General features: G+C 36.1%; 2 protein-coding genes, 1 non-coding gene and 1 pseudogene across 9 annotated transcripts; 2 read left to right on the plus strand and 2 right to left on the minus strand.

Moving 5' to 3' along the window:
- Positions 1 to 290: 290 nt before the first annotated feature.
- Eif1ax (eukaryotic translation initiation factor 1A X-linked) lies at positions 291 to 19578 on the minus strand. The gene is made up of 7 exons (XM_047536455.1): positions 19341 to 19578; positions 13368 to 13451; positions 9966 to 10069; positions 9058 to 9108; positions 7239 to 7320; positions 5749 to 5840; positions 291 to 3986 (listed from the first exon to the last, which is right to left on the minus strand). Exons 1-7 carry the CDS (start codon positions 19354 to 19356, stop codon positions 3981 to 3983), a joined length of 435 nt encoding a protein of 144 aa, XP_047392411.1. The 5' UTR covers positions 19357 to 19578; the 3' UTR covers positions 291 to 3980.
- Positions 19579 to 23995: 4417 nt separating this feature from the next.
- Rps6ka3 (ribosomal protein S6 kinase A3) lies at positions 23996 to 166208 on the minus strand. 7 transcript variants are annotated; one of them, XM_047537017.1, is made up of 24 exons: positions 125835 to 125897; positions 104263 to 104356; positions 103246 to 103282; positions 97233 to 97289; positions 73810 to 73926; positions 68455 to 68536; positions 60915 to 60995; positions 60107 to 60186; positions 59417 to 59523; positions 57300 to 57337; positions 56974 to 57116; positions 56228 to 56298; positions 46282 to 46370; positions 46036 to 46100; positions 45858 to 45960; positions 45104 to 45228; positions 40857 to 40982; positions 38535 to 38624; positions 36690 to 36848; positions 34845 to 35006; positions 33491 to 33567; positions 33026 to 33143; positions 29869 to 30009; positions 23996 to 29203 (listed from the first exon to the last, which is right to left on the minus strand). In XM_047537017.1, exons 4-24 carry the CDS (start codon positions 97272 to 97274, stop codon positions 29081 to 29083), a joined length of 2139 nt encoding a protein of 712 aa, XP_047392973.1. In that variant the 5' UTR covers positions 97275 to 97289; positions 103246 to 103282; positions 104263 to 104356; positions 125835 to 125897; the 3' UTR covers positions 23996 to 29080. The 7 variants fall into 7 exon arrangements, with proteins under 7 accessions (XP_047392973.1, XP_047392972.1, XP_047392975.1 ...); XM_047537016.1 differs by lacking the exons at positions 103246 to 103282; positions 104263 to 104356; positions 125835 to 125897 and adding an exon at positions 166001 to 166208; XM_047537019.1 differs by lacking the exons at positions 103246 to 103282; positions 104263 to 104356; positions 125835 to 125897 and adding an exon at positions 126277 to 126294.
- Trnav-cac (transfer RNA valine (anticodon CAC)) lies at positions 32126 to 32199 on the plus strand. Its single transcript has one exon. It is a non-coding gene; the product is annotated as a tRNA-Val (tRNA).
- On the plus strand, positions 49574 to 50132 carry LOC124972556 (60S ribosomal protein L9-like; annotated as a pseudogene).
- Positions 166209 to 211785: the final 45577 nt, after the last annotated feature.

The following is a 211785-nucleotide window of genomic DNA, read 5'->3' on the forward strand; positions in this document are numbered from 1 at the left end:
ATTTTGGCAATTTTCATTCTTGACAATTGATTTGCCATTAGAAAATGTCTTCTTCAGCACAGATTTGTGACAGGTTTTACTTCCTAAGCAATGCAACTTTATATGGAATGATTAAATGTTTTCATTCAGATCAATAAAAAAGCGACGAAAACAAAAAGTGAACAAGGTATATCTTTTCCTCATTTATCACAATTAAGTTTTTTTAAAAATTACTTTTAGAAAAGACTCACCATTAACAAAAATTTATAAAAGCATTATAAAGTTTGAAAAGAATCAATTGTATACTTTGGTGAAAGTTGATTCATATTTTATTTTCTAATTGCAATTTGCATCTCATTTCTTTACAGTATTCCACATGATGGGAAAGGAAACCTCCAAACCAGCCAGTACTAATTAGTTATCATGAATCTATAGTAAAAGGACATAAAAGGACTCATCAAAGACTTAAAAATGAAATATCACCATAGCCATGAATATTGGTAACTATAAATTTTCTCTAAAGAAATATAGAGCAGTTGTTATTCTATAAAATATCAAGCAACTTTGAGCCTTCCATCTGTTAGGTCTTATGCTGAATTAAAGAAGGTTGGTAGCAATTACTTTAAATATCATGTCCACATAAATATACAAATATATACTCTACATGTTCTTTCTATCATAGTAATCAAAGACTGCAAGCAAAAGATATGGTAGAGAACATAGAAGACATGCATCTTCTATCTTACACAGTCCTGGGTATCAAAGTGAAAAGAGGCAGCCACTGCTCTAAGTGCATTATACATATAAAGATCTACGTTATTAATCCTCTCAACAATTCTGTGAGACAGGTACTATTCTCATTATGCCCATCTTACAGGTAAGGAGCCTGAAGCTAAGAGAAGCTGGAAAAGGCAACCATGTTTACCTATGGTTCAGGGCAGTGGAGGTTTGGGTACAAGCCATCTGACCCCAGGGCTTCTGCACTTTCCTTCCTAGCATACAGCCTCACAAGGAACAGGCAGGCAGGTGGGCAAATTCCAATATACTCTCTGAACTGCTCAGTTCATTCTATACCTGAGAGTCTAGTATCTCTTCACACTTGTACTAAGAATTCAGATTTTGCTTGTTTTCCAAATAGGAGGGAAAAAAGCAAGGATAAAAAGGATGATGGTTTAAGGTAAACCCCAAACAAAGTGGTATGTAAAAGTTCATGGGCGTCTTAACAGTATAAATGAAACTTACCCTTACTAAGTAGGATAAACATCTCATACCAATACAAATCCTTTTTATCTTTATGACAGTTAAGTAACATAAAGAACCTCATTTTCATTCTGATACCTTCACTGTTAAGCCACAGTCAATACTGGATGTCGATATATCTGCACACAAAATGAATCGAGTAGAAATCTAGCTAGGTATTTTATTCAAAACATGCTTTTACCTATTTACTCAGAGTTACTCTGAAGTCAACAATGACAGCAGTTTATAGCTATTAAAGATGTTATTCAACATCATTAGTTAATGTTTATGTAAGACAGATGAAATTAAGTTTAATTACAAGCCAGTTTTTAGGCAATTATTTATAGCCATGATTCCATAGATGCAATGAGTAAGCCAATGGATGTATTTCAATAAAATATAAAAATTTCCATCATGCATAGTGTACAGGCTCCTAAAGAAGTGGTCTTTTTAAAAGCTGGATGTTCAAGAAAGCTTAGACAACTTGGGCACAACTTTTTTCACAAATTCTTGGTTTGGTTATTCAGCCACTTTAGTAACATGACATGTATATACTCTAACTGGAAGTAGAATAAACTGCATGAAAAATGGAATCTTCTCAAATTGATCAGTAATAACTATCACACCTCTTAGCAGTAAGAAGCATTATTCTTAGATTTTAAGCCTTTTATTTTTCTTTCTGGACACTGCTTATAGCATTATAATATGGGAACCAAAGAGCATAACCAAAAATAAACAAACAAAAAAACAAGAGTTTTCTTGAGGACCACTCACACCCATGCCTTATTTGAAGTAGAGTCAAATCAACAAAATTATAAAATTTTCACATCAAAGAATTCCTCCAAGTAGCACTGCATGAGGTACCACTTTACCTCAAATATTTAATCATTATTATTCCACATTTTTCAGGAGGCAACAGCAATAAATCAGGCTGTTACTACCTAAGCATGAAAAAATACACCATCAGCAGATACGTGAATCGGGGTCAGAGTTGTAATTTAAAAAAACTCTCTAACGAAATCATATTTGTTAGAGGAAGTAAGTACAAAAACTAATTTTTGAGTTGTACTATCCCTACCAGGAACTGTATCACATATGCAGAGTTCAAACAGTCTTGGTAAAATAATGTGGAAGATCTAAGATACAATATAAATTCAGCAAAACACCTTTAGGTACAGAAACCTAAATATCTTATATTTTGATTACTGATGATAACAATCATGAAGTAAACTCTCCAAGGCTGGTTTCTTATGATATTAAAAACCAGTCCTTGGTCTCAGATGCATTGAACCAAGATAAATGTTCAGAAACTTCATAGAATAAGAAACACGAACCACAATGAGGCACTCTATACTGTTCTAATAATGTTTTATAGTACCTCAGATTGTAAATTCAGTTTGTACCCTTAGAAAAGTAAATTATAATTGATTGGGATTAGAGAAGATCTGCTAGTTTTCTGAAGTCATGTGAAAGTTTATTCCCATGTGTATTACTTTTCATCACTGAAAAACTCTCTCAAGATCAATGGAATAAAAGTTCTACAAGCAACAAATAGATCTATTTTAAAATTGGATATGATTACAATGTGGCTAGTGAGGTTTGAAGAAATGACACCCAAAAACTAAAGGTACACCTGAACTCCTAATACAAGGAAATTTTCCACATAATAAAATACATCCTTAATACAAACCAAGACATAATATACTCTGTCTGCAGCATGATGTTTTCTTTATTACATTTTTCAGTTGTAGCTCTTTCATTCAGAAACTGGAGACCACGTTTTCATTAAGTTCGTGATTTTTCCTTCCTCTCTCCCCAGCTCAGGGATAGGTTGAAAAAGGCTTAATTTGTACAAGTTGTTATGAATTTAAATCTTCATTTATATATTTTAAGTGTTAATAAAGCATTCAAAATGTAGCTTGTATATGACTTCTAAAAATAAAATAACACTTTTAACATAATCTTTCTGTTCTACAAAAATATTCTACATACATATGATCAAAACAATCTTTTCCCATTTAGGAAATTTCCTATGCACAGTAATGGAAAAAAAATCTACCAATATTTCCAATGTTAAGATACCTGGGTGCCACCTAGTGCTCAATTTCTGTAACTACTACCTTTACAAATTCAAACTTGCTATTACAACCCAGGTTCTAAAAACTACATTTTAGAAATATTCCCCACCCCCCATGTTTATGATGGCAAAATAAGATTGTGAAAAGAATGCATATGATATCAAAATTAGTGTAAAAGTAACCACATGATACTTAAATATAAAAAAAGATATATCATTTTGACTTCAAATGCAGATTTCTGCCTCCTTCAAAATTTTTAGGGAACATCTAGGTAACTGGAATATACAGAAAGACTGTATAGTCAACAGGTTAGTCAAAAGTAGGGCTTAATCATAATTCATAACAAGTACAAGGCAAATGGTTTATTCAAAACATCCATTTACTTACTGCAAGTGTTCAAAGTAGGAAAGGCAGTAATGCATTTTTTTTCTTTTTTCTAAGTAGATGTGCTCTTCTATCCATAAGCTCCATTACATCAATAGCACAAAGTGAACTTAATGTTTCACTTAAGATAATTCAGCATTGTCGGTTTTTAAGGAAACAAATACCTTAGAAACAAATCAGTCTGCCTTAACAAATCACAATCATGCTAATGAAAATTTAATCTTCTTTGAGGGTTATGGCCAAAATCCAAACTGCAGGACGATCTTCAGAAAAATTGGAATGTAAAGTGTTGGGTTCAATTTAGATCTGAAAGGGAAAAGAATGTCAGGTCAAAGAAAAAAAGAATTACCCTCAATTCTGGTCTGCTGTCAGTGCCTCTTTATACTCTCCTTTGTAATGTTTATGTTATACAGAATATTCTTATTAGAGTGTCTCCTTCCTTCCTTTTGTGCTAGTGATTTGAGATTTTTATACTGTGGGAGCATGATCTCTTTAAGAAATGGACAAACATGTCCTAATTCTCCTCTTCTCAGTCTGAACATAGGAGTATAAGTAGAACACCTTTAGACCATCTAGAGAGATGTCTAGGGAAAAAGGTATTGTTCTCAGGTGATTCAGCAAACCCTTACAAAATGCTCAAGAGAACTCAATTACCTTTAATAACCATTATCTAAGTCTGCTGGGCCCAGTTTTGAGAAGGAACTGGCACAGATTCAGAAATTCTTTTCCGAGAAAATCTTGCCTTGTCAAGATCCTTAGCCTATCACTTCGTTGTGTGTGGCTTCATATTTATGCATTTTTCTCTGGCTGTTTCTTAAATTTTCTGAAGAGACTTTCTATTTCAGCAAAGTCATCAAAATATTTAGATTAGTTCTTAATCCTTAACACATTGGCTACGTTGGTTCTTGACAAAGAATATAATTGTTAATTCTACTGTCCTAACAGTTTAGTTAGAATCTTGGCTCAGGATCTCCAAAGTGAAGTACGTTAAAAAACAAACAAACAAACAATAAAATAATGTGTTTATTTCTCCCTTATCATTTTCTATTTGCTTTAAAATGTGTACAATGTTAGTAGAATAGTACCATGTTTTAAAACTTAATGCCCCCACTGAGTTTAATTCATGGTGTGAGTATTCTAAATGATTTGGAGATGCACTGAAATATAAAATGGACTACAGGATGAATTTGGAGATAATATGATTATTCAAATATCTTCAGGTTCTGGATCCACTGATTCAACCAACCATGCAGAGGAAACATTTTTAAAAATGTGTCAGTACTCAACATGTATACTTGTCATTAGTGCCTAACAATACAGTATTGCAAATATTTACTGAGCATTCACATTGTATTAGGTATAATAAGTAACCTAGAGATAATGTCAAGTATACAGGAGGACACACAGGTTATATAAGATACTATACCTTTTCATAAGGGACTTGAATATCTATAGGTTTTGATATCCTTGCACTGGGTGTATAGGTATGCATCTATTTGCCTATCCTGAACTATCAACTTAAATGACTATATAGAAGTGTTAACTGTAGAATCTTGGTGGTGGATATCACTTGTGGTGCCTAAATCAGATGTCCCCAAGACTGGCCTTGGTATCTCTCAAAAGTTCTGGTAATTCTATTGCATAAGCTTGGTCAGGAACAATTACTCTAGGTATTTTGAAATTATGAATTTGAATCAAATCAAACATTATTAGTTTTCATTTATGTACATAGATACTTTGGGAACCTTGTTTCATATGTGAAGGGTATTGGAAAGCAGGACTTACAAGTTATGATTATAGAGTGTCTGGCATTCATATTGCCAAAGCACACATTGATCTTTTTAGGAAGAAATACTGAAAAGGGCTGTTCAGAGTTCCCAAAGTAAAAATAACAGTTTGGTTATCTTGCAAATAATTCTGAGGATTTTAATTCATGGACAAGTCTCAAAATATACTCTTGTATAAGTGTTCCACATTCCTAGAATGAATGAAACTTAATGGAAAAGGTTGACTTTTCTGTGCATAACAAATCAACAGAAACTAGAAAATGCAGTATGCATATACTTACATCATCAATGTCCTCATCATCATCTCCAATGTCATCAAACTGAATTTCATCATCATCTCCAGGACCAAATGTATCAGTTTCATTGATTTTAGCTGAAGACACAATAATAAATAGTCTAATATAATCGAGATGTTACTAAAATGAGTAATTGCCAAGTTAAGTGTACCTGATATCAAATGTTGAAGTATAAAAGGAGATTCTCTCACAAGCCAACCATGTAATGTAATTTAATCAAAGTTTTCATCATAAGGAAAACCTTCCAAACTTCCACCTTCCAACACTACTATACAGAACAAATTTCCTGGCAAGGTTACAGCTTTGTCAAGATGGAGAGTATTTATGTTATAATTATCTTTTGTCCACAAGGGTATTTTTAGCAAGGCAGACTCTATACTAATTCCAAAGCTATTTACCACTTCCAGGTAGGCTTCAAAAAATGTTTGGGCACATACTAACAACTCTATTTCTTTAAGGACAGCTGGTTTGCATTGATGTTTGACTCATCAATCAGAAAGATTTGGTAAAATCATGCTTAGGTCTACAGCAGTGAAAATGGCATTTTCTATGTCACAAATGCTAAATAATTTCAGCAGAATTTTCATGATTACATAAGAATATGTTTTCATATATAGCTCAGTTAGTAGAGTGCTTGCCTTACATGCACAAGGTCCTGGGTTCAATCCCCAGCAACACAAAAAAACAGAACAATGGATCCAAAAATAAAAATAACTGCTAAGCAAAAAAATGTAGGCTTACAAATTAGTATGTAAAGTACATTTCCCCTTTGATGAGGTTATGAGAGACTTAATTTTTTAAGTTTGCTGCATTAAAAATGCATTACTTGCTGGGCATGGTGGCACACATCTGTAACCCCAGCAACTCAGAAGTCTAAGACAGAAGAATCACAAGTTCAAAGCTAGCCTCAGCAACTTAGCAAGACCCTGTCTCTAAATAAAAAATAAAAAGGGCTGGGAATATGGCTCAGTGTTTAAGCACCCCTGGGTTTAATCCCTGGTTTAAGAAAAGGGGGAAAAAGCATTACTTTTGTAATTGGAGGGGGTGGAATTAAGAACATGAGTTTTAGAAGTCTTACAGGATAATATGATACAGAGACAGAATGAATTGAAAACTGATTTTTGTTTCTCCTGGCACTGGGGATTCAGCCCCACAGCCTTGCATACCCTAGGCCAAGTGCTTTACTACTGAGCCCCACCCCAACTCTCCTCCAAAGAATTTTTTAAAAGTAGTATAACAAAATTATTCCTTTCACTGGCATTATGCAGAAGGTAAGGACTTATAATAAAATAAATTTACTAAAACTGTATTTTGCAGAAACAGAATTTCAGTAATTTCTCTTATAGTATCTAGCATTATAACATATAAGCAGACATTAAAAGTAACCAAATAAGCAGGCAAATTCTACGTAATTCTACAAAAATTCCTCTACCTAAACACTAATAACATAAACACCATATGACAAGTGTCATTACCATGCTCTGGAAGCTCGCCATAAGCCTTCAGACTTCTAGCTTCATCTGCATTGTATTTTAAAATTACATCAGCTTTGTTATCCTTAAATAGAAACAAGTAAATTTTAGAACTGATTATACCAAAATATTATCAGTTATTTCATAAATTACTTTTGAATTGAATAACATCAAATCTCACTGTTGTGTTACAAACCTTTCTCTTTCTTAAAAGTTTTCTCCTACCTTTGAAAAATATCCTTGCGTTTAGCCCAGAAGGAAACAGCTTATGTGCATGATTAAATAATGAGCTTAGGAAAGATATTTATTGATCTTACTTTAAGAACAGAACTGTGAAGACCCAATCTTTTATTTACTTTGATTAGATCTCAAGAAATACAAGTTCCCTTGGATCATAATTTCCAGGAGCATCAAATACTAAAATTAAAAAACCGAGAATGGTATCATGACCTAAGGAAATTAATATACCTTCCCATATATCTGTGATTCTTAGGGTATGTACCAATCAGACTCTCCTAGAATTTTTATATGTCCTGATGATAAATTAGTGAATGTGAAGCTTATCAATTTGTATTTTTAAAAGTTCTTTTGGTATTTCTGATGCAAAAGATCCACTGATATAACTCCTTGAAGCATTTACACTTCTCCATTTGAAATTAATTTGCCTCAATTAAGGAAGAAAACAGATCACTTCAGCCCACTGGGATCTTGTTAAGGTGCATGATCTGATGGAAGAGGCTTGGGGTGAGGGCCCAGGAATCTATTTCTAACAAGATCCCAGAAGACAGTGATGTTACAGATCTCTGGACCACCCTTTAAGCAGCAGGGGCACAGAAGGATCATGGGAGATTACCTAGTCAGAATGTTACTCCTTTAAGAACTTTGGTGTCCTTTCTAATAGGGAATTAATTTTTCTTCCTACTTCTGGGGTTATTGTTAAGATCAAAAGGAGAAGATGGATATTAAAATGGTTTATGAATTTAAAGCAGACTTTCTCAACCAAGGCACTAAAATTATTTTGAGTGGGATAATTCTTTGTTGTGTGTCCTGTCCTGTGCAATGCAGGATGTTTGGTATCACCTATGTCCTCTATTATACTGATAACACTGCCCACCTCTTACAGTTGTGACAATCAGAAAAGTCTCCAGGTATTGACAACTCCTGGGAAGGACAAAATCACTCAGGGTTGAGAACACAATGATATAAAGTGATAATTCCAATTCTTTATTGGGGCTTTAAAAATACAGATATTATTAAATGGAGGTGAGTTCTAAAAGGTAGAAGTCAAATGGTTCTCCTAGGTCCATAAAGAGCACAGAGTCAAAGTTGGGATCACGATGGGTAACTACCATTTTCTTTCCCAGGTACTCATCTAAATTTAAAGCACATACTTATATCAATAGTATGTACATATTATAATTACTTGTGTGCCTATCTTATTCTAATAACAGGCTATATGCCTTTTCTGGTATGGGCACCCGACTCATTCAGTGTATCCCCTACAATAATGATTCACAGATTTTTATTTAAGACTTATAAATTTTAAAAAGTTGGGGAAAGGAATCCAATGTAAGATTATATTTTTATTTTGCCATCTAAAAATGAATTAACCACCACTATGTATTATGGCTCATTCCAAAAAAGGGGGGGGGATCTTTTTAAATACTTAAAAAAAAAAAAAACCAGATCATTTAGCTTTTCAAAAACTTTATGTATGCATTAACTCCACAGACTGGCATTTGGAAAAACATAATCCCTGGGATACTGAGCATAATATCTAAAACACAACTGGCTCTTAAGAAATGGATCATCAAATTTTTACCTGGTAGTCTCGGAGACCAACCAATATGATGTCTGAGGTATTTATCCAAACCTACAAAAGAAAGTCATCATACAATGTATTTAAAATAAAAATGAAAATGAAGAATTAAGAAATTCCACAGTAATGATGATTAGCTTATAAAGTAAGAAACTTGAGACTGTGAACCACTTAAGTGGTTATCTCCTAGAGAACAGAAAATTATGCAGTTTTATCTTCTGTCTTCCACCTATCCACATATACACAGCTCCCAAAAGCCCTTTAGTTTGGGAACAGAGGATTAATATTACCAAATTTTTAAAAACTACAAAATCAGAGCTGGGACTTTTTTTTTGGGGGGGGGGGTGCAAGGGATTAAACATAGGGGCATGCTAAGCACAGCTCTAACAGTTAGCTACACCCCCAGCCCGAGAGTGATGCATATTCAAATTTTCTTAATACGCTTTATAGCCATCCCACTCAACCCAGATCCAAAAATGGCCCACCTATCAGGTCCCTTAAGACTTCTTAAAACGGAATAATTTCCCAGCCTTTTTCCCCTTTCATAACATTAGCATTTTAAGAGTCAGGTGATTTGCTTTGTAGAATGTCCCTCAATTTGCATTTGTTGGCTATTTTCCTCATGCTTCAGATTCAGGTTAAATATGCTGGCCAGGAATACAATATAGGCGATGCAAAATATTCTTTAAACAATGGAATCTGTAGAAAATTACAAGTCATCATTGTTTGAAAGGTAAATTGTCAGGCCCATAAAAACTGCAGAGGTGGCAGGGTGGGGGTGGGAGGGTGGGATGTAGCTCAGAGTTAGAGTGTGCCCTGGGGTTGAGCCTTAGTACTCATCCCAACACAAAACTGTACAGGCATGCATCCCACCGATTTTATATTAGATTAAAACAAATCTCCACACCTACCTTTTTTCTCAATTTCCCTCTGATGTGACATAACCTCTTTACACCATCGAAACACATTGCTTCTAATCGTCCATTTCCCAACATTTTGATTACCTGAGCATACTCTGGGAAGGGGAAAAGAAAAGGAGAATATGGAGGAATATTGCCCAATTTTGATAAAAGTAACTTAAAAATTCACAAACACAAAATTAACAAGTAAAATACATGGTTGTATTAGTTGGGAATAAATTCATGCAGTAAAAGTATAAATACCATGCTAGTTAATGGCAGAGCCAGAACCAAGACTCTGTAACGCCATTTTTTTTTTTGGGTGCTGGGGATCAAACCCAGGGCCCTGTGCTTGCAAGGCAAGCACTCTACCGACTGAGCTATTTCCCCAGCCCTGTAATGCCATTTTTATAACGTGTATCTGCTATTAGACATGTTTAATTATCTACTCATTTTAAATAAGTAGACTAACTCTGTCTTCATGACTATATGCTCTACTTCTGGAGATCAAAGGTGGCTTATCCCCAAATGAATATTATACTTCATCAATCTCTCACTTTTATTCTCTTCCTTTAGAGCCTTTAGAAGCAAATCTCAAGGAATTTTTAGTACAAGTAGTTGAAATATTAACGGTTTTATATTAGAATGTCTTGGCAATTAGAAGAGTTCATAAAGCCAGAAAGGGGTTCCCAAGTAAAACACCAATTTTCTTTTGGTGGTACTGAGGAATGAACCCAGGAGTGTTCTGCCTCTGATTTCCTTCCCCAGCTCTTTTTAAATATTTTGAGATCGGGTTTGCTAAGTTCACCAAGCTGCCCTCAAACTTGTGATCCTCCTGCTTTAGCCTCCTGAGTAGTTGGTATAATAGGCATTTGCCACCATGCCCGGATTAAAATGCCAAAATTTTATTTATTTTGAACCTAGGGGCACTTAACCACTGGGCCACAACCCCAGTACATTTTATTTTTTGAGACAGGGTTTCACTAAGTTGTCTAGGGACTTGCTAAATTGCTGAGGTGGCTCTGAACTTGCGATCCTTCTGCCTTGGCCTCCTAGACTGCTGGGATTACAGGTGTGCACTAACACACCCAAAACACCAAATTTTTAAACAGAATCTTTTCAAATGGGTACCCAGGAAGTTACCCAATTTCACTGTCCATGGAAAATACTCTGAGAAGATTATGTGACCCAAGGACAGTAGTAGTAGTGCTTGGGACACAGGACTTCAGACATTTTAGGTTACTCATAAGACTGATCCCCAAAGAGGATATATACTAACTTGTATACATACTGAGGATATATGAAAGGCTCAACCATGGGGCTGACATGTAGAAGTGAGTTATTCAGACTACAGTGAACCTAGTGTCTCAAGAAGATTGGTCCATTCAGAGGCAGCCTCTCTTTAGAGAAAAAATATGAAAAAAGTATTGTCTGCCTAAATAAACTCAACCGCTAATAGAGGCAAGAATGACTAAAGCTAAGAAATAAAAGGTCTTGCCAGGCAGGGTGGTGCATGCCTCTAATCCCAGCAATTTGGGAAGCTAAGAAAGGAGGACTACAAGTTCAAGGTCAGCTCCAGCAACTCAGTGAGGTCCTAAGCAACTCAGTGAGATCATGTCTTAAAAAATAAAAAGGGTTGGGGATGCTGCTCAGTGGTAAAGCCCCTGGGTTCAATCCCCAGGACCCTTGCCCCCAAATGATCTTTTAGCCAGAGGACATGTTTCATTTTTAGTCACTTGTGTGTACAGCATGAATATATCTACCAAAAATTCTATAAAAAGACAATCAAGAAATGTTATCTGCTGAAGTGCTGCAAATTGAGGCAACTGGTGATATTGGAATATAATCATATTACTGTTAAATTACCTGTGTGTGATATGTAGTTCTATAGGGAATATACTCAGTCTTAGGAAACATATGATGAAGTAAAGGAAAATAAGTTCTTCAACTAAATTTCAAATGGTCCAGGAAAAAAAAAAAAAAACATGCATCTCTTTTTTTCTTTTTCTTTTGTACCAGGGATTGAACCCAGGGGAGTTTAACCACTGTGCCATGTCTCCAGCCCCTTTTTATATTTTATTTAGAGACAAGGTCTCACTAAGTTGCTTAGGACCCCACTAAATTGCTGGGGCTGGCTTTGAACTTGTGATCCTCTTGCCTCAGCCTCCAGAGCTGCTGGGATTATAGGCGTGCACCATCACATCAACTCCACACATTTCTTAATACACACCCACATGTTGAAGGATTTAAGGGAGTTCATTATACTAATATGGCAACTTTTCTTTAGGTTTGAAATTACTCAAAATAAAAATGGGGGGAAAAAAACGCCAAGTGATCTAGTCAGAAATTTATGTTATATATCTTGGTATGGCATTGACAAAAATCTTAACCAGTCTAAAAAGGTCAGTTGATTGTTTAGTTTTATGTTACTGTATTTTATGAAATCATAAGCTAATGGCACTAGGGAATGGAGAGGTCTACAACAGCCTCAGATTCTTCCTTCAAATATCCATGGCCTTCTGAACTTAACATGTAGCATCATTTACTGTCAAAAAGGTCCACTAGGCTGGGTGTAGTGGTGCATCCCAGCTACTGAGGAAGCTGAGGTAGGAGGATTAGTTCAAGACCAGTCTCAGCAACATAGCAAGACCCTGTATCAAAATTTTTTTGGTACTGAGGATTGAACCCAGAGGTGCTTAAACCTCTGAGTCACATCCCCAGTCCTTTTTTAGATTTTATTTAGAAACAGGGTCTCACTGAGTTGCTAAGTGCCTTGTTAAGTTGCTGGGACTGGCTTTGAACTCATGATTCTCCTGCCTCAGCCTCCCAAGCCACTGGGATTACAGGCATGTGCCACCACGTCTGGCAACAATTTTTTTAGGAAGAGGGGGATGGGGATATAGCTCAGAGGTAGAATGCCTGAGTTCAATTCTCAGCACCGAAAAAAAAAAATCCACTAAATCAAGAAATTGTCAACTACAGCTATTCAAGAATGTGCAACTTGTTCTTCATCTTTTTTGTTAGTTTTCTCTTTATATAGACTCTGATTTTATAAACAGTCTACCTGTGGCTGGCTGGCCACAGCCAGCACATCAACAGGGCTGGGCAGGGATGGACTATTTAGAGGCCCGTCACAGGGTTGTACCATAGCTGTGCCCTGGTCATCCTTAAGTTATAACTCAAGTGCTCACATAAATTGAGGAAACTTGTGTGTAAATCCTCAATGCAGACTGAGACCAGTAAATGATTATGGAAAGAAAGGCTCTAGAAGTGTGAGAAATGAGAAATGGAAAACAAAAGGGACAAGAGATTTACTGCTCAGGATTATGAACAGAACCCCCTTTAGTGATTGCATTCCATATTTAAAGAGGAAAAGATGTTACAAAAACAAGTCTAACGTATGAAACCACTTACCTTGCCCATCCTCTTTGAACACCAGCTCTCTTTTTTCAGACTCATTCTCATTCTTACCTCTGCGTCTGTTTTTACCTCCTTTACCTATTAATTTTTAAAAACAAGAAAAAGAAAAATGATATGAATTATTTGCAAAACAGTAAGAATACATTTAAATAAGGCTTATAAATTATATTTTAAATCACTAAAGTGAAAAATTCACCTAATTTGAGTAACCTCAATCATATTAAATGTTAACGTTAACATACCACCCTCCCCACTCTTCATGGATTTTTCTGACCCAAAATACAAACAGCAAACATTATATATGAAGTCAGGCATTACGGTGCAGGCCTGTAATCCCAGTGAGGCAGGAGGATCACAAGTTCGAGGCCAGCCTGGGAAATTTAAGGAGACCCTGTAATAGGGATGTAGCTCATTGTAGAGCACTTGTCTAGTATGTGAGAGGCCCTAGGTTCCATCCCCAGTATCACCATCAAAAAAAAAAAAAAAAAGATACACAAACACATACACAGAGAAAAACATTCTAAATTAGCATACATCCTTTCCAAATAAAACCACAATTCCATACAAATTCCTTTTTTTTTCTCATTTCTTTTTAATACAAACTTATATCTTTGGGTGTGTTCTGCCAACAGAAACAAACCAAAAGAGTAAAAAATAGGAAAGATAAAAAGCTCATGCAAAAATATATAGAACACTTCATGAATTTGCCCCATACGCATTCTTCTGGTGAAATCTTGGGTGCCTTTGGAAGGAATTAGATGTTTCTAAAATTAAGTGAACAGAGTGTCTGGACAAAGAACTGTGTTTTTTTAAAAATATGTTTTAGTTGTAGGTGGACACAATAAGTTTATTTTATTTTTATGAGGATCGAATCCAGTGCCTTACCCGTGCTAGGTGAGTGCTCTACCACTGAGCCACAACCCCAGCCCCCCAAAACTGTGTTTTTTCACTTTTGGTGTAGCAGAGCACTTATCCACTGAAATCTCCATTCAAAATTCAATTTACTTTCTTTTACAAAGATGATCCTTGTTGTTTCTGTTATATGATCACAGTAACCATGCTCTCAACTACTAGGCAACAATGCTATCTATTTTGTCATGACCACCCTATGAGGTAATAAGTCATTTATTTCCAGATACCAATGAGTTCCCTGAAACTCAGAGATGTTAAGTAATTCACTTAAGATCACAGTGAGCAGGGTCACCCAAACCCTCCCCAATCTTTTTTTGCTCCTAGTTCTCAAATTAGGTACCTCTCCAAAGCATTTTGCTCCCTTTTCAGAAATTTAAATCACACACTGGGTCTTGATAAATTCTATAAAAGTGCCTGTCTCTCTCCTACCTGAAACCTCACAAAAGGTGTGTAGGAAATGATGAGGGGATGTGAAGCTACAGCTACTGGAATGGAACACACTAATTTTGTTGTGATACAGCAAGAACAAATCCAAGAACCACAAGTGTTGGACTTTTATCTTATAAGATGCAGTTTATACTGGATATTTAAAGTTAAAAAGTTGCTCACTGCCCCAACTTGGAAGCAACAAAGATGACCTTGAGTTGGTCAATGGATAAACAAACTGTGGTACATCTATACAGTGTGAAATATTAGTCAGTGATAAAAAGAATGAGCTATGAGGCCCTGAAGAGACATGGAGGAACCTTGAATGCACACTGGTAAGTGAAGGAAGCCAACTTGTAAAGGCTAGGTACTGCATGATTCTAATATGACATTCTGAAAAAAGCAAAACTATGGCAATAATAAAAATATCAGTGGTTGTCAGGAGTTTGGGAGAGAGAGATGAATATATGGAGCATAAGAGATACTTAGAACAGTGAAACTATTCTGTATAATACTATACTGGTGCATTCATGTACCAACCCTAATGTATACTATGGACTTTGGTTAATAATGTATTTCTACTGGCTCAGTATTTATAACAAAGGTACCATACAAATGCAAGATGTTAATATGAAGAAAACAGCAGGGGAGCAGCGGACACATGGGAACTTTGTATTTGCTTCTCATTATTTCTGTAAACCTGAACTGCTTTAAAAAATAGCCTGTTTTAAAAAAAAACAAAACAGCAAGGTACAAAGATGCAATCAACAAAATACATAGACTGATGGGCAAATATTCAAGATACATTATGAAAAAAATAAAAAAACAGATCTGCATATTAAAAGATATTTAAAAGACTTGTCAGCCAATCAACACACGGACCATATATGGATCATGATTCGGTATGGATGGTGCAAGATTAGCAATGAACTGGGGGTGTCTGGAGCGAGGAGGTTATACAAAGGTTCATTATACTATTTTACTTTTGTACATATTCGAGACTTCATTTAAAAATAAATGAAAAAGGAAGGTAGAGAAGGGTATAAAACTAACAGTGGTGTGAAAAAGGGAATACTTATTTATTTATATATACACATATACATAAACTATCTCTGAAGGACACACAGGAAAAGTTAACGGTGATGGCATCTGAGAAGGAGGAGGCAGCAATGGAAAAGAGCATGCTTCTTATACTATGGAACATTAATTATGTGAATATATTTACTATTCAAAAATTTTAAATAAAAAATCCTTCTACAAAATGCAGAGGTGTGACATCCTCTGGATGGAAAATCTGTTAAGAAGGTCACTGTCATTAAGTGAAGGAAGTGGACCTAGCTTAGAGCATATAAAGAGGAAAAACTAGTAAGAATAATATTTCTGGAATGGAAACAAGAGAACTGTGACCAGATGTGGAGGGGAAGACAAAGGGGAAAGTAAAGGATGTCCAGAGCTTTCACACAAACCCCTTAAGGTCATCAATTCTAGCCTTTGTAAAATGAGGGAGTTAAGAAGATCCAAATATGTCTATTGTAGAATTCTCATTGGTGTCGTTAAAAATCCCCAAACTTTCCTCTCCCCTATCATTTTCCTTCATACTTTAAATACAATTTTCCACCTTCTGAGGAAATTAAATTTTCTCTCACCTACCATCTTTATGCTAGTAATTTTACATCTCATCCCACTATTTCAACTTGGTATTAGTCTTAGATTTCCAATAGTTTGGTATATCTCCAATGAAAGAGTCTGTCATCAAACTCAATTTGATTCAAAGCTCAATTTACCTTCTTTCACAAAGCTGGCCCTTAATCAACATTATTGTTTCTGTTATATGACCCCAGAAACCATGCTCTTAACTACCATGTAATAATATGACAAATTTACTCATCACTTTCATACTTTACCAGTAAGTTCACTAAAGCTCAGAGAACTCAAGATTATCAATCAGTAAGCAGGGGTGACCAGATTCATACTGAATTCTTTTTTGCTCCTAGCCTCCATATTAGGGTACCTATCCACAGTATTTTGTTTTCATTCCACAACCTAAACCACATTGGCAGCCATTTCCAAAAGGTGGGAGAAAGGCTATAAGTGGTAAAGTGGTAGAGATATCAAGGGACTCATGGGAAGAGCTTAGAAGCAGCAAAAAAAAAAAAAAAAAAAAAAAAAAAAAAAAAAAAAAACTCACAACCCCAAAACAATCAAGACTGTGCACCTGGCCACAAAGACACACATCTGACTTTTTGAAGCAGGGCACTTACTCTCTCCTGGGTCAGTGTCACCTTGTTCTGTGCTATTGTTAGGTGGGACTTTACAATTTCCTGACCTACCCCAAATCCTTCAAGTTCAGTATTTGAGGCATTTTTAGGAAACAGGAAAACTATTTCTTGGAAAGAGAAAAGTACTTCAAATCATTATGCCTGCCAGATCTCCAAACTAGAGCACATTAGGGCCAGGATCATACCTGCTCTATTCACTGAGTTACATACTTGAGTTTGGCAATTTCTCAAATGAGCCAATCAAGAATAGTCCAATACATTCCTAAGGAGTGGTGATCTAAAAATCATAGGTAATATCCTCTTTAAAGAAAGAAAGGAAGAGAGTAAAAGGGGACTGGGGAGGGATGCACACAGGGCTTTGATGTGTGTTTTAATTCTTAAATTCATAAAATGAATTCCCAGGTGTCCATTACACTTTTGTATCTCTCAAATGTTATTTATAAAAAAAAAATGATTCATTATTTGTCAACTTATCAGAATTAACCATATTCTGATCATTTCCCCATTTTAATGCCATGTAATGGGATGCTCTTTGACTAGGTCTGAATGGCTGACAAATAGTATTAAGTAAAATAAACATTCCAATATTTTATCTTACTTTCTAAAAAAATAGACTCTAAACTGAATCTAAATTCTCAAATTCCTTCTTTAAAGCAAACAGAGGCATTTTGGAGAAATTCCCAGATGGGATATTTCTTAAGTAAAGCATGAGGCTAGTGGTTAGGGGTGATATTAGTGTAGAAGTCCTGTCCCATTGGAACCAAAGGGGAACCTATTATTCACCCAAAGGTGCAGTCAACAGAAGGGAAGTGACTTAGTCCAACAAATATTTATTGAGCATCTTCTACATGCCAAGTGCTGGCAATCTGATGTGATTAAGACAGACGCTATTCCTGTCCTTTAGAACTTACAGCCTGGTGAGGGAATTGGAAATCTCATCACTTGAAATAAAGATGTGAATAAGATACTTATAGAAGTGATCCAGCTAACATGTCAGAATGAAGAATTCTATAGATTAAAAAAATTATAGAACTAGATGTGGTGGAACATGCCTGTAATCCCTGCTACCTTGGGAGGCTGAGGCAGGGGGATCACCAGTTTGAGGCCTACCTGGGCAACATAGCAAGATCCTGTCTCAAAAAAAAAAAAAAAAAAAAAGAAAAAGAAAAATTGTAACACTTCTAAACATTATGCTTGTCACCCCATCTTTCTCAGATTACCAGCAAAAATCCTTGCCACAAAAAAGACCTGCAAGTTCGATTTTTGATACCAGTAAGGTGTGTAGCAACCTGAGAGGACTGCACCAAATAGTGAACAGAAGTGGGACCAAGTACCTTGAGAGATAATATAAGCAGCTACAAAACAGTTAAACAGAAAAGAGAACACAAGTAAGCCTGGGTCAGAAGAGAAGATCTTAAGGATGAATATCAAAGGAGACTTATGGGCTGTGTAATATGCTCCTCTCCTGTGAGAAATACAAAGCTTTACTTGTTTCTACTTGCACAATTTTCTTCAAGAAATTCTAAAGATATTAAAAGTAAAAGAAACACTGTAAGTCTATAAAAAGGAGAATTTCCTTGCTGAGTGTTCTGCTTTTACTTTAGATTAAGCCTTCCATTTTAGAAACCCCAAATAAACTCAACCTCGCCTGATAATTTGTCAATGTTTAGTCCCAGAATGGATAACTTAAAGGGATTAATTCTCATCTCAATATATACATGATGTGAAGCAAAGTCAGAAAACTTGGCTAAATGTGGATAGAGTCTTCTGGGGGAAAAAAAAGTTAAAACCCATAAAGAAACGGGGCAAAGTAAATCTGTAGATATGAACCCTAAAAACGCATCAAGGTATCACACACTGTTTATTAGGGACAGAGCGTAGCCTCAACAATACTGAACAACTGTCCATAAAGAAGCCCGTGCAGGAGTACCAGATGGGCACGAGAGCAGTCATCACTCTTTTAAAGTTCAGAACTGCTCCCAGGGCTTAACTCTCCATGCTGGGTAATTCCAAAGGGACCCATCTGCGAGGGCCAGGAGATCCCGAGGGAGGTCTTCCGACAAGTCCCTGTAGCGCCGTGGTCAGTCTGGCGCGAACCAGGGGCAAAAGCCCACATTCTCCCACAGGAGGCCCTACAAAAATGGCGTCGGCTCCACCCCAATGTGACCAAACTGGGAAACAGGAGTAACTTCCCCGGCCCTCTCCCGAGCTCTGAGTCGCATGTGGAGCGCCCAGCCACAGGCAGACAGGGCAGGAAGGTCACTGCGGCCTGGGTTTACCCGGAGGTTAAGGCAGGGCCGGGGAAATGGGGCCGAGTAAAGCCACAGTCCCGGGGTCCGGGTGGCATTACCTTTATTCTTGGGCATGGCGGTGAAGGTGGATTCGCTGAGTCTCCGACTTCTTTCCGATTAGGGGCAGCGGAGGAGGGGACTCCTCAAAAGGGCGCGATGGGCGACACGAAAGAGCGCGCGCGGGACCAGGCAGGCTCTTGGAGGCCGAGTAGCATGCGCCGGAGAGTCTGGAGACAGGGTTCTTCCGAGATCCGCCTGCGCCCACGCTCGACAGCAGCAAATGGCGTCGCGGCTGCTTGCGTCGCCTTTCCCCGCCTCCCGCCACCGGCAGGGCCCGCCCCCCCCTCCCGCTCTAGGGCGCAGGCGTGGCCGACTAACCCTTATTGTTAAAGCTGAGGGAGCTGAGCTCGGGGAGGGCTCTGAGGAGCCTGAGAGCACGCTGGGGGCGGGACCGTGAGCCAGGAGGCGGTGGAGTCCCGGAGTGGATGGATGGGGCCCTGCGTCATAGTAAGGGCAGGACTGAGGTAGCTGTGGCTGCTGTGTGTGCCAACCGTCTGCTGGTTTGTAACAAACCCGGCGTCTCCCGGTGTGACAAGTTGTGCTGACTCATTAACCTCATAGCTAGCTCACTTTTAAAGTGGCCCTTTCACCAACCCAGACAAGTTGGGAACCTGAGGGGAAGGGGAAGGCCTTTCTGGCATCCATTACTAAAGCATATTCACATGGCACTTGGTATTACTTTTTAAATATGTCTTCCCTGCCTTATTGTTGCTTATCACTACCAGCTCTTAACTAATTGGCACACAGTGGGTGCTCAATACACATTGGAAAAAAGAAAGGAAGGAAAGACAAGTTAGGTGTTAGGGGCTGAATTATGTCCCTCTAAAGTTCTTCTTCTTTGGTACCAGGAATTGAGCCCCGGGTTGCTTAACCACTGAGCTACATCCCTACCCCTTTTCAATTCTTTTTTTTTTTTCGAGACAGGGTCTGCCTAGGTTGATGAGGACCTTGCTAAGTTGCTGAGGCTGGCCTTAAACGTGCAATTCTTAGGCCTCAGCCTCCTGAGTTGTTGGGATTACAGGCCTGTGCCTCCTGGCTGGAAGTCCAAATGTTTAAAAATGGAAAGTCTCTGTCAAGGTGGGAATGTAGTTCAGTGGTAGAGTGCTTGCCTAGCATGTGTGAGGCCCTGGGTTTGATCCCCAGCAACACACACACAATCTCTGTCAACTGCCTAATATAAAAATCTCAAAGGAGAAAATAAACATCAGTGTTCATTTCTCTATGACAAATAGCATGGTTCCCACATATGACTTTCATAAGAATGGGAAAGAGGTAAATCATGTGGACATCTGGGGGAAATGTGTAGGCAGAGAAAACAGGAAGAACAATGTTTGGTATATTCAAAGAATAGTGAGAAGGAGCTGGGCATGGCTGTAAGTGCCTGTACTCCCAGCTACTGGGGAGGCTGAAGTGGGAGTATCTCTTGAGCCTATGGGTTTAAGACCAGCCTGGGTAAAATTGAGAGAACTGTCTTAAAAATTTTTTTAATTAAGAAATAGCAAGAAGTCCAGTGTGGGTAGAATACAACAAGCTAAGGGAAAAGTTTGGGGAGATAAGATCAAGATCAGAGAGGTAAGGAGACCAGATCCTTGTAATCCTTAGGAAGTTTTAAACATGTTATTTTGCCTTTGGTTAAGAACAGACTGTAGAGGGTAAGGGGGGTAACCGAGATTTATGCTAGATGCTATGCAATTATCCAAGGAAAAGAGAGTGGTAGCTTGGGAGAGGGTACAAGATTTCTTTTTGGTGATAATGAGAATAATGGCTACATGTCTTTATACTAAAAAACACTGAATTGTAACTGTAAATTGGTGAACTTTATGACTTGTGAATTGTATCTCAATAAAAGTGTTCAGAAAAAGAAATCGGAGAATGGATCTGATCATGGAAAAATAAAAGAATTGACAAATAGTACAGGGGACTTAGCTGAGTTTAGAAAACAATAGATTGCAGTGGTATCAGCTTGCATAACTGTATTTCTTCCAACATATAGTGTCCAGAAGTGTACACACAGCTTAAACCAAAATGATCCCAGATTGGAGTTTTGCTCAGTGGGTGTAGTATAAAGGCAAAGATGTAAGGAAGTTAAGGGTGCTTCTGAGAGAGAAGTTCAGATGATCAATTTTGAGGCCATGAGGTTCAGTCTGAGTAGTAAAGGAAATAAAGTGGATAAAATTCAAATTTTTAATATGATTAATTATGCATTTGAAGATCTGGCCCCTGCCTATCACTTGAGTCTCAAGTCTTCTTATATTTTAAGCTCCAGGTATACAAAACATTTTATTTTCACAAGAACCTCTTATTCTGTCTAAATCTCCATATATTCTGTTCTATTCTTCACCTTTCCTCTTTTAGGTCTCAGCTTACATTGTTTCCTTGGAATGTCTGCCCTAATCCCTAGGCAGCCTGGCTATATATTTTTAAAGCATCATCCTGCACTTCTTTTACCTATATTTTTTAGTGTCAATTCTATCAATCCAGGGTGCATTAACACAAAACTGCAGAACGCATTCCCATAACATATTTCTACTCTGGGTCAGCTTAAGGAGTCAGGAATTTCTCTAGATAAACATGGTGGTAGACTAGTAAACTCTTAAGATGTCCATGTATGAATACCAGGAAACTGTGAATGTTATCTCACATAGTAAAAGGGAATTTATGTTGCAGATGCAACAAAGATTGTTAATCAGTTGACCTTGAAATGCGGCAATTATTCTAGATCAACTGGGTAAATCAGATCTAATCACACAAATCTTCGTAAATGAAAAAGGCAGAAGAGGGATCAGAGAGGTAGATGCACATGAAAAGGACCAGACCACTGTTGCTATATTTTTGTTGTTGTTTACTTTTTTGCAGTACTGGGGATGGAACCCAGGGACTCCAGAGTGCTAGGCAAACACTCTAATACTGAGCTGCTCCCCACCCCTCCCCAAAGCATGCTGCTGCTTTTGAAGATGGAGGAAGGGTTCCATGAGTCAAGTGATACAGGTGGTCTTTAGAAACTGGAAAAAGCAAGGAACACTTCTACCCAAGAACCGCCCCAAAGTAGTACCACCCAGCTGAGACCCTTATTTTAACCCAGTGACACTCATATTAAACTTCCAAACTCCAGAACTGTTAAGATAAATTTTCATTGTTTTGAGTCACTAAATTTGTGGTTATTACAAAAGTGACAGAAAACAAATACAGTTAACATTCTTACAGTGTCAGTATAATTCCAACTAGACCTTAACACTGGCCATCATATCTGAATACCCAAATTTATCAAAGTGGATAATGCCTAAACCAGCTGTTATGGGCTGAATTATCTTCCCCAAATTCAAAAGTTGAACATCCAACCCCCAGTACCTCAGAATTAAATATCACAGTATTTGGAGAGGTGATCGAATTAAAATGAGACCATTAGGATAGGGTCTTAATGCAACATGATTGGTGTCCTTATAAAAAGGAACAGGCTGGACATGTTGCTCAGTGGTAGAGAACTTAACTAGCTTGGGCAAAGTTTTGTGTTCAATCCCTAGCACCACATACACACACGTACACAAAGAGGGACATCAGTGATGCTTATGCAGAGAGGATGAACCATGTGAAGAGGCAGAAAGAGGGCACCATCAAGTCAAAGGCAGAGGTCACAGTTTGCAGGCACCTGAATCTTGGACTTCCAGCTTTCAGAACTTTGAGAAAATAAATTTCTATTGTTTAAACTACCCAGTCTATGATATTTCCAAATATACAACTAAAAACATCAATAGGGAGAGAAAGGGGTAACTTCAGGCTTATATAACACGTACCCTCTCAGAAATCAATGATCTCAAATTTCCTTTCAAACATGCTAATGAGACTTGCTAGTAGAAAAATGAAAAAATTCTTCTAAAATGCTTTTAGCAAGATACACTTGGTCAGCTGGGTGCGGTGGCACATGCCTATAATCCCAGCGCTCGGGAGGCTGAGGCAGGACCCAGAGTTCAAAGCCAGCCTCAGCAACTTAGCGAGGCCCTAAGCAACTTACAAGACCCTGTCTCTAAATAAAATATAAAAAAGGTTGGGGATGTGGCTCAGTGGTTGAGTACCCCTGGGTTCAATCCCCAGTGTATACACACATATATACGTTTAGTCTTTATAGATGGCTTATTGTAAAACCTGCAATTCGTGATGTATGGCTGGCCAGAGAGAACAGGGGTAAGTTGTGTAAATGAGGTATGAAAAGGGGAAGCTGCAAAAGCAAATGACTCCCTTTGTTTGAACAAGGTCTTCACATATAACATTCATCTGGAAACTTATCCTTTAATTCTGAGTCCAAAATACACTGTAATGAGAAAGGAAAGGGACATTTTTGGAGTACTCTGGTAGTTTTGGACTTCTCCAAGAAAATAATGTTTCATTTGTGCCTAGTGACTAACTTGTATCTTTCAAATCATTAATCAGGTTTTATATCAGTAAGATATATAACTAATGTGAGTCATGTGTGTGTGATCTGACAAATCCTTTGGGTGAAACAAGATAATGAATAGCAAAATTATTTTGCACTTATTTCAGAAATATTCCTTTTTTAAGTTCTAGCAACACAATTTCAAAAATATGCTTTGGGTAGAATAACTTGATATTATAAGGTTTAATCATCACAATCAAAATAATCTGATAAAAGGGACATATGTGAATTTATTTGAATCTTTATTATATAAATTTTCATTTCTTTTAAAGATTACAAAACCTGTTCTACGACAGGAATACAAGCAATATTGTTCCAGGATTATTCATGGATACATCTTGAAAGAGCTTAGATTACACATTAATAGTATGATTTGCAAACTTCCCAGATTAGACTCTTAAGTAAAACAATTTAAAGTATTCAGTGATATTTGATTCTTTACAAGCAATTCATAATTATGGCAGCAGTGCCAAGCATCTGATGTGATTTAACCACCAATAAAGGGTACAATATGTAAGAACTTGTGATATGGTACCTTGGGCTTCTGGCATGCCTTTACTAGAGAGAAACTAGTATAAAGTAAGATCATATATAATAGTAGAAAATATTTGTGATTTTTTTCTTTTTTAAAAACTGCTTTAAGAGCTACCCATCCCATTCCCACCCATGGCCGAAAATGCAAAATAATTACAACCCATAGGTGTAGACCTTCCCTTTTGTTTAGGGCAAAAATTAAAATAAACTAAAACATGTATATGATTTTAGGAATTACAAACTCATCACCCATAATCACTAAGGATGCTAATGAATGGCAATACCTTGAAGCTTTTTTAAATTAAAAATCAAAGCTTTAGATGGTAAACTACATGTAGACACACAAACCAAAATCTTTATCCTTACGTCCTTGCTTTGTATTTAAAAGTTCTATTTTAAATACTTGTTTGAAAAACTCAGTATACAGTTCAATCAGTACTACAGTGATAATAGGAATAAAGATGCTCACTTCCATTAGATATTGAACTAATCTACTTAGAGAGGACTATTATAGCAACTCTCTTTTCATATACGTTTACATATACTGTACTCATATGGTATGTGCTCTAAAGACATTTTCTTAAGGTTTGCACCTCTGAACTTCTATCTCTAAATTTCCACTAATCTCTATTCAAAATGTCATATACTTTGCTAGTTACTCTGGGAGAAGTCATGGACATTTAAACAGCTTATCATGCAGTTCAAGGTTACATGGCAAAATAATGAGGAAAGTGCCTGAAGAGGTAGGAAGTAGGCTCTCATCCCAACCCTTGGTATGCCCTGTTATGAACAGTTAAAAGACTGGAATCAAAGTGGTAAATGTGAGATTGATAATACCAGACTTAAGAAAATTAAGTTGACTTAGTTACTATTTTTTGAGAACACTCAGTCACATTGGAACCAGTTACAAGTCACTTGATCACACAGAATGCAGCAGTGTCAAAAATACATAAAGCACATTGTAGATACAAATTCTTCTTGGTCATCCATATTTGGGTATCATCACTCTGTAGATTCTTCACTGCAAAAAGTGGTTAAGTGTGACTCTGCAGAATACCACAGTCTCAAGAAAGTGAATTCATCCCTTCATTAATTGGTCTCCACCAATGGTCACTTGGGGAGACCAGTAAAATGTAAGCAACCTGGGGCTGAAAAGAGGACTATTTTCATTAATTGGAATAAAAATACTGACTTAAGTCAACTTATCTGTGAATTAAATAAGGCTCAAAGTATACATCCAGTTTAAAGTTAGTCACAGGGAATTGAACCTTTCAGGACAGATCTCTAGGACTACACTGGAACCTTCTGGTTTAAGCACCAAGATCAGCCATGGAATCCAACGTATTTATGAATCACAGAAAATAGACCTTTTATATTCCTGAGCTATCTGTCCTAATACCTTCCTAAATCTCAAATGCTCAATATCACCATAAGATCTAGTTTACTCTATAAAATGTAGTAAAGCAAGCTGAAAAAATGGTAAGTCATTTATAAAGGTCAGGGAGTATGCATTGCTGGCCTCCATATGATTAAGCACATCTGTACCAAGGTCCCTAAATCTTGAATGCCAACTCTCATTCTAGACTGGGCCTACCCAGTTCTGTTCCTACCAAACACATTCTGCCTTCTCTTGAAGCCTTTGCACTCGCCCACCCTCTGTTCAAATCTTGCTTGGGGAGAGGGTATAGGGCACAGCTAAGTGCAAAGCCCCACCTCCTCAGATGTTCCCTGACCCCAACAGCAGCCACTTCTTAAAAACAGATAGGAAATTGTTGATTCAAAATCACTCACTGGAGTGTGATGCATGTGAAATGGGTGAATTCTACTGCATACACAACACACCCTTTCAGTGTCTTTTCCCACATGCCAGTCTCACAGCATCTTGATATTAGGCTTTGCCAAAATCACTGCATTTTTGGACTTCTGGGGTTGCTTGTGAATAAATGTACCCACATAAATAAAATCTGTTAAAATCAAGGGTCTAATGTATTTAGAAAGAAGATATCACTATAAACCAGGAAGACCTAAAATGATTCATAAAAGGCAAAAATAAAAATGGACAAAAAACTTACCTTAATTTAATATCATCACTCGAAAGGGAAGATACAAAACACATGGTAGTGTAATTCATACATTCCAGTATGTGCTTGGCAATGTTAAAAGCAATCTACCATTTTGAATAGTATTGTGTTTTATAAACTAAGAGGAAGTTTGTAAAAGGTACTGATAACTTTAAGACTGGACTAACAACTCCTGGGAGAAGCTCCAAAAATTGGAAGCAACTTGTAAAGGGCAGAAGACTTCAGGGTTCTCAATACCACAACCATAGAGGCCTGGAAGAACTGGACGTTGAGAAATTAATGGGAAGTTTAACTCAGCACAAGCACTACACTTGGAGCACATCGTTGGCCAAGTTTGCCCAAAGGCAATGAGAACATCAGAACCACAGACGGAAGAATTTAAGCCAGTAAACTGCATTTTTAGGTAGAAAGCTTTCACTTTTGCTTTTTGCCAATAAAACTGAGTTTGACTAGATAAAGAAGGGAATGATCCTTGAGAGAAAAATAAACTTGGTATCCTATAAAAGTAGATGACTGCCTTAAGAAATATATAGTTTTAATTCGGCTACTTGTCAGGGGATAATATGAAGGAAAGGCAGCATGGTGTTACGAAGAAAAAAAAAATGAAAAAAGTTAAGGATTCTAGCCTTTGACTTGGTTCTCAGGTTCTTCGTGTGCAATATGAGAAAATCTAACCAGGTAATTTATAAGGATTTATATGTTTACTTCTAGTTCCAAAAGACGATGATGGACAATACTCCTAAGCAATTAGGGAGTAACATCATTGTTAAAAATCTGAAAATATATCTTTTTCTGCTCAGAGTTACATTAAGAGTTAAAAGTGATAATAATTTGGGATGACCATGGCTTGAAACACTGAACAGAGAGGGGAAAAAAAGCTTTCTTTCCAAGCAACCGAAAGCAGCTTTTAATAGTTAGCATCCATATGCTCAAAAGCTTAAAAAAAACTTTCTATCTAGATCTTCTGATAACCTTCCTCTTATACATTTTATATTTAGCAGGTAAACTTACATTTGGATTTCTATGCAATAATCATTTTATGTTGTTTGGGCAAAAGGAATGTTATAAATTTCCTCTTTTTAAATTGCAAACAGGAGAAATTAAGGAATGACAAGTGGCTTTCAAGACATTTAGATAAAGCACACTCTATTGGCTTGATAGTCTTATAGGAAGATTTAAAGCTTCTGGCAGAAGATTTCTGATGTAACTGGCTTAGGACGTGACTTAGAAAGATCTGTTTGGGCACATTCCGATGAGGTAAGCTAAATCACTTCTTCCTTGCTGTTACTTTTTTTACATTACGTGTATTGATGTATGCTAGGTAGTTTGGCAAAGATACAAGTAATGATGGATACAGAAGTTTCTATCATCAAATAAAATAGTTGAAACTAGCAAATTAGATGTAGATAAGGAACACTGCAATGTAAGTGGACCTGGAGACCTTATGAAAACTGGTCACTTCTAAAATCAAAGGAAGAATTATATGGATATAAATCATCAGGAGGGATTCAGAAAATAAATATTCACTTGGCCTAACTTAGCCATGATTTCAGGTTAGAACAGATATTGTTTGATCAAGAATGTTTTATTCCCTAGAATAACAAAGTTTAAGTCCAATTTCATATAGAGGCCTGTGGCCTTCATTACATTCAAATTAGTGTTTAATATAGAGTATTTATTTAAACATGAAATATCCAATAGGACTTCAATTATGGTTTGCTAAATTTTCCTTCACCAAACTTTTTACCATGACTCTTAAAGGTCTTTGATGTACATTGGCAAAATCCCAAGTGATATGCCAAATACTAAGTATGGACACTATGTAAGAGTGAAAGTGCAAGGATTACTTCCTTAGTTCAAGAAAGAACCCTATGGAGTTGCAAAGTATATGGGCTAACTTCATAGGTGTACTCTTGATTTCATGCCCCCCACACATAACGTTCTGTACCATAACAGCTCTCTAGGTTAGTCTAACAGAGCACCTGACTTTAAGAAACAAACAAATGAACCAGTGAAACAGACAAGGGGAAAGATATGTACATTTTGAAAGTATTACATTCAACAGCTGTTCCACATGTGGCCATTTTTAGGGCTGTCCAACAATACTGTTAATCCAGGTGAGCTATTTAATCAGATTTAATAGTCAATTGATTAATAATAGATTCCAAGTTAAACAAGGCATGTATACATTAAAGAAAGCAGTACAGAAATGTACTGTATATGAACTGTTTACAAAAACATACAAAATGTTGGATGGCACAAGGGATACAGTGCTAATATAAACGGATTGTTTAAGCTAAGTGCTTAACATAAACTGTCCATCCCTATAACTAACAAAGAATATTTAAGGGACATGAAATATTTCCTATAAAAATAATGCTATATGGTGTAGAGTACTTTATTCAGTGTATTTTAGGTGGTATTCTTATGTTCATTATTTTTCTTGTTGATTCAGTGAATATATCTTCATCATGTTTTCATTTCATTTCATCCGAAGCTCCAGGAAAATCTAACTTGCTAACAATCATTTAAAGCGAGAAGAGACGAAAGCAGGAGCAGCAGCAGGAGCAGCAGCATTATGGGTACCAGCTGGGACAGTGTGTGCTTGCAGGTGTCTTTCAGATATGTGCTACCTGTCTCCAGAACTTGTGCTATCAGCTTACACCATGGTACCAAATATCTCACTGAGGTCACTTCACAGGGCTGTTGAGGTGATTTTTTTAATACCTCTCCGCTGAGCAAGAGTAGAGCGGCCTACTGGTTCCAAAACTGGTGACTGATTACGGTTTAAAGCAGAATATGTAGCTGCCATGGCACCCTGAAAAAAGAAAAGAAAATTAACAATAAAAGTGACATGTATGGGCTGGGGAGATAGCGCAGTTGGTAGAGTGCTTGCCTTGCAAGAAAAAGGCCCTGGGTTAGATCCCTGGTACTGCAAAAAAAAAAAAAAAAAAAAAAAAAAAAAAAAAGTGACATGTACCCAAACATGACATAGGTTTTTTCTTCTACATTTTTAGATGCAAATGTATATAGATTTTATTACTTTCACAATGAAAACAACCACACTGGTCAAATCCTCTAATTTAACTTCAACTCAGGTCAATGTGGGAGGCTGGAATTAGATCTGAAAGTATAGGGATGGGTTCAAAACAAGAGGTCCTTATTTTTCTAAGGACTATTCAGCTTTTGTCTTTGTTGAAGCCCTTAATATATTAAAAAAGGAATATCCATAAACTTATCTGTCCTTATTGGTAGTGAATACCTATTTCTGTAGACTGACAGAAATTCAAAAATCATTCTTAAACTAATTTCATTACTGATATTTTGGCATGCCTTGACTTTTCTAAGTCAGCCATGTAAGAGGACCTCACATTAGAAGGTAAAGGTAAGTTGCTAAGGCATGGAGAGGGCTTCTCAGTCTCTGCTGGCCCTGTCCCTCCTGGAAGACACAGAGAAAATACTGACTGAATGGGGACTGCTCACCTTTACTAGATGTGGTGCATCCTGCCTGTTTAGTTGGTATTGTGGCAGTTGATCCCAATGAACAATCCAAGGATGTCTGAGTACAAGAGCAGCAGTCAGTCTCTGATGAGGGTCTACATGAAGCATCTTTGAAACCAGGTCCTGTCATGTGAAGGATAAGAGTAAAATAAGCTTAATCCCCCCTCTTTTATTTTTTGCTTCTATTTCTGTGGCATGTAGTTCTAGTAAAGATTCTTCCTTAGCTTCTATGACACTGTTTTATCCTGGTAGCAGACCTTTGGACTCAAAGCAATTTGACCAACATGACAATTTGGAAAAAAAAATACTCCAAATCTCTCTTGTCTCCCATCTCTGAGTAACAATAATTTCGGTGCATTACAAAGGGTAAGTATATCACATTTTGCATATCTTTAAGGACTCTGGCTCTTTTCCCCCTCAGATTTTTTGAGCTTCTAACATTTTTGTAGGTTTATTTCTAAATAATTTTCAACTACCTAAGACTTTGGTGTTGCTATTGAAAAGCAGAACATAAACATCCAATAACAGGAATTCAATTGGAGGGTGCTCAATGTGGCCCCCCCTTGTTCCAAAGATTACAGGAGTCTTTAAATTTTTTTCTACATCAAAAGTAACTCATAGGGGCTGGGGAGATAGCTCAGCTGGTAGAGTGCTTGCCTTGCAAGCACAAGGCCCTGAGTTCAATCCCCAGTACCGCCAAAAAAAACCAAAAAACAAAAAACAAAAAACAAAAGTAACTCATAGGCATTACACATAAACCAGAAAATACAGAGAAATGAAAGAACATAAACAACACCCATAATTCCACTCTTCCAGAGGCAATCACTGTTAATACTAAGTATATATCCAAACACCCTCCTATACATGGAATATAGATTCATATCATCACTACATGGCTTTACACCTTTTCAAAATAACATAATTGTCATTTATAATCGCCAGAGAAGAATTCTGACCCTATGAAGCTTTCAGTTCAGTGAGGGACAGACAAAGCAAACAAGAAGTTCTTTGATGGGAAGGACAAGTAAGTACAAGGTGTATCTAGAGGAACATAAAGAGACACCTGACCTTAACTAGATGGATGTCTTAAAAGTGACCTCTTAAGATGAAGGTGAAACCTAAAGGATAAGAAGGAGCTGGATTACAGAAGGTAAGGGGGAAACAGAGCATTTCAGATAGACAGAAAGGAGTGCATTTTGAGAAACGACCTCAGGTACAAGAGAACATGTCACAGTTGAGGAACTGACTGGAGTGCAACATGGATGCAGTATAAATTGTCAAGGAGAATGTGGCAGCCAATGAAGTGGGAGATGTGAGAAGGGATTAGATCAGGAAAGTCTTTGTAAGTTGTGTTAGCAAGCCTGGACTTACTCTGGAGGAAAGAGGGTATTAAGTTTGTAGTTTAGAGAGATCACACTCACTAAGTGTAGAGGAAAATGGATTTGAGGGGTCAAGCCTGGAGACTCCAATTTAGAAAATTACATCTTCAGGTAGGGATATAAGAGATGGAGAAAAATGGATGGAAATGAAGTATTAAGAAGAAAGAACTAACAGACCCTAGTGGCTGACTAGATATGGGGCACTGGGAAGATGTTGCTCCAAGTACTCTCCTACTAGACAGTTATGGTTTCTTTCTTTTAGTTATTATTAACAGCTAAGAACAGAAATGAGCTACTGAACAGAATTAGAAATAAAACGTAAGCTGGGTGTGATGACCTGCACCTACAGTACTAGCGATTTGGAAGGCTGAAGCAGGTGAAAGATTACTTAAGCCCAGGAGTTCAGGGCCAGTGTGGGCAATAAAGACAGACCCCCCTCTCAATCAATCAATCAGTCAGTCAATAAGGAAGAGTCTAAAAAATAAAAAAGAAAAAGTGAACAAATTAGAGATCTCTCCTATCAAATTCTGAAAGTGGGCCAAAGTGCTTAAAATGAATAAAATATTGCAAAACTGTCCAGGGGAAAACAAAACTATCCCTAAGAAAATTAGCACTTTTACCAATGTTTCTTCATTTCCTTTATGTTTTTCAAATTTTGAAGTGGAAAACTTACTTTTTAAAAAAAAAACAACTTTTCTTTCAATAAACTGAAATTAGAGTCAGTGCTATTCTCAGGATGGCAGATCTAGAGAGATGGGCTTTTCAACTGGCTTCAAGCAGAGGCTATAAAACTATGCTATTGTTTACTGTGAAAAAGATGAGACCCCTTTCTTCATAACATGAATCAAAACTAGAGGGCTGGGGATATAGCTCAGTTGGTAGAGTGCTTGCCTCACAAGCACTAAGGCCCTGGGTTCAATCCCCAGTACCACCAAAAAAACCCCAAAAAACAAAAACAAAAACAAAAAACTAGAACATGGTGTAATATTCTAGGGAACAAGGGCTTTGGAATATGACATTTTATTTAAAGCATCTACATGTACCTGGTGTGTAACCACAGATGAGTTCACACTAAAGCTCTGATCCTTGGTTTCCTTTTTGTAAAGGGGATACTACCATCTATTTTACATGAGTTTTTATGAGTATTACATGAGATACTGAGGTGCAATGAAGTGTGATGCACATAATAGGCAAATAAAGAGTACCACCATTATTATCCATTATGCCTGTCAGTAAGAAGTAGCTTTAGCTGTGTAGATAACAAGGCCAAACCAATGTCTTCTGGGAAAGAAAATAAATGGTCCATTTTGGAGTTCAAGTTATTTGGTAACATCACCTTAATATACTACTTTAAACGTTTTTTTCCCCTCAGTACTGGGGAATTGAACCCAGGGCCTCATGTATACTAGGCAAGTACTCTATGACTGAGTTATACCCTCAGTCCCCTTTGAAAATCTGAGACAGTATTTTACAAAATTGCCCAGGCTGGCCTCGAAATTTCAATCATCTTGCCTCGGCCTGCAAATTACTGTGATTACAGGTGTGTGCCACTGTGCTTGGCTTAAGCAAAGTTTTTAACTGACAGTATTTCTTTTCACCAGGACAAATTATTTTCTCAAGAGCCAAAAGCTTGCATCAGCATTGGGGACATAGTTCGGTGGTACAGTACATATTTATTATGTGTGAGGTGTTGGATTTGATCCCCAGCACCAAAACCAAAACAGAATAAAAAAGAGCTTGTACTAGGAAGCCATACTTACCTTTGCTGTATCTGAAACAGAATTCCAGTAACCACCGCTCAGTGAGAATTTTCCACTACCTATTCGTGCCAATATTTCCTCTGGTGTATCATCAGGACCATTTGCAAACGGAGTGTAACTAATTTATAATAAAATTAAAACGTTAATGAATAAAATTTCTTTTTAGGTTGGTAATCTTTATACTCAGTTCAAGTTTCCGAAAATACTGATTCAGTTAATATAATACTTTATTAAAATGAAGCTTTATAGCTAGAAGTAGTCTAAATATATGGTACTATAAATATTTAAGTTAAAATCAATTTAAGACCTCAAGACATTAATGATACTGCTATAAATGTGGTATTTTATTTTATATGCATAAGAAAGCATGAGAAAACATGGAAAGAAAGATATTTACAACATAGGGCTTTTTAAAAACCTACATAATTTAAGCAAAATATTGATGAATAAATAGTACACACTCACCCAGTAAGCATTGTATAAAGAAGGACACCAAGACTCCATATATCACAAGCAGCATCATAGCCTTGTCGTTTTAAAACCTAGAAAAGGTAAAATATTAGCATTATCATGCTATTGTTTTTTATGTATTTGGATAGGCTATGAACTAAATTATATTTTTTTAAAATCAATGTATAAGAAAAACTTCAATGGCACATGAATAACAATTAAACCTATATTATATTATACAATTTGTATATATAAATTTAATTTGGTAGTTGAATAACATTTATTGAGAGTTGATGTAGTTACATAGAGAAATACAGAACAAATTGATCAATTTCTTATTAATTTATATTTTATACAGCACTAGAGAAATATTTACAAATACTTTTTTTTTTTTTTTGTGGTACTGGGGATCAAACTCAGGGCCTTGTGCTTGTGAGGCAAGCACGCTACCAGCTGAGCTATCTCCCCAGCCCTACAAATACTTTTAATAACACATATAACCTAGTACAAATGATATAATACAAAATACCACACATACATAAAAATATACATGAATAAACTGATTCACTCAAGCATTAAATAATCACTATTATTAGGCATAAGCTATGACAAATATGAAAAAAGACCAATTTCCTAAAAAAAAAAAAAAAATCAAGATATGGCAGGGGAAATATATAGTTAATAATTCAACATGATAAATATCATAACAAAATTATATCTGAAGTTATAGGTGTATAAAAATGATGAAGTGGGCTGGGGTTGTGGCTCAGTAGTAGAGTGCTTGCCTAGCACGTGTGAAGCACTGGGTTTGATCCTCAGCACCACATAAAAAATAAATAAATAAAAATGAGGAAGTAGTTTATTCATTTTTTGTGGAGCTAGGGAATCAAGTTTAAGACCTTTCACATACTAGGCAAGTGCTCTACACCACTGAGCATACCCCCAGCTTCAATTTATCCTTGACATGGGGGGAGAGGAAAGGTTAGCGAGTAGCCAGTTTGTGTGGGACCTTTAAGTAAGAATTCAGTAAGAAAAGGGAGGAGTTGGGGGAAGGGCAGAGGTCATTCAAAGGATAGAGGCAGGAGGGTAGAGGAGTCTAAGTGACAGGCAAGAAGTTCTGAGTGCCCGAAACTTCAGGTAAAGTATAGTAAAGAGATTGAAGACTTTTGTAATATTTAGAAATTTAGTTTTTCTCTTGTAGGCACTCAGATGTGATCGAAGCATTAAACAGGAAAATAAAGGGCTAGTATTTTAACATAATTATTTGTTCAATAAGTCTTCAATTAACAATGATTAACTATTCTATATTAAACACAGCAAGCAACTTTTTATATACCAAAATACTACAAGCAAACTCTCTCACAATTACCTCTGGTGCAACAAAGTTTGCAGTATAACAGGGAGTCATGAGAAGACCATTTTCTGCTCTCAGCTGTTTTGCAAAGCCAAAATCACAAATTCGAATAGATTCTGGATTACCAGACTCATCCACATAAAGAATGTTGCTAGGTTTCAAGTCCCTGTGAACCACCTAAGTTGAAATACAAATTAAAGAGTTAACATTAATGATACAGTTCTATTATGGAAAGTTCTTTATTCACAAACTGTGAAGCAATGTATCTAATGAGATGAGTCCTGACCTTTAACTTATCCCAACATTATAAAATACTGATAATGTAAGCATAATTCTCTTACATCAACCTGGAGCAAGGAGGAGGAGAAACAATAATAGTTACCTCTTCCCTCTTTATCCAATTGAGCAACTGGGTTAAGGATAAATGCAAATAGCAAAAATATCTAACTCCAAGTTATTTACTCATTTCACAAGATTTACTGAATGCCTATCATGTACCAATGTATTCTATAAGGAACAGTAGACACTGATGAACAAGAACCATAGATCCTGGCTGCTCTGTACTTGAAGCTTGCACAGTAACTGGGAAGGGCAGAGAATAGACAGGTTGAGGGATGGGAAGTAGGTGGAGAGGTCACTTTGAATAGCATTGTAAAGGAAGGTCTCTAAAGCAGAGAACATCTGACCCAAGACCAGAAGAACACAATAAATAAATCATAGTAACAATGGGATAAAGTCATTCTGAATAAAAGGAATAATGCATAGAAGGTAGGTACATGAAAAATATGTATTGACAGCAAGATGGAATAGGCAGGTGTTGAGGAATAAAAGGGAGGAAGGGGAAAAAAACCACCCTGGACTTTAAGTATTGCCTTTTGATATATACTATGTCACATAATAAAAAAATACATTTTCTTTAGAGTTTTGAATTATTTTCCTCCTTTAGTGACCTACTTGGATACTTCTTTTATCATATGCTTCTCTGATAACTCCCTTTTAGACCTGTGTTTCTCCATCAAATTCTAAGTTGATATTCTAATAAATCATCTTAGTTTTAGTTCCTAATATCCTGAATATTACTTCTTACTATTTTACTAACTGATTACTTACTGACTTCCTTTTTTTTTTTTTTTGCAGTGCTGGGGATCGAACTCAGGGCCTTATGCTTGCAAGGCAAGCACTCTACCAGCTGAGCTGTCTCCCCAGCCCTCTAACTGATTACTGATAAGGCGCTGGGAAAATAATATAAAAGACTTAGGTTATTGCAAAGTCATAAATTCTCCAATAAATATTGAATTCTACTAATTTCAAGGCACAATATTAGGCAAATCTTGATTAACTAGCAGTTAGGAAGCTCTAGGATTAACAATTTCCATTTGTTAGTTTCGAATTAAAATGTAAAAAAGAAGTAATCTTTGTTTCCCTTGCTTGTTTCTATGCCTCCTCACTCCTGATCTCCTTTCCTCCCTCTTTCCCTCATTTTCTCCTTTTCTTCTTTTCTTCCCAGAATTCCTTCTTTTAAAAGTATGATTTTTTTTTGTTGTTTTTTACTAAAATTTTGCCCTCTCAGATCTCCATTTTTTTTTCAAATGATGATCTCGCTCATGTTTTCTTGGAAAACATAAGGATTTAGTATAAACAAGCTAGGATTTCAAAGTAGTATTTCAAAGTTCAATGGAAAAAGTTTAATATAGAGATCAATCAGTAGGATAATGAATCTAATTGTAGTTATTTCCCATTAAGTGCAGAAATTAACTCCCACATTTGTAGTTTTAGTTAAAATATTTAAAAAGTGTGTGCATATGTGTGTGTGTGTGTGTGTGTGTGTGTGTGTGTATAAATAATGTTAAAAAGACTTACCCCTTGTGCATGAAGATATTCAACAGTTTTGGTTATAGTAAACAGGACTGCACTGGCTTCTCGTTCAGAGAAAAATTTCTGTCTAAGAATTTTATCCAGCAATTCACCTCCTTTCATAAGTTCTGTTACTACATACACGTATTTCCCATCATCATACACCTATAAAATTAAGCGTCAAAATATAAAACATTATTTGAAGATTTATGTGTGTCCCAAAGTTTAATACATTAAAGAGAGATTAAAACTCATTTTATATTCAAGAAAAATTTTATTTGCCACAAACAGTGAAAGATATAAAATCTGCAAACAGTTTTCTATAGGTGTAGAACATGAAAATAAAAATTGATGAGACTGAATGTCAGGAAATAAAAATTGATGAGATTGAATGTCAGAAAAATACTGTGAAAATTTCTTCTGTGTCACTTAAGTCATGGTAATCAAAACAACTATGGGTATGGTGTGCAAGAGGGTACTGAACTTATGTTCTCAGAGTCTGTTTCTCGATCTCTTTCTATCTACTGATGACAGTAGGGACTGATATCAAGGACACACTCCTGTGATTTTCCTGGAATTTCTGCAAAGGCTAAACTTCTATATTTACATACACAGAATGAATGAATTATTTCGTTTTAATTAAGCTGAGAAAACTAGTTATAGGTAAGAATTAGGTAGGAAGATTAATTATTAAAGAGAAATTCCATCCAACCACAAAGAGGTGAACTCTTAACACAGAAATAGAAAGCTCACTGGAATTTTGGATTTGTACCCCAGGCAATCCCTAACTGAAATAATCTCTTTATTAAACTTAAGTTCTTTTTATTTCCCTCTCACCATAGTGTTACTGGAAACCTTTAGGTAGCTTCATAAGCAGTACCAGATACTATATGGGTGCCAGGGCCTCAAACACAGAGAAAATGAAGTTAAGTTTCTATCCTCAAATTTTCTTACTGTAGTATGGGAGAAACACATAAGAGTAAAATAGTGTTGGAGATGTTGTAATAAAAGTCTGAGAAAAATTTTAGAGATTTAGCATTTGAAATGAAGAAGAAGCGAGGACATTAAAAAATAGTGACAGGGAGTTTCCAAGGCTAGACTGAGAGAAAGTATTTCTAGATATCCTTTTTTAATTTTCTTGATCAAATTCTTGGAGATTATGTTAAACAGTCACTTAAGCTGAACAGCTTCACATTTTAATGTGATTAAGTTAACATTCTTCTTCTAACAAGCAGTAATAAATTAATCTGAGAAAATTAGAGTTTTCATAACACCCACATATAGCCTTTGGACCTATTTCAGCACCAGCAATAAGAGTGAGCTGAACACTACCTGGGCAATGCACTTTGCCAATACTATGTTATAATAAAAGCCATAGGAAATAAAGGAAGCAGGGTAACATGACAGCTCAGGGAGTGTGACAACTGCTATAGAGGAAGGCAGGGGCTTGAGGGGCTGGGGAGTATGAATTATAGGAAGGGAAGTAATGTGGGTAGATAAGTGCATTTAGCTCTCTCTGGCAGTTGTGTTAAACAGTTTGGGGAGTCTGCAGAGACTCGTCAATCCTGAATGTTAATTAATAGCAATATTAATATTGGACATTTATGTATATGTTCAAGCAAATGCAGATACTAAAAGCAATGATGTTAAAATACTTTTCTTCTTAAAGCATAAATAGAAAATTATAGAAATTATTTTTCTTTAGAAATGGAATTATGCTACATGTTATACTCAAATCTACTTTTTAAACTTATTATATGGAGGCCTTTGTCTACCACATGACATTTTAAAATATCCCAAATGAGAGTTAGACAACTGAGTCAAATGATCCTCATTAAAGAATATACTTACATCCTTTAGAGTAATGATGTTTGGATGCTGTCCATAACGAAGTAGAATCTCAATTTCTTCTGTTGGGTCTCTCTTGCTTTTATCAATAATCTAAAAGGCAAATATTTATTACAAAACCTCATAAACATAAACTGTGAATGTTTATAGCCACAGACCTTAGGTATCATTCGTGTGTGTGTGTGTGTGTGTGTGTCTGTATGCATGACATTTATCATTTAGGTGTGTTCAACTACCTGGCTAGACTATTGAATTAGAAAGCTAGTCTTGATATAGACGGTAAGACTGTAAATGCTAACCTATGAGTCACATTCCCACCAATCTCTCCAGTGTAAATTTGTAGTAAGTTTAGGACTTACTAAAAACTGAAAAGCCTCAAGAAAAAGTACAAAAACACAGTTAAGATACCTTTTCCTCTACCCTTGAATGCCTTAAACTTTTGGGAATTCAGTTAACTTCTAACCATCTACCACTACAGATAATTAAGGGCTGGATGTATCTATAACACCATAAACTAGCATCTGTTTATTGAATCAACTTCATTTCTTTTAATAAAGTTCTTTAATGAAATATTCCGTTAGTTGTAAGCTACTTATAAAAATTAACAGTTAAGTAGAACAAACTTGTTTTTGAAGCTAAGTAGAAAGCTAGGCAGAAAACCACACCTACAATTTTACTTGTCTAGAATTAAGTTTAATTATAATAAAGCCCTTAAAATTCTAACATAGCTTTCTAATCCTTGTATGTCAGTTGCTTCTTAAAACATTCCTCATAATGTTTTAATCTGTTAAAGCAATATATTTTAAAAAGACAAGTTTGGTTTCAATTCACTCAAAAGGTAGTCTGAAACAAATTTTGTGGCTTTCATATATTCAATTTTAAAACAGGTCAGTAGTAAATGTATGCCAACCACTCCAGCAACTTAGGAAAGAACTTAACTCAATATTGAGTCCAATCTTTCTGAAATAGATTTAGTTGTAAAGCAAATTCCCAATTTGAAGAAAAGAGAAGATAAACATCTATGTATTCATTGTAACCAATTGCCAATGACAGTGTGGAATTAGCAAGTGGATAATTAAGAAGGTATATGGAACAGGCATGTTAAGTGATTAAGTGAAGAGGCTCTTGGAAAGCAGAACACATTGGGAAGTGTTATTTTTAACAACATTCTTTGATCTGCTAATCTGAGCCCAGTATACATTATACTTGTACTGTGCACCTCAGATTTGTTGTAATTTCAGTAGGATACAATCATGTTGGGATTGAATTTATGAATTTAACTTAAGTCACAGGAATACACAAATAGTTTGGAGATAACTTCAAGGATTTGGGTGTACTGCCCCTGGTTTATGCAATTCTAAGGGGCGCCTGAGGACATTTTTGTTTTTTTCTGGTAAGTTTATGGTGGCAAGACACATCCTTAAGGTGCACATCAAGTGTATTATTCCTCGTTCCTCCTTTTATGTAAACAACTTGAAAATTTCTATGTATTCTAGATTCCAATGAGATCAACTAGTAGGAGAATACTACGTTATTTGTTACTTCTATGGTTTATCTTTATATCTGATAGAAAGCCATATGGATCCAGATGACTTTTTAAATTAATTAGATCCAAGTTTGGAACAGTAATAACAATGTTACTCTCTCACTAACTAAACATGTTACTCGTATTTACAAACTAGTACTAAGGTTCAAGAAAAGTTGGAAGCTTTAGACATTAATTGAATTGCTTGAAGGGGGAGAGCAGAGATTACAATTTTAAGAGGTAAAAAGGCAGATACTTTGAATATAGTATTTGTTCATTCACAACTAAGATTTGAAATTCAAACTTCATCACAGAACTAGGTGCCTTAGAAAAATCTGTCTTACTACACCTGATGAAATTAACACTACTAATGATCATAAATTGTATGACCATGGCCCTTATTCTTTTATTGGTTCACAGATTCCTTTAGATGTAAAGAAATTTATGAAGGTTTTTACCAGAAAAATGTAAACATGCAAAATCTGGCATGAAATTTTGAGGAATTCTCTGACACCCTGACCATAAAATGGGGACTTCTGAGAGTGAAAGGAGCACTATTAAAAACGTGAGGTACAAACTTGTATTACCCTGGGCTAACTGGATATACGGACATCTTATTTTTAGTCTCAGGGGAATCCCTGATTCCAGATTAAAATCTTTGAAAATCACTAGTCCAGATATTTAATCTATCTTAACTTATAACAAAAGGCACTTTTACCAAAGAGTGTAATTTTTAACTGGTACTGATAAGCATAAGTAAGAAATGATACAGCTACATTTAAAAATCTAAATATACTTACCTTCACTGCAAACTCCATATTTGTGGCTTTATGTATACATCTCTTGCAAACAGAGTATGAACCAACTCCAATATCTTCTTTTACTTCATATCCATCAGTAAACTGAATACTGTTCCTATGCAACTGCTATGAACACAATTATAAATTGATGAAGAGTTCTATAATGCCTTTAATGCATTTCATAACAAGGGAATATGTTACTAGGTATGCATTGCTGATAACTACAAATATAAATGAATATTGTTGAAAATAAAAATGATTCTTTATGGCACTTATTCTTGTACAAGGCTGCTGTTTCAGCCTCCTGAGTAGCCCAGATTATAAGCATGTACCACTGTGACAGGCAAAGTACAACTTTTTAAAAAGCTCATGATCAGAGAAAAGAGAGCCTCTTCAACAAATGACGCTGGGAAAACTGGAAACCCATATGTAATAGAACGAAAGTTAACTCCTATCTCTCACCCTGCACAAAAATAAACTCTAAGTGGATCAAAGACCTAGTAATTAGTCCAGAAACCCTGTACATACTAGAAGAAAATATAGGCCAAACACTTCAACACATTGGCTCAGGAACTGACTTCCTTAGCAAGACTCCTAAAGTACAAGAAATAAAATAAAAAATCAATAAATGGGATGGCATTTATTGAATGAAGAAAAAGAAAAAGTTAAGAGCATGAAGAGAGAGCCTAGAGAATGGGAGAAAATTTTCGCCACCTGCACTTCAGATAGGGAATTAATTTTCAGGATATACAAAGAACTCAAGAAATTTAACACCAAGAAAAAAACTCCAAATAACCCAATCAATAAAATGGGCAAAGGAACAGAGCAGACCCTTCTCAAAAGAAATACAAAAGGTCAACAAATATATGAAAAAATGTTCAACATCTCTAGCAATTAGAGAAATGTAAATCAAAACTACACTGAGATTTCATGTCACTCTAGTAAGCAACTATCAAAAATACAATAACAATAAATGTTGGTGAGGATGTTTGAAAAGGGTATGTTCATACATTGTTGGTGGAACTGCAAATTGGTGCAACCACTCAGGAAAGCAGTATGGAGACTCCTCAAAAAACCAGGAATGGAACCACCATTTGATTCAGTGATCCCACTCCTTTGCATACGTTCAAAGAATTATAAAATCAGCATACTACAGTGATACATCCACATCAATGTTCATAGCAGCACAATTTACAATAGTTAAGCTATGGAGTCAACCTAGGGGCCCTTCAACAGATGAATGGATAAAGAAATTGTGGTATATATACACAATGGAATATTACTCAGCCATAAAGAATGACTTTATGACATTTGCCAGTAAATAGATGGATCTGGAGACTATTGTGCTAAATGAAATAAGCCAATACCAAAAAAACCAAAAGTTGAATGTTTTCACTAATACGTGGAAGCTAAACCACAATAAAGGTGGGGGGAGAAGAGAAGTTCAATAGATTAGGCAAAGGGGAATGAAGGAAATGGAGGGGGCATAGGACTAGGAAAGATAGAATGAACATAATTTTCCCATGTACATATATGAAAACACCTACGTGAATCCACAAGAATGTGGAATCCTAATTAGAATAATATATATTTCATGCTTGTATCATTTTATCAAAATGGATTCTACTGTCATCTCTAACTAAAGAGAAACAATTTAAAAAACTCATGTTCAAGAGGAAACACTGAATATGTACAACATAAAAAGCAGAGATACTTATTAAGGGGCCTATAGCTTTGTCTGTGATTTAGTGCCATTCCATTCCCCAAAGAGCTATAGGTTTTTTGAAGCACCTTTGCAAATAAGGAGAAGTTTGAAACTTCTGATATATAAGACTTATGAGAATTCAGAATTAGAACATGTGGATGGTTTAAGATGTACCACTTATTACGTAACCTTGAACTTGAACTTGTGTTTGGTCAAAGAGTAATGGTGAGGACTAAATAAAATGTATCTGCAAGTGATACCTATTGTCATTTTGGACTTTCAGTAGTCATGCTCTCCTTTCTTCACCCTTAAGTCATAGTTTCATACAAAATTTCAGGAAAAAAAACTGTTCATGAGTTAGGGACTAATAATGATAAATAGCAAATTACTGTTTCCATAAAGGGAACCGAGGGAAGCTGTGTTGCCCTTGGCTATACTGATTTGAGAGTCTCCATGCCTATGAGCTTTGCATAAAGTATAACTTGAATTCTGTAGACTATGTTTGTGATTTCTATGTTAAGTACATAAGTTATAATTTAAAAAACTTTTCCATATACTATGTGCTTGTATAGTTGTTATAGTTTGAATGTGAAGTGTCCCTGAAAAGCTCACATGTGAGACAATTCAAGAGGGTTCAGAGAGGAAATGACTGGGTTGCAAGAGTCTTAACCTAATCAGTGAATTAATGATTAACTGAGTGGTAATTGGAGGCAGGTGGGGTGTGACTATGGGGTATATATTTGTATCTGGCAAGTGGAGTCTCTCTACTTCCTGATCACACATGATGTGAGCTGCTTCCCTCCACCACCCTCTCCTGCCATGATGTGCAGCCTCACCTCAAGCCCTGAAGAATGGAACCAGTCTTCTATGAACTAAGACCTCAGAAACCATGAGCCCTCAAATAAACCTTTCCCCCCTACAGTTATTCTGGTCAGATCTTTTAGTCACAGCAGCAAAAGAGCTGACTAAAACAATAGTAAAAGGGACAGACTATTCCAATATAAGCCTTGTTTAAAAACGAGTGTTTAGGGCTGGGGGTGTAGTTCTGTATTAGAGTACCTGCCTGGTGTGCCCTACGTTTGATCCCCAGCACTATAAAAATAACTAAGTAAACAACAACAACAACGAAACAACCAGTGTCTAGGGCTCGGGTGTAGCAGAATAAGAGAGCACTTGCTTAGTGTGCATAAGGCCCTGGATTCAATCCCTAGGACTACAACAAACAAACAAACAAACAAAACATAAATAAACCTAGTGTTTAAACTGATTCTCTAGAAAGCAGAAAGCAAAGAAATGACTCATGAAAAAAACTTTAGAGCAATAGCAACTTGGGCTGGGGATGCAGCTTGGTAGTAGCATATGTAAGATCCTGTGTTGGGTCCCTAGTGTATGCATGCATATATACACAGAAGCAACATAGTCATCAAGCAAATAAAAAGATTAATTATATCCTAAATATGATTTGATGTCTCAAAATAGATTTAGTTCTGAGTAAAAAGGTGAATTATAGTTTTAGAAATTTAATTTTTTATTGATGCTTTGTATATATTTATGGCATACAGCATGACATTTCAATTAACACATAAGGGTGAATTAAATTTGTATCTCCATGTTAGGATGGGAGGAAAGAAATTGAATGGTTTGTTCTATTTGAGGTGTTCTAACAATATTTAATTTACTAGTCCAGCTGTTATAAACACACCCTAACCTGTCTCTATGGCCTTACTTTTTCTGTAACTCTGATAAATAGCTAGGATTAAGAGGTAGATGGCGCTCTAAGGCAATGCCCATAACCATGTCTTCCTAATGACAATGGGAACTCCAAAACAACCAGGGTATAATTCTTGGAAAACTTAAGATCTGAGTTCATTTTTAGTTCTTACACCTTTCTAAGGCAAAGATTGATGAACTATGGCCTGTGAGCCAAATCTGGTTCACTGCCTGTTTTTTTTTGCAAATGAAGTTATTCTGGTACTCAGTTATGCCCATTTGTTTATGTACTGTCTATGGCAGCTTTTGTGAGACAAGAGTAGAGTTGATTAGTCATGAGAGAGAAATATAGCCCATAAAACTTCAAATATCTATTTTCTGACCCTTTACAAAGTTTGCTGACCCCTATTCTAAGGCATCAAGGAACCAGGGGATCTCAGCCCACCATAGCAGGGAGTGAAACACATTAGGCCTGATAAACATTTTGAGGTACAGGACAGGAGACAGAAAAAATAATGATGCTTATGTTAATTCTCTTAGAATTCCACTTTCACATCACATAGGTGTCTAGGATTTTAGTTCATGCAACCTTTTCTTTTCTTCTTCTTTTTTTTTTTTTGGTGGTGAGGATTGAACCCAGGGCCTTGTGCATGCAAGGCAAGCACTCTACCAACTGAGCTATATCCCCAGCCCTCATGCAACCTTTTCAATGACATATGAAAGGAATTTCTAAGGGTAATTTCTTACTTAGCAGACAAAATCTAATCTTATTATTCATGTAATGAACTTTATCTTACATTTCAAATTAAAAATTATTTAGGAATCCACTCACCTGAACAATTGAATGTACACCAACTGTTTGCATAGCTTGGCTTTCATCATCTGAGGTAATAGCAACAAAACTAAAACCCCGAAAAAGCTGATGTGCGTTAGCACTAGGTGGAATGCCAGGTGAATCTGAAAATAAGAAATTACTAAGAATAGTCCTTTGAAATGTAATTTAGGAAAGAATTGTTGATTTGTGTTCTTTTTCACTTTGGAGTTCTTCTCAGGCACTGTGTGTATACCTTCTGCTATCTAGGATAATTCAGTGAGGTGCTGTGTCAGAACTGTCCTGGTTACTCTAACATCCTACTATCCCAGAGCCTAGAAAATAACTAATTCCTTTGAAGAACATAATAAATTGATTATTTTTGGGTTAATGGTATTTGAAATTAGTGTCATCCTATTGAATTCCCCGGAGCAATGGATAGTTTTTTTGTTATCTGAGTTCTTCAATATGGTAGCCAGTAGCCAAATGAGGCTACTGAGCATTTTCAATGTGCCCATTGGGACCGAGAAACTTTAATTTCAATTAATTTAAATTTAATTAGCCTCATATGGCTACTGGTTACCATACTGGACAGTACAGCCCCATATGATAACCTATCAATGCTATGGCTCCTAGTTAGTGGGGGGGTAGGTTGATATACAGCAAATTTAGGAGATTCATGAATACTATATTGTGTTATCTTGGAAAAGATTTTCTGATTGAACGAGAAAATAATCTACCATCTTATATCTGAGTGTTCATGTTTCCTCTTTACCTTTGGGAGTTTTTGCAGTAAACTCAGGATCAAAATAAAATGTATCTTCAGGCCTGCCAGTTGCAGGCTTAAAAGGTGGATGAATTTCTCTTCTATACAGTTTCTGGAGGAAAAAAGAGAAACTTAGACATGTGTCAATTATAAACACATTTCAAACAAGTTTTCATCCTATACTTACATTCCAGTCTATTGTTGAGAAAAACGAATGCCTTTTAATTTCTTCAACTCCATCTGGTCCTGCCCCTATAAAAAATTGACTGGTAGGTTCATTTCAAGGAGAAATAAATAAATACACATATTTACTTAGTTCTGATTTTGTTTTTAATATATGTCTGAATATTTAATAATCCCAGCAGAAAACAAATATCTACCCCCAAATAACTCCAAACACCAACAAACACACAAAAGAAACTAAAATTTTTACCTAATCTGTTTGCAGGATTTCTTTTGAAAAGCATTCGTAAAAGACTCTGAGCTTCAGGACTCAAAAACTGTGGCATCCCAAGTTTGGCTCTAAATAATAGATCCACATAATAACATTTCATTTTTTAGAGACATCTTTATTTTTATTAAAAAATTTTAAACTTTTTATATTGAAATACTCATATAGATTCACACTCAGTTATAAGAAACAAGAGATACTCTGTATGCTTTACCTAGTTCCCTCAACAGTAGCATCTTGAACTCTAGTGTAATATCACATCCAGAATAATGAAAATGCACTGATCTCATTAAGATGGCCCCAGTTGTATTTGCACTTATGTGTTTGTATGATTTTAGTTCTTTGCCATTTTTTAACTTTCTACATTTTTATTGGTGCATTATAGTATGGATATGCCATAGTTAGTTTATCTACTTGCTTTTTGAAGGATATCTGGATTGTGTTCAGTTTGGGGCTATTTATCAATAAAAATACTATGAATATTTATGTACACTTTTTAAAAATTTTAGCCCCAAATCTTCTAATGGACTTTTTCATTTTTCAGAAATTTGCGAAGAGTACTACTGTGAAAATAAGGTCATCTAAGCCCTAGTTCTGGCTCTGTTACTAAGAACTTTGTGATGCTGGGAAAAACAATCTCTTTCTGCCTATTACCACATCTTCATAAGCTGGGGGATGGGGGTATGGCTCAGTGGTAGTCACTTGCCTGGCATGCATGGGGCCCTGGTTTTTGATCCCCAACAAAATCAAAAACAAACAAAAAACAAACAACAAAAAAAACAACCAAGAAAGAAAGAAAAGCAAAGGGATTGGATGCTAGATCAATGACTCCCAAACTATAGACTTAGAATTCCTTCTAAAGGAAATTTTTAAAAATCCAGTATCAAGAATGTGTTCTTCATATGCTACTTTCCCCTTCTTAATCCCTTTAACAGTTCCTGCAGGGAAGGGGAACTGATAGAAAAGGGGTTTGTGGAACACTGAAGAATGTGGCATACAGTCTGAAAACCACTGGCCTGAATGAGCTTAAGATCTGGTTCAGCTACAGTATATCATTTTATTCTTTTTCCAAACCTACAAATTAAAGAAACCAATGATCCTGTAAGTATGACAATAATAATAGAGCTAGAAAAAATGGCTAGCAGAAAATTCCTATTTCAGAAATAGATCCATTTATTATTCATTGAGTTGTTACTGAGTTATTCTGTGCCAGACACTACTTAGAGCTGTGGATACAGAACTAAATATAGCCCCCCATGGTCAGTGGGGAAGATGGGTATAGATTACCCTAGTACATTATGAGGCAAATCTAGAAAAACATGCAAAGAATGCTAAGGGGACAATAATGGATATCTAATTTAACATCAGACATTCTGAAAGGTCTTCAAAGTAATCTAAAGATTGAAAATTTACTCATTTGGCCAGGACTCCCCCAAATTTTACTGAATAACATTAAGTTCCTCCAGACATGTTGCAACAATATTTCATGAATATTACAGAATATGAATTTGTAGAATGCTATCTATTATAGCCCTCTGTTGGAGACATAGAATAAAATACACTGCACATAAAAAACTGAGAAATCTAGAGTCGAGAAATCATTCTTTTTTCTCCTCTATTTTTCTGGCCCTGGGGATTGAACCTAGAGACATTTTACCACTGATCTACATTCCTAGCCCATTTAATTTTTTTGAGACAGGTTCTTGCCAAGTTGCCAGGTTGGTCTCCAATCCTTCAGCTTCGGCCTGGGATTACAGGCCTGTGCTATCCAAACTGGGCTAAGAAATCAGTATTTTCTGAACATTTGTCTCCAGCACCTCTTTTTCAGAGAATTCCTATTAAATCTGTAGAAATAGAGTTCTCACCAGCTCAGCACACACCTGCAACTCAGGAGGCTAGGGTAGGAGAATTAAAAGTCCAAGACCAGTCGGGACAACTCAACAATACCGTCTCAAATATAAAAAAGGGCTGAGGATATAGCTTCCATGGTAGATCAACCCTGGTTTCAATCCCCTGTACAGCACCCCAAAAAATTAGGGTTATATTGAACAAAACTGCAGAAGCAGTGCTATATTAGGTATATTTAGGCGCAGGTCTTGAAACAGTAATTTTTCCCCCAAGAAATAACTCCAAGGGTAATAGAGAATGATATGGATTGGGAAGAGGTGGTAGGTGGTAAATATTCTACATTGGAACGTGGGTCAACAAGTATCCGTGACCTACACATTGTGAGCAGTGCAATCCAGAGGAAGGGCAAAAACGAGTGAAATAATTCTGAAATAAAATTAGGAGAATACCTGGATGTGTAACAGGGAGGAAGACATCAAAAATGATTTCCACATTTTTGGCTTGGGAAAGAGGGTACACGGAAATGCCAATTGGGAGTACAAGAAGAGATGACCAGCCAAAAGACATCAATTTAAGATGGGAAGTCAAGCATACCATATGTTTTGGGAAAGCCATGAAGGTGAGTTAATGGAATGATAGGTCTGGTGCCTGGTAAATTGATGTAAGAAAGAATGATTTAGGAGTAATTAAAACAGGGAAGAAAGAACATCAGAGGTGGAATGCTAGAAGAGTCTTTAAAAGGCAATCAGAGAAGCTGGGGTTGTAGCTCAGTGGTAGAGCACTTGCCTAGCTCATGTGAGGCACTGGGTTTGATCCTCAGTACCACATAAAAATAAATAAGTAAAAACAAAGGTATTGTGTTCATCTACAACTAAAGAAAAAGCCAGTCAGAAAAAGAACAATTTGAACATTAAAAATAATGAGTATGGGGTTGGGGTAATAAACTGGTGATAGAGCATGAGCTTATTAGCATGCCCAGATCATGGGTTCAATCCTCAGCACCCATTACAACAAAACAAAAATAATTCAATTGACTGAATCACACTGATTATCAAATATCATGAATTCACCATAGTAAAAAAAAAGAAAAAGCGAAGTTAAAACAAACATAAAAACCTAATTCATTAGATATCACTCCCAATAAAAGTAACTAGGGCTCTGAACAATTGGAAATAATTAAGAAAAAAGTATTTATTCTGCCTTTCTTGGATGACCCTTATTTTAAGTTAAATAAATAACCCCAGTTGATGAGAGAAAGTTCATTGTTTTAGAAAACATCTAATAAGTGAGAAAGGAATAATAGTAATAGAAAAAAAATCACCATTTTTGAATCCCTTAAAAGAGAATTGGTTCAAGTACTGAATTTTCAATGGATCAAACTATTAGATAAAAGCCTAACAGGCTCTTTGCCACATCTACTGCAAGAATGAAGTCCATTCTTGGCAATCAGACTGTCGACATACCATAAAATGTCAACATTACTCTGAAAGGACACACAGTTATTGTGAAGGACCCAAGAGGAACCCTCCGGAGGGATTTCAATCTTATCAATGTAGAACTCAGCCTCCTTGGAAAGAAAAAGAGGCTACGGGTTGACAAATGGTGGGGAAATAGAAAGGAATTGGCCACTGTTCACACGATCTACAGTCATGTACAGAACATGATCAAGGGTGTTACACTGGGCTTTTGTTACAAAAGGTCTGTGTACGCTCACTTCCCCATCAACATTGTTATTCAGGAGAATGGGTCTCTTGTTGAAATTTAAAATTTCCTGGTTGAAAAATATATCCACAGGGTTAGGTGTTGCTTGTTCAGTGTCTCAAGCTCAGAAAGATGAATTAATCCTCGAAGGAAATGATATTGAACTTGTTTCAAACTCAGCTGCTTTACTTCAGCAAGCCACAACAGTGAAAAACAAAGATAGAAAATTTTTGGATGGTACTTATGTTTCTGAAAAAGGAACAGTTCAGCAGGCTGATGAATAAGATCTAAGAGTTATCCAGTCACAGAAAAACAGTCTTGGAGAGTCTATGATATTTCAGTGATGCAATGAAAGAGCTCTATTGGACTTAATCCTTCCAAACAGGTTGAATAAACTTTAGTGTCCTTTTGAAGGAATGGAACAGGAAAAAAAATTTATAGCGGTGGGATCACAACTGGAATCATAAGAACTCATCACTGGAGGGGCAACCAGGTATTTAAGCCTCCTAACTTAACACAATAGGGAACACAAGTTATAAGCTATGAAATAATCTTGCCAAAAGTTTAACAGGAAATAAGATAGAGGGCTGGGGATGTGGGTCCGTTGTAGAGTGTTATGCCTAGCATGCATGAGGCACTGGATCCCCAGCATTGAATCCCCAGCACCATAAAAAGAGAGGAAAGAGGAACAAGTTAATATCACAAGGACAATAAAAAGGTTGCACACTCCTAATAAAAGACTAATTGCTATGTAACCATGATAACAAGAGAACTACCAGAACTGGTTTTAAATCCTTAGTTGATTTTCAATTCATTCAATTATTAATGACAATTTGCCTGGTGGAAACTTCCAAGCCAATCAATCAGTAAGTAGTCTGTGTCCCTGAAAATTAGCAAAACAGGACTGGTCTTACTCAGATAAACACATGTGTAAGTCAACTGATCAACAACAATCCCTCCCAAGTAATTATACTCTTAGCAATGATGTCTACCCATGATTGGACCTGAAAATCTGCCAATTCTTAAACTCTATATTTCCCCCAAACCCTATGTAAGATCAATGGTCTACTGTACTGGGAGAGTCTACAAGAACAGCATTCTCCCTTACTATGAATAAGTAATAAAATCAGCTTTACATTCTTCGTTGCAGATAGTGTAAGACAGTCCTTTCCCTTGACAAAATAAATTCAGAAAGCAGAATTAACATCTGACTTGGTTTCTAACAAGAAACAAGCAGGGGCAAAATAGGGATATTTTCTTCTAGATTAACAAAAGTTTAATACAACCAAGTGGGAATGTGTAGACTTGATTTGGATCCAACTGTAAAGACACAGAAAAATCTCAAAAATTTGGTTAAGAACTTGCATTAGATAATACCTAAGCATTATTACTAGATTTGTTATATAAGAAAACAGGCATATTAAAAAAGAAAACATATATATTTTCTTTTTGAGTCTTTTACCAGAAGAAGAGTTTTACTCTGGCATAGTTTACTATGGCAGGAGTCTTCAGATTGCAATGCTCTATTCCCAAATAAATATCATTATTCTTGGGGAAAATAAAAAAATGCATATTTTGAGCAAGGCAAACTGAATTAAGGTGAGAAATGACATATCTGAGGTGTTTAAAATAGTTAAGAAGAAAAGAAGCAAATGTGAAAAAATTCTGATGATCGCTGAATCTGGGTAATGGGTATGTGTTCCCTGTATATTCTATTTTTCAGAATTTACATTTGAAAATTTTTATAATTAAAGGAAAACAGGAACAGAAGGAATGGGCATGCAAAGGACAGCAAAAAGAGGAATGTATAGAGAGGTAGGAGAAGCAGATGAGAATAGGAAAAAATGAGGATGAGGGAGGGGCCAACAGTGTCAAATACTCCTCGGAGTGACCTTCCTTAAGTATCTAATCTAAAATGGCTCCTGTCCCTGCACCTTCCCTCATACATTAAGGGGTTACTGTCAGAGTAGATTACCCTGGCTTATTATATCTACAGTTCCCATTACTATCTGGAAATATTTTATTTATTTACTTAAATTCCTCATCCCCTCCACTAGAATGTAAATTGTGAGACCACTGATGATTTTCTGTCTTGTTCACACTGCATCCCCAGTAGCCATATCAAGTACTCAATTATCTGTTGAATGCATTTTGTGAATTAATGGTAGACAGTCACCTTTGTGACAACCTTCTGCAAACCAGAAGAACATTAACAACCACAGTGACAGCAATTTCAGTAGAATGGTAGGGATGAATGACAAACAGGCTGTGGAATAAAAGAAGCCAAAAAATAGTAACAGAAAGCATGGACTACTCTTTTAGAGGCTTTGTACTGAAAGGATGCGGGAAGACAGTGCAATAACTTGAAAGGAAGGTCAGGTCAAAGAAAAGGCTTGATTTTCATCAACACACTAGAGAGTGTCTCTTAGCTGAAAGGAGAGGGACCAGAAGCAGTGATGAAAGTTGAGTGTTCATTCATTCATTTATGTAGTACATATTTTTACCTTTTTTATTATGAAGAATAACATAAAATACCAAAAATTTCAAACAATAAACAAACATAAAACCCCACCCAAATTACACAGCTTAATGATTCAGCAGAAAGTGAATAGTTATCTGGTCAAGAAAGATAATACTGTGCCAGAATCCTTCATCCAATGTAACCACTTTCCTCATTTTGCCTCTAGCATTTACCATGTAAATATGGGCCCTCAAAATATGCTTTAATTTTGCCTGCTTTATAAACTGTATAATAGAATCATATAGCATTTATTCTTTTGTGTCTGAAATTCCTTTGCTTAACATTCTTGTGAGATTTATCCAAGTTGTTGTACATAACTGTGGTTTGTTCATTTTCTTTGGTCTGTGGCACACCATGCCCATGGGTCAAAGGCATGGACCTGTTTTTGTATGGGTCTTAAGAATCGTTTTCTTCCTACAGAGTTGGACAAAAAAAATACAAATAAAGAACAATATGTGAAAGACACTGTGTGTGGCCTGAAAAACCTAAAATACTTACAGATAGTAAATACAATTCCTATTATATTCAACTTATAAATATACGTTTTATTAATCCATTCTACTGCTAATGATGCAGCTTCTACTACTACAAATAATGGTGCTATGAACAGCTTTGTACTATTTTTTTTTGATGTGAGCTCTTTGATGCATATAAATTGAGTGCATGGCTGGGAGTGGGATAAATGCTTGATGGTATACATACATTTGTCCTTAAAAGATAATGACAAAAACTGTTTTCCAAAATGGTTACATGAGTATTTGTTTGTATATATATATATTTAGTAGGCAATGGAACTTTATTTTTTTTATATGTGGTGCTGAGAATTGAACCCAATGCCTTGCATGTGATAGGCAAGAACTCTACCACTGAGCCACAACCTCAGCCCTAGTGTTTGTATTTATATTCCTTCCAGCTATGTATGAAAGTTGCCATTGCTGTACATCCCACCAACAATCTGTATTGTCTGTTTCCAGTCTCCCTGTTTTTTGAATGGAATTTAAATTATATTTAATGAAAACACTTTCTTGCCAATTTGAAATAAAAATGATTTTGTGTATTTTAATCTGAAGCTGCTGTGGCATCAAGACATACTGCTTCCTGCTCCACAGGTTTTAGATGCCACTGCACTGCTAATTCTCCAGTGCTCTTGAGGAATGTGTTAGACATGTTCTCCCTTGATGGAAGTCCTTCTGGGTGGGAATTTAAGGGTTTGATTCTTAACAAATATTTTAACACTTTCGGTTATGCATTCACTGAAGGGATATTCCTGTCAACTTTAGGGGTATGTACTTTTTCTAATCCAAGCATCTATATTATGTTTCTCCCAACATGAATTTTTGTATTTTTATTCTGGTAAAACTATGCAGTCTGAAGTTTCTGTGGATCAAAAATATGATGGGGATCATATTTTTCATGATCTGTAGGTAAAGACTGAAACACTTTATCTGGAATTCTGTGTGTGTGTGTGTGTGTGTGTGTTACTGGGGACTGGACCCAGGGGCACTCTACCACTGAGCTACATCTCAAGCTCTTTTTAATTTTTACTTTGAGACTGGGTCTCCCTAAGTTTCCCAGGGTGGCCTTGAACTTGCAATCCAACTGCCTCAGCCTCCTGAGTAGGTGGGATTACAGATGTGTACTACCATGCCTGACTGGAATTCTTGATTTGGTAAATTTGTGATGGATACAATCTGTACCAATCAGACTCCACACCTTTTGTCACAGTCTACATTGTGAATGGGAGCCTCTGACCTACTGAGCACAAAATCTTGTCATGAGTATAGTGATTATTCTCTTTAGAAGCACCACCCCCAAAAGTTTAGCCTGCTAATCTCTTTAATTTTAGCCATTCTGGTGAACATGCAGTGGTAGTTTATTGTTTTAATCTGCATTTTCTTTTGTTTTGTTTTTTAAGAGATAGGGTCTCCTTATGGTGCCCAGACTGGCCCAGGACTCCTGGGCTCAAGGAATCTTACCTTAGCCTTCCAATTAGTTGAGACTACAGATATGTACCACCCCACAGGAAATTTTGCATTTTCTGATTAATGTTTAAGCATCTTTTCATAATTTTATTCACCAATGAATATCCTCTTTTATGTGGTCCTTAAGTCTCCTGTCCATGTTCTTATTATTTCTTTTTCTTATCGATTGGAGTTTGATACATTCTGGGTACAAGTTTCTTTGTTGATTCTTGGTCAGAAACTTCTACTCTCTCTCAATGGAATCTTTTGGTAAGAAGCTATTTCCCCGTTTTTTTTCCCCCTACTGCTCTGCAATTCCCAATGGTTGTAAATTAAGGGTGTAAATATATGTAGGTCTGTTTCTGTGATCTCTAATCATTGCACAAGTCTACTAATTGTTTCAATGCTATATTGAATTACTTACAGTTCTAATAATACTTGCTACATGGCAAAGCAAGTCTTCCTATCAATCTCCTTGAAGAGCATTTTAGCTATTCTTGGTACATTATCCTATTAGAATCAGTATATCAAGTTCTCCATATAAAACTAGATTAAATTTTAATTTGATTTGCATTGAAACTATAATTTTATTATCCAGTATGGCAGCCACTAGCCACTTATGGCCATTGGGCATGTGAAATCTGGTCGTCCAAAATCTAGGTGAAAAATACACACTGAATTTCAAACAAATATGAAAAACAATTTACAATATCTCTTAATTTTTCTTTTTTTGTACTTGAGCTTGAACCCAGGGGCGTCTAAGCACTGAACCACATCCCCAGCCTTTTGTACTTATTTTGAGATGGGGGTCTCACTAAGTTGCTTAGGGCCTTGCTTAGTTGCTGCGGCTGCCTTGAACTTGCAATCCTCCTGCCTTAGCCTCCTGAGTCATCAGGATTACAGCAGGCCCCACATCTGCTCGCTGATCATTTTTAATGTTGGTTACATGTTGAAATGATAACATCTTGAATATTGGGTTATATAAAATATATTATAATTAATTGTTTCTTTTATTTTTTTTAATTTATTTTTTTATTATTGTACACAAATGGGATACATGTTGTTTAATTGTTTCTTTTTAAAGAAACAAAATTATATATATGGCTTGTATTATATTTGCATTGAATAACGTGACCTATAGAACCTATATCTTTGTAACACTGGGTCTCTTATAATGCAAACATGGTTTATCCTTCCAAGTTATTTTGGTTGTTTAAATATTCTTTCAAGAAAATTCTCTAGTTTTCTGCATAGAGTTCTTTATAACTTTTGCTAGATTTATCCCTAGGAACATTGTGAACAGTATTTACTTTAAAATTTTCATTTTGTTACTCATATACAGATATGAAATGCAGATTTTTGTTTATTGATCTTGTAAACAGCAATTGTGCTAAACTCTTACTAATTCCAAGAATTTCTATGATGACTATATTTCTGTGGATACATGTTATTTAAAAATGAACATTTTATTTCTTTTTAAACCTTAGAATTTAAATTTTTGCCTGCTTTAACATAAGGTCTAGGACCACTGTACAGCAAACAGAAGTAGAATAATGGACATATTTATCATATTCCCAATCTCAAAGGTAAAGCTTTCAATATTTCACTACTCATGTGAAGATAATGAGTACTCTATGTAGTTTGTTTATATTTAAACCAGGTAATACTGATGAATTTCCTAGCTATTTCTTTGTTTATTTATTTATTTACTTATGCGGTGCTGGGGACTGAACCCAGGGCCTTTTGCTTTCGAGGCAAGCGCTCCACCAACTAAGCTATCTTCCCAGCCCTTTCCTAGCTATTATATTACATGTCCAACAATCTAAAATCTCATTTTTTAAGTTTGAAGCCTTTATTTTAAAATCTCATCAAAATATTTCCAGTAGGGAGTACTTACTTAAGAATCATTGTCATTGTTTCTTTTCGATCTTTTCCTTGGAAAGGTAGTGTGCCAGTGAGCATTTCAAACTATGGAAAGGTAAAATAATCAGTGATATTAGACAAGATGTATAAAATCTCAAGGCCAAAAGTACAGAAAGCATCATCAAATTATAATCGAATCTTCTAAAATTGCTAACTATAAGGTGAATGGTTTACATTTACACTATATTCATCACAGAATTTCCTGATAATTCCTGAAAGATAATCAAGTTATGTAGTTCTGTTGCAGAAATTAACCACATTTTATTTATTTTTAATCACATTTTAAATGGCACCTTATAAAAGTATAGACATGTGAATAACCTGACAGATGTCAATTTCGTATAAACTTTTTTTTTCCAATACTGGGGATTGAACTCAGGGGCAATTTATCACTGAGCTTTTGCTACATCCTAAGCCCTTTTTATTTTAAGACAGTCTCTGTAAGCTCCTGAGGCTGGCCTCAAACTTGTGATTCTCTTGCCTCAACATTCCAAGTAGATGGGATTAAAGGTGTGCACCACTGGGCCTGGCTAACACTAATGAGTTCCATAGTCCTTCTACATTGCAGGCAATAATTTTTCTTGTTTACTTATTATATATATGATGAAATACAGAAAATAAAAATACCCATTTCTCGCTCATAGAATTCACTTCTGATTATCCTTTAATACACAAAACAATAAATCCCATCCTTCAAAAGGTCAAAAATCCAAACCTTACCATTAACACACCAAAAGACCACCAGTCGGCACTCTGAGTATGACCTCTACGATTAACTACTTCTGGAGCCATATATTCCACAGTTCCACAAAAAGAATATGCCTTCTTTTCATGGTCGATAGACTCTTTACTTAGGCCAAAATCTGCCAAAATAAATACCCCACAATAATTTTCAAACATAAATTTTAAACTCTGAATTCCAAAATTTACATTAAAAATTCTAACCCAGGTTTTAAACAAAATGTATTACTTAATATTTGAACCATAAATGATCTTAAAATAAATTCTATAGAAGAGAATATTTTAATAAAATGAAGTTTTTTTACCTGTTAACTTAATGTGGCCTTCTTCATCAAGAAGTATACTGAAAGAAAATAAAGTCAGAAAAATTTCTCAAATCACTGAATAGCAATTCATTGCAACTAAAATGAAATAACTTTCTTAATCATCAGATCATATTTATTTTAAAATATTGCTTTAGATTGAGAATTAGAAGGTAAAGGTAAAGGGGGAAATTATTTTTGGATATATACTTATAAAAAAGACCCCCGCAAACAATGCCACAATCTTGTATTAGTGAACCAGAGGCACTTGAAAATTATTAGAGGGAAAACAAAACAAAACGAAACAAAAGAAGCTATATCCTTCTAAGCTATTTCTTTTTTTCCTCCCCAGTTGGCCAGACTACACCTTCCAGTTTCATTTTCTCATTTTCATGGTCATTTTAAATTATCTAACTCAAGCATCCCCTCCAAGTTTTTTTTTTTTCTGACACACCTACACAATCCTGTTCTCAACATACCATGTTCCCCACATTCCTCATTTTCACTGGTCTATCCCTTCACTACACACATTCCCCAGTGTTTTCTGGAGAAATACTAAAATCTTATGCTTACAGTAACTTTTTCTTCTCATGACTATCTGTTTGAATATTTAGTTCATCAGGAATTATATTTCATGTCATGACAATTTGTGAAAATAGTAAGAAAAACTCAGTAATTATTTGGGAAATAAAAATAGAATCATATGGTCTGGAGATATACATTAGTGGTAGGGCATTTTGATTAGCATGTATGAGGCCCAGGGTTTTACTTCTAGTACCAATAAATAAAAAAATGAACAAACAAATAAATAAAAAACATATGAAATTTATCCAAAAACAAAATAAATGAAAAACAAACATAAAAGTATCACAATTTCTAAATGATCACTTAAAAGGGTTCCAAAGGAACATTTTCTCTATTGTCTGTTACAATATGTGATTTAATTTCTGCACATAACATTGTAAAGTAATATCAAACAGCTGATAAAGATTATGGTTACAGAACTCTATGAATATACCAAAACCAATAAATCATAATCTTTTTTTGAGATAGGGTCTTGCTATGTTGCTGATTTGCCTCAAACTTATGGGCTCAAGCAATCCTCCTGCCAAAGCCTCCAAAGTGCTAGATTTACAGGTGTACACCACCGGCTGAATTATATACTTTAAATGAGTCAATTATATGGTATATGAATTACAACTCAATGAAGTTATTCTTCAGCCTCCTGAGTTGCTGGGATTAAAGGCATGCACCACCAATATTAGCTTTTTAAAAAATTGGTGCATTATGATTACACATAACAGATTCATTGACATATTTGTACATGAACATAAATAATTTGATCAATTTCATTTGTCAGTACCTACCCTTTCCCTCCCTCTGACCCTTTTCTTTGCTGTACCAGTCTTCTATTTTCATGAGGTCCCTTTATTTCAATTTCTGCTTCTCTATTACTGCTACTATAAGAGTTGTAGAAATTTTGCTCAATTCAGACTTAAAATTTGAAATTGTAAGAAGAAATTTTCAATAAATGGTATTTAGGGGAATGTGTTAGCACCAGCCTGGGCAACATAGTGAGACCCCTGTCTCAAAAAAAAAAAAAAGTGTGGAAAAGGCAGTTGTAATGCGGGTCAAATGGTTAAAATTCTTTTTTTTTTTTTTTTTTTTTTTTTTGCTACAGGGCCTCACTATGTTGCCTAGACTGGCTTCAACAACCCTCTGGTCTCAATCTCCTGAGTAGTGGGGACTCTAAGTGTATAGGTGCATGCAACGGCACTTAGCTAAACAGTTAACATTCATCATTTGTGAAGTTCTTTTATAAAGTAATGGGAAAAAACAGCATTCTAAAAGAAAGACAAACAAAGGCTATAAACAGAAAACTCACAAAAATACAAAAAGTCAATAAAACATATTTAAACCTCATTAAAAATCAAATAATGCAAATGAGAACAATATTTTTGATTAACCAAGATTTAAAAAGTATAAGAATATACAGTGTAACAGAGATGTTACACACAGGTACACTAATGCAATGTTGTGGGAGTTTTATGGAGTCACTTTATTTTTTATGAGCTCCTAAACAATTATGTTATATTCAACTTAGTAGAATGATTCCTTACTTTTCTGGTTTTAGGTCTCTATAGATTATTCCCAGGCTATGTAGATGATCTAAAGCAAGTGCGAGTTCAGCCAAGTAGAATTTGACATCTTCTTCCGTGAACATCACCTAAAATAAAATAATTTTTCTATCTTTATTTTTTTTAGGATCTGTGAATTTTATTTAAAGTCCCATTTTAGAGTTTAAATATTCAAAGAGTTTATAAATATGCTAATTAGGCATAGCCTTATCCACAATTAACTCATGAAAGAAATTTGCAAAATAAACTAATTGGTCAATAGCAATCACTAAGTGCTAACTATGCACTGTGCGCTGGGGGATAATTTTACATTTTACATAAAAACTATATTTAGATTGTGCCACTGTTATCTCACCATAGTAAGAGTTTAGAAATGAAAAGTTAAAATGCATGATGAATTGCTACTACTCATTTTTCAGTTTACTTTGTGGATATATTATCACTTCTGAAAAACTAAGAAAGAAGCTGAGTTAATACAAGAATAGTTTGTCAATTTAAAGTCCTGCTTTCAGGATAAATTTGAAAGATAGAGAAAAAAACACTTGCAGTTCAGTTTCTTCAATGTAAGAATGTTGTGTCACTGGAGAAAATATGATGATATTAAAATATAACAAAGCTTTAGTTGAAACAAGATGAGCACAAATAGATTTAAAACAGACATTAATTATATACCTCTTTGGATAAGCGTGTAAACAAATCTCCTCCCCTGAGAAAATCCAAAATAAGATACAACTTCCCTTCAGTTTGAAAAGCTAAATGAAGAAAAGAAAATTTATTTAATCCACTGTAGTTCATTTTTTAGGTTTATAGCAGGCAAATTCATTCATAAATATTAATTTTATCAAATTAATTATTACATCATAGATCTAAACTTACTTTTCACTTAGACAAAAACCACTGATTTCACTTTGTTTCTGTGTGTAAATGTTAAATCAAGGTTTCTTATTATGGAACTATTATGTTTTCTATAGGCAAGAGTCTCTCAGGAACATGACAGGACTAAACATGTAATTAATAAGAATAATCCACGACAGAAAAAGACTTGCTTAACCATTAAATACAAAAACCATACAACTACATAAAAAAAAGTGGGTTGGTTTGGTTTGATTACACATAATTTATTTGTTCTTTTTAGTCAAACATGACAGTAGAGTACATTTTGACACACTTCTATAAAAAGCTGGTATATTATTATTATTATTATTATTATTATAATGAAAAAGCAGTAATTACTGTTACCTATTTCTCTGGTTACCACTCAGAAGCTAATTTTATATTGTTTAAAAGAAACAAAAATTTCTGAACTTGGTCTACGAACTAATAGTTTGGCACCACCAAAAAAGTTTAATTTCCACAACTTTACTATATGTATCTGCTAAACACATACAAATACATGCAAATATATATCCATATCTGAGTTCACCCAGGAAGTTGGGTGAATGAGGTAAAGGGATGAGATGACAGTTGGTTCATAACTTACCATAATGCAACTTGACAATAAAAGGATGATTAACTTCTACCAAGATATCACGTTCCATTTTTGTCCGAACACGGTCTCGAACTAAAAAAGATCACAAATATGCTGCTTTGACCTATGTTTCAAAGACAATGTTAAAGTCAAATTCTTTGTACTGCCTATTTTAATTAAAATTTTGCTTATGTGTATTGAAGTGTGTAGTAGTATTATTGCTCTCAAATTTATAATACAAATATCTTTTATTACATTATATATTCAAAAGATACTATATTTATTTATAGAATCTGTGCTTTACAAAATACACGTTGGGTTTAATGTCATATTTATATGTATTTTAATCAAAGTTGTGTACAATGAAAAAAAAGCATGCAACTTAAAAAAAACAAGGCATCTTAATATAAAATATTAAAACAACAAAGTGCAATAGGTTTCAATCCTTCCACCAAGCATTATCAACTCAATTCAACAAACATTAAGTATTTATAAGACGTGGCAGAGACAGTGAAGTACAGATATATCCAAAAAGGTCTATTTGGGGAGAGGGAAGAAGGGAAGTGGGGAGGGGATACTGTGGTACAAGTAAAAGAGCCAATGTTTCTTTCATGTTAGAAAGGTCTGGATTCATCTATGTAATCTTGATTAAGTTACTTATTTAAACTCACTGAACCTTAGTTGCCTCTCAGCTACAAAATAGGGTTATTACCACTGTACCATTTGAGATAAGGTTTATACTCACAGCTTGATATGTAAAAGATATTCAACTAAATAGCAGACATCATTATATCAAATTATGGCACTATGAATATGATTAAGGAATAAAACAATTTATTGACAGCAGTGAGTAGTGCAAGAATTCAGAGGCAGGTGAAATTGGTTGTACTTGCATAGGAAGGCTTGAAGAAAGAGACAGGGATAGGGCACAAGTTTAAGACATTTTCAGTAGAATTTAGGGTGGGAAAGACAGGGCTTAGACGAGACCAGGTATGGAGTACCAGCAGGAGTAAAAACATGCAAGTCTAAATGACTATCAGAGAGGAGCCAAATCAGTATGGAAACAGGTTTACTACTGGGAAGATGATGTATGGAAGATCCAGATTTGTGACAAGTTGGAACACCAGGATGAATTTATATTTGACCTTGTGGACAAAACTCTCTTCCAGCAACCAAACATTTCCTGAGCAAAGTTTGTATGCTAGCTGTTAGGAATATAATAAACAAACAAGATAGTCTTCAAGAGACTCATAAACTAGTGGGAATGGCAGAGAAGTAAATAAAATGAGAAAACATTCTGATAAAATATTATGAATGGTTATGGCAATGATTAGGATAGAAATAATGGGAAAGTCTTCTGGGGGAACTGGAAACATGGAGTAAGATGAGTTGGTTTTATTTTCAATTTAAGGTAACCACAAATATTAAAGCATAGAAATAAGACCTCAGGGAAAAATAAATAAGATTAAATACACACACACACACTCAATTTCCCCCATTCTACCAGTTTTCTACTACCAACTGTGAGATTTTGGTACCAATTGACTGAAAATGGACAAGTCAGGAATAGGTATGAAATTTTTTTTTCTTTTTTTTTTTTTTTTTGCGGTACTGGGGACTGAACCCAGGGCAATGTGCTTACAAGGCAAGCACTCTACCAACTGAGCTATATCCCCAGCCCATGAATTGTTCTTAATGTCTCCGTAGTTCGTGTGTGTGTGTGTGTGTGTGTGTGTGTGTTACTGGAGACTGAACCCAGAGGTACTCTACCACTGAGCTACATTCCCAGACCTTTTTATTTTTTATCTTCAGACAGGATCTCACAAAGTTACCCACACTGGCCACAATCTTGTGATCCTCCTGACTTAGCCTCTCCAAGTATCTGGGATTATAGGCATGTACCACCACGTCTGGTGCAGATCTATCTTCTGACTTGTCTAGCTAGTATATCAAATATAATATCAATCTGTTTCATTATCTTGTTCTATCACTACAACTCTGGTATCTTCCTTATTATATCCAATAGGCCCTTTCTATTTTTTGTGAATGAAGTCCATCACCAAGGCCTGCTGATAATTGTGTTCCAGTCTAGTCTAAATTTGTTCTTTTTTATTGTCACTCATATACTCTTAGATTAGTTCTCATTACTTAAAGCTGGAATCCACATTTCTACCTCTTGCAATAAGTATACAAAGTATATCATTTAAACATCACTATTCTGCTCATTAGGCAGTAAAAATATTCATCAATATATTCACCATATAGCCCTCTTTTATTATTCTTTTGCAATTAAAAGAACAATTACTTGAGAGTCAAGAACTATGGTTTAGTGGTTGTGCTACTAACTAGAAGAGTTACCTTGGTCAAATCATTCATTGCTCAGGGATTATTTCCTCTTCCATAAAATGAGGGACTAGAACAAGATGATTTTCTTCTGATTATGATCATCTTGTGAAATAGTTGTTTTTCTTACATTTCCTAATAATTAACATTGACAAGACACGGTTTAGTTGAAAATGAGCAATGAGATTCACTCATTAAAGAATTCATTTTTCTGAGGTATTATGCTGTAATAATTACAATCTCATTTCTTTTCATGATGTTAAGACCTAGTGACAAATATAAATCATCCTACAATCAGGAATTCTGACCAGTATATACTAGTTCAAAAGAAGGCACGTTTTATATCAGTCAACTTCTAAATACTAAAATAGAATTTGTTAATACTTGTTTAGGCTGCCAAAGCAACTAGATGCCTCTGACATAATTATTAGATTTAAAACCTCCTTGACTTGAACATGAGAGTGAATAAGAAGAAATGCTGTTTATATTTCTTGGACTATATATTAAGAAATAGTTTTAAGCAATGGCTTACAAAATCTTTTAGGCAGACGAACCACTTTAATAGGAAAAAAATTCTCTATTAACTTGACCTAATGTCATTGACTTCTATTTGACCCCACTTACTGTGTTAATAGGAAATTTTAAATGGAAAGAAACTTCTGGTTATACATCAATGTTTACTCTCTACTTTCTCCCCAACCCCCATTGAAATGATATTAATGGAAAAATTAAAGTTGTACCCTCTTTTTGTGTGAGGGATATGTTCTAAGACTCCCCAGAGCATATGTCTGAAACCATGAATAGTATCAAATCCTATAATTACTATGCTTTTTCTTATACATACATAGCTATACCTATGATAAAGATTTATTTATAAAATTAGGCACAGTAAGAGATTAATAACAAACTATAATAAAATATAACAATTATAACAACATACTGAAATAAAAATTTTGTGAATGTGGTCTCAGTCGCTCTCAAAATATCTTACTGAACTTTCAACTTTGCAATTAAAGGAAGCAATTTATGGCTTCTTTTTGGCATGTCTAAGTTGCCAGTGTCATTACTTTTGTGCTTTGGAGTCATTACTAAGTAAAATGAGGGTTACTTGAACTATCATAAGCGCTGTGATAACCAGCTAATGATCAAGATGGCTACTAAGTGACTAAGGGGCAGGGGATAGTATGTAAAGTATGGATATGCTGGACAAAGGGATGAGTCGTGTTCTGGATAAGGACAGAGCAAGATTTTATGCTATTCACATGGTGCACATTTTAAAACTTATAAATGTTTATTTCTGGAATTTTCCATTTAATATTTTCAGGCCACTGTTGACAGCCGGTAACTAGAACTGTGGAAAGCAAAATCACGGATAAGATGAGACTACTGGTCAGGGGAATCACAAGTTTGAAGCCTTGAAGCCAGTCCCAGCAACTTAGCAAGACCCTGTCTTAAAAAAAAAAAAAAAAAAAAAAAAAAAAAAAAAAAAAAAAAAAAAAGGACTAGAGATGCTGCCCAGCACATCTGGATTCAATCCTCAGTACCAAAAAAAGCAGCGGCGGTTGGGGGAGCCCCCTCTCCCCCCGACAGGGCATGGGGAACTACTATATGCATAAACTCACAATGACAAAGAACAGGAGAGGAAGGAACAGCAGAAGATTGGTAAGTGGTAATTATCACAGCAGATTAGAGAAAGCTAAACTTTAAGCCTAAACCCTTTTCAATCAGCTTTTTAGTACCTTATTCCTCCCTATGTCTCTCCCTCTTCTTCTTCTTTTTTTTTTTCCATTCTGCAGTACTAGGGAATGAACCTAGGGGTTCTCTACTACTGAACTACATCCCCAGTTTTTAAAATTTTTATTTTGAGACAGTGTCTCATTAAAATGCCCAGGCTGGTTTCAAACTTGAGATCCTTCTGCCTCAGTCTTCCCAGTAGCTGGGATTACTGGTGTGCTCCAGAACACCTGGAAGCACATCATTTTTAAAGGAAGAAAAGATAGTGAAGGATCCCCAGGCATTTGAGGGAAGGCCATAAATATGAAAAACATCAAAAAAGCAATAAAATAAGGGGAAGCAGACAATGTTAAGAACAGAATAAAACTAGCAAAATGATTCGGTACCCATGAAACGAGAACAGGAAACTTTAAAGGGGGTGGGATAGGGAAGTAACAAGTATATTCAACAAATAAATGACAAGGAAAAAACAGGAAATGGAGACAGCTCAAAGATGAAAAGTCATAGAGATATCAATCAAAATACAGACCTCATATGTATGGATCCTGACTCAAACAACTTACATAAGGGAAAATGAATTATGACAGTAGGGCATTTGAAATTTGAACATTGATTCGATATATGTATGTTAATTTTATTTAACACTTTCATAATAAAGAGATTGTTTTTAAAAAATAGAAAAATCAGCCAGGTATGGTGATGCACAGCTGTAATTCCAGTGGCTTAGGATGCTGAGACAGGAAGATAGCAAGTTCAAAGCCAGCCTCAACAACTCAGCAAGACCCTGTATCTAAATAAAATATAAAAAAAGTCTGGGGATGTGGCTCACTGGTTAAGTGCCCCTGGGTTCAATCCCCAGTAACCCCCCAATAGAATAATCAGAGAACATGGCATATCCAGGAAATTAAAAGTGATGGTAGAAATGAAAAGGTCAAGAGAACAGGTTGAAAGATAGTTGATAAATTTCCCAGAAAAGAGAAAAGAAGATACAAACAGAAAATAGAAAAGAAAAAATACAAAAAGTTAAGGAATGATCCAGGAGGTACAATATATTCAAAGAGTAGCAATTCCAAAATGGACAGAAAATTTCAACAAAAGTTTCTAGATTGAAAGAAGTTTCTAGATTAAAAAAACACCAAACTCACACTAAAGAGTACTATTATATAAATTTCAGGATAGCAGGGATAAAGAACAGATTCTAAATACTTTTGAAGAGAAAAAGCTGCTTACACACAAAGGGCTGGGAACTGGATTGGCAATAAACTTCATCAACACAATGCAGGGAACTAGAAGACAATGCAAGTGATGCCTTCAAATATCTGAGGGAAAACTCTTTCTGATCTAGAATTGTACACCTAATGAAATCATTAATTGAGGGGGTAAAATAAAGGCATCTTCAAACATGTAAGGTCTCAAAAATTTTATCATGCATTCACCTTTTTTAAAGTAGCTAACAGAAGATGAGTTTGACCAAAACAAGAAAGCAAACTGAGAAAAGGCAGATGCAGAATTCAGGAAGAGAATATAATACAGACATGAAGGAAATGTGACTCCAAAATACTATTTGGGTTAGCTAGGAACAATTTTTGTAAAGCTATTATAATAAAAACATTACTGGAAATATGTGAAAGGGCAATTGTGTGTAGGTGGCCGTATGAGAGACTAAATCCTAATCTTCCATGTTAGAAAGTCAATAGATGATGTTTCCAAGTGAAAACCATCAAAGAAATACAATATAGGAGTGTGGATTGTGAAGGTAAAGGCAGAAGCAGCAGTTAAAGAATGGAAGTCATTGTCTGTGGTGGGTTAAAAAGTGCAATAGGTAGGAGGGTGGGTGAAGCACTGTTATCTTAAATGCCAAGACTATACAAAAATTACTTTGATAAAAATGAAAATATATTTAAGAACATATTCAGAATTATTTAGCAGCCTACAATTATAGTAAGTCAAATATTTTAATTTTTTTATGATCCCTTCCATAGTTTAAATCTATATAATTATTTGTAGTAGCCTAATTTATTAAAATTTTTCAATTACACATTTTCATTTAGTTTTTGTAATTATATTTAAAGTATTTCATTTTAATACTATCCTATTAAGTGATACACTATAATTTTCTAAATATTTCTCTATTCCAATGTTTATGTGATTTTTAAATCCTTACTATTTTAAATAATTTTCCATGAGAATTTTCAAGCATATGAATTATTTTTTTGAGTTTATTTCCTCAGGTTAATTTAGCAACATTAATGGCTCTTTGTACTTGTTACAAAACTGCTTTCCAATTTATGCTGCGATTATATGAAATGATAACTCATTATTTTTAACATTCATTTCTTTGATTTTTTTGGCAAAATGAGACATTTCCAAAGATTATTTATCTCCTTATGTAATAGTATTTAGTAATAACTCCTAACTCCATTATTTTTACATTTATTAATTGGAATTCTACTGCAAGGAAGAGCTTTCCCTTCTCATTGATTAATTTATGTATTAACTCATAGATTTTTGTTTTATTCAAAGGGCTACAATCTATCACTATAATTCACTATTGCAGTGTTCAAATTGTCCTACATTTGGTAAGTAGGAGACCCTTGACTCCTTATAATAATATTTTGCAATATTAAAGGCAAATATTTTCTTCTTTCCTATTATTTTTTATTACATGACAGGTTAAAATTTTTTGTTTTGCATCAAGTAAGTGGCAATGCCATGGGATTAGTCTGTATAGGAAAGAAAGTACACTCAGGAAGGGGGAAGGATAGTGAAAGCAAAGTATGGTGTTTATAGTGGAGTGTGAAATTTCTTAGAATGATAATATCCACAGGAGGTGACTAATAGGGAATAACATTAGAAATAATAAATAATCATTTCAAACATTTCTTTCCAACTGGTTTAAAGCTTTATAAGTTATATGTAAATTATATAGGAAAAAACTGACATTAAGAATCAATACATAAAACATCTACAGTTGATATGGTAAAATAAGCAATACCACTAAATAAAATGAATTGTTTTTAAATCTACATAATATCTTCTAAATGACTATTTACCTTTAGGAGTCAGAGCCTGCATGAGCTTTTTCAAAAATAAAAATTTAGAGACCAGAAGTCAAGATGATAAAGTCCTTTAGAACAAAAGCTACTCTGCCTCCAATCAGTACTTTTTTCAAATCATTAAATTATATTAACTTGAAGATGAATCAAATCCAGTCCTGATCTTCTTAACTTCTACTTGCCTAAAGCTCAAGTTGAATTTATAATACTTCTTTTATAATGTGGCAATTCCTGTTCTCACTAGTCATATGATTCCTAGCCCAGTAGGAAAAATTCACTGAAAGTCAGTCTAAATTTAAAGCCAGTAACAGGAACCGATTCAGAATGTAAGTAGGTGGCCTCAGAGTCACATGAGTTTTATGAAGACCTTTCAGTTTGTTTAAGACTGCATGAACATTACAAACAGCAGTAATACTTACCTTTCAATGTGGCCTTCTTCAATACCTTCATGGCATAAAGCTGTCTAGCATCAGAGCCTGAGATTTTTTTAACTAAGAAAACCTGTATTTAAATGAGATAAAACAAATATTACAAAGTATCACAAACTACATAGCTTTTTTTAAAACAAGACCCCTGCCATAATAAAATGTACTCTTATACAGATTCTGAAACAAGGTAGATGAATTTCTCCTCAAAAGTATCAGTTATTCATAGGAGTTGTAAACAGTGGTTGTAACCTAGGATGTAAATGAATAAATTTTTTCATTTTGTTGTTTGCCAGTTCCCAAAGAGAATGTAATACATTAAGACAGGAAAAAAGTCTTTAAACCATGTATGTAGCAATTATAGAAATGTCATACATTTAAAATGTATAATATAGGTAATGATGGCTCTGCTTTTAACAAAATAAAAATTCTTCTAAATCCATCAAAAAAATTTCTTTTCTGCACTTGAGGTTGAACTCAGGACTCCCATATACTAGGTAAGCACTCTATATCACTGAGGTATATTCACAGCCACATGAAAGTACTGGGGATGGAACCTAGGGGCACTATACCACTGAGTTACATCCCTAGCCCTTTTATTTATTTTTTAAATTTTTGAGACAGGGTATTGCTGTTTCCTAGGCTGGCCTCAAACTTGTTATTTTCCCATTTCAGTCTCCTGAGTCACTGGGATTACAGACATGTACTACCACACTCAGCACATCAAAATACATATATAGGGGTTCCTCCTAACAACTTTCGGTTGATATAATTATTCACTGATGAAAGGTCTTTTCTGTATCTGAAAACTGCAAATAATCTCACTGCTGGGCAGAACAAGTTAAAACACTTATACTGAAGAATCCTACTCACAAATATTTAATGTCTCCACTCCCCACTTTTTTCTAAATCAAATTCTCATATATTCCAAAATTTGAAGAACACTTTTCTCAGGAATATTATTGAATAGTTTGAATTTCCAAATATTTTTTGGTTATTTTTAAAACAATGTGGAATTTATTCAAAATAAATAAAGTCTGCTCTAAATAACTCACAGTCATTCTATAACATGGCTAATACTAGACTATCAATATCTATATCTACTAATTTTGACCATTACACTCATGACCTTCTTGTACTAAACCTTTAAATAGATCAACTAAATGGACCTGAATTTCTATACCCATTCCTTGATAATATGTGTGTGTTGGGGGGGGGGTACTGGGTATTGAACCAGGGCACTTTATCACTGATTTACTTTACCAGCTGAAGTTATTTTTAATTTTGAGACAGGGTCTCACTAATTTGCTGCCGCTGGACTTGAACTTGCCATTCTCTTGCCTCAGTCACCCAGAGAGAAAAGTACTCTTAATCAAGGTGGTCCTAAGGTGTACTGCTGCTCCAATGTTAAAGGTAATCAAAGATTGTTAATATTTTTGGACAGAAATGAATTCTAATTAGGTGGAGATAATTAGGATTTATCTGATATTTATTCATCCTTAAGATTTTCCAATCAAGCACCTTTGTTCTATTCTACAAAAAAAATTTTCCTTATAGATTCCAACTATTCGACAGTTCTTGGAAAGCACCTTCTTAACACTTTTCAGCACTTCTTAGCTTGCAGAGTACTCTCGCAAGCATCTGTAATAGATCATGAAAATTTTGGGAGTCAGGCCTACTAAACAATGCCTGTTTTACAGCTACCCAAATTAGGGCTTAGAGAAGTTAAACAATTTGTCTGGTGTCATAGTGCAGGTATTGGGACAAGATCTGGGTCAGCCATCCAGTCCCAGGCTTTTGCTCAGGGTGCTTTTTATCTGTTCCCTTTGGCAGATGACCAGCTACACTCAGCATGAGCACCAGCAGTCCCAGCTGATATCCGACCTTCCTCCACCAGAGTATTTCTGACCTTTCTCACTGCTCCATGAAGCTATTCTAGGTTCTGACAGGTCATCCTTGTTTCCCTGGCTTACGCTGGCCTTTAAGGATGAGTAAGAGAGGAGACACCCTATTTTTAATGTTTTCTATTTATAGTAAGGTATTTAAGCTCCTTCTAAAGAAAAAAGGGAGAGGCATGCTAATTCCTAGGAACTTAAATACTGTGTTCCCTGAAATCTACTGTATGAAAATAAGCTCATCTATTGGGTTTACTGAGCAGCATGATAATATAATTTAATACCAGATATTATGTGTTTGGCCTCATATTTAATTCTCACTACTATCCCAGGAGGTCAGAACTATTACTCACTTGTTACTTCTTTACAGAATTAATGTGCTAGGTACTGTGGTATTGGTTCAATATATTACCCCTGCACTCATGGAACATGTGGTCTACTGGGGAAGATAGCAAATAAACAAACCATTATATAAAAGAAAAACTGTAATTGTGCTAATGATGCTAGGGCATATAATGATCTGAGAGGACATAATAAGAATATGATCTAGACAGGATGACAGAGAAGGCTTCTTTGAGATCACAGGTACAAGAGGAGCTAACCAGTTAAGGAAAGGTGAAGTGGGGCAGGGTGTTTCAGGCAGAGAATAAGTGGAATAAGGAAAGGCTTTTTCTAGTGGGATGGAGTCTAGCATGCTTAACACCAAAAAGGTCAATGTGGCTAGAACAAAGTGAAGAGCATATAAATGGATGTTTTAGAGATTGTTAGGGGTCAGACTGAGGGATTCCTCACCTATCTTAAGAATCTGTCCTTATAGAAAAGGGATGCTACTGAAGGGTTAAGAGGGTGGAATGTAAGATTAGCTCCTGCTAGCTGTCATATAAATAATGGACTGAGTCAAGAATAAATTTGAGAAGACCCAGTTAGAAGACTCCTTCAATAATAAACCAGAGAGAAGTGGTAGTAGCATAATCTGGAGAGGCAGTATATTGATTGCCTCTCAGTGCAGAAGACCAGCATGATTTGAGAAATCTTTACTAAATCAACCGAACTTGGTGACAGATCACATTGGCCAGGGAGTTGTATGTGTGTATTCATGTATGTGCTGTGTAGAGAGACTTGAAAGAGATATCAAAAATGCCTCCCAAGATTCTGGCTTGCTTAACTGGATGCCATTCATAGTGACAGAGAAAAATGAAACAGGACAGGTTTGAGGGTGAGGGAAGATCATGAGTTTGGTCTTAGACATGCTGAGTTTAAAGTGTCTTTGAGACATGCAAGTGGAAAAAGTAAGCAGCTGTACATAAGAGTTTAGAATTTGCAGGAACAATTTAGAATGGAGATATAAATCTATTATGTTAGCAGTATGTGAGTTATAGTTAAGATAATGGAATAGAGAAAATCAATTAGTAGGGGGCACGAGGAGATGGCAGCTTAAAATCAAAACTAGGGGAACTTCAATATTTAATGACTGACTAGAAGAGTAAAATGGGGTTCCAAAAGGTTAAGTAACTTGCCAAGAACATACAGTAAGTAGGAGAAAATACTGAATACAAGTCTGGCTGACCTAGAGCCTAAACCTGCAACCATTACCCTCTGATGGCTACTTAGTCAATATTAAAAGCATGATTTGGGTTTCAAAGAGGTTAACAACTGTAACAAATGATCCATGTTTGCCAAGAACTATTAAGCAATCTCACTAAAACACACAAGAGAGCTCAAGTGGTGCATTTCTGAAACTTGCAAACATGACATCTTCAAATATTTCCTTATAGAGAGTCAGTAAGAAATTACTGCACTGTGAAAGTTGAATGCAATCTCAGAAATTTTCTCTTGCTGAAAATCAATCTAGATAGATGGAATAGAAGTACTTTTAATGTTACTTCTCAAAATGGAGTATGCAGGGTACAAGGACTATTTGAGGAAAACTGATAAAGAATGCTGCACCTTCTGAAGCAATTATTTGGTGACTTTGGGAAGCATATTTTAGATATTAAAAACAAAGATATTGTTGAACAGAATGTAAATTAACATTCATTTTCAAATGCATTACCTTCCAACCTCAACACAAGTACTCAGATGCCAGTGTTTCAAGGGAATATTTTGTGATTTTTAATCATTCAAGAAGCAAAACTAGGCTGGGTGTGGTGGTGCATGCCTGTAATCCCAGCGGCTTGGGAGGCTTAGGCAGGAGGATCCCAAGCTTAAAGCCAGCCAGACTCAGCAACTTAGCGAGACCCTGTCACCAAATAAACAACAAACAAACAACAAAATGGGCTGGGGATGTGCTTCAGTGGTTTACACCCCTGGTTCAATCCCTGGTACCAAAAAAAAAAAAAGAAAAAAAAAAAAAAGAAGCACAACTAAAGAGTATAAATAGTGCATAGTGCAAATACTGCCAATTAACTGAAGTTTCAAAGTGCTTTTTTATTAGTTCTTTTTAGTTATACATTCAACAGATGAATGAAGAAAATGTGCTATATATACATAATGGAGTATTACTCAGTCATAGAGAATGACATTATGGCATTTGCTGGTAAATGGATGCAACTGCAGACTATCATGCTAAGTGAAATAAGTCAGTCCCAGAAATGTTCTCTCTGATTTGCAATGTACTTTTGAGTAACTTTACTCATTTTTCCACACTGATACTAAGAAATTTAAAAAGAGAATGCACTGCTGGTATGCTGACTGGAAGCATTTCATAAAACATTTCCATTTCTATATGTATGAAATATACATAAATTACAAAAATCAACTTAATTCCAAGATCTTTTGATTTAAATTTTCATTCAGTTCCTTATAATCTTTTAACCTAAACCTTACTTCTCTAAGGTGTGTGTACACACACACACTTTAATTGATACATACTAATTGTATATATTCAAGGATTTACTGTGATAATTGATACAAGTATACAATGTGTAATGATCAGGGTAGTTAGCATTTCCCTTTCCTTAAACATGTATATAATTTGTGTTGGGAAGCTTCAAACTCCCCTTTCTAGTTCTTAATAAAATTCTAACATATTACTGTGAACTGTATAGTTATTCCTACTATGTAACTGTATTTGGCACCCATTATCCAAACTCCCTCTACTCCTTCCTATCCTTTCTAGTCTCTAGTGACCACTATTCTACTCTCTACTTCTATAAACTTTTTAAAAAAATTTATTTTTATTGTTACAGACTGCATTTGGATTCATTGTACACAAATGGGGTACAACTTTTCCTTTCTATGGTTGTGCATGATGTAGATTCATACCATTTATGTAATCATACATGTACATAGGTTAATGATGTCTGTCTTATTCCACTATCTCTCCTATCCCCCCATTTCCCTCTACACAATTCAAAGTTCATCCATTCTTCTCTTATTCCCCTCTATGAACTTTTTATTTTTATTTATTTATTTTTGGGTTGAACTTTTTAAAAAGCACATATTTATGACTTACCTTTCCAAATGATCCCTGCCCTAATACTTTCAAAAGTTCAAACTGGGAAGGATCTGCTTTTTCATGTCCTTCCTTTACATGATGTGTAATGGCAATTTCCTTGATGCTGCCTTCTTCCTGTTGAAGTAAATGTAAGTATAGAAAAACATCAGTCCGAGCTACTTTCTCCCACCAGAAACCAAGTAATCTTAATTTAGCATAATATTAGAAATATTAAAATTAACATACAAAAACTACCCTTTACTGACCTATGAATTGAACAGAAAACACAGACCAAGTAAATATACTTTTCAAGTTAAATATCCAAGATAAAATTATACCAGCCCACTATCCAGACCAATTTAACTTCTATATAACATTAGTGCTGAGTATTTCCAAGTTTTAATTTTCCCTAATGGAGATAATTACAATAGTTGTAAGGTAGGGAAGAGGGTGTCAAGAAGTCTGAAAAGAACTGATTATAGTAATATACTATACTCTGGCATGTGATTGTACTAAGCAGAAAAAAGGCTATAGACAAAAATTCCTGTTTACTGGAGAGAGGGGTTAAAAAATATTCCAGGGTAAACATGGAGAGTTTTACCCTTAATAAAGCTGTTGTTTTGTTTGAAATATCTAGTTACTTCCCCTTTCTAGGGTAAACTGGGAACTGACAGGGGAGAAAGGAGTAACTCTAAACTTAAAAAATTGAAAAGATTTAGCATTTGGATGGAGGATTAGGCATTGAAAAAAATGACTATTCTGTATAACCAAACAGTTTAAAAGTCTTTGGATTTTTAAAGACAGTAAACACTTCAGTATATCTGAGGAAAGGTATCAGAAAGGGAGAAGTGTACACAGGATTTCAATTACTTTTTTATGTTAAGATCAGCAAATTTAGCAAAGACACAAAACAAGAAATGGAACATAAAACAAAACCAACACAGTCAGAAACATAAGCCTGTCAAATAAAGACTACCATATCTATTTGATTATAATGTTATTTTTTTCTGGATGCATAAGTACTATTAGAAGAATCTAAATATGCTACACAAATAATTATTTTTATTACAATAGTATTCCAAACACAAGTTTGAGTTCAATTTACATTTTCTCCTCTACTTCCCTCTCTTTGTTCTGTGGATTGAATTCAGGGGCACTTATCCACTGAGTCACATCCCCAGCCCTTGGTCTTGATAAGTTGCTGAGGCTGGCCCTGAATTTGAGATGCTCCTGCTTCTACCTCCAGAGCCACTGGGATTACAAGCAGGTGCCACACTGCACCTGGCTTCTATTTACACTTTGAGCTATCCTTTGGATGTTAGCAATATAAAGAATTGCAAAGACTTCTCAAAAAGATACACCAGGATATCCTAATGTGGCAAATTCTGAAAATGAGTAGTAAAAGGAAAAAGAAGCTCCCAGAAGAGGATAAAAAGGATTCCAAATCCACTATTTTACTTTCTAAGACAGAGGATGTAGTTAGTAGGTTATCCTACTACTTACACAGCCTAATCATTTTAAACTCCTTTGGAATTTAGGCAAAAAAATAAAGCAATCTCCTAGTATTGGTTTGGTTCTTTAGTCTCCAACAATTCTCACAACTACCCTACGTAGCAGGTATTAGGGTAAACCAAGCATTAGCAGATTCTAAGATGCTACCCTTTTCCTGAGCATTCTTCTATCCAAATAAGATCAAAGTATAAGGGCTTAGAGTGATAGCTGTTAGCAGATACAACAGGAAAGACAGGAAGCAAATTACAAAATTAAAAAAAATCTTTCAAAGAACAGTGTATATGTAGGATTGATTAAGTAAGATTTAGATTGAAATCTAGCAAATACTTATTAAGCACCTACCTCAGGTCAGGACTGTTAGGTGCTTTTTTCATCTTTTAAGTCATATTTATGCTTTACAACAAATCTTTGAGCACATATGAATGTTTTGCTTATAACACAAAGCAAGTAAATACATTTCAGAATTCTCTATGTACTCGCCTATTTACCACTAGAAATTTGATCCAGATCTTTTAAAATCATAATGGTTGAATACTCCACAAGTCTTCAGTTTAAAGAGATTAAGTGAGGGCTAAAGATCATAAGCCAGGAAGTGTCAGACTAAAGGCTTAAGTTCAGGTCTTCTGACCTTTTTTTAAAATATTTTTTTAGTTGTAGATGGACACAATACCTTTATTTATTTATTTTTTTAATGTGGTGCTAAGGATCAAACCCAGTACTTCATATGTGCTAGGCAAGTACTCCACCACTGAGCCACAACCCCAGAACCATGGGTCTTCTGACTTCTAAAACAAGGCCCGTATCATTACATCACTCTGAGACTGAAGCTTTTGGTGATTTACCATACCAAGATCAATGACAGGAATTATAGACTTATGCCCCTGGTCTTTGTAACTAGCCTGGTATCTCTTGGTTTAGTTATCTCAGTTGCTTAGAGCAGTGGTGTTTGAACTTCTGACAGCACATTTACAGTAAAAGAATTAGCATAATCCAATATTGAATAATTAGTGGCTTATAAATTATATACATATGAAGTTCTCTTTCTTTTCTGTACCCCAAGTATTATCATATTGCATTTTACAGACTAATGGATTATATACTTGACACATGAAGCCAAGTTCATGGGCTGGATTCCAGCATGTTCCAGTTAGCCTCCTATGAAAATAAAAACAAAAACAAAAACAAAAACTAACTGTCCAAGAGCTTAACTGAAATACAGCAGTCACTTATGCCCATAAATTACAAGGGCATGAAGAACTATACTTTGTAACATTCTATTTTTTACCACTTTTCTTTCTTGGGTGGGTGGGATGTGATTTATCAGGCCACAATATTTTTTCACTTTATAGTTTGTAGCAAATGTCTACCACAATTGTCTTCATAAATAAAGATGCAACACTGGTAAGGAGGAACAGCTCCTGAATTATAAACATTTTGCATATTGTAGCAGTCATACAGGACCAAGGTAGTGTGAGCTGCAATCAAGCCGCGAAGCTCAAAATAAAGAGCAGTTACAACTCTCATCTTTAAAGACTACCCTTTCTTTCCTCCCCATGTAAAATAAATTACTAAAAAATGTACTCTTCCTTTGATCCCTTCATTCAATAAATGTACACTGAAATGCCAACTATGTATCAAGCATAGTACTGTGAATATATTTTTTTAATTCTTTTTCAATTTCCAATAGTGTCATCCAGATATAAATCTTTCAATACCTTTTGTGTAGAAAACTGAAACCAATATGATGACTCATTAATACCCCTTTCTGCCTATGTGTACTTCAGTTTATCTTCTTGACAAATTCATTTTCTAAAAGTATACAGCTCCAGTCATATGACCAGGTTACTCAAAATTTCCTCCAAGTTTTCTCACATTAAATGCACTGCTTCATGTGGCATGCAAGCCCTCTATAATATGGTGTCAATATACTTCTCTGGTATTATCACCCAGCATTCCCTTACACACAGCCTTTTGTCAACCTGAGTTATTTCCTGTTCCTTAAACTTGTTTTTAAATTGAAAACAATACATCCACATGGGCAACAGATCAAACAGTGGCAGAATAACTTAGGATGAAAGCATCTTCTTTGCCTAGATTTAAAAGAATATTTCTTTAGTTGTTGATAGACCTTTATTCATTTCCTTATAGGTGGTGCTGAGAATCTAAACCAGTCCTCACACATGCCAGGCAAGCACTCTACCACTGAGTCACAACTTCAGCCTTCTTTGCCTAGATTTTCAAAACAATTAGTATTGCATTTACTTTGATAATTCATTAAATTTTTTAACCTTAAGACAATGTCTACTAACTTAAAAATGAGGAAAACTTAGGGTCCATTTACATTATGTCCCTTCCTTTCATCATCTCCTTTCCCACTGTTAAGATAGTAACTCCTGGGCACAGTGGCACATGCCTGCAACCCCAGAGGCTTGGGAGGCTGAGGTAGGAGGATCCTAAGTTCAAAGCCAGTCGTGGCAACTCAGTGAGGCCCTTAGCAACCTAGTGAGACCCTACTTCAAAAAAAAAAAAAGGTGATATTAATTTTACATAAACTTCTTACTTTTTCTCCCAGTTTTGGATAGAATCCTAACTCCTCACTTTTTAAAAGGAAGTTAATAGTGCTCATTCTCTAATTTCCCCTACCTCCTGCTAACTATATTTTTACATTTTTATTAATATTAAGGTCATTAAGAAAATTAATGTTCTCTTTTGCAACTGCAACTAATACTTCATGCTCTTGACTCAGCCTGATCCTAAGGTCAAAAGCCTATATAGGAACATCCACACTACCATGACAACACATTGTTCAACCACAGGCTAAGGAATACATAAAATTTCCTTTTATCTGGACCCATAACAATGATTCCCAGGCTAGTGCAAGGGGACTTAAAAAACAGTGACTCCCCATCAATGGTTAAATTCATGATAAATCTTACTTTGATTCATATTTGGATCATGAATTTCTTATATGCAATTTTCTAATTTTCCTGTTTCTAATAGGTCCCCCAGAATTCACCAGTGGAGAGAGAAGTTAATCTGGCTATTATTTTTAACTTTTAGCCTTTAACCATACTGCCCAGTCTTCTAAGAGACCCTTCCTACACTGGAGACTTTCCTTACCCTCCCACCAGGATGGGTGGTTCTCTAGGCCTGCTGCATAGCAGCATTTTTCTGGCTGAGTGCACTATTTGCAGTTTCCTATTAAAAATACCCCCCCTTATAATTTCCTAAGAAAGGTGGTATGGAATAAAACTTTCTGAAACGTGCATATCTATAAATGTCTTTATTTTGTCTTCATATTTGTATAGTTTGGTTTGGTATCAAACTTTAAAATAAAAACAATCTTGCCTCAGAACTTTGATGCCACTGGTCCATTGCCTTCTAGCATCCAGTGCTGCCACCAAATGGGTGATATGAACCTGATCACACTTTTTGGGAGGTGATTTGGTCTTCTGTCTGGAAGCTTTAGGATTTTCAAGGGTTTTTCTGAAAGTCCACACTTTGAGATAAATAAGGGTCTTCTTTCCTTCACAATGCTTGGTGAACTTTTATCATCTAAAGAGTCAAATTCTTTACCTCTGTGAAGAATTCCAACATTTGATAATTTCCTTCCATTCATTCTTCAGGGTTTCTCTTTTTGAGACTCCTCTATTAGTTGAATATTGTTTTATGTCTAGAATTGAACCCTTTATGCTACTCATCTTTTTCTGCTATTTTATATCTCCAGTTTATTGGAGATTTCATTGACTTGACCTTGCAGGATACAAACTAGAATAATATATATTTATATGTGTGTATATATATGTATATGTGTATGTGTGTATACATACATACTGGGGATTGAACCCAGGGGTGCTTTACCACTGAGCTACATTCTGAGACATTTTATCTTATTTTGAGACAGAGTCTCAACTAAGTTGCTGAGGCTGGTCTCAGCCTCCTGAGTCACTGGGATTACTGGTATGCACCCCTGTGCCCATAAAATATACTTTTTTCTAAATTGGGGCTCAAAGAGTACAGAAATTTTTTTCTGGGGTGGAAAGGAAAGATCAATGCCTATGGGAAGTTTGACACTGGCTGATTTCCAAAAAACTGCCACTGTTTTGATTATGTTTTCTCATTCCTTCTAAGTTTAAATTTTATAAGACCTAAATTCTTACTAATCATATTAGCATACTCTTTTTAGCTACTTTTTTATAGATGTGAAGTTGCAGTAGTATAATAGGCAAAATATTCTTGGTTGAGTTCTCAATGCCCATGTTGTGCTTAATGCTACCAACTTCTGGGGCCATGAATATTTCCAAAATGATCTACAGTTCAACTAGGACATAAACTAATGTTCAGGCAATCTTGGGCAACAGGTAATAAACCAAAAATGTGGTCTAGCTTATACCTGGATTCAGAGGAGTATCAAATTTCTGAAGGCACCAATAAGCCAAGAACAGACTGACATGTGCATGTGACAAACATATCTTATGTCACTAAACCACCTGTTACTGAATTAAATCTATCACACAAAAACATAAAACTACAGTTCAATGGTTCGTGAAATTGCAGTTTTGCCTACCTGTACATTTGTTACCACAAAAGCCTTACTTTTTGCATTTAAGATTTATAAATTATATATGGTTATTTTTACAAAGTCTATGTTTATTTGATGATCAAAGTTCTAAATATAGGCAAAATGTTGAGGCTGGCAGTGAATCTACATCACAATCCTGTATCATTCTTCTACATTTCCCTCTGTTTAAGACATTTGTCACCCCCAGCTAAAGGGTACTGAACATCTAGAACCAATGAAAGTCCTTAAGTTCATTCTTAAATATCTTTAAGGTTTGCCTTTTAAGTGGAGGAAAAAGTTCACCTAATATTTCCTTTTCAAGTTGTGAGGGAAAAACATAATTAATCCTAAAATGTAAAAAGGATTAAAGAAATGGAACTGAAATTAATGATGTCTGCTTTAGTTATACAAATACTAATATTGTAACATACTAGCATTAAGAAAACAAACTGAGTGATATTAACTGATTTTAAAGAATGATTCAACATTTGGCATTATGCCCTGCCTTGTATACATAATTTCCTTTTTCCTCCCCTCCCTTGAGTCAGGAAGTGTGTTCTTGAGGCATTTGTATTTTATAAATTGTTTTGAATGCCAGAAATTATTATTAAAGCTCAAAGTAAAATATTTAAATGTTCCTTGGTAAAAGTCAATAAAAAATCATTTTCTAACATGGATATGTAACTATTTTTGGTATAACATAAAAATGACATTAGAAATGAAAAATGCATACTTTACCCTTTAAAGATTAATTTGAAAGTAATAGAAGATCAAGATCTATATAGATAGCTATAATTCTATAATAGACCTTTGAAAAAGGTAGGTTAGCTTTTTCTAGATGATCAAGATACAAATTTTTTGGTTTTGATATAAAATTAGGCTGGTAAAAGACATGGTGAGAAGCCACATTTTAATTTATTCTTGATTATAATTTGATCAAATTCATTTTACTTCATTTGCCAATGTAATGACAAATGTGCTTAGAATTTTAGAATTTTTCATTTAACAAAAATTTTTAATAGAGTGTTACTAGCCAGCTTCTTACATGTTTGGGAAAACAGCATCGCTGGTTTCCAGACTATCATTCTCAATCACTGCCATGAGGAGTACTTTTCTCCCAATTGGGGATCCCAAACAGCAAATTTAATTCTCTTTAAAGCACAGTAGAACAGCACAATTCTCACGGCAAAATATCGAGTTGATATTGACAAGGTTTTAAGATTTTAATACAATGCAAATCATTATCCACTAAGCCCATTTTAACAAAGTAATTGTTTGAAAATTGTGCTTACACTAAGTCAGATAAAATTACTTGCTTAAGGTTACTTCAATGTGGAGCTTAATTTTCAAGTTTTTACAAGAATGAATTTCAACAAAAACATGATTTTAAGTTCTCAGCTGCTTAAAATAACACTCTCCTATTTACCAAAATATTGCTTACATAATAATAATCTCCTATATATTAGTAAATTTGCATTCTGTTCATTACTGGTTTAAAAATGAGAGTCAAGTCATTTGTTTTATTATAGAAAATTACAAAAACTAGCAAGATAAAAATTACTCCAGCACAAAAAGCCAATGAAAAATAAGTTGCCAAAGTACATCGAGTTGAAATGTATTATACAACTAACTGGCTTACTTTTACTTAATAAAAATATCACTAAAAGTTCTATCAACAGTGGTTTTGAATTCTGAAACTTCTTAAAAGAACATATAAAGTGGAATAACTATTTAATTAGCACAAATATAGTTTGCTCAACTAAAACATTTTTTTAAAGAAGTTGAACAAAGCTTACCTGTATAGAACGAACACGAAAAGACAAAAATTTGAACATGGCTACGAAACCATGTTGATGATACAGGAATTCCTGACGGTAAAACTTAAGTTAGAAAAAGAAGGCCAAGCCCCTGCAAAAGTTTTCTCCTACCAGCTGTTCCGGCAATTAGAAAATTTCCTGTCAGGCGGGTCCTGAAAATGCTAGGAAAAGAGGTTGTACAGTTTTCCTGTGGTAAAAGAAAGGAGAAACCTGCCGGCAGAGGGACTAATGTAGCTGATAGGTAGTGAGGCCAGAACAGGAAAACCAAACAGATTTGCTGATAGTCAAATCCTGTTGAAATGTTCTTTTCTTCTGGTTCCCAGCAGTTCAGACGATTTTCATAACCAGTAAAATGAATGTTATTATTTTAGAATCCTGAGAAATGCCAGTATTTCTTAACTATATGACTCTTTAAAGCAACTGAAACTAATCACCACTATTAAAATAATAAAAGTTGCTGATGCTCATGTGGAATTTTACCCTTTGTAATGTTTATACACACTCAAGACATGGCCTCAATGATTTTAAGGTTATATATAGACATGTCATGGGTGTTCCCTGTCAATAAGGAAGAGTTTCATAACTATGGGTAGGAAATGAAGACCACATGCAAAAATATTTAATTGTGATTAAGTATAAATTCTTTCCATCTTAAATGAAAATAAATTGCATTTAAATTTATATTGGTTATAAACATCACTTATCAACCAATTAAGACTTCAAGACTCATAGCTAAAATTCAATTTCCAGTTGACAAATCTTAAAAAACCAGATCTGTTATTAGTGAGCAAAAAGGAACACTTGGAAAGAAGTTTGAAAAGAAGCAAACTTTGAAAATAAGAGTCAAGCTACCACAGGATCCCTTACCCCATTTCATCCTCTAATACCTTATAGAAGTTCTTTGAAGATATTTTCACCTTAGACAAATTTTTTTCTAAAGTATATTAACATCTAGAACAAGATTATCATAAACAAAACACTAAACATGGTACTAAAACAAAACAACCAAAGGATCAGCAATTTAAGAGCTATGAGAAAATGTTTTACTTAATGTAGAAACAAAAAAAGGTGTTAATATACATAGCCTATGAGAATTTAATAAAATCACTGAATTTTCAAAACCTAAACAGACTCTGGAAAACACCAAGAACATATGACTGAGGGTGTAGCTTAGTGGTACAGCACATGTTTAGCATGAATGAGGCACTTGTTTTGATCCCCAGTACCAAAAACAAAAACACCAAACCAAAACCAAAACAAAACAAATACTAAGGACAATCAGCTCACTTTATGGATGAAAAAACTATAGTCAAATCTATAACTGAGGCTCTATTCAGCACATTGAGCAAACATTCAACTGCTCATTATGTGCTATGGGTACTCTATGAAAAGCCAGGGCTTTTTTTGCTAAATAAAATCTTCATGGTGATTTAAAAAAAAATCTGATCAATTAAAAAATTGTCCTATGTAACCAAATACATTACAATCAACTTTTGAATTCGTCCTGGACAATTGTGCACTTCTTGGTTGAAAATGCATGTCTCAGTTTTTCAGCAAATCAAGCAATCAGTTTTTCATCAGAATATAATCCTCCCATCTCTCAAAAGGAATTATTTAAGCCTCCTTACGATGCTCCAAAAGGGCATCAAGGTTAAGACAACCACCTAACACTGAAGTACAGTCTAAACACGAAGTGGTTCTTAAGACTAAGAAGATGCAAATATCAAGTTTAATGTACAATCAATTAAGGGGAGTGTCTCTGTAAAGAGTAGTCATCAACTTTATTCAAGTAATACTTCTGAAGAGAGGCAACCAAATAACACTTTTTAAAGAATTAGTTGAAATTGGCTTTAATTATGACTAGTGCTCAGGTTAGTAATTCATTTTGCTGTGTATACTTTTTAAACATTAGCACAAAGAAAATGAAGCAGTATTTCAGATGTCATAATCTGAAATAAGTCTACCTAAACTGAAACAATATCTTAATTAAAATTGTGGTATTGCTATATAAAAGACAAGGAGAGAGAAAAGAATAAATGGTGTTTTACATCATAGGGAGATGTCAGGACATATAGCTACCTGTCTGGAAAATGAAGAGAGCATAAAAGAAAGAGATATAGATCTGATTTAAAAATTTAAAAAGAATTCTTTATCAAAATACGCCATAAAGGAAGTTACAAGAATAGCTCATGTAACTGGAACTCCTTATAATCACATAACTCATCACAGACCAACTGCTATAATTGGGTGGAATCTACCTCCTAACTTAACATGAGCTCTGGTGCATCTCTTACAGCATGTTACTGTTAAGCACACTCTGCTGCCCTGATCAGATTACTCTTGAGAATAGGCATCATATTTATCACAGTATTCCCAAAGTAGATAGTAAGAACTCAAATAATGTTTGCCTGAATAAGTATCGTATGCTAAAATCTGAAATGGAAGCTACTTTGTGTGGTTGCACACATGAAACAAGACACTATTACACATTTTTTCCACCTCTAACCTAAATTTCTTAGAACTTATCTTTCTACATTTTTAGCTAATTTTTCTTCATTTTTTTATCTTATCAGTTTTATCATCTACTTTTACTTAAAGTAATATATGTTCATTATAGAAAACTTTATCAACAAGAAGGATAAAATAAAAGGAAAATATTGCTATTTGAGATTCTCTCTAGTCTTTTTTTTTTTTGGTAAACACATGTACATGTTGGGGTCACACTATACATATTATCAATTCTTCTGTAAAGGGTGATGTAAATATTTTCAGCTTCATAGGACATATGGTTTCTATGAACTCTGTCAATGCAGTGGGAAAACAAATGGGTGAGCCTGTGTTTTAATAAAAGTCCATTTACAAACACAGGTGGCAACCGGGGCATGGTGGTGTAAGCTTGAAACCCCAGTGACTCAGGAGGCTGAGAGAGGAGGATCACAAGTTCAAGGCAACTCAGAGAGACTCTGTCTCAAAATTAAACATAAAAAGGAGCTTGAGATGTAGCTCAGTGGTACAGTGCCCCTGGATTCAATCCCCAGTACCAAAGAGTAAAAATAAACCAAGTGGCAGGCCAATGGGTGCAGTTTGTTGACCCCCGTTCTATTATTAAATAATCTTGGATGCATTATTAATAACTGCCCAAAATTACTATACAAATCTGTTGTTGAGCATTTGACCTTCTAAAACATTGTGATGTCTCATACTTCGTGTACATTAATACTTATCTAATTTTCCCTGTACAACCCTTTCTCTTCTCAGCATCCAGAACAATATTAAAACACAAATTAGACCAGATTATGCACCCATTTCAAATTCTTTACGGCTTTCTATCATAGGAAAAAAAAAAACTTCTCAGTCTATGAAGTATTAAGTAATCACTAAATGAACGTAACGGTCTTGACTTGAGGAAAATACTCACTAAAGCACTCAGATATGACATAAATACTTGGTTTTACACATATCTTATCATGTTAAGGTCAGGCTATTACCTCTTCACCAAAAGAAGAATAAATGTTCAGTTTTATAAGTGTTTTTATTATCTATTAATATGGTCGCTTATTTTTTTCCTCCTTTGACCTACTGATTTGATAACTTATATATTTCCTAATAATGACCTACACTTGCATTCCTGGGGAAAATTCATGATTTTAATATAATTCTGTACTTGATTTATAATATAACATTTAAAATATTTAAATTTATAAATATTTTGAGATTTTTGCATTTTTACTCATCAATTAAATTAGTGCATGGTTTCCTTTTCTGTGCTAACATTCATTTTCAAAGCTATACTAACTTTATAAAACAAACTAGATGGCAATGCAGATTTTGTTTTTTGGGGATGGTCAATATAAAGACCACAGGAGTGATCTATTTCTTGAAAGTTTTTAGAAGATTTCTAATGATTTAAATTTCTCCCATGGTCATTGGTATACTCAAGTTTTTCCTGCCATTCTCAAATGAAATAATTTAGATTTTGCCTTAAAAGCCATATATTTCAAAGTGAGCATGGTGGCATACTCCTATAATCCCAGCTACTCAGGAGGCTAAGGCAAGAGGATTTAAAGTTCAAGATCAGCCTGGGCAATTTAGGGAGACTCTGTCTCAAAATAAAAAAATTTAAAAGTCTGGGGATATAGCTCAGTGGTAGAGCACTTCTTGGTTCAATTCCTAGTACCACAAAACAAACAAAAACAAATAAACGCCATACAAACTTCAAATAACCCAATCTCCCATAAAAACACAACCACATATTTCAACAAGACTTTCACATTAGTATAGTGTTACACTTGTTATTTAGTTTTTGAAAATGATCTTCAGGAAAATTTTGAGCATACACAGAAGTAGACAGACTAGTTTAACAATCCCTTATGTGTCCGACATTCAGCTTTTATAACTTTCAACTCATGACCAATCTTTTTATATACTTACTTTGCCCTATTCCCATAATTATTTTGAAGCAAATCCCAGACACTATATCATTTCATCTGTAAATATTTCAGTTGTTATGATGTTTTAATCTCCTTCCTATCTGTGGTTATATCCTGTTTTGCTTTCCTAATGTGGTGCATTTGCTTTTTTTTTTCCTGTTTTCTAATACTGATTTTGGAATCTATATTGAATTCCTTCCTTTCGCCTTTTATAGGTTTACTTTGTAGTTTTTTTTTTTTTTTGCATTTTTTTCAGAGTCCTAAGTTGCTTTATTTGAATTATCTCATTTGTTCATGAAGTTTTCTTTCAAAGAATAACTATCATATTAAGATACTACTATATTCTAGGTACCATGTTTTACATGAAATTATCTCAGTTAATTTACACTATAGTAAGGAAGTATTATTATCCATATTACAGATGAAAAGAATGAAGCTTAGAGAGAAGATAAATAGCTTGCTGCCCAAGTCTTTACAGTTTGAAAGAGGAAGTGGTGTGATATTGGTGGAAACATAACCAAGTAAGTAATTCAATCTGAAGGAGAGTGCATGTGAATAGTCAATAGCTGGTAAAGTACCAGGAGGTGCTCAATCTTTGATATGGTCCTGAAGGAAGAGTGTTCAGCAGGATGTCCATGGCAGAGTCTCTTAAAAATTTTCCACAATATGTACTTGTTGGTAGGACCCTAACCACAGTTAAACCCAACTATCAATCATCTTCACGACTCTGACAGCTGAATCCTTCTGGAAAAAAGGATCCACTTGCATGATAAAAAATTAAAATTGACATTTCTTTTTTTTTGGACAGTGTCAGGGATTGAACTAAGGGCCTTATGCATGGTGGGCACGTACTCCATCACTGATCTAAATTCTCAGCCCTGAACATGTTTTCAATTGATTTCTTTGGATGAATGGAGGAAAAAAAATCTGTATTTGTATGATTACCCAGTATTTCAAATACTAAAGGGTTTTAGTATCTAAGGATTGCCATTTATGTGGAAGAGCTTCTCAAGCACACATATCAATAGCTAATGCTACAGAGTGCTAAGATTCTAAGGTTTTAAATCTGAGATGGGAAATAAATTTCATGAAGGTGATTAACTTGAACCAAATGGTAGTGGTTTTCTATAACACTGAGAATGCTTGCTTCTAAGGTCCTGTCCTTGAAAGCATGCTATGTTCCACTTTCAGTCTTTCCCATGGGCATGAACACAGGATAAGGGGTAGCAGTACCACAGCCCCAGATCAGAATCTTGCAGTAGGCAGCAACATATCACTCCTCTCATGTCCACACAATTTTTTCCTGCTTAACCTGAATTCTTTTTACTTAGTCATGCTCGTCTGAAAGAGTTAAATTAAAACATTCATTCGGGTAAAGGAGCTACAATTTCCATATGCCTGTATTTCAGGTTGACTCAGCCAACCATTTATATTTGAACATAATTTAATTAAATCATACCACTTTCTTTCCAAATAGGATTAGATCACTCAACCTAAAGTAATGGGTATTGTGATCAATACACTAGAGCATATGAAATGTGATTTTGGATTAGAGGCACCATATGAAGGAGGCAAGGCATGACAAAAAGAAATTTTTTAAGTTCTCAGGGGTGAAGGAAAGGGACACAAGGAAGGGAGAAATAGCCCTGAAAGAGAGCCAAAAATTAGCAAAGGGAAGCCTTACATTCTTGGAAATTTTGCCTAGTGCATAAATACCCTATTTATTCCACCATACAGTGCTAATTATAATGCTATTTATCTCAAATATTTTCCTAAGTGGTATATACTTAAATCTATTAGATATTTTCCCCCAAACTGAGTACTAAAATATAGTCTCAGCCAATGAGATAACAACAGACACTATACAGTCAATAAGTATTATTAATATATCATGCCACAAATTTTCTCTGCCAGTGAGGACTCTATTTTCCTGAGTTGACTAACTCACTGCCTATTATCTACTCTGCTAGGGTTTCTCTTTCTGTTGTTTATTTTGTGCTTGAAGTACAATGACTACAAGAGAGATGCAAGTATGTACTAGACTCGCGGCTATGAGTATAATTTATGATGCTCAAATGCAAGTTTCAAGGAAATGGAGGATAAAAACCAGCAGGTAAGCAGCAAATGGATTTTATGAAGGGCATCACATGCATCACTGAAGCTTTAAGGTTACTATATGAACAATAGGTAGAATAACAGTATGAGTGGAAGATGGAAAAAAAAAAAAAACTAGAGCTACCAGCCCAGCAGGACTTCAGGGGTTTTTAAAAGAGCAGGAGGCCTATGTCCTCCACAGAGATACTATTAATTAATCTGGTTTTAAGGTCACTTACAACCAACCTTCACTCTCTTTTTAAACCATTTTTATCACTACAGGTTGAATAACACTTATCAAAATGCTTGGGCCAGAACCGTTTCAGATTTTGGATTAAAAAAAAAAAACAATTTGGAACATTTGCAAATTCAAAATGAGAAATCTTGGAGATAGGACACAAGTCTAAACCTGAAATTCATGTATGTTTCATACACCTTATACACACAGCTTGAATGTAATTTTATAAAATTTTTTAGCGTACCTACATTTTTATTGCAATCTGTCACATGAAGTCAGGTGTGGAATTTTCTACTTGTGGCACTATAAGTGCTCAAATAGTTCTGGATTTTGAAGCATTTTGTATTTTCAGATTAGGGATGCTCAATCTGTACTACTGTTAGCAAGCTTACTCTAATTCTCAACAATTATGCCCATGACTATTACATAAGAGCTATGAAGAAAAGAAATAAATGACAGAAGGGAGTCTGTAGTTCTAGTTACTAAGGAGGCTGAGGCAGGAGGATTGTCTGAGCCAAAGAGTTTGGGGCCAGACTGGGCAAAGAGCAAGACACTATCTCTTATTTATGAATGAATGAATGAATGAAGAATCAGAGGGTCAAAGGACCAAGTTAAGGGAAGTCAACTCATTTCACAATTTTGCCTAAGGGTAGGCCTACTGTCAGCCAAAAAATTACTGGCTACCATCCTGGTTCTTAAGGGGAATACTTTATCCCTTGTGAACAGTGTGAGAAAGAAAGACCAGCCTCTGGAAGGAAGAGGGCAGGAAAATTAACACTTATTAAGCTCTTACTTTGTGCTAGGTACTTATCTCCTAAAATTCTCAATCCTCAAAAGGAACTTTGCTGAACTTTGAATGAACTGTGAAGAGAATTATTTCCCCATTATGCAGGATATTGTTTTAATTCTTCTTTGGTGACCAATGATACCTCAACAGTTAAGACTCCCTATTTTTTCAACATGGATTATGCATAACATGGATTCCTCTGGCCAGATGAGAAAAGATAGACAATTCTGGAGTCTAGGTAGCTGTTTTTGTTGTTGTTCTTTTTAGATACACATGAAAGCAGAGTGAATTTTGACATATTATACATACATGCAGTATAACTTATTTTGAAGTGCTATAAGGGGCATTCTACTTTCTGCTGTGGAGGCAGTCTCCCTCCCCAGTCTCACAGAAATCAAGGATAAAAATAATCCAGTCTCTCCAGCAGAGAAGAGAGAACAAAGGATACTGGTTGACATTAAGTTAGTTGTATGAGAAATTAAACTAAATTAACTATGTGTCAATATGGGTTAATAAACATTATTGGGGAGGGAGGAAGGTGATGACTGTTGATCTTCTGGTATAGATCAATTTAATTGGGCAAATTTTCTTGTATTTTATGAGATACATGAAATACCCACTTTAGGTGGGTAAAGATAGGAAAGGATTGAACCTTTAGAAAGTCAGAAGAAAGGAAAACAGCATTAAAATTCCAGAAGATGGAAGATAAGAAGATCTCATATACGAATGGGAGAAGCAGATTTCAGGGCAAAGACCAAAGGGAAACAGGAAAGATGAGATGTGGAGAAAGGAAAAATCCAAGCAAAACAAAACGACTCTACTAGAAGTAGAAACCTAGGAGATACATTCAGAAGAAATTCCACGACTATCTCCATACATCAAGAAGGACTGAGTAAAGATACTTTATACTCAGGAGAAAATGGGTTCTACTTTATGTCAAACCAATTTAATTGCCTTTTAGGTAAACCAATTTAAATACCTCTAATATATCTCATCCCCCCCTTGGTATCTGTTTATACCATTTCCCATGAGAATGCTTTCACCTCAATATTGATATTTACTTCTCAAAACTCTATTCTTCAAACCTCAAGTTAAGTTTCATGTCTTCTGTAAAATTTTATCTTATTACACGGGTTACACCTACTTCTAAAATTTTAGTTAAATTGTTATCAAAGGCTAAAGGGTCAAAGATTGCTGCAAGTCATATTATAAATGAAAAGCAACAGTACCCTGCACTCTTGATATCCTTCCAATTCTTTTTTGTAAATAGTAACAATACTACTTTCTCATTGATTTCAGATATTATCTTTAGACATACTATTATATAGATGACTTAGCATTCCTATTGCCAATTTTGGTTAAATTCATATTTAGTCTCTGCAATTAGGGCAAACACTGCTCATTGATGAGATATTTTAATTACATTTCTTACTTTCCCTGTGTACAACTTTTGTTCTTCCTTGACTTACAGTTGCTTTGTTTTAAAATTTGTTTTCTTTGTACCTCTCAGAATTTTCCTACCCTGCAACAGCCTCTCCAGTGAATTTCCAATACTCCAATATATTGGAAAGTTCATCACTTCTACACTGGTAAGACCCCAACCCCCAACCCCCAGCTCTGGAGGACAGCATTCCTGGAGCCATCTGTCTGTCTGCTACAATCTGGATTGAGTACTCTCTAAGCCTACTGAATGAACTAGTCTTCTGAAGCCTCCTTTATTCATGGGGCTTGTAGTGTTGGATCCTTTGTTTCCTGAATAACACATCTTTTTTTTTCTTAGTTAACAACTGTCCAGTGTGATGGAGCTCACTTTCCAGTAACTTCCTAAAATAGGTGATGTCTAAAAATATCTTAGTTAAAAATCATTTTCACTAAGCATTTTAAAGGTATTGATTGCTGTGTTTTCTAACTTCAATATTGAAAAATCTAATATTATTCTTATATTCAATCCTTTATATGTGATTTTTAAAAATCTCTTAAAAGCTTTTAGGGCCTTCCCTTTATTCCTGGTGTTTTGATATTTCATAAAGAAGAATCTTCTTGGGAGTAGTGTTTTTTTTTTTTTTTTTACTTTCTCTCATTAACAGGCTTTCAATGGAATGGTTTAATCCAGAGAAGGATGGCTCTCATTTGGGTAAAAAAAATTTTTGTATTATAGTATTCCAAATAATTTAAGAGCATGATTATCATCACTACATCATTATGAAAGAATAATAATCAACTAAAATTTATGACACCATTGATTACAATGAGCATTGATTTGAGAGAGATTAAAATGGAAAAGCATTTCTTATTTCTTTCCTACTTCCTTCCCCCTTAACTTTCCCTATGCCTTATTTGGGAATTCCTCTTTGTTAAATATGAGATTGCTCTTTCTTTTTTTCCTATTTTTAATCTCTTTGTCTTACTATTTATTTTGGGATTTTTTCCTCTTCTGTTCTAAATATTCTACTAAAATATAAAACATTCCTATAATGTTTAATTTCTAAGAGTTTATTTTTATGTGTTTTTAAAAGAAATAGCAAACCTACTCTATTTTAGGTAATCAATTCAAAGCGCATTGGCTTTTTATTTTCCTTTACTCTGCATTATCTATTCCTCTAAAATATTATTCTTTAATGTTGAAAGCCTTCCTTAAATGTCTGATATTTGGTTTTTCACTATGATTTCAGATTAAGGCACTGCATACTTGTTATCCTAGCTACTTGAGAGGCTGAGGCAGAATAGCTCAATCTCAGGAGTTGCCAGCCAGTCTGGGCAACATAGTGAGACCCTACCTCAAAAAAAAAAAAAAAAAAAAAAAAAAAAGGAAGAAGAAAAGACATGGGGAGAAAGGGAGGGAGTATGTGTGTGTATATTAGGCAGTATGAAATGGTTTGTATGTTCTGGGCCTATTCAACTGGAAAGCTTTCTTGTAGGTTTATCATCCAAGTAGGAAGCCTTTACAAATTTCTTCAGGTAAGGACACCCCATTCTCCTGCAGAAGACATGGACCTGATGGGTAGAGTGGGGCTCTATCACCATTCAGTAGTAGGATTTCCTTGACCTCCCTGTTTCCAGCCTAGTGTCTAACCATAGCTCCTACTCTGCCTGAGACCCTCAAGTCTGGAGCCTCTCTAGTTTTTTTTTTTTATAAATAACATGTTTGTTGTTGCTGTTTTGCAGTACTGGGGAGTGAACTGTGGGGTGCTCTACCACTGTGTTACAACCCTGGCCCTTTTTTTTAATATTTTGAGAAAGGGTCTCACTAAGTTGCCCAGGCTGGCCTCAAACTTGCAATCCTCCTATCTCACCCTCCATGATAGCCAAGATTACAGGAATATGCCACCATGCCCTGCTCCATCTAGTTTTCATATTATATCTTGTGGTTCAAATTATAGAATTTTTCTGATTTCGAAGACTAGGTTTCTGTTTCTTATTTTCCTTGTTTGGGGTGATAACTTCCCAGAGGAAAAGAGTACCAAAACAGTTTTATTTGGTCATTTTAAAACTACGAGTTTCCTTATATGCTTTTGCAACTCTAACAAGGTAGCAGAGTACCTGGCACTGAATATACATTAATACTTGGTTAATCAATAACTAGAATTGGTTAGATACAGACTAATGTGCTGTAAGAAAAATACCCCAAAATGCAGTTACTCAAGAAAGGTGCCTAGTTTTCTTTCTCAAAGAGTGGTCCATAGGTAAGAGGGTAGTTTAGGGTGAAGAGGTGTCACTAAACCATTAGATTATTAAGGGACCTGGTCTCTTCTCTGTCTTGGCTTGGTCAAAACTGACTTATCACTATCTTGCATTCTAGCCCATGAAAAAGGGATCAACCAACCTACAAGACCAGTTGACAAGTTCCCTAATATATTTATCATCTCTTAAGTTTCTATGGACTAGAAATCTGGGCCAAGGACCACATGAGCTTAAAAACAGATATTTCCTCAGTCATGTTTCAGATGAGACTCTATCCCTGGTCAGCACCTTGACTGCAGTCTAGGAGAGTCTCTGAGCCAAAAGATCCAGTTAAGCTATGCCCAGATTGCTGGTCCACAGAAACTGTGAGAAAATAAGTGTGCATAGTTTTAAATCCTAAGTTTGGGTTATTTTTTTTCCAGCATTTGGGACTAAACCCAGAGATTGTATCTCTACTACTAAGATACATCCCAGCCCTTTTTTTATTTGAGATGGGGTCTTGCTAATTGCCCAGACTGGCCTGCAATTTGTGAGTTGCTGGGGTTACAGACATATGTCACCACACTCAGCTAGTTTGAGTCAATTTGTAATGCACCAAATAGATAACTAATACAACATTTCAAATTTCATCATGTAAATTATTAGTTGACAAAGCTTCTTATTGTGTATCAGAGCTAAGAACAGTTTAAAAGTATAAAGTTAATACATATTTTGGCAATATTTTGGATTTAATACCTTTAAAGTAATATTAAACACTAGGGCTTTATCTGATACCAAAACCTAATTTTTAGAATCTGGAATGATCTGCTCAACAACCTTACCCAAGTTGTTAGTAATACCTTTGTCCTGCACCTTTCTAACCTGTTTCTAGAATGCAGTTTTCCCCCCAGGTTTAAGTGCTACTAATGCCATAAGAAAAACGTAAGTCATATAATGACACTATGGAAAATGCTTTAATTTTAGCCTATAGAGAATAGAAGATTTGGAGGTTTCCCTTCAAAAGGAATTTAAAAAAAAAGAAATAAGGTAGCTGAAATCAGAAAAATTAACACTGACTGTTTTTACATCTGCTTACATGTATATATTTTAGACCAATAAAATAAAATGCCTCAAATGGTTTGGGAGTGGCTAGGAATCTAGACCAAATCTGAAGGTAGCCCCAGGCACAAGGCCTCATGCATGGGTCCCTATGGTAGCTAAACGAATCCATACATTAATTTAATTAGAGAATAATTAACAGAAATGGGGTACTACAAACAAGAAACAAGCCGGACTAGGTCACTGCAGCTCAGTTTAGTAGGGAATATAGACAGGTAAATGGGATCTGGTGTGGTGCTGCCATTAGGGTATACATAAGCTGGTATGGTGGCACAAAGAAAAATGTCAGAATTGGAAGTGGTAGTTGTCTTGGGAAGATGTCTCAGTTGAAGTTATATATAAACTTGGACCTTAAGAATGACTAAGAATTAAATGGAGCGGGTTGGTAAGGAAAAAATATGAAAGAGGGAACATCACCTGTGAAAGCCCAGATGCAATCTAATGCATTATGTGGATGGCCAGAGAGGATGTGGAAAAAAGTATGTGAAGACCTTATAATGCAGGGCATGATAGGTCACAATGCAGAGTTTAAACTTTATTAAAAGAAAGCATAAAACCATTCAGGGGTTTTCAAAGTAGAAGAGTAAAACGGTCTCACTCTTCTGTTAATGACATAAGACCCATAACAATTTGATTTCTGAAAAGTTAACTTTCCCAAATGTTAAAAAGCATATAGAAACACATAACTGTGTATATATGTATGTACATACAAACTGTCAATAACCAGATGGAAGACATAGCATAAAAATCCTGTTTACAATATAAAAAACCATATAAACTACTACAAATTACCTTAATAGGAAATGTACAAGAACTGTATGTAATAATCCATAACATTTTGGTAAAAGAATATCAGAATAAATCATGTTTCTGGATATGAAGACTCAAATTTATTAAAATAATTTTTATGTTAATCTACAAATTTAATGCAGTTCTAACAAAAAATCCAAATATATTTTCAGGGAGTAACTGACAAATTGATTGTAAAGTTTATCTGGAAAATTAAATGCCTAACGCCACAATTTTGAAAAGTAAAATAGTGGGAGGACTTGCCTTGCCATATATTAAAAAACCTTGATTTCAGGCTTATAAAACTATAGATAATAAATTTGTCATTTAAAGCCACCCAGTTTGTGGTAATCTGTTATAGCAACCCTAGAATACTTACATATGGGATAAAAGACAATTTTAAATATGATGAGAGTTATCTCAAATGAGTGGGAAAGAATGAATTTTATTTATTCAATAATTTTATTTATTCAATAGACAATGAACTATTTAGAAAGAAAAATTAGATTTCTACTGCATATCAGATACTAAAATTCCAAATGGATCACAAATCTAAATGCAAAACCCAAGCCAACTCAAGCAAGAAAAAAATCCAAACAACAAAACCCCCCAAAAGTAGTAGGTAAAAATGTAAGAGGATATTTTTGTAACTATGGTGCAGAGAAGGACATTCTAGCCAACCATAAAACCAGAAGACAGATGTGACCATTTAAAAATGAAAACTTCTAGCCCGGCAAGGTGGCACATGCCTGTAATCCGAGTGGCTCTGGAGGCTGAGACAGGAGGATTGCAAGTTCAAAGCCAGCCTCAGCAAAAAGCGAGGCACTAAGCAACTCAGTGAGACTCTGACTCTAAATAAAATAAGAAATATGGCTGCGGATGTGGCTCAGTGGTTGAGTGCCTCTCTGTTTAATACCAGGTACCCTGCCTCAAAAAAAAAAAATCAGATAAAATATTTTCTGATAATATCCAGTATTGAATAGGGAATGGTTGAACTAGTACTCATACACTGAAATTCTTACAGTATTTTTAGAGAGCAATTTGGTAAAGTCTATTAAAATTTATAAGTTCATATCCTTTGTTCCACGTCATCCTTTACTAAGACTACATTCTAATGAAACACAAGTTGACACAAACAAATCGGGTAAATTATACCAAATACAGGGTATACATAAAACAGAATACCAGGTAACCACTTAAAAAGAGACATATATATACAGTCATAAAAAGATGTTCAAGGCATGTTGAAAGAAAAGACCAAGTTGAACAACATATTCATTTTCAGAAAAAATGAAGCTCAAATTATTTTGTAAACATAATAATAATTGTCTTATGCATACAACAGCAAGATTTACAACTGAGCTGCAGATAATGGATATCTTGTGGAGGGGTTGGGAACAATTTCTTAATTCATTTATATAATATTTAACAAGTGTCCATTGTGTACCAGGTATTGGTGTAAGTGCTGGTGATTCAGAAACAAAACAACAACAACAAAAATAAATAGGTGAGGAAATGGTTGATGTCTACTTTTTATGTTAAATATTTCTATAAAATATGATCTCTATATTTTTATCTTTAATACATTTGTGGTCAGTTTGATATTAAAAAATAAGCTGCAATGCATTAATGAAAAACTTTTGACAATATAAAGCAATGTGTTTTGTTATTCTCTTAAAGTCAGTCATGAGATTTTATAAAAGTCACTGGCATATTTAAAAATATATTTTGGGCTGAGTACAGTGGCACATACCTGTAATCCCAGCAATGTGGGAGGCAAAAGTAAGAGGATCAAGTTTGAGACCAGCCTTGGCAATTTAGCAAGACTCTATCTCAAATTTAGAAAAAAATATTAAAAAGGCTGGTGTGGGGCTTGGGGTGTGGCTCAGTGGCAGAGTGCTTGCCTAGCATGTACCAGGACCCTGGGTTCAACCCTTGGCAACACACACACAAAAAATAAATAAATAAAGAGATGGTTTTAAACATGAAAAAGTGAATTTAAAAAAAAAAAGTCTAAGTTGGGCATGGTGGCACACTCCTGTAATCCCAGCAGCTCGGGAGGATAAGACAGGAGGATCACCAGTTGAAAACCAGCCTCAGCTAAAAGCAAGATGCTAAGCAACTCTTGAGACCCTGTCTTTAAATAAAATACAAAATAGGCCTGGGGATATGGCTCAGTGGTTGAGTAACCCTGAGTTCAATCCCAGGTACAAAAACAAAAAAACAAAAAACAAAAAACTGGTGTGTAGCTCAGTATTAACATGCCCCTTGGTTAAATTCCCAGTACCCTCTGCCACATGCACAGGTAAATTCAATGTGAGATATCGACAAGTTTCTAATACTGTAAAATGATTACTTTGCTCAGTTTAAAAATAAGAATAATTTTGTGGTCTCTGACTTATCTCTATCCCTTGTGACACAATATTTTACTTACGGTTTGTGGATTAATCTCCTCCTCTCCCATAGGTTCATCCATAATTTGCTGTCCATTCTGTGAAAAGCACATCAAGTAGAAAGTTACCAAAACAGATTTCACAAAGTTAAATGAAGGCAGACAAAAAACACTAATTCAGAAATATTTTCTCTCTAGTGCTCTAATGAAATAGAACCACCGTCTAAGAATGTGGTTGCAAATTTGCCAACAGGTTGTGCTTCAAAAGTTCCTCTGTAAACTAATTATTTGAAACTATAAAAAGCATTTTCCCATGAAAATAATATAACAAAGGATGACTACCTTTCCAGGTGAGCCCTTGAGTTTATTTTAATAGTTAAATGCATTGCAAATGGTCTTAGTTAAGCCTCACCAAAGAGCATTTACAACATTATGTATGGCAAAACACATTCTAAACTCCAACTCCATTCAAAATTAATCAGGGAAACAGATTAATTACTTCAGAGAAAATTAAGCTTAATTTCTACATCAAAATAAATTTCAGATGGATTAAAACATTTAAATGTGAAAAATAAAATTATATAGTTATCAGAATATAGGTGAATAATAATCATGGAGTAAGGAGGGTAGAAATAATAAAGAAAAAATGACATCTGAATACATAATATTTTAAAACTTCTTCTGCCAGACACAAAAAAAGATAAAAGACAAAGTAATTACAAAAAATAAAGTAACATATGACAAAGGGTTGATATCCTCAATACATAAAGAGCTTTGTTTAACAAACCTGTAAGAAAAACATGAATCTCAACAGAAATGAACAAGGGAAAAAGTTCATTCAGCCTTAGTACCAATCACAGAAATGCATTTAACCCACAGATACCTTTTGCCTTTCAAACTGAATGGTTTACAAATAACAACAACACTCAGTGCTAAAGTGGGCATGGGAAAAATAACACTCTGGATTTACTACTGGAAAAACTGAATCAGCACAACACTTCAGGAAGGCAATCTGAGTCTATTAAAAAAATCATAAAATTTTGAAATGTCTCAATTCTACTTTTTTTTTAAATGGACAAGTGCACAAAGATGTATATACAAGAATGCTCACCATAATTTTTTCCAAAAAGAACTCCAAATTGGAAACCTAAATTCCTAACAATAGAGAACTAGTTAAATATATATTATGGTACAACCATATAATGGAATACTATACAGTCATTAAAAATAATGATAAAGATGTAAATTTATTGACATGGAAAGACAGTCACATGTAATAAGTGAAAAAGGAGTTTACAAAACGATATGAATTGTAATGATCCCATTTTAAACAAATATATACATTCAAATATGCATATATTTGTATGGGAAAAACTCTGGAAGGATATACACCAAAATGTTAACAGTGGCTACCTGGGTGGTAGAATTTTAGACAATTTAAATTGTTTTCTTATTTGAATGTTCTAGTATGTTTACAATGTCTACAATGAATATGTATTACCTATGTAATTAAAAAAAAAAAAACAGAAGTCAGGAACACATAGGGGTTTCTCTCATTCCCTCACTGGAAAAAAGGAGTAGTCCCTTGACTACTTGTTAATTCAAGAAGTACAGAAAGATCTAAGCTAACCATCTTATGAGAATTGTAAATTGGGAAATAAAGGCAGCTAACCTATTATTATCTCATTCACCACATAAGGCAGTTTCTCTGAATTTGAACTCCTCTCTCTATTCTTCCCATCCCTATTTCCATCTCATACATTCCATCTTGTTCATGCTCTGTTCTAAGTACTGATCTGAAGAGAAAAGGTAAATAAAATATGTCTTCATCCTAAAAGGTCTACTGACTTATACAAAGGGTACTCTTCATTTTTACCCACTCACAGAGGATGTTCCTGGGTTAGATAATTATCTATACAATGCTATAAAGCACAAAAATGGTGTCATTGTGCAGGAAAACTAGGGAGGCAGATAGATCATCTTTAGTTTCCTAAGACACTTTCAGAGGCTACAATATTGCCCATTTATATGGTAAGCACATCCAATTGTCTCAAGGATACTACTTTCTCCTAAAAGCTACAACTATTTACTTGACTGACTACTGACTGTTTTTATCCTAACACCCCAAAGAAACCTTAAACTAGTTCTTAAGAACATTGTTTCTGGAGTCAAACACATATATTTAAAATCCTGTTATTAACATTACTAATTATAAAGCCTTGGATAGGTTAAACTAAGCTTTAATTATGTGGGAAATGAAGATTTAAAAAGTTTCATCTTCAGAGAGTTGTGAAGATTAAATGAGATAAGTTATACATAACCTTAAGCACAATACCTGGCATTTAATAAACAATCAATGTTATTTTTATTATGTCCAAAATTCAATCACCTTGCCTGTGACCCACCAACTTTCCCCCTCTCCTATATTTGCTATCCTTGTGAATGGCAACATCATTCACCTACATTTTCTCATTAATTGTAAACCATTATCCTTCTATAACAGAGATCTGCTCAATGGCTGTTCATTATTTGTTTTTTTAGAATTCTTGGTTTAACTTGAGCTGCAGTTATAATTTCCTACCTTCCAAAATTTTATTTTGGGGATAAAATTTGAGAACCATCTGCTCCTTGTCATTTTTAATGTATGCGTAACAAATATCATAATTTATAACTTAATTTTAAAGCAAACTGATACAGCAGAAACAGTACTGAACTTGGAATTGGTAGATCAGGGGTAGAGCCAGAGGCCTGCCATTTATAAACTTTGAGATTTTAAACTTCTTTTAGCCTACTACTTTATCTGTTCAAAATGGAGATACTTTTCCTGTCTACCCAAAGAGTTATTTATTGAGTCAAAACTGAGATAACTCATAAGAAAGCACTTAATAAAGAGCCATACCAATGCAAATTATTATGAAGGTGAAAATAAGGTAGTTTCAGGAGGATAAAATACTCCATCAAGTCTTTTTTATTTTGAAATTAAAGTACTTCAGACTGGAAAAAGAATTTCAAATGTCTTCTGTTCCAACTACACAACATGTGCTTCAATTCTTTTTACCTTGTTATCACCTATGTTTGAATACCCCCGGGATAAGAATGCAGGCTCACCAGGCAGTCTACTACATTATCTCAGAAAAAGCAATGACTGCTAGTAACTTTCCTCAGCCATAATTCACTTTAAGAGGATTACTAACAAATGAAGAACTTGTCTGTATGTAGGCTGTCTGCAAATTCACAGGAAGTAAATCTATATCTACTACTATAAATCACTCTCAATCTCATCTTTCCTAGATAACAAGTTTCCTCAAATATTTCTTTGAGAGACCTGTCACCATCCTCTTTTCTGAGTACATGCCAATTCATCTTAAAGAGTGGTATATGGAACTAACATTCCAACCCTAGTAGAACCAATGCAGAGTAAAGGGCATGTCACCTCCCTTGTCCAAGGTAACACACTTGTGTAAATGCAATTCACATCTGCATTACTTTTGGTATCCCAACAATACACTTGAGTCATACTAAGTTTTCTGTAGATTAAATACTCATTTTCTTTACTTATAATACGACTAAGCCCTGCATCTCCTAACCCTACCTGTTATTACTCTTAGTCCCATGAATAAAACCTTAGTTTTATTCTTGATTCATCTTTTTCCACCTCTGATCCATTGCTAGTTTCTAGAGATTATATTCCAAGTCTGTCAGTCTCTTCACTATTTTCAGCTTCATGTCATCCACAAATTTTTAATATACTTTCTTTTAACTACTCAGCTAATTAATTAACAGTGTAAACTAACAAAGCAATCTAAGAAAAATTGTGAAACATGATCTGAAAGGTATTGTATTCTCTACTGTTTGCAAAAGTACCTACTTCCTTTCTGAGCTTAGCAAAAGATTTAAAAATTTGAACAGTTTGCTGGGTACAGTGGTATACTCCTATAATCCCAGCAACTCAGGAGGCTGAAGTAGGAGGATCCCAAGTTGGAAGTCAGCCTCAGCAACTTAGTGAAGCCCTAAGCAACTTAGTAAGACCCTGTCTCAAAATAAAAAATAAAAGGGCTAGGGATGTAACTCAGTGGTAAAGCATCCCTAGGTTTAATACCCATTACCAAAAAAAATTTTTTTTTGCAGTGCTGGGGATTGAACCCAGGGCCTTGTGCTTACAAGGCAAGCACTCTACCAACTGAACTATATCCCCAGCCCCAAAATTTTTAAAAAAATTAAATTCCAAACAACTTTAAAAATTAAGTAGGAAAATATGAAAGTTGATATTATAATATATATCAGAGAAACTTTACAAAGCTTTTTTCTACCAAAAAGCATCTTCATTTCAATGAACCTTTTCTATTGTTTCTTTGAAAAAAGAATTCAAGTGCTATCTATTAGAAATGAGCATAAAGTTACTTTTTCAGTTAGGAAGTTTACATTTTTCTTTTTGAAAAAAATGACCCTTTGTTTTCATCAGCAATTAAGTTACATGAATCAACAGTCTGACTCAATACTGTACATTCTATAGTTCCCAAAGTTCAAGGAACAGTACCGATTAAACGAGAAAATATATTTCTCTAAAGAAACAACAAATAGATTTAAAAAAAAATGTGTCCTGTATGGGATATAAACCTTAGCTCTGTCACTTACTGGTGTAATACTTGAACTTGGGTAAGTTACTTAACATGTTGAGCCTACTTCTTCATTCATAAGATGCATATAATGTTTACCTCACAGGGAGGTTGTAATTGGAAAGATCCACCAAGGGACAAAGATGCTCAGTAAATGCTACTTCTCTTCTCTATTTGCCTCAAATGGCTGTGTAATGTTTACATTTCTACAGATAATTTCTAAAGATGTAAAGCAATGAAGAAGTATAGGAGAGATGCCTGTTTTACTGCTTACTACAGTCAATTTGCTGCCAAGCAGGGTAGAAAAGATCTTTCATATGTGTGCTATATTTCTATACAATGTGGCTAAAGAATAAGTATGGACCAAAAAATAGTTTAAAAGTGAGGCAAATGTATTTATCCTCTCTCATCCCACCATGTCGTCTCCCAGCCAAAAAAACTGTGGAGCTTGGCAGATTGTACGTATGCAAATATGATATGAAATACTGAAAAAGGTTAGGAAATGCTAATTGTGCTTTATTTTGTTAGTCTTAAATGTGTAAAAAGTCACAAATTGGAATAACCTACAATATGGGTCTCATCAGAACAAATCAGATAAAGGAAACTATTTGCTTGAGTTTCAGCAGGAACTGCTTTCAAAACAACCTTCAATGTTGTATAAAATTATCACTTAAGATCATCTTCCAGGTTTAGAAAAGAACAATTCAATCACCAAGTTTCAGGACCTCTAGAGCATTCCCAAGTTTTTTTCAGGGAAATGCTGACATGTTAAAAATATTTCCTTAAGTAAAAAAAATTCATTTTAAGAAACCCTATTAAGCAGATTGTTTTGCTGTAATGGCACATTACAATGCATGTTCCCAGGCTATGACACCTCTGAAGAATATAAAAGTTAAAAAATTCTTCAAGTCCAGCAGATCATCATGTACAAGTAAGTATACTAGGACTAAAAAATGATCAGATTGGTAAAATACAACTTTGATCTTTGTAAGACATATCAACTACTGTCATTCTCTTACCTAGAAATGAAATGTACATATGAACACTGGCAGAAAAGGATACCTGACAAAGAAAAACAGTCTGAAGTAACAGGAAAGGAGGAAGGAAAGAAAGGGTCCAGAGCCATAATGTATTTATATGGAGACCCAGGTTGTAGGAACAAGCAAGGACCACACTTTTTTTTAACCACCCTCAAGTTTCCACAAGTATTATCTGCCTTCCAAACTTCCTCATATCAGTAGTGGTTTTCCTGCCCAAAGCTTATGTAACAGGAGTTCCATCATGAAGGTGCTGAGTATGAGGCAACAGAAACCTCCCTCCAACTTTGGTTAAGATAACATCACATTGTTCAGAATCCAAAGAATCTTCTATGCAATCACATTGAAACAATAAGAAACAAGCATTTTATATTCTTAATAAGTAATGTATATAATCCTTACCAACGTGACAGGATTAAGAATCAGCTCCTCATTTATCCTAAGGAAATATCAGAGATGTGCATAAAGACTTATGTACAGTGATATTCATCATACTCATTATACTGAAAAATAGAAAACAATCTAAATGATCAACAGGGGACTGGTTAAATAAATCATAATACATCTATATTCATATGTAGGAATACTATTCAATGGTTAAAATCAGGGCCTCAAAGAAAAATTAATGATGCAAAATATGTTTGCAATATATTAAATTAAAAAGGATACAAAACCGTATGACCCCAATTTGCACCCTCCCTCCCAGCATGGGTGCATGTCATTGGCAAAACATATAAAATCTTATCAGTAGTTACCTGGGCCATAGGATTTTCTTCTTTGTACTGTTTTTTCAAAATTATATACACTTATTATGTATTTTTATACAGAGAAAAACAATGAATATAATTAGAAAAATCAGTTTTATTTCTAGTTATGGTGACCTTATGTCTCCTTTGTTATTCCTCTAGCTACCAAAGACCTGTTAGTACCCAAGATTTTTCTATTTCCTAGATTAGGGTAGAAATGACCTCTGGTTATATCTACATTTCTAAGTTTATGAGGACCCTTTCAGAAGCTTTTATTTTATTTATTTTCTCTGGTCCTGTGGTTGTGGCCTCAGAAAATAAGCTTTAGGCAGGCCTGAATCCACCTCATGTATTTTAAAGTGTACCCCTAAGCGGAATTCTGCTTATGACACAAGACATGTTGAGATAAGAATAAAGAAATGAAAACACAGTAGCCAAAATTAAGTTTGTATCATGAATAGCAAGTATTAGAACTGACACTGCAGAAAACAGAATCCATGCCACAGAGGACAAATTTGAATAAATGAAAAGAAAAAAGAAAATAAAAGATTCAAAAACTATGGAAGACAGACAGAGAAATAATCTATGAATAACAGATGTTCCTAAAAAATACAAAACAGAGCAATTTAATCAATCAAAAGTACAAGAAAATTTTCCAGTTCTGAAAAAATACCTGAGACTGGAGACTGAGAAGGTTCAACAGAGATCATCAACACCAAGACATGTCCTGGCAAATGTTTTTAAATTTCAAGGATAAAGATAAAATCCTACAAGCATACAAGCAGAAAAAAATAGGTTATTTCAAAGGAACTAGAATCAGGTTGACCTCAGTTTTCTCCTCTGCAACAATAAATTGCCAGAAGACAATGAAGTAATGACCTATAGGGAGTTGAAAGGGAAAAGTTAAGATCTAAGAATTTTATACCTCACCCTAGTTTTTCATGTACAAAGGTCACAGGAAATTATTAGATTTGCAAAGTCCTATAAAATTTCATCATGTTGGTAATATCTTTTTAAAGTAAATTGTTCAAAGGTACATCCTAGACCATCAAAAGAGAATCAAAAAATAGTTCAAGAAAATTGAGGTAGGAAAGAAGTATTGAAGTATAAACTGACACCAACTTAAAAATAACTGAATCATACTAAAAGAAAGGGTCAATAATGAATAAAAATTGATATAAGTATATAAACAATATAAAAGAAAAAAGCACCTCAGGCTAAAATAATGTAGATTTAAAAGAGACAGCAGGAGAAGCAAAGACTCCAAACACTCCATCTTTCCTACAAGAATATTTAACAAATATTTTTAGTAATTATCTAATAAATTTTGGAATGTTTTGAAAAAAAACACACAATAATCAAGAATAGATATTATTACAGTCCAAATCACTAAAGAAGATAATAAATGGCAAATACCAATAATAGTACTTTATGCAGATGTCACATTCAATCCTAAGAACGTGAGGTGAGTATAATTACCCCTACTTTACAGTTGAGGAAAGCAAGGCTCAGCAAAGTTAGTGATTGGCAAAAGCAGGATTCACACCCAGATCTTTCTAGCTATATAATTCTTTCTTCTGTATTTCACAACCTCCTCAAACAAAACAATCCATATGACAGAAGAAAAAAAAACTCACAAGAAAAAAAAAACAACAGAACTCATTCTAAAAGTAATAATGTAAGAAATGTAAAAAAGAGTCACTCAATGGTATTTTATTCAGCCATAAAGAAAAGTGAAATTATGTCATTTGCAGGAAAATGGATGGAACTTGACAATATCATGTTAAGTGAAATAGGTCAAACTTGGAAGGTCAAGGGTCATATGTTTTCTCTATGTGAAAACTAGAGGCAAAAAAGGAAAAGAAAGGTGGGGGAGGGTCTCATGAAAATCACGAGATCAGTAGAGGAAAGGGACCAGGTGGTGAGAGGGGTGCTGGGGAATGTTACTGGTCAAATTTTATTGTTAAACTGTGTTCATGTAAGAATACATAACAATAAATCTGACCATTATGTATAACTTTAATGCACCATTAAAAAATGTGGAAAAAGTGACTTACTAGATATTTGATGCTACTTCAGAATTACTGATGTTTTATGAGTGATAAGAGTAAGGTAGTTATATATTATTAAAAGTCATTTTTAAGAAGTATAAATACAAATATTTACACCTGAATTGATATTTCTAGGATTAACTTCAAAATAATCCACAGGAGCTGGGGAGGAAAAGGTTGTGGGGGGGTTGGAATGGCTAAGTAGAAATGAAATGATGGGGTATCAGCTGATAATCCTTGAAGCTGGGTTATGGGAATAGGGTGGTTCATTACTTACTACTCTAGTATGTATTTGAAAATGTTTCACAAAAAAATCTTAAGAGTTGGATTTATTTTTGATTAAAGTAACTCCCCCCCAAAACAGGTAAGTATAGAGAATGTAAAGAAAAAGAAAGTGTTTGTAACATTAACACCAAAAACAAAATGTAAGGCAAAAACCTTAAGCTGATTAAAATGGTCATTTTATATGGACTAAAGATATAATTAGTATTGAATATACATAATAATAGTAATAAGAATAATTGGTGTAATTTACTGAGCTCTTACCAGATAAATCATAAGCACTATTAATTATCTTTGATGCTTCTAAAACTTTTAATCACCAATTTACAAATGAGGAAACTAAGCCAAGATAAGTATATCAATATTTTAAAGTACGGTATTCCCAGTCCCTAGCAAAATGTCTGTCATGAAATAGGTGTACAATATTTGTTGCATACACAAAAAGTCTAATATCCTGTGCAAGGCAAAGACCACATTCCACCCTGAATCTAAATCTAAGACTCCTAATCACATAAAAATCTTTTAATAATGGAGTACAGATATTTATTTCCTTCTGCATATATTTCTCTAGTTTTCAGATTTTGTACAATTAGCATGTGTTATTTTTTTAAACACAAAAGTCATCGAAAAGAGCAAGTGCATAATAGCACAGAACATTTAACCACAGACTGAACAAACCACAGAACACGAAAGCAGATGCATTACGACTATAACATGAAATCAACGCAAATGTAGTGGATGAGAAAATTTTAGCACACTAATACCAACTAGCAAAGTAAACAAAATAAGGACAAAGCATTTGAAATAATTCATATTAGGATAGATAGAACCACATTTTTTTTCTTGTACTGGGGACTGAGGTCAGTGGTGCTTTACCACTAAGATACATCCCCAGCCCTCTTAATTTTTTGAGACAGGGTCTCCCTAAATTGCTGAGGCTGATCTTGAACCTGTGATCCTTCTACCTCAGCCTCCTGAGCCACTGGGATTGCAGGCATGCACCACTGTGCCCTGCCTAGGATAGGTAAATGATGAATTTTATAAATGTAAAAAGACTATGGGCTCTTTTCAAGTATTTATGTAGTTATAAAAACTGTCCATGGCTAGGTCATCAAGTAAATCTAAAAATTCTTAAAATCAGAATATTTTCTGATTATGATAAAAAATGGATAAGGAAACAAACTAAAGCACTCACTCAGAAATTAATATTCTTCTAAATAACTAATAGGTCAAAGAAATAACAGCTATCATTTATTCATTGCCTATTTTGTTCAAACTACAGTTAGCCATATTATGCATATTATTTTAATTCCAATTAATCATTAATAAACAATTAGGTATATTGTTAAGAAAAAGGTTATTAATTTGTCCAAGATCACAGAGCTATTAGGTTTGAAGATAATTGAACCCAAGTCTGAATACAAAAGCTACTACAATATGTACTTTTCTGCTTATATTCATGTAGAGACATCTAGCTATGCTCATTTATCTCTATTCACAAAATAAAATTTTGTAAAAAAGTGGAGAAAACTATAATTCTTTAGTACAGCATGTTCTGAAAGTGTCCATTAGTTAAATACACTATTCTAAAAAGGTTGTTTCATTTTTCTATCATCAATCAGATACAATATTTCAAATCACATAATCAAAAAATTATTTCTTTAAATATATTCATTCTCAGTAGGGGTAATAAAGGAAGAAAACAAAATTATATCAATAAAATAGGGAATATAAGGTAAACACCAAATTTATTTCTAAAACACAATGTGATTTTCAGAAAAGTCACTTTCTGATGGTACTTATCTACAATCTGTAAGAATTGTATGAAACCTTGGCCAACATGGATTTGAAAGTCAGCCACTAACTGTGGGCAAGACTTTAAGCCTCTGAGTTGTGGTTTCTTCATCCATAAAATATGTGGCTGAGAGCTCTCCCAGCTTGAAAATATTATAATCCTTTGACTTTAAAGACTAAAACTTTAGAGTAAGATTATTTAAGATTTTGTGGGGTTTTTACACCTGAAGAAATCACTGATTTTATATTTAAGGACATTTTAATATTTCTACTTCCTTTTCTTTTGTTTGCATCCTACACAGTTTTTATACACCCATTAGTGGTGTGTTTGTTCCCTAAACAAAAATAATGTCACCTAAAAGAAAAATGCTAAATACTGTTTTTCTGTGCAGATTAAGGAATCTAACAATTTTGTAATTCAATTTCCACCATCCAATTTTGTTTTAATAAAGCAGTAAAATGTCAACTTTTTAAAATCTCTTGCTTCTCCAATAACTTCAAACCCTACCTCCTCTTTAGTAGAAAAAGGTATTTCCCAAACCTGCCTGATGATCAGAATTACTTGAGATTCCTAATAAAGATATATTACACAGTGGTAGAGATCTTGCTTAGTATGCACTCAAGGTCCTGGGTGAAATTCCAGAAGCCCCATGGTTTAGTAGCTTATTTTTTAAACAGGTACCTTAGATGACTTTTATGATTAGACAAAACCAGGAAACCAGTGTAGCAAAATGATTATGGGCTTTGGAGGCTGACGTAACAAGTTTCTAAACCTGGCCTTTTTGTCCTTTCATAGGTGTGACTCTGGGCAAGTGATTTGATGTGATCAGTTTTCTTATCCATAAGAATCAGATACTTGTTATGCCAGAGGCTATGGTCAATTCATTATGTTTAGCCATGGTGGGTGTTCAGAAAGCACCAGCTTTTCTTTCCTTCTGTTCATCTTCCCAGGAGAAATGACAAATCTTATATTTGAGGGGACTTTGAGGAACCCCTTGCCCTAATTGGCCCACTTACATTTCTAGGGCTAAAAATCTGAGTTCTTGATAACTTACACTTGGGACGGCTAATTCTAGTCTTAGGAAAAAGCCTAATGATTTCTTCTGGCTGATTTCCAGGGTATTAATAAAGCCTTTCCATCCAAAACAGATGAACCATCATGCTGGCTTCAAAGTCCATGCTCTTATTTTGCTGTGACTATGGCAAAATCACCTCAACCTGTTTTCTCATCTATAAAACAAGTGATGCTTAAATTTCTATGCACCAAACCCAATATGTGTTGATGATACAACTGTTAATAATCACTTAAAATAATTCAACTTATACACAGCTTTACACACATCCTTATATACAAAAAGACAGCATTTAATAGCTTACAAGTAAGTGAAATGAGACAGTGGGACTTGCTCAAATACACAATAAACCAGACCCTGTTTAATAGTATTTGTGTGGTATGGTCTATATTTCAATATAAAGAGCTTTAAATTTTGAGATGAATTTACTAAGAAACAATCCAAACTGTAATCAACTATATATTTTAAAATCACCCTAGGTATAAATACAATCTTGGCTTATAAAGCTAATAAGACTTATTACTGAAAACATAACCACAAATGTAGTTTCTAATTAGTTGGTTGTGTGATTAGTTATGGTTGCATAGTTATTAAGCATAAACACTAGAAGCATTTTAATGTTAATTTTAACTATTTTCATAAATTCTAAAGTAATTTATAGCAACTTAAAGAAATCTAAAAAAACCCTTAAAAATCTGAGAACATTCATTCAAGATACAAGGAAAAGTTATGCACAATTCTTTTAAAAAATACCCTTAAATCCTATTGAAACTAACTTAAATTACATTAAAGAACCATGGTTTTCTTTCATTTTTGTCAAATTATTCTTTAATGCAATTTAGTAATTTTCTTCATTTAGGTCCTATTCTCTGCTTGTTATGCCTGTTTCCAGACATTCAGTATTTTTGTTGCTATTTTGAATGAGATGGTTTTCACCAATATGTTTTAACTGGCTATAACTGGTAAACAGGAAAGCTATTTATTGATTTCTGAATTCATTTTGTGTAATAGTACATTATCATTAGTGGTTTTTTTTTTTTTTTTTTTGCGGTGCCGGGGATCGAACCCAGGGCCTTGTGCTTGCAAGGCAAGCACTCTACTGATTGAGCTATCTCACCAGCCCCTCATTATCATTAGTTTTAACAAACCTTTTTAGATTTCCTCAGATTACCTATGTAGATGATTATATCATCTGTGAATACTTGTCTTTTATATTCCTTCTGAATACTCTTATTTTCTTGCCTAATTGCATTAGCAAGGTCTTTGAGAATATAAAAATAAAAGTGAAAATAGCAGGCATAATTTTTAAAAGGCTTTTCATTTGTTTTTATTAGTTCACTATAGTTTTACATAATTATGGCGTTCATTTTGACATATTCATAAGTGGGTATCACATAATTTGCTCCATTTCAATTCACAGTACTACTCCCTTCCCTCCTGATTCCCTTCCTCTACTGTATTGGTCTTCTATTATTTTTTAAAAATTGGTGCATTAGAGTTATACGTAAAAGTGGAATTGTGATTTATTCATACATGCATGTAACAATTTGGTAAATTTAATGTAGTATATATATACAATGGGGTTTTACTCAGCCATAAAGAATAAAATTATGGCATTTGCTGGTAAATGGATGGAACTGGAGATCATGCTAAGTGAAATAAGCCAGGCTCAAAGTCAAAGCTTGAATGTTTTCTCTCATCTGCAGATGCTAAAGAAATAAGGAATTTGAAATGCGGGGCAGGGGGAACCTCATCGAAATAGAAGGGAGAACAGTGCAGTAGAGGATGGGGATTGAGTAGGAGGGATGGGAAAGGTGAAGAATTGTTGAATAAAACTGACCAAATTATGCAGGCATAACTTTAATAAGACTATAATATGTTCTCCTCAAGCATGATGTTAGCCATTAGTTTGAGATGTTTTAATATTAAGGATATATCCTTTTATTATCACTAATATAATCGTTGGAAATAGATAAATGTATTTTTACTAAAAACCTAATTCTTAACTTTTTTTTTTTTTAAATGATCATAGGGTCACAGGAAATAGCAAAACTAATAGACTCCATATACTCTTAATCCATTTTTACCCCATGGTAACATCTTACATAATTTCCTGTCAAAACCAATAAACTGACACTGGTACAGTGCACAGATCTTATATTGAGATTTCACGGGTTTTACAGATACTTGTATATGTATTCTATGCCATTTTATCACATTTGGAGATCACTGTATCCATCGCCATAGTAAAGATACTTAATAGTATTATCACATATCACCACCAGGATCCCCATGTTGCCCTTTTATGATCTTTTCTTCTTCCTAATCCCTGACAACCATTCATCTATTCATCATGTAATTCTATATCATGAATGTTATGTAAATTATATCATATAACATGCGACCTCTTTCCATTCAGCATAATTCCACTGAGATTCATCTAAATTGTATATTAACAATCCCATTCCTTTTCAGTTGCTAAGTACTATTCCATAGAGTGAATGTGCCATGACTTGTTTAATCATTTATAATTGGTTCAGTTTCTGATTTTTGAACAGTACAAATAATGATATCTGCATTTGGGTACAAACTTTTATGTGAACTAAGTTTTCATTTCTCTGGGAAACAGTCTAAGAATGCAACTGATCATACAGTAAATATATGTTTAGTTTATTAAGAAATAGCCAAACTCTTTTTCAGAGGGGCTTTATCATTTTACATACCTACCAGCTATGTCTGAGAAATTCAATTTGCCTGCATCTTCACCAAAATTTAATATTATCACTTTTTATTTTTGCTATTCTAATAGGTATGTGATGATAGGGAACTACAAATTAAAATCACAATGAACTAACAGTCAACCATGTTGAACATCTTTTCAGAGTCTTATTTGCTATCCACATACTCTCTTTGACGAAATGTCTGTTCATTTATCCGTTTTCAAACTGGACTGATTCTCTTTGTTCCTGTTGAGTTTTGAGAGTTCTTTAAAAGTCTTACCTCATGTATGTTTGCAAATATACTCAATCTGTACCTTGTCTTTTTATCTTCTTCACAGAGTCTTTTACAAAGAGATAAAGTAATGGCATTTGATGAAGTTCAATTTAGTTTTTCTTTTGTGAACTCTGCTTGTGGTATCAGGTCTAAAAACTCTTCATTTAGCCCATGGGCCCAAAGATTTTCTAAATTCTAAAAGATTTCTAGTTTTACATTTAAATCCACAATCCACTTTGAATTAATTTTTATATAAGGTGTGAAGCTTGGAGGTTCACTGATTTACCTGAAGACATGCAGTTGCTCCATATACTGCTGATGAAAAGACTATCCTTCCTCTTTCAAACTGATTTACCACTTTGACAAAAATCAGTTGCCCATACTTGTGTGAGTCTATTTCTAGTTCTCTATTTTTTCCCATGTATCTGTGTGTTCATCCCTTTGCCAATATCACAGTATTTTGATTACTGAGGCTATATAGTAAATCTTAAAATTGGGTGAAGTGGCTCCTCCCACAATCTTTTGTTTTAGTTCCTTTAATTTTCCATTTAAATGTCAGAATAAGCTTGGTTTAAACCCATAGATGAACTTGGGAGAACTGACATCTTTGCTTCACATCTACAAGCATGATATATATCTCAATTCATTCACACTTTCATCAAGATGTTTTACTTTCAGCACACAAGTCCTATACATGCTTTGTTAGCTTTATACCTAAGTATTTTTAAGCCATTATGATAATGTTATGTCAGATTCTACACATTTATTGCTAGTGTGTGTGTATATATATATATATAACTTACTCATATATATATATAACTTACTCATGTATGATACTGTCTTACGGCCTTGCTGAACTAACTCATTTATTAGTTCTAGGGTTTTTTTGGTAGATTCCCTGTGATTCTCATTGGAGATCATAATGTACCTAAAAATAGGGACAGTTTTTTTCTTCCTTTTAAATTTGTATGTCTTTTATTTCCTTTTATTGCATATTATGCTAGTAAAAATTCCCAGAACTATGCTGAATAGCAGTTCTGTGAGTGGACATCTTTGCCTTATTACTGATCTTTAAAAAAGCATTGCTTTTCACCATTATGATGTTAACTACAGGGTTTTTAAATTGCCATTCTTTATCAAATTAAGAGTTCCTGAATGTTCTTAGTTTACTCCATTTTTATTATGAATGTTTAATACTTAATCCAAATGTACTTTCTGCTTTGGTGTGATTTTTCTTCTTTAACCTTTCAGTATGCTTGGGAAAAAACCCATTAGGTTTATGTGCCTTCTTATGTATTGCTGGGTTTGTTTTGCTATTTTGTTGAGGATTCTGTACTTTTGTTCTTGTGGGATATTGATTTGTAGTTTCTATACCATCTTTGGGTTTTGGTATCAAGGTAATACTGGTCTAATAAAACAAGTTTTAAAGTGTTCCCTCTCATATTTCTGAAAGAGACTGTAGAATTCATGTTCTTTAGGCCTTATGTTCCAAGTTTTCTTCTTTTATCATTTCCTTTATGTTTGAGGAAATACCTTTAGTTATTCTTTCAAGGTGTACTACTAAGTCTTAGTTTTCTTTAGTCCCAGACTGCTTTGATTTCACCCTAATTCCTGAAATATGTTTTCACTGGGTATAAAATTCTGGGTTGGTATTTTTCCTCCTTCAAAGTCTGAAAAACCAAGTGTTTCTATAGATTTGGATGGGAAATCTGCTGACATGTGAACCGTTTTCTATAGGTAATAGCTTGCTTCTCACTAGTTTGCTACTTTAAAGTTTCTCCTTAAATTTGAAGTTTGATTTTAAAAATTTAATTGTTGCAAATATACTTAAGATCGACTATCTTTACCATTTTTAATACAGTTCTGTAGTGTTAAGTATATTCACATTGTTGTGCAATCTCCAGAACTATTCACTGAGCAAAATTGAAACTTGTATCCACTAAACAGTAACCTACCACTCCTAAAAAAGTTTGATTTTGATGTGTCTGGGAGTAGATTACCTGGATTTATCTTATTTCGGGTTCACTCATCCTCTGGAATCTGTAGGATTATGTCTTTTGCCAAATTTGGGGAAACTTCAACCATTAAATTTCTTTAAGTACATTTTTTCTCTCTTTCTTGGATTCTCATGTCCTCAGAGTCCAAGAGGAGTCCCTCAAGCCCTTGAAGCTCTGTTCATCTTTTTTCCAGTCTATTTTTCTTTGTTGTTCAGACTGAGTAATTTCTATTGCTCTATCTGTAAAAGATTCTTTCCAGTCATTTCCATTTTTCTAGTGAGCCCGTATAGTCAGTTTATTTCAATTGTATTTTTCAGTTCTAAAATTTCCATTTGATTCTTCTTTTTGTACCAGACTGAAGCCAGGGGTACTTAGCTACTGATCCACAACCCAAGCCCTTTTTAGTTTTGATTTTTGAGACAGGGTCTTGTTAAGTTGCTTAGGGTCTCACCAAGTTGCTGAGGCTGGCTTTGAACTTGCAATCCTCCTATTTCAACCTCCCAAGATACTGGAATTATAGGAATGCACAATCACGCTCAGCTTGGTTCTTCTTTGTATCTTCTATTTTTTCTGAGACAAAATTTTCATTTTTTAAAGTGTGTTTTAGTTCATTGTTCATTGATGCATATTTTACAATAACTGCTTTAAAATCTTGGTCAGATAATTTCAACATCTGAATCAGTGTTGGTATGTGTTGACTATCTTTTCTCATGTTATTTTCCTGGTTCTTCGTAAAGTGATTTTTGATTGTCTAATGAACATTTTGGTTGGATCCTATTTAATCTTTTTTGGCAGGCAGTCCCCCTGATGAGGTGTAGTAAGATGGCAGGGTGAGAGTGTATGTTCAGTTTCCCTGGGCTCCATCAATATCATCAAGGCAGAAGTGAAGCATTGACTCAATGTTTCATTGCATCACCTTGCTGCCTCTGAATAAGGGTAAAAGTTCAGCTCCCTAATTTTAATTTTCAATTAATCCCTATACTTTTGCCTTAAATAAGGAACTATAAAATAGTATAACAAGACTGAGGAGACTATCGACTGCTTCAATCTTTGTTTTCTTTCTGTAACTTTATAAAACTAATCTAACTCCATGCTGTGTTCCTCTAGCAACTCTGCTCTGGCTGATAAGGTGATAAGGTATCTAAGGTATTTTCAGAGAACCTAAGGTTGTATGAATCCAGTTGGAAAACCACTGTTCAAGGAAATGATTTATATTAATCACATATAAAAAATGAAGAAAGTCTTTAAAGCACATGTTGAAAGTAAGTTTTCTGAGGATACATACATAAATAAGGAACTCTATATCAATATTCAAGCAAAACTCCATTTAAAGTCCCTAAATCATTAACAAAATAAGCCTAAGAATTATATATACAAATGAGCAACTAAGCACATGAAAAGATCCTTAACATCATTGATCATTAGGGAGATTCAAATCAAAACAAGATATAATTTCATACCCACAATGATGGTTACAGCATAAAGTAACACATGTTGAAGAGAATGTGGAAAAATTAGAACTTGCATACACTACTGGTGGAAATATAAAGTGGTGCAGGTGAGCTGGAAAATGGTTTGGTGTTTTCCTCAATGTTAAACACAGACTAACCAGACTAACTCAGCAATTTCTTTCCTAGATACGTAGAAAATTGAAAACATTCACCCAAAAACCTGTACTCAAATGTTCACAGCAGCATTATTCATTAATAGCCAAAAAGTAGAAACGACTCAAATTCCATCAACTGATGGATGGATAAACAAATGTTTATATCCATAAAATATAATATTATTAGCTATAAAAAAGAATGAAGCATTGATACATACTATAATATGGATGAACCCTGAAAATATTATAGTAAATAAATGACACCAGATACAAAGACATTTAAGGATTCCATTGATATGAAATGTCCAGAAGATGCAAATTTATAAAGATAGAAAGAAGATTAGCAGCTGTCAGGGGCTGAGGGAAGGGAGGAATGGGGAATGATGAATGATGTGTCTTCTTGGGGCAATGACAATGTTCTAGAACTAGATACTGGGGATGGTTGCACAATTGTGTACATCTATTAAAAAACAATGAATAATATATGAGAATTTTATGGCATATAAGTTAGATCTCAATTAAAAATTAATTAGGGCTATATGACCTAATAGTTTAACAGTCTAAAGAAAAAAAAAACTAATGACTAAATAATTTTTCTTTTAAATTTCCTCCCATTGACGGAATGTCAAATAGATTTTCTGAAGAGGATACAAATATAAACAGATAATGATTTATTAAGCTGCATAAAACAGAGTACATTACTCAAGCATACACCTAGAGACTTCCACAAGAAGAGCTGTTAGGAAATGTCTCAGAAGCCCCTTTCCCAAATACTAGTTTTGCTTCAAATAAAAGACATTTTCATTTCTAATATATCTGTTCATAAATCTCAAAGCATCTCTCACAATGTCAAATGTTTTTTCTCAGGTCAGCTTACAAAACCCTATTTAGCTCATTCTGCATTTGGAGAGTAATATTGATTTTACTAACTTTCCTAACTCTATTAACTACTTAAACAGTGGCTCTATTATGAACAGCATTCCTACTTCATGCCAGGACATGTTCACTATTGGGACCATTGGGGAAAGGAGGGCTTCATGATACATATGTATGAGAAGGCACCTATCTTTCTAGGTCATTATCCTCTACGTCCCCACAAAAATAGCTACTCATGCAAACTACCTGGATCCTTTCTCCTCTGTAGACATCCAGATAGGTCACCCATCTAGATGTTCTCAACTTAAGGAGGCACTCTACTAGAAAATCAAAGGAATTTGCAATCTGTGAGACTTGGGTTTGAATCTTTGCTCCTTCACTTACTAGCTGTGAAACCCTGAGCCTGTTACTTAACCTTTATAGGCTTCAGTTTATGTCCACCTCATTCAAGTTGATGTAAATTAAGTGTCTAATCAAAGGGTTCATTCAGTAAATGTGAGCTTCCTCCCATCTTCACTTGGGAAAGAGCAAGCCATGATCTTGACCCATGCCCCACTATTTGTAGGTAGGATTGATTTGATTTTGTAAATTAAGGATTTGAATGTATTTTTTCCAGACTTATAAAGTTAAGGCAAGAATGTAAGGGTTTTTTTGGTACTCTGACACAGAAAACAAGGAGTTAAAATTAGCAGATTGTAGAGAAAAATTTGAACTTTGATGCATTATGCCCTTTTCAGAATTTATATAACTGATGAATTTAAAAAGTTGATATGTTATAGACAACAAACTAAATTTTAATGAAATGGAATGTATTGCATATCCTAGCTGACTCTGTCAATATATGACCTGGGGCAGGTCTTCCTGAACAAAACTCAATTTTCTTATATAAATAGGGTAGAGTTAAATTGTTCTCAGCTATAAAATTCTCTGCTAAAAATTCTAAAAACAGTTTCATGTTCCAAGATGCATAAGTCCACTTTTCCAGTTTTAATTAGCACAGTAGAGTGAACGGAATGCAATATTTAAAGAAATTTACCATGCAGTGTTTTTTTTTATCCAATAGCATAGAAGATGATTTTGTATTTTCATCCTGAGATGTTATTTTTGTTCTATATCTCTGTCCACAAGTTCAGCCCCCAAGAGGAGGTTTATAATTTATTTTTGTAGTACTGGGGATTGAACCCAGGTGTGCTGTACCACTGAGCTGCATCCCCAGCACTTTTCAATTTTTGAGATAGGGTCTTGCTAAGTTATCAATGCTGGCCTCAAACTTGAAATCCTCCTGCCTCACCCTCCTGAGTGGTTGGGATGGTGTATGCCATCATGTCTCGCCCGCAATATTTTTTGATAGCTAAATTTCCCCAATGTTTATTTTATCACTCAAAGAAACGTCACTGTAAAAATTTGTAAAGTTGTAGAACAACTTGTGAGGTATATGAAACCTAAGAGTGGTTATCAAAATCTTCAGGGATAAGGCCACCTGATTAAACACAATTTGAAAAAGCATATAAAATATACTTTTATTTAGAAAAAAATTAATCTATTAACTTCAAAAAACAACAGAATGTAGAATTGAAAACACACTGGAATAGGGAAAAAGGGGTTCAATTTGTACAAATCTATAATCTAGGACTGCACTGGTCAATATGGTAGTCAATAGTCACTGGTGACTGTACATTTAAATGAATTAAAGTTAAAATTCAGGAATAGGGATATAGCTCAGTGGTAAAGTACTTGCTTACCATGCAAGAGGCCTTGTGTTGGATCCCCAGCACCATGAACGAATACATGAAAAAAGAATGAAGAAGAGGAAAGGAAGAAAGAGCAAAAAATCATTTCTTCAGTCACACTGGTCACATTTCAAGTGGCTACTATATGTACTGAACAATGCTGATCTAGAAATTGTTTTTTAAAGTAAAACTTTTATTATTTTATATTGTTTTCAGGTAGATACCTCTGCTCCTATATGTGAAGAAGTGAAATAACATTCAACATTCTAGAAGCTGAGGATTTCACTATAGGTTTAATAAGATTTCTAGAATGAAGATTTCTCCTAAACCACGGTCCTCGAGATGCAATTCAATTTATTAATGTCAAAATGATCTTTTGCTTCAGTTTATCATTTGACATCTGTTTCTAACATATCAAATGACTGAACCAAGTTTCCTACAAGTTTTGTAAAACAAAAGATTAGAGCTAAACTCAGGACTGATTCAAAGATGAGACCATAATCATACGTAAGATTATAAAAACCAATTTATACTACGGACAAAACTGTCTAAATGTTTCCGTGGATATACTCCTAAGACTTTTTTTGGCAGTACTGGGGAACAAACACAGGGCCTCACACATGCTAGGCAAGTGCTCCTCTACACTGAGCTACATCCCCAGAGATATACTAATTAAGATGGGGAAATTTCATTTAACTTACTATGGCAGTAATCATTTTTACACTAGAGAAGAATGACAAGAATCTAAAAGTGTTTTTGGATTTACACTTAAGTGTAGGGTACCTAATATTTAGGAAACTGGCAACATTTCACAAGAGCAACAACAGAAACAGACTCACAACATGCTGACTCCAGATGGGCAGCAGGCTAGCTTTCCGTCTTATAACTGCCTGTTCTTTACTTCATTCATGGTCTGATTTCTGGCTGACATCTTCAAGAAAGGTAAATATGCAGAGCAGGTAAAGGCAGTAATTGAGTCATTCTGTTATGGTTTGTCAAAAACATAAAATAACCGCTTATGATTAGGTAATATGCCCCAAAATAATCCTGATCCCAGAGATGGGTGTTCATAATGGGCAGAGACTAGCAAAGGGGTGAGGATGCTATTTTACGTTGTTTGGTAAACTGTAACTTCTTAAAAAGATGAAGTAAAAACATTCCCATGTTAAAAATGGCTGCTTCAAATATTATTAACCCTAACTATTCTCTAGTAACTGCAACTTAGAATTAATTTAAAAAGGAGAATGGGGGAGGCAAGCAAATGGACAGTAGCATAAAGTGACATATGATTAAAGAGAATTTTTTCAAACTGTGAATATTAGATGAGTACTGAACAAGTCAATGTACAAGTCATACAGGAAGGGCAATTAGATTGATATTAAAGTAGATTATGACCAATGGCTGTCAGAAAATTGAATAATGAAAGTTAAAATTGTTTTTATTTTATTTTAATCATTGTTTAAATTTTCAGTTCACTATTAAGTATTGTACAATTTAGGAAGATTTTAATTCAAAATGAAACAAAACTCTTGATGGTTAAAGAAAAAGCTTTGATATAGTCAATTAAACATAACACAGCACATTTCCAGGCAATGCTGGATCAGGTTACCAGAGTTATCAGACTTTTCAAAACCATGTTCTGCAAGGCACTTGTGCCCTTTTAGACTTCAACAGGTGGTCCATGAAAAGGGGTGCTGACATCTAATGTCAAACGCTGTGGGCTATATATCTATTTTGCAGATTCACTGTGAACATTATCTTAGAAGTTCTAAAAAGTTATACAGTTAAGATACTGGTTAAATCTTGTTTAACTCCACATTTCCCAAGCCTATTTGATTAGGTCCACTCTTTTGGTTTTTTGCAAGAGGGGTGGTTGTTGGGACAGAGATATACCTTTTAACATCACATCTCCAAAGGCTTCGTTTAGAAATTACTGTGTAGTATTTTAAAGTTTAAGTACCACCACCATAAACCAGACAAAATCCAAAGGATTACATTTCTAGACAGGTGAACCCAGTATTCATAACATTCAAATAACAAATTTATTTATAGTAATGGGGAAGAGATGTAGTATACTATTTTCCTAAAAATGAAATTGACAGAATTGATTGACCCTAAAATATAAAAAGATATGCATAATTAGTTTTGGTATGTTTTAGAAAATTAAAATTCTATGTATTAATGCTATACATTGACTTCAACCATTTCTCCTGGGACACATTATCTTCAATAGATTGACAAAGAATATTTCATATTTTTTCATGTATAATATATAATATTTATTTTATATAGTATGAAGGGAAAAACCCAGTAAACTACAACATGTCACAGATTGTGAGATACCTATCCTATTTTGAGCAGTGTTAAAACATAGACCATGCTTTCTTCCTTCTTCCTTACATATTCTTCACCATGTTCTTTATCTGTTTTTCCCCTTTAAAGACAATATTGAGGATAGGAATAAGAAGGGCAAGACTTAAAGAGATTTCTTTTCACTTAATCCTTTCAACTATATTTAAATATGATGAGTACTTAAACAAATCAACCAACAAAATCAATTTTATTGTTCTGTTCGATTCTGAAAAAAATATCTGAGGAAAACGAAGAACTTAGTTCTTTAAGAGAGATGATTCATTCTATGTATTATTTATTAAACACTTAAACCATGTATTGAACAAGTATTTTATATATACCATTTCATTTAATTTTCACAACTATGAGGTACATATTATTTCATCCCTATTTTACAGACTGAAGCACAGAGATATTAAATAACTTGCATAAAGTTTACAAAGTTATTAAGTATCACAACCAGAACTCAAACACGAGTTTTTATGCTCCAAAGTTTGCATTCTTTAAAAGTTTGATATTAATACAAATTATCCCACAAAACTCCTTCTAAATTTTGATAAGTAAAATTGAAATACTTAATTACAACTAATGTATTATCTTAAAATAGGCCGAATGTAGTAAATGATCATTATGTCCTATATACATACATTTTCTCTTGAACTTGTTTTATAACATGCATATATTTGTGTTTGTTCTGTTAAATCCTGACAGTTTACTTAACAAGTATGAGTTATGGTTTGTTTTTCTTTCCTTTTGTATCTTTTGGTATTGTCGATAAATCAGAACATCTAAGATTTGATGTTTGTTCCAAATTGGTGATACAGGTTCCTGTATTGACTTTAAAAGAACACACTGAATGGTGAGTGGGAAGGGAATAACATCTAATGCTAGGCATTAAAATGCAGTTACAAAACAAAATGCAGTTACTTTTTTTCTAGACTGGCATGTGTAACACATGTATTTGCACAACTGTATCCTAATGCTTTTGAACTTGTTATCCACCAAAACACTGAGCACTATTACACTTATGCATTACTAGGGAGACCAACAAGATGTGATTGTCCTTCATTATAATATGAACTATTAGATCTAAAACATTCAAACTACATTGGGTGAACTGTGCCACTCTGACCTCACCTATCATTTATACCCTGGCAGATACATATCCCAGAATATGGATATGTAGAGCAAATCTTGTTATTTATCACAACAGTATGAATTTTCAGTGGATGATCATTTTCAAAAAGCCCTTGGAATAATTATTCTATAATTCAGACATCTGGATAAATGATCTGCTATATTCTTGATTATTTTATAATTTACCAAATGTCAAGTCCTTGGTCAGGAGTACATACCTCAGTTATGCCACCCTTCTTATATAAAAGTAGGATATACTTATTGCGATTTCCAGAAATGTACTAAAGAAAAGGCAAAATCTGTCTATACTTATTTCTTTAGTTAGACAAAAAAAATTTATCTCTTTTATCTTAAAATTTAAATGCACCCAGGAAGTTTCACATTTTGGATCTACCCCATCTATACAGATCGAGCTGCCAAAAGGAGCAAACTTTCCTAGATTTAAAAAAAAAACTGGCATCCTATATTACAAACACTATAAACAATGAAGAGTTCAGTAATATGTTACAGTTACTTGACAGTTGACATGTAACAATACCTGTCCTCTCCTCAGATCTTCACTTGGGGGAAAGAAAAAACCTGAAATGGGGTAAAAATCAAACAGGAAAAGGAAAAGAAACTTAATAAAACAGCTCCCCCCCAATCAATGGTCATACTTTAAAAAAACATTGTCACTACAGATAAAATATAAGAAACCTATATAATTTTGATATAGCAGAAATACTACAGGACCTCTGTACTATACTGTATATTATACTATACTACAGAATACTGTATCATCTCTTGAGGTTAACAATGGCTGTACATTCACTAAAGATGATCTCCAATACAAGGGTCTTATTATTTTTATAGTTAAAATTCTTCAATGCTTTTTAGATACTTATTTAAAGGTGGTTATTTTTATGCAACACATTGTATAAAACACATTGTAAACAACACATTGTATTGTGACTTTTTATACAACTTCTGTAGAACAAAAATACCCTCCTTAATTTAGCTATTTTGAAAGTTGTTTAGATTTACTATCATTTATACCTAAGCCACTGCAGCTGAGATAAAAAGTATCAAAGTTAGGCTTACAGTCTAGTAAGTGTTGTCCCTGACAGCAGTGGCAAGGAATTTCTAGAACAGAAGAGCCAGAATTCCTTGATATTCATCTCCTAAACAGTCAAACCCCCCCAAATGTACTAGCATCTTTAAATAACTCATTAAAGAGCTCTGAATTCACCTAGACCATTTAGGAAGTGATTTTGTTTTTTATCTTGCATCAACCCTTACTTCACTTACACAGTACTTCCTTTATTATCCTAAATTTGCTTCTTTAAACATTCGGCCTAGTTCTAGCCTATCATGTTCTGACCCACGTTTGAGTTCAACCACAAGGGTTTTTTTGTTTTGAACACCATGAGACTCGTGTGAGGTCTTAAAGCAGGAAGGCTGGTGTAAAGGAATGAAGAAACTGCCTGTGTTTTTAGTGAAGCACTCAGGTTTTTTAAATTGTTCATATTTCAATGTAAGATTAAAATGATAAGAACAGAGATAAGATTCATAATCACCTTATTTCTGACCTTCATGATTCCCTCAATGGACATTTACTAAGTCCACAATATGTCTGTGTCAGGCACTGTATTAAATGCTGAGAATTTGGAGACAGAAAAGTGTCTCTGCTTTCAAGAGTTCACAGAATACTACAGGTAAGACCATAATATACAATTCTACATAAACCAACTCTGAAATCTTTTGGCCTGGAGAGAAAAATTTTGATGTATTTGTTCAAGTAAATGATATTTTTAAAACTCTCGATGTTACTCTAGTACGATACAATTGTTCTCTGATGTGAACATACTGGAGAGGAGATGGCATAAAAGAACATCAGACCTCTGAGTGAAAACTCTCATCCCTTCCCTCACTGGCTTTAATATTTCCAAATTGTATCAGAATTGACTTGAAATAGCAGAACAACCAAAGGAAACAAAATATCTAAAGGCAATAAATATGTTCAAGTTTAGTTTTAATAAATCTAGGCAACACACTGTTTGACATACCTTATGCCAGAATAGCAATTAAAAACAGATCTTTGAAAACTGCAAATTGTGGAATCCTATTTGCCAGGTTTTGGAAAACATGAAAGTAATTGAAATAAGAAGGCTTTATCAAATGAGATCTCTTATAATAATGTTCCTGAAAAATACATGACCTCTAACTACTGGCACATTTATATACTAAATTTTTCCACAAAGAACTTGAAGCAGCTACCCTAACATAAAGCAAAACACATGAACCGTATCCACCTGATTTTGAATTATGGCTCTGCCATTTACTATGTATAATCTTTGTGCCTTCACTTCTGAGATTGAGTTTCCTAATCCCTAACAAACTGCTGGGTCATAGGAAGGATAAAATGAAACAGCACATTACCTGGTATATAGTAGATGCTAAAGAAATATTTGTTTTGAACCTTCCTTACCCAAATGCATGCTACATAGAAAAAGGATAAGGCAGAATTTTAAATGATTTCACCCTACATATCAATACATGCCAAGCATAAACGTGGACTAATTTTGAGTTGCAATTGTTAAAGTCTATATCTAAAAATCAGGTTCAAAGTTAATTCAATGTCTTTTACAAGTTCAGCACTTTGAGAAAATTTTATTAACCTTTTGTTTCTAATGCAAAAAATTCTGAAAAATTGAAAAATAGGACCTTGGCACACTGTTTTTCACACTGGCCATTCCTGAGGGATAAACATTCTAAATTTGACTTTTACAAAAGAATTATAGTATTAAACTGGCTAACGATTTTAAATGAAATTCTTGTAATTTTGGCAATCTTAAATAATTCTGGCAATCTTAAAAACATGATTTCCTTTTTTCTTTTCTTTTTTAGGTAACATATCAATGTCTTTCCTGTTGAAGAGTAGCATTTAGTTTAAAATTTAAAAACATGATCCAAGTCGCAAAGTATTAAGCACAAATCGTAAGCACTATTGCAACTCTGCACTAAGAAGGGCAAGTAAACATTTTTATACAGCAGTGGAGGTAAGCGGGGAAAATACTGAAAAGCGATTTGAGCTGATCTCCCTCCCCCTCTGTCATACCGGAGAATGCAAGTGTCCCGCATCTCAGATCAAACTGAGCCTTGGTTTTACTGACGTAACCAGTAACCCTATCCACCTCTCACACTGCGGAGGCCGGCAGGGCAGCGGCTGCCGCCAAGTACACCACTCATCAGAGCCTGCCCCATTCCACCCCCGCGTTTCAGTCATGCTTTCCAGAAATGGGGTCACTCACTCAGTAACTATTACACACACGCAGCCTATCATCCTCTAATCCCCCAAAGTCCGCTGCGAGGAAAGAAGACAGCAAAAAGTCAAGAAGGAAGAATCACAGACGCGCCACCATCAGGAATTAATTTTCCACTTCGGAGAGGAGCGCTGATAACCCTGGAATGGGTCTTGTCTGGATTATTTTCGCAGACCCCGAGTTGGTTCTGGGATAAGGGCGACTGCAAAAAGCTCAGTGCTGTGATGTGTCCGGGGAAATTCTGTTTTGCCCGGTGTGGATACAGTTTAGGTTTTTTTGGCACTCCAGTGGGTGTCTCAGGAACAGTCGCCAGATTCCGGACTAGGAAAACCAGAAAGCCCTTTACGACGGGCGCTGATCTTGAGTATTACCCGTTCACCTCCACGGACAGGAAACTCAAGTTTAAACTCGCAGGAATGGGGTTCTCGGGCTCAGTGACCTCAGAAACCTGGGGGTTGGGGGTGTAGGATTTCAGGCTTCCACTTTCTCCTTTGCAGCAGCAGCAGAAACCGCTGCTGCAGATGGGGGGAGGCAAATCCTCAGCAGTCCTGCTCCCCTTACCTGAACCCCAATGAATCGCCACCCCTGCCCAGGAGCACCCTTCTTCCAGCAGCGACCCCCTTTCCCCTGGGCTGGACTGGAGTCTGGCTCCCCCGTGAACTCCCTCAATCCCCAGTCGCCAAGGTTCGTGGAGCCCCCGACCCTCCAGGGCCAAACTTCTCAACTCCCCGCCGGCCCCCGTTCCGCCTCCTGTTTCCCCCACGCAAAGTTGATTAAAATCGGCTTCTTGCAAAGCCCCAGCACCCACTCCAAACCCCATGCGCCACCACACCGGCAGCCCCCTGAACAAGGGAGGGAGGTGAGGGTGCGGGTGGGTGGGAGGAAAAGACAGACGGGCAAACCCATCAACCCAACAACCCAAGCCGGAATCCCGCACCCAGGGCAGATGCGAGTGAGAGAAGGGGTCGAATGGCCAGCTCCCAGGAGGAGAGCTAGTCCGCGGGGGCGCGGGGAGGAGGCGCGTCGGCCCTAGTCGCCCCGCTGCACTCACCTCAGCGCTGTCGGACGGGCTCTCCACAGCCATCTTCTGCCACGGGTCCGCCAGCTGCGCCAGCGGCATCTTCCCCCCCTGCCCGCCGCCTTCACCACCTCCTCCCTCCCCGCCCGCCCCGCGGCCGGCCCCGCTCTGTCGCCGCCCTAGCCCCACGGCAGCGGCGGCAGTAGCAGCAATAGCGGCGGCGGCCCCGGAGAGAGCTCGACGCCGACACTGACCGCCCGAACGCGAGCGCCTGGCCACAGACGCCCGCGCGCCAAGCAAGAGCCTCGCGCCACCGCTGGGCACCGGGTCTCGCCCCTTTCTTTCTCTCCTCCTTCCGCCGCCGGGACTACGGCTCCGCCCCCCGCTCCCGCCGGTTCCCGCGCCCGCTCCCAGCAGAACAGCGACCGCCGCGCGCTCCCCCACTTCCGCTCACAACATGGCGCCTAAGCGATACCTGTCTCTCAGAGCGAGGCTCAGCCGCCGCCGCCACCGCCGCGCGCACCCAGGGGCGGGGCTAGCTGAAGACACTGCCCTGGGCCGCTGCGCTCAGCTCCTCCCTTTTCCCACCCCCACCCTCCTTTTCGCCCCAGCCTCAGCTTCTGGGCCTCGCCTACTTTCAGGAAGGGCGAGCCCAAGAGATCTGGGGGCGTCGGCGGGAGGCGGGGGAAAGAAATGGGAAAGACAGGAGGGACTAAAGGCTAGGCGCCTTTAACTGCCACGGGTCCAAGCAGGTCTGAGGCTTCTTGGGCATAAGAGAGAATAGTGATCCCCGCCCAACTAGAGGGGAAGATAGGCAAGGCGCCAGGGGCGCAGTCCCGTGCCAATGATCCAGGAAGGAGGCGTGAAATGTCTTTTAGGCCTTTCTCCTCTGGGGGTGTGTGTGGGCGCGCCTAGTGTATGAGCACATCCCCTAATGGCCCAAGATCCTCCCTCTCCAGGGTCACATGCCGGGCATTCACCTGCCCCCCCCCAAGGACTCAGGGAGCTTCGTGCCTGGGAACCCTACAGGGGTTTGGCTCCTAATTTGATTCAAAGCTCTCTAAGTTGACGCTCTTGTGTTGAATTTTTGAGATTCATTCGTTCTCCTTGAGTCGCCCTCTCCCCCAAGGCCAATACCTCTCCCTAAGTGTGTAGAGCCCTGGATCTTCAGCCCAGAGTCTCGCCCTCCTTCCTTGCTACCTAAGTGTTAAAGCAGAAAACAGAGAGGTTCCTTAAGGTTGCCCTTCTCGGCAGAAATGGGGAGTTATTAAAATGTCTTGTAGGCAGGAGTGCGGGGTTCCTGCTTCTCTGTTGACTTTAAATAAAAGATTAGATTAAAAAAAAAATCAGGCTGGTCGTGGGCGGAGGGGGAGGAGAAAGGGAGGGGAGGGGTTCTGACTCCTCCTCCTGCTCAAGATGGGGAAGCCCTGGTTAAGGAAACCTCAGCCGGCAAACGAGCCTGAGAAGACAAGGAGAGCTTGCGGATAGAGGCCTGGGCATCCGGAGTGGGTCCCGGAAGGGTTCTACTCCTGGTTCACCAGGTGCAGAGGCGCGCTTAGTGCACCCGGACAGAAATGTGTAAAAGTCCCCAGGCTGAGTGGAAAGCTACTGTAGCCTCTGGCCAACCGCTTTGCAAAGGGAAGGGGAAAAAAGAAAAGGGAAATCTCCGGGTCAGCTTCTTTTCAGTCCCTGGAGCCTTGGCCAAAGCGTCCAGATCCTCCCACGCCTGGCGACCACAGTGCGTTCCCCCGCTGCGCTCCCCTTGTATGCCTTTTAACAGCTTCCTTTCATCATCCCAGGACACAAACACCTGGAGAGCCCTAGCCTTCCTCCCTAAAGCAGGTGTGAGAATGAGATTAGAGACACCCAGCCGGCCAGGTCTGTGAGGGTGGTGTAAAGTTTCTTATTGGATCTGCAAGAGGCAGGTGGTTGAAGCTCTTTTTGTTGCCTTTGACATAGTGCCCCTTGACACAGGCTCCAGGCCCAGGAGCCTCGTGGGGTGGCACCAACTGTTTAGAGAGTCCGAGAAGGCAGCTAGAAATCCTTGCTACGTGGCCTCTCCTTCAGCCTTGGACTCAGGGGCCACAGTTCAGTTTAGGCAACATCTAGACAGGCTCAAAGTGGTTGTGGGGGCGGGGGACAGATGGGACCACTTGGCTCTTGTGGTCTTGTCACTTCCCTCAACATACTTGATTCAGGTGCTGCAAATCCAACCTGGGTCCAAACTCAGCTAATTTGGTAGCGCCTTCTTTGTGTAATTCCTGACGATAAAACGTGCTGTGCTCGCAAAAGTTTGAAGATAAGGAGTTGTGTGGTTATTTTGCATTTGTGCACAGAATGCTTAATTTATCTTTCGTTTACATTGCCAGGCCACATTACCATCCTTATAGCGAAAAGAACTTCGTCAATTTGGTTGGTTTAAGGTAAATTAGCTCCCCAGTGATCAATTAATCCAGTTACATTCTTGCTTTAGCACAAACATAACATAGTTGGAGACAGTTATGTGTCTAACACTTTCCAGCGCTAATTACTGCAAAGCATGAAATAACCTTTTTTTTAAAATAAAGCAAATTGTATGCCATTTTCAGTGTCAACTTTTATTCATTTCTGTTTACCTTGAGAACCAAGAGGAATAACTTTTTTAAAAATTAAGTAATGTGTAAAGTAATAGGAGCAGTGGTCACGTTGTGGAAATCAAGCATTAAATGGACTGCTAACAATGGGTAGTACCACTACCACAAATGCCTTGCACATAGGATCAACTTGAAAAGTATTTGTGATTTGATTGAGAAAAACACTATTCTCTTTCCCTTTGCCCTGAAAGAAAAGAGATTTTCTTATTGTTAACAAGAAACTTTTTTCTTTTATTTCTTCTATTAAATCCAGTGATGCAACAATTTCCTTTGGTTGGGGTTTTGGGAAAAATCAAATGAGGCTGAAGGACTTTGAACATAGAAGTTGATCTTGCCCTAAGCAAGATTACTTTTTTTCCCCCCCTAATGAAGTGTAACTATTCAAAGAATAGCTACCTCCTATCTCTAGACTTGCAAAAGCTAATAAGATAGATACTAGCCACATGTGGCCATTGAGCACTTAATATGAGGTTGACTGTTTGAAGTTGAGATGTGTTGTAAGTGTAAAGTTTATGCCAGATTTCAAAGACTTAGTTAAAAAAGAATGTAAAGTATCTCATTAATAATTTTTACATTGACCACATGTTGAAGTGATATTTTGTATTGGGTTAAACTATTTCATTAAGTTAATTTCACTTTAAAAAAACCTTTTTGTGTGGCTACTATAAATATTTACTTACATATGTGACTTACTTGTCAAGATTCACACTATAATTCTATAAGTACTGTTGTAGACCTTTCTTTGCTATTGAACCTTTTTATGTATTCCTACAAGTCCTATAGCCTTAAGTGATATCTTCAGATTCCACTGTTTTTTTGTTTTGTTTTGTTTTTTGCTTTGTTAATGCCAAATCAGGAGGAAGGGCTGATTCAATTATCTCCAGATCCCCCTACCCCAAGTCTCCAGAACCAGAATATTGGTAAGTCATAACTTTCTCCTACAGCAGAGGAAACAGCAAACCTCAGTAGAAAATCTGAACTCTGTTTCCAAGAAATCATTCCTAATGTATGACAGGACAACTAGATTTAACCTCCTCTGCCCCCAACAATTTCCTGCTATAATTATAACCTTTGTATACAAGTTTAAATGGGCATTTATTTAACAAAATAACATTTGTTCAAAAATGGAGTTTCCTCAGTCTGGAAAAGTTGCAAAATGACTAACTATGGCTTATGGTGCAGTCTCTACCTCACATACATCCCAAACTTATTGCTATGTAGATACAGATTGTCGCTACTATAGAAAACCTACTAAATGTAATCGTTACATCCAGGAAAATGCTTTTCCTTTTACATTATCTGAAGCATATTTATTTTTTCATGAAAAAGAAAAAGTAGTCAATAGGACTATTTTTTTCAATGAGAAAGAGAAGATTTAGACTCCTATTATATCTCACATAAGATAGTAGCGTAAGATAATATGTGATGGCATGTCTTTCATGTGTGTGAATTTTTCCCTTACAAATTCTCAAAAAAATTATAAAGGATAGTTTTGGTGCAGTGCTGCATGCTTGTAATCCCAGTTACTTGGGAGGCTGAAGCAATAAGAGTAAAAGTTTGAGACCAGCCTAGGCAACTTAGGGAGACCCCATTCAAAATAAAATTTTAACAGGAGGCTGGGATGAAGCTCATTGGTAGAGGACTTGCCTACCATGTGTGAGGCCCTGGATCCAATCTCCAGTACCTGGGGCGGGGGATAGTTTTCAGGACTGGGGATGTAGCACTTGCCTATCATGTACCAGGCTCTGGATTTGATTTGCAGTGCATGCACACACACACACACACACACACACACACACACACTAATTTTACATCTATATGAACAATTTATTTGAGAAAATTCAAATTTTGGAAAATGTAAACATATTCTCTAGTTCCCCTCCAGACATAAGGTTGAATGGTTTTACTGATATATGATGAAATACATTAATAAAATCTGTAAGAAACTAAGGTGAAGACATTGTATAATACAAATAAATTTACTGTTTTTTTAAACATTCTTTCTAGTAAGGTAGGATGGGGTCATGATAAGAGCAGAGATGAGCTTGTGTTGAAATTCCAGGTTCTTTTATCTAAGATTCAACTTTGCTCAGAAAGGGACTGGTATATAGTAGTTGCTCAACAAATATTTGCAAACTAAGCTTAGTTTTCCTCATCTTAAAATAGGAATAATAATACCTCATCAAATTTTTGGGAAGATTAAGTGGAGATAAAGTCTGTAAAACATTACAATGTCTGCCCCATAGAAAGCATTCAAAAAATGGAACTATTGTTAGCAGCTCCAGAAAGGAAGTATTACTGCATACATAATGCAATTGAAATATGGCAATCTTGAAAGTTCTCTCTTTCCATTTGTTGTATGAGCATTTTATTGTAGTATGATCTGTTTCTTTGGGGCACTATTATATCACAAAAAAGATACTGTGAGTAACTTCCTGTGGAATTCAAATAAAACAGCATGTAGGGTAACTGACTGTTCTGTTTTTCAAACTACGTGTGTTGAAATGCAAATGATTACAGGTCAGTTGCCTCATAGGCTATGATCAAAACCTTGTTTATATAATGCTCAAAAGAAACTAACAAATGTCTGATTCAAAGTTAACATTACCTGACTCATGTAGGAAAGATGGGAGGAACAGGGAAGTATGGAGCCTGTGTCAGACATGCTTTAATGTTTTCTTCTTTATTGGTTTCCGAAATGTTTAATCCTTAGAGGTGTCATTTTGTTTCAGAGTTGTTTGAAGGGAAAGAATTATGGGGCTTTGAGACTTGACAAGGAACTGAGAAGCCATTCTTGGAGATTTAATAAGCTACTGTTTTCTTTCAGTTTTCATTTTACTGGAACAGAAAAGACTGCCTAAATGTTCTTGTTTATAAACACTAATTCATAAGAGGGAGATAATACATTAAAGTTTCATTCTCAAACTGATATTAAAAGTGACTGCTTTAACATTAAGAAAAATTGTGGCATAAAGTATTCCTCCAGAGGATAAACATTCCTGTTGTATAACTATCAATTTTCTTTGGTTAGTTAGAACAGTGGTTCTCAAATATTTTTCAGTCCACAAACCATTTTGAAGCAAAAAAAAAAAAAAAAAAAACCCAAGGACCACCAATTCCTACTCATCATAAAAAAAAAAAAAAGAAAAAAGTAACTCCAAAACTGTATGGGATTATTGCTTTAGAATATGGCTGCTATTGTGGTTATTTTTTAAAAGTTTGTGTTTGTGCTTTTAAATGTAGATTTGAGTTTTCTTTAAGAAAAAAATCTAATTTTTTTAGTGACTTACATATAAGACCATTCCCTGAACAGACCTCAATTGGAAGTGACACTGTGGAATTAAACAGAACTCTATTCCATGGCCACTAGCTAAATCCCAAATCTGTGCTTGGGAAATCTGTAACTTTAGTCACAAAAATTGGGAGTTAGGCAGTGTCAAATCAGGTCTGTTGCTGGAAAAACTGGTCATGGATTAATTATGGCATATTTATAAATGAAGTACCTTTTCATCAAACAACACATTGATTATAATTTCAGTAGCTTATTTTCAAGTTAGTTTCCTGGTAACCAGTAAGATTAAGGTAAATACCTTATGGGGCATAAACATTAAGGAATTCTTTTGAAAAAAGAAATATAAATTTTAAAATTATCTACTAAAGAAGGAGTGGATTTTATAGGTAACTGACCTTATTTGAAAATTTAAGAGACCCCACCTAAAAAACTGTATACACATGGCAAATTCATGTTGAAGCAAGAATAAGGCAATTGGAAGTTGAATTGGCAGTTTTGAACACTTTACCGGTTTTTATAGTGATGGTTATGATGACAGTCACAGACATTTATCGAGTATTTATTGTGTCAGGCACTATCATCAGTGCTTCACATGTATTAACATTTTTAATCATCATTACAATCCTAAGAATATTAAATACATATTAATAGCAGATAAGAACTATTGAGTGCTTGCAAACTGTTAAATGACTTACATACATTATCTTGTTTCATTTTAACACTGGATACTATTAGCAAGATGTAGTATTTAACAATGGAATTCAGCCACAAAGAAGAATGAAATTAATGTCATTTGCTGGTAAATGGATGGAACTGGAGAACATCATGCTAAGTCAAATAAACCAGACTCAGAAAGTCAAGGGTTGACTATTTTCTCTCATTTGTGGAAGCTAGAGAGAAAAATAAATAAACGAAAGGAGACCTCTGGAAAATAGAAGGGAGATGGGTAGAGAGGGGACTAAGGAGGAGGAAGGAGGGGAGGGAAAGGGGAAGAACTGGGAAGTGAAGTTAACCAAATTATACTATGCTCATGTATGAATATGTCACAATGCATCCCATTTTTATATATAACTATAATGCACAAATTAAATAAATGGAAGGGCAATAGAGTAGAGGAAGGAGATCAGGGATGGAAGAGGAGAGGGAAAGGGGAAGTATTGGGAACTGAAATGGAGCAAACTGTTATATGCATTTATGAATATGTCAAAATTAACTCCCTTTTATGTATAACTATAATGCACTAATAAAACCATTAAAAAGAATTATGTAATAATCTCTAATCCAAATGTTTGAAGATTGTTATTAATGAATTGACGTATTTAAAAATAAGGATATAGGCATCATTAAAGTTGCTATATTTCATTGAAAAAAGTTAGTGTTTCAGTCTGCTAAAGAATGAGTGTTTTCAGTGCTGGGATGTAGCTCAGTGGTAAAGCACTTGCCTTGCATGTGCAAGGCCTTGGTTCAATCCCCTGTACTGAAAGAAATGAATGAATATTTTCACTATAATTAATTCTTTCAGAAAATGTCAAGAAAATTATTGTAATATTTTACCATAAAATATAAATAAGTAAACATTTAAAGGAATATCTTTATGAAATATATCTGCATGCCATATTCTCTATTATGGATTCTGTGAAATGTCATTTTGAAAAAAAATGAAAATTAGTTTCATTTTCCCCAAAGAACAAGATAAGGTTTTTGAAAGGATGTTAAAATAGATAAAGGAAGTCTTCTTTTCCATAGGTTCTCATAGGTCTTCGGACCACTGTGAAGGGTTTAATTATATCCCTATCCAGAAAGATGTGGAAGTCTTATTCCCTAGTAATTTAGAATGTGACCTTATTTGGAAATAATGTCTTTGCAGATATAATTAGTTAAGATGAGATCATACTAGAATAGGGTAGGCTCCTAATCCAATATGACTGGTGTCCTTACAAGAAGAAGACCATGTGAAGACAGAGACACAGGGAGAATTGGAATGATGCATTTACTAGCCAAGAAATGCCAAAGATTGCTGACAAACCACCAGAAGAAGCTAGGAAGTGGCAAGGAGCTAGGAAGAGGCAAGGGAAAGTTTCCTACAGACTTCAGAGGAAGCAGGGTCTTGCTGTCACTTTGATTTCAAATTTCTAACCTCTACAACTCTAGGGCAATAAATTTCTGTTTTAAGTCACCCATTTTGTGGTTCTCTGTTAAGGCATTTCTAGCCAACTAATAAAACCACCGAGATCATTTTTGCTTATATACTTGCAAGGCATTTTCACTTCTGAAAGCACTGCATCTAGTATTAAGGATTTCCTGACGTAGTAGGTACATCTTTAAGCAATAGGGAAAAATAACAATACAGAGGAATTTGTAAAATGGATTAGGACTAGATCCTAGAATTTAATTTCTTCAGGTTAAACACTGAAGGCCAACAAAAGAATCCCCAGTTCTTCTTTATAGATCTCTGAAACCTGGATGACTCTATATGAACAATTTTCCCCTAGTATGGTATAGTGTTATTATTTGTTACTGCAGTGAAAAAATATATACTAACTTCTTAAATCTTTCTGTCTGTGAGGTCCCTGTTAAGGCAGTTTTGTGTTTTGTTTAGAAACTAACTCTTCTTTAGTTCTCTTCCTGTATTTCTCAAGGTGGTTTGTGGCATTACTATCTACTTAGTTTACCAAATTAGAAATGTGGGTTTCACAGGTTGGAAGTGTAGTTCAGTGGTGGTGTGTGTGCTTAGCTTGTGTGAGGCCCTGTGTTCAATCCTCAGCATAAAAACATATGAAACAAAACAAAACAAAAAGGAATGTAGGGTTCATCATGTCATCTGACCCTCTTCCCTCTCCCCTTCTTCTTTAACCTCACCTACTCCATTATTTGGCAGTTAGATTGTGTTGAGTCTACTTTCTGTTCTACAATCTGTCAAACTCTCTCTCCTACTCCTGCCTGAGCTTAGACCCCCACCATCTCCAGCCTGAATTATGACATCTTCCTTAGTGTATTGGAGTTTCACCCATTGTCCACACTTTGGCCAAAGGGTGCATCCTAATATAACATTTTGTTTATTCCCTGCTTAAAACCCACAATAGCTTCCTAAAATGAAACTCTCATCTTGTTTATCCACTGCTTAAAACCCTCAGTGACTTTCCACGAACCAGGATAAAAATCCAGAACCTTTGTATAGATGGTACTGGCAAAATGAGAAAAGAAGCTGGGTCTGGCATTGGAATTTCCACCAGAAACTGTAAGTCAGGAAAATAGGATAAATGGTGCAAACCCCAGAATCCTGGAGAGATAAGGTCCAAATGAGCAGATGGCTCTCCTCCTTCCTTCTTTGAAGATAGCCCTTTATCTGATAGTGATCCTTAAAGACAGAAGAGTAGAGAACCATTTTTAAAGCCCACTTGCTAGATTAGTTTCATTACTTCCAGACTTGGCAAAATATTTCATTTGGTTCTTTTTTTCCTCTCCCAAAAGTATAGGTCATGTCTAAAGTTATCTTTTAATATTTTATTTTCATAGCAACAAATACATCATGTAAAATTTACCATCTTGCCCATTTTTAACTATTACAGTTCAGTAGTGTTAAGTACATTCTCACAGTTGCACATCCAATTTCCAGAACTTTTTCATCTTGCAAAACTGAAACTCTGTCCCCTTAAACAGCAACTCCCTATTTTCCCTTTCCTCAGACTCTGGTAGTCATCATTCTACCTTCTGTTTCTATGAATCTGTCTACTTAGATACCTCATATAAGTGGAATCATATAGTCTGTCTTTTTGTGACTGACTTTATTTCACTTAGCATAATGTCCTCAAAGTTTGCCCATATTGTAGTGTGTGACAGGATTTCCTTTGTTTTAAGACTGAATAATATTCCATTTCATGTTGTAAACAGAGATCCTAAAATCCTCATAATTTCTTGAGTGATAGGAGTGTCTTTTGTTCTAATGAGGGACTGTGGGCTTCTGGATGGGTGCTGGTCACCAGAAAAACTGAGTATGATTAAAATTTTGAACCTTAAAAAAAAGTTTGGAACTTTCAGTACCTTCCCTCATCCTTTAGGGAAGAGGGAGGAACTGGAAATTGAGTTAAAAATCGATCATGTCTACATGATAAAGTCCCCATTTAAAAAATTAAAAATTCCTAATCTATGGGGTTTGGAGAATTTCCAAGTTAGTGAACATATCCGTGTGCCAAGTGGGTGGTACATCCCAACTCCACAAGAAGAAATAAAAGTTCCTGTACTCAGGACTCATCTAGACCTTTTCCTATGGACCGCTCCATCTGGATATTCATCCATATATTTTTTAATATCCTTTATAAACCACATTTTGCTTATCCATTCATCTGTCAATGGACAATTGGGTTGCTTCTGCTTTTCATTATCATGAATAATACTCCTATGAACATGGGTATGCAAATACATGTTCTATACTTAATTATATAGTAGATTGCAAAATGGTCACAAATTAATCTCCTTTATATATCTTTGCCCCTTTGTAATATGACTTTGCATTGAAGTACAGAGTTTATTTTTCTACTGCTTGAATCTCGGACAACCTGATGACTGTCTGTGACTGATAGGATGTGATGGAAGCAATTTGGTACTGGTTTCAAGTTTGAGTCTCAAGAGTTCTTATACACTTCTGCTTGTTCTCTTGGAATCCATGTGAACATGCCCAGGTTAGAACTATTCAAGGATAAGCAAGTATATGAGTAGAGATGAGCCATCTTAGATGAGGCCTGAAAGAAGTGGGAGTGCCCAGCCAAGTTCAGCAAATCTTACCTGACAGTTAACTACAGAGGCATGAGTGAGCCCACAAAAGACTAGGACAAACATCCAGTTGAACTCAACCCAAATTTCCAATCATCAGGATTATGAGTCAAATGTTTGTTGCCTTAAGCATTTGTGGTTCGCTACCTGGCAATAAATAAATAATATATATTATTTCTCTTTTAACTATACATCTTCTCGTTTGGAAATCTAATTTAATTTCATAGGGTCCTCAATGAGCACTTCTATATTGAATGAGTCCAAATTACTCTCCTCAGCCTTGACTCAACTTTTCACATAGCTCCATCTTGAATTTGGAACTCTTATCTTGGATACTCCAACTGGATATCATGTTAACCCTTCAAATTAAGAATCTCCAAACCTGAATTTGTCATCTTATATTCAAGCCTACATCTGTCATCAATGTTTCTATTTTTGTTGGTGGTACTATGATTTTTTTTCAGTAAGCCATTCTTGAAACCCAGAATCATGTATTCCTCTTTCTTCTTCCCATAGTCAGATGATATCTTTCATAGTATCTTTTTGGTAACTTTTCTAATTTTTTATCTATAGAACTACTGACATATTAATAGCTTCCTTACTGTTCTCTCCTCTCTGGCCTTTGTATCTTCAAATTAATCTTATCCAGTGACTTGAGATTCAGTTTCCTGAATGATGAGTTTACCTCTCAGCTTTATTAACTACAAGGATATTTTTCTTTTGTATTTTTATTCTTATATCTGGATCATTTCCATTGACTCTCTCCATTGATTATCTTTTCTCTTTTCTTAAAAATACTTATATTTACTCATTTTTGGTTCTGTGGATTGAACCCAGGGGCACTTTATCACTGAGCTACATCTATGGCCTTTTAAAGAATTTTTTTTATTTTGAGGCAGGGTCTTGCTAAGTTGCACAGGACTTTGCTAAATTGCTGAGGCTGCCTTCAATTTGCAATCTTCCTGTCTCAACCTCCCAAGTCACTGGGATCATATGCAGCACTGTGCTCCACTTACCTTTTCTTTTGAGCTAGGGTCATGTTTTCCTCTTATTTCATTCTTTATTCTTACTAATAAATTTGGATTATATTTTGGATATTATAAGTGACGTGTGTTAGGGATTCTGGATTCTGTTATGTTCTTCCACAGGAGTTTTGGTCTTTTTGTTTGTTTTCATAGGCAATGAACTTAATTGAAACTGAAATTCTAAATTCTGTCTTCCCTGTGGTGGGTGGCAACTGAATTTTTAGTCATTCCCCCCCCTACTTTTTTTTTTTTAGCTTTATCTGGGTTCTTGTAGTCTATCCTGTGCATGTGCTTCCAGGATCAGCCAGAGACTTAAGCAGTTAACACTCTATATCTGGCTCCCACCTTTCACAGATTTCTATTTTCTTCCCTAAACTCTGTCTTCAGGTTATTCAATCCAATTGTACTGCTAGTCTTAGCTCCCCTGCTTGGTGAAGACTGAGATTTGTCTTTAGGCAGAAAGTTATAAAATACATGTAAAAAACACACAAAGAGCTGGTGCTATCCTTCAAGTATTGATCCTTTTTTGCATCTGCCTGTTTTTGTTTGTTCTTCAGTGCTTTATGTAGGATTTTTAAAAAACTTGGTCCAATGTTTATAGTTGTTATATAGAGAAGCATAGTCATATGGGAGTTACTCAGACATTATCAGAAGCAGAACCACTACACAAATTTAACAGCTTCCATGATTCTCCATTGAAGTCTGTGGACCAAATCAAGTCTGTGGACTTGATATCTACTATGGCATCCCCTGAAATGGATTACTCATGCTTTCCCACTTATGTTAAGTCATCCCTTAACTGAGTTTTGTTCACATTGTTCTTTCCTGTTAAATGCTCTCTCCATCTGGGTCCATCAAATATCCATTTTTCAAATGATTTGTAGCTTGGCCCTGGGTCTTTGTCCTCCTCTATCAACACTTTCTCCCTACTGAGCTTATCCAGGTCCATGGATTAATTCTATTTATATGCTAATGATTCACAATCTATATCCTCACCCTTTATGCCTCCCTTATACCTCACAGGCAATGCATCAGTAAGTCCTTTGGCTCTAACTTCACAACAGATCTGGAATCCATCCACTTTCCTCTAGACCCACAGCTACAATTGGAATTTAAATCACTATGATCTTTTACCTGGACTTTTCAGTAGTCTCTTTAGAGGTATTCCTGCTTGCACTCTACCTCCCTAACAATCTATTCTCCACCCAGCAGCCAGAGTGATCTTTTAAAAATGCAACGCAGATCATGTTACCCTCCTGCTCAACCCTTCAGTGGCTTCCCAGAGCACTTAGCATAAAATCCCAACTCCTTTCTATGGCTCACATGGTCCTATGTGATCTGAACCCTACCTATCCCTTTGATATCATTTCCTATCACTCTTTCCTTTTTTCATTGCACTCTGCCCACATTGACCCTTTTTCTGTTTCTTGATATCTCCAAGCTCTTTCCCTTTTCCTGGAATAGTCCACCACCTTGATCTTTATTTGTTCATTGTCTGTCTTCCCTGTTGGATTGTACTTTCTTTGAGGGTAGGGGCATTTCTAATACATTTTCCTTGAAAGAAGGAGTGAATTCAACATCAATATACTTTCTCCAGAAAGCCTTTACTGTATCTCCCTGATGGAAATATACTCTTACTTTCCTTGAATTTTATGTCCATGTTTCTTCTAGCATCTACCACTTCCTATCTTATGTTACAGTCACTTGCATATGTGTTTTATCTTACCAAATTAACAATCAAATCAGAATGGGCAGAGTCCCTGCCTGATTCATTTGAGTATTCCCCACATGGCCTGCTATAGGACTTTGCACAGAGCAGTGCTGATAGATGTCAAGTGAATGAATAAATAACCATGCTAATACTTATTTCTATTGAAGGGGTGTGTTATTAACATTAAAAACAATGCCGACAATAGTCTTAGGTTATTGCTAAATTCCTTTGGATTTAATGAAACAATTCACTAGTTTAAGTCTATATTATGAAATGTTCTTTAAGTGGTTCTTAAGTGTTTTGGTACTTAATTAGAAATGTTGGAAACTCCTGCAGTATTCTGATGGAAGCAAATTTAAACAACACTGCCTGAAATGTTCATGCAACCAATATGTCTAAATGTTATAAAACATGGCAAACTGTCATGACTAATTTGGCTAGCAGAATTCCATGGGTATATTCTATATAATGGATAGGTAGCAATTATGGAGTCCTACTAATAAAATTTGAATAGTGAATTTTATCAAAATCTATTTGAACAAAATTCCAGTCCCTAAAATGGAAAACATTTTCACTTTAATTACATAAATCTCCTGAACCTTTAATAAGCTGCTTTATATGATCTCATCTTCTTCCTTGACTCTATTTCATTTGTTCTTTCTAGTTTTCCAGGCCTTGCTGATGCACTATGCTTTTTTTCTGGTACTGCTCCAAGCTTCTACTTGGCTTCTAAACTCATTCACCAAACCCATTAATGTCACGAAGCTTCACCTCAGAGAAATACTCTTTAATATATTTTCATCTAATAGAATCATTCACAAGTTTCACTGCCATAGTTTTCTTGTCATTTTTAGTTCTTTTCACTTGCTTCATTGAATCTTTGTATAGAAAGGTCAACGTTTTAGACTGGATTCTTTACTTAAGGGGATTCTTAATTATTTCCATTTTCTCTTTTGTATTTTGTATATATCCTGTTATATTTTGCACAGGTTCAACCCAGAAGTTTTCATTAAATTGATAAGAGAAACTGAAGCACAGCCAACATGGAGAAACATACAATCAAATATTATGTGAGCAAGGTAATTTAAATGCAAAACTAAGATGCTTCTAATCTTGACCTGCAAGACATTGCTCATAAATGACAGTGTGGAACAAAGTATTAAATAATTCAAGACCATTGATGTCATTGTTATCTGCACAAATACATTTGAAGATGAATAATCCTTTCTCTCTTCAAGTTATTTTATAGAAACGATTTCCCTTCTCATACAAAATTTCAGTTCTACTCATCTTTTTATCTTGGTGGTTAAGTTTTTACAATAGTGCACAAAAGCTAATGTGAAAGTATATCCTTCTTTATACCAGGGGAGGCTTCCTAGTTAAGGATGTATTTGACTGCAAAAAACTGTATAGCCAACAAAAAGTAACTTAAGGAATAATGGTATGTTTTCTTATATAACAAGAGGACTAGTGATAGGGTGATTACAAGGTTAGTTAATTCAGTGACTTGACAATATCATTGAGAGCACAGGGTCATTCCATATTTTTGTCCCACCATTCTCAGCATTGTTTTGGCCTTCTAGAGTGTCCCATCACAATTGCAAGATGAATACAACAGTTCCAACTGTCATATGTAAACAAAATAGTAGCCTGAGGAAGAGTAGTGGCATTTCTCCTCATAGGTATATTTTTTATTCAGGAGAAAATTCTTATCAGAAGTATGGCCTACATATTTCCCCTCCAGTCCAATTGGCTAGGATTCAGTTACATGTCCAGGCACTAGCTGCAAGGGAGGCTGAGAAAGCAATTATCTGTCATTTGTAGCCTTCAAGGCCCAGAATACCCTCAAGGCTCTATATAGCCCTCCTTTTCTAAAGCTTCATTTCCTACCTATCTGTCCTTTAACTACATGATGGAAAAGCTTAAATTTTTCGTTTATGAGGATATTAAATTGGGCTAATGCAGCTGGGTTATAAGATAATGCTTCACTAATTGGTGTAGCCATATATAATATGACATACCCTGACTTAAATATTCTTTAGGTGTAAGTATAGGTTGAGGCAAACAAAAATAGCTCTTTCCTTTATTAAGTCTGTACACCAAGCTTATTAATCATGCATACCTTTTTGTGGCCTGTATAATAAAGGCTGGATAAGGTGGTCATTAGAGTTGACAGTTTACAGAAGCTGTTACCTTACAAAGAAGTTCAGGAGGTTTTAGAAGAAATCCTTAACTATCAAATATATTAACTAGTAGTAAAGGACAAGGACAGGAACTTGTAAGTTTTGGTTCACAGTATGAAATAGTTTATGTCAATTTCTTACTGGTATATATCTTAGAACTGTCATTGCCTGACATTCAAAGATCACACAGGTTATGATTATTCTTTTCCAACCAAAGACCTGATCTTTGCCTCCCCTTACAATAAACCAAAAGGTAATGTAAAACTAGATAAACAACTATACATTGCCAAGAGATTGACTATGAAATCTGTCTGTCTTGGTATAATAATGTTTTTAGTTTGATTCTACTAATTTAGAATTTGTGGGAATCTTTCTTATATATACCATGTATAATCTTTAAGGTAATTTAACTAATGTGGTATAGAAATATTGAAGGGGGTTTATCTTTATATGATCTTGGTGGGAGAATGTTTAAGGACAGAAGCTGCATTAAAGCAGAAGTTCATACAAGAATGGAGGAAGGAAGGACTGTATAGAGGGAAAAGAGGGGTGGGAGGGGTGGGGGAAGGGAAAAAATAACAGAATGAATCAAGCAACATTACCCTATGTAAATTTATGATTACACAAATGGTATGCCTTGACTCCATGTACAGAGAAACAACATGTATCCCATTTGTTTACAATAAAAATAAATAAATAAATAAATGAAAAGAAAAAAAAAAGCAGTAGTTCATAAACATTTTGCGGTCAAGATACCATGAAAATTTGATGGAAATTATGGATCTATCCCAAGAAAACACACATGCACAAGATAGCAGACATATATTAGAATTATCTGCTTAGTACTCTTTCTGGAAACCGACTTTCCATTCACTTGGTTTTCATAGGCGTCCCAGTTCTGGTGCAATATAAAGTCATCCCTGACTTCATCTGATTGGTCAGCAATGATCACTTGACCCAAGTCAAGTCAATCAGAGTCTGAGCCCAAGACTTTTTGAACTAGAAAGGAGAAACAGGGCCAGTCTTTCCTCAGATGTTTGAAAAAGAAAGACCAAAAATTCTAGAATCAACTGTAGGGGTTGAAAATGTATCTTTTCTTTACCCACTCCTAGATTCACAGCTGAGGTATCTATAACAAAAGGCAGATTGACAAGAGAAAAGCATACAAATTCATTTAATATAAGTTTTAAGTGACATGAGGGCCTTTATAAGGAAATTAAAACTCAAAGAAATAAGTAATGGTGTTTTTTATTCTAGTTTTGATGGAGAAGTGGGCAGTTATAGAAAAGTATGATTGGATAACAAAGCATGATCCAATAATAAACTGGGGGATGAGACTTAGGAAACCTATTTTTTCAGAGAGACTTTGTGTCCCTGTGTCTTTAGAGATAAGGATGTTCCTTACAGGTATGGAGAGGGCACCCCTTGAATGAGGGTCTTATGATTAGTTTTAGGGGAAGAACAGAAAATCCTTCTTAGATTTTATGACTTGCTTAAAGGGAGAAGGGCAGAGGAAGGTCAGAGAATGACCTTCTCACTTCTGTGGTTTTCTTGAATGCCAAATGCCATATTTTTGAGTACCATGCCCTGAATCCTATCATGATCCATGTTTTCCATCACATGGAGGAAATCAGTTTGTAGCAAGGAAGAAGAATAAAGCCAATGAACAGAAAGAAGTATGAGAGAATCTAAAATATGCCCAGCCAATCATGAATCTTATTTTGGATTTTATGAGGAATCTTTATCCTAACTTCCTTTTTCTGCTTGAACTAGCTTGATTTGAGCATTCATCACTTGCAACAGAAAGAGTACTACCTAAATTACACAGCTATATGTAAAACTGTACTTGCAATATCAGGGGATTCACTAGGGGCTAAGGACTCCTCCGTGTATCAGTATAATACTTGTGATCAAATGGATTTTTCTAATTAGGCATGAATTACCTAGTAAATGAAGTAAGTTTAACAGGTCTTCTATTTACAAAAAGTTATCAGGTTGGATGATTCTATAAACATATTAAACTGGTTTATTAGCAGTGTCCTACAATTCAGACTTCTTCATATTTTAGACTTCTCCACCCATATTTGTCAAGATTTTAAAAATGTTTTAAGTGCTTTTAACATTATCATATTGATTTTCTTTTTGAATATAAAATAAGACGGAAAAAGAAACAATAGCACACCAGCTTATTTTCTCCTGCTCTGGGAAGTAATCAGACCCTAGCAAACTATAAAATAAAACTTATTGTTTTCCAGTTTATGAAGTGCAATGAAACTTCTAGTAATTTATAGTGGGGTGTAGACTTTTCTAGCCATGTGAACCACAAAGTCTTCTGTCTAAGGTACTCCTTTCCTGGTGTACCTAGATCTGAAGACCATGCTGATGAGGATGGAATTACAGAGAGAGGAAATCAGATGATAATAAGTGATATAGCATGCAGACTCTGATAGATCCTAATGAACTACTTTTCTCAAAAATGAAATCGTAGTCAGTGGGAAAGTTCTAGATATTCTTCTAATTGAATTGACAATTTTTTTTCTTGACAGCTGTTCTGCCAAATAGGTCCTAAATGTCTTCTTGACTTTAACAAATCTTCATCAGAGAAAACTGTCTTCTCTGTAACTTTTGCCTAATTAATCATTCACCAGCTTCCCAGTTTCTGCCTTTATCTCTCAGATTTATAGTTCTTCATTATCCTCAGGTTCAGAAAATTTGATTAGGAGAAGGTCCACAGAAAGCTGTATACTGAGAGCAACTCTACTTCCAATGATAATATATTTAATAAAATGAGAAAAAGATGGAAAAATAACTCATGCAAATTGTAGTTAAGTTGCAACCTAACATTGAAAAGTACATTGAGCCCTTGGAGGATGGAGTAATTCTCCCCAACCAAGTCTGTTCCTGTTTCATTTACATGAGAACTCCCCCTTTATAACTAGGTGGATGTAATAGAGTATCCATGATGAGAGACATTACTATTTATTCTATTACAATAGAATAGCAGATAATACATGGTATTTCATTTACTTATTCTCTCAAAATCTGGAGGTTCCCCATATTTCCTACTGTAAAATATTTCATGCTTCCTTTCTTACCATCCTCTTGAGCTATAAATGCTATTATACTTCCAAAAGAGAGTACTTATAGGCTTTAGAAATGTACATGGATTGTGACATTTGTAGCCAAAGTTTGACATTTATATGGGTTCACGTTCAAAACGTGTCTTTTAAAATTAGCATAAAAGTCAAGGAAATATAATCAGAGGAAAGTGGTTATGCATACACTTCAGAGTTTTACCTCAGGCGTTAAGTAGGAATTGGCCTTGGATGTGTGAAATCACAAATATCTACAGCAGAGTAAATCATTTTAGAAGTGGCTCCTCCAGCCCCAGTCAAGCCTTCTGATGACAGCACCTCTGGCTAACATCTTGATAGCTATCTCAAGAGCAACCAAAAGAACTAAACTACTGAAAAATTCCTGATCCACAGAGATTTTAAGATAATAAATGTTTTTGCTTTAAATTGCTAATTTTGAGGTAATTTGTTATGCATCAATTAATATATCAATTTAATTAATTATGTTAGAATACCAATAGGTGATTTTAGGGGTATATCTTTTTTAAAAAACTGAATAAAATATTCTTTTTTCTGGGTGGAAGAATGTACGAGAACAATCAGTTTTTTTTTAAACAAGAATCATAGTAGAATGTTTTTTTGCAAAATTAGTGAACATACTATTAGGCCTAATCAATATGGAATCAAATAAGAAGAGACAATTTTTTTCTCCACACAAGAGATTTTATTAAGCAGACAGGCAGAGTGTCTGCTCACAGGGTGAGACAGAGAGAGAGAGAAAATGAAATTGAGAGTGAAAGAGAGAGAGAGAGAGAGAGAGAGAGAGAGAGAATCAACAAATAGCTTAATGGAATAAAATAGACATAAGTACTTGAGGAAGAGAATAGGAATCGTGGGAGAAACCAGAGAACTATGGAGAAAATGTGTAATTGTGGGAAAGACAGGGAATTGGGGGAGAAACAAGGAACTGAGGGCGAAACTGGAGAATTGTGAAAGAGGCAGGGAATGGGAGAATTGTAAAAGGGAAGGGAGACTTGTGGGAGGAGGGACTATTAAATTCATGGGAAAGACCTCAGTGTCCTGTACCCCTGAAATAAAATAAAATCAGACGTTATCCATTGTAGGCAAAATAAATAAATTCGGGATGGATGAAATGCTTACATACAAAAACAAAGCAAAATATCCTGATAGAATATCTAGGAAACACATAGAAACTGAGGTGGGTTACTCCTTCTTAATCAGAATTGGGCTGAGGTATATGTTATTTTATAAAAATGTGAAAATGGCAATAGCATACAAATATCATATCTTAAAAATAGCTTTTTAACTCAATATAAAAATGTGTAAAAGATTTTAAAAGGCAATTATTTCAAAACTCACTCTTAAAAATAACTTATTAACCTAACTTTTTGAAGGGACACATTTTTACTGTATAAGTGAAAGATATTTTAAAATCTAGATTAGCTTACACTTTGAATGTGTCAACAATGTTCTTTGTAGAATACATAATTGGAAGATAAATATGTAAACATTGCAGTTATATTTCCTAAGCTTTCAACATTTCTATTTTATTCATATCATTTCTCTGCAAATAAAAAATGGACTACAAAGCAAACCCAGATGGTCAATAGCACAGGAAAAGATAGTTTTAGCAAAGGGAAATGCAAAATAAAGTAACAATAAGATAATGCCCATGAAGCAGGTACAAAATCTAAAAGGATCTATAACACATATTGTTGGTTGGATGCAGGGAAAAGGGCATTCTTTTTCATTGCTGGGGGAAATTTGACCTGCTATAGCTTTTTGCAAGGCAATCTGGCAACATCTATTAAAACCAAAAACGTCCATGCCACTTCACCCAGTCATCTTTTTTCAGGGTATACAACTCTTAAGAAATTAAGAACAACAATTGTGAACACACACAATTGCTTGTACTAGTGGAAGATGGTTACCAAAGTAAATGCCCATTAATAGGTAATCCAGTAGAATAAATTATGATATATTCACCCAATGGAATATTGTTCATTCAGCTGAAAAATGAGAGTTATACCAGTATACTTGAAAACTTTCTGATGGCATTTTTGAATGACAAAAAGCAAGATGCAGAAAACATATAATATAATCTCATCTTTCTAAAACAATGACCAAATAACTCATTTTATGTGTATATGCAGTTATGTGCATGTGTCTATATGTATACAATTATATGAGCATAGAGAAGATATGTATGGAAAGAGACTAAATTTCTATAATAGATTATTTGGAATGAGGATATATATGAGAGAGGGGTCAAGAGAGGGAGAGGAATGGTAATCTGAATAGGAAAAGAAGGAAAAGAGACTGTATGGAAAATCCAAATGTGTATGATCTGATTACATTTATGCTTTTTGTAAAACTGTATTTGTGGATAGAAATGTAAAAAGCAAAAAAAATTGAAATGTGAATACCAGATTTTTAAAAAAGGAAACCAAGTGTTTTGAGCTTAGGGCATAATTTGAAAACATTTTATTAGGTGAATTCCTTTCATGAAATTCTTTTCATTTTTCTTCTTGTCCTTTTCTTTTTTACTATAAGCCAAAGATTAGAAAAAGTAGTAATGCAGAAGTTCTGATTGAGTTCTGGTGACCATAAATCTTCCCTAAGGAAAGAAAATAACATTTACTAATGTGCTCTGAAATTTCCACACAGATTCCCTTTGGCAGAAAACAATATTTATATTTTACATTCTTCTCTTTAAAATATCTGTGATAATATAAAAATGCTTAAATTACTTACTCAAATTATTTCATGTCTTATTTATTCTATGTTAGAAAACAGCACATTCAAACTGGGTAGCTGGGGAGGGTTTGACAGAGGGGACTATTTACAAAAGCATGAGCAGGGATTAAGGAAACTGAAAGGCATTGTACCTCTACCTGGAATTATATTAATAGTCATTACCACTTCTAGGCCTGGAGGAATGAAGGGAGGGAATGCTATCTGGTGCTGTCTGGCAGTAGCTGAGACCTTCCACAAAAGGATGCAGACAACCTGTAGAGTTCCTATGGAGAGAAAGCTGAAGGAATCAGTACCCCAAGTTCCTGCTACTCTCTCATCTCCTGCTGGTTTCCTCTTGTTTATGAAACCCAACTGGAAGCCAGAAGACAAGGAAGCACATTGATGTGGTCCATATAGGCCAGCAGGACCACAGAATTGAGGAGAGAGCTGTATATTTTGAAGGGGAAAGATGCTCTTCACTCTTCATAAAATTTTCTGAAGAAATTCGTTGTAGTTTGATGAAGATGAATTACAATATTCAATGTATGGCTTAAATAAGCACAGAGTAGTTTTGATTTGCATTTCTCTAATTGCTAGAGATGTTGACCATTTTTTCATATATTTGTTGGTGGATTGTATATCTTCTTCTGTGAAGTGTCTGTTCATTTATTGATTGGGTTATTTGGAGTTTTTTTGGTTTTTTTTGAGTTCTATATATATCCTAGAGATTAATACTTTATCTGAGGTGCATGTGGTAAAGATTTTCTACCAATCTGTAGGCTCTCTCTTCAAATTATTGTTTCTTTTGCTGAGAAGAAGCTTTTTAGTTTGAATCCATCCCATTTGTTGATTCTTGATTTAACTTCTTGTGCTTTAGGGGTCTTGTTAAGAAGTCAGATCATAGGTCAACATGGTGAAGATTTAGGCCTACTTTTTCTTCTAGTAGTCTCAGGGTCTCTGTTCTAGTGCCTAAGTCTTTGATCTATTTTGAGTTGAGTTTTGTGCTGGGTGAGAGACAAAGATTTAATTTCATTTTGTTAATGTGGCTTTCCAATTTTTCCAGCACCATTTTTTAATAGGCTATCTTTTCTCCAGTGAACATTTTTGGCATCTTTGTCTAGTATAAGATAACTATATTTATGTGGGTTTGTCTCTGTGTCTTCTATTCTGTACCATTGATCTACGTGTCTATTCTGGTGCCAGTACCATGCTGTTTTTATTACTATAGCTCTGTAGTATAGTATGTGCTCTGGCATTGTGATGCCTCCTGCTTCACTTTTCTTGCTAAGGATTGCTTTGACTATTCTGTGTCACTCCAATCAGAATGACAATTACCAAGTATACAAACAACAATAAATGTTGACGAGGATGTGGGGAAAAAGGTACACTCAAACATGGCTGGTGGGAATGCAAAATGGTGCAACCACTATGGAAAGCAGTATGGAGATTCCTCAGAAAACTTGGAATGGAATCACCATTTCACCCAGCTCTCCCACTCCTTGGTATATACTCAAAGGACTTAAAATAAACATACTGTGGTGACATGGCCCCATCAATGTTTATAGCAGCTCAATTCACAATAGCCAAACTATGGAATCAACCTATGTACCCTTCAACAGATGATAGAGAAAATATGGTATATATACATAATGGAATATTACTCAGTCATAAAGAATAATGAAATTATGACACTTGCTGGTAAATCGATGGAGTTGGAGAATATCATGCTAAGCAAAATAAGCCAAACCTAAAAAACCAAAGGCCAAATGTTTTCTCTGATATGCAGATGCTAATTCATAATAAGGTGGGGTAGGGAAGTATAGAGTTACTTTTTATTCGGTAGAGGGGAATGAAGGAAGGGGAGGGTATGGGGGAAGAAATGGTAGTAGAGTGAAACAGACATTATTACCTCATGTACATATATGACTGCTTGACCAATGTGATCCTATGATATGTACAATCAGAAAAATGAGAAATTACACTCCACATGTATGATTCATTAAAATTATAAATGCATTCTATTGTCATGTACAAATAATTAGAACAAAAAATTCACACATGGAATTTGACTTTATACTTATGTGAATCAATGTTTGAAAAGCTTAGCATGAAGCCACGTGACACTATTCTGTGATTTAATTAAATTAGTTAGAAGTCACACAAAACAAAGAGAGGACTCAAGACAATCTCTGGTATGGGTCAAGAAGCAAAATGCTCAAAAGTCTTCTCAAGAAAGAAGAAAAAACTAAGAGCATAGGGATGAAGTTCAGAAGATAAATTCTTTTTTTTTTCAGTTGTCAATGAATTTTTTAAAAAATTATTTATATGAGGTGCTGAGTATCAAACCCAGGGCCTCACACATGCCAGGCATGTGCTTACCACTGAACCACAACTCCAGCCCAATAAATTCTTAATATAACATTTTTTCCTAAAGTTGGCATGTTCAGACATATGTACTCTATATGTAGATGAAATATCACTTGTCCAGGGTTAGAATACCTAGGTTATGGATCTGTTTTATTTAAAATAATTTTTAAGTTGTAGATGAATTTAATAACTTTATTTTATTTTTATGTGGTGCTAAGTATGGAACCCAGTGCTTCACATGTGCTGGGCAAGTGCTCCACTACTGAGCCACAATTTCAGCCCCTGGATCCCAGTTATTATTACTAAATAGTATTATTTAATTTTGCTACTTTAGTAAATAATTTCTTCTCCCTGTGCTTGTTTCATCCTCTGTATAAGAATAGGGTAGGGCTAAATATCTCCAAGCAGTTATTTTACCCAGTCAAAAATTCTAAGAATGATATAACAAAAACTGAATTAGAAAAATAGTTTAAAACACTCAGAATAAGGATCTAATTAAGGGCTGGGGTCGTAGGTCAGTGGTAGAATACTTGCCTAACGTGTGAGGCACTGGGTTTGATTCTCAGCACCAATATAAATAAAGGTCCATCAACAACTTAAAAATGTTTTAAAAAGAATCCAATTAAAATTGTTATTTCAAATAAATTCTAATTTTCCCCTCAGGCTACCTCATCATAGAATTCAGTAGGCCACTAAGTGATAATAAACTCCCCTGCTCAATGACCACCCAGGTGAAAGTACCATCTCTTTGGGGAACACCATCACTAGACAATGACAATGGAGTTTTTAGGAAGAGGCAATAAAAATCAGGGCCTAATTTAGTCTCAGCATATTATATCATAACTGAAAATCATTGAACAATCTACATCCTCCTTCTCATAGTATCATACAGAAATCTCAGAAAAATAAAACTTGCTAAGAATGTAAAAGGAATGGGCAACAAATTCCTAATTCTCATTCTCCCTCACTTTCATTCATTGGTTCTTACTCTTATAACCGAAGAAACAAAAAAATTGATACATACATATATATATTTTGGTGACAGTATTTGCTACCCAGAGTGTCTCTTACTTTTAGAGTAACATTGACTTAGGCCTACTTGTTTAATGCACATAAACAACAACAACAACAACAAAGGAGAGGGACCTCAAATAGAGGGGAGGTAGGAGCAGTTTATAATTTGTCAAGATATGAATATCTTTATTTTAGACATATAAAACCCTGGAAATAAGAAATAATATCGAAAACTCCAGGAAGTCAATATTGTATTATAGTCAATATTACATGAGGATGTCCTATGACAGAATATGGCATAGCCTAATGCTCAACCTTTTTTCTTCCCTAACTTGTCTCTCATTTGTGAGGTTCCACACATTATGTTCAATAATTCAGGTAAACTCTGAAAAAGCGGTATAGGTTATCCTCCTTTTATACTCCCCAACACAGAAATCTAAAAGTATCAAGAACCCCCAAACAACCCATTGGCCCACAGTGAACACCAGTGCCCCTAGGGACACCCCACAGATAGTTGAGAAATAACTGTCATTCCTCCAGAACTAGCCTCACTCCCTTGAGTGTGATATACATTTTATTTGAAAGATATGTATATACAAATGTGCTAGTGAATTCCTGCATTGTTAGAAATGATTCTTTTTCTTTGACTCTTATTTAAAAATGAGAATTACAAAAGAATCTCTCAGGACTCTTTATTGTTGCTTAATAAAACACATTTAGTGGCATAGAAGTCCCTTGACTTGAGCTCAAACGGCACAAAGTGGTAAGCATGAATGATTACATCATCCTTCACTCTGCTCATGCTTTATTACTTAATAGTGCAGTCTTGCATGGAGTGTAAGCAGGCCACCTAAGGGATGATTACGGTATTATTCTAAAGAGGTGGTGCATTCACTTGCTGCTGCTTCTATAAATGTTGCTCTGTGATCTATACACTTAATTTGTACTTTGTTTCTCTTTCATTATTCCTGTAACAAATTTTGGTAGCAAATAAAGGAATATATACATAAGCAAAACAATAAACAACTTGCTCTTGGAGAAAATTGAATACTAATGGAACCATGTTACTACTGATAATTCAACTAATGTGTTTAAAACTCAGGATCATTTCTTATTAGAATGCTCAGTAATACTTAACTGTACCAATTTAATCCCCCTGCCCCTAAGAGAATCCCTTAAGATAAACAAACATATGTTTGAGGAAAATGTTTTTAAATAAAAGTAGTAGGGACTGGGGGTGTAGCACAGTGGTCGAGTATGTGCTTAGCATGAATGAGACCCTGGGATTGATCCCTAGTAACAGATTAAAATAAAGGTTATTAAATAGTAGTAGATTAGCTAAGAAAGATACTGGAATATTCTTGATTTAATTTTGTTTATTTTTTACTCACATTTCTATGCAAGAATATGGAGTAATAATTAAGGCATTGCTAAGGAAATTTACATAATATTTGATTTGTAAATTTATGGAGAAGTCACTAGAAAGATGCACTTATATCTAGGGTTCATTTTTGTCCTTATTAGGAGGTAACCTCCTGATATTAATGCTATCACAAATGGATTATTTATCTCATTTGTTTGTTGAAACTCTGGTTTCTTTGTGGACCTGTACCTAAAGGCAATGGTAACCCTTTCTTCATACTTCTTCTAAGTGTGGAGATTTAGTACCAGTTTTAAAGAATGATCTCCCCCTGCAAGAATTGAGCCTCTTGGGCTCTGTGCTTCCCTTTTATCCTGAGAAGTAATAGATATATGTCATGAGATAATTTAACAACATATTTGTTATATCTTTAAAGTATTGTTGTATTTTCATGAGAGTTTACAGTGATTTTCTCTTGTAACTTGATCCAAAATCTGAGAGTTATGCAAAATGTCTCAAGTCCTCTATATTCTGAGATTGAAAAAAGTTTAGTAAGACACTTGTAATAAGTAGGGTCATATGACAAACCACGAGATCATAATTGTCCTACTCTGACCACCTTGATTTATTTAGGACATTTATTAAAGGTCAGAGAGATGCTGCTTCTTGGTGTCAATGGAATGAATGCTGATTTGAAATTCAAAAGGATAGCATATCCTCAGTAAATTTGGCTCTCTCCTTCCCTATCCTGTCCTTATTTTTTATTGCATAAACAATATTACAACACTAATGAGTGTTTAGAGAAAATAAATAAAATTCCTAATACTATTATTTCAATCGTATACATACGATTGAATTCTTTTTAAATTTAAATTTATTTTAACTGATACATAAAACATAAAATATTACATATTTATTGGTACCATGTGATTTAAAAAAATTTTTTTTAGTTATAGATGGATAAAATACCTTTATTTTCTTTACTTTCATGTGGTGCTAAGGATCAAACCCAGTGCCTCACACATGCCAGGCAAATGCTCTGCCCCAGCCCCCATGTGATGTTTTGATGCAGGTATATGATGTGAATTTTTTTTTCAGTGCTAAGGTTCCAACACAGAGCCCCATGCATGCTAGGCAAGTGCTCTACTATTGTGTACATCCCCAGCCCCACATTGTGTAATACTTAAATCAGGGTAAACACACCTATCTCTTCAAACATTTTTTTGGGGTCAAAACATTCAACATCCTTTCTTCTAACATTTTGAAATATACAGAACATTGTCAATATCTACAGCATTACCTAGTGTGCAATAGCACACCAGAAGTTCTCTAACTATAACTTAGTACTCATTTGGGCACATTTGGTGGGCAGAGTGCTGGGAATCAGTTCCAGAGCGAGTGCTCTTCTACTGAGCTATAACCCCACGTACAACTTCATGTTTTGATAGTTAAATGGATAAATTGAGCTAATTAACATATATTACCACACATATTTATTATTTTGTGGTGAGAATACTTAAAATCTACTCTCCTAGCATTTTTCAAGAATATCATATATTGTTAATTATATTCATCATGTTGTACAATAGATTTCTTGAACTAACTCCTCTCAACTAAAATTTGCATTCTGCTTTTTATTGTGAACTCCTTTGAAAAAGGAACTGGAATTTCCACAAGGAGATTGCAAAATAATACTAAGGAGGCTATGTCACTGTAGCTAGAGAGAATGGAGAGGGTGGGGAGAGAGAACATGTGTTGATTGTGTGAGTTTCAATTTTTTTCAATTGTGATGTAACATTTACCTTAGATTTTCTTAATCAAAGATTTGAACCCAACCATTTTTGCTTGGAAAAGGGTATGGAATGTAATTAAACTAAAATTTGTGAATGAAAGTAGAGCAGCATTTTCTTCCTGCCAGATTGCTAATTAAATGCCATGGAGGACTTGCATATTTAATTTTAGTCATGTAAAGAATGTGCAATAGTTGGTAGGCAAGAGTTTTGGCCAGGAAATAAATGATTATATTTTTAGATTATTTTGGTATGTCTGTTAATTTATTACCTTGTAATGTAGCTCAAGTGTAGAAATGGAAACATTCTTTGATTTGGTTCAGAGTTAGGGTTTTGTCAGGCAAAAGAGAAAGGTACTACTTGAGGGTATTGGCAAAAGAATGGTTCAAGTGATGGACCTTGGGGTTCTAGGCAGAAGAGGGAAGCAGTGGAGGTAGGTGAAGGTTGATGGATGAAGATGAGGTAGAAGATGTCAAAGGGCTGAAGCTCTCTGTAACAAGAACAGACAGTGGTAAAAACAGAGCAAGAGAACTGGAAGAATGGATAGTTGTATTCAGTAGGTTTATTAAAACTGAAATAAAATCTGATATGTAGGTGAATTAGCTAATTTAATTAATTATTTATTTATTTGGGGATATCGGGAATCGAACTCAGGGGCACTCGACCACTGAGCCACATCCCCAGTCATATTTTGTATTTTATATAGAAACAGGGTCTCACTGAGTTGCTTAGGGCCTTCCCGTTACTGAGGCTGGCTTTGAACTCAAGATCCTCCTGTCTCAGCTTCTCAAACTGCTGGAATTACAGGTATATGCCACTGCACTGGGCCAAGTTAGCTTATTTTAAAAGTTTTCTTTTTTTAATGTTGTCAAACTTTAGTACCAGGACCAGAACAGAGGAATTGAAATCCATTCATTAAATCATTAATGCATTAATTCAATAAATAACCTCCTATGTAGCAGATACTATTTTGGATGCTGGGAATATACTAGTAAACAAGGCTGAAAACTTTCTGGTGGTTTGGAATTTATACTCTAATGAAGGAGTCAGACACTTAATAAAATAGCAAATTTTAATGGGAAAAATATTTCAAGGGCAGGAGGACTTGGGAACTATTTTAAACACAATGGTCACAGAAGTGAATGGGGAAGAGAGCATTCTAGGCAGAAGGACAGCAAGTTCAAAGCCCCTGAGAGGGGGATGTGCTGGGTAAACCAGTCTCTAATGTTTGAGAAGTGCAGGACAAGAGTACAAATGGAAGCCCAGGTACTCTATGTTTAAATGTTAACATTTATAAAATGTATTTTGTATCCTACCTTGACTAATATACTCTAATATTGGCCTGGAAAACTAGGTCCAGGTTTAGAAATCTTGAATTCCTCAGGGTCTGCCTGTACCAGAACCTGGTGGTTCAGTATGAGATAGCAGCTGCCTCCTGGGCCTAGTCTGAGGTCACTCTTCCTTTCTAATTTCACCCCAGGATCCTCCCACTACCAAGAGGGGTACTATACAATATGGGTGAATACCTTGTCTGTATGTCTAAACTCTGTCCACACAGCCCCAAATAGTTGTCCTTTTATAACTTCCTGGGACTAGGGATGTGTACATTCATGATGCAGTCTGTTTTTGGGAAGATGGACCAGGGAAAGAGCCCAGGTCAGCCCTGGAAGAAAATTATTGACCATCTGGGCAGCATATTATTGGGCCTGGTCCCCAGAAAGTGGTTCAGATGGGCATAGGCTCTGGATGGGAATAGCCCTTTGACCTCATTGACTCCTGCCCTAAGGGGAAGGATGCTGCTGTAGGGGAGGAGTTGGAGTAGGGCCCTTGAAATTATGGCGCTCAGAATAGCAGCCCCTTTGCAGGACCTATGGATGGCACTTTTTCTTGTCATGTTTGAGGAGGAGCAAGGAGTCTATTCCTATATCCTCAAGTTTTGAACTGTGATAATGGAGGAGATATAAAGCTTCTGTTTTGTGGAGGGTCTATAAAAAGTAAAGGAAGGAAGAAAAGGAAACCAGAACGTATGGAGCATCTGTGATGAGCCTGGCTGTGTGAAATATGCTTTTGCTTGTGTGATCTAATTTAATCTTCCGAATAACCCCAGGAAGTAGGTTTTGTACTTTCCTGTGTAAGGTTAAGAAAATAAACTCAAGGAGGTCACTTCCTTGCCCAGAGTCACACAGCCAGTGAGCCACAGAGCAAAGGCTCAAACCTAGGGCTCTATTTCTAAAACCCATATTCTTTCCATTATACCACATTGCTTTTGAAAGATATTCTCAAAGAAAGACCTCATTTGTAATGAGAGTGAAGAGCAACAGAGAAAGTTAACTCATACCGTGTAGAGGTGAAAATGACTGCAGGGGTCCTCCATCCAGGATAAATTCCTGTCCGGAGGTCCCCAGATCTCCTGGGAGTCCATGAAGTTAATACACAAGTTTACCAGTTTTATGTAGTTTTCAAAATTAAGGTAAAATTTATATGCTGCAAAATGCACAAATCTTTGTACAATTCAGTTTTGTTTTCAAATGTAAACACGTGTGTAACTAACTGCCCCAATCAAGATGTTTCCTCAATATATGTCCCTCTCTGCAGAAAGTTCTCTGTGCCCTTTTCTAGGCAATCTTCCCCCACAATAGGCTGCCACTGCTCTGGTTTGTGTCACTATGGGTTTGTTTTGCCTGGTTTAGAACTTGATGTAAATATAATCTACAGTATGTATCTGACTTCTTTGGCTCATCATATTTTTGTGGGGTGGGGGAGGTACCAGGGATTGAACTCAGGGGCACTCAAACACTGGGCCACATCCCCAGCACTATTTTGTATTTTATTTAGAGACAGGGTCTCACTGAATTGCTTAGTGCCTCGCTTTTTCTGAGAATGGTTTTGAACTTGCAATCCTCCTGCCTCAGCCTCCCGAGCTGCTGGGATTACAGGCGGGCACCACTATGCCTGACTCATCATGTTTTTTGAGATTTATCCATATTACTGGATAAAAGGAGTTCTCTCCTTTCTTTAACTAAGTAGTACTCCATTGTATGAATACATCATAATTTGTTTATCCCTTTGCTTATTGATGAGCATTTGGGGTCTTTCTTTTTTTTGGTTATCATGGATAAAGCTGGTATAAATATTGTGATGCATCTCTTTTCTGTGAATTATGCATTTGTTTATCTTGGGTCTATATCTAGGAAGGGAAATGCTAGGTCATGTGGTATGTGTAGGTTTAACTTGTTAAGAAACTGCCAAACTTTTCCAAAGTGGTTATATCATTTTACACTTCCACCAGCAATGTTTAAGAGTTTAAGTTGATAAGCTTATTTTAAATTCATTTAATTTTGAAATTTCAAGCATAAACAGAAAGGATAATCTTAATAACTGACAGTCATGTATCAACCACTCAAATTTAACATGTTAACAATTTCCTGTATTTGTGCCAGATCTAATAAGTGAAATAGTACAAATACACTTGTAGACTGTTTCCCCATCTCCTTCCTTTTCTTCCTCCCAGGAAGTTAGCATCATCCTGAAGTTGGTGTGTATCCATCCCACTCTGTCTATTTTTAAATCTACGACACAGTATATGAACCATTTTCAATATTTCACTAAGTCTAACAAAGAAGGCATATTTTTCTGTGATAGGGCTGGGAACGTATTTGAAACAGCAGTCATCTTGGTAAATAAGTTGATTTAATCCTTTAAACATTTTAGTTTCCTGCTTACTGTTGCTTATCAATTATTATATTAATTAGGTTGTTTATACCTGTAATTAATAGAAAAGGAGGAATGCTAATTTTTTATTTTAAAAGGCAGTTTTTGTGGCAGGTGGAATTCTTGAAAGGAAAGTGTTTGAGGAAGTTCTTGGCATTGCACTGGTGGGAACTGTAGAAGCTAATACGACCCTCCCTTATTATGAGTAAGGAAACTGAGGTGTGACTTGTTAGCTTTTTGTAGTAAAATTGCCAGATCAGTAGTAGAAACAGGTCTACTGATGGCCATTCTATAATTTGATCGTACCATGTAGCTTCTATGCTGCTGGTGGTGATCAAAGATGGAGAATGGAGAAAGAAGAAAAGAAAATGCGATATGGAGGTGGGAGGAAGGAAAAACTTCATAAAAACAAGACAGCAGAAATGTGGTATTTTAAGGAAGAGGTTTGCCCTTCATATGAATGATTCTTGGATTTTGGTGTATATTTTTGGTAGCAGTATGTGGTGAGTCACTAACAAAGAGCTTAAGACAGATGAGTTAACATAAATGGACCAAAATAAGCTGTGGTCTCTAGGCTGAGCAGCTGTTGGACAAACCTGCCAATATTTTATTTCCCAGAGACATTTGCAATAGATTAAAGAGAGCAGGCTGCAAGTGCCTCATTAGAAAATTCTGTACCTTTCAGTTTTCTGTGCCTGAGATATGGCTATCCAGTGGAAAGGGAAAGCCCCCAGCTATTCACTGAAGCTCTACTTTATGGAAGAGGGCTGAAAGTGAGATGTGCTGGTGGAGACATAAAACAGAGAGACACAGGAATCACAGTCTTTGGTTTTCAACCCTGACTGTGCCCTCAGCTGTGTAATCAACAGGAGGGGCTTCTTCAGTCTTCTTGGTGGTTTTGTTTACCATCTTTTGGATGAATTGCTTGGATTGGATGACCTCCGGGTCCCTTCCAATTAAAAAATGCATAGTTCACATTTATTGAGTACTCAATTTTTAAGTGCTTTACTCTCCATGAAACTATGGAAGTTGTTTAAAAAATAGTCCCCTTTTTCAGATAAACCAACTGAGGCTTATAGAGGCCAAGACTTGCCTGAAATCAAATAACAAGCAGTGGCAGAGATTAGATTCAAAACCTGAGACTGTCTGGGTAATCTGGGTTCTTAACTACCACTCTGATTACCCCTTCTCCCTTAGCAGGGAATTAGGAAAGCATTGTCTTCATATCTTTCTTCCTTTCCACAGTTACATATCTGTTTCAAATCATTAGGCTTCAGTTGCACTGTAGTGGATTTTCAGTTCCTAATTGGAGGCCCTTGCTTCACCCACACACTACTCTGTGGGAGAATGGCATTAAAGCTAGTAAATCAAATTCAGGACACACACCTCACACAAGACAGAAATAGTGTTGAGCAGGACACAGGAGGGCCATTTGATTCAGAGGATCTTCAACAGCTTGAATATTTTGTACACTCTCTCCAGTGGACACTCTGTACCCAATGTTCCTGCTGATGTCACTGGCAGAGATGTCTTATGAGGAGATACCCTTTTGAAGAGCTGTTTCAGTAACCTCCTCTATCCTGATTTAATATGATATGGTCATGGCAACATCAGTAATAGTGATGCTTCCTTTGTTCCCTTTCATAAATGGTGCACCTTCTTGCACTGCCACTCTTACAATGAAGACATCAGATATGGGAAGAACATTGTTCTCTCCAATTTAAAATAAAATAAGTAAACTCTAAGGTTGTGGGTGACGTTATCTAACTTGCATTCAAGACAAATCTTTAGTCAGTGACTGACAACCCTGTTTTTAAAGTCTGCAGGGGATATTTAGGAGTGATATCATACTTTCTACCTTCCTTTATTTTCTGTCTACAGATAAAGAAATGGAGAGCCAAAGCACTATCTAATAATTTGAACTAAAAGAACAGTGCTTCTTATGTATTTTGGATGTTTTAAGCTATAGAAAATTGAGCTCAAAAGGGAACACTTACTCTTCTTTTTTAAAAAAACACTTAAAAAAAAACAGTTTTACTGAGGCATGATTGACACACAAATTACACTCAAAATCCCAAGTCAAAAGGCAAGTATTGAAGTATGATAGATTGCATTATGACCTTAGTCTTTTACCTCTACTTGTATCCACATCCTTTACCGTGTGACCTTGCAATTTCATTCACTAAAGTTGGCAGAGTCTATTTTTTCCCCTTGAATCTGGACTGAGCTTGTGACTTGTTTTGGGCAACAGAATGTGAAAGTGATGGTGGGCCAGGTCTGAGTCTAGGCCTCACAAGGCCTTGAGTGTTTTCATTTACTTTTCTTCTGTGTTTGCATGAGAACATGCCCAGGTTATCCTACCAGAAGATGCCACATGAGAAACAGAGATGAGTCACACTAGTTATCACAGCTGAGGCTATCCAAGATCAGCTGAGCTGCAGCTGACTAACTGTAAGACCTATGAGCGAGTTCAGTGGAAATTGGAAGCATTGCCCATCTGAGCTCAGCCCAAATGGCCAAACCCCAGATTTGTGAATTACACAAATGATTACTGTTTAAAGACATTGAGTTTTGATGTATTTTATTACACAGAATTAGTGACAACTGGTAACTAACAAAGAAAGTGAGACTTCAGTTGTCAGAAAAACATTCAGGAAGTACCTAATGATTGGGAGGATTGCAGGAAGTAGCAAGAATCAAATTGTGACTTAAAAGCATTTTGAAGTCCTTCCAAATCAACATGGTTATGGATCCCCTACTAATATTCATTCTGTGTGCATATACTGAGTCGATTATTGGCAAGACACTTTGCTAAGTAGAATGCCTAGTGAATAGGAGCTCAAGAAAAGCAAAAGTAAATGGTGGACTTGATTCAGAGAGTCTGACCATAGGAATGAAGGTGGGTGAAATGACTGATGATATTTAGGGTTGTGGATAAGGGCAAATTCAAGGACTTGGTTATGGGGCTAAAGGTCAAGGAGAAGACCAATGATAATGGAATGACATTAAAGCTCTCTATAAAAAGGCAGATATTGAATCTCAAAGGAAGAAAATATTTTTACTTGATGCAGAAGTGGTGGAAAATTAACACCTCTATCCCCAGTATGCCAGCAGCAATCTTCAGTCAATGAATTTGGGAGTTGGTACCTAAGTAGCCCAGCTCTCTTGACTCTCAGATGGGATAATCCTGAAGTTTGTATTTTATACCTTTCCCATAATTTCCCTACAGAATCAAATGCCAATCACCTATTGTGGTATCTGGGTCAATAACATACCCTTGGGCTGGGGATATAACTCAGTTGGTAGAGTGCTTGGATTCGATTCCCAGCACCGCAAAAAACAAAAAACAACAACAAAAAAATATCCTCTATCTGTCTTCACTTCCCCATTTACTCCAAGGCCACTAGACTCCCTTCTGTTCCTTAAACAAGCCAAGAAATTTCTTGCCCAAGGGCCAGTGGTTTCACCCACTGCCTGAGATGCTCTTCTGTCATCTGTAAGGCTGACTTCTTCCAGTCATTCAGGTTCCATTTTAAACTTCACCTTGTTAGAGAAGCTTTGCTTGGCCACCAAATCTGAGGTAGCTTTATCTTAATTCTCCACATCACTTTTTTCATTATCAGATGTTTTTCTTATTTGTTTGTTTTCACATATTTTTGATGAGAGGGTAAGTTAACACCACCCCTCTGGGAAGGTTGCTGGGTGGTATCTGCTAAAACCACCTGTGGCCTAGAAATTTTGTTCTGTGGTATATGTAAGAGGAATGAGTGCTTATGTTCATCAAAAGATACATACAAGAATTCTTACTGTATGTTTGTTACTAATAACCAAACTCTGGGACTACCACCAAATATATACCAATAGGAGAATGGAAAAATAAATTGTGGAATAGTCAGCAGAATATGCTACAATGGAATACTATACAGCAATAGGAAGATCCAACTGTGGTTTCACATAATCATATGGATGAATTGCAGAGAAATGATTATGAATGAAAGAAGCCAGGCACAAAAGAACATATTGTACAATTCCATTTACATGACATCCAACAACAGGTAAAACTAATCTATGGTGGTAGAAGCTGAAATAGTGGTTACCTCAGGCAGGAGGATATGGAACGCTGGAAATATTCTATATTTTGATGTGGGTGGTGGTTACATGGGTACATACATATGTAAAAAGTCATGAAGGGCAGGGCATCGTGGTGCACACCTGTAATCCCAGTAGCTCAGGAGGCTGAGGCAGGAGGGATCAAATCAGCTTCAGCAACAGTGAGGTGCTAAGCAACTCAGTGAGACCCTGTCTCCAAATAGCATACAAAAAAGGGCTGGGGATGTGGCTCAATGGTTGAGTGCCCCTGGGTTCAATCCCTGGTAACCACCCCACCAAAAAAAAAGTCATGGAGGGCTGGGTGCAGTGGTGCATGCCTATAATTCTACTGACTTTGGAGACTGAGGCAGGAGGATTGCAAATTTGATGACAGCCTCAGAAACCTAGTAAGACTCTGTCTCAAAACAAACAACAAAACTATAAGTAAATAACAGAAAGATCAGTAGAGTAGAAGGAAGGGAACAGAGGGTGGGAAGGAGGGAGGGGAAATACTTGGGACTGAATTAAAACCAATCGTATTCCATGCTTTTATAATTATGTCACAGTATATTCTTTTGTCATGTATAATTAAAAAGAACCAATACAAAACAAATATCAAGGGTTGGATCATAAAAAAATAAAATAGCATAGCATTGACATAGGATCTGATGGACAGAATATAATAGAAAGTCCAAAAGAGACCCAAGTTTTAGAATAGTATAGCAGGCAATACCATAAACCTATTAGTGTTCAATAACTGGTCATAGGGCAATTGGATAATTATTGGAAAATCCAGAGACCTTAGATACTGTATATTTCATAACTTATTCCAATAAAAATTCTAGAATAAAATATTTTAATAAAATACTTTATAAAATAAAAATTTTATAAAAAATAAAATAAAAAGGGCAGAAGGATATGTAGCTCAGTGGTAGAGCAACCCTGGTTTCAAGCCTCAGCACTAAAACAAGATATTGAGGTATGCACTTAGATTTGGGCACATTCTGTGTATTTTCTACATAAAAAAATATAAATATGAAAGTAAGTTCCATGAGAGCAAGGACATTTTCTGACTTGGGCCCTACTGCCTGACAGAGTATGCCATCACTAAATACTTGTTGACTGAGCCAACGTATAAATGTGAATTTGCTCTTTGTGATTTCTTGGTGCCAAATACATGTAATAAGTATGCTTACATTAAAATATGTGGATTTTCATTTTTCCTCAAAAATATTTAAACCAAAAATTAAGTAAAGTTCTATGGACTAGATATCTACTCCATTTTAGAGGAACCAAAGGTGAATCGGCTTAACTAGAAAGACACAACTGATTATATAAAATGGGAACATGGTATTTATGTCATAAAATGGATGCTAAACAAAGTGTTAACAGAACTAGGAAGAGAGAGGTTTCAACTGCAGCTTTAGGAAAGTGAGATTTGATCTGACCCTGGAACTATTTCTGCAGGTAGGGCTGGGTGGGAGAGAGACAAAGAAAGGGGAGTAAGTGGTAGGGACAAAGATGAGACAAGATGTCCAGAGCACATTCAGGAAATGAATAAATTGATGTGTCTGAAGTCACTGGGAGAAGAGAAATTAAGGAGTGAAAGGTGGGAGTCTGTCAAAGCAGGTTGAGGCCTGCTCACAAAGGATCTAGACAACTTGGCAAAGAGTTTGGCAGTCACTCCATGAATAGGGATTACGTTTTTAAAGGAGGGTAGTTTTTGTCCTTCCTAAATTATATTAAAAATATATTCATTTGCAGAAAAATCTAAAAGTCAGTGTACACAAAGGATACAGACCACATATCACTTTCATACGTCAACTGTGTTATGTTCACATAACATCAGATATACCATTTTAAATAACCCAATTGATTAATGGGCAAAGGAACTAAACAGGCACTCTCAAAAGAAGAAATTCAAATTGTCAACAAATATATGAAAAAATGTTCAACATCTCTAGCAATTAGAGGAATGCAAATTAAAACCAAATTGAAGTATCAAAAATATGGCAATTATCAAAAATATAAGTAACAATAAATGTTGGCTAGGATTTGGGGAAGAGGGCGCACTCATACATTGCTGGTGGGACTGCAAATTAGTACAACCACTCTGGAAAGCAGCATGGAATTTCCTCATGAAACTAGGAATCGAATCATCATATGACCCAGCTATTCTACTTTCCCATTTATATCCAAATAATTTAAAATCAGCATACTACAGTGATGCAGCCACATCAATGTTTATAGCAGCACAATTAACAATGGCTCAGCTATGGAGCCAATCTAGGTACCCTTCAACAGATGAATGCATAAGGAAAATGTGGTATATATACACAAGGTAATATTTATTATCATAAAGAAGAATGATTTTATGACATTTGCCAGTAAATGGATGGAGCTGGAGATTACATGCTAAGTGAAATAAGCCAATCCCCAAAAGTCAAAGGTCCAATGTTTTCTCTGATATGTAGAGGCTAATCCAAAATAAGGGGCGGGGTTAAAAATTAAAAAGAAATGAACGGAAGAAAGGTCAGAGGAGTAGACAAAGGAAGGGAGTAGAAAGGAGCATTGAATCTCACAATCATGTACAGCCACAAGACACTAAATTTAAAAAACTATAAGTAAATAGCAGAAAGAGGGAAGGAAATGGGAAGTGGGAGGAAGAAAGGGGAAGGGGAAATACTGGGGACTGAATTGGAACAAATTATATCCCATGCTTTTATAATTATTCCATAGTACATACTAATGTCATGCATAACTAAAAAGAACCAATAAAAATAAAAGGATATAAAGATAGGACATGCTTTTCTTTCTTAAAAACAACTACACTGAGATTTCATCTCACACCAGTTAGAATGGCAGTCATCAACAATACAATGATAAATGTTGGAGAGGTTATGGAGGAAAATGGAACACTTTTACACTGTTGTTAAGATTGTAAATTAGTACAGCTACTATACAAATCAGTATGGAGGTTCCTCAAGATACTAGGCATGGAAGCACCATATGACCCAGCTATAATCCTCTTTGGTATTTATCCCAAAGAATTTTTTTAAAGTCATGATACTACAGCGATACATGCATACCCATGTTACAGCAGCACAATTCACAATAGCCAAATTATGAAACCAGCCTAGGTGTCCATCAACAGATGAATGGATAAAGAAAATGTGGTAAATATACACAATGGAGTTTTATTCAACCATAAAGAAATACGAAATTATGTCATTTGCAGGAAGATAGATGGAACTAGATGACTTTATGTTAAGCAAATAAGCCAAACTCAGAAGGTCAATGGTTGTATGATTTCTCTCATATGTGGAAGGCAGAGAGGAAAAAGGAAAAGAAAGGTGGGGGGAGGTAGGGATCTCCTGAAAAATCAAAGGGAGCTCAGTAGAGAAGAGTGACCGGACATGGGAAGGGAGAAAGGAGGGGGAAAATGCTGAGAAGTGATATTGGCCATTGTAATACTGTGTTGCATGTATGAAAATATGACAACAAATCCCATCAATATGTACAACTATAATGTACCAATAAAAATGTGGAAAGGGAAAAATATAAAGTTTATAATTCAGTGGGTTTTAATGTATTCACAAGGTCTTACAACTATCACCACTAATTCCAGAACATTCAATACCCTAGAAAGAAATCCCATACCTATTAGTAGTCACTCTCCATTTCCCTTCCCCAAACCTCTAGCAATATCCACTAATCTAATTTATGGGGTTTTCCAGAGATAAGGTAAAGAGAAGGAACAAAACACATGAATAATTTACACATTAAAATACATAAATATGTATAAATATATAAATAAGCACATATATCTCCATCCTCTGGCACTTAATATCTACTTTGTGCCAGAAATAGTGCTAGCACCTGCAAATGCAGAGTGAATAAGACCTGGGTCTTTTATCCAAAGAATACACAGTGTTTAAAGGCAGAGAATAAGCAACTAATTCTATTACAATTTGCTGAGCCCTGTCGTAAATCATAGGAAAAATGATAAGGAAGTGAAACACTGCCAAAGGTTTAAGATGGGGTGTCCTGAAAGATGGGAAAGTCATCATGTCACATGAAGAATGCAGATGAAAGTGTGTAATTAAGAAATATGTCAAGGTTAATATGTTCCCCAAATTGTTAGAAAAGTGGGTTTGGAACTCCCGAGAGAGGTCTTGAATAGAAATCATATTTAGGTACGTTTATATAGAAATGATAGTTTATACCTTGGGAGTGGATGAGATTCTTAAGGGAGATCATGGAAGACAGAAAATCGAGAATGATCTGCAGCAGAGCTGACTAATGCCTGAACTCAGCCTACCCTATGCTAACACCCATGTTTGGTAGAGGTAATTGAACATGCAGTCTCAGACTCCTTCTCAACACATGGCTTCAGGCAGTGATTACCAATAAATCCACTTACCATTTCTGGTTTCTTCTTTAAGTCTAGGTGGGGTGATCAGGAGGGATTGTGGACCTCCAAGGAAGAGTGCCTCCAAGGAAAAGTGAGCTGCTTGGTTGATAGGTACAGAGAAAACACCCAGGAATTGAAGTAGGAGGCTGGTGGTGATTTTTAAAAGGCTGGTTTCACTAGAATGGTTTCAGGAGAAGTGATATGACAAAGGTTTGAATAGAGAATGGGATGTGCTTTCAAATGCTCATCTGCCTTGAACCCACCTGGAGAGTTTGTTGAAAATGACCTGAGGCTATATTCTAGCTCCCTTGGAGCTTATTCTGTACCCCACCACCCCCAGAGCATTTTGATCAGGGTGATCTGCATGCAAAAAGAGGCTAGAAGTTACTAATAGGTTCTCACTGTAGCAAGTGCTATTGGTGTCCCTTTCACAGGCATTTAGTACTTACTATTCAGTACACATCGCTTGCTTTACGCAGAAGCACATATGACTCTGCCTGAGGACTTTCTCTGGCCACTGGAGCATGCTCTACTTGCTTGCCAGAAATGCCAGAGAGTTAATTTCCCAGGGATCAGCCCTCAACGAACAAAGAACAGGAGTTTGTGGATAATTAGCTTAGTTTCTTCACTTCTCAGGGGGAAAAACTTAGGCTTGTTTTATTAAGTATCCCAGAAGTCCCCAGTAGGGTTGAGCCTGAGATGCTCAGGGGTGTGTCCATTAATGCACTCTATATCAGCTCTCTTCCCTTCTCTGCCCTTCTCTTAGTGTTTCCTGATATTATTGCTCATCTAACCTATTAGTACTCAGAACCTTGTCTCATAGTGGGCTCTTGGGGAACCCCAAATCATGATATTTACAATCTCATTCTTTCTTCCTGGGCATACAGAACAATGACACATTCCAGTAGCTCTTGCAGTCTGGTTGAGTTCATGTGTCTGGGCTCTGACACATGCACAGAAGTGATAAATATCACCTTCCAGTCTACCACAAAACTCCTGGTATGATGATCCTTCTCAAGCTTTCCATTCTGTGGTGATTTGTAGGGCCATGTGTTTATGATGGCAGTATCAAAAGATACAAGTTGCTTGGATTCCTGGGTCATTAGTTGGAATAATCCTACTGAGGACAGCTACCCTACCTGTACCAGATTATGACTTGAATGAATGAGAAATAGATCTTTACTATGTTAATTTACTGAGATTATTTTTATTACAGAAGCTACTATTGTCTTGACTAACACACCTGCCCTCTCAGTTGTCCCCCTCCCAATTCTCCAAAATCAAAACACTCCATCCTCTTTTACCAGTTTCCTTTTCCTCAGAGTGACTGACAACGTAGCTGAAAACAGCCATGTGTTAAGGCAAGGCATATGATTAACTGATTAAAGTGCATTAAATTCTGAACAACAGTTTCTGAAAGATAACTCTTTTCCAATGGAATTTTGAATGGTGGAATCTATGAGGGAGATGTTTCCAAACACTGGAGCCTTCTTGGTGTTCTTGCATAATTATTGGCACAGACTGCTCTCAGCTTTATCTATGTTGTTTAGAAGTATAAGAAAGAGGGGTCAAGCACTTCTAAGAGATTGCTGATGGCTGGCCTCCGGAATAAAGTTCAAACTCCTTAACCTGGCATTTCCAGGTGTCTCCAGTTGACCTCAACCAACATTCCTACCCTGATCTTTGACATCCCACTCCCAATGGAAACTCTCACATCATACTGGATTAGGACAGGTTATCTTCCCACTATGCCATATCTCTGCGTGCAGTGCCCTTTCCTCTCTTCTGCTTCTTTCTAAATCCAACTCTTGCTCAAAGGGCTTACTCAACTTGCTTCTTCCATGAAGCCCTCAAATTCCATTTTGCTTTCCCCTCCCCTACTACTCATTTGACTTTCTGCATTCCATCATTATTTCTGTCTTTTTATGTATTTGTGTCATCTCCTCTAAAGTAGAAATAAGCTATTTAAACAAAAATTATGCCTATTTCTCTTTTTAATTCCTATGACTTTCACCATAGTGCTGGGGATATGATTACTGAAGATAAAGATATAGCAACTGAAGACAGGTGTAAGTAATCCCAGCTGAGGCTGAGGCAGGAGGATCACAAGTTTGAGACCAGCCTCAACAACTTAGCAATGCCCTGTCTCAAAATAAAAATTTTAAAAGACTGAGGATATAGTTCAATGGTTGACTGCTTACCTAGCATGTATGAGTCCTTGAGTTCAATTTTTAGTACCACAAAAAAGAGACATATAACAATTGAACTTCTTAAATGCCATGAATGTAGAGTCTTATTCAGACTTGATTTTAAAAATACTTTTATTTGGAAATACTTTCAAACTTGTGGAAAGGTTGCAAGAATAAAAATAGTATGAATAACATATGTATACATTTTACCTGGATTTACTTACACAAAACTTCTCATTTTCTTTGTTTTTCTGATAAAAATCTATCTTCTCTATATACCAACACATACACACACAGTGCTTTTCTGGACCATATGTCAGTAAATTACTTATGTTATGGGCTTTTGTCCTTACAAAGTTCAATGGTAAGGAAAGGATGTCACAAATTTTTAAAGAATCTTTTGGGTTTGGCAGACTATTTTATATAGGTATATATGGATGGATGTAGAGTTTCGGAATAGTGTCATAATCATTTCCAATGCAAGAACACCAAACTTGAATGTTTTTTTATTCTCATTATGAACTTGTAATCAATGGCAATATTTTTAATACTGCTGTACAGGAACCTTTTTAAAATTTCATTTACAATACCTTTCTCCTTAGTTAAGTGGAGTTGAAGTGGAAGAGGAAATCACAAATCTCTTTTTCCTTCAGCTTCTGCTGGGTTGCAGGCTGCATGGGAGGAAAAGTCAATAGAGGAAGTGAGAGAGTAAACTGAGAAGTTGAAATCAAAGTGGTGGGCTGCTGAGTCTCTGCTGTGGTGTATCTTAAGTCTTACAGGCAGTATCCAACCATAGTTAAATTGGATCCCTATGCTGTAGAAAGGGAAGGCATTAGTAATTTCTGTTGTCTATGAGTGGAAACAGACATGACAGGCTCAGTGGCTTCTTTTTTACTTTGAATCTGAGAGGAGTGAGGAATTATGGAAAAAGAACTGATAAAGGAGTGAATTCAATCAGGAGATTTGGATCTACTTATTATTGTTGCTGCCAAGTTATAGCTCAGCAAGTCATATCACCCCTGAGCCTTGGTATCATTATCTGTCAAATTAGGGTTTGGAGAGGACTGGATTTGCTGTTTCCTTTGGTACGTCTGAAAGTTATTGGTGAAGAATTCCAGCATGCATTTAATGTATGTTTATGAACACCAGACTGCTGCAGATATAAAGAAGAGTAGGGCCTCACATTTTTTCTCAAGGAACTTCCAGCATGTTGATGGGGGCAGGCATGTGAACAAAGAATTGTGATTCAAGGTGATAAGGAGCAAGTCTGAGGTACAATGGTGTTACAAGGGTGACAGTAAGCAACTTTCTCTGCAGGGGTGCAATGCTTCATAGAGGAAGTGACAGTGGTTGTTGAACTGAGTCTTGAAGTGGGGACAGAGCATTCAGGCAGAAAAGGTGCATGGTTGATGTGAACTGTACATACTTTGGGCTTGCTGGAATACAATGTGCCAGAGGGAAATTGAGGGTAATGAGGCTGGAATGATAGCTAAGCAGTGGACCACTTTACCAGACAGACAGGATTTTGAGGCTGGGAAGAAAGAACAGGGCTGATAACTCATGGCAAGGAAATAGAGGATTCAAGTGCAGTAGATATAGAATTGAGAGACACTGGGGAAAGGAAGCAGCTGATTGAGATATGTTTAGGAGAAAGACAGGAAGGCTCACCAATTTGCCATGGGGGTGTGGTGAGGGAGTATCACAGGAATTCCATTTTTCTAATTTGCTCAGTAGACTGGATCATGGTGCTATTTACTTCAATTGGAAATCTCCAAGGAGGAGCAAGTTTAGAGGATGCATAATGAGTTCAGTCCAGACTATGTTGGCCTTTAGGTATATGTGGGACACCCAGGTAGAGATTTCTAGTAGGCGGTTATATAGATGACTCTAGAACTCAAGAAATAACATGTCATAAGTGTGAACACTAGCACCCAGGGAGAGTTCAATTTTAGGAAAGGACTGTAACAAGAACATGAGTTCTGTGTTAGGTCTGAATTCTTATTTGCTGAGATCTTATTAGCTTTATGGTATCGGGGGAGTAACTTTGAATCTATTTCCTCATTTTTAATGATGACTCCAATTTGTAGACCTGTGAGAGTTTGAAATAAAAAAAAATCCAATCAATGGAAGTTATAAGAGGAGCAGGAAAGGCACCCTGGGAAACACCATTAAACCAGAGTTTCATTCATCTGTTTCCTAAAGGTGTCAGGAGGAGCCATTTGCTAAGTTTCCTGTCTCTGATTGCCTTTCTTGTCATGTTAGTTACCAGTTGTTTAATTTCTCTTGAGTCTCAGCCTTCTCCTTTGTAAAAGAGAGACCATAACTCTTCTGGTTATCTTAGAAAGTTCTTTTGAAAATCAGTGAGATAAGGTTGTGTGAACATTGCAAATTGTCATATAAATGCTTGTTATTATCATTATGAATGGAACAAACAGACTTGCACAATTCATCAGCATTTGTAGGCTACTAGGGAAGCAGACTGAATGTGGTCTCTTTCCCTGTGAATTAAGAGGAACTCCTCATGCTGAGAGTAAAGGTTGGGAGGGCTGTGACCCACCCGAGCCTGACTTGCACCAAAGAAGCTGAAAGTGAAGAGGTTCCCTCAGGCCAGTGTAAAACAGAATTACTAAATTTACATATGGATATTTCCTGCCTTTTTGTTTCACCTCACTACCTCTTCTTTAAAAGTTCTGCTCTTAGCTGACGATAAATTTCCTTTTCCTTCTGCCCTCCAAAAATGGTAAATCTGATCATCCTAATATATGAACTTAAGATATGGAAAATGTTCAGGAAGCAAATGGTTTGTAACTTTTCAAATACGTAAAACAAGGTATATCTTTTTGGCTTATGAATATTCTGTGGTATAACCTTTGTTTCTGTAGTTTAATTTAAATGTTTTCTTGCTGTTAAAAAACATTTTTCTCATTCTCAGAAATTTCAGAGATAGAACTTTTGAAACAAGATTCTAACATCTTCCTTCAAAACTGACTTTGAATAAAACCTATTTTCCTATCAAATTGATTCTGAATATTTCTGGAGCAGAGAGCATTTTGGCCTAGCTTCTTCCTCTCCGGGCAGGTTCTTGTGCCACCCCATAACATTACAGCTCCCTGGAGTGTCAGTTAGCATGAATACTAAAGAATGATTTAATTAGTCAGGGGCAGAACTCAGGGATGCTATACTTATGCTAATCATCGTGTGAGGCTCTTACAGACATGGAATTTACCTTCCAACAGAGTAGTAATTGTGGGCTCAAGGTAAGAGAGGTGGGCAGCAGGAAGTAGAATTGTGGATTGGAATTGTGATACCACCTGGACTTGGGGGGTCCCCCTTTGATCACTACTTATCTCTTCTGCCATCCTCACAATGGGGAAGTATAAAGACAACTTTGCCTTTAGTGCTGTGATCTCAACTCCCCTAGAATTTCAAATTTTATCTTCAGGTGGAGAAAGATAGCCCACTTGTGTAAACAGTAGCATTAGCACAAAGTATGCTTGCACCCAGAAGACCCTTAACAGATGTTAGCTCACTGGGCAGGACAGATATTCAAAATGGAAAAGGACAGTAGTATTCACTGTCTGAGGCAACCCCAGGACCAAGTTAGTCCACTATTGGAGATGAACTAGGCCAGATTCTGGTCTGGGGGCAAGGATGGGCACCGTTAACAACTCAGCTCCTGATGTGGTTGTTTTTATTTTTATTTTCTCCTAAAGCAGCTAATAAAGCATGCAAATGCTATAAAGAATGCAGGAATGTAGATGCAGCTCCCCATCATGTGTCTTACTTTTCTTAGTGATCTTGGCAACCTGAAAACATGAAAAGTCCCCTAGAGAAGAGGAGGCCAGAGTTGTGGACCCCATTGTCTTTTAAATTCAAGGGTGTCAGCATCCAGAAACAACTCATAAAACCAAATAAGGCAGTGTTCTGGAACACAACAAGTCCTCTCCATCAGGACTAAGGCCCAGATATGATAACTTAAATTCTTCTAGGGCACCATAGGGCAATTGCTTTTTATCTGTGCCTGCACTAGGAATCCCAGGAGTTTTCCACCTATGTTAACCTACAGGCATTCCACAGGAGACCTGGCCATGACCTACATAGCATAGGGTAGGCCACAGGTTTCTGTCTCCCTTCCTTCCTTCCTTCCTTCCTTCCTTCCTTCCTTCCTTCCTTCCTTCCTTTCTTCCTTCCTTCCTTCCTTCCTCCCACCCTCTCATATTTTTTTTATGGTGCTGGGAATTGAAACTGGGGCCTTGTGCATGCTAGGTAAGCACTCAACCCACTGAGCTATATCCCCAGCCCCCTCTTTCCATTTTTGAAAGACTTTTTCACAATAGTTTTATTTTTACAGAAAAATTGATCTGAAGGTACAGGTACTTCCTATATACTTTACTCCCTGCCCCCAACCCAGCACATATTTTCTTCTATTATTATCATTTTACATTATATAGCACATTCGTTATGATAAATCAATTTTAATATAATATATCAAAGTCCACAGTTGATTCAAACTTCCTTGCTTTCCCTAATGTCCTTTATCTATTTCAGGATCCTATCCAAGATACCATGTTACATTTAGTTGTCATGTCTCCTTAGGTTCCTCTTAGTTGTGACAGTTTCTCAGACTTTTCTTGGTTTTGATGACCTTGAAAGATTTGAAGAGTGCCAATCAGGTATTTTGTAGGATGCCCTGCTAGTGGTATTTTTCTGATGTTTTTCTCATGATTGGACTGTAGTTACAGGTTTTGGGGAGGAAGTCCACAGAAACATAGTGCCATTTTCATCACATCACATGAAGGGTACGGATTTATGACTTTTTTTTATTGTAAACAAACGGGATACATGTCGTTTCTCTCTTTGTACATGGCGTAAAGGCATACCATCTGTGTAATCATAAATTTACATAGGGTAATGTTGTTTGATTCATTCTGTTATTTTTTCCCTTCTCCCCACCCCTCCCACCCCTCTTTTCCCTCTATACAGTCCTACCTTCCTCCATTCTTGCCCCCCTCCCTAACCCTAACTCTAACCCTAACACTAACCGAATTTATGACTTTTGATGTTAACTTTGATTACTTGACTGAAGTAGTATTTGTCAGTTTTCTCCACTTTAAAGCTATCCCTTTTTCCTTGTTTCCATTCTGTATTCTTTGGAGAGAATTCACTATGTGCAACCCACAATAAAGGAGTTCTACTTCTTTTAGGGTGGAATATCTGCAAAATTTATTTGAAATTCTTCTTCATGAGAGATTTGTTTCTTCTTCTCCATTTATTAAATCATTTATTCACATCAGTATCTACTCATAGATATTTATTTTACACTTTGTGTTCTAATTCAATCATACTTCAGTTGTTTTGCTGTTTAAACTGTTCCATCTTTACATGTACACAATATTGTGTGTGTGTACGTGAGTGTGAGTGTGTGTGTGTTGAGCATTTTTGACTTTTGGGCACTATATGTCTGTTTTTTATTTTTTGGTTCCTGGGGATTGAACCCAGGGGTGCTTAACCACTGAGCCACATCCCCAGACTTTTTTATTTTTTGAGACGGGGTCTTGCAAAGTTGCTTAGGGCCTCACTGAGATGCTAAGGCTGACTTTGAACTTGCAATCCTCCTGTTTCAGCCTCCTGATACACCAGGATTACAGGCATGTGCCACTGTGCTCAGCCTACATATCTTTTATGAAAAAAACAATAATTATTAATTTAGTCATTCAGTCAAAATGTATTGTAAGTTTAATGTATACCAGGCAGAGAGAGAATTGGTGAAAGCAGGACCTGGTGCCTTGCCTTCAAGAACTCACATTGCAGGGCTGGGGAGATAGTCAGCTGGTAGAGTGCTTGCCTCACAAGCACAAGGCCCTGAGTTCGATTCCCAGTACCCAAAAAAAAAAAAAAAAAAAAAAAGAACTCACATTGCAGGCATCAGAAGGCAGGAGAGACATGCAAGAAAAGAGATCTAGATAAGCAAGTGTGGTGAGAACTTGGCAGAGGGAGGAAGCTCAGGATACCTGACTCAGTTCCAGGTATTCTCCTTCCCTGCCTCCTCTAAGCATTTCCTTTTTTTTTCACATTTTATTTCTTGAAAAAATTTTAATTTGTTCTTTTCAGTTATAATTGACAGTAGAATATATTTTGACATATATATACATGAGTATTGCTTCCCATTTTTGTGGTTGTATGTGATGTGGAGTTATACTGGTCGTATATTCATATGTGAACATAGGAAAGTTATGCCCAATTCATTCATGTCATGTCTTTCCTATTCCCATCCCTCTCCCTTCCCTTCATTCCCCTTTGTCTAATCCAAAGAACTTCTATTCTCCCCCACCCCATATTATGTGTTAGCATCTGCTTATCAGAGAGAACATTGGGCCTTTGGTTTATAGGGATTGACTTATTTCACTTAGCATGATAGTCTCCAGTTCCATCCATTTACCAGCAAATGCCATAATTGAATTCTTCTTTATGACTAAGAAATATTCCATTGTGTATATACACCATATTTTCTCTATCCATTCATCTGTTGAAGGGTACGTAGGTTGATTCCATAGTTTGGCTATTGTGACTTGAGCTGCTATAAACATTGATGGGGCCATGTCACCACAGTATGCTGATTTTAAGTCCTTTGAGTATATACCAAGGAGTGGGAGAGCTGGGTGAAATGGTGGTTCCATTCCAAGTTTTCTGGGTAATCTCCATACTGCTTTCTAGAGTGGTTGCACCAATTTGCAGTCCCACCAGCAATGTATGAGTGTACCTTTCCCCCTAAATATTTTCCAACATCTATTGTTACTTGTATTCTTTTTTTTTTCTGCTTCAGTAGTTTTTTTTTTATTATTGTAAACAAATGGGATACATGTCGTTTCTCTATTTGTACATGGCGTAAAGGCATACCATTTGTGTAATCATAAATTTACATAGGGTAATGTTTGATTCATTCTGTTCTTTTTTTTCCCTTCCCCCCCACCCCTCCCACCCCTCTTTTCCCTCTATACAGTCCTTCCTTCCTCCATTCTTGCCCCCCCTCCCTAAACCTAACTCTAACCCTAACACTAACTCTTCCCACCCCCCATTATGTGTCCTCATCCACTTATTAGCGATATCATTCTTCCTTTGGTTTTTTGAGATTGGCTTATCTCACTTAGCATGATATTCTCCAGTTTCATCCATTTGCCTGCAAATGCCATAATTTTATCATTCTTTATGGCAGAGTAATATTCCATTGTATATATATACCACGGTTTCTTTATCCATTCATCAACTGAAGGACATCTAGGTTGGTTCCACAATCTGGCTATTGTGAACTGAGCAGCTATGAACATTGATGTGGCTGTATCTCTGTAATATGCTGATTTAAAATCCTTTAGGTATAGGCCAAGGAGTGGGATAGCTGGATCAAATGGTGGTTCCATTCCAAGTTTTCTAAGGAGTCTCCATACTGCTTTCCAGAGTGGCTGCACTAATTTGCAGACCCACCAGCAATGTATGAGTGTACCTTTCTCCCCACATCCTCGCCAACACCTGTTGTTGCTTGTATTCTTGATAATCGCCATTCTAATTGGGGTGAGATGGAATCTTAGGGTGGTTTTGATTTGCATTTCTCTTATTACTAGAGATGTTGAACATTTTTCCATATGTTTGTTGATTGCTTGTAGATCTTCTTCTGTGAAGTGTCTATTCATTTCCTTAGCCCATTTGTTGATTGGATTACTTGCATTCTTGGTGTAGAGTTTTTTGAGTTCTTTATAGATTCTGGAGATTAGTGCTCTATCTGAAGTATGATTGGCAAAGATTTTCTCCCACTCTGTAGGCTCTTTCTTCACATTGCTGATAGTTTCATTTGCTGAGAGAAAGCTTTTTAGTTTGAATCTATCCCAGTTATTAATTCTTGCTTTTATTTCTTGTGCTATGGGAGTCCTGTTGAGGAAGTCTGGTCCTAAGCCAACATGTTGAAGCTCTGGACCTACTTTTCTTCTATAAGATGCACGGTCTCTGGTCTGATTCCGAGATCCTTAATCCATTTCGAGTTTAGTTTCGTGCATGGTGAGAGATATGGGTTTAGTTTCATTCTGTTGCATATGGATTTCCAATTCTCCCAGCACCATTTGTTGAAGAGGCTATCTTTTCTCCATTGCATATTTTTGGCACCTTTGTCTAGTATGAGAAAATTGTATTTATTTGGGTTTGTGTCCATGTCCTCTATTCTGTACCATTGATCCACCTTTCTATTTTGGTACCAATACCATGCCGTTTTTGTTACTATTACTTTGTAGTAGAGTTGAAGATCTGGTATTGCGATACCCCTTGCTTCACTCTTTCTGCCAAGGATTGCTTTGGCTATTCTGGGTTTTTTATTCTTCCAGATGAATTTCATAAGTTCTTGCTCTATTTCTGCAAGGTACATCATTGGGTTTTAATTGGAATTGCATTGAATCTGTATAGCACTTTTGGTAGTATGGCCATTTTGACAATATTAATTCTTCCTATCCAAGAACATGGGAGATCTTTCCATCTTCTGAGGTTTTCTTTAATTTCTTTCTTTAGTGTTCTGTAGTTCTCATTGTAGAGGTCTTTCACCTCTTTTGTGAGATTGATTCCGAAGTATTTTATTTTTTTTGAAGCTATTGTGAATGGGGTAGTTTTCCTAATTTCTCTTTCTGAAGATTCATCGCTTATGTATAGAAATGCCTTAGATTTATGTGCATTGATCTTATATCCCACTACTTTACTGAATTCACTTATGAGATCTAACAGTTTTCTGGTGGAATTTCCTGGTTCCTCTAAGTATACAATCATATCATCAGCAAATAGGGATAGTTTGAGTTCTTCTTTTCCTATGCGTATCCCTTTAATTTCTTTGGTCTGTCTAATTGCTCTGGCTAGAGTTTCAAGGACGATATTGAATAGAAGTGGTGAAAGAGGGCATCCCTGCCTTGTTCCAGTTTTTAGAGGGAATGCTTTCTGTTTTTCACCATTTAGAATAATATTATCCATGGGCTTAGCATAGATGGCCTTTACGATGTTAAGGAATGTTCCCACTATCCCTATTTTTTCTAGTGTTTTGAGCATGAAGGGATGCTGTATTTCATCAAATGCTTTTTCTGCATCTATCGAAATAATCATGTGATTCTTGACTTTAAGTCTATTGATATGGTGAATTACAATTATTGATTTCCTGATGTTGAACCAACCTTGCATCCCTGGGATGAAACCCACTTGATCATGGTGCACTATATTTTTAATATGTTTTTGTATGCGATTTGCTAAAATTTTGTTGAGAATTTTTGCGTCGATGTTCATTAAGGATATTGGTCTGAAATTTTCTTTCTTCGATGTGTCTCTGTCTGGTTTAGGTATCAGGGTAATATTGGCTTCATAAAATGAGTTTGGGAGGGTTCCCTCCTCTTCTATTTTATGGAATACTTTGAGAAGTATTGGAATGAGCTCTTCTTTAAAAGTTTTGTAGAACTCGGCTGAGAACCCATCTGGTCCTGGACTTTTCTTTGTTGGTAGGCTTTTGATGACTTCTTCTATTTCATTACTTGAAATTGGTCTATTTAAATTGTCTATGTCCTCCTCGTTCAGTTTAGGCAATTCATATGTCTCTAGAAACCTGTTGATGTCTTTGAAATTTTCTATTTTGTTGGAGTATAGATTTTCAAAATAGCTTCTAATTATGTTTTGTATTTCAGTCGTGTCTGTTGTATTTCCTTGTTCATTCCGAATTTTAGTAATTTGGGTTTTCTCTCGTCTTCTCTTTGTTAGTGTGGCTAAAGGTTTATCAATTTTGTTTATTTTTTCGAAGAACCAACTATTTATTTTGTCAATTTTTTGTATTGTTTCTTTTGTTTCAATGTCATTGATTTCAGCTCTGAGTTTGACTATTTTCTGTCTTCTACTACTTTTGGTGTCGGTCTGTTCTTCTTTTTCTAGGACTTTGAGCTGTAGTGTTAGGTTGTTTATTTTTTGAGTTTTACTTCTTTTATTAAATGCACTCCATGAAATAAATCTTCCTGTAAGTAGTGCTTTCATAGTGTCCCAGAGATTTTGATATGATGTTTCTTTGTTCTCGTTTACCTCTAAGAATTTTTTAATTTCCTTCCTAATATCTTTTGTTATCCATTCATCATATAAAAGCATATTGTTTAATCTCCAGGTGTTGGAGTAGTTTCTGTTTTTTACTCTTTCATTTATTTCTAACTTCAATCCATTATGATCTGATAGAATACAAGGTAGTGTCTCTATCTTCTTATATTTGCTGACATTAGCTTTGTGGCATAATATATGGTCCTTTTTAGAGAAGGATCCATGTGCCGCTGAGAAGAAAGTGTATTTGCTCTTGGTTGGATGGTATATTCTATAAATGTCTGTTAAGTCTAAATTATTGATTGTGTTATTGAGATCTATGGTTTCTTTGTTCAATTTTTGTTTGGAAGATCTGTCCAGTGGTGAGAGAGGGGTGTTAAAATCACCTAGTATTATTGTGTTATGGTCTATTTGGTTTCTATAATTGAGAAGGATTTGTTTAACATACATGGATGAGCCACTGTTTGGGGCATAGATGTTTATGATTGTTATATCTTGCTGATTTATGCTTCCCTTAAGCAGTATGAAATGTCCTTCTTTATCCCTTCTGACTAACATTGGCTTGAAGTCCACATTATCTGAAATGAGGATGGATACTCCAGCTTTTTTGCTGAGTCCATGTGCATGGTATGTTTTTCCCCATCCTTTCACCTTTAGTCTATGGGTATCTCTTTCTATGAGGTGAGTCTCTTGCAGGCAACATATTGTTGGATCTTTCTTTTTAATCCAATCTGCTAGTCTATGTCTTTTGATTGATGAATTCAGGCCATTAACTTTCAGGGTTATTATTGAGATGTGATTTGTATTCCCGGTCATTTGGTTCATATTTAAAATTTATTTATTTATTTATTTATTTTTTGACACAACTTTGTTCCTCCTTTATTTGACAGTTCCTTTAGGATAATTCCTCCCTTTGCTGATTTGCTTCTTTGTTTTTTATTTCTTCCTTATGAAATATTTTGCTGAAAATGTTCTGTAATGCTGGCTTTCTTTTTGTAAATTCTTTTAGCTTTTGTTTATCATGGAAAGATTTTATTTCATCGTCAAATTTGAAGGTAAGCTTTGCTGGGTATAAGATTCTTGGTTGGCATCCATTTTCTTTCAGAGCTTGAAAAATGTTGTTCCAGGCCCTTCTAGCTTTTAGGGTCTGGATTGAAAAATCTGCTGATATCCGTATTGGTTTCCCCCTGAATGTAATTTGGTTCTTTTCTCTCACAGCCTTTAAAATTCTGTCTTTATTTTGTATGTTAGGTATTTTCATTATAATGTGCCTTGGTGTGGGTCTGTTGTAATTTTGTGTATTTGGAGTCCTATAAGCCTCTTGAACTTGATTTTCCATTTCATTCTTCAGATTTGGGAAATTTTCTGATATTATTTCATTGAATAGATTGTTCATTCCTTTGGTTTGTTTCTCTAAGCCTTCCTCAATCCCAATAATTCTCAAATTTGGCCTTTTCATGATATCCCATAGTTCTTGCAGATTCTGTTCATGATTTCTTACCATCTTCTCTGTTTGTTCAACTTTGTTTTCGAGGTTAAATATTTTGTCTTCAATATCTGAAGTTCTGTCTTCCAGGTGTTCTATCCTATTGGTTATGCTTTCTATGGAGTTCTTAATTTGGTTTATTGTTTCCTTCATTTCAAGGATTTCTGTTTGGTTTTTTTTCAATATCTCTAACTCTTTATTGAAATGATCTTTTGCTTCCTGAATTTGCTCTGTTAACTGTTGATTGGTGCGATCATTCAATGCCTGCATTTGCTCTTTCATCTCATCATTCAATGCCTGCATTTGCTCTTTCATCTCATCGTTTGCTTCCCTAATCATTTTAATTATGTACATTCTGAACTCCCTTTCTGTCATTTCTTCTGCCATGCTGTCATTGGATTCTATTGATGTAACATCTAGATTTGTTTGGGGCATTTTCTTCCCTTGTTTTCTCATATTGTTCAGGAATCAGTGGGTCATTAAGATATTGCAGATTTCCTCTATCGACTTATAATGTTCCTGAAGATTGCTAGTATATCCCCTCTTATCCTTCAGTAGCCTGAAGTCTTGGAGGAAGTTGATAATGCGGAGCTCCACGAAGAAGCTGCCTCTCTAGGGTGGTGACCCTCAGGTGGCGTATATTCCCTGCTAGTGGTCAGAGGTGTCTCCACTTGTTGACCAATGGTCATCCAACGGGGAACTAGGCTGTGGGCTGAGGCAAGTCCTGTTTGTGCCTGTGTCTCTGGTTTTACCATCCCTGTGGGAGAACCTCTCCCGGTAGGGAAGACTTACTCAATGGGAACGTCTCGCTGGTCAGTTCCCCTCCTAGAGGTTCCCCTCAATCTACAACTACCGCCTGGGCTGGGCTGTCTTCCTCTGCAATGTTCCCAGGGGCCCGGACCTACCTCCTGGGCCTGGGAGCCTCACCCTCTGCAGGCGAGTCCCCTTAGGCTGCCTCTCCCAGATAATCTGCCTGCAGTCCTGGAAACTTCGCTCCACCCCTAGGCGTGTCTCTGTGCGGCTCTTCCAGCAAGAAGCCACCTAGCTCCTGGGACCCTACTCTGCACCTAATCGCCTGGCTATGCAGCCCCCCCTCTGAGCCGCCACCTGGAGCCCTGTACAATAGCTCCCATACCCAGAGACCCGCCACACACCTCCTCCACCGGACAGCAGCCCGGTTTCCGACGCAGTCACTAGGAGTCCAAGCAACTCACTTCGCGTCTCCTCCTCCCGCCAACCTCCCGTAGCCCTAGGCAGTCACTCCAAGCCCAAGTGACCCGCCCTGTTCCTCCTCCTCCTCCTCGGGGTAGCCCCCCAGGTGTTCAGGGGCGGTGGCTCCGAGACCAAGTGACCCACAGCGCTCCTCCTCCAGGCAGGCCACCGGTGTTCAGGAGCGGTCGCTTTGAGTGCAATCAACTCACCACTCGCCTCCTCCTCTGGCAACCGCCTGTGGCTCTGATGCAGTCACTCCTAGACCAAGCGACCCGCCGTGCTCCTCCTCTTCCTCCGGGCAACCCCCCAGCGATTACTCTGAGTCTAAACAGCTCACCACGCAGCTCCTCCTCAGGCAGCCGCCCATAGCCCCAGTGGTTGCTCCGAGTCCAAGCGCTGTGCTGAGCCACCTCCTCTATGATGATCCCAGTTGTCTGTGTTTACCGCTCCAGCGGGGGGAGGGGCATCTCGCCGAGCAACTCTACTTCACAAATTCCCTGCGTTCCGGGGCTACCGCCCCATCCGGGACACCTCCCCAACGGGAGAGACTCACCCGGCGGCTTTGAGTTGGTCCCAAGTCTCTCACTATCTCCTCTTTTGAATCCTGCGTCCTGGAGCAACGTGAAATGCAGCCGCCCTCTAGGCCGCCATCTTGAAACCTAACATAGATCTTAATTTAAGTATTATAGCTCCCTGGCTCACATCACCAATTCCACATCTCTTCCAATCCCCCAAAGTGAATTAACCTTGAGTTCTTTATAGATTCTGGAGATTAGCGCTCTATCTGAAGTATGATTGGGAAAGATTTTCTCCCACTCTGTAGGCTCTTTCTTCGCATTGCTGATAGTTTCCTTTGCTGAGAGAAAGCTTTTTAGTTTGAATCTATCCCAGTTATTAATTCTTGCTTTTATTTCTTGTGCTATGGGAGTCCTGTTGAGGAAGTCTGGTCCTAAGCCAACATGTTGAAGCTCTGGACCTACTTTTTCTTCTATAAGATGCACGGTCTCTGGTCTGATTCCAAGATCCTTAATCCATTTCGAGTTTAGTTTCGTGCATGGTGAGAGATATGGGTTTAGTTTCATTCTGTTGCATATGGATTTCCAATTCTCCCAGCACCATTTGTTGAAGAGGCTATCTTTTCTCCATTGCATATTTTTGGCCCCTTTGTCTAGTATGAGAAAATTGTATTTATTTGAGTTTGTGTCCGTGTCCTCTATTCTGTACCATTGATCCACCTTTCTATTTTGGTACCAATACCATGCTGTTTTTGTTACTATTACTTTGTAGTAGAGTTGAAGATCTGGTATTGCGATACCCCCTGCTTCACTCTTTCTGCCAAGGATTGCTTTAGCTATTCTGGGTTTTTTATTCTTCCAGATGAATTTCATAAGTTCTTGCTCTATTTCTGTAAGGTACATCATTGGGATTTTAATTGGAATTGCATTGAATCTGTATAGCACTTTTGGTAGTATGACCATTTTGACAATATTAATTCTTCCTATCCAAGAACATGGGAGATCTTTCCATCTTCTAAGGTTTTCTTGAATTTCTTTCTTTAGTGTTCTATAGTTCTCATTGTAGAGGTCTTTCACCTCTTTTGTGAGATTGATTCCCAGTTACTTGTATTCTTGATAATTGCCATTCTGACTAGAATGAGAAAAATCTCAGTGTAGTTTTAATTTGCATTTCTCTAATTGCAAAATGTTGAACATTTTTTCATGTATTTGTTGACTGATGATATTTCTTCTTCTGTGAAGTGTTTGTATGGTTCCTTTGCCCATTTGTTGACTGGGTTTTTTTTTTTGGTGTTAAGTTTTTTGGGTTCCTTATATATCCTGGAGATTAATGTTCCATCTGAGGTGCAGGTGGCAAAGATTTTCTCCCATTCTGTAGGCTCTGTATTCATGTTCTCAATTGTTTCCTTTGCTATGAAGAAGATTTTTAGTTTGATACAATCCCATATATATATATTTTTTATACTTGCTATTGAACTCAGGGGCACTCAACCACTGAGCCACATCCCCAGCTCTTTTTTGTATTTTATTTAGACACAGACACAGGGTCTCACTGAGTTGCTTAGTGCCTCACCACTGCTGAGCCTGGCTTTGAATTTGCAATTCTCCTGCCTCAGCCTCCTGAGCTGCTGGGATTACAGATGTGTACCATGGTGCCCAGCTCCACTTACTGATTCTTGATTTTATTTCTTGCATTTCAGAAGTCTTGTTGAGGAATTCGGTTCCTAAGCTGACATGATGGAGAGTTGAGCCTATATTTTCTTCTTGTAGTCTCAGGATCTTGGGTCTAATGCCTAGGTCCTTAATCCACTTTGAGTTGAATTTTGTGCAGGGTGAGAGATAGGGGTCTAATTTCATTCTACTACATATGGGTTTTCAGTTTTCTCAGCACCATTTGTTGAAGAGGCTATCTTTTCTCCAATGTATGTTTATGGTAGCTTTGTCTAGTATGAGATAACTGTTTTTATGGGGGGTTTGTCTCTGTATCTTCTCTTCTGTTCCATTGTTCTTCATGTCTATTTTGGTGCCAATACCATGCCATTTTTGTTACTATAGCTCTGTGGTATAATTTATGATCTGGTATTGTGATGCCTTCTGCTTTACTTTTCTCACTGAGGATTGCTTTGAATATTCTAAGCCTCTTATTTTTCCAAATGAATTTCGTGACTGCTTTTTCTATTTCTATGAAGAATGTCATTGGAACCTTAATGGGAATTGCATTAAATCTGTATAATGCTTTTGGTAGTATGGTCATTTTGATAATGTTAATTCTGCCTATCGAAGAGCATGGGAGATCTTGCCATCTTCTAAAGTTTTCTTCAATTTATTTCTTTAGTGTTCTGTAGTTTTCATTGTAGAGGTCTTATATCTCTTTCGTTAGATTGATTTCCAAATATTTTATTTTTTGAGGCTACTGTGAATGGGATAGTTTTGTCCTAATTTCTTTTTCAGTTGATTCATCACTGATGTATAGGAATGCAATTTGATTTATGGGTGTTAATTTTATATCCTGGTACTTTGCTAAATTCATTTATGAGTTCTAAAAGTTTTCTAGTGGAGATTTTTGGGTCTTCTAAATATAGAATCATGTTGTTGGCAAACAGGAATAGTATGAGTTCTTTTCCTTTTCGTATCCCTTTCTATCTTCTAATTGCTCAGGACTATGTTGAATAGAAGTGGCAAGAGAGGGCATCTTGTTCCAGTTTTTAGAGGGAATGCTTTCAATTGTTATGCATTTAGAATGATGTTGACCTTGGGTTTAGCATATATAGCTTTTACAAAATTGAAGTATGTTCCTCCTAGCCCTAGTTTTTGCTAGTGTTTTGAACATGAAGGGGTGCTGCATTTTGTCAAATGCTTTTTCTGCATCTATTGAGAAAATGATGTGATTCTTGTCTTTAAGATTATTGATGTGATGAATTACATTTATTGATTTCCATATGTTGAACCAACCTTGCCTTCCTTGGAATGAACCCCACTTGATCATTGTGCATTATCTTTTTAATATGTTTTTATACATGGTGAGTATTTTATTAATAATTTCTGCATCTATGTTCAGTAGGGATATTGGTCTAAAATTTTCTTGATATGTCTTTGTCTGGTTTTGGTATCAGGGTGATACTAGCTTCATAGAATGAGTTTGGAAGGATTCTCTCCTTTTCTATTTCATGGAATAATTTGAGGAGGATTGGTGTTAGTTATTATTTCAATGTCTTGTAGAACTCAGCTGAGAATCCATCTGGTTCTTGGCTTTTCTTGGTTGGTAGGCTTTTGATGGTGTCTTAAATTTCATTGCTTGAAAAAGATCTGTTTAAATTTTCTATATCCTCCTGATTCAATTTGGGTAGGTCATATGCCTCTAGAAATTTGTTGATGTCTTCAAGATTTTCTATTTTATTGGAGTATAAATTTTCACAATAGTTTCTGATTATCATCTGTATTTCAGTAGTGTCCATTGTGATATTTTCTTTTTTATCATGAATTTTTATCAATGAATTTAATAATTTGAGTTTTCTCTTTCTCTTCATTAGCTTGGCTAATGTGGTACTGGAGATTTCTTCATTATTTTATTATATCCAACCTCCTGAGTCCCTGATCTGCTTTGAGTGTCCAGTATTAAATTCCAGTAAAGTCCCCCTTTGTTTTCATTCACCCACCTTGCTGAGAAGCTGCCTACTTTCTTGAATTTGTTGCTGAAAGCTTGGTCCTTGTCCCCAGTGCCAATTCAATAACGAGGACATGGTTTTGAAAAGAAGGTAAAAGGTTTATTGCTTTGCTAGCAAAGGAGAAATACAGGGGACTCCTGCCCCAAAGGTGTGATTCTGCCCATCAGTAGGAATAGGGGGCTTTTAAAGAGGGGATTCGAAGGCTACATTCTATGTGTTGTCTGCTGGAGTTGTAATTCACTTGTTCATTTGGGAGAGAGCATTTCTGAGATATTCTGGTGCCATCCCTGAAGTCTGGATTATTTGTTCCTGAAGTGGGTGTGTATTCAAGGACAAATAAATCTGCCTAGGATGGGGAAGGAAGATAATCCTGTTTCCCCTGAGATGGGAGGGGGAGAGATTAGGGAGGAGCAGGGAAAGAGGAAGAGAAAAAACATGTTCATTTAAAAAATAAGTTGCAGTGGCAGAGCAGCAAGGGCTATATTCAAAGCATAAAGTGGACCACTGTTACAGTTTCACACCATAGATCAGCCAGGAAAGTGATCTGCTCTATTCTGCCATCTTGAAAACCTCCCTCCTCTAAGCATTTCTGCCTGGTTCTTTTAGGAGAAGCTTCAACTGCACACCATGGTCTACTTTCTGTTCCTTCCCTTGGTCTCTGTTCAATCCTTGCACTTTTTTAGGCCTGGTGGTATTGAAGAAAGAACAAGTCAGTCACCACTGATAAGCATTATAATCAATGTTGATATTTAACAAACACAAGGTGGTTCCTGACTATAACAAAGAAGTATGAAGGCAGCCCTTTTTTTCTCTTCTATGGTGGAAAAGTTTTAAAAAATATCTTTATTGGTGCATTATAATTATACGTATTAGTTGGATTTGTTGTTACGTATTCATACTTGCACACAACATAATTTGATCAATTTTTCCCCAGTATCTTCCCTTTTCCTCCCCCTGGTCTCCTTTCTCTACTTAAATGTTCTCCCTTCTATTCTTATAAGATTCCCCCAACCACCCCTTTCCCAGCACTTTTCAGCTCATGCTGGCACAGGGCAGGGAATGGTTATGGCGAATAGGAAGGAAAAGTGAGTGAGAACTACATTAGCAGGAATTTGACTTTATTCCATTCCAACCTGCAGCCTTATTGAAACTCAGTCTCAGGAACTTGAACTCTTAGTCCCTGTCTTCACTTTTTCAAAGCTTGGCTCATGGTCAACTTTTGGTTAATCAACATCTGAGCAGCAATTATTTTTAGATTGTTCACTATATGTTCTGCTACTCAGTGTTATGTGATCATGTAATGAAATCCATGCCCTAGTGCATTAACTAACCTTTCAAAAAAAGCTTTCAATAGTATCTCTCTGGGCTGTCTCCTTCACAAAGAGCTGGCAAAATGCTCCTGGACTTGAGTGCTAAATGTTGAACCATTAAGAATGCTGGTGAAAGCTATGAAGTCATCAAGTATTGACCTGAGAGAACATTTAGCACCATCTGATTTCTCCATCCTGACATCAACATGAAACGGACCTTACATGCCAATGAATCACTTTCCCTATTTAAGTTCACAGGGTTTGTCTAAAATAGCTCCCCTGGTACAAAATGGAAATTCAGCCCAGGGATTATAATGGTGAGTGGTAGCTTTAAGTTCTATGCTTTGATCATATGGAAAAGAAGGTTTACTAAAATAAGATTATTTTTGGTGGGGGAGGGAGGATGGTGAGAGGTGCTTTTTTATTCACAGAGGCCCATAGAAAATTATAGATTCAAACCATTTATGTTTTCTTAATATTCTGTGTTTTCCAACTGTAGTGTGAAGAGCTTGTTCAGAATATAATTTCTAGTCCTGCTCAGACATGTCAATTTAGTTGGTGTTGCAGATGATGTCAGCCCCTCGCCCTTCAGTCCTTACCATTTCATTGTACGGCAGTCTGACCTCTAACTCCAGCACCTGCGTTTTTTGCAAGAGGGCTCTGATTTTACCTGCCAGAAGTGTCACAAGATTAATGCCACCCAAGTGGCACCTTCAAGAGCAAACATCCTAGGATGATGCAATGCATATAGAATATAAGACATTTTGGAAACTCTTCTCTGAGAATTTTGTGATTATTAAAGTTTATTAGCATTCTTTTTATTGGTCTATCATTTTCTACAGTTTTTGCATTTCCCTTGAATCTTATGACTATTTCCCCCAGGGTCCAAACTGGGGGTGGGGTGGAAAGCCAGAGCATGTCCAGTTAGATCTTCCCACCAATTCAGAGTATATGAAGGGGGCTTGGAGATTAAGGGGACCAATCCCTGAAAGAGCTGTTTCAAAGGAGTACCATGAGTGGAGGAAGAAGAGTCCGAGAGTGAATTAGGACTCCAAATGTTGTAGTAGTAGGTGGTTAGGTCACAAACTTGAAGCGCTAAGCCAAAATAAAATCCAAGAGGCAAAGGAATGAACTGAGGGTGGAATGAGATAGAAGGCCTGTTCAGGATTAATCACTTGAATGCCAGAAGTTCCTTGATGTTCTTTGCTGGGCTGGGGATAGACCAGCATAGATGACCCTTAAAACAGACTAAATGAGATTATGGTGCACAGACATTATTGTGCTTGCATGCACACATGCATATATACACAATTGAAGGCATTGGATATTAAGAGACAGCTCTGAGGAAAACATGGGGAAAAATAGAATGATGTTAGATTTCATTGTACTTATTTCTGGTTTAGTGTTATTTTTATTCTATATTATTTGTATTTTCTACATTATTTGTATTTTCTACATTATTTGTATTTTCAGGGTTTAGTGCCTCTGATGTTCTTAAACTGGCCCTGGAACACACCCTTCAAAATGCTCAGTAGGCAGCAACCATTTACCCACCTAAGTGTCCTTTGTCTTGAATTCAATCTGGAGTGTACGTTCTAGCCTATGAGCTGATTTTTATTTCTGTTACTAAGGTTCCCACGTGAACACCAACTCATTTTACTAAGATCCAATCCCCGCCCAGCCTTTCCCAGGCCTTTTTCCTTGAAGGAGCTGGACTATCCCCTTGTGCCTGCAGCTACTGACTGGAATTGGAATCCTTCGAGATTCTACTGATATCAAGATGGTGTCACTCTTATCAATCTTGCCCTGAGCCTTCTGCTCTTGGACTCCTGCCCAGTAGATTATCAGATAACCTTGACTGTTGGAGCCAGCTGGACAGGTCTTGGAACATTGCATTATAGATTGCTGTTCATTTTTCTTGGGACTAGTCTATAGAACACTCATAATATTTAGCTACAAGATACCAGCATGGTTTGCAGCTGAGCCTGCATGGTTAATTGGGAGAAAAAAAAAGCTTTGAAAAGTACGAATTACAAATGTAAGCTCCGTCAACAGATTTCTATCTTTCCCCCTCCTCTTTGGTGTTTCCCAAGTCCTTTGAAGAGTGCCTGGCACAGTAAGCATTCAATCAAACTTTGTTGAATAGAAGAATGATATGATGTTGACAAGGAGGAAAAGAAATATGGCATGTCACATAGGGAGCTTTTCAATTAGCTCAGATATGTATGCATTATAAATGGAATGGAGACTAGACATAACTGTTTAATGAAGAGTCTCAACTCAGTGGGGATAGAAACATGAAAGTGTTTTATTTAGCTTTAATCCCTGCTTCCAACTGTGCTCTGTCGTATTGCCCTTCCTGTTTTCTTAATAACATTTTGGGCAGATTCCATAACTTTCTGGTTACTTTTGATTATTAAAAGTCCAGTTTAAAAATCACAATCTCGATTTTGATCTCAATCTCTTTTCCTCTTCTGACCAAGCCCAAGGTTGAGCTGGGTTGGAGTGGCCTGGTGGAGCTTTAAAGTTTATCCAACTCCTCTTCAGGGCTTAGCTCTCCAAGCATGTTGGCTATGGAGAGGTGAGAGAAGAAAAAGGATAAAGGTCTCTGTTGTTGTCACTCTTTCCCTTGGCTGTTTTGGCTACTTTGGTGTACGCTGCCAGGTCTCTGTGCCCTTTGAGGCAACCTTCCAAATGCTGGCTTTCTTGTGGGCCACATGGTGAGTTTCTTTAGGGCAATAGTTCTCAGAGAACCTTTCTTTGGTCTGCAAGATCAAAACTATTTTCATGTTAATACTAAGATGTCATTTGCCTTTTCCACTGTGTTGGCATTTGCAGTGGTGTTGCGAAAGCAGTGATGGGTAAAACTGCTGGTGCCTTAGCACAAATCAAGGTCATGGCACCAAACTGTATTGGTAGTCATGGTATTCTTGATTGCTGTGTACCTCTGGCAACAAACCAAACCAAAGGAGACTCCAATTCCAATTAAAAATGCTCTTGATGAAACAGTAAAAATTACCAGTTGTGTTAAATCTTGACCTTTGAATACATTCCTTTTACTATTTTGTGTGAGAAATGAGAAGAATGCATAAAGCACTTCTGTTTCATACTGAATTATAATGGTTGTCTCAAGAAGAAAAATGATGTCTGATCTAGTTGTGAGCTGAACTGGCCACTTATTTTTAAGGAATATCATTTCACTTGAAAAAATGCCTGACTCAAACGAGGGTTATTTATACTTAGCCATTTTCTTGCAAATGAGTGAAGTAAGGCCTGTCACTTCAAGGAAAACAACTGACAGTATTTGTTGCCAATGATACAATTTGAGCTTTCACACAAAAAAATTAAAATTTTGGAAGACTTGTCTCCACCACTGTGAACTTAAAAGCTTCCCAGTACTTAAAAACTTTTCTGGGGAGCTGACTGGTGAGATCAATGGTGGTACTGGCAAATGTAACTTTTCGAAATCATATAATGAAATGCATCGACATGTGGAACATCTGCATAACTTAGTGAACTTATATTTTTAAAATACCAATATTACAAAATCACAGAAAAGATTCATTCAAGGTGCAGGACCAACCTATTGATTCTCATGTAACAGAATATGAAAAGTTCACTGTTATGGTTTCAGATTCCACATTGCAATGAACCTTTAAGAAATTATCTTTTACTGAGTTTTTGGTGTATCAAAGAAGAGTATTTATAATTTCCTGAAAAGGTCATTAAAATACTCCTTTTCCAACTACATATCTGCACATGGCCAGATAATCTTTATATTCTTGAACAAAGTCAACATATTGCAACAAATTGAATGCAGAAGCAGATGTGAGAATCTAGCTCTCATGTCAGAGACTTGCAAAAATATAAAACAATGCCAATCACTAATTCTTTGTATTGTACAGTTATTTTCAATAACAATGTGTTATTTATGTTAACATGTAATGGGCTTTATTATTTTAAAGTAAATCAATCAACACATAAAATTATCAGTTTTAATTTCCAATATGTTAAATATCAATAGCTATAGCTCACATGAACAAAGGGTCTCTGGGATCCTCAATAATTTTTAAGAGTGCAAAAAGATCTGAGAACCAAGTGTGAGCTCTGCTGTTCCAGGCTGGTGACCAGAGGAATCTGAATCACTTGGGAGCTCATTAGAAATGCAGAGCCCCATCCTAGACCTGATGAATCAGTCCTGCATTTTAATAAGATCCCCAGATGATTCGAAGTCATAGTAAAGGTTGAGAAGTACTGTATTAGAGGTACCTGGGAGGCCTCTCCACTTTGTAAGTCTCCAGGGGAGAGATCAGGTTTAACCTCTTTTTCTTCCCTTTCCCTCAGTATCACTATTAGGTATATGCTCCAACCTTCTTGCTGCTGGGATCAGGGGTCCCTTTGTCTAGTGAGCAACTTTCTTGAGTGGGGTGTCAGCATGATTGCTCAAGCCTAAAGACCTTCCAACGTCTCCTTGGCCTGTAGGAAATATATTCATTCTTGCCTTGACAAACTGGCATGCAGGTATGCCCACTGCCAGTCACCCATCTTCATTGCCATATCATAGTGGGTTGTTTCGGTATCCACCCTGTCCTGCCCCATTCTATACTTCCAGACTAGAAACTGGTCCTTCCATGGCCCTGAAACCTCCAAATCACCCAGTTCTCCTTGGCCATGCTCTGATATTTGCAGTAGGACAGGCCAGCAGATTCTGCACTTAATCAAGCAGCCAGCTGGAGAAGGGAACCAGTGCCTACTGCTGGTTCTTTTTCCCATTTTAATTTTTCTTCCCTCTCCTCCCTGACAATTACTACTACTACTACTGCTACCTTCTTACTCCTCTTCTTTTTCTTTGTTCTTGTCTCCTCCTCCTCTTCCTTCTTTTGTAATAGCTTTATTGAGATATAATTAACACGCCATAGAATACACCTGCCTCTTGTAAAATTCAGTGGCTTTTAATATGTTCATGGATTTTTTTTTTTTTTTTTGTGGTGCTGGGGATTGAACCCAGGGCCTTGTGCTTGCGAGGCAAGCACTCTACCAACTAAGCTATATCCCCAGCCCATGTTCATGGATTTTTTTCCATCATCAACACAATCACTTCCAGTACACTTTCATCACTCTGAAAAGAAACCCTGTACCACTTGGCTGTCGTCTCCCATCTTCCCCTCCCCCCAGTGCTAAGCAACCACTAATCTACTTTCTGTCTCAATGAATTTGTTTATTCAGGACATTTCATATAAATAGAACCATATACTATATGGCTCTTTGTGTTTGGCTTATTTCTCTTAGCATAATGCTTTCAAGTTCATCCATGTCATAGCATGTATCAGTATGTCATTCCTTTTTATTACTGGATTGTATTCCATCATATGGATAGAATGTGATTTATTTACCCATCTGTCTGTTGATGAACATTTGAATTGTTTCCACAATTTTGCTATTATGAATATAGTGCAGCTGAGAATGTTGGTGTACAAGCTTTTGTGTGAACATATGTTTTCTATTCTCTTGGGTATATACCTAGGAGTGGAGTTGCTGAATCACATAGTAAATATTTGCTTAACCTTTTGAGGAACTGCACATCATTTCCCAAAGCAACTGCACCATTTTACACTCCAACTAGCAGTGTATGTGGGCTCCAAATTCTCCATATCCTCACCAACATTTGTTGTGTATTTGATTACAGCCATACTGCATGGAGTGATAGCTCATTGTGATTATGCAGTCCTTACTTCTGGCAGGCACCACTTCACCTTGCTCAAGGGTGTTGAAGGAGAGACACCTTCTTCAACCCTTTTTCATGGGGAGGGAATAAAGTCTTCCACTTACCTCACTGTGTTCCCACATGACGAATGGTACTGTGGCTCATGTGACTCCTTCCCCAATATGCAACGTATAGAGATTGGAGGGAATTGTGCCTCCCCTCCTCTCCAGGTATGATGACTGACAAGAGTGGGACACCCTTTGTGGGTAGCTGGTCCCAATTGTTCATAGTCCTGTTCAGAATGTGAAGCCACTTAATACTTGTGTCTTCAGCTCAAAGTCCCATTCAACATTCTCTAATTTATAAAAGAACAAATACAAACCTGTAAATCTATTATCAGAAATTCTTTGACCACAAATGAGTTGAGGTTTGACCAAAAAATGCTCACTCTTTTTGGGGTAGGTTTTACAATTTATCCTCTGCTCCCCCAAAATACAGACTGGATTAACCTGTTTGATTCTAATAGTGTCATGTTAATGGGCAGTAGAGACAAGGCAGGAAGGTCAGAATGTATTTGGCTAAGAGGAACCAAAGTCAGAGATAAGTGAGGTGATCATAAGAGAGCCACAAATTGCTATAAATGAATTTATGTCTTCTGACACAGAAAAATGACAATCTGAGAGGATTTAGACAAATGTAGATGAAATTGCTGAGCCACTGCTGGTAATTCTGAGGAACAGTGGGGAAGGGGAGAGCTCAAAGACTGGAAAGGGAAAATGTCCTAATTTCCCAAAAACTCTAACCTCAAACTGGAAATAATTGAATTCACTCAAAATTCTAGAATGAATTATTAAATTGAGTGGTTTATGGGTACTTAGAGAGGGTCGAGGGTTTGGCTATTCAAAGTGGAGTCACTAAGTCATACCGGGTGAGTTCCATTTCCACATGAATATAGTTAGTATCTTGGCAGATTAGAGATGGTATGGCATCAAGTCTCTACAACTCAATTTTACTTGGGTTTGCCACAGTGTCTTCATAAAAATCCACTTCCTGATAAGATGGAGATTTATAGTCTGGATGAAAAGCAGTGGGAGATGGTGTGCATTTGGAACTGGTTGAACAACCAACCTTACCCAGAAAGTACTAATTTAATGTTAAACCAGAGAATTCTAGTAATAATAATGAGAACAATGATAGTAATAGTAGCTATCACTTATTGAATTGCTAGAAATGCTTTATCTAGATTAATCTATTTAACCCTCACTATTCCTTCATGAGTTAGGGACTATTATGGGCAGTCTGCAGGTGTGAAAAGTTGAGCAATTAAATTATTTGTCTAAGGTCATAGAATAAATGATAGCACTGGGTCTTAAATTTAGAACTTGTCCTCTTAACAAGCATGTTCAGTCCTTACATATTGGAAAATCCTCTTAAGATCTGGCTATAAAAACCCCAGCTCTAGGAAGTAATACTTTATTTCTTCCATAATAGGTCACCAGTTTGGGGTTTGTAATTCAATAGAGTTTGGGGTGTGAGTGGGCAGATAGACAAGGCAGCTACTTCAAGCTCAGCACTGTAGTTTCCTCTTTTGTGCTCAGTGCAGGTCATTCTTGCCTTTTGTGGGAGGATGAGCTGAGGTGGTGGGAAAACCTGAGTTGTGGGGTCAGAATAAGCAAGTTCCTGTGTGAATTTGGTCAGCACTCTTCCTCTCTCAGGAGCCTTCTTTTCATAAAACTTGTCTTTGATTGTGAAGTGAAATATTATGACTCCTATTCAAGGGATGTGAGGTATTTGCCTGCATATGGGCATATTTTGGGGTCTTGAATTCCCTCCAGAAAGGCCCATCACTGCTAGTGCTCAGGTGGGAACTATTTTTTCTATCTTTTTTCTTTTTTAAAAAATTCAGAGCTTCTCCGACTTTCATGTGCATTGGAATCCCCTGGGGATCTTTTTAAAATGCAGATTCTAATCCAGTAGATCTGAGAAGGATCCCAAAAGTCTGCTTTTGAATAAGCTCCCATTGATGCTGATAACTGTGGTTCCTGGACCCACTTCAGTTATTGAGATTCCACATCATCCTTCAGAACTGCTAAACCTTTCAGTAACTCCAAAATGCTTAGTAACCTATAAATTGATCCTGATGTTGCCTCTTTAAGAATATTAGTCACTAGTTATCAGGCTACAGAAAGCATTAGAAAGTAAAAGGCATACCTACGTGGGTTTGTGGGAAAGGATACTTTATTTGCAATTCATACCAAGATTTGACTGAATTTCTGACTTTGTTTGAGAATGAAAACATTGCTATTACATAGATGGTCAACATAGGGCTTAATTCTCACCACATAAATGGAAAGATAAGCTCAACAGAAATTCATTACTTTTGTGATGACTCAGTCATGAGAAAAACCCACAGATGATGTCAACTATTCTCAGTCTATATTTACTACAAACTCCATAGTTCATTTCTCCCCAATACCATCAGCATTAGCTTTGGCATATGAAAGTTAAAAAAAATACACACTATGCCACTCTGGTTGAAGACTTTGTTATTTCTTCCTCCTCCTCCTCCTCCTCCTCCTCTTCTTCTTCTTCTTCTTTTGCTAAGCAGATGATTACACATAATGGGGGGGGTGGGAGGGGGTAAGAATGGAGAAAGGAGGGACTGTATAGTGGGAAAAGAGGGGTGGGAGGGGTGGGGGGGAGGAAAAAATAACAGAATGAATCAAACATCATTACCCTATGTAAATGTATGATTACGCAAATGGTATGCTGTTACTCCATGTACAAACAGAAACAACATGTATCCCATTTGTTTACAATAAAAATAAATTTTAAAAAATCCTTACAATGTGAGATCTAAGGTTGTTTTCAGATATTTGTTTTCAGAAAAGTTGTAAATATTCTCATTTTCTACATCTGTACAACTGTCTTATTGCTTCTGAAATGAGCCAGTCTACCTACTTTCCAAGAGCCAGAATAATTGAGAGGACCCCTTAAACATTTTTACGTTGGCAGAAACACATCAGAAATGAAAGCCTGTGAAGACTTATAGAGGAGAAAATTTCACAGAGACAACATGAAGCATGAATCCATTTTCAATTTCTTGGTTTTTTTTTAAGCGAGTCCTTTTTATTTAATTATTAGTTTTTCAGTGCTGGGGATCAAACTCAGAACCTTGTACATGATAGGAAAATGCTCTCAATACCAAGCTATACCCAGCCCCAACACAACAATTTTAGGGTGAGGGTAAGAGGGGAAATGTAATGTGTAATCAAAGATTAAGTTTGAAGAGCTTTCCTGTTGAATTTTACTTTATTAAAAGTTGAGTAATGTGCCAAGATGATTATTGACATGACTAGGTTTTCATTGATCTAACTGACTTGGGTTTCCTATCAGTGGTTATGAGTTCACATTTGAACATTAATTATAACTGTAGGAAGTTAGTGACATACAAAGGCAGCAAAATGCTAGACCTGGATGCAATAGTACATACCTGGCAAGCTTTTATTTAATATCCTTTTTGCTTTATGAGACCAATTTTTGCTCTGGTGTACAGATTTCTGTAAAAGGTCAATTCTGATACTGGAAGGGAACATTTAATAAAAAATAGTAAGTAAAAAGATAATACAGAGATTACACCAAATAATAACCTTTATTCTCTCTGACATAAACCAACCACTACCAAGAATATTGAAATGCAAAGCTATTGTGTATTGAGCCATATTTAGAGAATTAATGTTAGTTATAAAGTAACTATTATGCAGAATATTACAATATAAAAACATGTTATATTTAGATAATTAGTATCCACTGAAAAACTTATTTTTTATGTTATTAAAGTTAGCAAACACTTTTGTTTAATTCAAGACAATACATTGTTTAGTTATTCATACCATCACTGCATTTTTAAATATGTCTCATTTAGGTTCAGCTGCATTGTTTTATTTTAGAAGAAAAAGAAAAACACAAGTACAGTAAAATTTTTGTTTTTAATGATCAAAAGTTTCAAGTATCCTTAAGGTAAAACCATGCAAAACTTATTTGTACATGTTCACTTTTTAACAAGTGGGTAGGAAACAGGATTAATAATCTAGAATGAATACCAAAGTCTAAGAAATGATGATTTCACTAATAGGCACTAGTATTATGTGTTGTCTTAGGAATTTTGGTATTCTGCAAGACAGTAGTTGAATAATTCATATTTGAGGATTCATCTTCATACAAAAAGGTAGTCACTCAGGTCTCTTCCCTGGAACTAACTGCTTCAAGACCCCTCCTGCTTCAGATTTTCCAATCAGTCATTTTTCCTTCATACATTCATATCTAGTCCTTCCCCATCCAGGTCCTCACTTTAGCTATAGTCATTGCGAGCATGAACTTTGGTGTGGACTATTCTGGGTTCAAACCTTAGATCTTCTATGTCCTAGTCATGTGTTTTGTACCTAACATAATAGTACTTCATTGTCAGGGTGATTGTGTGGACCAAATAAGGCAAGATAGGACGAATATTTGTGGGTGTGCAATAGACCTACATTCGGCCATACCATTTCCTCTGTTTTCTCCATTTCCTGTCACTTGTCGGAGTCAAGTATTTTCTCCCCATCTTCCACCCCTTCTTGGTCTCACACCAGAGTTTCCATTAGTGGGTGAAGTGTAATCAGAGCCTTGAGATGGCTACTACACAATCCTGTAACTAGGCAAGTGGTAAGTCATGTGGGTGGTTTCAGAGTATGTGAATTCTGGAAAAGTGAATAGCAAATTCTACCAAGGAAGGCACTGTGTATTATTTATCCAAAACACAATCCCAGTACCTGGTATGTAGCAGGTACTGAGTAAATGTTGACAGAATAAATCCACAGCTACTTCCAGCCATTAATGGTCCCAGATTGGGCTGGAGGAGGAAATTGGGAAGGGCATTATATTGTGTAAATAAAGATGTCTAGTGTAATTTATATCAGGATTCAAAATATTTCACTGGTGAATTATCATTACAGTTTACATTGTGCTTTCATATCCATTATTTGATTTAAGGTAAGATTTTAGTCCAGTCTACTCTCTGCAGAGCCTTCAGAGTAATTTTTCATAACATGAATCTAATCTTGGCACTCTCCTGCTTGAAATTTTTTAGGACTGATCAGCTGACTTCAGGAAAAAATATAGTCATTTTCACAGGGTGTGCCCAGACCTTCAAGACGTAATCTCTGCTCCCTTCTTTGTCATCACTGGCCCTTTCTTGTCCCAAGATACATAGAACTCTAGACATGCAGAATCCCCTATTAGTACCACATTCACAAATGCAACTATGCCTTCTGAAATTCATGTTGTTCCCTAGTCTAGGACACACCCTCATCTATCTACTTTATGGGTCCCATCCATCATTAGGCATTAGCTCAAGGGTAATTCTCTCATAAAAGCGTTTATTGGCTCTCTTAGACTGGATTCCCTTAGAAGCAAGTTCTCTGTTGATAGATTATAATATCATCCTACAATGAGTCACATTTCCCTGTGTCCATGCCCCTTTGAAATGAGTTTGCCACTCTTCCTATCAATAGGTCGGGCCTGGTTATTTATCCTTTGAATCTGGGCTGATTTGATCAATGGAATTTGATGAAAATCACATTCTGGTCCTCTCTGACCTAGGTATTAAGAGATCTTGCATTTTCTACTTTTGCCCTCATAGCTCAAATGCCATGTAAAAAAGTCCAGGCTGTTTTGCTTAAGAGAGAGGCCATGTAGAGAGAATGTGGAGATAATGCAGATGCCCAAGTCAATGGCCAGAGCCAAGGCCTCAGACACACTAGTGTAGTCATCTTGTATCCTCTAACCCTAGGTAGGACACCTCAGCTGATAATATTTCTAACAGTGACAAGCCATCTGTTAGCGAAAGAATGTTTTGTATCCCCTAAAATTTATGTTACCTCTGATAAACCTTATCCAAATTTCTAACTCCTAGTATCATGAACAATAAAAAAACTTCCTTTTTGATTAAAAAGTTTAATTTTGAAGAATTTCAAACATACACAAAAGTAGAGAATAGTAGAATGAACCCCCATCTACCCATTATTCAGGTTAATAGTTTTAATTCATACCATTCTTATTTCAAATACATCTACTATTGTACCTCCCATAATATTTTAAAGGGCTGTTGCTTCGAGTCACTGGGTTTGGGCGATTTGCTACTCTGCAATAGATAATCACAACATCCTGAGACAAATATTTGAGTACTACTAATTTATTTAGGGAGGGATCCCAGAAACTACTAGTTGGGGAGTGGGGAAATGAGACAATATGGGAAATGTTAATGAACAGATTATCTCTGTGGGCTACAGGGTTCAGTCCTGCTGGGGACCTATGGGGACAACATAGAACTGACCTCAGAGTCATTCTTCCCATGGGAAGAGGATGACTGGATTATGTATCCACTGGTTCCCCCTTATCTTTGTTGAGGCATTAATTGCCTGACTTTTATGCAGGGCCCACTGCATAAGAGGGTTGAAATCAGAGGAGATGAGAGGATAATTAAATTCAGAGGGAATGATGCCTACATTGGTTAACATCTAGTGAGGTGCCCTTCTGAGATACTCCTTTGTTTGCTAATATAACACCCCAAGCTAATCTCTATTATAGTATTTGTTATACCAAGTGTATTCAATAATTTTCCCTACCAAGTTGTCCAGACTGTGAACTCCTTTGTAGCAGGGCCTGTATTTTATTAATTTCAGATCCACTAGAGCTCAGCATAATACATGGCAAAAATCACAGGACAACAAATACTACTGGAACGTATATCTTTGTTTCCTCATAGCAATCCTGTAATAAAGGCTGGTAAAGGCAGTTGCAAGCCCATGATACCTATGCATAACACCCAAATTGAAAATATTCTGAAAAACAAATTTTTTTCTGAAATTTGTGTCAAAAATCATTTGGTGGCAAAAACCTACCCTGAACTTTTGTGGTACTCATTTTAGGCTTAAATAGTGTGAATATTCCTGCTGTGATAGAAACATTGAGGTGTTTGATTATTGGGTGCTTTCCAAACTCCACTAGGAGTATGTGGAGAAGATAGTATGTATACCAATTACTTTCTAAAATCTAAGAAATTCAGAATTCCAAACAGACCTTGCTTCAATGAACTGTAGCCTGCATTGCTATTTCCATTTTACAGAAGCAGAAACATGTTCAACATAATGGTTAGAAGGAGAATTATTTTGAGAAACCAGGTATTTTCTTTTTTTTTTAACTTCTGGAAGAATGCTCATTTCATTCTACCATTCTGATATTGGTGGGAAAATGAATGGATGGAATAAATTTTCCTCTCTATTGGTCATAGGTTCATTATCAAAGGTCTAATTTTGAATAATATGGAATGATTCTCCAACATGGTAGCCAGTGGAAATCTGTCTCTGAGAACCACCCATTATCTCTAACCTTAATCCCTACAGATGGGTGCATGTGGCCTTAATATTAGTGCTGTGAGAAAACCTTCTGGGCCAGAGGACCAGGAACTGGCCAATCTGACTATTTCTCTGGGAATCTGACTTGAAACAGAGAAACCCCAACTGGATGGTGTTGGATACTGACTGAAGTTAGGACCTTACGTAAGCCACATCTGGAGTGGCCATTCTCATCACATATTTTAAGGCAGAGACAGTCAGTCTCAAGAGATGGATTGGCAACACCATCTACACAGAACAGAGAAAGAGACCATATGACTTCAGAGAGTAGGAAAGAGCAACCTTCAAGCTTAATTTGTTATTCCATACATTGTTGAGACATGACAGAGCTTGTTGCCACTGGGTTCTGAGAGATACCCTTGTACGTCTTTTTCCTTGAGCTAATTTGATTGTATTTGTTTCTTATCACAGTGTTTTCCCACCAAGGTAAGTGCTAGAGTCTTCTGGGTAGGTCAGAGATTTGTTGGTAGCATTTCTATTCACTAAATGCTGATTCCCCTATTCTATCTACTCTGTGGCTCCCAATGGATTCAGCCTAGGCGTGGAAAAGGTATTTGTATGTTTTAGGGAGGAGGAAGTCTATACTATTGAAGCTCCATGTGCCTCCCTCTAAATTGGCTGTAGGATAGGGAATGAGGAGAAATTTGTCTTCCTAAAAAGGTGCCTGGCCAGTAATCGATAGACCAGTATTTGAATAAAAAATAAGAGGATTGTTTTAGGAGCATTCTTAAAATCCAGGAGCACTTGCTGGCATTGTTCTAGTGAAAATGATCATACTCCCTTGTAAATAATGTAATGGGAGGGAAGATGCTTCACTGGGATATGGTTGTTTCTATAAAATTGACAGCCTAAGTTATTAAAGTTTTCAAAATGAGGTTAAAAAGTTTATAAACTATTAAACGATCTCGAAGTTTACTGAATACATAGTGTGCCAAGGAGATGGGTTGAGGAGATGGAGTGTTAGCTACCTACACACAAACAGAGGGCTCCAGCAGTCAGAAAATACTCCAGGCAGGCAGTCATAGGTACCTGTAGTTGAGAATCATTGGGTCAGCATGTTTAGGAATAGTAAATTCCAAGGGAATATAGGCAAAGCTCTGATAGCATCTGTGGTACACTTATACATGGTGGTCAGGAATGGTATAGGTAGAGCCAAGGGGACATCAATCTCAAAATGTGGCAGTGCCAAGAAAATTCAAGAATATGATCAGGAACTGCAATGGTGGTTTCTTATAGAAGATCATGGCCAAACAATGGGAAAAATTGTCAGAGAACTGGGTTAGGTGATAGGAGTTTTAGGTGATAGGAGTCACTTCTATTACCTAATTGTGTACTCAGTCAAATAATTGCATTTTCTCCATATCTGTTTCCTCAAAATAAAATTGAAATAACATCTGCATTACCTACTTAAAGATTATATTGATGAACAAATGAAATAATTTATAGGAAGCTCTTGGAACCTGAGTAACACCATAGAATTATCAAAAGGAATGAGATGATGAGGAACAAATTAGGAAGAAGTTTAATTCTAAAAAATAATATTTCCAGATAAGGGGCTTCAGTTATCTCTTATGAGGGCAAATTTCAAAGTCAGGTTACCAACAAAACTTGAATAGTCAGTTGTAAACACCTGGCTGGGGTAGAAAGTATGTGGACAGGATCCAGAAACTGCTTCTGGCACCAAAGTAGTGACTATTAGTACTGTCACAGACAGGCAAGGCTTATTGTGTATGACATTTCCAGGTGACAGTAGTCACCTAAGAGAAGGGTGTTGGAATGAGATGGGAGCTGAGGACTTCAGATTTAAAAAAATGAGAATTTGAGCCTTAAAAGGAGTGAATGTAATCTAAATACAAATGCTTTATACATAAATCCTCCAAATTAATCACCATAATCATATTTCTTAAGGTATCAACTAGATATGAACTTTTGGTTTCCAGAGGAGATAGGAGGAAAAGACTAATCAGTCACACTTCCACCTAAAGCAATCCTTGAATACTTTTGCCAAGTGTAGTTGCTTCTGATGAAAGTATGAACTGTCACTAAGGGAAAATAATAGGGTTATCTCAGCATCTTGGGGATGCTTGCCATTTTTACCAGAACACCTAATGTTCTTTGCCTCAAAGGGATCTTAATGAAGATATAATTTTCAGCAAATACTTTAATGGAAGGCCTTTTGCAAGGGTTTTACAAAACAAAGTCTTGATTTGCTGGTTCAGCCATTCACTGAGATTTTCCAAAGGTAGTGCAATAGTACCAAATGGGCTAAGGAAATGAGCAGACACTTCACATAAGAAGATGTACAAGCAATCAACAGATATATGAAAAAATGTTCAACATCTCTAGTAATAAGAGAAATGCAAATCAAAACTACCCTAAGATTCCATCTCACCCCAATTAGAATGGCAATTATCAAGATACAAGCAGCAATAGGTGTTGGCAAGGATGTGGGGGAAAAGTTACACTCATATATTGCTGGTGGGGTTGCGAATTGGTGCAGCTACTCTGGAAAGCAGCATGGAGATTCCTTAGAAAACTTGGAATGGATCACCATTTGATCCAGTTATCCCACCCTTGGCCTATACCCAAAGAACTTAAAATCAGCAACTACAGTGATGCAGCCACATTAACGTTTATAGTAGCTCAATTCACAATAGGTAGATTGTAGAACCAACCTAAAAGCCCTTCAACAGATGAATGGATAATGGATAAAGAAAATGTGGTATATATACACAAAGGAATATTATTCAGTCATAAAGAAGAATAAAATTATGGCATTTGCAGGTAAATGGATGGAATTGGAGAATATCATGCTAAGTGAAATAAGTCAATCCCAAAAAAACCAAAGGCCAAATGATTTCTCTGATAAGTGGATACTGATATATAACAGGGGTGAAGGAAAGGCAAGAATGGAGGAAGGATAGATAATGTAGAGGAAAATGAGGGGTGGGGAGGGGGTGGGAGAAGGAAAGAAAATAGAATGAGACAAACGTCATTACCCTATATACATGTATGATTACACAGTGTGACTCTAGTTCATGTACAACCAGAGAAATGAAAGTCATATCCCACTTATGTACAAGGAATCAAAATTAAAAGAAAAGAAAATAAAATTAGTGACCCATAATCCCAGCAGTTCAGGAGGCTGAGACAGGAGAATCACAAGTTCAAAGCCAACCTCAGCAATGCCGAAGTGCTAAGCAACTCAGTGAGACCCTGTCTCTAAATAAAATATAAAATATGGCTGGGGATGTGGCTCAGTGGTCAAGTACCCCTGAGTTCAATCCCAAGTAACCTCCCCCCCCAAAAAATGTAAAAATGTAATAAAAAAAAGAAAACCAACAAATGGACTAATAAGGGAGGATGTTGCCTGTGATAACAGAGAGAAGGCAATAGAAATTTTATTAGCATCAAGTAAGATAAAAATATAATGGGTTCATCTGGGAAGCCCCTAATTCTGGGAACAAAGGATATAGCTTGTATTTTATAAATAATCTCTTTAAATAGAATTTCCCCCACTTTGGCAGATTCTTCCCTTGCCTTATGCAGAAGTCCTTTATGCTTCCCTTTCTATTTGCCTGTTATTTTTTCCACAGTTTACTAGTTTCCTCCATTTCATTCCTGATTGTTAAATTCCCACTGACATTTGGCTTATTTTCAAACAGACGAAAAGAAGGTACTGGAGTTTGCCAAATGGTGATGCAGTAACTCATTGTAATAAAAACTGGAACTCTGGGCATCTATGCTGAGCTTATGAGAGATAAGAGCTTCCAAGCAACACTATTTAATTTGACTCAAAACCAGCATTTTATGTTTTCCTCCCTGCCTATATTCCTCCTGGATCACAGAGAAATAAGACTGTCAATTTACAGATTTCCTGTGTTCCTGTCCACTGATTCTAACTTATTTTAAGTCCTTTATTAAATTTTATTTTATTTTTATTTTTTTTAAATTTATTTTTATTGTAAACAAATGGGATACATGTTGTTTCTATTTGTACAGCATACCATTTGCATAATTATACATTCACATAGGGTAATGGTGTTTGATTCATTCTGTTAGTTTTTCCTTCCCCTCACCCCTCCCACCCCTCTTTTCCCTCTATACAGTCCCTCCTTCTTCCATTCTTGCCCCCTTCCCACCCCCCATTATGTGTTATCATCCGCTTATCAGTGAGATCATCCGTCTTTTGGATTTTTGAGATTTTTAAGCCCTTTCCTCTTCTGTTTTAACAGTTGGGTACCTATAGGAATGCTTGTGTGCAGCAAACCCACTTAAAGCCTCTGCTCCTGGCCCTTGTACAAATATATGAAAGGACCCCTAAGACATCCTTTTATATATCTTTGAGCTTAGTCATTGCCTTACATCACCAGAGAATTTTCCTTGGAGATTTCTTTTTGTCCATATTCAATAACTTATCCTTTCCCTAAAGAACTTAGTCACCTATGCTTTTTACTTCTGGAGCTTCACTCTGAAGATACATCAATTTCTCCAAGACCCTCTCATTAATTCATTTGGCCAAGCAATGTGATCAGAAGTTTAGTAAAAAACAATTACTGTGGATATAATAAAAAATATTATGTGCCTCTTGGATGCACTCTCTGGAGGTTTGATGTTGGAATTTGCAGTTACTAAAACTCTATGAGGGTTTGTCCCTTCATCTGACCTTACCTCCCTCTCCATTCTTACCTATTGCTACAGTCCCCTTTCCTGTCTGTTCTCCAGCTTACTGAACTATCTTCAGTATCCTGAATTTTCCATAGCATGTGTTTCAGTTTTGTTGTAACTAGTAGAGCCCACTCATATTAGTTAGGGTAATTCTAGCTTCTCTTTCAGACAAACCCTCGTGTCTCCATGGTTTTCACACAATAGAAACTCCAGGAAGTCTGTCTCCATCTTCTTGTGCTGCTATAACAGAACACCCAAGACTGGGTAATTTATAAAGAGCAGAAATTTATTTTCTCATATTTCTGGAAGCTGGGAAGATGAACATCAAGATACCAGCATCTAGTGAGGATCTGCTTGTTGCATCCTAACACAGCAGAGGACAGGGAGGCAAAAGGGAACTAATAGTGTGTTCTCACGTGGTAGAAAAGCAGAATAGAATGAATTTATTTTAAAAAAATATTTTTAGTTGTGGTTGTTAACACAACCACAACTAAATTTATTTGTTTTATTTTATTTATTTGTTTTTATGTAGTGCCGAGGATTGAACTCAGTGTCTCATGTGTGCTAGACAAGTGCTCTACCACTGAGCCACAACCCCAGCCCAAGAATGAACTAATTTTTGAATGCTCCTCCATTCATGAGGGAAGAACCCTCATGATCTAAACACCTCCCCAAAGTCCCCACCTTCCTGTTGCATTGGGGATTAAGTTTCTAACACACGAGTTTTGGGGGACACATTCAGACCATAGCAAATCCCAAAGGAGTTCTTAATTCATAGGTGGCTTTCCAAGTGGTATTCAGGACACATGTTCCTTTCCTCTTGAGGCTTTCTGTCTGCATCCTGTTGGCAGAGATGAAAGAGGCTATATAGCATGATGCCTGAGAGACTTTTATGGACTGGACCTGGAAGTGGTGCATCACTTCCTCTGATGTTTATCACCCAAACATAGATACATGGTAATATCCAACTGCAAGAGAGGCTGGGAAATGTAGTCCTGCTCTCTGCCAGGAAAAAGATTTGGCAAGTAACTAACCAGTCTCTACTATAACAAGGGGTAGTTTAGCTCCATGGTAATTCAATATAAGTTCTAGTTAGCCCATGATAATTTATTATAGAACATTATTGGCTCAAAAACATTTAGAGGGCCAAAGAATCTGTTTGGAGGCTGTATGGATAGGAATGACACCCAAGTTACAGGGGTTTATCTGACTGCCTTACATCTTATTCGCCATGACCTTATAACTTGACCATGTTGCATGGAATTCTATGGTCAACACTGCTCAATGAATGCTCAAGTCATGTTCTGGCACCCTCACCTGCACAATGATTTTGTGTACTACCTGCTTGCTCACCTTGCTCTCTTCTGAATCAAATTTTCTTGTTGGTGCATCTGATTGGTTGAAATTTAAGCAAACACTTGTGTCCAAACTATGAGGGAAAGCAATGTAGGTTTCTATCTCTGGGACATGGTGACCTAATATGAGAATTCTCCAAATATAAGAAAGTTGTTCAAACGATGCTGTGCAGAACTCAGGTCCACTACTTCCTTGATTTTTCTTGAAATCAAACACAGAAACAAAGACTTGGTAGTTTATTAGGAAGATGATCCCAAGAAGCAGGGATGAGGGAGTTGTATGAGTGAGCTAGGGAAGCAGGAAGGACCAAGCAGGTGGTTATCCTGTGGTCAACTGGGGCTCAATGTCTCTGGAACCCTTTGAGGAATTGTGTAGAATATATCTCAGAAATGTCTTCCCTTTGTGGGGACACAGGACATTTTTTTCACTCTCATTATTTGTTGATTTTCTCTGAGACTATGTCCCTTACCCCATCTGTGCTTCTAGACTGTCGTGCACAGAAAATCAACCTTAGAAAAACTTTGAAAAAGTTCTGAGGCAAAAGAGGAGAAAATATGGAAGGTCATGTGGTGGGACATAGATCCTTATAGTATGCCTGATAACTGTTCACACCTCTGAAATGGAAATTACAGGTGGAATGAGGGAAATTTCCTCTCCTTTTCATTAATTCTACATTATACATTAACTGATAAAGGTACAACTGTAGTCATACTGTCCTTCTGCTTAAAACCTTTTAAAGCCCATGCTAAAACTATGATTTGATTTAGTAATATAAATCTTTAACTTAAATGGTTAATACTAAGTACCTGGCATTCAAAGTCATCTCAGGCCTGTTCCCACTGACCTTTCTAGTTTTCTCTTCTGTATCATTATATGAAGGTGTAGCATGTTGTTCTTAGAATTTGGTTATATTTCTCAAACTGAAATCTGGTCAATAGACTGGTGTCAAAGAAGGTACCTTCTATGAAAACATTAGTCGAGTACACCTCAAGACTACCCATAAGACCATCTTGCAGACCTTGTTTCTCTGGAGGAATGAACTGAACTCTGGATGACTTACATGGGAAGGAGCTTAAAAGATTTTGGGTACCTTCCAGATGCCTCCAGGATGGCTGGAACCTAGCTCAGACATTGACTGATGAAACCAAAACTTTACTAAAAATCATACCTCACTGTGACATCCTTGTTTTCAGTGAACACTGAATGCTACAGCTTGTATTGCCACACCAGTGAAGTTGGACAGTGGATGTTGCCACCTCTGCCCTGGCATCCTGACATGGCTACCACTGCTGCCAATGCTGTTGCCACCATCACCAAGATGGATCCTCTACTGCACCTGCTTCGTTTTGCTAGCTCCATATTCCAGTCTGGAAAAATGCATGCAATAGTTGGAGTAGTCTCACACTGGCAAGGAATGTGAAATAGTAAGTGTAATAAGACATTATCCATCTTGCAGTATCTTTTTCCCATTGCCGAACTTCTCCCTCTCAAAAAAATAAATTGCACAACTTGGTCTACATAATACTAGATGATTGCTAAGGTTCTTTTTGCCTCTGAGAGCCTGTGCTTTGCTCATTTTCTATAGCTAACTACTTTTTCAGTGGGAGATTTATTCTCCAAGGCAAGGCTATTACAAAGAATATGGACATCTTTCTTGGCTCATTTACTTCTCAATTTTATGCTACCAATTTTTGTTTTAAACCAGAATGGAAGGGCAGAATCCACATTTCTTCAGAACAGCAGACTGCATTAACTTAATGTCTTAGTATTTCAAGTTAGCCAAAGGGCTCTGTCAAAGATATTTTGTTGTTTTCACTCCCATAATTACACTGGTTTTAGAAAGGTGGGTGTGATTTCTCAGGCACTCTATTACAGTCGGTTATATGAAACTGCCTTTCAAAATTGCTAAAAGCACCTCAGTGTATCTACAGTATGATAATACTAATCCTAGTTTGACATAAATGATAGTTTTATGACTGTACGCTCTGTAAAAAGTGTATTTTAGCCTGAAGAAAATGCCAGTGTTTAGATAGTTTGACTTTATTTTGTCTCTCTTGGTCTGTAATAATCATGTTTAATTTTGACACATTTAGTTAGAAATCTTGATACCCAAAATGCTCTGTGATAGTAAAAGAACTCAAAGCAGAACTGAAATTTCAGTAATTTGTTGAAGAATTGTGTAATCTACTCAGGAATATTTAGTCCTGTATACATTGTCACTTAATTATATCAAAATGTAAAAATAGCTGGCCATAGTTCTCTTAGGTCTTCAGTAGAGGATAAAGTAACAAAATTGTGAAATCCTGATTTGGTAAGGATTGTCAATGTTCATATTGTCCCATGTTTCTTGGAATTATTATTAGGGATTTTTTGAAAAAGGGTGGTTCTTAGGTCAAGGAAGTATGGGGAATGTTGCATTCTGTATCTTTCTTGTGGAGATTCATAATGCATGTTAATACTTTAAAGGCACTAAGAAGTCCTATAGTAAAGAAACATGTTTACCTTTGTAACATGCTTCTTAAATTTGACTATGAAACCTCTTATTTATTATTATTGTTTTTGCTTTATAAAAGTCTATTGACATATTAAGATAATGTTTCCATGCAGTTTGGGAAACCTATCTATCATAGCCTATTACCTATTCAAAACATTCTTGTAAGACATACACTCATTCAGGCTTTATTTAGTGGTTATCTTGGCACGTTCAAAGACAGCATTAAAAAAATAGATCTTAGTATGAGATGAACAGCACAATGACTCTCATTATTCCATTGAGACCTTCAAAGATCAAATTCACCTGAACTATTAAGTTACAAAGGAATAATCTGGTGAATTAAAACAAAGCAGTTTATCAATGTAACTTTCTTCAAATTACCTTATAGTTAAACATTATTCTTAGACTGCCTAGAGAAATTCTTAATTATTAAGTACTATCTTCAAGTTGGCATCTCATATTCTTTACCTTTAACTTTACTTTCCTGTAGTAGTATTATTGTACTGGCTTTATTATGGTTACTACATATCAATAATGTGCTACAATTTTGTGGTTTTGTGCCAAAACAATCTTTCCTTTTGAATTGGGAGAGATTTTCCACATATTTGTAGCCATAGAGTGATGGTCACCTCACTGTCACATTTGGAAATGGAAGATGTGGTGCTAATGTTTTGCTTTCTCCCCAGGGGCCAGGACCTCTCCCTGCTTCTAAGGTATGGCTCAGGACTGGCCAACCTATGCAATCCTTCCCCTTGACCACAATAATTCAGAGTGATGCAATATAAACCAATGAGATTTAATTCTGGAATTCTGTGGTAGAATCCAATTCTCCTTGGGTCTCTAGCATTTCTGCACATCATATAAGTGAGGAACTGAATGAAAGTTTTTCTGGACTATCTTTTCAAGGAGGTTTATGTGTTCGACAACCTTGGAAGGATAACCTTTGTCTCCCTTCAGAGCAAAAGACAGCCATGCTTATTGCCCAGTAGAATAAAGCTAGTATCTGTCCCTGGACCAATTGGAAGGTATGATTTCTGCCTATTATTAAAGATTTACGTTCAGTAAGTTCAAGGTCCCTTTCCTGTAATGCAATCCACTGCATGTACAGGTGTCGTCTTACCCTTCTCTTATTGCCCTATGGGAATTGGGTTTGGGGGCACTAGCACAATACTGATGAGCTAACATGCTAGCTACTGCTATTGCTAAGAGTAAGAAATTGTCCTTCACCTCTGACCTAACAGTCTCATGTCTTCTACCAGCACTCATGAAACTGACAAATGTAAAATCTCAGCTCCTTCACAGTTCTTTACACTTCAGTGAAAACTCTGAAGTGTCTTTTTTTTTATTGTAAACAAATGGGATACATGTTGTTTCTCTGTTTGTACATGGTGTAAAGGCATACCATTTGTGTAATCATAAATTTACATAGGGTAGGTTGTTTGATTCATTCTGTTATTTTTTCCCCCTTCCCCCACCCCTCCCACCCCTCTTTTCCCTCTATACAGTCCTTCCTTCCTCCATTCTTGCCCCCCTCCCTAACCCTAACTCTAACCCTAACACTGACCCCTCCCACCCCCCCATTATGTGTCATCATCCACTTATTAGCGATATCATTCGTCCTTTGGTTTTTTGAGATTGGCTTATCTCACTTAGCATGATATTCTCCAATTTCATCCATTTGCCTGCAAATGCCATAATTTTATCATTCTTTATGGCTGAGTAATATTCCATTGTATATATATATACCACAGTTTCTTTATCCACTCATCAACTGAAGGGCATCTAGGTTGGTTCCACAATCTGGCTATGGTGAACTGAGCAGCTATGAACATTGATGTGGCTGTATCTCTGTAGTATGCTGCTTTTAAGTCCTTTGGGTATAGGGCAAGGAGTTGGATAGCTGGGTCATAAGGTGGTTCCATTTCAAGCTTTCTGAGGAATCTCCACACTGCTTTCCAGAGTGGCTGCACTAATTTGCAGCCCCACCAGCAATGTATGAGTGTACCTTTTTCCCCACATCCTCGCCAACACCTGCTGTTGCTTGTATTCTTGATAATCACCATTATAATTGGGGTGAGATGGAATCTTAGGGTAGTTTTGATTTGCATTTCTCTTATTACTAGAGATGTTGAACATTTTTCCATATGTTTGTTGATTGCTTGTACATCTTCTTCTGTGAAGTGTCTATTCATTTCCTTAGCCCATTTGTCGATTGGGTTATTTGTATTCTTGGTGTAGAGTTTTTTGAGTTCTTTATAGATTCTGAAGTGTCTTTCTGCTGAAGTTTCTGAGGAGATGGGATGTAAACCTGAGCCTGCTCGCAGGCACCTTCCCACTGCAAGAGGAGAGTTTTGTCTTGGAATGGAACCAACAGAGGAAAGCAAAGCACAGAGGGGTAGAGGTGGGAGAATCATTGTTACAGTGGTAACTTATTCATCACCTATTTTTGTGTCAGGCAGTGTTAGGCATTGTTTGTATTGTTGTTCTCAAATTCTTTTGCAATCTTAAGTTTATCCCTGTTTTTTTGAAGAGGTAAGCATGTTTCAGTGGTTTGCTTCTTTTCACATGTGGACATAAAAAGAAACACAAAATTATTCTCTTTCATTTTTATTTAGATCTTTTCTATTAAAATATTGTGAACATGAACTGGTTTTCCCATAATTATTTTTAAACACACTGAAGAGTAATTTAAAAAGGAAAACAGCCTTAGGTTCAAATGGTACATGTTTTTTTCTTTTTACTTCAATTATTATCCATGCCACCTAAAATATCTTTCTTGGCTCAGAAATGCAAAAGCCCTTGGACAATTACTTTACCTTTGTGCGTCTCCATTGCTTCATCTGTAAGATGAGGATTAGTAAGAGTAGCTACCTCTTAGGCTTGTGGTGATTAAACGAGTCAGTATATCTAAATTGTTTAGAATATTGCCTGTATGTAGCAAGGCTCAAATATATTGTAGCTATTATTGTTACTGATGCTGTTGTTTTTATTTCAGGGGATAAGAGTGGGTGAAATGAGGAAAGAGAGGTAAGCAGAAGCATCACTAAGGCTTCAGAGAACCTTTTCTGGAGAGGACTTCCTACCTCCCAGCTTCCCTTTGTTTTTTTTCTTGGTCCCATTCAAAAGAGAAAAACAGGCAGAAAAGAATATAAATTTAAAACTGGGCATGGTGTCATGTGCCTATAGTCCCAGCACTTGGGAGGCTAAGGCACAAGTGTTGCTTGGAACAAAGCAAAGGAGCTTGAGGCCAGCTTGGGCAACATAGCAAGACCCCTATCTCAAAAAAGAAAAAAAGAAGTAAGTGTATTCAAATTTTTAATACTGGAGATTTAATCCAGTGATGTTCTACCACTAAGTTACATACCCAGGTTTTGTTTAAATTTTTATTTTTATTTTTGAGATAGGGTCTCATCAAGCTGCCAAGGCTGGTCTCAAACTTGTGATCCTCTGATCCTCTTGCCTCAACCTCCCGAGTAGCTGAGATTACAGGCATGTGCTATGATACTCCTCACCAACTTTTTGATAATCTCCCTCAAATCATCATCCTATGTCCCAGATTCTAGGTTTCTTTTTATTAATATTTGTAACTTTGTCATGGTCTTTGGTTTTATAATCTGTTCACATACCAACTATTTTTTAAAAACTCTTTAAA

This window comes from Sciurus carolinensis, chromosome X (assembly GCF_902686445.1).
Source record: "Sciurus carolinensis chromosome X, mSciCar1.2, whole genome shotgun sequence".
Lineage (NCBI taxonomy): Eukaryota > Metazoa > Chordata > Mammalia > Rodentia > Sciuridae > Sciurus > Sciurus carolinensis.

Coding starts and splice junctions, on each gene's coding strand:
- Rps6ka3 (XM_047537020.1), bottom strand. CDS start 125,903: ATGCCGCTGGCGCAGCTGGCGGACCCGTGGCAGAAGATGGCTGTGGAG. Junction 97,290..125,834: donor GCCCGTCCGACAGCGCTGAG/GTGAGTGCAGCG, acceptor TGCTTTTCACAG/AATGGACAGCAAATTATGGA. Junction 68,537..73,809: donor GGCAGGGATCATTTGGAAAG/GTAAGTCATAAA, acceptor ATTTAAATACAG/GTTTTCTTAGTTAAAAAAAT.
- Eif1ax (XM_047536455.1), bottom strand. Junction 10,070..13,367: donor GTTCAAAGAGGATGGGCAAG/GTAAGTGGTTTC, acceptor TCCCCTTCCCAG/AGTATGCTCAGGTAATCAAA. Junction 9,109..9,965: donor GAGGGAAATTGAGAAAAAAG/GTAGGTGTGGAG, acceptor TTTCTTTTGTAG/GTTTGGATAAATACCTCAGA.